Raw genomic sequence first — 288,358 nt, 5'->3', positions numbered from 1 at the left:
GAGATAAGATATTTGGCTATCAGCCTGTGATACAACAATTATATTGATTTAGCATAAGATTTATCTCTGAGCTTTCCTTACAATCAAGACAAAAAATGGAATAATGACTCATCTGAAAAAGATATTTTTCTTATAATAAATTCCAAAGAAATTATCACATTTTTATAAATATTTTATAAGTAAATGATTATTTGTAAAATGATTTTAATGTCCTCCATCAGAATATAAACTCCTTGAAATCAGTGGTTGCATCCGTTTTGTTAACCTTCAAATCTCCAATTCCTAGAATAAATGTTAGTTGAATGAAAATGAAATGATATCACATGAATCCTTAGCCAAGAAACATAAACTAACATAATGGACCCTATCTTTCACCAAAGCATTATATAAAATGCAGTTAGCATTCTTCATGTTGTTAATTCTTTATGTCAATGATCACTAAAAGGGCTGAGGTTGTGGCCCAGTGGTAGAACGCTCACCTAGCATGTGTGAGACACTGGGGTTAATCCTCTACACCACGTTAAAAAAATAATAAATAATTAATTAATTAAAGGTATTTTGCCCATCTGCAACTAAAAAAAATCTTTAAAAAATTATCACTAAAAGCCTGTAGCATAGTATTGAATTGTGACTTAGTGAAAAGACTCACATGGGATATCACACTGATTTTTATTATAACTTACTAATAATTTTTATATGACCAAAATGGGAAAATGTAGAAAATTGATAAATTAAATGTTCTTTAAACTCCCCTGTTAAATATCATTGTCTTAACCACATTTTGGGCAAGAGCTGATGTTTGAAAATTTAAGGCTAAGATCTCTTGATATGGATTTTGTGACCATATCTTATGTTTTGACTTAAAGAAATAACAGACAAGCTGATAGTAAAGTTGATGTCCATTAGAAACATAAGAAACTTAACTTAAAACCCCACAGAAGGCTGTTCAACCTTCGTGGAGAAAAAAGTTGTAGGTAACTTTCTATTTATCTAACTAATAAAAATAGGAAGCATTGTTTTAGCAAATGTACTAATATTGTTTTTAATAAGAGGGTGTCTATATTGGTTTGCTGTAGCACATATACTATATGTTGGAAACATAGTCTGTGATCAGAAAATGTGTAATACAGTGCCATTTTCATTATAGGTGGAATTTATGCATATGAATATAGCACTGAAATTTCATTTTAATAATACCATAAAGTACAGTTTGGAATAAGGCAGGTACATCTTGGATCCTTCCAACAGGCATCATTACTATAATTTCCTCAAGAGTATGACCTATGTCTTGTTTTTCTTTATGTGCCAACTACTTAACAGTATCTGATATAGTCAAGGCACTCAGGAAATATTTGGATTGAAATTAACTGAGCTCTTGTAAGATTATCACACAACCTGGTATTCTTCAGAACAGCATTGAATTTGGACTATAAAGTCCAGATTTTTAAAACTTATTAAACATCTCTGTTACAACATAATCATCTTATTCATTTTATAGTATATTTTGTTTACTGATAAAATATAGCATATATCAATGAAAGATCAAATATGATAGCTGTTTACTGTCCAGCTTCCCTACCAACTCAGGCCAGTACCTTGATGCATTGCTCTTGCCAACAGAAACTGTATCCCAGTTTTCCCATGTCTTTTGCAGTCTTTCAAAGAATAATAGCAGATACTAACAAATTCAAAAAGGAAGCAAATTGGTTGGGAGTTTGCGTGGTCTGAGGGAGGCCAAGCCTCTGTGGTATTGATATTCTATTCATCTTATCTCAAGTCTACAGATATTGAAGAGTGCCAACCTACTTCTGTGTACAATTCTCAATCTTCTCTCTGGCATATGGAAATCTCACTCTTTACAGAGGCTCATCTTCCACATCCGCAGTTCACACTTTCTGAGGCAGGACACATGCAACACAACCAACTCCTGGCAAGGAATGAGCACAGCATGAAAAAATAAAAGACATAGAGGGGCTCTGACCTGAAGAAGCTTTAGCCAACCGATACATATCCCTGACAACCCTTTATTGAAATACAGAAGCTCTCTCATATTATTTTTACCATATAAGTGATTATGCAAAGCTGCATCCTGAGCAAATTTCAGAAATCTGCCTCATAGTTATTACAGGTAGCATTGGTCTCTCCTTTGTTTGGGGAAACAAAAGAGAAAAAACGTATGGTACTGCTTCTGTGTTTATTTCTTTTTTAAAATCTTCTTAAATGTAAAGATACGTTGAAAATCAAAATAATGAACAGTGTCTTGTTTCTTCCTTTTATTGTATTTTTCAAAAATAAACCTGAATAGTACATAAATCCTTAAAATTATTTCTATGGAGTATAAATAGCTCTTTTTAGTGCATGTCCTATTAACATAGAAACCAAAAAGTAGCATTGAATTCAGTTTTAACCAAATAAACAGTTAAATTTGTGTTTCCTGTATTTCTTGAAGCTTTTAACAATCATCTTTTTTATGATCATCTCACTCAAATGATTGAGTTACTAAGAATAACAGGCTTATCTTCAAGTTAGAAGCAAAATATGTATTATTTTGTCATTTTTACTGTTTGGAAGTTAGCACCTACATCTTTTGAAAAACACTTAAAGAATTTTGAATTTTTTATTTTTTCATAATGATGTATTCTTTTCTCTGGAAAACATAGCATTTGAAGTTAAGTATTTATCTCAAGATATGCTGTTATTCATTTCTAATTTAATTCAACATGTATTGAGTTCCCAATATTTTAGAAGACATTACCAGTCAGTGAATGTCTGTGCATTGCATACTACTATGCATGAAGCACTACTGTTCATGCTGAGAGGGGATACAGCAGCAGACTCAGCAAAGTTTTTGTCCTGAAGGAGCTTACCTTTTTGGCAGAGGAGATGAGATGGACAATAAACATGACAATGGCTATGTAGACTCCCAAACAAATAAATGATTTTATATATTAGAAAATGGTATGACAGACATTTAACAGGATAGTGGAATGATGAGTGACTGGGGCTGGAAATGGTGCTTCTCCCATAGCTAAGGGTGTCATGTGCAGCCTCTACATTTCTTTCTCCACTTTGGAGGTGTCTAGTTCTAATGCTGCTGCTCTTCATTTAGCTACTGGAAATACATAATTCTCTTTGTACTAGAGAGCAGTATAAGATCAGTGACTGAGTAGTTTTCTCCAGAAGTAAAGCAAATATACTAGTCCCCACAGATTTCTTGCCCCTCCCTTTGTACATTATTAACTGATTTTTAAAAGGTGACACTTGTCCCCTCTTTGCCACTACCACTTATACATTGTGGTATTTCCTAAGCCATGGAAAGGGACTCAGATGCTGGACAGCAGGGGTAAAAAGCACAAGTGACCAATATACACCCTAAATAAAAAAGGTGACACAAGGATTAAAGTCTCAAATATAGTAAGAAAATGAGGGAAATGGATGGATACTAGGCAAAGCATAAAGTTTTCTGTTACTGAGATATTATATCTATAAAGCTGTCCTTAAAATGGTGAAAGCCAGTTTCCAATTCATATACACATGGTCATTTATATGCAAGTGATAACATTGACTAAAGAAGCAAGTTCTTAGGAATAGTAGTTTATCTGGAGAATAAAAAACAAAAATCCCATCTATCTGAAGTTAGTGATTAGTATTTCCACTTGGATATTGCTTTAGAATTTGTAAAATACTTTCACATATATATAACCTTGGAATCCTCAAGAACAATGATGTGAAATGGGTATCATTGTCTTAATTTTGCTCGTGAAAAACATGGAAGTTCAGCAAAGTGATTTGCACAGAATATTTCACCCAGAAGTTGTATATATGAGTCCAGTTTGCTTTTCTTTACCCTATGCTACCAATATATATTTTCAAGAGAAACTAGACACAAAAAGGAAGTCATCAGAGAAGTAGTAGGATTGTGAATCTGAAACTATGATTTACATATCAGTGAGAAAATAATCAGTACTAGTTTTTGGCAATAATCAATGATTTTCAAAAGGAAACCAGACAGTAAATTGGTGGTGATGAAAGTTTCATACATGTCAGAGAGGGATTGGATAAAGAAAATTAGAGGGGTCTCATGCCCAGGGTATATTCAAATAATTTTACAAACAAGTAGACATAAACAGTTATACTTAATTACAATTACATAGAAGTTAGAAGTTCTGTGTGCTCTTGCTCAGTAGGCTGACTACAATAAAAGTAATGTACTGTACATTTCAAAAAAGCTTTAAAAGTAGTTTAAAAGTTTTCAACATAAATAAATGAAAATTGTGAGGCAGTAAATATGTTTAACCTGATTTAAACATTACACAATGTATGCATGTATCAAAACATTGTATGAAACCCCATTAATATGTGCAATATTATATTTTTATGTATCTGTGTAAAAGTAAATTTTAAAAGAAGATTCAGTAGGGGGATTATTAGAGAAGAAGGGGACTTGGAGAAGCAAGAGGGGAGTGGACATGATCAAATTATGTTGTATGTTTGTACAAATGTGCCACAGTGACACACCCATTATTTTATACAGTTAACATGCATTGGTAAGAGAAAAAAGATTCAATAGGTAGACAAAATAAGTAATAAATTTGGGAAACCTGAGTATATTAAAAGGAATAAGGACAATATTATATAATGATATCAAAGAGGAAAATATACATTTTATATTCCAATAACTACACATGTTATTACTATTTCTGAGGCTGGGAGGATAACTCAGTGCTAGAACCATGCTTAGCATCCCCAGCGTTAGAAAAGAAAGGAAGGGAGGCAGGGAAGATATTTCTGTAATCTGTTGAGAAGGAAAGCGTAGGTACAATGTAAAGCAGATTTTGCAAGCTGAAGAAAGAAATGATCATAGTGAAAGTAATTAATGCTTTCATAGCCTCTTTATTAATGTACAGTATGATGTTTATGACTGTAAAATGAAGATAGAAAGGACCACAGACTTCATTGTAAAGGAAGTTCAAATTTCAGTGCTTACACGGGCCTTTGCTGTAGTCCCCATAAACTCTCTTTTGATGGCCCCTGGAGAACTAGATGTCATTAAGCATTTCAAGAAGGTCATTACCATAAATAACTATCATAGTTTTCTTTCATCCCATTTTTTGATTTTCTGAATACCATAAACTCAAATCATTAAAAAGCATATAGTTCATCTGATAATTTTGCTAAATTTGTTCAACTAGTTGCCTAAAGATTCCTCAATATAATGTTTTACCAACTCTGACATCAACTGATATAATAATAGATGACAGAAACTCAGATCATTTTTTATATGAGAAATATTACCCTAAAAGATGGTTGAGTTTATTTTGTTACTAAAATTACCATTTTGATTACTAAAAATTAATCTAAATCAGTGGTTTTACATTAATGTAAGCATTTCAACTTTGAGGGGTGGCCAATACTAATAAAAACTACTTCTATTTCCTTTTGTAAAACCAAGGGAAAATTGTGAAAGATTAATTCATTTAGTCCTTCCACAGCAGGATCCTCTAAATTAAAAGTCATTTGAAATGACTTTGAGGACAGTTTAGTACCAGATTATATTTGAACTTCAGGTACTGTTTGCATCAGCTCAAAAAGTACTGTATTTTCCCCTTTCATTATCAGAAAACATTAGTACATTGCCTAGTTTTGTAACTTCATTGTCATAAATCTTCTTAAAGCATCATATAATTTAAATTATTATTATATGCCATTAGTTCTGCTGCCTTGGGATGTAATGACTCATATTAGTAGTCTATATAATAAAAAGAGTTGATGAACTTTTACTGGACTGTCCTTTTGGGACTATAATTTTCAACATTGTCTGGAAGCTTTGCAGTCCTTTCATGCTAAAGTGTTCTTACACTGTCTATCATTGACACATTCACCCACAATTCTATTTCCTGTAAATGTTGGACTTTTCACCATGTTGATCTAAGAAGTTCTTTACTTGAAGAGTCACTAAGGGTACATGTTCAGAATGTCAACATATTATAAGCAAATAAGATGATTTTGTAATCTCATTAAATTCAATTTTAGATTGGTATCTGCAAATCAAGAGATAGGTCCATCTTTTCAAGGTAGAGCTTCTAAACATTATCCCATTATTGTAGACATATTATTTTGCTGAATTTTAAGCATTCGAGACTGGATGGGGGGGAAAGAATGGTATAGCTAGTTATCATAGTTTGTAGTATTTTCAGGAGGATTTAATTCTTGGGTTAGCCAATAATTTTGCATAAGGCTGAAGAAAATATCTCCTAGAGCAATGAGTTTTATTAAATTATATAAATGGAATATTACTATATCTGATTATAAAGTATAGTACCTTTGTTATTATTTTATATATGTTATAGACCTCTTTATTTATTTTTATTTATTTCTTTTGTAGATATAAATTTTACATATAGTCAAATGATCAGGTTTCACTTTTCATATTGTTGAGTTTTGAAAATTGTACATACTCATGCCTTAGTTCATTTTGTGTTGCTAAAATAGAACATTTAGACAAGGTAATTTATTACCAGCAGAAATTTATTGGTTCACACTTCTGGAGACTGGGAAGTCCAAGATTGAGGGACTGGTGAGGGTCTTCTTTGCTATGTCATCCTCTGGCAAAAAGGAAAAGAAAAGGCAAAAGAGCAAGAGCTTGAACTTGCTGCCTCAAGCCCTTTTATAATTGGCATTAATCTGTTCATAGGGATAAAACTAAATACCTCACATTAGGTCCTACCTCCTAACACTATTGTAATGGGAATTAAGTTTTCAATACTTTCTTTTGGGGGGATGCATTCAAACCATAGCAACCCATTTTAAGCACCATCTGAATAAATATCTAGAACCTTTCTATCACCCCCAAAATTTTCTTCTTTGCTCTTCCAGTTCTCTACCTGATCCTGTAATCTCTGTTGTAATTTGTCTCCATAGAATTTTTTTACTGTTCTTTTTTTATATAAGTATCAGTGCATTTTAATTTTACAAAATATTGGGTTTCATTGGGATACTGGGTGCTTTCATTATATCTACTCTCTCTAACTCCCCCCTCCTTTTTTTTTTTTTTTTTTAAAGAGAGAGTGAGAGACAGAGGGGGACAGAGAGAGAGAGAATTTTAACATTTATTCATTTTTTTCTTAGTTCTTGGTGGACACAACATCTTTGTTGGTATGTGGTGCTGCTGAGGATCGAACCCGGGCCCGCACGCATGCTAGGCGAGCGCGCTACCGCTTGAGCCACATCCCCAGCCCCCGTCCCCCCTCCTTTTGATTCCTTTTCCCTTCCCTAATATCTCCCCTTATACTTTCATGTTGTCTTTTTTTTCTACTTTTTTATATTTTATATATGAGAGAAAATATGTGATACTTATTTTTACATCTACTTATTTCACTTAACATGATGTCCTCTGTTCCATGAATTTTCTTGCAAAGGACATGGTTTCACTCTTTCAATGTGTACATTTTACCCCCCATTTTCTTTATCCATTTATTGGTTGATGGGCTTATAGGCTGATTTCATATCTTGACTGTTGGGAATAGTACTGCAATAAACATGGGTATGCAGGTATCTCTAATATATGCTGGCTTTGGTTATTTTGGGGTATATATCTAGATCATATGATAATTCTAATTTTAGTTTTTGGAGGAAACTCCATACTGTTTTCCATATGCCTATACTGATTTAAATTCCCACTAGGAGAGTATAAGGGCTCATTTTCTTCCACATCTTTGACAACATTTTTTTTCTTAATAATATCCACTGTGATGGGGTTAGACAGAATTTCAGTATAGTTTGGATTTTCATTCCGATGATGACTAAAGATGTTGTATATTTTTTCATGTATTTATTGGACATCTATGTTGCTTCTTTTAACAAGCGTCTGTTCAGCTCATTTGCCCATTTATTGATTGGATTACTTGTTGTTTTGGTGTTAGATTTTTTGGAAAACACAATTCTGCATTGTGTTATGGTTTACAAGTGAGGAGTCCCCCAAAAGGTCACATATGAGACAATGCAAGAAGGTTCAGAGGAGAAATGATTGGGTTACAGCCTTAACCTAATTAGTAAATTAAAATCCCAATTGGGATTAACTGAGTTTAACTAGAGACCTGTGGAGTATGGCTGGAGAAAGTGGTTCATTTGGGGCCTGGCTATGGGTTATATATTTTCTATCTGAAGAATGGAGTCTCTCTCTGCTTTCTGATCACCATGTGTGCTTCCTCCCTCTTCCACACACTCTGCCATGATGTTCAGCCTCACCTGGAACCAGAGAAATGGAGTTGGCCTGCTATGGACTAAGACCTCTAAAAATTGTGAGCCCTTAAATAAATTATTCCTCCTCTATAGTTGTTCTGATCAGATCTTTAAGTCACAGCAGCAAAAAAGCCTGACAAAAACAGTATATATTCTGAATATTAATTTTCTTCAGATGAATAGCTGACAAAGATATTCTCCCATTCTATAGACTATCTTTTCACTCTGTGGTTTTCTTTGCTGTGCAGAAGCTTTATTAATTTGATGTAATCCCATTTGTCAATTATTGCTTCTGTTTCCTGAGCTATTGGAGTCCTGTTCAGTAAATCATTGCCTATACCAATAACTTGAAGTGTATCCCCTGTGTTTTCTTTGAGTAGTTTCAAAGGTTTCAAAGAACTTAATATAAGGTCCTTGATCCATTTTAAGTTTATTTTTGTACAGGATGATAGACAGTGGTCTAGTTTCACAGTCTCATGTCTATCTTTCTGCTCTTTGTCTACAGGTTTTTAGTTTATTGCTGCTGTTGTTTTTGCTCTTCTTCCTCCTCCTCTTTCTCCTCTTCTGTTTTTTTAATTCAATTTTACATATTTTATTATAATTGCTCTGCGATCATTTTTGTTTGGCTTTTTAAAATTATTATATAATGGTTTCTCTAGGAAATTAGGGTTGGTCAATTCATCTTTATCATAGTCTGCTTAGAGCTAATATTATACAATTTCACATAAGATGTAAGATGCTTACAACAGTATAATTTCATTCATTCTCGTGTTCTTTATGTTATTGTTGTCATATAATTTTGCATTCATATACATTAAAGCCACACAAAAAGCTGTTATAACTTTTGCATTAAAGATTCAGTTGTGGATCTAGGGGGAGAGGTGGCTCACTGAGTGCATACTTACATGATTGAGGCCCTGATTTAAATTCTGAGCATACCCTATCCCAAAAAAAAGATTCAGTTGTAATTTTAAATAAATTAACAGAAGAAAAATGTTAGTCTTTATTTTTGTCCTTATGTTGATCATTTCTGGTGCTGGGAATTTCTTTCAGGTTTCGTCTGGTGTCATTTACCTTCAACTAAAAGAACTTCCTCTGTCATGAAATTGCAGTACAAGTCTATACCACATTTTCTCAATTTTTGCTTACCCAGAAATTTATTTATTTGAATATTTTTTATTTGAATATTTTAAAAGCCTTTTCACTGACTGAAAACCAAGTGAGTTGATGAGTTTGTTTCAGTATTTTAAAGTAGTCATTGTCTGGTGGCCCCCATTGTTTCCAGTTAGAAGTCAGCTGCCATATGTATTATTGTTATATGTAGTATCTTTTTTCCCATGGTGACTTTCAAGATTTTTTCTTTATCTTTGGTTTTAAATAGTATTACCATCATGTGCTTATTGTGTGTTTTTTTGTATTATTTTGTTGTTTTTTTAACTTATCCTGTTAAGCATTTTCTGGGCATTTAATAGGTTTTTCACTAAATTTGGGATTCATGGATATAATTTCTTCAAATATATTTTTCTGTCCTATTCTCTTTTTTTAACTACTTCTGGGGTTCTACATATTTTATATAAATTATGTGTCTTTACATTTTCTCATGGTTCACTCATGCATTATTTACTTTTTCCAACATTTTTTATTGTTTATTTTTTCATGGCTGTAGGTATTGAACCCAATGGTGCTCTAATACCAACATCCTCAGCCTTTCTTGTTTTTTATTTTGAGATAAGGTCTTGCTAAGTTGCCTAGGCTGACTTCCAAGTTTGATGTCAGTGATGTCAAGTGATCTTCCTGTCTCAGGCTTCCTAGTAGCTGGGATTACAGGCATTCACCACCATACCCAACTTTTACAATCTTTTTTCTCTGTTATTTAGCTTGGATTATTTCCATTTATCAGTTTTCATGTTCATTTGGACTTTTTTCTTCCTTCTCTACTCCACAAGTAAGTCTGTTCAGTGAATTTTTATTTTAGGTATTAAAAATTTTAGGTCTAAAATCTCCACTTAGATTTTTTTTTAACCAGGGATTGAAATCAGTGGTGCTTTACCACTGAGTCACATCACTATCACTTTTTATTTTTTATTTTGAGACAAGTTCTCACTAAGTTGCTAAGGCTGGCCTCAAACTTGCAATCCTCCTGTCTCAGCCTCCAGTCACTGGAACTATAGGGATGTGCCACTATGCCTGGTTTCCACTTGGACCTTTTCTGAGGTTACAGTTTATGTGTTAAAATGCTCTTTCACTCATTATAGCCATTTCTTTAAGTCCTTGAACATATTTATAATAATTGTTTTTAAAGTCCTTGTTTTCTAATTCTAACTAACTGGGTCATCTTTAAGTTTATTTTTTGTTTTGTTTTCGCCCTCTTGACTGTGGATCTTATTTTGCTGTTTCTTTGCATACTTAGTAAATGTTTATTATATGATGGACATTGTGAATGGTGAACTATTGAATCTCTAGATTCTGTCATATTCTTCTGAAAAGTGTTGGTTTTTATTATAGTGGGCATTTAAATTACTGGCTGATGGCCTTGATTTTGTTCAGGCTTTTTTTTACACTTTTATGTTGAGTTTTGCACTTAGTTTTAACATAAACTCTTAGAACCAGGATATCATCTTTCCCCCTAAGGAATGACCATTCTAAGTTTCAGTAGAAAGCTGTAGGTGTTTATGAAGTCTGTCAAATTGGCAAGATTCAAACTCTTAACACTCTCCTCTGTGTTAGGCAGAAACTTAAGTCTCTGCTCATGTCCTTCAACTTTATACCTGTAACTGTTTACCAGGTCCTTGGAGTCTTCCCTATAAAAAAAAAACAGTCTGGAATTCAATCAAAACTGATTAAGAATTTGATGAAGATTGGGAATTATTTCTTTCTGTGGTTGGCTCCTTTCTATAATGAGTTTCCCTTCCTAGTTTTCAACTGTTCTTTCATCCCCAAACTCCATCCTTGGACACTACAAGGCAATGAAACAGCAGACTTCTCCTGGGGTTCTAGCCACCTACTTGTTGGGAAAGGAAAGTCTTCTCAAGTGAACAAACACCCAGTAAAGATTCCTTTGTTGAAAGGTTTAATCTCCTTCATTCAGTTCTGCCTGCTTTGGGTTTCTCCCCACTGCCATCAAAGAGCTGTATTTTATTTTATATTTTCTTCAGAGTTTAATCATTATTACCAGTGAAAAGGTAAGCGGTGTACCAGCACAACACCTCTCAGTATTATCTTTTTTAAAAGTGCATTTGTATTGAAATATTTTTGATGTTTTATTATTAAAGTATTTTATTATTAAAATAATGGGGTTTTTGTTTTGTTTGTCTATCTCTTTGTTTTGTGGTGCTGGGGATTGAACCCAGGGCCTTGTGTATGCGAGGCAAGCACTCTACCAACTGAGCTATGTCCCAGTGCATTTTTATTAACAATCAAAAAAGTGTATGTTTATGTGAAAGAAAAATCTGAAAGGATATAGTCTAAATTGTTATGAATGATAAGATTACTGGTGATTGCAAACGAACTTAGGTACAGTAGCAAAGCCCTTCCTTTTTGTTCTTCCTGGCAAAGATTGGTTTGTGATGACTATAATAAGATATGGTTGTGCTTCCTTGCTATACTTTATATTATAATTTCAGTAGGCTAACTATATAAAATCCTAGTAATTTATGTATATGGTAAAGAATATTCTTTCTATCTTTAGGAATATAGTACTTGAGACAAATCAAAGTTTAATTTTTGTACAGAATAATTCTTGTCCAGAATTTAAAGCATATTGATGGAGCAACCAGAAATAAATCTCAAATTTCAAACCCCTCAGATTAGCTGTGTATGCTATTTCTAAACTCTCAGCAACAATGTAATGCAGTAAATCCTACATTTTCTAATTAGTATATTAAAAAATCATTAAGCCTAAATATAAACCTTAAATATTTTTGAAAACTTCACTTTAGTCACTGATTTCAATCTCCTCTCTATCAAATCTCTTACTAAATTCAGCAAATAGAAAATATGAATGATTTTAATTTTACTACTGTTAACCCTGCAAGAACATCAAAATGGCAAGAAGATATACACTGAGATAGCAAGGAATTTTCTCCTTCTTTGGGTTGTAATCTTCTTTTTAAATAAAATATGCTCAAAGAATGGCTATTTAATGCAGTAATCCAGTAGTAGGTAGATAAACTTAACTAGGCATACTTTAATCATATTATTGTGTTTTTACTAAGATGGTTTAGTAACCATGTCATGATATTTATAGAATTAGTTTTCTTAGTCTGAATTTTCAGATTGAAACTGAACCACACTATATACCAAATAACTATCTTTTAAAATTGTATAGAAATGGATCAAAGTAAAAGGAAATAAAATTAAACCTTAATAGTTTTCAATATGTATTTCTGTACTAGATTGGGTACTGAAGAATAAAGATGTGATAAGGACAATTGGCAAAATTGACATATAAATAGTGCAGAGAAAAGTTTTATAACTTGTAAATTTTGAGTTAGATAACTAGACTGCACTCTACGAAAGAGAAGTTCCATATCATTCAGTAAACACATGCTAAATGGCATAATATTTGCAATCTACTCTCATAATGAAAAAGAAAAATAATACATGTGCATATGTATATATGTATATATATGAAAGTGTGAATAATAAAAACAAATGATACAGAAGTTTTTAAGAACTGGTGAATCTGGATAAAAGATATTCAGAAGTTAACTATTATTTTTGTAATTTTTCAGTTTGAAATTATTTTTAAATGATTTTTAAGCAGTATTTCTAAGTCCATTTTCTTAGAATACATATTCAAATTCATTTTTATATATCAATCTTGAAATATCAGAATCATATTACTATATATGATATATCACCAAATTTCCATTTCTTAAAAGAATCACTTTGGAACTTCAGATTCTAATCAAAATAAAATCTTCATGTTTGACTTTTTAAAAATCAGACAACTCATATGATGACCTTAGGTATGAAGAAATATGGGAGAAATATTGAATAAACAGCAATTTTATTAAGAATGAAATATTTACAAATGAATTTTTATTCCAAAGTTGTTTTAAATAAAAATTACTTGTAAAAATATCCATTTAAATTGTGTGTATTTGCCACCATATGTGGCACTCTAATTGAGCATCTGTCAATATTTCTACAGACTTTAAATTTATAGAATCTTCTTCTGGTCCTAAAATTTCAACACTTAAAAGGTTTTATCAGAGACCTAATAAAGAAATAGTTTTTTTTCTTTTTTCCGTGAGAGATGATTAAATAATACAAGAACAACTATGGAAAAACAGATTAAGAGATATGAAATATGAAATTCTTATTTTTTCCCTTGTGAGAATACTTTTAGTTTGAACTTTTCAATTTGCCTTGTGTGATTATTCTAGTTACTTTCAGAGATGTTTTTAAAAATGAAGAACTACTAATACTACACAATGATTCACCTTACTTGTCTTACTATGTAATTTGATAGATTAATGTAAATAATATTCTTCTGAATATGCAGTTAAGCATTATTATGATAGTTCATCATGAGTCCGACCAGAACCATGTGGTACATACAGGAGAAAACCTCTTAATTCCATAGTTATGAATACTAAAACTGAATTTCAATGAAGTTCTTATTTCTAGAACTACTTTTTTATAATTTGAATTTGCAAGAGCTTCACTTATATTTTATGTTTGATGCATGGTCATAAAACGTGAACTGTTATGTTTGAGCCAGATACTTTTCTGAAATAAAATATGAATATTCTTGATTATAGACTAAACAGTGTTTTGTCTTACATGTATAAAATACAGGTTTAAGATTCAAGTGAAAATTGTTCCAAAAATTCAAAAAACATTCTCTAAAGTTTATTTTAGATACATTTCAGTGTCTTGAGGTTGTATCATCTTAGATTTTTAACATTTTTTTTCTATTTCACCTTTAAAAATAAGAAACTAGAGTTTTATAGTTTAGCATATTTCACTGAGACCCATGTGCTGCCCTTCATCCTTTTGGTTGTTCCTTCATGTCAGGAAGAGATATGTGTTGTATAAAAGTAAAAATTCCACCTTCTGTGTTAGTGTACAACAAGCTTATTGTGCTATGTTCAAGAAAATTACTCTTTTAAAAAATACTGAGCTGGAATGGTTACACAGAAATCTCATGTTTAGGAAATGACCTATTGATTGCCTGTCTGAAGTTAGAAACATTGACCTTGAGGCCCCTTTCTACAATAGGTTTGCTTTTCACAGCTTATCAAAGATTTCTATCTAGTCAGCAGAGAGCAAATGCTCATCTTCTCACACCCAAGACTTATTTAAGATGCTTTAGCAAAATTAATTAATTAATTAATTAATTGAAGATAATTGAAGGAAGTACATATACACATTTCTTATATCATGCTAACCCATGACATTCATAGTCACTTTCTCTATTGCAGTAACTACTTTCCTAACCTATCATTGTGGCATGTATCATCATTTTATTTGGTGACATGGCTGCTGTGCTAACTTCTTTATTTGATGCTCATCATTAAAAACACATAACCAGGAAAGCTGGATCTAATAACAGGCTTTTATCTGTTAAAAGATAAAGTTAGAGAATGAAGGGAAGAAAGGAAAACCAATAGAAATTAAATAGGAAGACACATTAAATATTTGTATATGGTATACTATTTACTTTCCAGTAAGAAAAATGCTGTCCACTTGGGACTGTTCTATTTCTGGGCCATCCATGTGATCATATCTTATTCTCCTTTGAGCAACAGGGAATAATCAGTTATTTTTGTTAACTTTTAAAGTAATTTAATAAAAATTTGTTACTTTTTTTCTTTTTGGTGGTGATGCTAAGGATCAAACCCAGGGTCTTATGCATGTACTACTGCCGAGCCACATCCCCAGCCTAACTTTCCTGGACTTTCTAAAACAATCTACAATTGAGTATGTGTGGGAAGGAGATAATATATGATATATAAATATATTATGTAAAGAGGATATTTAACTTTATTTTTTAATTTATATTATATCAAAAGGCTTCTGAAAAATTCACATTGGTATCCCAAACCATAGCTATAATTTTCTCATTTTCTATTTTAATGCAAGACATAGATGCAATAGGTCTTGTTACTTTAAGAAAAAAAATAATATGCTAAGCAATCAAACTGTCTTTAACTGACACCACCAATTGGCTTATATTCTAGCAGTTCTCTGTTGTGAAATTTAAGCACCTGGGATTTGGCCTTGGCTAGTGCAACAAATATTTATTGAGTGTCAGGCACTGTTCTAGGATATAGGAAAGGGGTCAACAAAGCAAAAACCCTTCCTTTATGGAACTTATGTTATTATTTACTAAGTACTGTGATGTTTAGAAAGTTCTGTAACCTCTCCAGACCTAGGTTTCACCATCAGCAAAATGAGGATAATACCACATACTTTGTACATAATTTGTATGTGAAAATGATTAGTGTCATATCAGGAACATAGTAAATAATTTTAACTTTCATTTTCATTTCTTAAAGATGATAATAATTACTATAAGAACATATTACAACTCTAGTACTACTTAAAAATCTATCTGCTTAAAATTGAATTTTTTAAATTCTCCATATTTTGTGAGCTACTTATTGATAATGTTTTCTTGTGCAAGTAATACCTAAGCTGAAAATTTTAGAAACCTGTTGTCAGATTTGGGACTTCTGTGATCTATTTGTTTACATACAGGAGTGAACCCAGAACTATTTTTTGAAAAAAGTCTTGACCTTTCTCCCTGAGGAACTCCTTAACCACCACCTGCTTTGATGGGTATCTGGGCACATATCCCAGTGAGTCTTCATAATTTCTGGATACTAAAGCATATTGATGTACCCAAAAATAGCAAAAATAATCTGTCATCCTTGCCCAAGTATGTAATCTCAAACTTTCTGGTATACAGTTCTTGTTGGAAATAAATTAAAATAATAATTATATATGACTACCTAAATTATGTATAATCCATCCATCCCTTTAGATATGCATAATTTCATCCCTTGAACAAGCCAAACTAGCCCAGACTATCAATACATCATCTTAAAGCTCCTCTGCATTTCTTCCCCTGAGTTTTTCTTTAGTGTTGTGTCAAGTCTTCATTGATGATTCAACAACTTAAAGCCACTATTGTGCACAGTGGTTTGCTTTTATCACCTAGGTGCAGAGAATCATAATCAGTTATGTTACCCTCTCTGTATTTGTGAATAAAAACAGAGTCAAATTATTGGCCGTCTAGCAACTGTGAAATTGCATACCTTATCCCTACTTTATCTCATTTCACTACTAGCTCTTTACTCATCATCCCTTTTTTAAAAAATTGAGCTAGTATAGTGTTTCTATAAATCTCAAGTGCTATTTTCAATAAAAGATATGAATAAATAACTATTAAGCAAAGCAAAGGTAACTTTATTGCTCTGTTCTGTCATAACATGATACATAATATGATGTTATAAATTTTTTACTATTAAATCATTGTAAAGGTTTATCATTTCTTAACACCCTTTGTAACAGTTTTTAAATAAATAAATAATATTTTTCTAGCAAACAGGTTATAACATTCTTTATTATTCTGATTCTTAAAGTACCTTTGTCTTGATGCTATAGATTTTTCTTCATATACTACTTATTTTAGCAAAATTTTCCACACCCCTGTGTTCCTACTGATGGATATAAATTTTGACCCCAAAGCATTGATATCTGACCAACTCAAGATATGTTATTTTTAGAAACCAACATCTTCCTTTTTTCATGTGCAGATTAATCCTCTACTTTAACCTAACAAGTGGCTTCAAAGGTGTTTCCCATCAGTATGAATTTCAAAATTTTTTCTGTGGGATAGAAATAAAATAATAGGTACCATCTGCCTACAGCAATGCATGAAAGATATATTTGAAATTCTTTGGGAACAATTCCCATCCTTTGCTACTTTAGCAATATCCAAGTAAGAAATTCTCACTCTGGCTTTAAAGGAATTGGAAGGGAAAGACCTTCATAGCCTTGTAATGAAATTTAAAATGTTGCTACAGCCAGTATACAAAGCAACAAAGTGGAAGCAATATTTTCTTGCCAAATTCTCTAACTCATATAAGTACATTTATTCTCCACTACAATATCTCAAATCCCAAGATTATAAACATTTTTAAACTCAGAGGTAAATTTCATTACAGAGGAAGAAAATTTAATTTCTTAGGCAACATTGAAAAATTTCAGCCTATTAATCATCTGGAAGTATGGGGGGGCATATGAAAAGCCCAATTAAAGTTTTGAAATGTCTTATTAGGATGAAATTCAGTATAGATGTAGTAAGGATTATGATTATAAACAGTGTTTCATAATTCTTCTTAGTAATTGTTTAGGTATATTCCGTTGTGTTCAGTTTTTATTGTAAATCAGTTGTTAGTGGAATTTCATATTTAGTTTAATTATTCATGAATTCTCTCTATCCTAATACTTTATAATACTATCTGATGTTGAGTACTCAGTCCTATTTAAAATGTTCTCATGCTATATTCTAAACTAATCAAAAGTAGTGGTTTACTATTTTTACATACTGCATTTGTGAGTATATTATTTAATTTAAAATTAATTCATTTTTATCTTAAGGGAAGATGTTGTTCTATATGTATCAGTAATGTTATGTAAATAAGTTTAGGATCTTTTAAGAATTCTTGGCATGTAGAAGATAGTTACATTGTGGGATTTGAATAGGGGAGGGAAAAAATATTAATAAACGACATGATTTGGGAGGAAGAAATTGGAAATAAAATTAAAGTAGTATCAGACACTGTGAGGACAACTCTAGACTTGGAGACTGAATGTATCAAAAATAGCCTTATTTCCACATTACCTTAATTAGCATGAAAAGTGTTAGAAGTATAACTGACACTTTGAGACACTGTCAGAGTCTGTCATAAGGCCTGAAGTCAGCAACTGGATAATATTAACTGTTCTTTCTAATGTGTATCATTTAAAAAGTCAATCAGAAGAGAAAAATATAGTAACTTGGGCCAGTTTTATATTGTTTTTAATAATTCACATGATTTTATTTATCTTATTAGTTAATGGTATAAAACAGCCTCAAATATATTTATACCATTAAATATATTTGAGGCTATTTTGTTCATAGTTTAAAGTTTTCTTAAATTTATAACTGGAAGAAAGAAAACATCTAAGAATTAGGATAAAGCAAAACTTAAATCATTCACATATGCTATGATTGTTTTTATAGAAAATTGAAAATCTACAGATGAATTTTTAGGATAAAAAAGATAATTCAGCAAAAGTTTCTAGATACAAAATCAATATACAAAAATCAAATTCATCCTTATATTTCAACATGCAGTTAAAATAAAATGTTTTAAAATCCACTTACTGCAGCATCAACAAATATGAGGTAGTAAAATTTTAAAAGATATATATTTGTGGATTCATTCACTCAATGTATGAAAGATGACTGTTCTTCCCAAATTGATACATAAATACCAGCAAGATTTTTTTAAGAGATAATGGTCTTGCTATGTTCCCCAGGCTGGCCTCAAATACTAGGCCTCAAGCAATCCTCCTCCTTTGTCCTTTATAGTAGCTGAGACTATAGGCCTCTGCCACCAAGCCCAGCTTACCAAAGTTCTTTTTGTAGGTGTAAAGTACTAAAATCTCAAGATCACTCTAACTTCTGACACCAACTACAAATTTAGATATCCCTAAAACTACCATTGGGGTTTGATGATTTATCAGAAGTACTCACAGAACTCACTGATAGCTATTATAGTCACGCTACAGCTTAGTACAGCAAAAGGATACTGAAACGTAAAGAAAGAAAAGTAGTTGATGCGGGATCAGGTTAATCAAGGAATTAGAGTAAGTGACTATGAAACTGGATCTTCAAGCTACTAGACATACATCTTCTGAAATTTTTTACTATGTCAGTTTACAAATATTGACTACATTAATACAAAATGTCTTTGTAGCCAAGTGCAGTGGCACACACCTACAATCCCAGTGACTCTGGAGGCTGTGAGGATCACAAGTTCTAGGCCAGCTTTGGCAATTTAGCAAGACTCTGTCTAAAAAAGAAAAAAGTAACGTGTTGGTCTATCATAACCTCTGGTCTTTAGATTTCTCAAGTGTGATATGAAATTTCATTATTATTTAATTATCTTTATCATTTTTATTATTAAAATGAAATTCCATCTGGGGTCCTCCCACATCTTTACTGTTTTATATTTAATATATTGCTATCTGTATCTCAACTTGGGTCAAGCCAAGTACATCTTGAGAATATGAGCTATTGAACAGTTGAAATTTGACTCTCTGAGAGTTCTCAGTTCTGACCATTCCCTAACCTTCTTCTGATGCTAGAAACTAATCTCTTTAGTTTAGCTAAAGAGATCTGAAAGATATTTTGAGTGTCAATGCTTATCAACTGGTTTCTAATGAACTCTGAACCACCTGAATCTACCTCATCAGTTTGTTGGTACAGGCTAGAAAAACACTCAACTTCCTTCAGCTTTATTAGAGTATCCAACCATCATTATATTTCAATTTTAAAGGAATTTATTTCTTAACTCTAAATGCTAGCACACACTTCAGTATATGATAGCTTTATCAATCTGTGTTGAAGGTGAATAAAGTCTGACCTCAACCTTCAAAAGCTTTACAGTAGTAACATCTCTGGCTGAACTTCAGAGTCACCAGAGTCACAGATGTTCATTCCCTGAGATATGACTTTAGAAGATGGGGACCTAGGCTTCACTTTCTAATTTTGAAGACAAAGGAGATAATACTGAAACACAAGATAATATGTTGAGTAACTAAAGATATTTTTAAAGGGAGAGGTCTTACAAATTTGAAAAGATTTAAGAAATGTCAATTGAGCTGGGCCTAGGAAGACAGGAAATACTTACAGAAGAGTTGAGGTCATTATAACCCTGAAAAGGCTGGGACCACAGAATGGAGGACTTTAAACCAAATTAAAGAATTTCAACCTATTTGATAGATTAAGGGGAGCCACTGGATATTTTTGAGCAGAGGAAGAAGTAGAGGACACAAATGATATTTTAGAATTTTTCAGCCATTAACAAGGGTACAAAATAGAAGCAAAGAGATTAAAGGCAATAAAGACTGTTAAGTGGCAGTGTCTCAATTCTAAATGATAGGTCATTAAATCTAGATTACTCTAGCTAGCAGGGGGAATGGCAAGGAAAAAAGATTAGAAAAGCTGTGCTTAAGTGTACTCATCGAGATTTGTTAATTCATTGAATCACAAAGCAGCAAAGTAGGGAAAGAGAAAAATCAGAGGTGACTCAGGCTTTGAGGTAGAGTGCTAAGAGAATGTTGTGCCCTTCCATAGAAATGAAGAACTAAGTGGAAAAGTCTAAAAAGCAAGCCCAGTTATATCTAAACTCCTTGCAAAAATGGAATGCTGTGATATTGTATTCCCCATCCCAATATCTTCCCACCTCACAAAACAGTCCTTATTCTAAGGGCTGAGAAATCAGAGGTATCACAACATATGTAACAGAAACAGAATTGTTAGAAAAAAATGTTTGTAGTTCAACTACATTTTATATTCATTACTTTTAAAAACTGTTTTACTAGGCTCTATTTCAAGTCTTACTGCATCTTACTATTACTGTTTCATTGATTTTATTTATTATAAGTGAACTATCAGTAAATGAATTTTTGTACTCTGAAGTATATAGAAGACTGAGGTCCAGAGAATACTCTAGAGACCAAAGGAATTAGGGAATGCAATCAGGAAGACTTAAATCCATCTTTCTAACTCCCCATAATCCATTTTCCACATATCATACCAGCCAGTGTACTCTAAAAATGCAAATTAGATTATATTTTTCCCCAGTTTTAAACCCTGCAAACAGCCCTCCCTGTGCACTTGGAATAAAACTCAAAACACTTCACCATGGCCTACAAAACCTTACATGGCCTGGAGACTGCCCGCCTCTCTGAGTCATCTTCTACCACTTTCCCTGACCCATTATGCAGTTCTGTCACTCCAGCCTTTCAGTTCCTCACCTGTGAGAATCTCTTTCCTTCTTAAAACCCCTGCTCTTTAGGAGTTTTGTTGAGGAAGTCAGTTTCTAAGTTGAGATGATGGAGTGTTGGACCTACATTTTCTTCTAGTTAATGCACAAACCAAGGTACCCTTCAACAGATCAGTGGGTAAAGAAAATGTGATATATGTATAAATTTTATATATATATAAATTATATATACGTACATATATACACATATATAATATATGTTTATATATTATATAATATATATCAGAATGTTACTCAGTCATAAAAAATAATGACTTTTGACATTTGCCAGTAAATGGATGGATCTGGAGACTATCATGCTTAGTTAAATAAGCCAATCCCCAAACACCATATGTCAGATGTTCTCTCTGATATGCAGATGCTAACACGAAACAAGAATGGAGGGAAAAATAGAAGTTCAGCAGATTAGACAAAGGAGAATGAAGGTTAGGGATGGGGGACAAAATTAGGAAAACAGTAGAATGAATTTGACATAACTTTCCTATGTACGTATGTGATACACCACAGTGGATCTCCATATCTTGTACAACCACAAGACTGGGATCCTAATTAGAATAAAATATAGCTCATGATTGTATAAATATATCAAAATATACTAATGTATAACTTAAAAGGACAATTTTTTTAAAAAAACTGCAGTTATTCTTTCAGAACTCTTCCTGCAGCACTCTGCCGACAGTCATCTGCCATCCAGGTCTCAGGTCAAAAGTTTTTTCCACTCACTTAAAATTGAAGACCACCTCCACCTCCCCTTCATGCTCTTCACATTCTTTGTTATGCTTTTTTCATAGTACTCCATCTCTCTTAAATCATGTTCATTGGTTTCCTTTTCTCTCTGATATATTGATGCTAATACACCAATCTACTACTAGCAAGTATGCTTCAAAAACAGAGTCTTGCAGGTGCAGTGGCATGCATCTATAGTCCCAGCAGCTTGGGAGGCTGAGGCAGGAAGGTCAAAAGTTCAAACCAGCCCCAGCAATTTAGGCCCTAAGCAACTTAGCAAGACCCTATCTCAAAATAAAATATAAAAAGGACTGGGGATGTGGCTCAGTGGTTGAGTGCCCCTGGGTTCAATTCCTGGTACCAAAAAACAAAACAAAACAGTCTTTATATATCTTGCTCACCACTGCATCCCCAGCACCAAGAAACAGTACCTGGCATACAATAAACACATGTATGACTGTATGAATTAATCAGTCACAGGAACTCTGGGAAAACTGCATGCTCAAAAAATACATCCATTTTAGAGTAGAATCCACACTTAAGGAAGGAGGACCACAAAGATTCAGATATTTTTTGTTTGTTTGTTTGTTTGTTGTGAGACAGGAACTCACTGTGTTACCCAAAATGGGCTCTAACTCATGATCCTCCCACCTTCCCCTCCCTAGTAGCTGAGATGACAAGCATGCACCACCATACTCATCTTGTTGTTTTTCTGAGTAAGAAAATCATTTTGCAGTTCAGTCAGTCAAGCTTACTTTCCCTCTGTGTTCTTTTCTAAGAATTTTATGGTTTCAGGTCTTACATTGAGATCCATTTTGATTTTTGTGCATGGTACAGGATAAGGATACAATTTCATTCTTTTTTTTTAAACCAGGGATTGAACCCAGGGTGCTTGACCACCAAGCCACAACCCCAACCCTTTTTATTTTTTATATTGAGACAGGGTCTCACTAAGCTGCTTCTGGCCTCACTGTATCGCTAAGGCAGATCTTGAACTAGCAATCCTCCTGCCTCAGCCTCTCAAGCCACTGGGATTACAGGTGTGTGCCACCATGCCCTGCTATTTCATTATTTTCTGTTTGTTTATGGTGCTAGAGCAGTTTTGTTATTTTGCATGTGGAAATTAAGTCTTCTCAGTGCCATTTATTGAAATACCTATCCTTTGTGCATCATGTCCTCATGGTGCCCTTGTCAAAAATGAGTTGACAGTATATATTTGAATTTATATCTGGGATCTCTCTTCTGTTCTATAATTGTTTTATGTTTCTGTTTTATGACAATATCATACTGTTTTGATTACTATAGCTTCCTAATACAGTACTATTTAAAATCAGGAAGTATGATGCTTCTAATGTTTTTCTCAGTATTGCTTCAGCTAGTCTTGGGTTTTGTGGTTCCATATAAATTTTAGGATTTTTTTTCTATTTCTGTGAAAAATGGCATTGGAATTTTGATAGGGATTTGCTTAGATAGACCTGGAAGATATTATGCTAAGTTAAATAAAATAGACACAAAGAAAAATATTGTATGATCTCACTTCTGTGTGAATTTTTTTTTAAGTCAAGTCTACATGAGATAAAGAATAAGAGTGGTTACTATGGGCAAGGAAGACAAGAGGAAATGGTAAGATATAGGAAAAAATATACAAAGGAGATTTGTAGGATAGAAAAAAATCTAGAGATCTAATGTACAACAGGAGAGCTATAGTTAATAAAACTTCATTAGGGATTTGTGTTAATAAATATGTTTTAGCAGGTGGTCACAGAAAAAAAGTGATTATGCAAGATAGGTATGTTAATTTGTTTCATTGTATTAAACATCTTACTACCCATATGTATCCCATGGTATTATGCTATAAGCCACAAATGAACACAAAAATGTTTATGTTTAAATAATATTAAAATAAAATAAAATGCCAGAAGAAAGTAACAAAAGGAAACTGGAAAAGAGGAGCTTTTGGAGACACTTGGATTTTAGTTTTTAAAGGACACAATGTGTCCCTGGAGTCCAGGTCTTCTGACAATTTTATTCACTGTAGTCCTCATGTTGTATTTGAGAACTATAGACTTATTCATACTATATACCTGCTACTTTGTATCCTTTGACTTAAATTTCTCCATTGCTTCCCCTCCTTCCTACTACTATAAAACCAAAGAAAGCTCTTCTATATTAGCTCTCTGAGTTCAGTAGACAATTGAAGTAATAAAAATGCATCAATTTTTTATTGTTTGGGAGCAGGCTGATTAGTAATAATATTTGCCCCAAGGCTCAACGTGAGATACCAACAGCTACTACAAGCTGTCTACTCTGCCTCAAGAATAAGTTTACTTCCTAGAGGTGTTCCTTAGGGTCTTAAGCTACCCCATGACCCTCCCTTCCCTCCTACCTCCACCAAAGATAAGAGATACTTGGTGGAAAAGTTACTAAACAAACAAAAGTACAGGCTTCCTTCCAAAACTGCAAATGATCCAAAAGCTTCTGCCACTGATTTTGTCTTTTATTTCAGCCTCTTTTCTGTTGTCAAACTTGACATCCTGTCTTTAGGGTCTCAACACAATGCCAGATAGGCTTGCAACCATGATAGAAATGGAAAGAGTCTTGCCTGTATCTTATACAGAAAACTTAACAAGGCAGTGTAACCTGTTTACTGAGCTGCACTTAGTATTTCCTTTGTACAGTCTCCATGAACTTCACACCCTGCTCTATTCACACTACCTTCCACCGTAGCAGTCTCACACTTATCCCTTCTAACTTGCAGGGTCGCTATTAAAAGCCCTTCTCTATTCTAACATTGGCATGTTTGTATTGTTTAAATTATATTCTTAGAAACTCTAGAGTTAATTTTAAATAAATTTCAGTTTTATTTTAGAAGGCACATTATTTTTTATGCTCTGATATTTCTCTGGTTCTTTATAACTTTCTAAAAATAACTGCTGGTGAGCTCATAAATTCATTAGTTAATCCCACTGGGACCCAATAATGCATATTACATATCTCCTGATTTTTATGTATTAGATTTTCTCAAGAATTCCCTTACCTGGTATTATCAACATAGCTATATTGACAGGGTCTTCATTACTTTCTAATTGCCCCTACTTCTTTTTCTTGTTAAAGATCAATTTTTAAAATACAGCTTTGTCATTTTGAAAATAGCATAGACATGTTATCCTGTTAATATTAATGTGTTTCATAGCTTTGTAGTTTCTTGCTCTTGTATCATAGTAACTTACAGTTTATTCAGTTTATTACCTTTTTCTTTAAAAATGCATTTTTAGTGGGAGGTGCACAGTGAGAAGATACGGACATGTGTTGGGTTTTTCTCCCTGAAATATAGATATAAAACCATGATCATTTGTATTCAGTGGTGATTTTTGTGAAAAGTGATAGTTCCTATTCTAAACCAGAACTTAACAAGTAAATTGTGCATAGATTATTCCATGACCTTTTGGTCTAAGGCCATGTAAAATAAAATGAGTAGCAATAATAAGAATAGTGGATGACTAACCAAGAAATCCTTCTGGATTATCTTTATGGTGTAATTATTTACTTTACCCTCAGAGTGTCCATCACTCTTTACTGTTTATTATTTGCTATTTACCAGTAAACCTCATCTCTGGAAAATCTAAATCATGTAGATATTTAATATCATTTAAAGAAAGACTTTTTGCTTTCCAACAGAATTATTCCCTCTATTCATTGACAAGGTATACAATCCACTGCCTCATTTTAAAATATTCTATTTATAAGGCTAGTGGTATACCTCAGTGGTAGATCACATGCTTAGCATACACAAGGCCCTGGATTCAATCCCTAGCACCAAAACAAACAAAAAATTCAATTTGCAAGAATCATATCTATGTTCCACTTTTTAAGGCAACTACCATACTAAACAGGATACAGCTTCAGAATAGTATACATCTATCAAAATAAACATCAGTATTTGAGCTACTAACTCAGTAACATATTTTAGCATAGTTTTTCCCCCTCCTCCACCTAAAAAAGTTCTCAGCTCTAAGATTAAGAGAAATGTAGACAAGTATGCCTTGTAAGAAACTCTTGGATTGGAGTCATCACAGGAAGAAGCAAGGAGAATACACAAGATAGAAGATATAGTAATGTTTTCATCTCTCTTATTCTGTTCTTTGAGTGCTCTTGGTGCTATTTTCAACCATCTTTATGTTTAATTTCTAAAAGCTATTACATGAATGTAACCCTCTTTGTCAGTTCTATCACAAGACACTTTTTCTTAAATAGGTAGTCTTTTGGGAAAACAAATGATACATTTTAGCAATTTGATCTTTCTCACGTGATTTATAAACTCATCCTTCATACTTAAAGTTTCTAATCCTTTTGACTATTTATGTTATCTTTGCTGCCTTGAAATTGGTGACAATTCATTTTTACAAAAGTGATATAGGCCAAGGATAAATATTCAGTGTGGTATTTTAATTAGAAGCTCTCCTGCCTTTTAGTTATTTCACAATGCATATCATCATTGACAAACAGTATTTGTGGAAGAAACATAAGGAAAATAATAGGTAAGTGTTCTCTAGTTTGCACAAAGATAAAAAAGAATAGAGTTCTGCTTGTTGGGAGAATTAGTCTATAATATAATAAAAAATAATTAACTATTTGTTTCTATTCAAGCTGGCCTTTGATTACCTAAATACTTCCTATTATAACAAATATTATTGTAGTGTTTTTACTATCCTGAAACAAATTCCAGAGTAACCATAATCTACCTACTTAGAAGATAGTTAAATCATTGTTATGCTTTTATTAATGTATAGAAGGAATGTAAAACATAGTAAAACTAATGTGTATTTCAATATTAAAAGTGGTCTGGAAAATCTGTATGAGCAGGCATAATAAAAGTAGTCAGGTACTTGGTCCTATGCATAAAATCACCATGAATTTGACAGCTACAAATGCAGGTTCATACAGGTATGCTTATTGGCAAAGCAAGTACCATGGCATGGTACCATCAGTGATGAGATTTTCTTATGGAGTTAGCCACTCTTCGTAATCTTCTGTAAAACACAAAGTAAACAGTCTCTTCAAATTACAAGGTTGTTGCACTAAGAAAATTCAGTACATATTAAAATTGAGTGAAATGTACTTTAAGTTTATTTGCAGAACAAATTCAAATTATAAGACCATATAAATATAAATAGGTTTTTCAAGTACATGAATAGCCATGGAACATTTGAAAACCATGTGGGATGCAGAACAATTCATCATGCAGTAGGGTCCTACAAATTACAGGATATCCACCCATCCCTGACCTTCTCCTGCTTAATGATAATAGCACCTTCCCGTCATCTTGACCACCAAAGATATTCCTATAAATGTCCAAAATATCTCTAGAGGACACTACCATTCCCATTAAGAGCCACTGATTGAGACTGAGCAAAGGCACTTTTTTGTAATGAAGCACTGTGACCCTTTACCTTCTACTTTTATACTGAATTGATTTTATAGATTAGGAAACTGAATTTACCCCCAAAGTGAATTATCCAGCTAGAATAAGCCTGCTGGTCAAAAAGGATATAGAAATCATTCCTGAGAACTAGAAGGCATTTAATGTGGGAAAGCCCTTTACATCCCACTTTGTGTAAGCCTCTCTAGATTAGGAAAATGGGGATTTGAAAAATGAAGAGAAGTTTACAGACCCTAAAAAGGGGAGCTTTTGATAAAGGTAATGTTGTGCTAAAGGAAAGACTGTGCTCTGAATGAAAAGCTATTGTTCTCTTTCAAAACATGACTAGGGATAAGTGGAGTGAACTAGTTTCCCTTTACTGCCACATCATTGCAATTTATTAATAAATGGATGTGTGTGTGTGTGTGTCACACTAGGGGTCAAACCCAGGACTTCACACATACTAGACAAGCACTATACCCCTAAGCTACATCTCCCGCCTTTTTTTTTTTTTTTTTTGGAGACAGGGTCTCATTATGTTGTTGGTTGCTGGCCTTGAACTTGACGTCTTCCTGAGTACTTGGGATTGCAGGCATGTGCCACTGCACCTGCCCTAGATGCTTTTTTTAATTGGCCCAGACTTAAATCTTGTATATCCTTTTGAATAGATAATTTAGTGGCCAAGTATTTCTATATTATGGAATAAAACCACCAGTCTTTACTTCCTAATGTGTGTGTGTGTGTGTTTGTGTGTGTGTATGTGTGTGTTATGTATGTGTGTGTATGTATGTGTTTTGGGGGTACCAGGACTTGAACTCAGGACACTCCACCACTAAGCCACATCCCCAACCCTATTTGTATTTTATTTAGAGAAGTCTCACTGAGTTGCTTAGTGCCTTCCCAGTGCTGAGGCTGGCTTTGAACTCACGATACTCCTACCTCAGCCTCCCCAACTGCTGGGATTACAGGTATGCACTACCACACCTGACTAAAGCAATGTAGTTTTTAAGTACTAGAAAGCTACTCTCAAAAGTTTTCATTCACTGTTATGTAGATTTTTACATTAAATTGAAAATATTTTTATTGAACATTGTCAGTGAAGTTTTGAAAATGGTCTCCCAACATGATCTTGAAATGTGTCTATGCAGCCCCCAAAATAGACATGCAGTTATCCAACTTCCAAATGCAATTATTATTAAAAATCCACTTTCAAATTTTCAGAAGTTTTATATAAAATATTAATTTCATCATACACTTGTTTAAAGAAAATCTTCCCTCCCCTGCTCCATTCTCTATAATTTTGTTGATGGCCTACCTTGCTTACTATCTTTGCTGCTATTAACTTTCCTTCCTCTTCCTTATTATTTATACTCTTAAATTACAAGAGTAAATGTTGAGAGTCAGCGCAGGTACTCAGTTATTTCAGTAACTTTTGTCTTTTCAGCCCAGGACTAAACAAGCAAGGAATCATCATAAACTAAAAATAAAAAGCTTTTGTGAGAACTTTATCAACAGGGAAATTTATTCATCCTTCAGAAAGATTGTCACCAGGAGCCTGGCATGGTGGCACATGCCTGTAATCCCACCTGAGACAGGAGTTCAAAGCCAGCCTCCACAAAAGCCAGGTGCTAAGCAACTCAGTGAGATCCTAACTCTAAATAAAATACAAAATAGTGCCGAGAGTGCTGGGGATATAGCTGAGTGGTAGAGTGCTTGCCTTGCATGCACAAGGCACTGAGTTCCATCCCTAACACCAAAAAATAAAATAAAACAAATAAATAGTGCTGGGTTGTGGCTCAGTGGTTGAGTACCCCTGAGTTCAATCCCCAGTACCAAAAAAAGAAAAGAGAAAGATTGTCACCAGGAAAGAATAAAGGTGTTAAAATTGCTTTAGACCATTGACTCCTCAGGTCTCTTTAGATTCATAAATTGAATTGGTTTTCAAGGGGTGGGAGGAATTAGGAGATGAGTTCCCTGAGAAAGCTTACAAATTGATCATATAGTTGGTAACACTAGCAGGTGTAAATGTGATCACTAAGGAGGAAATGCCAAATGTAGCAAGAAGCTTGGGAAATTAGTAGGGAAAAAGACAATTAACACCTTTTTCTTTCTGAGTGTGTGTGTGTGTGTGTGTGTGTGTGTGTGTGATGTACTATATATCTGAGAATGGCCTGTCAAAAGGAAGAAATACAACTGATTTTAAAATATTTTATAAGTGCATTTTAGTAGTTGTTTTTAAAATGAAATTGGAGTTGCAGATGCTATAGAGAAAAGATATTTCATAAACCTACTTGGAAACTGGGCCTCCTTCTAGATATATCCACAAAATTTTATTTAAAGTACACATGTCAGTAATATATGGAGAATATAAATGCCTCCAAATTTAAAAATTCCTTTAAGATTATCATTTGAATAAATCAATAATAATAATAATAATAATAATAATAATAATGTCTGGATACATTTTAAAGAACTTGAAATTTTATACACCTTTTGATGCAGGCAAGCATATATATAATTTTTTCCCAAGAATTCTATTAAGAATTGTCAGAATTCAGTTAGGCACTTTAGGATTTGCCAGGATAAAACTACACTCATCCCTCCCTTCCACTGAATAATATTGAATTGTGCCTGAAATGAGTAAGCAAATAGAGAAATGACCTCATTTTTTAGTCTGAATACAAGTAGTGTTGGGGGATGTTTCTCGAGGGTATGACTTCAGTATTGGATCTTAGTTCCAAATGCAGGTTCATAAGGCCAGTCTGCCAAGGAGAATAAGATGAGAACATCCCTGTGAGAGCAACTATGAAGAGAAGGGTTCTCTGGCAAGGCCAGTTCCCACAGCTAAGTCACATGCACAGATTGTAGCTTCCTACTCTCTGGCCGACCGACCGCAGCCATAGCATCCTTATTGTTGTAACTCCCAGATTGTGATACTGTCACAAAACTGTTGCTAAGCAACAAATGTGGTTACCAGGTCTCGGCGAATAGCTGAAGGGGAAAGCAAAGTGTTGCACCATTGTAGAGTAACCATAGCAATGACCTACTATTACAGACTAAAGAATTATCATTAACAATGTTAAAGTATCAGACAGAGGCCCTGAATTTGGAGACTTCCAAGCAATATCTCTGCATAATTGAATGATCTAAGAAGAGATTTCAACGGTTTCAAAGCTTTTCACTCATTTCTATGGTAGTCTTTGTATTTATTTTTATTTTTGAATTTTAAAAATTGTTCAGTTATGAAAATATTGTTTAAATGATATGAGCTTTCACAACTAGTCAAAACCAGATTAACTTATTGCTTCATGTATTCTCATGCCTGCATCAGTGTTATTTGCTGCCTGTGTCAAACTGAAAGTAGATTTGATTTGGAAAACAGTGTACATTAATATTAAATCAAAGCCATAGAAAGAAGCTGTAGTAAAATAAAATAACCCTGTAGAACTGACGACTAACCTATGTTTTCCGATTTCCTCCTTACAAATCAGTAGGCCTAAATGCCATTTTAGTAGTTACCGCTTTGAAACATTTTTTAAGTTATCCTAAGTCTACCCCTAAAACCGTAAAAATGTCACCCACTAAGATACTTCAAGGAATAGTCTCTTGAATCTTGTCCTTTATGAAAACAACCCTCACGATTTTGTCCCAGTGACCTCGCTAAGACAATCATGTATAACATCACAACTTCTGGGAGAGGCAAGAAAAATCCCCCCCCCTTTTTTTTTTTTTTTTTTAAATTTCCTTGGGAAGCAAAAACGCTTGGGTGCTCTGGGGCGGGTGTGGAAGCGGGATCCAGCTCACAGGGGAAACCAGTGCGCGCGGAGCCTGGGGAAGTAGGTGGCTGCCAGGCAAGAGAGGGAGTGGCCCTTCCGCCGAGCTCCTCGATTGGCCTGGAGGGGTTTAGGCCACGGGCTTCCCGGCCGCGCCTCGGGCAACCCGTGAGGCAGGTCCCGACCGCATTCCCGCGTCGGAGACGTGATGGGGACTCGGGCCGCAGTCGGCCGGAGGCCCCTGGGGCTTCGCACCCTGAGACCCCGCGGAAGTCCGCGTCCCACTGAGCCCTGGGGTGGGGCAAAGTAAGCCCTCAGGTGTAGGTACTCCCTGGAGCCGCCGCGCCGCGCGGTGCCTCGCCTCCCCCGGGTAGCCAGCTTGAGAAGCGCGCCCACGAGGGGGCGGCGCGGGGCTCCGAGGGCTGCGGGGACCCTGGCTCCGGGGGCGAACGCGTGTCAGCGCAGGGCTCGGGCTGGACGCGCGGAGGACCGCCGGGTGCCTCGGCTGCCTGGCGGTCGCCGCCCCAACCTGCGCCCGACCGCGAGCTTGACCACTTCGTAACTGAATCTGTGTTTTTCGGCAGGCACCGACCGTCACGAGCTAACTTCCTGGAAGAGCTTCCCGTCTATTTTCAAATTCTTTACCGAAGCCTCTGAGGCAAAGACCAGTTCCCTCAAGCCGACTCTGACGCGACGCTCCCACCGAATAAAGCACGAAGAGCTGTAAGAGGAGAGCGAGCGAGACGGGGGAGGGGAAGCCAAGGAACCACTCTGGAGCATGCATCCACACGTCGCCTAACTGCTTGCTGTCGGGGAGCAGACTCCCAGCCCCTCATTAGATTGTTTTCTTCCTAGAGCACAGGGTCGTGATATATACATCTAAATAGCGTTTTGCATTATTTCTAGATGAGTGCAACTGTCAAAGCAATATGGGTTCACTGGTCGTGCTTCCTGCGGGCTGAGCTCGGGCTTCGCGCTGCCCGTCAGCGCGCAGATTAAGGCTGACAGCGCCCTGCCTGGCGCGGCCGGCGCTGCTCTAATTGCCCTGACGGAGCCCGCGCGGGCGCTGCGGGGCGAGCGGCGTCTGCGCGGTCCTACCGCCCGCTGCAGCGCAGCCGCTGCTTTCTTCACCCGCCCACCCCCTAATCATGTCCGTTTTTCCCGCTCTGAGAGGAGCAAGCTTTTATTCTAGACTTCAAACTTTTCATTTTAACTAAGTTTTTCCTCAAGGGCATATTATGCCCCCCCCCTTAGAAAGTGCCGCCCATTGCCAAATTTAAATTCAGAACATGAATGCCATGATGTACCATGTAGTTTTGGGAGTGCAAATTGTTCTCTTCCTAACGATCTATTTTCATTTCGAGAAGAAAATCTTTGCATAAAAAATCTATTAAAGTACCGAATCTGCTTTACTGCTGAAAATCCTTACAAGTTGAATGTGAGACTTTTACAGTCTCTAATTTCAGAAGAGACCACTTAAACCAAAACATAATGAGCAGATCTTTTAAGTATAGGTGGGAAAGGTCTAATTTTCAATGGAATTTCCAGCTTTCTGATTAGGATTGACTTTACTTTTATATATGTAATGTGTATTGAGTGGTATTGTGATTTAGATAACACACTTAAGTTCTGCTTCTTAAGTCAGCTGTGGAGAAAGGTGGTGGTGGTGGTTGTCTTTGTTGTTGTTAATCCTTACTAGAGTGATCTACTTAGAGTTTTCCTGAGCTAGGTCCTTTTACAGATAGAATTTTTTATTATCATCAGGAAAATAAAACTCTACTCTGGAGCCTTTTCCTTCTGAAAGGCTAAGAAGGGCTAAAATGATTCTTTCTGTTTTCTTCTCCAATGGGGAAAGAGAGATTTATTGTGAAAGATTTTCTCCTCTTGGCCCAGTGGCATAATTTTTAGTACTCCACTTCCTCTGTAGGGGTTTACCCTACAGTTCCAACAATTAAGTATTTTAATAAAGTTAAGATTGGCCAACTCTGAAATATAAGGAATAAAATAAGTTAAGATTTTTCTGACTTTCAATTTAAAATATTAAAAATTAACATTAATTTTTTAATTACTTGACTTTAATTATCTAGTGAAGATTGTAATAGATGAGGTTCTGAAATTAATATTTTCCATCCTTTTTAAAAGCATATGCAACAACTAATATGCCTGCCTTATTTGAGGACATGATAAAATGTACCCAAAATGACTTAGCACTCTTTAATGCCTCAGAAAAAAAATAACCTGAAATCAGTCACCTCATGGATAAATTTTTTATATTATGTATCAATTGCAGCAAATTTTAAAACCTGAATAATATTTCATGCTGTGTTTGGAATACAAGCACATTCATTAGTTCTATAGTTTCAATGATGGCAAACTAAAGTGATCTTTTTTCAGTGGTTGTGTCTGTATCTTTTGATGTTATTTAAGCAGAAACAACATAAGAGGAAAAATCAAAATGGCATTTTATACAGCTTCTGGGTGGTTTAAAATGTAATCTCAACAATGTCAAGCACATTGGTCTGTGGTACTGACCCTTTTTTATCTGATCTTTCCGATTTTAGAAGTAATGGTGGACTGTAAAATAATGGTATCTTCCAGTGAGAGGATTTGAGAATTGATGTGAATTGAATATATTTTTCCAAGTGTTACAAATTGTGTGGTGTTTTCAGTATATGAAAATGTTCACAAGAAACTAATTTTGTAGCATTTTAAAAAAACCAACACTTGTGCAATGCTAAATTTGCGAAGCTTCTGCAGCTGAATTAAAGCAAAGTAAATATGCTCAATTTATAAACCAAAAGACTCCTATTCCTTCTCTCCAATTTTCTCACCTCTTTTTTAAAAAATCTTTACTTGTAACTAGAGAAAAATCACTGTTTAATTGCCTTTAATACTTTAAAACTACTGGATTGTAAAGCTTTGTTTAACTATCTATAGAGAGATATTTGCAAACTTAAGTTGTGTAAATGTAATTTCTACTTGTGGATCTGAGCTGTAGCAACCCAGAGAGAGCTAGGCAAACCATTCCAGACCACCTACTGATTACTGATCAGATTCCTTGTTTATAATGTAGGATTCTTTAACCTGTTGATTATGGCTCTGTTGGTATAAAGTGTAGTAATATTGTCAATTCAATTTTCCTGCAGTAACAATAGCAGTTGGTAGTAGCCGCCTGCTTACGGGTGGCCAGTGTTAACAGTGTTTCTGCTCTGATCTTCTCCCCATTTTGGTGCCCTTGGGTATTTTAGGTGAACAGAGATTTAAAGTAAAGATATAGAGTCTTTATTTTAATTACATACTTAGTATGTAGAGCAAGTGGATGGAAAAGGAGTTGTTGATAATGTAAGATTCAAAATAGTCCTGTCAAAACTTAAAAGCCACCTAAGCTTTGCAACTTTCTAAAGGTACCTAACCATACAGTCATTAAAAATCTTCATGGATATTTGAAAGGGAGACCATCAACTTGTCATAATTATTCTTTTCTCATATTTCTGCCTTGTGCTTCAGTCGGGTTGCATTCTTGTTGATATGTCAAAAAAAAGGTAAGGCACAGGCATTTCCTATATATTATATATTTCTGTTCACCATTTTTAAATAAAAAGTTTTTCTCAACAAGCAGCAGTGTATTATTCTTGCTCAGAGTTCCTTTATTCACCAGCTGTGTAGAGGTTTTTAAACTGAAACATAAAAGGAATGATGGAACAGAATTCATCAATATTTTAAACCTTATAGGTACTTGTTTTTACTATGATTGTTGCTGTAAGGTAATATCCTAACTTTAGTAGAGTCACAATTTGGTTAGCACTATTCACAAAAGTAACATTTTTTAAGTCATTAGTTCTTACTATCTAAAATATAACTTTAGTAATAAAATTTGAATAATGCATCATCAAACTGTTGTTTTATAAAGTAAAATTTAATATACTGCAAATAAATGTGTTTTCCAAAGGGAGTCTGGGGAGATTAAATTGCTTCTAAACTCCTATATGTGAGTCCTTGATATACTATGTCCAGTTTGAAACTGACTTGTTTACATTTGTTTCATAGCTATTCCTTCCCTAAAACCTGTAACTCGTTTAAGAGAGTGTGGGTGAAAAGATATGTTAACTATGTTATCACTGCTAATAAGTTAGAATTTATTTTATGTTTCTCTGGATTATGTGGACACATGTATGTGTGTGTCTTGTTATAATTGTAGTTTTTACTGTAAACTGATAGGTTCCTGTTGGTAGCTGCACTCCTAATTCATTTAAGAAAGATTACTATTACAGTAAGTGTAAAATTTTCTCAAAAACTTTCCCCCTGACACTGTGGGGGAAAATGTCTTTAAATAAATGTGAGAGAGTCTCATCTTTGAAATATGGGTGGCAGGGGTGGGGGGTGGGGGGGTAATGTGATTTTATGATTACTTATTAGGGGCTGTAATAATATAAAATAAAAGACTCCAGGAGGTACTCCCTTTCAAAAATTGAATACTTTCCTTCCTTCCTTCCTTGTATAGAATGACTGAGTGGGAGTCTCTTGAATTGTTCGTCTTCCTTTTATCTAATATTCTATTAATCTCCAAAAAGATCAGTTTGAGTCTGGGAAAGGGTTTTTAATCAACACTTCACAAAGCTGAAAGCTACCCTACCTAAAGTATCAGCTTTGTTAGGCGGTTTTAGATTTAAAACTGTCATGCACTGTACTAAAGTAAAGAATGTACACCAAGTGGAAGATGTTGAAAAGAGGGAAATAGCACAAAGTCGATTAGTGGAGATTCAAGAACAGAAGTAGTCATCAAAGCATTCCAGCATTTATCTCAAAATCTATGTACGGTTAAAAAAAAGCAACAATGATAGTTTTAAACCTCACACTTAGGAAGGATGAATGTTGATTTAATTGATTCATTTGGATCGATGTTTTTAAAGTTTCACACCACTGATCTTTCATGTAGTGATGTCTTTAGCAGTCAGTGGTCTGACATGAGCCTTCTCAGATTTCATCAGTGGAACTCTCCATGACATCTAAAATTATGCAACAGCCTGTTCAATGTTAACTTTGGAATTGAGAGACCTCAGACCTCAATGCCAAAGTGCATATTACATTGAAGAACTCTAATTCTTAGAACAAAGGTTTTATAGGAGTAATAACTGTAAATGAGCCACAGAGGTTAAAGAATTGCTAGATAGAAGAAAGCTGTCCTAAAAGTTTGACCATTAAGTGGACATCACAGTGTGACCAATATTTTCCCCTTGAATGTAAAAAGGTTCAAAATGGAAATTTGGCTTAATCCATGAGACCTTCCAGGCAACTTTTCCCAATCATTTGCTTTGAGATTTGTGGAAAACCTTTCACTATATTCTCTGTATTGTTGGGATTGGGTTCTGTTTAAAACACATGAAATATGTTTTAGAAAGAAATATAAAGAAGTCCTGCATTTTTCCCCCAGATGATTCAGCTTTTTCTTTGGCAATTACATTGGGTGATATGGAAAACTATCATAGGTAAAATAATGTTGAACTGTACTTTGTGACCAGCCTGCAGTACCAATACAAAGAATCTGAAATGAAAAGACAACCAACACCCCAAGAATGATATGTCTCTTTTTAAAGTTTACAATTTGAATAATGAACTTGGATAGAAACTTGGCAGGAAAACAAACCATGGCACCATCACATCACCAACCATTTTCACTTTTCTGTCCAATTTCAGAGTGCATGTGTTTGTGAGTATTTCACTAGATCAGTGACAGCTCTTTATTTGCATAATTATATGCTCTGGTCTGAAGAGAAAACTAACCCCCAAATTTCATGGGTCACCAAACTGCAACAATCAATGTTTTATCACGTATGCTAAGCAAAATCTAAGAAGCTATATGAAGTTTCTTGGGGAGTTTTTACTCCTCAGAAAATTAAAGAGTTTTCCTCTCCTGAATAGATTCAAAATCTTTCCAAGTTCTTTGTAACTGAATTCTGTTTGAAGGCAAAACTAGAGATTAACATGTAGATCTGGACCGTAGACTCACTAGCATTACTTCAAAAGTGGCTTAAGAGGAACATTTTTTGGTGCACTTTTAAATTCTTAATATTGCCCTTCATGCTTTTAGGAAAAGTTATTGGTCAAATTATGATTAGCCAAAATGGAAGTCCAAGCAACTATCATTGACTATAAAGTTCACTTTATAAAACAACTCAGGTTTTTTAAAAAACACATAATAAAAAATGTCTATAGGTACATATATGTATATGTCTCACATACATAGATATCCATCCATGGGATACAGACATCCATTCCTACACTCCACCTGAAATATACAGACAGCATAAACTGTATGTGTATGGTATGTCTATTCGGTGCCTGTAACACAGTATGTGTTGGTCACCATGAATGTTTGTAAACATATTTTCCGTTAAATAAGTCTTTCATGTTCAAAATCTGCAAGGCATTGTATTCAATATTTTTTAAATATCTCAAGTTCATTTGCATCTATAAATACTCTTTGTATGTAAGCTCTATTTGTATGTAAGGTTGGCTTTATTTCATTAAAGAAAAAAATTGATTTAAACTGTTGATGTCTTTAGTTTGTAGGCAGTCTGCCAAATCTGAAATACAATAGAGCACAGAGACACAGACAGTGACTTTTCATGGAGTTATTAAAATCCTAGAAACTATGTCTTTACCTACATTCTTGAGAAATACACTACAAGTATGATTTAATTCTTCAAAAGTACTTAGATGTGAATTTCATTTAAGAGCATATACTGCAAGTGCCTTTTATTTGAAGGGATTTGTCAGTTTTTTCATCAGGCAGTTTACTGTCATCCAACAAAACAGGAAAAAGAAACATTTGAGGGAAAATTTAAGAATCACATAGTTTTGAAGTATTTTATTCTCTAAAAATGAATGAAAAGTCTTTTAGATCAGATACCAGAAATTTCCTTGAATGATACTGTTATTTCAAGTGAAAAGGAAAAGAATTTCTCCCAAGTTTTAATAAAGTTGAATTACAAATTAGACATTTACTTGGTTTTATAATCAAAAAATCTTCTACTTGTCAGGATCACCACACCTCACCTTTGTTACTGTTATTATTGAAACGTTCACCTAGTTACATTCTCTCTGACACTCTCCCCCCATCCTCTACCTGACCAGAAATGCTGTTGGAACTGAAGGTCTTGGATTCCTCTAGGTGAAAATTCCTCAAAATTGAATCTGTAAAAACAAATAAGTAAATCAAAGTTCAGCATTTTTTATCAAAATGACTTGGTAAGCAAATGAATCAAAGTTTAACTATAGATTTAGAAACTATGTGTCTCTGAGTTCGATGGATTGCATTTTATTTTTTAAAGCATAAATTCTTCTAAGGAAAATAATAGACAATAGTCATGCCTATTTACTTTATTTGCCTCTATTTGACCTTTGTGGGAATATTGCTTAGAGTTTCAGAAAGAGCTCTCAGTTTTCGACTCTGCCAGAAATGAAAAAAAAAAAAAATCTGTTATTTTCCACTGAATTCTACAGATGAGGGGATTGACCCTATACCTAAAAGGCCTAGGTTTCCCTTTTATCATTTTCATTTCTTATTGCTCAAGTACCACCTAATTCCATTGTTTCTGAAAAAGACAACTCTGATCCAGTTCATCTTCATGTTTCTCCAAATAATTTTCCAAGGTTTATTTTCTTCTCCCTTTTTAAAACCACAATCAAATAAATGGCTTTTTTCCAATAAATGTTCACACCTTTTCTGGGTACTTAGATAATCAGGATTTATCAACTGAAGAAATATTGATGGTTGTTGTGGCGGTTTTGTTGTGGGTTTTTTTGTGGGTTTGTTTTTTGCTTTTGTTTTTGCTTTTGCTTCAGTAAATTACTTAATATCATCCCCTGGAATAACCAGCTCTAAAAATAACCCTAGCACAGAGTGTCACAATTTGGCTTTCATACAGTTTTGAAAGAAAACCATTAAAATTGCATTGATCTTACAAATATTGATCTAGTGCTTGATATCAAATATCAGATGAAATGCTGTCAGTTGCTGCTGATCATTGTGTCAGCTGTTTGAATTTACATCCTCTTCTTTCTTCATTGTCACATGGATTCAAATTGTTGAGGCTAAGTAAGATTTTCGTGATTAAAACAATTAAAATCAACTCTTTTCCTATTTTTCTCATTTCTGGTTTGACCATAGCTAATAGCCTACTTGTTTGTCACATGACATGTATGTGTGTGTGTGTGTGTGTGTGTGTGTGTTTCACAAAAGTATGACTGCTTACTAAGTAGGTTATGTTTCTCTGTAGTCCCATACCTAGCTTTCAAATTTTTTTTAAAAATCTTTATCCTGCTTTCTTTCTGGTTACTGGTCTTTTAAAGAATCAAATGTGTGTGTGTGTGTGTGTGTGTGTGTGTGTGTGTGTTTTAATGCAGTTGTTAGAGTACTGTTTTAGAACTCACAATGAAGTCATAGCCATTTCTAATGTATATACACACACTACAAGAGGTAAATTGCTCATTTCATTTTTGGTGACAGATATACAACTATAGCCTTTAGCAAATGTGGACTTTACAGAATTATTAAGGTGAAATACAATATATAACATACTATATGTATATTCATAAGTTTCTCAATAAACTCATGTTATTTAGCAGGTTAAGTCACACTCGGCTTTTATTTCCTATTAAATCTGGGGAAAAACTTAATTGGGAGTACGTTTCAAGTCTCAAAACGTCTTTTTGTTTCTTTCCTCTTTCCACTTTATGTTGTATATCAGCGATTGCTGATTGCATTACTTTGAAATATGGAACACTTTAAGGATCAGTTAACATTGCTGTTTAAGCTGAAATGACTGAGAAAGAGCAGAACCCTCCTAGAGCACTGTTTAAATTGTACGGCTACATTCGTATTTCTACACTTGCGGAGAGAAGAAAAATCCTAGCCGCACGAGTTGGTGTCCCTTACCCCTTTTTACACCTGAGCTACAGTTGAGGACAGCGAAGTGAAGCGAGTTGAAGCCGCGCTCTTCCCAGCACCATGGACAGCGCCCAGCGCGCCCCCTTCCCTCTCCCCTTGGCCAGAACCCCAAAGTTCAGGCCTCGCCAGATTCCTCTCTGCGACCACTCCCCCCTTATAGGAAACTGGCTGCTAAAATCTTAGGATCAGAGCCTAAAACGACAGTAGGTTTAAAGAAGATGCATTTGTGGGTGGAGAGTCTTGCACGCTCCGTGCCCGGTGTTAATCAGAGCGCCCAGAATTGACACACAATTTGCCTGCGTATCTCCCCAAATTAGCATCTAAGTCTACCCTGAAATGAGCGCCGCTCTCAGTCATTTCTCTGGTAAGGGTCTTCCCTTCCCTAACCCTAACTTTTCTTCCACAAACTTTTCACCACCACCCCTTATCCATCCAGATCTGTGCCGACTCTGATTTCTGTAACCAAGAGCTCACTCTCCCCCGGCTCTTGATCTCGGTCGCGACAGATCTGCGTTCCAGAAGATGTGCGTCCAGACCTACCCGGCCCTTGGTGCCATGGTTCTGCCTGTGGCTGGAGCTGTCGGACTAGCTCCGTGAGCCCAGGCACTGGTTAATTACCGCCCCGAGAGAGGCGGCTCGGCAGCAGGCGCCCCGCCGGCCGCGCGCTAAAAAGCCTGACAGCAACTTATTTGACAGCACCAAAAAGGGGGCGCGACTGGCTCAGTATCCATCACCTCTTCTCCTTTGCAGACCTCAACTCCTAGCTGTGCTTTTCCGCACATCTCCCTGTTTGACTTTCTCTTTTACTGTCGCCTTAAGCAAAGTACAATAAAGGAAGATCACTTTCTCGTGGTATCTTTTCCATTGCGTGGTCTCCCTAGCAACATTGAAGTCGCCACTCCTAAGACAAGATGAGTTTTTAAAGATTTCGAATTGCACCTTGCTGTATGGAATATCGCCTCATTTGTTCGGCTTTAAGTGAAATCTCTCCTCCTACCAGGACCTTGTTCTAGCCACCCTTGCCCTCTCGAATCACTTTAGGAACGAAAATTCTACGTTTAGAACAGGTTCCAACCAAATTTCTATTAAAGATCGATTGTACAAAAATAGTTTCGAACAACTTAATCCAAACTTTTCTAGAAAGGGTGAAGAATAAATGAAAAGGAGAAGACCCTCGTGTCTTAAAGGTGTTTCTTTCCTGTGAGACACACTCGATAAACTGATTTAAAAATTGTTTCTGTATAATAACATGGATTGTGATTCATTTCAGGATAAAACTATTTTCTATTTGGCATGGTATTACAGTAAAAAATTTTCAATGAGTTTCTCTGTTTAGCAGCAATTTAGCAGCAATTTAGTTCTCCCATCTCTTAAGACATACAAATATTTAAGTAAGTCCTTCACTGATCCAATTTAATTTGTTTTCTTTGAACAGCCATAAACATATTTTCTCATACAGCACCACTTACACAAACTTTTGGCCCTTTCCTAGTTTGCAAGTCACTGCTGAGCTCTTTCTCCTCTAAGATAATTTTCCCTCATGATTTGGTCATTCTTTCAGCATCAAGAGTCGTTTTGTTCAAATACTAACACAAATCCATACTACCAGAGAAATTCGGCCACACCAGGAGCTATTTAAAAGAGCGACAGGACCCTCCTAGGAAAACTGGGGGAAACTCAACTTAGGGTAATGCAGTTTGGCAGCTTAAGTGTTCAGGGTCGCAAAGGGGACCTGTTGAATAATAGTGGCTTGGAGATAGTCATATTCTAAGCTAGGGTGCACCTCCCACTTTCTGAACCCGCTGCTGAAATATCTCCATATGTTGGCTTGTGTTTGGTTTGTGTATTTTTTCAGGAACCCACTCCATAAACTGAACTTTCATTTTTTAAATAAATATTTTATTCTAACCTTCTGGAGTTCAAGAGTCAGAAAAGGGAATCAGGTGCAGTGAAGGACAGGAGTGTGGTGTCATCTCTGTCAAGTGGCAGGGGAATTGTGCGGATCTGAGTAGATAGCATTTACTGAACTCCTGGACACCTAGATTTTGTTCTCAATCTGGGTTTTGGGGGATCTCTTTCTCTCATGTCTGGGGGAGGGAAGGAGTAGTTAAGATCTTTATTTGATTAATCGGGAATTTCTTACTTTAAAGAAAAGTGTATTTCCGATCTAGTTTCAGGATGACTTAGGTCTACGAGTTTCTAATTTAAAATAATAATTGATATTTCAGGACCATTTTTTGCCAGAGAAAAGTATTAAGAAGTTTGAAAAGCTCACTTTAGGTATACTAAGTCAAAAATGGTCAGATCTCTCAAGAGGACCTTCTCTTGCTTCGTTTACTCACTGCCTGCATGGGTTGCATGGAGCTTTAAATTATCCTAAAACATAGAAGCATAGAAGACCATTTTTAAAAATTATCCAAGTTTCTTTTAACTCCAACCCTACTTTTCTGTAAGATTGATGCTGTTCTATCCATTTTCCCCTTCAAATTCTTTAAAAATAACTTTCTTTGTCTCTTGTCTATATGTCATCAGATATACACTACCTATTTAGTTAAAGTGTGTACTTCATACATTATAAAAGAACTTCTTTATTTAGCTTCTTAGAAATTAGTAACTTCTAAACATTTTCCAAGATCCCTTGAGGAAGGGAGAGGTGAAACCCCTAACTACCAAATTCCAACAAGGACAGTTTTGGTTAAATTCTGCAGAATGATCATTTGAATGCGAGGTTAAGGAAATGACTTCAAACTCCCCCTGAATGTTCTTGCTTAGGAAAGCACCAGAGGTGTCTGACACCTGGCTCCCTCTTCTGCTACTTGCCCCAGGAGCTATCTTGAGGAGTGGGGAGTTAACTCTAAACTTCTTTGCCTGACATCTTAGTAGCCAAACTGGTCTTCAAATAATCGAGTTGGGACAAGGCTGGATGACCACAGAGAGGTGGCAAAAGACAGTTACCCCCATTAAAAGAAACACCATGATTTCAGTCTTTCCTGACATAATTAAAGACTTTGGTAATACTTCTTTTTTTTTTTTTTTTGTCTCATGCTGTGAAAAAAATCACCTACTCCTCCAGTGAATGAAACTTTAAAAGAAATTTAGAATAAATTCTGCAGTTTAATATCTGCCCTTTAAATTTACTAGGTGTGCAAAGAAAAAGGCAAACCATTACAACAACTGAATTACACTTTAGCTATTTAGTAGTTTAACATGAGAGAGAATGAACCCAGTTTTCAGTTTAGTCAACTTTTAAAGCTACAAGTATTCCTGGAAAGTAATATCTAACTGGATTCAGTTTGTAGAGGATTCTAAACTAGAATCTCAACAAGGTAAAATATATCAAATCTCTTGAATAAATGATGGGGGGCGGGCTTTAAGCATTTGAGAATCTGTGGTCCACTGGAAGCACAGCACAGAACACACTTCAAATTTTTATGATCAACTTTCAACCCTGAACAATAGAGGAGAGAGGGGAGAGAAGAGGAGAGGAGAGGAGAGGAGAGGAGAGGAGAGGAGAGGAGAGGAGAGGAGAGGAAGAGAGAGAGAGAGAGAGAGAGAGAGAGAGAGAGAGAGAGAGAGAGAGAAGCCATTTGCTTAACTTAATCTGGAACATATGTTTGCACCAGTAGCAGGTTTTTTGGTGTGTGGCTGGGGCTGATCAAGTTGTAAATTTTCCTCTTTAGGTTTTCAGCGCCTGCTAGTTTCAGCCTAACACCTAGAGAGAAACTTTGCGGGGTTCTTCACTGAAACAGCCAAGATTTAACAAAAGGTTTCCAAGCCACCCAGCTGAGTGTTCCCAAAGGTAGAACATTTCTATACAGTTAGTTCCCAAAATCCTAAAAACAACTAACAAGTTTAACTCCCCTTTGTTAAAGTGTTGTTAAAATGTCTATAAAGAGATTTTTGTCTTTCATTTGCAATCATTGCCTTCCCTCACCTGCAACCCATTCTTTAAAGGACAATGATATGAGAGTACTGTGTGCTGTGAAAATGACATCTTCATTCCACAAAACAATGTTCAGGTCCTTTTGATTCATCTTAATTTTTCCCATCAGAAACTTAGAACTATTGATTTTCCTTCTTTGTGTTTCAACACAAAGGAGTTTCTAAAAAGTGTCTTAACTATCTGAAGAGAATCATTTAGTGGTTAAAATAAATGCATATTTGAATTCACAAATCACCCTTCATGTTAAACAAAACTTGTGGTGACTTTTATTAAAATACTAAAACATGGACATGAATTTTTAGTATTTGGTGCTTAGATAAATCACAACACTCTTTAAAAAATCAACTAATGATATCCCATAATGACAAATGAAAGTAAAAAATTTCCCTAAGATCAGCTTACTTCATCCTGAAATGGAAATGGGGAGTAGTGATAGGAGTGGGTGGAGGACACTGTTGGTAAATCTCCAGGATTGTAAATATTCATCTGGACCTGCTAATTTATCTTTTTCCTAAAAACCTCAGTCAGATTAATGGAGGAAAAGTTAACATGTCTTTTTAAATGTATCACAACGAGTAATTGAGCCATAAATGTGCCCTACATTCAGGTGCAGAATTTCCTTGAATTTTTTTATTATATTGATTAAGATGGGCAGCTCCCTCCTGGATATTACCTGAGTCAAAAGAAAGCAAGGGCAATAAAATTACCAGCACTGTGCTAATCAAATGCTCACAAACTACTTCAGAACAACAGTGCTAAAAAGCCACTTTAATTCTGAAATGAAAGGTCCTGAGACACCGAGCGCCATCTAGCAAGCAAAGTTAGAATCAAAATGTGCCTGAGTGAAGCACTATGCACCGAGAGACCAGCGGATAGGGAGGCAAACTGGGATTTGCAGATGCACTTGCTGCGATTTAACCACCAGACCAATCTCACCTAAGCCCAGTGCTACCTGCAAGTTTCTGCTCTTGAACCCAGTGGCCAATTCAAACAAACTTAACTACTAAGGTGAGAAGGACTGTTTCTGCCTCAAGCAAAGGCTAAAGGACAGCTCCTCACAGGATTGCTTATTGTTTTTAATTAGAACAGGCGGCCTCTCCATCTTCTCCCTCCCTCCTCCCCAAAATCAGCCCTTTGTCTAACTAGCCCTGCACCTCCTATCCAGATGAGGAAAAGATCGGAGACTGAAAAGCTCACCTTGGGCTGATACAGCTCCCAGGGTTTCAGCGCAGAGGAAAGCGCATTGCCGGGAAAACCTAGCAGAGGTTGAGAAGTCATTCTGAGTTTATAAGGCTGCCCAGACTGCTCCCGACAGGCACTCTGAGCTATCTCTGAGTGGCATAAGACAGAGATTTACTTAACAAGCCATGAATGGTCATGGAAACTGAAAGCTGTCTCCTAAATATAAACAGTATAACTTTATTCTTCTCCAGGCAACCTAGTCTTTGATATTTCTTTTGGCTGAAAGAAAGTCAAAGGTAGTTAGGATGCTGCCAAATACCCCTGTTAGTTTATAGCTCAAAGGGCTAAACAACACTTTTTCCATTTTTAAAGTTTTAATGATGTTACCTAATTAAATGAATATTCTTTGGAAGTGGGTTAACAATATAACTACAAAATAAAGCTTCTGGGTTTCGATATGAAGAAAGTAAAGAATAATCTGCTTTCTGTATAGGCAAGTGCCCCACATTTTTCTTTTAAATCAGTCAATCTGAATTCAAAAGAATAAGAAAGTTGATCTCAATAATATTTCTGCTTTCTAAAGAACTATTAATCTTACTGGAATTTCATTTTAAAGCTGGAAAAATGCATTGTATGTATGTGTTAATCTTAAATTACTCCTATTTTCCTGCTATTGAATATTGCCTCTGTAATAGCTCATTGATTCACATTGTTTTTAGAACAGAGCCAGCGCTTGGGTTTTCTATTGTTCTCTCTCCCTCCTCTGCCCTCATCTACTACAATTTTTTCCTGTAAAGAACTATGTTAAAAAAACTTTAAAAATAAAATATTAAAATATTTCAATTAGCTTTAAATGCTGCTCAATCTCAGGTTTGTTTCTCAATGAGAATATTTATAATAGATATGAAATAACATTTCTCTTTATTTTTTTTACTATGTTATTTACTGTCCAAAACAACCACATGACGAATAAAAGAACCATCAGATAAGAATACACTCAATAAGCTCATTAAAGCATCTGCACAGGTTATAGTATTTACAGAAAAAAAAATCAACGAAAATCACAACCCACCCAACAAACCTTAGTCAATAAATAAAGGACTCTGGATCTTAACTGACAATTTAGAAAACATCTAAAACATTTCTATAAAATCTTCTCTCCATGTGCCTGAAAACAAGTACAAAAACCTCAGGATGGACAGTAGATAAAATTCTAACTTCCTCTCCTTGCCCTCTTCCTGTCTAAAGTTCAGAGGAAAAGTTTCCAGGTTATTCTTGCTTCTGAATTGCAATAAAAATCTAACTTTGGATGTATATGTGAGTCTTGTTAAGTAGCTCATTTCTCCCATCAAGGTCTTCTTTAACATGGAATCTTCTCCTAGACAGGGTACCCAGCTGTTTAATTTAACATTGATTTATTGCTTTTAAAAGTAAATTTACACACATGCCAGCAGCGCTCCGTTTTGTTTCCCCAGACTCTGAGATTTATTTTCTACTTAGCGCTTGTCTGACAAAACAATGTCCTTTAACTTTATTACACATCGATGAGGAAATCTGTCTTATTTTTGTTCAGATTTATTGCTGTGTTACTTGTGGGGACTTCTGTGATCCAAAAGGACTGAGGTCTAAAAATAAATAAAAAATTAACCAGAGTTGATCACAAAATAATAGTAAAAACCTTAGAATATGGCCCAGCATATACCGACCTGCTGAGTTGCGGGCTGGTGAGGTGGGACACAGGATGAGTTCCCCTAGTAAGCAAAGTGACCAAGGAATGGGAAAAATTAATGGGCAGGAAGTGTTGGGGATGGGTAGCTAAATCTGGGTTCTGTAGCATCTCCAAGTTCTCAGTTAAAATGTTATCTGGAACTACACGACAGGGCATCGCTGTGTAACTCCTCACCCGGTGGCTGCCTTACCTCCCTGCAGAACCCCCAATTACCACATGTTCATGAAGACTGAGCCCAAGGGAATTAAGATAGACTTTGAAGCAGCTTTTACGGTACACTTCATCTACATTTGGGTTTTCTTTAGCTCCCATTAAAAGGGCCACTTTCTTCTTTTCATTGATATATTGTCTTTGTGTCCTTCATTTCACACTCTTTAAAAAAAAGTTCTCTCATCAGATCAAGTGCAAAAAGGAGGGGATGACATAATATCCATCATAATCATGATAACAACAACAACAACAACAAACAACTGGTACTGTGGGTTTACATCTGTTCTACAAGAAGGTTTTCTCCTAAGGCATGATCCTTCAATTAAAAAAAAAAAAAAGGTCGAGAATGGAGATGATAAAAGTGTTTCTAAGGTTAAATTATATGAAAGCAGGCTTAAAACACACACACACACACACACACACACACACACCTATGTGAGACAAGCTCACCCCTCTTGTTTTCTCACAGAGGCACTTAATATTAATCTAGAAACTTTTGAATGAGGAAATGAGGACACTGTATCTTTTCTAGTAAGAGGTAAAAATGTGATGGGTTTTATTGGTAAGAGGGAGAACTTTCTAAGATATTCACTTCCTTTCCTCTGTAAGCATACCATCTTTAAAGATTCTTATCTGAAAGCTTGATTCTCCGTTGCCTTATCCACTCTGATCAGTGAGTCCACAAAACACGTTAATATGATTCAATAATTTTTCCAACCCCAAAATGATTTTTTGGAAGTTAAGGGATCACTCTCTTGAAAACACATCAACACATGCTTGCGCACGCACTTCAAATCTAACCAAAAAGGAAAGAAAAGGGGGGGGCAGATGAAAGAAAAGAAAAGGAAAAAATGAGAAAAAAAAAGAAAGGAAAATATCTACAAGGGGGAGGGGAAGTAACTGGGAAACACTGAAAATTCTCCTATTCATATTAGGAGTTCCCCCCTCCCCGTTTGCCCTTTGAAAAGGGGTCCTGTCATTCAGAAAGGAGCCGTTTCTTCAACCTCCTCCCCATCCACCCACAAGCCGGCCCCCCTCAGCCTCGCAGCCCGGCCCCGGCCCACCCTGCGGCCCTCCCCGCACACACACAGTTTCTTCCGAGAGCTTTTTCAAGTAAGAGCTGGAGAGATGAGAGGTGCGGCTTCTCCAACGCGGAGCCAGACAAGTACTTCTCATCCTGGCAGAGCGCTGCCCGGCGCGGCCCGCCCGAGGCCGGGCAGTTCTTTTTATGTCAAGAAGCCACCCGGTATCCTGGGCTGGCCGCCCCTCCCCACTGCGGGACCGCGACGCAGCGCTCGGGCCCGTCACGTGGCCGCGCCCGGAGCCCCCGCGGAGCCCTTTGTTAAGCCCCCCGAGCCCCACGCGCGGCTGCAGAGGTGGGGGCGGTGCGGCGGGAGGGGTGCGCCAAGGTGATGACCCGGCCACCTCGGCTTTGCCTCTGCTCACCGGACGGCCCCGAAACACTTTGGGACGATGCCCCCAAGCATTTGGCAAACCAAGATTCTCAGCTCTTTTGGAGGAAACGAACCTGGGCCACCTCCAATGTTTCAAACCAAAGGCACAAAGGGCGAGGGCTAGGGGCCCAGTGGAGGGCGCGCCTCAGCACAGGAGTGTAACCACTGAGCTGACTTCCCCCCTCCTTTCCATTCCGCCTCACTAGTTTCTCTCTCTCTCTCTCTCTCTCTCTCTCTCTCTCTCCTCTCTTCTCTTCTCTCTCTCTCTCTCCCCCCCCATCTTCTGCCACGCTCAGAGGCTCAGTGGGTGGGAATGTGTGTGTGTAAAGTGATTGTATGTGTGTGTGAGCGTACGTAGTTAGGTGGAAATTTCTAAAGAATATGTCCTACACTTATAAACTTGCTAGGGTGGGGGAGGATGCTCTCCAGAAAATGGACTGGTGGGAGAGTTTAAGGGACTTATTCGGGAGGAAATAGGGGGTCAGATTTGGTCTAAGTGGAACATCTGCAAAACATTCAAGCAGCTTATTCAACAAAGAATCTAGCCATTTATTGTAGAAATAATAAAAAGCCACTAATGATTATGGTTCCCACCCCTTCCCCCAAAAGGCCAAATCCTAATGAAATAATTCAAAGGTAGGCCTCATTTCCTAATAGTGGAATTAAACAACAACAAAAAAGAGCCCAACTAAACTTTCCAGCTCTGCCTTCTTAAGGGCCTGGGAACCTTGCTGAGAAATTAGGTAAATAAAAGGCGAGTTGGAATTTCTCTTGAGCTGAAGCTGCAGTGCACCGATTTCACATACTTCTGCCTTGATATGCAATTAAATTACAGTAAATTCCTCTTTAAATAATAAAATTTGGAAGCCTCTTCAGGATTCAAAGATGTCTAGGGTTAAGGAGCTTTTAAAACGTCAGTTTTTAAATCGCTTGTGCAATGAATAGCTACCTTTAAATCCTAAGACCATTATAAATATGCTATACATCTGGGTGTCAGTTTATCTGTCCATATTTCTTTTTAAAATGAGAAAAGCATTCATAAAAAGCTACTTGGCACACTTTATTTTAGGAAAGCAGATGTTAATTTTTTCACGTATCATTTTATGACCAAGTACATGTGTAACGTTGGAAAGCATCCAGAACGCCTCTATTATTTGCTAAATGACTGTTAGTTGAGGCATATTATTCTCAGCCTAACCATGGTATAGGTTATATCAATAAAGTAAACATCTGTGGGGTTTTTTTTTAACCAGGGGAGGGGGATATAAAGAGTCGCTATGAGAGAAAGAGGTGTGTGTGTTTGTGTGTTGTGTGTGTGCGCGTAAGCGCGCGCGCATGTGTGTGTGTGTGTGTGTGTGTGTGTGTGTGTGTGTGTGAGAAGAGCACACCTGCATTGTAGCAAATAGGATATTTATATTGTTCAGTGCAAAACAAAGTCCCTCAGTCGGGCACTCGGGGATATTTACATGGCGGGAGATAAAGTTGAAAGCCTTTCCCGGCGTGCCAAATGGGATTCTCCCTGTGGCCTTCTGCGTAGCAAGATAACAGGTACTGAGCGCTCCTGGAGGCGTCAGGCCTTCTCCGCCGCCCCTCCTTCCCAGCAGCCGGCCCCAGGCCCAGCCCGGGTTGAGCCAGGCGTTCAGGCTCTAGGAATTCCCAAGCACCGCGGTGATTTCAGCGGGGTTCCCAGCCTAGAAATATGCTCAGGAAGCGTCCTCATTTGCCCTGTGTCGCTCGAGGAGCCGGCGCCCAGGATAAGCCAGTGGCGTGATAATTAATGGAATACAATATTTATGGTCCGATGTATTGACTCTGAGGCAAGCGCGCCGTGTAGACAGTCCATGGGGGTCTGACAAACAGGGGGTGAGTGAACAAACATAATGACCAAAGTACTTATGTCTATCGGGTTTACTCACTTAAACCCGAGGTATGTAACATCGTGATAAATATTAATAACTACCTAGACAGCCCCACAGCACCGCTGTCCTCCTAAGCTCTCCCTTCCTGAGCGCTGCCCTTTTACAGAAAGGCCAGAGAGGAGGTTTTTAACATAAAATGCTGCAAATATGAAAAATAGGTCACCAATAAAATTGGTCTCAGCATGGAGCGTAATTGCAACAAAGTGCCGCCGAGTAAAATCGAGAAGTGAGCTGGCTGAGGCGGCACAGTCGCGAACCATCTGGTGTGTATTAAAAGTGGTGCTGTAAATATTGCTGAGAGCTAATGCATTATCGGCTTCTATAAGTGCACAGGGCCTGTAAGCTTTCCATATGTTAGAATATGTAGATCGAGTGAGAGTAGGGAAAGGTGTCCTATCAATCACTGGCTTCTAAATCATTGTTTTGCCCACTCTTTGTGGAATTTTGGCCCAAAACGTAGGATATTCATCCTCATTCCCCCACCCCTCATTTCCTTCTCTCAGCTCCTCTTTCTCTTTTTCTCTAGCTTTTTCTTCCAGCTCCCTTGTTCCATCCCCTCCTCCTCTCTCCCTTCTCTCCAAGGGGATAGGGCAGGCATCGCTGACGTCACTTCACATCAGTAAAAGAGAGTAACTGTTTCAGAGAGAGGGAGAAAAATTCATCTGTTTTTCATCAGTGCTAAAGTTTGCCTTTTTAATAGAAATGAGCTGCCCAGACTGAGCTGTACCCCTTCTGTTTTGAAACTTATAACCACCTTTTGGGGGGTGGTCCAAGAGGTTGGGAGGTGTTCTTCATCCTGGGAGCCAAATTGTCCTATAAGTGGTTCTAATGCCAGAATCAGCTCTTAGAGATAAAACTAATTAAAATAAGGTGCAAAGATGATGTCTCCTAGAGTAGATGTCACATCCACACTTCCTAGGCAAGTTTTGCCAAAGAGAGTGGATGACTCCTGGCTCCCTGACATTTTCTCTTTGAGTCCTGGAACTTCTTTCCTTCTTCCTCCATAATTCCACCCCCCACACACCGATTTGCCACACACAGCACAGCTAATAATTTTCCTGCTGTCACATTACTTTTCTAGTGAAAATAGTCCTCTTTTTAAATTGATGATACCCCCACATTTAAGGGTTTACTATAATTATCCCTCATCACCTCTGAGCCCCCACCCCATATCCTTAGCTATAAGTTTTTACCAGGGCTAGGAAATTTCTCTACATCATTTTCTCTGTCCCAAAGTTGGCCTGGTCTTTTTTATTCTTCCTATTCCATGTCATCCTCCCCTTCCCCTTCCTTTCCTTCCCTTTTCTCCCTCCTGTACATGCATAGTACAAGCCTCCAGCACTTGCCAGTGTGGATAAACCTGCTGGTCATGACAACCCAAGTTCAATCAGCAAATAAATAAAGCTCTTACTTTTTTTTGGCTGCCGGCTGCATTCCCCCTCTGGCCGTTGCCTCCTTTAATTATAGGAGCTATATTTCTTCCCTGGGAGACATTCGAGGGGATTTTTTGTTGGAAACTTGTTTCTGCTGAGTTATTTTGGAGCCAGAACCAGTGAGTGAGTGGCCGGTACCCAGAGGCTTTGAGTGAAGTGCAGATTGAGACATATCGAGTTCCCTCTAAAAGGATCATTTCATGTGGGAGGTTGGACACAAAGTTTGCACTCGTGACTGGCATTCCAGTGAGAGACATGCATATTTTAAAACAACAAAGCAAGCTGGAAAGAAGGCTTAGGGGAGGGGGAGAAAACTTGGAAAGAAGTTACTAAGTGACAAACATCTGTCAACATGGGATAATTTGTACACTCCAGTGTAAAACTATCTGCCTAGTTTAATGGAGTTCAAGGAACAGTATCTAGGAGAGCAAAGGGCTTATATATTTACTCTGTGAGAAAAGGTGGAAAGACACCCCCAAAATAGGTATGAAGATGATTAAAACTACATGAGTGAGTATAATTTGAAAATGTTTCTTAGAATAGTGAGTGTATCTTAAAATTAACTTTTTCTGATGGTTAATACAAAATTAGATCTTATGTGATTTTGAAAGACATACTTTATTTGAAAACAATGAAAAGTGATAAAGTAATAATCAGGATGTTAATTTTATCTTATAGTAAAACAAAAGAAAATAGAAGAGAAATAAAAGCTTAAGCAACCTCTGGTTGCCATGTTCCAGAAATCTCTAGAAGTACCAGCTTTACATGTGTATGTGAGCCAAACATAAACATCTACCTCTCTGCACCACAAGAAGAAATGGCAAAATGTTTTCAGAGTATTTTCTCTCATTTAAGCTTGGAGTTTCAACAAGCATAGTACACTTTGAGAGAGAAAAGAAAAAAAAAAGAGTTCCCTCTTTCGGAGGGAAGTTTTAAAAAGCAGTGTGAAAGATCAGGCCAAATGCTGATTTTTTTTTTTTTTTTTAAATAACCTGACTCTCCAGCAATCACATGGAAGTTCAGGCTCCAGCTTCCATGGAGAAATCTTTTTCTTTTCCAGATCTGAAGACAAAAGGAGAGGAGGCCTGGTGGTGAGCGGGATATCTCTGTTAGTTGTCAGCACAGGTCCATGGGTTAGGAATGCTAATGAGCCTCTTGGCCAGCTGAAGACTTGGTGTCTCTCTCTCTCTCTCTCTCTCTCTCTCTCTCTCTCTCTCTCTCTCTTCTCTCTCTCTCTCTCTGTGTGTGTGTGTGTGTGTGTGTCTGACGCTCAGCTCACACACACACATTTGAGCTGAGCTCCTGCCTGCCGACTGACAAGCACACAGACCTACCCTCGTGCACGACCCTGTCTCTCTCCTTTTTCCTCTGAGCCCAGAGATCGATCGCTGACCCCACGATTGGGCCAACGCTTTATTTATCTGGCTGCGCAATGATATTATCAGCCTTAAACGTTATATACAGCAAATGTCTTCCTAAATCAACACAATAGGATAGCTTGCAGAGACCAGCCTGGTCTGTCTTAAAGAAATCCTCGCTCTTTTTCTTTTTCTCCCTCTGTCCCCCAGGTACTCCTTCTCCTTTCTTTCCTTACACTTGGGAATATTTTACACTCTGGACTTGGAGATTTGATCCTTTGCTTTCAGCTTGGTTAGAGGAGGCCTTAGCAGTCCAGGAGATGGATAGACACCATTATCCAGCTATCACTGAGATTCCCATCAGGGGTTCCCTTGTCAGCGGGATCTAACTACTCAGACCCACTCTATTCACATGATCCGGATTTCTCAAAATTGGGGTAGGAGGGAAAGCAAGGGGTGGGGAACCGAGTTGCAACCTTGCACCGTGTTAATTGTTTTCTTTCCTCTCAATTACATTCATAAACCTATTTTCTGCATTGCATGTTATTTCTTTGTGCTTCAAAATTGAAACCACGTGCAGCGCCTTCTCTTCTCCACACACACAATAAATGCACTGCCCCCTCCCCCAACCCATCACGTAACTATTTACATCTTGGTTACTCACTCTGTGCTCAGACCCTGGGAGAAGAAATTGGCCCCGTGGGACTAGGTGAGGCTTTGTGAACAGCATATCTCAAATCCGAATCTCGGGCCCCCATCTCGGGGGGAAAGGCTCCTGGGTTCACCTCTCGCTCCCCCCACCGCCCCCTCAAGGCCTACTCTTCGCACAGGTGGTTTAAGTTTTCACTGGGAGAGAGCGAGCAGGGGGGACATCCAAGGAGAAAGAAAGTTCTGCAGTGTTCGGCCAGGCCCACCCGCCACCTACGCCACACCCTTGCTTGCCGGCCAGTCGGGGCCAGTCCGGGTCAGCTCTGGCAGCGTACAAGCTTCTATTGCTCACGGACCCATGCGCCCTGACGCAGCGGATCCCGCACAGGGAGCCACAACTCCCCGGGGAGTATTCCAGTCCTGGGTCTTCCCAGGCAAAGAAATTCCACAATAAATAAATAAATAAACTCCAAAGGGGGGAGGGGAAGCTGGAAAATGGATTCGCTGACAAGGAGAGATAATAAATGAGAGGCGCTTTCAGATAGATATCTCAGACGTGAAATTGCGCCCAGCTGGTTGTGTAAGCAAACAAATAGTTTCATGTTAGGAACTCTCAACTTGTGGCTTGATGAATAGAACACGACAGAGGTAAATGGGTCTTTAACTCATTTAGGAATACAACTCTTTGGCTTCGCAAGTAAAAGGCCCAGTGATGCCATGGATCCTGAGCAGGCCCTTTAACAAGAGTTTTATTAGTTCCCACTTGTGTCCCCCTCCACTCCCTCCTCACGCTCCTCATGGTCTCCTATTTGCAGAGACATTGATGATTTGTTCTGAGGAATCCAGGAACTGACGGGAGGCGATTCCGTCACTGTAGGAGATATAAAAAAAAAAAATGCCTACCGGTGGAATAAGAGGAGAAAGAATATTTTTTAAAAATAACTTTATTTTTTGCACATCTAGAGTGTGCAAAATCTCAGGTGGGTCGGGAACCTCGGGGATCCAGTTCCCAGCAGCCCTGAGGGCAAAGCTGAATGATGAGGTCTCCCAGACCCTACAAAGACCCGTTGCTGTTGCCAGAGACCAAGAGTCCACCACAACGGAGCATGACAGGGACCGCATCTTCCTCTCTAGTATTCCTTTCACCTAGCCTGGTCCCAGATTGGAACGTGAAGCAAGGGGGACAGCAGAGGTCTTTTCATCCTCAGAGCCATACCTTATACCCCCGTGCAGAAAAGGCGCCATCTTCTTTCCTAGAGATTCCCTGAGGAGAGCACATCCTGGGATATAGCTTTTCAGATGTTTTAGGCAAAGATTATGGCTAAAAGTAGTTTAAACTAACTTCAAAGTTGATAAAGTTCTCAGCTGTCCAGCAAGTGTGTAGATTAGAAAAGAAAAAAAAAGTTAACTTTTCCTAGATAAAAGTTAATTTCACGAGGGAAATCACCTTATGTGAGCTGCGGCCCAACTGATAAGATGTATTTCCTTTGGACCTGGGGAACCTCTTGGTCCTACTTGGACAAGTTAGCTCAGCTCTACTCTTCTGATCCTTTAGGACTTGAGACAGCTTTGACAGGCTGAGGTAGGGCTACATGCCCCATGACAACCGTCTAGTCTACACCTGCCTGCAACCTTACACAAGAGTTCCACGGCTCCCCCTGGCGCATGGCATGAAGGCGGGCTCAGTACTCAGGAGCCTCCTGGCGGCCACCCAGGCGGAGGAAGCCTGCTTCTGCTCCACCTCACCTCCTCTTAGGGTCTGAGACATCGCGGCAACCAATGCCTGAGAAATCGCTGTACGTGGAACAGGGGGAGCCCGGTCGCAACTGGAGCCTGCCGCTTCGCTTCGCACTCTCTGAGACCTCGGGCTGCTTGGGCGCTCAACCCTCATCCCTCATCCCCTGAGACGCAGTAAAGAGGAGGAGGGATATTTTAGATTGCCCGGAACAGAAGGACCTTTTCGGCTGTCACAAGGTTCAACCCACGGTTTAGATGCTGCCGTCTTGGTTTCTAAACTGTCCCTTAGCGCAAGTTGATTCTTGAGTTCTTTCTACACTGTGAGAATGGAAAGCCTTTGGGCAGCCTGTTGGTCCCAGCAGGACTAACCAATGACTCCGGAGTCCCTGGAAGCTCTGATTGTGCAAAGACGACTCTCTGTGCGTAATGCAGGCCAGCGCCACCCTAGCCACCCGGGAGATGATAACAGGAGAAACCCACAGCTCCAGCCTCCAAATAGGTGAGGAGTATGTGGAAACTCCTTTCTCTTGGTTTCCTCACAACCCCAAAGGCTCCCTGGCTCCTCCAGGAACCCAAGGGAGTCTATGAGGCCATAGGAAACCCTGCTTCTCCCTGGGCTGTGCGGGTTGATTGTAATCTCAGCTTGGGCCCAGGCTTAGAAAGGTGGCCAGGATTTCCCAGGCCATGAGTAACTCTGGACCCTGTGAGCAAAAGTCAAGTCACCACTGTTACCTCTGAACATTGGAACAAAATCCTAGCACAACGCACTGGGTACCTTGTCCTTGGGCCTGGATGTTGAAATTAATTGTAAAGTACATTTCTGACCTATGAAAATGTTTATCTGTTTTCATTAGAGGGATCACATTGTAATGAATATATTTACATCTCATTTCAAGAAACACAGGAAAGATCATGAGCTCTCTGAGGCTGCTGGCTTCCTCAACACCTGGACACCCTAACTGCAGCTTACCCCATCCCTATCCCCCATGCTGCCCTTAGGCAGCGGGAGTGGGTTCCTAATACCTTCTGGAAGGTGATCAGGAATTATATTAGCTCTCCACATTCCCTCCTGCCTTAGGTTTCCAACCTGCAAGGAATTCAGCTTGGCCCAAAGAAGTCCTTGGGTGTGGTGCAGAGGATCTCTCTCCAGGGAGTAATTCTGGCTGCTCCAGTGCTCTGCACCCTGCTGTCCTACCTCGAGTGGTCCCCAGGCAGCCTGGTTTCTGATCTTGAACCTACAGTGGTTTCTCCACAGTGAGCTAGGCACTGCCCATGCTGTGTTGCACTCAGAATATTAAAAACCTCAAGTGGGTTGGAGTACAGGAGCTTGTTAATGCATTTTTTGGGGGTAGCACCTGGAGACTTCTAGATAGCAAATTGAAAGCAAAACATTGCCAGTGATTTCTGAAAGTAAAGCTCTTGCCTCATACGGGCCTGTCTGGGGCTGGGGGGAGGGGGAGGGTGAGAGGTGTTATTTTTGAAGATCTGGCTTTATTAATACGCTAAGAAAGAGCTCCCTTGGCAGTATGTGTTCTCACAGCTCCAGCTCAGATCCTATAAAACATTCATGCTCCGAAAGCTGTTTCAGAGAGCTGCCCCCCACGCACACCCAACTAGAGGCCTCAAGGGGAGGCTTCTGCCCTCAAAGAGCCATAAGGGTCCAAATGCTTTCTGGGAAGAACTCCTCCAGTTCAACTCCCAACTCCTAGGTTTTGAGTCAGCACCCTACTAAAAGCCACAGTAGCAGAGTACCCTTCAGTCCACCCACCAGATTTCCAGACCATCTTAGGAGCCCTCATCATAGGGTCTGGAAGGAAAGGGCAATCACCATCAGATCTTCAGAGGTTCAAAGTCAGAACTCTGATGTAGAGGGCCTGACAATATCCTAGAGCTGGGGAGAACTGGACCCCCCCCCCAGCCACTTGCCTGCACATATAAGCCCAGGGCTCACAGAGGCATCTGGTTATATATTACCCCACATGTTTCTTGCAAACCTCTCCAACTCAGCAAGTTCCCACCTTCAGTGAGAATCCAGGTGCTGCCACTGGGTCACTGAAGCAGACTGTGCCTGGTTCTTGGTACCTACAGACTTAGCCCCAGTGCCTAACTCAGATCCAGTTTGCTCCACTTCTCTACCCAGATGCATACAGGGCTACCTTCAGTTCACACAGTCGCAACCATTCTTGTCCTTTGTCATCCACCAAGGCACCCTAGGCTGCTTGAGGACTCCAGCCTTTATAGAGCCCAGACCTTCACATTTACAAAACCAAGACAGTGGCTAGTTTTAGGAAATGAATGTCAACTTGGTATTGGACCATAAATTTTCCTACTTCCCCAATTCTGGTAATAATTGAGCTGGAAATTAACCAGGGGGTTCTCTTGTACTGATGACATTGGCCAAACAACCACACACATGGGTTTTGCTAAATTCTTTTATTTTTGTTTAAATTTTCACTTCAATTTTAATTCTTGAAGAACAGCCTCGACAACATATATCGCACTCATTATAAGAAGCAAAGGGTTATATCAAAAATTATTAGTATAGAATCACAGGAAATCTGGTTTGGAACCAGAAAAAAATACAAAACAGATATAGATACATAGACACAGGACAAATTTTTTATAATTATTTGGAAAATGTTATTTTCCCCTAATTCTTGTTTCCTTTTTTTCTTTATGCGCATACGATGTTTAAATTTTACAAAAAAATGAAAATAAAGACTAGTATTTTACAAAATGAATAACAATGTTCAGTGTGTGTGTGTGTGTGTGTGTGTGTGTGTGTGTGATGTGTGTTTCTACATAGGATTCAGTCCATTTCCATATGTGTTGTTTTTCTGTACAGAATATATCCACATCCGTCCACAATAAATCCTGGAAGGTCCATTGGTCTCCTTCTGTTTTATTAAAATTCTTATGGTCCTCTCTTCCAAAAAAATGTTTTCATTTTCTCACCAGACATAAGATCCTTTTTTCTTTCCTTTGCAACGTGCTTATAGATCTGATCCTAAAAGAGTTTCTTTTTCTCCTGGTTTGCAGCTCCAGTTGCATTTCTGCAGGGTGGGCTGCTCCTGTCCCCAGCATTCTTTCCCCTGCCTGGTCTGCCTGGCCTGCCTGGTCCTCCACACCCGGAGAATCCCCGAGGCGTTGGAGTCCTTGGCCCGGATGAGTCCTCTGAGTTTCTAGTGGGGGCAGGGGCAGGCAGGAAGCACCCAAGGTCTAGGAGCACTGGATGGACATGTAAGGCCAGTTGAAGCTGCTCCCAGACAGTAACATATCTCGGATGAGAGTTTCAATAGGGGTTTTACCTACCAAACGGACGAAGAAGAGCTGCTCGATGACAGAGGAGGACACGGTGCGGAGCGAGGGCAGTCGCAGCAGCAGTTTGCCGAAGCGGCTGGGCTGGTTGGGATACTGGCTCCTCACATATTCCTCCAGTGCGCATTGTGATTTCTCCTGCAGGCTTTCGATGTGGGCGGCATCCGACAGGCCACAGGCATCTGCCAGAGCAGCCATAGGAGGGAGAGACAGGGAGAGGGGGCACATGGTTAGCTGGAGAGCAGCAAAGGCACAAACAACAAGCCATTAATTTTTTTAAAGAGAATGAAATAAGGAAGAAAAAGAAAAGAAAAAATAAAGAGAAATCTTCCCCCTCATACCTCCCCCCTCTCTTCTTCACCATTCCTTTCCAGATACAAATAAAAATAAATCATAATCCCATTGTAGCAGAGGGGTGTTGGAGAGAGATGCACACTCATGCAGAGGCAGCAACCTCTCTAGACTCTTTGTTTTTCCCCTTTCACTTTGGATTAAATAATGTACGATGCTGGAGCCATGTTTGCTGTATGTAGCAACCTGTCCTCGCCTGCAGGGGAGCATCCTTCTGGCTGTGCTCATTAAAGGGAAGACTTTCCCCATTTTGCCCCTAATTTGGGGGTGTTCAGGACTTCTGAAAAAGTATATGGCCTGGAGGCAGTTCTCAAAGACTTCTTAGAGTCCCCTCTCAAAACCAAATGACCCCAACTAGAAAGCTCAAGGAGAACCTAGATTATGTACTGAATGTGTGTGTAGGGGGGGCAGGTAAGGAATCATGGGCTGGCAGTGCCTAGAATCAGATCAGGCTCATGCTTTAGCAATATAGGATTTGAGATCCACTATCTATGCAAGCAAAGACTCTGCAGCAAATCCTCCATGAGAGTGTACACTTCTATCTATGCCTTAGATCAAGTAATTGAAAATTGGTCACATCTCTAAGCTGTATACTAATCAGAGGAATATGGCTCAGTTATACTAGGCTGCAGAAAGGAGAGATCTTTGGTGAGCAGACACAAAGCTGGGTTAGAGGCAGTAGCAGCTGCTGCCGGTTCAGAATCAGGGAATAGGGAGTTAAGGGGAAACTTGGGGGAGATAGGTTTCCTGTGGTAAGACCCAAGGAGAAAAAGGTACCTCTGCACAATGATGACATTTCAAGATCTGTGTGCTTATTTCATACCAACCAAGGCCCTTATTGGTCTTCTAAAGACATTTCAAGACAGCAGATTATACTTTATCAACAAACTTGAGGCAAGGAAATGGAGGGTTTAGGTGGAATCAGAGGAATAGAGTAAAGACTTCCATCTTAGTTCAAATACTCATGTTGTTTCTCACATTAATAATAAATATTTTAGAAATAGGAGGATCACAGAGGAGCCCTTAGCTAGTCAGGTTGACTAGAGATCAAAGACATAGTTTGCTAATATATAGACCTGTAAGAAATACATGCATGGCAATGCCCCCAAAAGGATACCATATAATTGTGAATGGGCAAGTGTGACCCTAAAGAAGACATCACAAATGATTCAAAGAGAAACCTGCATCCACTGAGTTTCTAAGCTTTATGTCCTTATATTTCAAGAACTAGGATTTACAAAGCATTCTAATACCTTCATCTACAAGGCTATGGCCTCAAGCAAAAATACAAATAAAACTAGCAATAATTCAAGACCTTCTGAGGCAAGTCCCCTTTGACCTCAGATTCAGACTGGGTTCCTTTCAGATGTCTAATTACTCCAGCCACCTGGTTGGATGTATCCACAGTGGCTTGAATTGAGAAGTCTGTGAGATTTTATGGCCAGCAGGACCAGGACAGAAGCTCTTTGGGGTTTCACTATTTAAGAGGTCTGCCCTTGGTTCTACTTGCTTACCTGATCCAGTTGAATGGCCATCTTGCAGACCCATATTTACATATATCTTGCTTTACATGTATTATCTTTCATTGTGCCATGAATCCCTTTTAGCCCAAGACAATGCAATATGGAAAGAAACCATTGCTACCCAGAAAAAAAAATAATGATCCATATGGCAACTCCTCAGATCAGTAAAATAGTTATCTGATATTTGCAAGTAGGGTTCCCAGAGTGCAAGGTCATTCTCCTCCTCCCAGATAGGTCACTTCAAGAGAGAAGCTCAGGAAAGTTAAGCTTGAGTTCTGTGCTTTCTGTTTCCATTTCTTTCCTTCTTTGGGAATGCGGTGCTTCTAGCTGGGCCTGTGATCTCCCTACAGCAGGAGCCCTAATTCTGGACCTGGCTTCTCACCCTGGGTATTCATTAACCCCATTGCAACAGAATTTTCCCAAGTGTGGGCTGAGGATATGCACTCTCACATCAATTGGGGGATTGTGGTGGAAAAGTTAGGTAAGCAGGAGGTGAAATGCAGTACATATTTACACTCCATGAGTTATACTTCAGATAAGAAAAGGAGATGGATTGTGCAAAATTCATGTCTCACTTTTTATATGGTAGTGTCAATGTGGGAACCCTCAATATTTCTTCTACAGTGTATGGAAAAGAAATTATGTAAATAAATAACCATTACTGCTCAGGCCCTCCCGGCTTAGCCTTTGTAGTGCAGAGAATGTATTTCATGTTGTGCATTCAGAAGAGTTTAGTGTTCAGGAAATATAGATGTAATCAGCTGCCATAACTAGAAATCAAAGTTATTATTGTGCTGAAAATGGATTTATTGTATTTATGTTAACTAGATGACTCCTTTCAGAGATGGTCTCATTTATTTGAAGGAATATTTAGGTGTATGAATTAATGAATTTTTTTAAAAAAGTAAGTTTAGGTCACGACCTAGTCCTTGGATGCTGTCCAGAATATTAAGGATTAAACATACCATCCGGAGGCCAAATGTGAAAACCACCACAGGGGACCCCCCCGTGCCAACTTCAAATACTTGCCAGAGCAAACCGCGTTGGACAATATGTCTAAAACTGTCTTTTCCATCATTCAAAGTTTGCTTAAAAGTTGGATGACTTTGAGAAGGCTACCCATGAATTCCCTTCTGGCTGGCAATCAAAACAAGTTTAGTCAAAAGTGGAAATGTTTTGTATGGGGGGTGGGTGGGTGAATTACTACTGACAGCTCTATTTCCATTTTCAGATATTTTTCCTTGCAGTTTTCCAACAAAATATTGTTAATTGTTCACTTTTAGGCATCCCTTGCACCTTGAAGACTTGGTTCAAGAAACTTCTTTGGAAAACTTTTTTAAAAAATGGTACACTTTTCACAGGAATATTTTAAGAAGGAAAGTTAAAAGAAAAGCATGAATAATTCCACAATGTTCCCAGCAGCCGGCACAGTCCTTGCCTCTCTCTGGGAAAGGGCATAAGATCAGTAGAGTCAAGGGGAGTCAAAGAATCTTGGGGGAACAAGAAAAAGGGAGGGAAGACCTTTCTTGAGAAGACCTCTGTCCAGCTCCAAGTCACATTTATGCTTCAAGACACCTCGCTGGATAAGATTTTAAAATCCTAGCTTCCCTGACACTGGCTTGCTTCCTGATGAATTTGGCTAAAGAATCGGGTAGTAGAGAGCCAGCCAGGCCCCATGCCTGCCAGAGCTAAAGCAGCCTGGTCGCTGCTTCCCAGGCTCTTTGTCACTTTTGAAAAACACGTTTCCATCAGGAAGACTTATTAAGATAAAATGCATTCAAACACCAAGGAGGCTATTCAATAAATCTTCCATTTGTTTTAAGGTTTGCACTTTATCCTCTTGCAAAGAATACTCCTTCTCTCACTAGCAGACCTGCATTTTCACTGAAAGTAAAAGGGGGGCAGTCCAAGTCCATGGCTCTGGCCACCCTGCATACAAATGAGATACTCTTGTCTAAATAAATTATCTGCTGTTCAGATCGATATTAATACTACATTTGCTACATTTCAATATTGTGCAAATTTAAGAGTCATTTTAATACAATGTAAATACGATTCTTCACGCATGAAAGCCAAGAAATATTGATAGATTTTACCACTGCTTACTGTTCAACAAGGCCTTGGGAAAGTGGTTTTGCCATCTCTGCTCAAGAATGTTTTTAATTTGGCCTTTGGAGGGCCCGACACTAGGATAGATTTATTAGAATGGTTTATTTGTTCCCCGAATGGAGGAATTAAAAAACAATAGTGCCAACAACGGTGATAAAACTGCAGCTACTCCTACTCACAGTGGGCAGGGCCCAAGACCTAGTCTAAGCAGCACTGTTCCCCACCAGCCTCCTTTCTGGCTTTGTTTATATTTCCCCCCATTACCTGCTGTACAGGGTGTTTATATGTTTCCCTCTTACAGGTTACAATAATAAAAGGCGGGCAGTGTTCTCAGAGGCTCAGACCAGAGCCCTTCAAAGGAAACGTTAATGCACTTTCCTGGAAGTTAATTTGAACCATCTATCATAAGAGAAATTGTTAACATCCATGTTACCACCACCTACACTCAATTTGATATTTTCAAGGCACTACTTTAAATTTTCAATATTCAGTATATTTTGCATAGCTATGAAATTTATCTGCAGGCCCGGAATCCTCTCTTATTTGCGGATTCTACAGTATTGCTTTTGTTTTTTATCTTTCTTGTTTAGATCGAATCCGTTTTTTATGACCCTCAATAACCTCAGCAACTGCAAACATGAATGGTTTCCGATAAGGGAAAATCAGGCAGCAATAAAGTAGGATTATTTATGATTTATTTGCGTGTATTCTTCTCTTTCCACCTCTGTGTGTCTCTTTCTGTCGGGAAACTCATCCAGGGAACGTGCCACACAGAGTAGGAAGCCACATTCCCACGTTCTCTTCCTCCCCTCTCCTCCCACAGAAACGCTGAGCTCTGGCTCACTTACACACACACACACACACACACACACACACACACGCACACCGCATACACACACACACACACACACACACGCACGCACACTTACACACCGTACACACGCGCAGCCAGACCGACCCACAGCACAGCCTCCCCTCCTCCCTAGGTGCACACCCACCGCAGTCGCGGATCCACGCGGGGGTCTCGGCCTCTAGGCCTGGCTGCCGGCGGGCCGCAGCCGCGCAGCATCGGCTCCCGCACCGCCGCGCTCCCAAGATGGCAGCGGCGCGGCCGGCCGAGTTCCCGCGCCAGGGCCGCCGACCTACGCCAGGCCCAAGGTCCGGCGAGCGATCGGCCTCACGCCGCGGCCTCGGCAGCGCGGGAGACGCGGGAAGCCAGGCCTCGGCAGCGAGGTGCTGGCCCTGGCTCCCGGCGCGGCCTGCCCTCCCGGCGACCGACCGCAGCCTCACCTGACGTGAAGAGCACGATGGCTTTGAGGCAGCTGTACTCTGCGGAATCGACGTGCAGAGCCTTGAGCTTCTCCACCTGCTCCTGAAAGATGCGGATGTGGTCCATGAAGGCCACGACGCGGTCGGCGGACATGGGCGAGGCGTGCAGGCCGGCGGCGGCCAGCAGCGGTGCCACGTGCAGCGGCATGGAGCACTGGGCCGCGTTGAGCACGAACAACTCGCTCCAGGTGAGGCGGAGTAGGGACACCTGGTCGGTGATCTGCAGATCCGGGAAGAAGGGGATGTTGCGGGCCCACTCGACGGCGCTGAAGAGCAGGCGCGCGGCCAGCTCGCAGATGTTCTCGATGCCCATGATGTTGTTGGGCTGCATGCACTGGCTGCCATAGCGCGACGTGGGGTAGGGTTCGGCGCGCAGCAGCAGCGAGATGTAGCCAGACAGGTAGCAGTGGCCATTGAGGGGGTCCCCGTTGGTGAGTGCGTACTGGCCTGGATTGGGCTGGGTTGGAGGCATTCTTCCTCGCTGAACCGCTGACAAAAGAAAGAGAGAAAAGAGGCAATGTGCATCCAGGGGGCTTGCGAACATCGCGCGCCGCAGCGCACCCGACACAATACAGCAGCTTTTCCCGCAGCCACACACTCCCGGGCATATCTAAACCGCTGGTTCTCACAGCCCACACCTCGAGGAGATCTGGGATGAGGCCCTCCAGCTCTGCAACTCGATGGGTCCAGCCATAGCCTGCTGCCCCTGATCATCTCAGCTCCAGCGGAGCTAGGCCTGACTTCAGGGACCCAGCTCCGCAAGGCGAAGAAAGTACCATCCAACACCACGGCTTTCAAAGAGGAACATCCAGATAAATGAAACCCCATTCACCCCTCCAGAATGAAGCAAATCAGGGTTAAGAAGAAAAAAATAAAGGCGAAACCTGAGAAAGGTTGTGGTTGGAGGCAAATGCCTAGCGGCCTCCTCATTTGCAAACAAGCAGCGTTTTGCTCATAAAATGTTTCCATATTCTCTTAAAATGCTATAGTATTATCCTTAAAATAGATACAAGTTACATATCCTACTAACCACTTACAACTTTTGAGTAGAGAACAAGTATCCTGTAAACCTCCCTTCTCCCCTCCTCCCGATCGCCCCATACAAAGTTCTCACTATTAAAAGCAACAGAAAATTGAAAAATTTCAAGAAAAAGTTGAACTTACAGTAGCCAAACATTATTGAAAAAAGTGGGAAATATAATTAATGTCTGTTCTGCTCCGTGCCACTGCAACCTGCAGCCAGCTTTTGCCCAGTGAATGCACGAGCTTGCAACTGCAAAAACACTGGATTCATTAACCATCTGAATGCAAAACGTAAGCATGCTTTGAGTTCTTAAAGCTGACCAAAGTTTTTTTTTTTTAAATGTGTATGTTTTACTTCAACAGTGCCAACGTTTTAAATTGCCAAGTAAACAAAGACAACTTTAGGAAAAGTTAGGGCTACTGAACTCTCCCCCCCCAACAAATTAATATAGATATGTCCATGTACATGTAGCTGCCTTATTTCAGGTTGTGCACTATTTTCTTAAGTTTGCTTTGATTCTAATTTCAATGCAAGTTCCAGTGCAATTTAAGACTTGAAACATAATGGCTCGAATACTTTTTTTCTAATTATAGTTTTGAACTTGGCAGTTATTTTTCAATTAAATGAGAGCACAATTCAAAGTTTTTTTTTTTTTCTCCAAATGCCTACAAAATCTCCCTGGAGCTAGAAATGAAGTCGTCATATTTGCCTGCTCCTTGAAATCTGAAGGAATTCAATTTCTTTTCTTGTGGCATATAAAATATAATTTTAAAGTCAATTACAAGAAGGAGTAATCTGCATTCTGCAAAATTGACTGGTTCGCTAATTTGACTATAAGACATCTTTAATGATTGTCAGGAGATAAACTTTAACTATAAACAGCTAAATATATTTATAAGAAAAGTGCTGCATCTCTTGCCACATGAACATGAAGCATATCCAAATACAACATCAAAAGTTGTGTTTTTTTTTTAAAAAAAACAAACCCATACAACAGGGATTAAATGATGTGGAAGCTCATGCCAGCTGCAGTCTATGCATTATGGCCAAATCAGAAGGATCGGTAAATGCCGTTGTAAATTGTAATTTGTATGCAGTATTTAAGCAGAGGGTGGAGTTTGATGAAGAAATAAAATGAGTATCATGCTTTTAAAAAAATGACACTACTATGAAAGCACAGTTCAGTCACAAACTTTCCTTTCAAAGTAGAGGGGTGAAAACAAGGCCATAGCTCTGGAGGAGGCGGCCCCAGCTCCGTGAAGAGGAGAGGGAACCAGTGAACAGGCCAGAAGCCCCCCTTCCCCCCTAATTAGACCTACAAGTGCAATAAATCTCACTCCTCTTTTTCCAAGCTAAGCTTCCAAAAGGATGATGGCAGCAATGAATCTACTGCTCATGGTACTCCAGCCCCCAGCCCTCTCCCTTTTAAAATAAAGGGTATAAAGAGGTGGAGGGGAAAGTGGAATGAAAAAACACAGGAACTGTTTCCTGGGGGAAAATAGGCACCCCTGCCCAAGTTCATGCCAGCACATCCCCAAGCATCCTCACGCACACGCGGGAAAGAGACACACATCAAGCACATCCAACAGAGGAAGGGAGGGGATTTTAAGCCACAGCTCATGATCCCAGGGACACAATCCTGAGCAGGCAGCGGGCGGGGTGGGGGAGCCGGGGAGAGGAGCGCAGGCTGGGAGGGGGAGGCAGCGGCAGCGAGCTGAGCGCGGGGAGGGGGGGACGCTGGGGGAGGAATGCAGCGGGGACCACGGAAGCTGGGACGGGCCGGGACCACAGGAACCCCAGGAACCCCAGCCCCACACAGCAGCCACCCCGGTGAGACAGAAAGAGAGAGCCAGGAAAGCGGGCTAAGCGCGGGGAGAGAAGCAGAGAAGAAATATTCACCTTCCCGCCTCATGCCCACTTTGAGGCACTTCTTGAGGCGGCAGTATTGGCACTGGTTGCGGTGGTGCTGGTCGATGGGACAGTTCCTGTTGGCACGGCATGTGTAAGTTAAGTTCCTGCGGACGCTCCTCTTGAAGAAACTTTTGCAGCCCTCGCAGGTGAATTGGCCGTAGTGCTTGCCGCTCGACTTGTCCCCGCACACCACGCACTCGATATGCTGCTGGCTCTGGCCCGAACCGGGCGGGCCCTGGCCCTTGTCCCCCGCCGTGCCGGGGGTGGCGGGCGCTCCAGGCTGGCCCGGGGTCTGCGGCGTGTGCGGAGCGCCCGAGCCCGCCTGCTGCTGCTGCTCGCCGGCGCCGCCGCCGCCGCCGCCGCGGGCCGCCTGCGCTGCGGGGTTGGGGCCGCCGGGGTTGCCCCCGGCCACGTCGTCCTGCGGATCTCGCCAGCTGCTAACTACCATTGCCATATCTTTGGGCCCTGGGAGCGCTGGGGGGAGCCGAGCTGCTCGCCGAGGGCCGAGGGGCGCGCGGGCGCGCTGGGAGGGGAAGGGGAAGGGGAAGGGGGGAGGGGGAGGGGGCGGGGGGCCCACCGGGCGCCCCGGGGTCGCGGGAGCCGAGCCCGAGCCGGGCACCGGCCGCTGCCTCCGCCGCTGCCGCCGCTGCCGCCGTTACTGCCTCGGCCGCCCCGCTGCTGCTGCGCGCCCGCCCGCCCTGCTGGCGTTTTGTTGTGGTTCCTGCTGTTTTCTTTCTCTCTTTTTGCAGCCCCCCCAGGCTCTCAGGCTCCCCCCCCAACACCCCTGCTCCCCTCGCCCGCTCCCCCCGCGCTCCGTTCCTGGGGGGGCCGTGCTCTCCTTCCCCCCTCCCCACCCCCCGGCGAGCAAGCTCCCTTCTCTCGCTTTTTTCTTCTTCCCCAAGTTGCAAAATCAGAAATGGCACAGGCGGCAGCCGGGAGCGGCGCGGGGCGCAGCGCCGGGGGCGGCGGGCATGGGCCACGGCGCGCGCACACACTCGCCCTCCGCCTTGCCCGCACCCCCGCGCACACACACACTCGCACACACACTCGCTCACCCGCGCCGGGCGCCCGCCCGCCCGCTGTCCGCTTGGGCTACGCGCAGCGCGCGGGCTGAGCCGACATAGAGGAAGCCGGCGAGGGCGGAGGCGGCGGCGGCAAAGGAGGAGGTCGCGGCTGCAGGCGCCGCTGGAGCTACCGCCTCAGCTGCTGCGGCGATCGCCGCTGGAGAAGCCCGGGCCCGGGCGGGAGTCCGAGCTGGAGTCGGGGCCGTAGCCCGAGCGGGAGCCGAGGCCGGGACCGCCCTCGCCGCCGCTGCTGTCCCAGTGGGAGCCCTCGTGGGGCTCGGGAGTGCTGGGAACCGGCTGAGCCGAGCAGGACGCCGGGCGAGGCTGCCGGTGGCGATCAGGGAGCGCGGGTGTCGGGGGGCCAGGTCCAGGGCCGGACGCAGCCAGCCATTCAGGAAGGCAGCGCTGGAGAGCGGGAGGCAGCCGGCGAGGAAGATCACACACTTTGCTCTTTTTGTTGTGCCGGTGGCGCCGGGCTCTCGCTGCCTTCTTCTTTCAAGAGGTGACGGAAGGGGGAGAAAAATACAAGATAATTCACGCCGGCGACGAATTCACAGCGAAATAGAAAAAAATAAAAATCAGAAGAAAATAATTGCAAAAAAAAGGAAAAAGAAAAAGCAAGAGAGACATCCAAAGTAGGTCGAATAAATAATCTTCTTTTCCTCTTTCTTGCTCCTTCTTCTGCTTCTTCTGCTATAACACACAGAGCTAGTTAAAAAAACCCTGGAGATCGCCCAAAAATGTTCTTTTTTTAGTATTTTAAATAAGTGCTCTTCAGCCGGGAACCAACACCCTCCCTCCAAAAAAAATCATATATGTATAAAATAAAGATAAGAAGAATACGAAGGGGGTGCCTCCTCCTCCTCTTCCTTTTTTTTTTTTAAGTTTAGCCCTCTCTCTTCTGCAGGAATGGAGTAAAAGAGACAAGGAGGAGGGAGAAAAAATGAGAGAAAGAAGGAGAAGAAGGGGGAAACAACTAGTAGAATATGTAAGAAAAGAGAAAGGGGAGAGAGGAGAGAGGAGAAAAAAGAGGGCGTTAGGAGAGACAGAAAGAGACAGAGAGCGAGAGCAAGAGAGAAGAGGGAGAGGGGGGAGAGAGAGAGAGAGAGAGAGAGAGAGAGAGAGAGAGAGAGAGAGAGAGAGAGAGAGAGAGAGAACCCAAAAATTGAATGCGTTTAAACGGGAGGACTCGCAGAGCAATGTTTCCGAAAGGGGGATCTGCGCGAATGTCTGTATATAGTGAACTTTGACACTACTATTGAAACTGACACGTTTCTATGGAGATCGCTGCCTTATATGGAGCTCGTGTCAAGGAGCCAAGAGAAGGGCTGCTGGCAACTGATAATCAAAGGCGACTGACTGGTCAGAGCCCCGAATGGGGGGGGAGAGAAAATGGGAGGCTAAGGTTAGCCAAGCCTCCTGCACGCCATTGGCTAGAGAGCCCCTCCCCCTCCCCTTTTTCTTTCTTTCTTTTTTTTTTTTTTTCTCTTTCTCTCCCCTCCCTCTTAGCTACCTACAGTCTGGGATAGCGAGGGGAGGAGGAGAGAAAGTGAGGGAGGGGGTGTGCTTCTGACAAGCGCAATTTACATTGAGATCACCCTGCGCTGCTATTTACTCTGAGACCTGATTAGTATGGGTCGTCTATGGTCACACACACACACACACACACACACACACACACACACACACACACACAGAGGGGGAAGGGATGAAGGGGGAGAATGTCTTATGATGGGAAAAAAACGAGAATGAGGATATTATTTTTATTTCTTCTGAAAAGTTTTTAGAGTTAGACTTCATGAACGTGAAGAGAAAAATCATTCAAAGTGTTAGGAAAAAATTTAATGGGAATAAAACTTCATCATTTTAATAATTTCTGAAATATACTGGATTTAGTTTGTTTTCTTCTTTTACATATAACCAAAATCCTAGTCTGTGTTTTGCTCATTTTATGCACTTTTTTTTTTTTAAGAAAAAAGGTAGGGTCATCCTACTTTTTGATCCAAAGTATATCTTGGTTTTAAAGATTTAATTATGACCAAGCACACTCGTGAAATTTACAGCTATGGCCACAAATTCGATCCGAATCAACGGTTCCTATTCATCCCAAAGATGATTTTAAAATAAACTTTCCAATCAAACCGTTGTTTCCATCTTCATCCTTTTTTTTTTTAAATCCCAGGCTGTTTCAAACTCCAAACAATGCGTCAATAATTATTAATAAAACAGTAGTAAGTCATCATATTGTTGGGGGTGGTGGTGTTAGAGCGGCCAGGAGTCCCAGGAAAAGAGCAAACGAACGAGGAGAGGGGGAGGAGAAGGGAGAGCAAGAAGGAGAGGGAGGCAGGGGTGGGGGTGTGTGGGGGGGCAGATACTAAGACCCTGATTCCCGAAGGTGATTGGTCGCAAAAGGAGGGGCAGGCGGGAGGAGCGGGTCCCGCCGCGGGGCCTGCAGGAATCGCTGGCTCCGGCTGCCACCTAGCGGACGGGAGCCGTTCCCGGGCGGCACATAGCCGAGTCCCTCCTCCCCTCCCCACAGGCAGCCTGTGCCTTTTCTCCAAACGAAGACAGCACTTTGAAAATTCTTTCAATGGATTTTTTTTCCTTGAAAGATCGTACTGGGAGAAAATGATACTTCTATTAGTTACATATTCTCCAATCCCACACTCGCACCCCCCTCGTTTTGAGATCGCTCCCCTAGGCAGGCTCAGGCGGGCGCGGAGCGGAGCGGAGTGACAAAGCCGCCGTTGCTGCCGCCAGGGGTGGGAGCCGCGCTTTCCCGCCCACCCCTCGACTGGGGAGAGCGTAAAAGTTTGACTCAGCTCGAGCGTTCCGTTCCAACAGGCCCTCAGGTAAAGGTGGAAGTAAATGACCACGCTGTGTTGACAGAGGTAGGGTTTGTTTTTTAATACTCGTTCTCACTTTAAATTTCACCAGGGAGGGGTTTGGGAAGCACTGCGCGTTTGGGGTACGTTTTGCGCTTCTCGGTCTCTCTAGTCTGTGAAGTCGCGAGTCGTAGACCGTTTAGTGACGAGTGATGATTTTAAAGAGCAGAATAAAGGCTTTCTCCAGTCTGCCCCGCAGCCCCTCCAGCTCGAATAATGGAGAGACTGCCAAGGCGCTCCGCTTGCGGCAGCCCATTGTACGAAGCTGATGAAGAGGAGGCGACCGGGGGTGGCAGGGGCTCCTGGCCCTAGCCCCTTTGCCCAAATAAATGTGTTCCTGCTCCTGGCCAGTTAAAAGATGAAACGAACCTGATTCAAATAGACCGAAAAAAAGAAAAGAAAGAAGGAAAAAAAAGGAGGAAATAAAGGAAGAGTGAAAAAAAAGAAAGAAAAAATCATGTAGAAATTTAAATTAAATCCCCATCCAGTTAGAGGCAGGGAGTTGGAGAGCAGAGAGAGCAGGCATAGAGAGGGAGACTGTGAGAGGGAAAGAGAACGCGGAGAAAAGGAGAAAGTGGGAGAGGAAGCGGGAGTCAGCGCCAGGGAAGCGGAGGCCTGCTGGACGCCGGGTCCGCAGGCCCAGTCGCGCTCGAACCCTGGACTGTGCGTCGTGGGCACCAGAAGCGAGATTCGGCCAAGTCCTACCCCATCAGGCAAGTAACGCAATGATTATCATTTCTTTTGAACTGGGGATTGGTAACACGGTCAGGCAGGGAGGCAGTCTTGGTTCTCACGCAGGCGGGGGACACGAGTCGAGGCAGCCAGGGCTGGTAAAGGAGAACTTTCCTCCGGGCCTGTTCCGGAGTTGCCCTTGCCTGGCCTCTGTCCCGCCGCGTCGCCTCCTAGGAGGTAAGAATCCTGCCAGTCCACCGTCAGTTCAAATTCAAAACAGGTTTCTCCCATTTGGATCAGCTATTCCCAAACTACCCCGCCCCCGCTACGGCGGGAAACGGCTGCCGGCGCTGGGGAAGCGGGACTGTGGACCCTCCAGCTTGGCCGTCCTAGCCGGTGCCGAGCCTTCGCTGCGGTGCAGCGGGCTGGCTCTGGTGCTCGCATCTTGTCTGGCTGAGGCCAGGACCTGGCGAGCTCGGCTCTTGCCGCCCACCTGCGGGCGCCGTTTGTAATGTGATCCCTTAGTGTAACGCAATCGATGGCTGCCTGTTTGATGTGGGCGATAGTGTCAGCGGATTAAAAGGGACATCAAACCGTTCTCCCAAGTGGAGAAGCTGCTGCTGCTGCTGCTGCTGCTGCTGCGGCGGCGGCGGCGGCAGAGCACCAGGATCTGCAGCCTTGCAGCCCAGCCAGATTCCTCGAGCCGCGGCTAGCGGTCTGGTGGCGGGGAGGGGGTCGCTTCCCAGGGGTGGGGACCAAGGGTATGTATGTGAAAGGAAGAGCCTCAATTAAAGCCAACAAGAGCGCTTTCCCAGGCGCTGGGCAGGGGAGCGCCGTTTGCGTCAGAGGGCGTGCAGGGCGGGCGCGCAGGGCTGCGGGGGTGGGGGGCGGGGAGCTGCCACTGGGACCCCGCCCGGGGTCCGGGTGGGCTCTGGGATGAGCCAGCCTAGCCTGTCAGGGCTGGATCGGGGTCAGGCCTTGCAGGCGAGGGTTAAGGCTAGGCGGCGGGAGAACCAGCTGAGCCGAGTGTGTGGGGTGGGGTGGGGAGTGCAGTGACGCCCACCCATCCTCGGTGTGGACTTTACCCGCTCCCACCAAGCTTCCAAACTTGCAAAGGCCCCTGGGACATGGCATGACCCCGGGGGCGGGGTAAGTCGGGTCCTGGAGGCCTCGGGCGAAGCTGCGGACTCCTCTGGAAAGAAGGGGGAGGGTGCAGTTCCCAGCCACACGTAGTTCAAGGAGTGGGGGTGGGTGGCTGCTGGTAACCGTGAGCAGAGCAGCGGAAGCCCTTGGTTTTCGGAGGAGAGGAGCCACTAGCGCTACTTCGGGGCAAAAGTGACCCCTTTGAGAAGGGTCAGAGAGAAACTGAAGCTTTTCCAGGAGGGCATTGAACCTTCTCTGGGACTCGTTCGGCTTGAGCAGCACTCAGGGCTCACTTTTTCTTCCTGACCCTGTGCTCCCCAACCGCAAGTGCTCCACTTGTGTTCACAGCCCCGCCTCCAGCAAAATGGCTTCCGTGGAGGGACTGAGGGGTCAGCCCAGGTCCCTGGGAGCCTTGACTTTCTTTCTTCAAGGCTGTGATTTGATAATGTTCCAACTTAGCACGCTTGTCCTAGGCCTAATGCACCCCACACCCAACCAGGAGAAAACGATGATTTCTGTTGTTGTGTAGGTCACCTAATAAAAAAATGATCGTAATTTCGGAAGGCACCTGGGTCCCCAAACTGTGAAATTCCACACACGTGTCCAGGCACGCTCAGCTGTAGAAGCAGAAAACGCAGTTGCATTTTCCACCCTTCTTTCACCCACCTTCTTTTCCCCAGATTCTCTCCCTCTCTTCTTACCCACTCCCTTTCTCTTCCTGAAACATAAATTGAGTCTGGACTGCGGTTCTTGGACTCAGACCCTTTGTGGCTTTTGCCTCAGCACTCTACCTGAGGCTGTCAACCAGGCCTGCCAGAGGCCCTCTGGTCTCTCTTCCAGTTAGACGGGGCTAGGTACCGGCAGAGCTCCGTGACCTCCTTTCTGGACTCTTCCTCTGACTTGCTGGTCCTCACAGACCTGTTCAATGTATGCGAGGTCTTGTGGGCTGCTAGCATCATGGTAGGGTGTTAATCACTTTTAAAAGACCTATCACAGAGCACTTGCTGTCTCCCAGTCTGACAGCCAGTAAACGTGATCTGGTGGGAGACAGAAGCAGAGATCTGTGGCAGCATATACAGCGGTGACTTGAGTCCCAGGCTCCAGAATCTAGATCTAAAGGGTCTTTCTAGCCTATTAACACCCCACCCCCATATCTTTCTTACGGTGAAGGCTAAACCATTCTTCACTAATCCTGTGGCCTCTTTGATACTGGTATTTTGCTCTCCCAAAAGCCACTGGATGGTTTACTTTGGCTTTTTGGTAAGTCACACTGACCAAAGATTTTTTTTTCCTTTTGTTTTGTTTGTTTTTTTCTCCTGTTTTGGGGTGATACTGGGGATTGAACCTAGGGGCACTATACACTGAGCTACATCCCCAGCCCTTTTTACTTCTTATTTCAAGACAGTGTTTCCCTAATTTGCTCAGGCTGGCCTAGAACTTTCAGTCCTTCTGCCTCAGCCTTGGAGATTGCTGGGATTACAGGCCTACACCCGCCCTGCCAAAGGTGGCTTTGTAAAACCCTTTTTCTAAATCTAGTTCAAGAGCCCCATTTTCCTACAAATGACCGGATATGTATAGAACACTATCCTGGATACCTCCTTCTTGCCCCCAAGTCATTAAACAAACAAACAAACAAACAGTATTATTCTGTTTAAAGATACCAACAGGACAAAAATAACCCTGTTTTATCAAGCTTATCTGAAGTGATGAACATCTTTGAGAGAAAGACCAGTTTCTCTGGTCTTGATGCAGACCTTTGCCAAAGAGCTTATTTTAAGGGTACTAAATCAATTAGTCTCCCTTGGCATGAGATTAAGGCTAGGAAGTATGCAGTTGAAGATGTATTTAAAATGGTCTTGCACATATTTTTTTGGAGGAAAGGGTGGAGAGTCACAGGGATGCTCATCTAATGTTTTTTGATGACTAAAAAATGAAACAAGAACAAAAAGATCAATCCTAGCTCAAAAATCTCTCCCTAGTCCTAAGACTGAAATCAGTCTGTATTATTGTAGCTGCCCAGCTGTAAAATAGTTCTGCCTTTGTCAATATGAAAACCTGGGTAGAAAGGCCAGGTTAAAAGCCATGCTACTTCTTCTGGTCTGTGTATTCTTAGCCTCCCATATAGTTGAATGAAGCATGGACTCAGCAAGCTTGAGTGCTCACTATCACTTTGGTAGCCCAGGCATTTCTTCTTTGTCACCTTTGGGTTGAAAAGCTCAGAGATAAGTGCTTTACCTTAGTAAGCAGTTTAGTTTTCTATCTCAAACTGGCCATTTAAAGCACGTGTTTTGGAAAAGAGAGATAAGGGAGCACTCCCACTTTTATGCCTGGGTTCCCAGTCATAGGGCCCAGGAGTAGCAGTTGTGGGAGGATGGCTGGAGAGCTAGTGCTGACCTTTGGATGCAAATCAAGCCTTTTTAGAGGAGGAAAAGGGACAATCATTTCTAGCACATCAGTGAAGCCAGAGCCAAATATTTACTTTTTGTAAAAATACAAAGTCTTGGTTCTCTAAATGCATTTATGTAAAAAGAAAGAAAGAACTAGAGACTTTTATGTTATAAAACACATTTCTTTATTTTAAATGCCCAATTTGAGTGAAGAATAACTGCATGGCTATTCTTCCCAGGGAAAATGGGTTGGGTTTGGATGAAAAGTTGAAGTTTTGAAATGAGTTTGAAGGTTGTTAGAGTACCCTGACAATACAATCAACTGCACTATATAATCATTTCCCTTAATAGTTACCTGTCAGAGCACCTATTTCTTTTACTACAGGATTAGCCCATCAGAAGAATATCTGAGTTGGACATTTCACTGACTAAAGACTACTTGAATATGTTTAAGTCTTTAATGTCACTTTCTCCACTGCCTATGACAAAAACTAGTGGAAAAATACTGTCTGGAAAAACCAGCAGATCTGCTGGTAACTGTAGTCAAACTGCAATTGTATTTACCTATCAAAAGGTTGATCTAAATAGTAAGCCTAACATTTCCTTCTAAACTGTCATTGAAAGGATATGTTTATTACAGTGTCCTCCATCACTGAGGAGAGAGAAGGTTTAGGTAAAGTTTAGATGAAAAAGGATGAGCATAGTATACCACTGATACAAACCACATGCAGCAGTACATAATTATAACCTGTGCTATTCTATGTACATTTTATTTGCCCATGTCAGAGGTGAAAAAATAAATGTAGCTCATCTATGGGAGGAGTTAATAAAGTATTCCAAATGCATGATCTAACAAAACTCAGGGATAGTTCTGTGTTTTATTGTTAACCCCTTGCATGAAATCTTCTGAAGCTGAAAAGAGAAAGGAAAGGGCTTTTGTGCTAGTTGATCCTTGGCTATTCTAGGGCTCAGGTTGGTGTGAAAGGGATGAGGAGGTCACTTGAAATCTCCTTTTATCTACTCTTATTTTCTCTTTGGATCAGCAACTTTGAATAGACATCATCTAATCGCTCTTAATGCAAAGAAACTATGGGAGCAACAAAAATGCCTTTTACTTCAGAATTGAATACATGCATGCGGACAGCTAGCTGGGCTCACATTGAACTGCATCTCGGCACACATGTGCTTAGAGATTTTTCCAGGCACACGGGTGTTTATGTAAATATTTCTCATATATTCTGTTGGGGGTATTGGATGACTTATTTTGCTCTTTATGCAAAGTAGGCATATACATCTATATTTAGCTTCTCTACAAAGTCCAGGTTATATTTTCGGCTGATTCTTCCTTTAGTTTTTTCCTTGTTCTCACTTTCTGGACATAGTTGAGTTTAGGGGAAAAAAAAAAGTAAATAATTGAGAATACAGACAGCCTTTTAGTTAAGTCATTTTATTTTCTTTCCAATTTTGACTGGAAGTGACAGTAGGATTTCTCTTATGAGCCTGGAGATGATGTGACAGGTGGGAGGTAATGGGAGTAAGACAAGACCTTTACTTTCAATTTCTACCCAAGATTTTTTTTCTTTTTGGTTTTGCTTGGAATTAAATTGGTTAAATCACAATAAATAAGTGGAAAATAAGAGCCCAGCATGAGGCAGTTAAAAAGTTTTTTTCTTCTATACATACATATCTGCAAATACTTAAAGCTGAGCAATTCATTACAACTTCCATTGAACTTAATTTTATTTAGTCTTATATTGACTAAAAAATCATTCAAGTTGTCTCCCTTAGATAGTGGTACATTAATTTCAAAAATAAATATGGGTGTTTAATATGAATGCTTACCCAGAAAAGGATATTTAATTTCTAGAAGAAAGCATCAGGCTTTACCTCCCCAAAAGTCATATTTTAAGCAAATTCACATTGCTTCCAGAGCATGGGACACTTTGCTGTAAATTCCTTTCAGGGAATACTAAGTTAGCAGGGCTACAAGTTCTCATCTCAACCTGCCAGCACCTCTTCCCCTGTATCCATATACCAGGGACACTTGGTTGTCAGGGTTAGGACCTTGAGTTTGCCTTCTCCTGTCACCAACCTGCTAGAGATCGCAGTTCCAAAGTTAGAGGTTGAGTGGGGGAGGATTAATCCCTCTTTAATTCCTCTTTTTTCTGCCCTCAATTCTGAACCCCAACTGATACATTTCCTTAGGTTTCCTGATGAATAGGAGCATAGAACTGTCCTGCCCAATAAAGATTAAATTAAGTAGAAGAATCCCAGCCGCTGGATATTTGGAAGCTCCGGTGGGGCGTCAAACCAACGTTAAACACATTTTTTCCACTCATTGTGCACAAATCCTGGATCTGTTGGCTTAACTTTAGGAAGAAAGGAAAAGAAAAAGAAGAAGGGAGGTAGGAAAAAAAGTCATGGAGAAAACCCAGTTTCAAGGGGAAGTGGATTTATGCTTAGAGCGGCTGAAGGCAGAAATAGGGCTTCCTGACCTTTCTAATCTTTTCTTTCCTGGAACTACTCTGAGCATTGGAGGCTCCCTCTTTCTCGGAGGGCTCAAAACTTCTGCTTTGGCAGGCCTGATTAACATTTATCTTTTAGGAATAGTGGAGTGGCCGGGTCATAATGGGGTATGCAGGTGAAGGGCATGTTCAGAATTCAGTCGCTTCCTCTATGGTGATTTTTTTTTTTTAATAAAGGTTTGGTAGCATAAACTGAGCAGTTTCCTCTGCTTACCACTCAATAGGAGAAACAATAGTTTTCTCTGTTGGTGTTCAGTAAGCTGGACACTGAACTTGAACCTGAGGCGGGGTAGGGCGCCCCCGGATGGCTCCAAAATATCAGTTGTTAACTCCCACCTGCTCCTCTAATCCCTGGGCGCAGTCCGGAGGGGCAAAAGGCAAGTCCCTTCGTGGCCAAGACTTGTCCATGCAAATACAACACCGAATAAATTAACCTCAAACCAGCTAGTTGGGGTGTAGTAGTTTAGCAGGACTAATTGCAGACAATGTAGTTGAAATGACTTTTCCAATTAGCTGCTGGTTGGAGTTTAGTTGGAAGAACTGTCAGCTCCAACGATGGGTAATTGCTTTATTGCTCACAAAACTATCATCTATTTAGAACATATGTGCTAATTACTCTGGATGGGCGTCGGAAAAGGAGACCATAAATCTAATAGCACTTAAAAAAGTCTATGGTGCTTGTAAGCAATCCCAGTCCCTTACACATTCTCTCCTGCTCAGGTTCTCGTGATAGATGGCTGTCTTTCAGGAAAGCGAAGGTTTGGATTGGAGATGCGGACCGGATGCTCTGGTCAATTGCGTGCAGGAGAGCAAGCGTCCGGTGCGTGCTGTGCTGAGGCGATAAATCACTGTCATCAAAACCAGTCCTCTCTTTAGCCGCGCACTTAAATTTTTTTTTCCGCAAAAAGATTACTTTAGAAATCTTTTAATTGGATTATACTGGGAAATTAATCTCCTTTAGTCTTGGCTAAATTTATTGTGGCCACTATCGGGAGGAAAGCTCTGTAACCGCAGTGAGGGCTATGTCCCGTTACTCCCTTTCCTCAGCTCTCCAGGGTCTCCCAACTGCGTGTGACAGTGGTGCCTCAAGTCCTCAAGAGTGACTGAAGTGAGAAAACGTGGAAAGGTACATCTGGTCGGAAGGCCCCGAGATCTCAAGTGAACCTCCTTTGTCCTAAATGTCACGTTTCTATCCCGGATTCTTTAGTTCCACAGCACCGCGCCTTTATCCACATGAAATTCTGATGTTTTGAGGGTCAGCTGCCAGGGAAAGAGGCTGGAAGATGAAGTAGGGTGGGATGGAGGAGGACTGCCAGCCAAACTCGCTAGTTTGCCCTCTCCCCCTCATCCCTCCTTCTGGGTTTTCTGCCGGGAGTTGGGGCCTTAAGGACACTTTCCAATTTTCTGCGCAAAAACGCACGGCTTTTTTTTTTTTTTTTTTTTGCGTTCTTCCTGGCACAGCTCTGGAAACAGTTCCCACTGATATGTATGGCGGGGGCAAGGACCCTCTCCACTCCATCTAGCTCCTCTACACCAGTATTGTCAGGCGGTCAGCCAGGTCCTGAGCGGCTCCGGACGCGGGAAGTTGATGGTTGGGCCCCGGCGGCCGCGCCTCTCAGCGGGAGATAACAACATCTGCCTGTAACGGGATACCTACTTTTGCAGCTCAATTTAGCTCTTAATAGCAATCCTCTGAGGTGTGGTTAATTGATGGGGATAAAGGCGTAATGACTTGACGGGGAGACGCCAATGATCCTTTAATATACTTTTAAAAGAACAACAACCACCCCAAACACTGGCGAGTCATTGCTCCGTGACTGGAGCAAGGCAGGGATCTGGAGGCTGGAAAAGCGGCGCTGGTGCTGTTTTCAAGAGGCGTCAGTGCCTTCAAGGATGAACACCTGAAAGCCACCAGGGAGCGCAGGTCGGATTGGCAGGGAGTTTTGCTAGGCTGCTGGAAGGGACTGAGTCTGGAGAACTTGGGTTGACAAGTGACCCAGCCGACTGGCGGGGTGGAGCCCCTAACCAGGAAAGATGCTGCCCCATCCTGGTTTCCACCACTCTATTAGTCTTCTCCCTGCATGAGATTGGCGGCTATACTCCCGGTGCCTTCGCCTGCCAGCTTTCCGGGGCTAAAGCAACTCCTCTTCCAGTGTGAGTGACCGTGCTTTGTAGGAACTCCAGGAGTTAGGCTATCTGGACAACCTCTGAGGGGTTCCAGCGCCACCACAGAGAAGCACGCATCCATGTGCATGCGCGCGAAGACCGCCCCCCCCCCCAAGCAGAGTTGGAACACAGCAGTCCTGAGCACGTGGTGGTATTTAGGCCGGGTCTGCCCAGAACCCTGGGGCGGAGAGTCCTGGGATTACCTGCTCTAGAGCTGGGTCCTGGCTATCGGGTCATAGCAACCTTTGTGCAGCATCCATTCACACCTCTGTTCACTGCTCTTTCTTCAGCAGCTTCCCTTTCTCTTGCTTGGTTTCCCTTAGCTCGGTTCTAGTTGAGTCTTTAGAGTATGAATGGAGTGTTTTACTCTACTCAAGCCCAGAATTTAGGTTTAAGCAAGCACTAAAATGAAAAGAACAAAAATCTATTCGCGTTCGCGTCTCTCTCTCTCTCTCTCTCTCTCTCTCTCTCTCTCCCCTCCCCCCCCCCCTCAGGGAGGGACGGTGATGTTCTTGAAGGTTTTACATTTTGGCGAAAGATAACCTTAACGCTTCAGGTTTTACCTCTCTTTGGAAGGGGAAGGAAAAATGACTTTCTAATCATCATCTATGTTTTATTGCATTGAGATACTGTAGTTGTTTTAGACTGCAGCGATTGACCATCTTCCCTCCTAAGCCAACATAACAGGAATGAAAGTATCCCAAGAAACTTAATTTCCCCAAATCTTCATGATGAGAAGTTTGTGTCTCCGGGTGAGAAAACGTCAAGGTCAAGAGTTTGAAAATACGCAATTATGATTCTGAACTAGAAGAGTGTTCTTGTCTTGGTGTGGTTCCGTCCATTCCATCACTGTCTAACCTCACCAGTGCGGTTCTGCCCTCTGTGTAGCTTTAGGAAATCAACATTCACTGTCTAGCTCCTGATTCCTCCATGGCCCCAAGCCAGGAAGGATGGCGAACTGGGCTCCCAGGCCATAGTATTGATCTTTTGGCGCCTAAGAGTCAGGGACAAGGTCCCAGGTCTAAATGCTAGCCCTGGCTAGTGACTCCTGAGAAGCTCTCTGCCTTGGATGGAATTCAGGATCTGGCTTCAGGTCCCCTCTGAAGAGGTAACCCAGGCTTTCCAGACTGGGCCGCCGGAGGTCCTGAGTTGCCTCTAGCGGTCTGCCTGAGCCCTTGATCACGGTGGCCCTCGGCTCTGTAGATCCCTAGGATCGCACTTGCCCCAAGTCCAGCAGCATCCCCACCTCATTCAAGGGCCTTTAATTCCGGTTTGTCTCACATTCCTCACACCACAAAGGCGCTAGCTACCAGAGAACAAATTCTTCATTCTGCAAACAACGCTCCCTGGTAGGGGAGCCCTTTCCACCCTTCTCCCAGGGGCTCCTGAACTTCAAACCTGATCTCAACCACGACGGGAACAGCTCCCGGAAGCGAGGCCCACATCCGGGCACCGTGCCTCGCTCTCAGAGTTGGTGGCGGGTCCTTCGACGCAAGTACGAGCGTCCCCAGCAGAGGTGCCCGAGACACGGGATCAGTACATTGGGATGTCGCCCTGACAGTGACTGGCCGCAATCTTGCCTGCGTCCAAGGCCACCACCCCGAGAACAAAGCCCGGAACCTGCGCATGGGGATTCAAGAAGAAAGCCAGGCCCGGCCGGGGGGTGGCGCACATTTTCCAGACCCCAGGTCAAAGCTGGCAGGTAGCGTCCCCTCGAGTCAGCCTGGCAAACCTCTTAGGAATGGGCCCCGAGGGAATGTGAGCCGGCCCCGCCCAACCTTGTACTGTTTAGAGATCCAACCTCGAATGAGGCAGCTTTTTCGAGTCTTCAGTACAGTTTCTTTGCAGACGCTGCTTGGGGCGCTGAGCCTTGACGCTCTCGCGGGCTGCCTGACAATTTGCCCTGTTTGAGGCAGTCAGTCTTCTTCAAGTGTTGGTCTGGGAGAGGTAGGAACCAAGCCCCGATTTTCTATGTTAAGGAAGAACTTGGTTTTAAGAAGCTGGGAAGCCAGTGAGAGTAACTTTGTGGCCTTCGATGTTTTTGAAAACATCCATATACAAGGCAGAATCAGCCCAGGAAAAACTCTTGTGTGATTCATTAAAAAGATATTGGAAGACCATATCTCAGAGTTTTTTGCAGAGACTGCTTTATAATCTCTCAAATTAGAGAGTTGGTATGTACTGTGCCACCAATACACTGAATAGTATCTTCCTTCAGGCAGGGATTCAGAAACGGAAATACCATCACCTTCCAGCCAAACTGTTGTGAGGACCGATTGCAGGGGAATTGGGGCTCCAGATGTTGCACCAGAGTCGCTGCAAGTGTGAGCAGGTAATGTGGAGAAGAATGACATTGTTAACAGAAAGCATCTAATTAACAATGACTTCATTTGATTGGAAGGATGAAGAAGGCTTTTTAAATCAATCCAGATTCACTGGACTAACCTTGGCCAATTTATGAATATGGAGCCCTACTGGGGTCTGCTTTCTTTCAAAGATGTCATCTTAGAGGTAATAGCTTAGGTGAAGTCATTTGGTTACACTGTGGAAACTTTTATAGTGCCTTCCTTGGGAGTTTAATTCAGTGCTTCTTCATTTTATTAGGAACAGACTGACTCCATCAACTGTGCTCTCCCTGTTTAGAGGCAGGACTGCTTGAAGCAATTAGGTTCACCAATTAGCATACTTTTACTGACCCCAGCAGCAACACCGATCCTTAGATTATCCATTTCTTCAAAGTCAGGGAAAAGCTGGAGCACAACATGCTTCCCAGGTGTCCGTGTTGGGGAAATAAGCCCACAAGCAGGGCAGCACAGCAGTACAAAAAACTTTCTAAAGTCCTACAAATGTTTGTTTCAGTAACTCTGATGTTTTTTGTTTTGTTTTGGCCCCATTCTGATCCTGGATCCTATTATACCATCTTACTTTGACATAGCATTGAAAACCTCTCCCCTTTGGTTGTATTTTGGCAGAATTGCTTTTAAGAAAGTAAATTTTCTCCCTTCTGTTCTCCTGTGTTCTAATGATGTTAGGGATGTGGAAAACCTTAAGGTCCATTGAGCAGGAGTCACTGAAGGGCTCCTTAATACGCTTTTAGGTGATAAGCCTAAAAAGGGATTGTGTGTGTGTGTGTGTGTGTGTGTGTGTGTGTCCATGTCCATGGTCATGGTCATGCATGCATGCATGCATGTGCCTACCCACCTGTGTCTCAAAAGGGTGAATATGGGGTAATACATTATTTTTCTTAATTTGAAGGTGCACCTGCAAGACTATTAAAATCCTTTCACTGTAAACTCAATCAGCTGGTGGCCAATATCTTTAGTAAAAAAAATCTCAGGAGCCTAAAGCAGTCTGGGAAGGAAGAGGTTTTGCTCTTGTCACTTGTCATGGGTAGTGAAGGGATTAAATTTGCATGGCTATTGTCCCTCTCTCTCTTCCCTCAGATATATATTCCTCTGTAAATTTTCAGTAGATTAAATTGCTGACAATTTATCAGTAACAGTAACAATGTAATTCTCCTAACCTTATTAAATCAATAAATACTAGATTCCCTGCATTGAATTCAAAATGCATCAGTATGGCCAGGAATTGAGATCATGTGGCCACAGACGTTTGGATTGAAGATGCCACTCAAAAATTGCTTGTTTAACATGTATTTAGTTTCTTTTTCTAATTTGGATCTGTGAGTAGATGTTCTTTTTTTTTTTAACATTTCAGGGACAATTTTTGATAGTTTAATTTTTTTGAGTTTGTATATTCTTGAAAAACCTTTTACTAATTCCTTACATTCCACCATGAAAATGATACATGAATTTTTAACAATAGTAATATACTGGTATATAGTTCTTGTCATTAATTTTCATCTAGGGAATATACTTCTACTCAGAATACATTATTTTGGTAAAACACATTCAAGGTGAATAAATTTCTACATAAGCATAAGTAAATTTAGATGTGTATTTTTTTTTATAAGTAAATATACTTTGTGTGAATATATTGCTGTACATTGATTATTACAGTCTTTTTCTTCTTTTTGGTATTAGGGATTGAGCCTAGGGATGCCTTACTGTTAAGCTACATTCTCAGCCCTTTTTATTTTTTATTTTGATACAGAGTCTCAGTTGATAAGGCTGGCCTTGATTTTGCAATCTTTCTACCTTGGCCTCTTGAGTTGCTGGGATCATAGGCATGTACCACCATGCCCAGTTACAACAGTGTGTTTTAAAAAGGAAACCACACGTATCTTTCAACACTGTCTACTATATTACAAACTAAATAATTATTTATAATTTTAAAACAAGTTATTTATAATCTGATTTGCTTGTTGAAATTTGCACTACAAAAGGTGAAATTAAATATTTCAAGTCTTAAAACTTAACACAGCACTTAGGGATTACAAATATCTCAAGTGTTATATTTTGTAGATGAAGAAATACCTGAATTGTGGTTTGCCAGGAACTGTCTAGTTATATTGTAGATATTAGTGGGTAAATTTATAGTTAGTTGCTACTGAAAACAGGGAACATTTAAAGTACCAGAAAGTGAAATGGAAAAAGTAACATTACTCTATTCAGATATTTTACTGTATTAATTAATGATGCTAATTATTTAAAAATATCCCCTCTTTGTGTCAGCTGACATGTATGCTACTGAGTTCTGAAGATATAGTCATTGGCCCTTGGGTTCACTGCACTGTGGAAGAAAAATCTTTATTTGACGAAATAGGCAATCAACTGAAATCTATCCTCTTTAAATAAACTGATTCTTCAGTATTTTCCCAGTGTTGGTGTAGGTTGTTGTCTGTGATGTCCCCTAGGGCTCTTTCCTCTGCTCTCTGATTTGGTATATAAAAGCAGCCCTGAATGATGGATTACTGTGTCATTGCAGCTAGCAAAGGATTAATTTGTTTCATTGATTTCTCTTTAGGCAGATTGCCAGAATTTGCTGCTTCCCACCTTTCCTCAAGACTTCTACAAGTAATAGACAGTAATAGCCTAAGACAAATCAGCTCCTTCTTGTAAAAATAGAATCAGAAAGAGTCCTAGGAAAGCTATGACAAACTTTTTTTTAATTGATATGCTGGGGAGAGCAATTTGTTTTAGAAATATTTTTAATTTAAAAAATTTCTGGAATTAATAACATATAATAAAACATGTCAATAGATATAAGTAAGAATTTGTAATGTTTAGTCCATAAAAATGTTTCCCAATTTGTAAGGATCCTGCTTGACAAAGGAAAAAAACCTGTTTTTCCTTTCCATGCCAGATTTCAGGATCAAATAACGTGTCAATACAGATTTATGTAAGTTTACTTTTATGTTTTTATAATGTTATTTGAATTTTTTGAAACTTTGGACATTGACTAAGAGTATCAAAGCATAGAAATATAATTGTCTGAAAAAATAACTTTTTCTAATTAAAAAAGAGTATCTGCTCTTAATAGAAAATTTGTAAAAATTACAAATGACATTTTGAGTATTTTCCTAAATCTTTCCTCTGAGCATTTAACATAATATTATTTTAATTATCATTAAAGTAATTTATATAGTCTGTATAGTGTTTTCTTTCTTTCCTTCCTTTTTTTTTTCAGTGCTGGGACTCAAACTCAGGACCTCATGCACACTAGCAAGCACTCTACCACTAAGCCATATCTCGAGCCCTAACTGTATAATGTTTTAAAATATATACTTTAATGAATCATTGCTCTACTTTTGAAGAAATTAGATTTCTGATTTTTCACTAGTATAAATAAAGCTGTGATGAAGAACATTTTAAATCTTTGATCATTCCTATTCCTATGGTTATTTCCTTACAATGTGTTACTAGAAAAGGATTTGCTTGGATTGAACGAATAGATTTAAAAAAAATTATTTAGTTGTAGATGAACACACACTATATTTATTTATTTTTATGTGGTGCTGAGGATTGAACCCAGTGTCTCACACATACAAGCAAGCACTTTACCACTGAGCTACAGCCTCAGCCCCAGAATAGACTGTTTCTGAAGATTCTTTATAAAAATTGCCAAATTATTGTTCAGAAAGAGTCTACCAATTTATACTGATACTTAATTTTTTTCTGTAGAAGATGCCTTCTAATTTATGTTACCCAAGCAAAGAAAACAGAACAACAGTCTTTTCCTTGTGTTCTGAAAGCAGTGGTAGAATTTTGCATGTACTTAATCTTTTAGAAGTATTTTCCCAACTGCAGATGTGAAATAGGCTGGTTATACAAATCTATTTGTTTCCCTTCTGTAGTGCTGAAAATTATATTGATTTAATGATCTCAAGTTATACTTTTTATGCAATTAGTTGTGTAGTAAAAACTAATATTGTCATGTGCTAATGTCTTTTTTTTTTTGCCTCTATTGTGCTATGGTAGTAGTCCATGCATTATCAGCAAGTTTGTGCTTTTCCTGTGCTTTGCTGAATGGAAAAAGGAACATCTGTTTCCATTATATATCTGCATCATAATGATAACAATTAAATAGCTATTATGGTAGTATACAGTAAATATATTTTGTTGAATGACCTATACTTCCTTTTTGGAAAATTTCAGAGATACCAGAGACACTGTTTTTACATGTAAGGTCCATGTAGGGGTTGAGAAAGGTCTTTGCTTACTTTAGGTAAGTTATTACAGTTATTATTGTCTCAATAAAATCAACCAACCAAATTCATGTTTGTACACAGGATTTTCAGATGTCACTCTTCAATATATTTTTCTTAAATATACAAATTATTTGGTATCTCTCTTAATGCTCTTGGATGGGTATATCATGCTGCTAATCATACAGGTCATTTTTTTGTGCCATTTGTGTAGTTTTTATTTTACTAAGTTGGAAAATTGAAAATAGCTACAGCATATTTCACTTTCCTTCTTATATTTGGGGCACATAGTTATAGTTACCTTTTAAAATATTTGGTGCGAGGATTGAACCCAGGGTCTTGCGTATTCTAAGCACATATTTTATTGCTGAGTTATATTCTCAGCCCCCATATTTACCTTTAAAGTTTAGCAGGAAAATGTTTGAAACCACACAAAACTCTTTCCATTGACCTTTCAAATTCCAGAGGAATATTTTCATTTATTTTAGTTTTTGGTGAAAGATGTTTTGGTGGTTATATTAAAAATGATTAAAAGTATTTCAGATGAAAAGTAATTATAAATAAAGAAATATAAGCACTTATGTATCATAAATCCAGTTTGAGAAATACAGTATTACCAGTAGTACCAGTGCAATTGAATGTGTCATTGAATATACTTTTTGGAATATATTCCCCTATGGCTTCTTAAATTTGATGGTAATTATCCTTTTAAGTACTTTTTTTTTACATGATCTAAAAATTTGACCTAAGTGGCCTCTACTTTAAATAAGAGAATTTTAAAATGTTTGAGCTATAACTGTTGTTAGAACCCTTTTAGTCTAATTACCTGTAACTGGGCATGTTTTATATTGTACTGTCTTTGTTTTCCCCTTCTGGTCTCTGATGTCTTTCTAACCATCATTAAAAAAAATATTATATTATGTCTTGTTTTCCATGTGTGAAAAAATGAAAATAATCTGAAAGAGAGGTCTAGAGAGTTTAAATAATGTCAAAAGACCATATAGTAAGTCAGGGAGCAGGGAATAAAACCCAGTTCTCCTGACATCAATTCAGGCATCCTCTCTTCACTTTGCCTGTCATTTTTGGGGGTTGTTCTTAAGTGAAAGGAGAGGGAGAGAGAGAGAGGTTAGGAAGAAGAGCAAGAGAAGAAAGGGAGAGAGAGAGAGAGAGAGAGAGAGAGAGAGAGAGAGAGAGAGAGAGAGAGACACTTTCCCTCTGACTTTTTTTTTTTTTTCTTATAGGGAAAAACAGTGAAGCCACATCAGCCTGGAAGCTCCTCATACATCGATAAGACAGTGTGTCTTCTAGAGCCTGTGAGTCCCTTCTATATTTTTTGGACTTTCCTGGAAACAGTGATAGTTTGGATATAATGAGACATTCACTAAGCTCTTTACCTTACAGTTAATTTTTTGCCCTCTTCAATCTAATCAGAGCAGGAAAATAGAGACAGGCACAAACATAATTGTCTCTTTTTATGTACATGTACCTATTTTCAATATATTTTGCAGTCAGGACTTTAAGGAATTATTTTCTCCTCCTTGGTGTAGTTTATGCTATGTTCACATCACAAATGGCTTTTTATGTGAAAATGAGTTTGTTTCTTGTTTCTGTTTCGTGACCAACTTGCCAGTCCTAAAGTGAAAATAGCACAAGTAGAATAATGTGGAAACACATTTTAAAAATCCCTTTGGAGAAAAAACCCATTCTAAAACTTAGAATTATATGCATGTGCTTTCTTTTTCAGGTTTTTATTCTAACAAATTTAATTCATTCTTAGTTGAGATGATTAAGCTTGAATCAACATTTACATAGTGCCATGCATCTATGAAAAAAATAGTTGTAAAACTGGAGGTTGGAGTTATATATCCTAGTGTAATATCATTTTTTCCCAAAATTTGTTGCTTCAAAATCAAATAGTTGGTTGAGGAAATTATTTGCTTTCTTCTGTAAATACATACTGGAAACTTATAATACCAGTAATCATATTCTTTAGGGTGGATGAAGCTACTAATAGCAATTTTGTCAATGCTATAAATATTCCCAAGATAGTTGTATTTAATAAGTAAACCAGATAGCACATTTGTCTTTGACTATTTTAGGTCAAATTATCTTATGGGTTTAGCATCTTCTAGTAGGAAAATTTCACCATCATATTAGCGTAAGGAGAGATCTGTATTCAGATACAAGTATTCAGTACCCCTTTTATTTAGGTATTATTTTAGTCATCCTTACAAAATATGATTTATTTAATTTCTGTCTAAGAAGGCTTTCTTTTTGGAGAAGCACATGTATGAGAATATTTTAAAAGACTGTTTTAAGTCTAATTGTAATTTATGGAGAACATCTGTAATGTAAATAATTTTCTATACTGGTTTAATTACCTCATATTATTCTACTCTACTAGGTAGATAAAACTGAATAATATGGACTTTTTTTCATATAGCAGCTTAAATATAGTACTGTTCTCAGTGTCTTCATTTTAGTACAAGTTGAAATTATTTCAAAGCTAGCAGCATTGGCTGTATATTTTCCATTGACATAGCCAGTACACAATTTGTAGCTTAATTTCAGAGTTGTCTGTGGGCAAAAAAGGGTGGAATTTTTTTCAGCCAACTATAGATTTGCATGTTGTAAAAATTTCTTTGTGTCCTATCTTGAATTCTCAGATATTTAGGATTTTCCCAGTATTTTATTCGTAGGAATATTATGTAAATTTTGTCTAGTGTTTTTAAGATATAGTCAACACATACTTATTGAGTTTTTTCCATACTTCAGGCATATGGCATAGTTAAAGATATAGTCCTTGCCCTCAGGAAGATAATAATTGATATGATCTTTTACCAAAAATGTAACAGGTTATATTTTCTTAATATAATACCTCATGTGATTTTATATTAATATTATGATAGTGGGACTTTTAAAAAAAAGAAAATATATTTTACTTTCTCTTGCTATTCACCTTTTGAAAGAAATCTTGGAATTATGGTTTGGGGTTGCCAAAATTAAAGTGTTCTTAATATTGATCTTGAATAAATAGAGTATGGCATTTTAAAATTTTCGATCAATTCTTTAAAATAAGATCTTAGATTTTTTTCTCAATACTCTATTTTGTTTAAATTAAACATGTTAATTTATTTTTAACTGTGCCTTCTTTTTTAAAAAAATATTTTTTAGTTGTAAATGGATCTTTTATTTTATTTATTCAGCAAACAAAAAATTGTTACATAACAGTATTCTCTGAAAAGAGGCATTTATTTTACTTAATTTACTAAGAAGCAAGTTCATTTTTCTTCTTTTTCTTTTTTCGTAGTAAGGATTAAATCCAGGGGTGCTCTACCACTACATCTTCAGCCCTTTTTATTTAATTTTTTATCTTGAGACAGGGTTTCACTAGTTTGCCGAGGCTGGCCTCTGCCTTTTGATCTTCCTGCCTTAGCTTCCCAAGTAGCTGGGATTATAGGCCTGTACCATCACACCTAGTTCCTTTTTCTAAAACTCAACTAACAAAGCCTAGCTGAGTTCAAGTTACAACCACACTAAATATAAAGGTAAAACATGTTTTTATAAAGATTTTTCAAAACCCCTATATTTGATCTTGATCACATATTAGCTTGGATGCTGCTATTGAATTTATTATAGCATTGAACATATTCTTATAACTCACCAATGATTTATTAAATGATGCTAAGAATAATTACCATTTAGCTGTCTCACAAGAAGTGGGTTGCTGATATTCATTTTCTGAAAAATTTGACCAATGCAGATAACTGTTTTGGATGAAAAGGTTGACAAAATTACCATTTTTTCTCTATAATAATTGCGGTCTTTCTGGGATTAATTGTGCAATAACCTCTTCTGTTTTAAAATATGAAGATATAGATATAAGTTTCAGTTTATATGTATGATAATTAGCAGTAGAAGTAAAATTTGTATGTGGTGTAGAGTGTTTGCATGAGGTACCAGGTCCTTTGGATTTTAGTGATATATTGGGTTTTGCATTACTTACATATTTCTCAAAATAAGTATTTGAATTCCAAAATAAGCTCTTTTTCAAGTTGTTGTTGTTATCTGCAGAGCAAGGGATAGAAACCTGGGACTTGTGTACTGTACCATTGAGCTATTCCCCTAGTTCTAGTTAATTTTGGAGATATATATTTTAAAAGATTTATATTTATGAAGAGGCACACACATTTAGTGATACTTGGAAGATGGTTACAGTGGATTTAACCATACTACTAGGGTTATCCGGGTAGTTTTTTGAACTGGTTAATGCTTAGTGATCAGAGGGAAGAAGAGAGTGATATTGTGGAACTTTGAAAGCCAACTGATGTCTAATGACAGAGCCCCAAATCACCAAGATCCTATTTGTATTGCAGTTCAGAAATTAAGTTCAAATGTGTTTTGAGTTGTATGTTGGTCAGCTTTGTGTTGCTGTGACCAAAATAACTAGGAATAACCTAGAGGAGGAAAAGTTTATTTTGGCTCATGGTTTTAAAGCTTTCAGTCCATGATTGGCTGGCTCCAAAGTAGAAAAACATCATGGCAGAAAGACATAGTGGAGGAAGGCTGCTTAGCTCAGGAAGCCCCAAATCTGAACCTTCTGCACCGGGGACAAAGATTTAAGCACATGAGCTTTTTGAAGGACATTCCAGTTTCAAACCACAGCAAGTTGTGACAAATAATTTTAAAATTTGAAAAGTCCTGAATTTTATAATAAGGAATTAGCTGAAGGCAATATTTTTTTATGTAGTATGTATGTTCAAGACTTTTGCTCTTACATAACCTTGCCTAATTATTTTTCCTATCCAAGAGAAGTATATAAAACCCCTTAAGTTACAAATTTTTCTGTTCTGTAAACAGCAAAATTCTATTATCATCATTATATGCTAAGTAAATTTCATATATTATTTAATTTAATCCATTCATGTAAAATGTAAAATTCCTATTTTACTGATAAAGAGTTTAAGGCTTAAACATGTTTAATTTGCTAGAGTCATATAGTTAGTAAATGACAGATCAAGGATTTCATTGAAATAAGTGTTACTCTATAGCCCTTTCCTGTTATATGCCAATGCCATTGTTTCTTGTCAAGTAATTCATTATGCTATCTTTTGATTATGGTTCAAATTATATTCTTACAGGTATATAAGACACATGAAGCAACTCTGTTAAGAAACAAAAAGGAAAAATTAATAACCTCCTGGTATTCGTTTTTCAAACTAAACTCTTTTTAAAATAGCTTTATTTTATTTATTTTTCATTTTTGTGTGGTGGTAAGGATTGAACCCAGTAACTCATGAGTGCTAGGCATATGCTCTACTACTGAGCCACAATCCCAGCCCTCCTGGTATTATTATATACCAGTCAATAGGATGTTTACATTCTCCAATGTTAATTTAAATGATGATATCTGTTCCAATTCTGCTACATTGAATGAAGAAAGACTTATGTTTAAAACATAAATTTATTTTGGCATTAGGTTGACTTGGCTATTAAAAAGTGTATTTGCTACCAGATAGAAAAATAAATAGCAAGAAAATTTTAAATTTATGATTTGTAACCTTTAGAATATTTTTGCTTTTAGTGACTCTCAAGGGGTAAAAATCATGGTTTCCCTTAGTAGGTATATTATTTTGCTTGGGCTGCTATAACAAAGTACCACAAAACTGGGTGGCTTAAAAAAACAGAATGGTTTGTTGTCAAGTTCTGGGAAATGGAAGTCCAATATTAAGGTGTCATCTGGTTGCTTCCTTTTGAGGGCTGTAGGGTAGGATCTATTCCATGCCTTTCTTCTTATGAATATTTGCTGGAAGTCTTTCCTGTTTCTTTTTTTTTTTTTTAAATCTTTATTTTATTTGCTCATTTATTTTTATGTGGTGCTGTGGATTGAACCCAGGGCCTCACATATGTGAGACAAGTTCTCTACCCCTGAGCTACAACCCCAGCCCTCTTTCTTGTTTCTTGGCTTGAAGATGTACCATACTGATCTCTTGTCTTCATATTTACTTGGTGTCCTTTTTGTGTGCATGTTTGTCTTTGTGTCCAAATTTCCCTGTTTATAAGGACACCAGTAATATTGGATTAAGGCCCACCCTAATAATTTCATCTTAATTTGATCATTTGCAAAGACCCTATTTCCAAATAGGGTCACATTCATAGGAACTAGAGATTAGGACTGCACGTTCTCTTTGGGGGATACAATTTAGTGCATACCTACAGGCAATTTTTCTGAGATAGTATATTTGAAAACTCTTTAGTAGTGGTTATACACATAAGTTTGAAGTTTATCAAAACATTGGTATGAACATATGTCCATAAATGAGTCATGTGTGACTATTTGTTTTGGAATAGGATTGCTTTGGGGCTTGCTTTGTTTTTATAAAAAAATTGTAGGAAGAACAATTTGTAGAACTATTGGGAATAGTTTTGGATAAATTAAATATGATTAGATATGAAAATATATAGGACTGTATAAGATAACAGAGTTTAAAGTTAACAGTAGCTAATGGTATGATGAAGTTTGGATTTCCATAGGCATTTTGGGCAAGAGAATGTTGCAGAGGAAGGCAATATGAGTTAAAGTCCTGATGCAGGAATAGTTATTTTATGTATGGTGAGTTGTGGTTATGAAGAGAGAAAGTGTTGTTAGACCATTTTAAATATTTAGTGCTGATTTTAGCTATTAAACTTCAAGAAAGGTTTATTTTAATTTTATTCTGTAGAATATTTGGAATATATCAATAACAAGAAAAACATGACCCATAACTCTAATACTCAGAGTTAGTTATTATTAACATTTTGTTATTTGATAAAATCCCAGTCAAGTTCCTGCCATCTTTTTCATTCAGATTATGTCATATAGTTTTCTAAGATAAGTTAAATTCTGTATTGTTCTGTGAGTCTATATCTGAGTTCAAGACTCAATGGATAACACACCTGAGAGTCTAGTGATGAGTCGAATCACAATATTTCCCTATACCATCTAGTCAAGCCAGCTTTGTCTTATATGATTGAGTCATTTGCCTTGTCCCCTACCCATCTCCTTTTGTACTGCTGCCAAGGTCTTTTAAATAATTATATCACTCTCTTGGCTTAACTCCTTTAGTAAGGGTAGAAGTCCAGCTTTTTTATCATTTCTGTGATCTTCCTCATGCCTTTTTCTTCTCATCTTTAGTGTTCCCAAAGCTACTTGACAATCTCAGAATATTGTATACCTTTTTGCACCTCCATAATTTTCACCTCTTCTCTCCACTAAGAATGTCCTTTATCTATGTATCCCTCTTTCTAGCAGCTATTCATTCTTTAGTATTCATTGCAAATGACATTTCCTCTTTGAAGTTTTTATTCTAAGCCTAGTTTTCCTTCTTCTTAGTCGTAGCACTTTCTATAAAACTTGTCATAGAATTGATAACAGGGTTTCATTGTGGTCAGTTTTCACCTTTTCCTCTCTTACTAAACTCTTGGTGTTTTGTTGTTATTATTATATGTGGTACTTGGGATTGAACCTGGGACTGTTCTCCCACTGAGCTTCATCCTCAGCCCCCATTCTTGTTTTAATTTTACAGGCAGGTACCATTACGATGGACACCAAACTATTATTTAAATGCTGTGCTAGGTATTGTAGAAATTGGAGACCAAAATGAAGAGGAATTTTCGGAGTTTGTGGCCTAGTGGAGGATTCCCAGTTTTAGTGAGTTTGTGCAGGATAGTGGTAAGGAATATAATGAAGAATTGTTAAAGAAAATATACCTGAATGGCCCCTTAAAAGGGCATTGTGTACAGTGTGTTCAGTGCTTTAAAGTTAACAGAGTTTATTGTTACAGGTGGCAGTGAACCTGCATTGCAGGTTGTAGCATATGTTTTCTTTAAAAAAATTTTTTTTTTAGGTTATAGATGGTCACAATGCCTTTATTTTGTTTATTTGGTTTTATGGGTGCTGAGGATCGCGAACCCAGTGCCTCACATGTGCTAGGCAAGCACTCTACCACGGAGCCACAACCTCAGTCCCTGTGGCATGTTTTCAGTAGTTGTGTTGAAATTTCCTGATCTCTACCTGCAAGAGGAGCCCCAGAGCTTCAGCTCTGTGGGTGCAGCCTTGCCCTGATATGAGGCTGTTACTTTCCCACTTCATCTTTTCTGCTCTAATAGGGGAGATGGGTGAGAATTTAGTTGTTTGTTTTGTAAATAGCCACAGAGAACTGAAAGAAAAAATGTTTGAATAATATCAATACTTTTTGTATTATGTCTTATTATTTTTATATTGGTTTATAGAATCCTTAAAGAATGCTTTTCTCATTTTGGGCATTTAGCATTGTGATGTTGTTTAGTTGTATCTAGTTGTTAATGGCTTCTTATTGATTTTTAAGTTTTTAGTCTAATTTCTTATTCTCTTAAATAATAAAAAGGTACATAACATTAATTTTACTTATTTAAAATGTGCTCCAGTAATATGTAATAAGCTCCTCACTCTTAAGGAAGAAATTCAACTAGAAATTGATAAAATTCCACATCAAGAAGCAGTAGAAATATTGTATTATAAAACTTCTGTATTAATAAGAATGAACACTGTAGTTAGTAACCAAAGTATTTTTTCTTCATAAAAAGTGGGAGTATTTTTCAGAATTCTGGGAAATGTCAAAGTAATTTTGGCTCTAGTCATGCTGCATTTAATGCTATTGAGAATATTGCTAGCATTAACAAAAATATTCTGTAATTTCCTCAGATATTGCTACTGGTGATGAGGGATGTAAAGTTGGCATGCTTTCATGTTTTGAGCATTATCATTACGCACTTCTGATTTTACATGTCAGAAGCAATATTTTTGTTAAGACTGCTGAGAATATTTTTAGTTAGGGGTAGAGGTTAGGCTCTTATTATTTGTATAGTAGTGATATATAGAATAAAATAAACGTGTCAGAGTAAATACATATATAATTTCATATAAGTATTTAAAAGTATTTATACATTTGTCAGTTTTTTGCTCTATCAGAATATAGTGGTTGTTCAAGGAAGACAGTTTTATTTTTATATTGATTATTTTATTTTGTAATTTTCTGTGACCGTTGTGAATACTCATCTTGCAGATATAAGCTATTGTTCACCAGGGAGCTTTGGCAAAATTGGCTAGATGAGCCAGTCTGTCTTCACTAAGGAGAAACAACTTGAAGCTCATCCCTATTTATGGTGAGTCAGTATCATCTTCATATATGAAAGATCCAGATTAATGTTATTTTGTGTTTGTAGTGTTATAAGACAATAATTTAAGTTAAACTTTGTTTTATGAGATATTATTGGAATGTTGTACTATGATGCTTCATTACTTGAATCTAAAGGATAGCACAGAAATAACCCAGACACAGAAAAAGAATGGAAGTAATCATTGTTGTTTCTGAATGTACTTAAAAGCAGTTTTTTTTTTTCCCCCTGAGCCTGGATCTGGCTGTGTTGTCCAGGCTGGCTTCAAACTCCTAGGCTCCAACTATCTTCCTGCTTCAGCCTCCCAGGTAGCTGGGACTATAGGCATGTGCCACCACACCAAGCTAAGAGCAGTTTGATTAGTTCATCTCACTTCTGTTCTTATTTCCATATGACATGCTAGCTAACTAATAATCCATAACTCTTATTTGAATGAATGTTTAATATATACATTAAAATACATATATGGTATATTTATTTTAAAATGTATTATTTATTTCTGAAATTCCTGGATAAGTGCAATATCAATGTAAAAGTTCTCTTCTATTCTCTTTTTTAAAAAATATTTTATTTTTTTGTTTCAGTTGGACACAATACCTTTATTTTATTTATAGTTATATGGTGCTGAGGATTGAACCCAGGGCCTCACATGTGCTAGGCGAGTGCTCTACTGCTGGGCCACAACCCCAACCCTCTTCCATTTTCAAGTAGATTATTTGGTCTTTCAACTGGCAGTCATTGTTTATGCTTGTCTCAGACTGCTATGCCAGAGGTATAGTGAATGACCACATATGTTTACTATTATTACAAGAATCAGTAGTATATTTACATAACAATCTTCAGTTTAGGCTAATATAATTTAATGCATATTTAATAATCATAATTTCATTTTGCTGTACTAATCACATTTGTGATTTGACACAATCTTACCTTACCATGAAATATGTGTATATGTGAATGTGAATGTATGTATATAATTATGTATATAAGTATATTTAACTAACTTGATACAGGTATTAATCTTGCTTTGGCCCTTTTTATTCTACCTGTTTTCACTTGATTCATCTTCATTGTCAGATCATCAAAATAAGGTTTTTTTAATAGTCTTGCTTTACTAATGTTCTTTTGTTTTTTTCAGAGAATAAATTTTATTGTGTATATTTAAGATTCACACCATGATATTAAGGAATATTATTAAGGAATATCATACAGGTAGCAAAATTGTTACTACAGGGAGGCAAATTAGTATATCTATCATCTCACATAATTACTTTTTGTTGTAAGAGCAAATAAAATCTCCTTATTTAAAAATCCTAAATACAATGTACTTTTATTAACTGTAGTCTCATGTTGTGAATTAGATATCTGGAATTTTTCATCCTGCTAACATTGTATCCTTTGACTTACATCTTCCCATTCCTCCCTATAACCATAGTTTTATTCTCTGTATATTTGAGCTTTCTATAAAAGATTCACATATAAGTGAGATCATGCATTATTGTTTTCCTATGTTTGGCTTATTTTATTAGTATAATATGTTTCAGATCCATTCATTCATTTTGTGACAAATGGCAGAATCTCCTTTTTAAGGCTGAATGATAGTCTCTCTTTATCTGTGTGTGTGTATATATGTATATATATATATATACACTCATATATGTACACATATATACATATATGTACATATGCACACATACATACATGTGCCTATGCACACACATATGTATAGCCATATGTAAATATGTATACATATATATGTATACACATGTGTATATATTTATGTGTGTGTATATGTGAGTGTATGTGTCTCTATATCTTTATATATCACACATTTTCTTTGTCCATTTGTCTGTTGATGGACCCTTATTTCTGGATCTTGTCTATATAATGCATATGGGAATGGGGAGTGAAGATATATTCATAAGGTGGTGATTTCATATTCTTTGTGAATATACCCAGAAGATGGATTCCTGATTATACAGTAGTTCTTTAGGAACCTCTGTGCTATTTTCCCTAATGATTGTTTCTTCTTTTTTATTATTATTATCCTTTAACTTTTTTCTTTAAGAGTATAAATAAATATCAAGGTTAAAGACTGGTAAAACAGATGCTCACTAAAGTTAAAAACTACTAGATATGGACTTCTATTTTTCCATTCCTGCTTTATTGTAACATAAGCTTACATGAATATGGCCAGCCCAAGCATCTATATGAAATGTTATGAATAGGCCATGGAGTGAAAAAAGAGTAGCATGGAGAAGAGATTTGAATTTTTTTTTAATTTGGAGAAAAGGTTGTTATTGTACAACTTTCTTTTCCTCAAAAAGACTCCCAGTATCTCTGTAGTAAAATAGAACTCTCCTTTTCTATGCTTTACAGATAACTATTAAATATAACTTGATGCATTTTTCATAATCTTATTCCTTGAAAAGATTAGTTTCAGATGATATTTCTCAGTACTGTTATTATTATTTTCACAGTGTCTACTCCAAACCTTTTCAGTAGAGCTAGGCTTTGGAAATGTCTTTAGTATTAAAATGCAAGCAAATAAAAATTAATGTATAAGTTTAAGTTCATAATAGATAGAATAATTCTTTTGTAGTTATGACAATAAAATGCTATTATTGAATAAAATTTGCTCAGCTTCATGTTTGTACTTTCCATATCTCATTCTGTCTTCATAGTACTCATATTAGGAAGAAATAATAATCCCAGGATTCTATATGAGGAAACTTAAGAGTTTGATTACATAAGGTCAGTGGCTAACCCAGGATTCTGGACTACTAACCTCTGAACTTCTACTTTAAATTCCAAGTGCTGTATAATACTTCAAGAACCTTTTCCTCCTGGTGCAGGGGATCAAACTCAGGGCCTTGTCCATGCTCAGCAAGTTCTCTACCATTTAGCTATACCTACAGCCCACTAAACTGCACAGAGCTTTCATGTATAAAACTATAGATGGGGCTGCTTCATTCTCAAAGTCTAGTCTGGCTAGTTCATAATGATAATGTATAAAAGTTTTGATTGTGGTACACCAAAATGTATCTGGCCAACACATTTGCTTTTGTGATTTTACATAGATATAACTTTTGACAATCTTTTAGTATATTAGGTACTAAACTTATTGTTATATATATATATATATATATATATATATGCATATGCCACATGTATTCTTTAAGTAGAATATTGGTGGTATTCCTTGAAGAATTTATGTGGTACATCTTGAGTGTCGGTTTTACTTTTCAGGTAGTGCATCTTGAGTGTTGGCTCTACTTTTCAGGTAGTGGAATTACCGTTTAATTCATACGTTTGCTAGAAGTCGAGACCTTGGTTCTGGAACATTATTTACATATAAATATAAAATAGGTCTTCTAAAACGGTGGTATTTGTTGTCTAATGGATACATCATGAAATGTGAAATGATAGTTTGACCATTGTTGAGGAAAATCAAATCCATTATGGAAACTTATGGTTCTATGATTTTTATATTTAAAATCCTTCAGTGGTTTCTTTGTTTTTAAAATATAAGTATTATTATTTTTAGTGTATATACAAGGTCTCCTGTTATTGGATAATTGAAGACTGCTTCAGGCAGCTCCAACAACTTTTCCTGTTACCTACCCAGACATCATAGGTACTCCTTACATGTTAAAATCTCAATTAAATGGAATGAGCTTGTAGGCATGTTATCATGGTAAGCTTTTTTTTTTTCTTGTATTTTGTCCTCAGCATATTTTCTTTCTGACCATTATGGTCTTTCTTCTTTGCTTCATTGGCAAGTACCAGCTTTTTATTCTAGATTCAGCTTTTTTAACTCCTTGAAATCTTTCTTAGTGATCATCCTTTGAGTCTGAGCCTTTCCAATCTATGATTCTACTCTAGAACCTGTATTTTATTGCTCTTATTTGCATGCATCTTTCTTACTAGATTGTGGACTTCTTAAGGGCAAATACAAATGCTACATATATAATGCATATTTATATTCCAAATTTTTAACATAATGCATGGTGTAGAGTTGATGCTTGATAAGAACTTGTTGAATAAATGGTTAGTCTTTCCAGAAAGGAAAAGGTGATACTGGCCATTAATGTGATAATGGTGGTAAAGTGAATTCCAAAGTGGAGTGCTACTGTGCTTTGCAGGGAGCATTCAGTGTATAAAAGGGGATCTTTCTCAAAGTTTCACCATAATCATATTAGTTTCTCAAAATGTGTAGTGTATATCCAGAATTTTGTTATCATGAACCATCAAAAATTTGTTATTGGAAATTTACTTATAAAATTTAGAAAGCTGATTTTTTAAAACAAATATTAGATTTCAATAATGAGTCCATTAAATTTTAACTCTGTTATTTTTCTTAAGGAGATCCATATGTGCTCTGGTGTTATAATCAGTCTAAAGTTGGAAACGAATATTTCTGTTTAAAAATTATGCAGAGGAAAACTAAAGAGGGTCCTTTTGTTATCACATTTAAAGTTTCATTTACTCTAAATTTGTAATTTTTTGCTCTGTAATCCCAGTCAAAGTGTTATATTATGGCTAGTATTATTACTATAATGATAAATTCTGACATGGTTCAGTAGTTTTATGTTTGAAAAACACTCATATTACCCCTTTAGTAATATGCTAAGATTTAAGTTGGTGTTATATTTTGTCTGTTTATGGTTTAATTTTTATAAATAATTAATTTATATTAATTAGAGGTTGTATGTTCTTTCACTATCATATTATAATTTTAACTGAGGAAATACTAAACAATGAAGATATTTAAAGGAAGCTTAAGTTTTCTGATATCAATTGGTTTCTATTAAATGTCTTGTTTTAGGAGATATAGAAAGAACTTCATACAACATACTGAAATAGAATGAACTATGCTGAACAGCATATTCACTAAATAAGTAAAATAGGGAGAGAGTTTTGGGATTAGAAGAAATGACATTTTCGTTTTGTTTTTTTCAAGCTAAAAATACTTAAGACTTAATTTTGTAGGAAGACATTACATATGCTGGTCATCCAATGTATACATTCTTTAGCCTATTTAATAGTTGAAAACTTTTAAATAAATATATGTGATTTAATTTGTGCTGCTCAGAAACAGTGATCAAAAATGGCCATAAAAGTCAAATAATGAAATAAGAAAATAAAAATAAATAAACTAAGGATTTTACTGTGGCCCATTCTTCATTCAATTTTTGGCAACATTTATGGTTACAAATCACTTGTTTGACTGACTAGACTTTATCGATGAGAATTATGAATCAGGTTCATTTTTCCTGGTTGATATTTGGCACATTGCTGTAACTCTTACATTTTGTGAGTATCAGATTCTTGAACAGTAATAAAATACAATCAACTCTGTATTTCAGGCAAACAAAAATGTCTTTTCAAAAAGCGAAATGTTGCTAATGTTTTAACAACACATTGTGATTCCTGCCTTTGAAATTCAGAATGGAATCCACAGTGATGATGTTATTTTTCAGATTAAAAAAATCTTTAGAATGATTTTCCAATGGGCATAAAACTTCTATTGATACTAGTTCTATAGATTGCTTTAGCAGTTGCCTAAGTCTAGGCTGTAAAAACAGTTGTTTTCTTTTTTTTTTTTAGTATTTAAAAAGCCATTATTGAGAAACTGCATATTTAAAAATGTTTTCTCTAAAGGAAAAAAATATAGTTTTCCTTAAATGCCTAATTTGTTACGAGGCCATGATGATGCAAACTTAAAAATGTGGGACATTCTAACAATTAATAGGGTGAATCTCTTTTTGGGTAGGGAAAAGGATCCATAGTAACCAGAATCTTGAATCTTTTCGTTTGTAAAACTCAATCAAAGGGTCAACTCTACTTTCAAATGTGTCCTGTTCTGTTTTGTCTTAATAGGAATTCTTCATGCAACTGAATGGCAGAAAAATTCCTTTAGAACAATTACATTTTCTTTAATTCTGTCTATTCAAGCAATTGAAAGTAAAATGAATGTACAGTCTTTAATTTATCAAAAAATTTCTAATGTGGAAGATGTACCTCAGTGGCAAGGCTCTTGCCTAGCATGTGTGAAGTACTGGGTTCAAATATCCAATACCATCCACATATACATACACACACACATAAATGAATCATGTTTTCAGTGTCACATTTAAGAAATTTTTTTCAACTTTGTTTTGTTTTAGAATTTTAATTGCTTCATACACTTAAGTCTGTGATTCATTCTATGCTAATTTTTGTCTGTTATGTGAGGTAAAGATCTCAATTCATCTTCTGGTATGTTGATATCCAATTTTCCTTGAATAATTTGTTAAAAAACCATCCTGGGCTGGGGCTGTAGCTCAGTGGTAAAGTGCTTGACTTGCATGTGTGAGGCACTGGGTTTGATTGTCAGCAAAACATAGACTCATATTATCTTTATTTATTTTTATCTACAACCAAATATATATATATATATATATATATATATATATATACACACACACACACACACACACACACATATGTGTGTGTGTGTGTGTGTGTGTGTGTGTGTATAAATGCCTGTCCCTTCCTCATTGAATTTCTTTGGCACCTTTGTTGACCTTTCATATAAGCATTTATTTCTTAATGTAAGGAATATTTCTGGGCTCTCAGTTTTATTTCAATGATCTGTTATCTTTTTGCTAGTACATTGTTTTGATAACTATTGCTTTATGTAAAGTTTTGAAATTGGAAAATGTAAGTTTTCAGCTTTGTTATTTTTTTTTCAAAATTGTTTTGGCATTATAGGTATTTCACAATGCTGTATAGATTTTAGTATCATCTTGTCAATTTCTGCCCAAAGCCTTCTAAATTTTGACAAGGATTATGTTGAATATGAGCCAATAAGGGGAGAATACCCATCTCAGCAATAATTGAACATTTGGTGTTGGGGATATAGTTCAGTTGGTAGAGTGCTTGCCTTACATGCACAAGGCACTGGGTTCAATCCCCAGAACCCCATCCTCAACCCATTCCACCCCCTCCCCACCACACACACACACCCCCACACACACACACACACACACACACACACACAGAAGTTTCTACTCCATCTTTTGAACTTAATTTGTCTTTTTTTAAAAAAATATAACCTCTCTACTTGCTTTTTGTGTGTGTGTGTGCTGTTTGCTTTAAAAATTTTTTTTTGTTTTAATTATAGATGGGCACAATAACTTTATTTATTTATTTTTATGTGGTGCTGAGGATTGAACCCAGTGCCCTCACACAAGCCAGGTGAGCTGTCTACCACTGAGCTACAACCCCAGCCCCCTGTTTGCTTTAAAAAAAGAATTAATTTCAGCCTTGTAGATTTTTAATTTTAATTGTTGATTTTTTGCTAAGAGCCATAGCCAAGTAGTATGATGCGTGGCATTTTTGGTTGAAAGGTGACCAGCAAGCCATTAAGATGATATGATTATGTTAAGATCTGCATTCATATGGATATTAGACCCCTACTGTCCACCTCGGCCTGCTATGGGACTCCTGGAGAGTTCCCATTGGTTGGGGAAGTGCGGTAGGAGGGAATTCCGGAGGAGGGATTTCCTATTGGAGTCTGTGCCAGGGAGAACTCCACGTGTGTGGGTCGGCATATTTCCCGAGAGCATACAGGGCATTGGCAGGAGTTTAAAAATAAAGTTTGTTCCTGTTTGAGTGGCTCGTGATTTTGTGCCTAGCTAGACTTCAGCAATTTTTAATTGCAAATAACTTAAATTTATTTTTTTATGTGGTGCTGAGGATCAAATCCAGTAACTCTGCCACTAAGCCACGATCCCAGACTCCTCTGCTTGCTTTTAACAATTTTATTTTTGTTTTAAAATAGGCTTATAATGATAGTTGGGCAGGGATTTTCTTTAATTTATAATGCTTAGGAGTTTGGAGCTTCTTGAATATGTGGATTGGTGTCTTTAATCATTTCTGGAAATTTTCTCTTTAAATACCATTTTTTTCTTCAGATTTGAATTGTAAGATGCACTGTTATATACCACTAAAAATAGCATAAAAGTCTTATTAATAGTACTGTGTTATTTTTTTCCCCTCCAGTGCCGGGAATCAAACTCACGACCTTGAGCTACCACTGAGCTATACCCCAGCTCAATAATAGTACTATGTGATATATGAAATGATCACACTGACTTTGGTTGCTTTGATATTTGTCCTTTTCCCAAAGGAAATGGTAAATGTTTTCTCAATGGCATTGCTTGAACATAATCTTTTATATTTTTTATCTCTATAAGAAATCATGCACAATATCATATGCTTATAGTTTTCTCTTTTTCTGTAAATATTTAGTTGTTTTACAAGAATCTAATAACCACTTAATTATTGCTATAATTTCAATTGTGAGCATTTGCCTCACGAATATCAGACTGTGTGCCCTTTTATATACACTTTAAAAAAAACTTTTCTGAAGTACAATACATATCCCCAAAACTACTGTGGTTTGAGTGTGCACCCAAAGTTAATGTTGGAAACTTAATCCCCAAGGCAACTGCATTATGATCTGTAGGGCATCACAGTTCTTCACTCATGAAAGTATTAATGTTGTTACCTTGGAGTAGGTTAGTTATTGAGAAACTAAGACTTATTATAAAAATCAAGTTTAACCCCTTCTTGCTTTCTCTCCTGCCTCTCTTCCCCTTCTACTTTTACCATGGGGTGACATAGCAAGAAGTCCTAACCAGAGATGCAGGCTCCTTGACCTTGGACTTCCCAGTCTCCAGAACTGTAAGAAATAAATTTCCTTCTTTATAAATGACCAAATCTGTGGTATTCTGTTGTACCAACACTAAATGGACTAAAACTATAGCTTCTCAATGCTAATGTAGAATTTTTAATGATATTAATTAGTAATTAAAAAAATTATTTATTGTTGACAGTGCACAAAGGTGAAGTAAGGACAACATGAATAGCACAACACATGATTATTGCTGACTGGAGAATAGTAGTCCTAAAAAACCCACCAATTTTGAGATGTATCTTGATTTTCAAGATATTTAAAGTTTGTAAGTTGCCATTAACGAATACGGGATTGCTTCTGCCTATATTTTTTCTTTGGTCATTCTGGAACTGAGAGTAAACACATTTAAGATTTTCTCAGCCTTCTGTGCATACTAATTCCTAGATAGTTTTCTGAATTGTTCTTCTTATCTATCTTCCAATCCTCTACTTTTCTGGCTTTGATATGCTGCTAAAACAATGCATTGAATTTTAAATTTCAGTAACTGAATTTTTCAATTTTAGAAATTTAATTAGGCTTTTTTTCAAATTACTTTTATAATTTTTATAGTTTTCTATCCCTGCAGATATTTTCAAGCATGCCATTTAAAAGTATAGTAAGCATTGTTTTATATTCTGTATCTGGTAATTCTAATATCTGAAGTCTTATTAGGTTGCTGTCAGTTGTCCTATCTTTTTGCAGGTTTTTGCCCATGGTGCTTTGTTTCCTTGTCTGCATGGTTATTTTTCTTATTCTTCTTGAAAACTTATTGAAGAGTCTTGAAGGCTTAGAATGAAGATATTTTCTTTTTGTAAGAATTTGAATTTGCTTTTGCTAAGGAACCTAGGATCATTTATCAAAATCATAGCTTTAAGTCCCTTATCAATCAAAGTGATGAGAGCAAATCCCCAGGAAGGCCAGCTTGTAGCTGAAGATTTTTCAAGACAGAAGTTTTTCCCTTCTTTTTCTTTTCCTTTCCTCTCCTGTTTCTCTTAGTGTCTAAGCAATCTTTGCTAATGTCCTGGGGGTGTGGTGAGGAACAGGGAGGATATGTTTCATCTTAGTTCCATTTTGGGGTCTAACTTAATGTGGAGAGGGTTTTTTTTTTTAATTAGACACCTCATGTTAGATGAGCCTCAATTTCTAAATCCCTTGCCTTCAGTGTTTCAGAATTAAAGTTTATATATGCTTACTGGAAAATGTCCTGAAAGCAAAATTGGCTCAGATGTCTAATGTTATGCTCATCAGAGAGGTAAACACTGTTTTTATTTTTTTATTTTTATTTTTTTTAACTTTGCCCAGATAGAACTATCAATCGATCGATCGATAGATCAATCGATCTATTTATTTAGTGGTGCTGGGGATTGAACCCAAGGCCTTGTATATGCAAAGAAAGCACTCTACCAATTGAGCTATATCTCCAGCCCCTACCCAGAATTTGACTAACAGTTCCTCATTATCTTGTGAGCTCACCGCTTTTATCTATCTATTTATTTATTTATTTATTTTTCTTTAATTTTTATTGTTGGTTATTCAAAACATTACATAGTTCTTGACATATCATATTTCACACTTTGATTCAAGTGGGTTATGAACTCCCATTTTTACCCCGTATACAGATTGCAGAATCACATCAGTTACACATCCACTGTTTTACATATTGCTATACTAGTGTCTGTTGTATTCTGCTGCCTTTCCTATCCTCTACTATCTCCCATCCCCTCCCCTCCCATCTTCTCTCTCTACCTCCTCTTCTGTAATTCATTTCTCCCCCTTGTTTTTTTTTGAGCTCACCACTTTTAGTAATTATATTTAAAAATGCCTGCATTGGGGCTGGGGCTGGGGCTCTGTGGTAGTGTATTTGGCTAGCATGTGGCACTGGGTTTTATTCTCAGCACCACATATCAATAAAAAAATAATAAAATAAAGGTCTATCAATGACTAAATTAAAATAAATTTTAAAAAATGCCTGAATTTTCAGTTTTTAGTAAAAGGGATAGATTTAATCACTGGGGGGTAGGGTGGGGTAAATTTTCCTACCAGGAGACATTGGTAATTTCTAGAGGCATTTTTTCATTTTTAGATCGGGAAATACTAGTATCTAGTGGGTAGATGTATAGGTCAGCTCCCCAAAGAATTATCTAGACCCAAATGTTAATAAAGTAAAAGTCTAAATAACCTAAACTTCCATTATAGAAAATAGAAACCCAAGAAAATAGTTTATAATTTCAAAATTTGGAAGTACTAACAAATAATAACATACTTTCACAAATTTTATTTTATACTAACTAATTTATACTGAATTTTATGTTCCAACTGTAGAAATTTTCTTAAATGACTTTTTTGTGTTCATGAGCATTACTATATAGTATGTTTTTTCCTCATACTTGTTAGTAGGGAGAAAACTAGGGTGAGGTGAGCAAAGTGATGGCTTCAGGCACAAAAACCACAATAAACAAAATACCAAAATTTTATGTAAAGAATGAATCACTAACATTGCTTTGCCTTGCTGGAACCTGAAGCAAAAGGAAAAATTAGTAATACTGACTACTTCAAATTTTAACATTTTATTCATCTTAGATTTTTCTGCATTAATTTTGATTGTTCACAGTTGTGCATTAAAATATTTATTGTAATATCTGGTTTTTTTTGGGGGGGACCCTTTTAAATGTGCACAGAAGGAGTATCTTGCCCTCCCTGTCATAGTCTTGGCCCTGCTTGTGGTGAGCCTTTCTGACTAGGTAGCTCACACAAGGATGACACAGGGATTTTATTTCTAGGGTACAGATGTTTGCCTTGCTGTTTTAATATAAGAGTAGAGAAAGGTTTGAAGGAAAATGTTGTTGTTCATGTTTTTAATTGTCTTTAATTATACTTACAGTAAAAATTCTTGTACAGTGGATTCAAGATGTTTTAGTCTGCTTTGAATCATTATGATAAAAATGCCTGGTGAGAACACCTAGAAGAGAAAAAATTTTGATGCTCAATTTTGCTCATGGTTCAGAATTTTTCATCTATGAATTACCTGTCCATTGCTCTAGTCAAGGTGAGATAGCACATCTGGGGGAGAAGGGACCATAGAGAAGATATACCCTTCTGGGGCACACACCTAATGACCCACCTCCTCCAGCCATGGCCCATCTTCCTATAGTTACCAACCAGTCAGTCCATTCAAACTAGGATGGACCAAATAGGTCATGGCTCTTATAATCTAATCATTTACCTCTGAATATTCCTGCACAGGAGATTCTGAGAGATATTTTGTATCCAAATCATAGCATAAGTTAAAGTAGCAAGGATCTTATAGGTGTACTAGTCATAGCAATAAAAAACTGAGTTGGTGATTCCAGTTTAAGAGAACAGTTATATAGGAAACAGTCAATTAATGTCTTCAAGGAGGAGGCATAACTACAAGGTTTAAAGCCAGAATTATTAGGATTAGGGTAATAATTTATATTGAAGGAGACTAAAAGATCATGGGTTAACATGGTTATTCATAAGGGGAAAAAAGGTAATGAGACCTTATTTATCCTGATTGGGATATATAACAGGTAAGGAAACCTCAAAAGCTTTATGGTAGCCCTGTTTAGCACACGAGAGGGGTGAGGCTGAGAAAACAGTATAGAATCCAGCTGATCAGCATTTATCATCTCAGCTCCCATGCTCCCCAACCTCAGTGTGGTGATTGACTATAAATAGTAAGAGCACCAGTGTGCACTGAAGTAGTTTAGGTATTTCTTACCTAAGTCAAAATAAACTCAGATACAAAGGTAGGACAGATCCTGCAGGTAGAGGGTAGGGACATTGGTGGACACTATATCAGGGGCTGGGGAAACAAGATGAAGAAAGGCAGTGAGAGCTAATATTAGCAAGTGTTTTGAAGCATTCATTTGTAAGCTGTTAAAAGTGAAAATCTATTTTCTTCTATTAAGCCTGCAATATGCATGTCATCATAAGCACTCTTGTACTTGCACAATAAAAGAGTGACTGTCTTCCTTGTTGGTATTCCCAAGCTTTTTATCCCTAAATTTCTCAATTCCAATTGTATTACAACAATTTTATTGTATTTTCCAGAGGGCAAAAAATGTCTTTTGAAAGCAAAAGTACTTCTTCATCTCAGCATGCACATTTCTAGAATATGTTCTTGTTTTACATTTTAGCACAACTCTACTAAAACCATAAAAGGTCACTTTTGAGTTAAGTGTCAAGAGTAATGTTAAAACTACCTCTATCTATTTGCATCATGGAGGAAACACTGAAGAATTCAAAGCAATTTTAGTGTTGGAATGTCAGAAAAGTAAATAGATTCTGGCAATCAAGATTTCATGACAGCCTCTGGAGCCTGTTTATTTAAACATAAGAATGATGGGCTTTCCAAGTAGTATTTTCAGGATGAGCCACAGACCTTGAAATACAAAGGAAAAAAAAAGAATCCAGAAATATCTTTATGGAGAATTGACCTTAGCACTCTTTTGCAAGATCTTACCATTTTTTTTTTGTTCCAAGAGGGTATCCAACAATGATAATTCTTCATTTTCTCTATGACACATATACCCTCTGATCACCAAGCAGACATTGTTGTATATTTATAAAACAATGACAACTTTAATATATAATTATTGGAATGATATCAGTGATAATTTTAAAACATTCAGAATAAACTGATGGCTTAGAAACTTATTAAGTTAATTGACATTCCTGAAAGTATTTATAGGCACGTATATCCTAGGAACTTAGAGATTGGATTTAAAAAAATTTTTTTGAGGGTCTTGTGTTCTTGTCCAGGCTAGCCTTGAACTTGTGATTCTCCCACCTCAGCCTCTGAAGTAGCTGAGATTACAGGCATGCACCACCAGATCTGCTTTTTAATTACACATCACAGGTGTATCAAAAAAACTCATGGGCTAATTCCCATAGGTCTACTGGGGATAATGTACTACTGAACTGCCTGAAAGAAGTTGCTTTATTTTTCCTCTGTCTCTACCAAAAGCACTATACAGATTTGATGCAATTCCAATAAAAATCCCAATGACAGTCCTCATAGATATAGAAAAAGCAGTCATAAAATTCATCTGGAAAAATGGAGACCCAGAATAACTAAAACAATCCTTAGCAAGAAGAGCGGAGCAGGTTGTATCATTATACCAGACCTTAAACTATACTACAGAGCAATAGTAACAAAAACAGCATGGTATTGACACCAAAATAGACTGATAGACAGAATAGAGGACACAGAGACAAACCCACATAGATAGAGTTATCTCATATTGGACAAAGGCACCAAAAACATATATTGGAGAAAGGATAGCCTCTTCAACAAATGGTGCTGGGAAAACTAGAAATTCATATATAACAAAATGAAATTGAACTCCTATCTCTCACCATGCACAAAACTCAAAGTGGACCCAGGACCTAGGAACTAAACCAGATACCCTATGCCTAATAGAAGAAAAAGTAGGTCCAAATCTTCATCGTGTCAGATTAGGCCTCGACTTCCTTAATAAGACTCTTATAGTGCAAGAATTAAAATCAAGAATCAATAAATGGGATGGATTCAAACCTCAGCAAAAGAAACAATCAGGTGAATAGAGAACCTACATTTTGGGAGCAAGTTTTTACTACACGCACATCAGAGCACTAATCTCTAGGAAATACAAAGAACTCAAAAATCTTAACACCAAAAAAACAAATTACCCAATCAATAAATGGCCCAAGGAACCAAATAGACACTTCTTGAAAATGATATACAATCAACAAATGTATGAAAAATGTTCAACTTCTCTAGTAATTAGAGAAATGCAAATCATTTAATCTCACTCCAGTCAGAATGATGGCTATTAAGAATACAAACAACAATAAGTGTTGGCGAGGGTGTGGGGAAAAGGCATACTCATAGATTGCTGGTGGGACTGCAAATTGATACAGCCAATATGGAAAGCAGTATGAAGATTCCTTGGAAAACTGGGAATGGAACCACCATTTGACCCAGCTATCCCACTCCTTGGCCTATACCCAAAGGACTTAAAAACAGCATACTACAGGGACACAGCCACATCAATGTTTATAGCAGCACAATTCACAATAGCTAAACTGTGGAACCAACCTAGATGCCCTTAGTAGATGAATGCATAAAGAAAATGTGGTATATATACACAATGGAAAATTATTCAGCATTAAAAGGGAATAAAATGATGACATTTGCAGGTAAATGGATGGAGCTGGGGAATATAATACTAATTGAAGTTAGTCAATCCCCAAAAAACAGATGCTGAATGTTTTCTCTGATATAAGGATGCTGATTCATATTGAGGTTGTTGGGGCCAGCATGAGAGGAATAGATGAACTCTAGAAAAGGCAAAGAAGATAGGGGGAAGGGCAAAGGGGTAGGAAAGACAGTGGAATGAGATAGACATCACTACCCTAAGTACATGTATGAAGACACAAATGTTGTAACTCTCTTTTGTGTGCAACTAGAGATATGAAAAATTGTGCTCTATATGTATAATATGAATTGTAATGCATTCTGCTATCATATATAACAAATTAGAATAAATAAAAACAACAAAACATTTATGCAATGTATTTTAACACCATTTTAGAGTCTCATGTTGTCATGTTGTATGGTAATTGTTTAAATTTCCCCCTTAATTTATTATGGGAAATTCATTTAGGAATTCTGTTTCTATTTTAATTTTTCTTTTAAATTATTTTTAAAGAACAAGCATTAAAATTTTTCCTATCATTTATTTTCTTTTTCTTTTTTTTTTTTTGGTGGTGCTGGGAATTGAACCCATGGCCTTATGCATGCCAGGCAAGTACTTTTTCAACTGAGCTAAATCTCCAACCCTATTTTCACATTTTTAATTTGATTTTCCCCTCCTCTTCTCTTGGTATTTTTCTTTAGTTATGCTTTTATAATGGCTAAAGTCATACCACAGAAATGGCCAAAGAGAGAATCTCTCTTACAGATGAACAAATATAAGAACTTATTCCTTCATTCTCTTTCTATTGGGTCTCTCAGTTTCAGGATGGCTTTCTAAAATCTCTTGCTCTAAGAACACATGAGTTAACTTTCTTTAACATATGTTTTGCTCTGCAGATGTCATATTCAGCCTTTTGGAAAAGATATTGCTTCCTGAAATTGTATACCATCCAACTCCTATAGATGTCTGTTTTAAAATCTGTGTTTTCTGAAACAGATAGTTATTGGGTTTTGGATGAATAGTGAAAACAGAGAACCAAGAATTTGGAGAATCCCACTTGGGAGATGATCTTTCATGTAAGATGCCTAGCTTCATCTTGCTGATAATCAAAGTGGTGATGAAGCCACCTTAAAAATGCTCAGAGGAGGGGTTGGGGTTGTGGCTCAGCAGTAGAGGGCTTGCCTAGCACGTGAGAGGTCCTGGGTTTGATCCTCAGCACCACATAAAAATAAATAAATAAAAGTATTGTGTCCAACTACAACTAAAAAAATAATTATTAAAAAAATTCTCAGAGGGCTGGGGATGTGGCTCAAGCGGTAACACGCTCGCCTGGCATATGTGCGGCCCGGGTTCAATGCTCAGCACCACTTACAAAATAAAAGATGCTGTGTCCGCTGAGAACTAAAAAAAAAAAAAATATTAAAAAAATTCTGTCTCTCTCTCTCTCACTCTCTCTCTCACTTTCTCTTTATTAAAAAAATGCTCAGAGGAGGTAGGCCAATAGAAAAGTTTTTAAGTCAGTCTTGATATAGCTTTTATACCAGTTGGATCCTATTATTTCCTAGATAATCCACTTGTCAGCCTTGCAGGGCCATAGGAGAATCCTTTGGGTGTAAGGTCCTCAGCTCTTTTTTTTCATTATTGGAATTAAGAATGTATTTATGAACACTAAGGAAAATAAAAGTTTATTTTTATTAGTGCATATTAATTATGCAGAAAAATAGGTTTCATTGTGGCATAGTGGGAAATGCATATAACATAGTTTGAACATATCCATCCTCCCTTTATTCTTTCTTATCCCTCTTTTTTCCCTCTCCCTGGTCTCTTTCCTCTTCTCTAAGAATCTCTCTGAAAATGGAAATTTTTTAATCAGTAAATTTTATTTTAATTTTTGTTTCTTTTTAGTTATATATAACATTAGGATTTATTTTTACATAGTCAAAAAACATTTAGGGGCTGAGGTTGTTGTCGTAGAGCACTTGCCTAGCATGTATGAAGCACTAGGTTCAATTCTCAGAACCACATAAATAAATAAAATAAAAGTCCATTTAGAAGTAAAAAAAAGAAAAGAAAAGAAAAAACATAGAATATAATTTGTTCAAGTTCAGTCCATAGTGTTTTCCTTTTCTCTCCCCTACTTCCTCCCTCTGTTCCCTTCCCTTACTTCTACTCTACTGATCTTTCTGCTATTTTATTTATTTATTATTTTTGGTTAATGTCTTGCGGATATACATGATGGTAAGATTCACTGTGGTATATTCATATATGTATAAAGGAAACTTTGGTTAGATTCATTTCATTGTTCTTCCCTTATCCTATTCTCCTTTCCCTCAAAAATGGAAATATTGATACTAAGAATTACATGATTTTAAAATATGGAATATGGGATTTATTTTCACTAAATTAATTCACTACTATATTGTCTTCTTTTAATGTTAAATTAAAAGAAGTCTTTATTTTGTTATTTATCAACCTTATTTGAAATTCTTCATTCAAGTTGTTGAGTGAGTAATATTTCAACTCAAGAAAGATCTGAATATAAAATAAAGAGACTTATTATGGTAGGAAAAACAGAAGGCATTTTGTTAGAAGACCTGAATGGGCATCTTTGTAGTATTACTTATTAGCCAAGTGACCTTGGATAAATCAGGTAACCTTTACTTAAATTTAGCTTTTTTGTCTGTATAAGAGGCATGACAAAATTATCTCACGGAGTTAACTGTAAAACTTAAGTTAGTGTTTTTAAGGGTGCTTTATAAACTAAAAAGGGTGCATTATTCTAAGTGATATCCTTGTATATTTCACTCGTATACTTGGTAAGTTGTTTTCTTAGGGTATGTTTTGAGAGCCAATAAAGATACAATACTTAAAGTCAGACTCCATTTTTGTTTTATTAGAGGTGTGACCTAAACTCTCTTAGCCTCACTTCCCCCTTCTGTAAAATGAGACTATACCTCTTCAGGTGATTGTGAAGATTAAATCTGCTAATCCATGGAAAGCACTTCCAATAGTGTCTAGCATATTCAACAAATGTTACCTATCATCATCACTATCCATAATGACTATTTTTATTCTTAGATTTAAAAGGAAACTCTTTCCCAACTTAAAATTTGTATTTATCATTTATCAAATGGTTTCCTGGCTATGAAGTTTCAAGGTAATTAATTTTTCCTTAGTGGTGAATGTGTATATAAACACAGTGATACAGTTTTTTTTTAACTTAAAACTCATTTAAGTAATACTTGTTTCAAAAAATAGATATTCTTGATAGATTGTCTGCATACATAATTTTGGTAAATATTGTTATGTTTTGGGTACTGTAAACAAATTCAGAAAATAACTCCTGAAAACAAATCCTTTAAATAATAAATGACATTATTTTATTCACTCTTACGGTAAATTTTCACCATTTAAAAAAGAAACCTGTCTATATTTGTTCTCATTACTAATGTGTGAAAATCAATTAATTAATCTATTTTAAAAGATTCACCAAAATGATCAAAGCAGCAGCCTTGAAGGATTAGTTGAAACATGATAATGGATTTAATAAAGTAATTTCTTCAGATAAATGCTTAATGTAAAGTCTGACTAAACCAAAGATTACAGTTTTAAAAACATATGAATAACTAAAAGATTCTGGGCTTTCTTTTGTATACTGATATACTTAGCAAGATATAAAGCATTGTGACAATTTAAATTAACTTTTAATATTCAGGTCAAAAACTGATGCTTTTTTTTTTTTGTGGGATTGGGCGGGGGGAGGTTATATGCAAGCCTTGACTTATACCACTTCTAGTTTAAGCATAATTGCTTTCACATTTGTGTGTTAATGCTTTGGTGAAGTGCACAATGTGAAAGTGAATTAAATGACTGATGCTTGCTGTATAATCCAACATTGATTTCAACCAGTCAAAATGTTACAGTTCTGGCTCAACCACAAGAAGAGTCTGAAGCTCTTGGTTTCTGTGACAACTCAAGGTCAGGTGACCTGGATATGTCTTGCCAAGCTGTTCCTGTGGAATAAATAGGCTGTTGGCAAACAGGATGGCTAAGCATTCTCTCTCAAGATTTCAAGTTCACAAAGTATGAGACAGCTGGGCAAGGGTCAAAGGTGAAAGGTAATAAGCCATTCTGGGCCTGTTCTTTTGTGGAGCCTTTGGCTGCCTTTCAGACTGAGGTCTTGGAAATAGTTCATACAAAGGCCTTCTGCCAACAGACTACTGAGAATTGGCTCAGGCAGAGTTCTGTTACAAAATCCTCTTCTTCTCTTTCTCTCTGTGTTGGTGTCTGAAACTTATAAAAATGCAAAGATTTTTATATAAAAACTAAGGATGTAAGGGAAAGAATCAAATAAATTCATGTATATACAATGAATATAGAACAACTTTCTTTTTAGGGACAGAGGTCCCAAATTAAATTTGTTATAATAAATTCTTGCAAAATTGATTGCAAAATACATTTTTAGAAAAAGAATAAGAATGTTAAAATAACAAAGAAGATTAAAAATTGGCAAAATTTTGTATCCAATGTTAGCTTTCTAAAGAAGCAACATGTCCTTGTTCTACCTAAGTCACCAGAGATAGTCTTTAAACAGTCTCCTGAGGTATTTTCATTAAGGAGCTTATTTAGTAGGATTTGTTATGGTATTGTCTGTTAAGATTTGCAGTGCATTATGGAGAAAAATGGTAAAATTAGGCTTGTTGAAGATTTCTTTCTTTTTGGGAGGGCAGTCCTGGGGATTGAACACTGGGATACTTAACTACTGAGCCATATTCCCAGCCCTTTTTATTTTTTATTTTGAGATAGCGTCTTGCTAAGTTGCTTAGGGATTCACTAAGTTGATGAGACTGACTTTGAACTTGCAATCCTCCTGCCTCAGCCTCTGGAGTTGCTGGGATTACAGGCATGTGCCACTGCACACAGCTTATTCAAGATTTCTTATCTTTCTTTAGATTTACTACTGTTATTCTTGCTTACAGTAGGAATTCATTTTAGGAGGAGAAAAAACAAAGTAAATGATATATTTGCCTTCTCTACATTAAAACTTGGCTTGAAGGGCCCGCTTTAGTTACTTGACTGTTAAATTCATCAGCTTACTAGTTTGTTTTCTCTTTTTTGTGGTGTACAATTACAGTTGCAACTTCTATTTTGGTCAAGTTTGGTATATTTTTCCTCTCTGGATTTGTAATATATTGTTAATAAAGATGTAGGTACAAGAAATTCTTAGAATAGAAAAAGGTGAGGTGAGGGATGATGAAAGATGGAAAAAGAATTATTCCCAAACACAAAGTAGAAGTCATTAGCCCTTTAACTATAAATACACTTCTTTGGGATGGTAGAAATTACAAAGAAAGCACCCAGTTAAATAGAAACATAAAAATATTACATTAGGAAATTTTGTTTACTTCCTAGAAGTGGAACCAAGGCATGCAGTTTGGATTATAACCAGTGAGATCTTGGCTTTCATTATTTTGTCTATACTAATGAGGGTAGGCATGGGAAGGATGGGACTTTCCAATGTGCTTCATGAAGTCTGATTTCTCTCTTCCTTCTAGAACAATCAAACTCACTTTGTATTGCAAACAAAAATTTCTGAGAATATCTTACTTCACAGGTGGTATTTATTTACTTTCTCCAGTAAACACTAAAAGACAAAAATTCCTTGAAATTTAGGCATTTGCCTTAATTCTTTTTCTTGAATTTCTTGATATCGTGAATACTGCTGCAATATGAGGTATTATACCTGTTGGCAAAATAGTGTTTTCTGTTTTTTCATTAAACAGAGTAAGTTCCATTTCCTTTATTTACTGACTTCCATTTAAGCTATGTTAGACAGTTTGAAGATGGTGACTTTTGAATAATGTATTTAAAACATTTGGGCAGATATTTACTTCTTTTTCCCATATAAAAGTTCTCAAAGAAAAACTTGAAAAATATTTACAAATGCTTAGTTTCTTTTGGTCAAATAAATGTGAAAATCACAACTTCCTCCGCCCCACTTTGGAATACGTAGAAGCTTTATTTTATATTGCTACAAAAGTGAAGTACTGTGTTATTCTGGTGTTTAAACTATGACCATCATTCACCATTTTCTCTAATGAGCCATTTTCTTTGTTTTGGACAGGAGATGATAATTCATTTGAACTCATTAGAATTTTCATCACATCTGGTATCATTCTTGAAATTTCCTTGAAGTTTATAGACTGAGAATATATATATATGTATATATATATACTGAGAATATATATATATATATATATATATATATATATATACTGAGAATCTGGTGCTAGATTAAATACTTTCTAATCTAGGTTAAGGCACTCTTCATTCAGTATAACCTATATATTTCTTATTGAATGAATAAGGAGAATATTAATCCAATAAAATCAATACAAAAAATTTCTTCTGTTTGAATCTTATTAAAATATCAACAGTTAGTGTACTTTTATAGAACATTTCTTTGAATAATTGAGTGGTGCTATCAGTATGTGAAATGGGACTGTAGAATTCTTAGCATTTTCAAGAGATTGATATTCTTTAGAAAGAGGCAAAGATCCAAGTGTTCATCAACAGAAAAGTGTAAAGTAACCAAAATAATTCTATTTCCAAGCTTAAAAGATACAAAAGTAAGCAATTCTGCTTGACTATTAAAAGCTAAAATATTAAACAATCCTTAGTAAGTTTTGAGCATGTGGCAACTATAGTGATATATATATATATATATATATATATATATATATATATATATGTATATATATATATCTCCAGTTTTTAATGGGTAGACTATATTTTCTATCTAATTTTTATGATTTATATGATATCTACTAGGTTATGTATATTTGAGATAATTAATAATAGTGAAGATATAATTGTTTCTTTAAAAATCTATGATACTGGGCTAGGGATGTGGCTCAAGCGGTAGCGCGCTCGTCTCGTATGCATGTGGCCTGGGTTCGATCCTCAGCACCACGTATAAACAAAGATGTTGTGTCCTCTGAAAACTAAAAAATAAATACAAAAAAATTCTCTCTCTCAAAAAAAAATCTATGATACTTAACATTGAGACTCTAGATAGAGTAATGCTCAATTTGTCTTTCCACAAATAGAAAGGATTTTAAAAAACCTTTACTAGGAGAAATTTCAGTTTATACTGAGCCATCATAGATGAGTAACATTCCAGAAATTCTTCCTAGTAGTTTAGACTTAAGTGTTATTTTGTCTAATTTTTCAAACACAACATATTATGTTTTAAGTGTTTTAATGAACAAAATGTATAGTAGCAGTTGTTGCAGAGTTCCTTCCTATAAAAGATCACACATTCATGACAATTAGGAAATGGATATTGTATTGCACACTTTGCTTCATGTTAAAGACTAAGAAATACTGGGCAATAGCAACAGAGATGAGGCTTTTCATATGTATTCCAAATAGATAGCATTGTTTTTGAGGTCCTTCCTCTAAAGAACCTGTTTTAGTCAGCTTTTTCACTGCTGTGACTTAAAGACCTAACCAGAACAATTGTAGAGGAGGAAAAGTTTATTTGAGGGCTCATGTTTTTTAGTGGTCTTAGTCCATAGAAGGCCTGCTTCATTCCTCAGGGATGGAGGTGAGGCAGAACACTGTGGTGGAAGAGTGTGGTGGAGGGAGGCAGCTCACATGACAATCAGAAAGCAGAGAGAAGTCTCTGCTTGCCAGATACAAATATATATCCCAAAGCCACACACCCAAGTCCCACCTCCTCCAGCCATACCCTATGACTTCAGTTACCATTCAATGAATCCCTAGCAGGGGATTAATTCACTGATTGGGTTAAGACTCTTATAACCCAATCATTTCTCCTCTGAACCTTCTTGAATTGTCTTAAAAGTGAGCTTTTGGGGGACACATCACATCGAAACCATACAGTACTTTTTAATGGAATATATATATATATATATATATATATATATATATATATATATATATATATATATATAAATATCTACAAGTTATTACCCAAGGGTACAGTGCATAATTAGTATTAAGGGGCTTCTTAGCATTAGGAGGGTTTGGGCAGTTTTCTGAGTATATCTTTATTTCCTTGCATGTGTGAATATTATTGGGGATATATATTTCATATTTTCTATTTGCATGATAAACAGAATGGAGTCACATCATCATCATACATTTCTTTAAATATATATATTTGACCAAAAAGAAATAAAGAGAAATTAAAATATTCTACTCAATGAGTGTGTACTCTGGAATGATTGTGAGATATGAATCTGGGATTCCTATCAGTCTCAGGTCCTTTTTGGGTTCTCGGCTGAGTGTGTTTCTAGTGCTTAAAGATATGTAGCTTTTTAAAATTCAATATGAAGTATAAGCCAATAAGTTAATCTGGTTCTCAAAGAAAAATGATAACTGTTTATGAGAGTGTGTCCTTCTTTAGTATACCATTGCCTTAAGATTTTTTGACTCTATGCAAATATATCTTATGTATGGACTTTGATTTTTACTTTTATTTTTTGGAGTGCTGGAACCAAATCTAGGGCCTCCATACAAGGCAGATAAACCCTTTACTACTGAGCTACATCCTCAGTCCCATTGTGCTAACTTTAGATCTTAATTCCTGGAATAAAAGTCATTTATCTTTAGTGACTTTTTGTTTAACTAAACATTTTTAATAGTCTGACAGGCTATGTTAATCTATGTGAAATCTATGCTAGTAGATTTCAACATCAGTTTGTACCATAATGACCTCTCAGATATATATTTTATAGAGTTTGAAGAAGCATAATCCTGAGGGTAAAACCATCAACTTTGAAGCAATCTTCTTTAAACTCAAGTTTATTTAGGGCTCTCACCCTCTATTTGTGAACAATAATTTTGTTTCGTTATACTGTCCAAAGTACTTTCCAAATGCATGTCATTCTAAAGATAACCAAGTATGGATGAAGACAAATATATTGTCTTAGAGCTAGAAAATCTGGGTTCTATATTTAAAGTTACATGATCTTTGGAAAATCCCTTAGTTTCCTTAAGATTCTGCTTTTTCATAATTAAAATAGGAATCTTATTCTCTGAAGAGTTATTGACAGGATTTAATGAAATCATCAATGTGAAAATGCTTTGAAACTGTAAGGGTACTTACAAATATAAAACTGGGATCATAGTATTCCAATACACTATACAATTTAAGACCATCAATTTAATGACATTGGATAAGAACAGTTTAGTTCTGTTGGTTGCTGTTTACACATAACCTTAGATTTAGATATACTAGGTTCACTTACCACTAGGTCTAATATTTATCATAAAAGCAGTTTTTTAAACTCTTGTTCTCATGAGCACTACTATGGTTCAGATGGGAGATATTCTCACATGTGAGAAATGCAAGAAGGTTCATCAATGGTTGGATTATGAAAGCCTTAACCTGATTGGTGGTAACTGTACACAGGTAGAATGTGACTGGAGGAGGAGGGTCCCTTGGGGCATGCATTTGGGGTTTTTATTTTGTCTTTGTTAAACAGAGCTCTATCTCTGCATCTTGGTGTCATGTTCCCAGCTGCTTTCCTCTGCCACACACTTCTGCCAAGTGTTCTGCCTCTCCTGGAGCCTCAAGGAATGGAGCTGGTTGTCTGTGAACTGAGACCTCTGAAACCATGAGCCCCCAAATAAACTTTTCCTCCTTAAGATTGTTCTTGTCACATCTTTTTGGTCACAGTAGTGAAAAAGCTGAGTAAAAAAAGCTCAAATATCAAAGCTTATTTTATGCCTGTGATATATTGTGGAAGTCCTTTGATAATAATTTTAAAAATACCATATTATGAGTGTTTCCTACCCACCTCCACCCACTGAAATTCCCTCAAGATTTTAATTATGAGTTGACTCACAATCTCATTCTTCCTGCTTTACCTTGGATTTTCCCCCAGAATATGGAATAAAAGGCTTGTTAAGATGGGTTTTCTTATTTCACTCATTTCTTCTGAAAAGAAGAATCTAAATAAACTTGATTAGTCATGACATTTAAATTTTATGGCTTGAGCGTATGGCTGATAAGTTTCTGATTATTATTACCAGTAACATTCTAAATCTGTAAGAAAATATGTATTCCATCTTTTTCAAATTTGTTTCACCTTCTGATGAGATCTTTGAGAATATTCTGCAATTATATAGTTAATTTTTTGCTCTTAAATATCTAATATGAATGTACATTGAAATATTGGAATTTGCACAATCAAACCTGAAACAAGCAAAGAAACATACAAAAATTAAATCAACACCAGAGAAACAAGTTTTTGTTAGAATCATAAAGGGTTAGCAGAAAATATCACAGGTGTATTTTTTACTTGGTTGTAGTTTTCTTTCAGGGAAAGTCTTATCAACTGGAGAAAGCTGCTCATTTCTTTGAACTAAGCTCTGATTTCTCTAAAATCAGATTTTGTATTCCCAAAGCTCCACTCTGCAATACCAGCACAAACATACTTCCGTAGCTGTACAGCTCTTTAAAGAATCGGCAAGAGGGGTCAAGCAATGACTTATTCCAGTTTAGAACCCACCATGCTTTTTTTTTAAAAGAAAAACTTGTGGAGTTTTAGAAAAAGAATAAGAATAATGGACTTTATGAAAACATTTATAAAACAATAGTGTAAATTGATTAAAGAGATTGTATTTGATCAGTGAAAGGTTTAGGAAAATATCCCCATTATGTTCTTCTGTTAACAAACTACATAATGGTTTGAATTAACTGTGTGATTGAATGAATCTATTGTTGTCTAGTCCTTTGTAAGATAGAAGAAATATAATAATCCAAATCAAATAGTGAGATCTGTTCTGATGATGTAAAAGACTCAAATATTATCATCCCAGTTTCTAAACTTCCCAAATGTATACTCCCAGTTTAATACTTACTATTGCTATTATACATTTTAAGTATCTAACTTTACTGTTTGTGATACAATGAAAAGATGAAGAATCAGAACACTTGGGGCATGATTTGGCTTTTCTGCTTATTAGTTTTGTGGCTGTGAATGAGTCACTTGGATTCTTATGCTCTTAATGTCCTCATTTGTAAGGTAGGGCTAATAGTATTTACTCTTATAACTCAAAGGATTGCTGTATAGCTTAAATGAAAATTTATGTGAAAAAACCTTATGAATTATAAAATACTGTTAAATATGCCACCTAAAATACTTCCTTTAGAATGTTTAGTGATATAAAGAAAAAATGATAAATGTAAGTTGTTTAGTATATTTCTCTTTACTTAATATGAGAGGTACCAATCAAAATCTTTATTAGGTAAGGCCAGAATACTCCAGAGAGATCTACTGTTTTGTCTATCATCAGTAAAGGATTAGAGAAAAGCTTAACATTGGATGTGGATTTCAAGTCTTGCATATCCTTTTATTTCGAATTTCTTTCATTGTTAGAATTTTGTTATCTTACTTTTAAACTTGTTTACTTCTTGTGAAAATACTCTTAATATGTGTGTAAGTGCAGTATATATACATGTAATGCCTATATACATTTTGTCTATAGAAAAATACTGTAATTGTCTTAAGAAGAGATCCTTTTGAGGAGAAAATTTTATTCGTTAGTTTTTGTGCAGTTATTTGTGCCAGGAACAAGTTAATTGTCTTTATTCCAATACTGTATTTGACCACATTAAGTATGCAAATGTGGCCACCAACTTGTTGGATCCATGATTATTAATTTCTGTTCATATTACATGTCTTTCAATATATCCTTGACATTTTTATTGGATGTTGATAAAGATAGAGATGTTTTCAGTTCATTATCTAAATTTAAGCACAGATTAAAGATGTTAAAAATGGAACACAAAAGAGATAAAAATGGTGTATTTCTTGTATACATAGCTGCTTGTTGACAATGACCTTTTGGCATTATTTCTGTTCAATCACCTATTTACTGAGGTCCAATTCATATCTAGCAGACAGGAGAGATTTTCTAAAGGTAAAGGAAACAATCACTATTTGTTGTTAATATCATCTGTTGCTTAGCATATATTTATCATCTACTCTAAGCAAGACACTATACTAGATGTAAAAAATAAAGTGGAGTAAAAAGAGATATGTTTTTTGTCCTTATAGTTTAGTAGAGAAGATAGGTATTAATCAAATAATTTCAGAATTTGGTCTAAAACTAAAACAGCCAAATAATAAGGAAAGGTTTATGGTCTTATGAGAACAAAAAATTTAAGAAAACTAGAAAAAGCAGTAGGTACATCTTTAAATTTCTTTAAAAAGAAATGGAAAACTACTCTTTGTAATCAATAATAACATTATTACATGTATGTTGCATATCAGAGTTTTAGTGGTGACAGTTTTGATAAAATTGTGGGTGAGAATAATTTTCCATTGGTTTAGGGACTTAAATACTTTTGATGTAATAAAAAAATCCTTTGAAATAGATTAAATAATTAATGTTAAATATAAAAAATTGGACTGCTGGAGAAAATCCCCATAGTTTTATGTGATCAAAATCAGTGGAATAAATCCATATGAAAAATTACTATCTCTTTACATGTCATTTTCTTATAATGGTTATTCTTCACCTTGAAAAGTAGGAAAATATTACCTTGGGAACTGGCCAAAATACAATTTATATTATTTTTCATGGATTTATTTTTGTTGAAATTTATCTTTATGAAGGGCATCCACTAGTTTCACTTTAAATTTATCAGTTCTACTTTGTTACATGAACCATCCATAACAGTTGTTTGAACTGCATAGATTGTAAGAAATTAAAAAAATCTTCTTTTTGTTTGGTACTAGGGATTGAATCCAGGGACACTTACCCACTGATCCACCCCACTATCCCCTTTTAGTTTTTATTTTGAGACAGGGTCTCGCTAGTTTGCTTAGGGCCTCACTAAGTTGCTGAGGCTGGTTTCAAATCTTTGATCCTTCTGCCTCAGCCTCCCAAGTTGCTGGGATTATAAGTGTGTACCACCATGTCCTGCCAATAAATGAAAAACAAAACAAAACAAAAATTTCAAAACAAGAATTTTTAGTGTCATGACATAACCATATTTCCTTTTTTATTTTTCATAAGCAAAGCCCAAATCTGACCTTAAAGTTCTTCAACATTAATTGCTTGGCATTTTTTATTCCTAATTCCTCTGTTGCATATTATATCTGCTTTCCAGAGTATTTAATTCAATACATCAACAAGAATTGCCACAGCTAAAATGTTTATCTTAAGTGGAATCAAAATGATATTTTAGGGCTGGGGTGGAGCATTTGGTTAGCATGTATAAGGCATTGAGTTTAATTCTCAGCATCAGTACCACATATAACCAAAATAAATAAAATAGAAGTCCCTTGACAACTAAACAAAAAAGATATTTTAGCTGGGTGTGCTGGTGCATGCCTGTAATCCAAGCAGATTGGGAGGCTAAGGCAGGAGGATTGTGAATTCAAAGCCAGCCTCAGCAATTTAGTGAGGCCCTAAGCATCTCAGCAAGACCCTGTCTTTAAATAAAATATTTTTTAAAAGGGCTGGGGATGTGGCTCAATGATTAAGCACCTCTGAGTTCAATTCCCTTTTATCTCCCCCAAAATATATTTTGATTACTTTAAAAGTTCTTATTGATTTCTGAAAGACAAGTAAATTACAAATAATGTCAAAGGTTATACACATTCAGCTTTTTCTAGGTTTACAGAGGAAGCTTGTCAGATTGACTTTATCACTGTAGATCTCCCTAAATTAATTTCAATTTTAAATGGATGCTGGAGGTAAAAATCCTTTGTGCACTGGAAAACTGGAGGAAGAAAAATGTATGTTGTTGAGTTATATATTTTTTATTTTTTCAAAGTCAACTTGATTTGTAATTGTTTTTTGTATGGAAAACATGCATTTTAAAATTTTAAATAGGATTTTGGAGGCATTGTACTCTAATTTATTTGTATTTCAGTATTTCTATTAAGGCTCTTCTAAATCTTGATACTTGGTATGTACCTTTTTTTTCCCTTTAAAAATTTTAGAAAATTTTAAATGATATTCTGAAATTTTATAACTAACTAGTAACTAGGATGGTGTAGCTCTCCTTTCTGCTTAGGTGTTTTCAGTTTAGATTTGTCAAAGAGTAATAGTTTATTGCCTGGTTAGTATTTGGTACGGAATATTTAGTGCTGGGTGTTACTAGAAATACTAGCTGAAAATACACATTGAGTATTCCTTGAATAAATGCTTGGAACAATAAATGTTTGGGATTTTAATTTTTTAAAAAATATTTGGAATATTTACTTATACCTAATGAAATATCTTGATAATAAGACTCAAGTCTAAACCTGAAATTCATGTATGTTTTTAACTTTATGCAGATAGTGTGAAGCAATTTCATACATTTTTGGTGTGCCTGTGTTTTTTATTAACTTGTCACATGAGGCCAGGTGTGGAATTTTCCACTTGTGGCATCTTATTTGTACTAAAAATGTGTTGGATTTGGGAATATTTTAGATTTTGGGTTTTTAGATTAGGGAAACTTAACTTCTATATTTAACATCTATGTTTTTTCTCTTTCCCCTTTCAATCACTGGACTTAAAACAAGTGTTCCTTTAAGTAGCCCTGCATTTCACATCTAATCTTGTTATGCTGACTTTGAGTATTTAATAATAGACCATGAAAGATAAGAGTGTTTTAAACTACATTGTAATTATATTCTGAAATACACTGTAATCCTATCCATTAACTGGGATTTATAACTTCACCACCATATTTCTCAAGCCTTCTGACTAGGAGTAGAATTACACCACCAACTTTCCTAGTTCCCCATGTTGCAGGCAGCAAATTGTGGGACTTCTCAGTCAAATCCTCAGAATAAATGTCTTCATAGATAAATAGATATTAAGTACATAAATGCATATGTAGATGACAGATAGAAGGACAGACAGACAGATCCTATTGGTTCTGTTTTTCTGGAGAATGCTGATAATACAGTGAACAACTATCTATCAATTCCTAATGATGGTCTCCATTAGGTTTCCATGAGGGTCAGCTCTTGTAAATAGGAAGCATAAAATTTTTCCTCCCTTTTGAATAAAGGGTATTCTGTTTCCTTGTACTTTCCAAGCTGAATTTCCTCCCATATTTCTATACGGATGTTCAAGAAGAATAGTGCCCCATCTAAATTAGGAAATTAGCTAACGACAGGAAACATTTGTTCACTGTATTTGTCAGCATTCTCCAGAGAAACACAGGATCTGTCTGTCTGTCCTTCTGTCATCTACCTATGCATCCATGTACTTAATATCTATTTATCTATGAAGATATTTGTTCTGAGGATTTGACTGAGAAGTCCCATGATCTGCTGCCTGCAACATGGGGAACTAGGAAAGCTGGTGGTGTAATTCTACTCCTAGTCAGAAGGCTTGAGAATTACGGTGGTGAAGGTATAAATCCCAGTCAAATGGCACAAAATATGTGTCCTAGGAGGTCAGATAGTCAGGGAGGAACCAAATGTGACAAATTCCTTCTTCTTTTCCCTCTTGATCTATTCAGGCCCTCAGTGGATTGAATGATGTCCAATCACTGGGGAGGACCATGTACTTTACTGAGTCTACTGATTCAAATGCTTATCTCATCTAGACACACCCTCAGGATACACTTAGAAACAATGTTTAATCTAAGTACCCTGTGGCCCACCCAAGGTGACACAGAAAATCATTGCTAATTTAAATTCTATGTATACTTTATGAAAGGTGATAAAGGTCAGGAATGTCTCAATAATTTTGCCATACATTAAAGAGTAAGAGATAATTATTTGTCATTTCCTGCCATTTACCACCATTCAAAATAACCTTAAAGTTTCCCCATTTAGTAACAGTATACAGGTCAGTCAGAAAAGATCACAAATAATCAGTCTTCTCTCCTCTGATCTGGATATTTCTGTCACACACTAAGTGATGTAATTAAAAGTTGTGTGATTGAGTAGCACACAGAGACCCAATTCTTTTGCATTCTTTGGCTACATGATAACTTGGACAGAACACTGAATGAACTGAGCTATCTGGCAAGTGTTATAATTTGGAACAGTTGAGTTTGTTTTTCTTTCTTATTAAGATCTTCAATATTTTATGAAATTCATAAATATACATCGGAACCTATGCATAAGCTTTGGGTTTTTGTGAGTCAAAAACATTCATGTGAACAAGTATGCAATTTATATAATCAATTTTCTATTGAGGGTCTGGGGATATTCACAAGAAAATAGCTTTAGGATTTTAAATGTTGATGATAAGACCCACTAAAAGTCACAGCTACCTAGTAAAAAAGCCTCTCTCTTTGAAAAATGAGCTTCTCTGAGAGCCATGGATCATTTACTGACTGATCATATGATTTACTCTCTTCTCTCTTTTCCTGTTTTGTCTGTGGACAACTAGAGGCTCCAGACAGCAGTAAGGGAATTTGGATTTCCAGTGTGAAGATTTTATGCAAAGGAATGATTATTATAAATAAATTATTAAGTATATATTTGAAGGAAGAAATAAAACTTGATTGAAAGTTCTGAACTTAAATTGTCAGTGAACTCAGAGATTCTCTAGTTTAGTCTATACATACAAGGAAACTTAGATAAATAGAACACAGAAAGTTAATATAAACTGGTACTATAAAGTTAGTAAAAAACTTCTCTGTCTTGTCCAGTGCTATTTTCAGTTTTTTTTTTTTTGGGGGGGTGGGCAGTCCTGAGGATTGAACCCAGGGCCTTGTGCATGCTAGGCAAGTGCTCTACCACTGAACTATCTCCCCAACCCTCTACTTTCAGTATTTTTATTTGATTATTCTGATTTTAACTATAAGATAGACTTACAGTTGTCTCCTGCTCTGCCAATATGATATTTGCTAGCCAAATGTAGCTATTTATATTTAAATTAATTAAAATAAAACAATTCAGTTTCTTAGGTATACTCCATACACTGCAAGTGTTCAACACCCCACAGAGCTAGAGGCTACTGTAATGGACAGTGCAGATACTGAATATTTTTATCATTGTAGAAAGTTGTTTGTAGTTTCTTCAACTTCATATATATTTTATCATACTGAACGTATTCTGGTGCTTGTTTTTTCACTCAGCATTATACTTGTGAGATTTATTTACAATGACATATGTAGCATCTTTTCCTCATATACTGTAATTTATTTATTCATTGATTTATGGACATTTAGTTTCTGTCCATAAATCAACAAATAAATATATTTATTATTTATTAATTAATAAAGTTTTTAAATGTTAAAATAATGCTGTATGTTTAATGCATTTTTATGTTGTTCCTTTGTACCAAAAGTTTATTTAGGTATGTGTTTGTTGGTTATGATCATTATCAACTTTGAAGGACAAAGCCAAATCATTCCCAAAGTAACAATGCCAATTTTAATTAACTGAAACAAATGCTTCAGTTGGTAGTCATATATTTCCTTCATTATATATTTGCTGGTTCTTAATATTATTAGACTATAGTGTAAAAATGTTATTTTGTTTCAATTTGCATTTTACTATTATTTAGTGAGAATGAGCAGAGCAACCTTGCATGCGTTTATTAGACATTTGGATTTCCTTTTCTGTTACTTACATTGAGTGAGTTTTTTTTCTTGTTTGTTTAAAATTGTCTTTTATGTAAGATAATTTAATGGTCTTTTTTTCCCTTTATGTGTACCTGATTTTCTCCATTTCATTTTTAAATAACTCATCTTTTCCTCAATGGTTTGTATTATCAACTTTCTCATATACCAAATTGCCATACATACATGGGTATGTTTTGGTATTCTGCATGGCTGATTTGTTTGTTTTTGTGCCCATATTATATCATATAAATTATCAACACTCATAATGAGATGATGGATAGTAGGATAAGTCTTCCTACATTGTTCATCTTCTTCAAAAGTTTCCAGTTTTTAATTTATTGGTTTTAATGTGAATTAAAAAGACATTTTATTAAGTTCTATTAGCCATCATGGGATTTCTTTTGGAATTGAATTTGTAGAGTAATTTTGTGAGAATAGGCATTTTTATATTTTTCTTCTTTCCACATTTTTTATTGGGTCCATTTTAGTTGTACATGATGATGGGATTTGCTGTTATGTAACAATGTAATTTGGCCAGTATCAGTCCCTAGCACTTCTCCTTTCTTCCCTTCCTCCTAGCCCTTGGTCCCTTTCTTGTGCTGTTCTCCCTTTTATTTTCATGAGATCTCATCCTCTACCTTTCTTTTCCTTTTTCCTCTCTATCTTTCACACATGAGAGAAAACATATGATACTTGACTTTATGAATTTGGCTTATTTTGCTTAATGTAATTGTCTCCAGTTTCATATATTTTCCTGCAAATGACATAATTTCCTTTTTCTTTATGGCTGAATAAAACTCCATTGCATATATATGCCACATTAATTTTACCCATTAATCCACTGATGGACACCTAGGCTGGTTGAGAATATACATTTTTATGAAACAGTCTTCTCATCCACCAACATGGTATATCTTCCTATTCATTTTAAGTTTCTGTTTATGCCTGATGGTAAACTTTTATAATTTCTTCCATATTGGTGTTACTCAGATTTTGTGAAATATATTCTTAGGTACATTATGATTTTTTAAAATTGTGAATGAGATCTTTTATTACATTTCTACTTGGATGTTGCTTATAAATAATAATGCTATTGATTTTTCTTGTATATTATTATTATTATTATTATTGGTACTGAGGATTGAATACAGAAGCATTTTACTACCAAACTACATCTCTAGCCCTTTTTTATTTTTTATTTTGAGACAGGGTCTCACTAATTTGCTTAGGACCTCACTAAGTTGCTAAGGTTGACCTCGAACTTGCAATCTTCCTGATTTAGCTTCCTGAGTTGCTGGGATTATAGGCATACATCACCACATCCAGTTTGCATATCATTCTCATATCCAATAATATTGTTGAGTTGTCATTTTGACAACTTGTAGATTATTCTGGATCTTCTATATGATCACATTATCTATAAAAATGACATTTTTTTCAATCCTTATAATACTTTTTATATTTGGTTAAAATTTCCTTTAGTGGGTTGAATAGAAGCAGTTCTTACTTTGTTTCTGACTTTAAAAAGAACAAATGTTCTTACTTTGTTTCTGACTTTAAAAAGAATGCTTTAAAGTTTTACCATTAAATATCAAATTAAGGAAGTTTTCTTATATTTTTACTTGCTATGAGGTTCTTTATAACAGATAATATATGAATGTTGAATTTTTTTCTGTACCCATGAAAAGATCTTAAGGTTTTTCTCCCTTATATGTTATTGTGGCAAATTATATTAATAGATTTTATTTTCTTTTTAACTGGTACATCATTAAAGTTATACCTATTAGTAGGGTACCATGTAATTAATACATGTGTACATTGTGTATACAGTTGTAGATTTTTTTTATTGGGCCTTGTGGGCCTTATGCATGCTAGGCGAGTGCTCTTCTACTGAGCCATTTCCCTAAGAACATTAGTAGATTTTAAAATGTTGATCTATCATTGAGTTCTTGGGAGAAACCTTACTGGATCATGATGTGATTAAATAGATACATTTAAATATGTGCAAATATATAGACAGGTAGATGTTATAGACCCATACTTTGACTCATTAAATTTGCTCATATTTCATGTAGAATTTTTTCCTTCATGTATGTTTGTAAACAAGACTGGTATATCATTTTATATAATTGTTGGTCATTTTGAATATTAACATTATACTAGCCTTAAAAAAATGAGTTGGATAGCTTTCCCAATCTTTTGTTATCTGGAATGTCTTCCTTAAAATAGGGGTTATTTCTTTTTTAAGAGGTCAGTGCCTGAGGTTATCAAAATAGGAGTTATCTATTTCTTTGAGTAGGTAATATTTGTCTATAAACAACCACATAAACAAACAAAACAACCACAGCTTGATGTTTTCTTGTGGATAGATTTTTGACTGTTGATTTAATTTCTTTGATGGTCATGAGTGTATTCAGGTTTTCTGTGTTCTTCTTGAGTCAAGTTACGTTGCTTATACAGGATGTCCCCACAGTATTAGTGTTATTTTAAGTTTAAGTTTAAATGATTTTAAAAATTTAAATCTACAGACTTATACAATGATTTGAAAGTTTAATTATTAATTAATATATTTTTAGCTTTATGGTTTTGAAATAACAATTTTTATTTTATTTCAGTGTTTGTCATCTGTATTCAGAGGAGACAAAAAATTAACATTTAATTTAAATTAAAAATTAGATTGAAAATATCAGACATTTATTTACTGACTTTCTTTGTAGATTTTCCTTTTTTAAAATTTGTCAAGGAAACTAGGTTCTAGTCTATAAAGTTTCCTACTATGTTTGAAGTTCCTAAGTCCACCCTTAGATTGAGTAGTAATTCACTAAATGGACTCACATATAGTCATACTCACAGCCAAGACTTATTATAGCAAAGGATATAAAGCAGTAGCAGTTAGAAAAGCCAAACAGAACTATGTCTGGAGGAAACCATTCAGAGCCTCTAGGAAGCTTCTCATGGAGTCACACAGGACAAACTTTAAATTTCCTCAGGAATACATGTGAAATGTCTGTCAGGAGTGTTCACTACAAGGTTCGTTGCTCATGATGTTTATTGGAGGCTGGTCATATAGGTAATTCCAGATTCTCAGGAGAGTAGGTGTTCAGCTTAAACCACATTGTACGAACAGTTTAGGAACAGTGAATACTGCAGTTCTGGGAATGGTGGGAACCCTCCTGAAATCCAAATTCACAGAGTAGGCTTGCAAATAAATTTTTTTAAAAAAAGTGTCTAATTTCAGTGTGGGATCATAGATGTTTCACTTGATGTGTGTGTGTGTGTGTGTGTGTGTGTGTGTTATGTTGAAAATGTTTGTTCCTAGTAAACTTAATAAGTAATTTAAGGTTTCTATATTGATATCAATGTAAAAATACCAGTGCCATTACTAACAATGCCATTACTAATTAACTGGAAACAGTTCAAAATATCTTTGCAGTTGTTTTGGTCCTTGCTAAGAATTTATAATCAGGGCTGGGGATGTGGCTCAAGCAGTAGCTCGCTCGCCTGGCGTGCATGCGGCCCCGGGTTCGATCCTCAGCACCACATACCAACAAAGATGTTGTGTCCACCGAAAACTAAAAAAAAATAAATGAATAAATATTTAAAAAAAAAAAGAATTTATAATCAAACTAACTCTGCAGTCATTTATAATAATTGCTGAGTTTAAGCTTAGTAACTTGATACATAGGTTACTTTATTTCATTTTACTTTCAAATTTTGGGGATAGCTTTTGAAGTTATTTATTCAATTTTGTTTTATAATTTTGCTAGAAATTTATATAATTTCTTTTTTTTAAAGAGAGAGAGAAAGAGAGAGAGAGAGAGAATTTTTTAATATTTATTTTTTAGTTTTTCGGTGGACACAACATCTTTATTTTATTTTTATGTGGTGCTGAGGATCGAACCCAGAGCCCTGCGCATGCCAGGCGAGTGCGTTACCGCTTGAGCCACATCCCCAGCCCATAGTTTCTTTCTTTTTTTTTTTTTTAAATTTTTTTTTTTTTTTTTAAATTTTTATTTTTCAGTTCGGACACAACATCTTTGTTGGTATGTGGTGCTGAGGATCGAACCCGGGTCGCACGCATACCAGGCGAGCGCGCTACCGCTTGAGCCACATCCCCAGCCCCCATAGTTTCTTTTTTAAAAAATATTTTTTATTGTAGATGGACACAATACCTTTATTTTATTTATTTATATGTGGTGCTGAGAATCAAACCCAGGGCCTCACACATGCTAGGCCAGCACTCTATCACTGAGCACCCCCAGCCCAGAAATGTATATAGTTTCAAAGTCAAAACTAGACAGTAAGCTAAATTTGGAGAGGTGTAGTTTTTATTTTTTTATCTCTGTCTCTCATTTCCCATGGTAAATAATTTAATTAGGCTTTAATTTATTTTTCTTTTGTTTTATTTTTTTTTATGGAATCAAATTTGTATTTTTTTTTTTCTTTAGGTATATGCAAGCACACCATTCACACGTTTGGCACCTGGTTTTTGGTAATATTTTCTGGAGATCCTATCATCACAGTCAATAAAAACTCCTTACCAGGATCTATTTTTTATGGAGCATGGAATTATCATACCATACAGGTAATATAAATTTGGACCCCAAAGTTATCTTCAGGTTTTGCTCTTTCACAGGAAACTTTCCTATCCAGAGCTTTGGCAGTGAACCATCTTCCTTGCTACTCTCTGGGACTGTTGAGCAGAGATGTTGTGTTTGTTTGTAACTACCTCCCTTCCCACGACTTTATGGAATAAGCCTCTTTTGATCATTTGAACTTTGTATTCTGGTATCTCAGTTATTTCATTCTAATTCTCTGCTTGTGTAGGCCCCAAACACAAATCATGTCCCTACATATGGACCTTAAACCCTTAGTTACTGACCTGTGTGCTCAGTTTCTTCTTTTTCCTTCCCTAAGTTGTCAGACTGTCAGCTTACACACTTGCAGTGCTGGCTGAGTTCTCTCTGTTTCTGGAGCTTGGGTACTTTAAAACTACATATGAACTTTTTTTTTTTTTTTGGTTGTATTTTATCCAGAATTTCTGTGTATTTGGAGCAGGAACAATTTGCTTTGTCATGCTACCAGAAGTAGATCAACTGTATTTACTTCTGTCACCCATTTGTCTTTTCTTTTCTGTAATTAATTAGCTGAAAGAAGACACACACAAATCACATATATTAAATAATTTTACAAGATGCATCTTAAAGCTAAAATTATGATTTTTCTACCAAATCTTTCCCCCTTTTTATTCATTTGAACAGATTATTAATATCCTGTAGTAATTATTTTAAGGTGTTTTCTAGCATATTCTCATCTTTTTTCTCCTGTGTTGCTTATATTCCTCTTTTGTCTCTCAATCAAAGAAAAATTTATGCAAGGGACTTAGGCCAACCAATCTTAGTGCTTCTATCTTTCCTTTCTTTTTCATTTTATTGTGGTAGTGGGGATTGAACTAGGGCCCTGCAAACTCAGGGTCTCACAGAGGCTAGGCAAATTACCACTGAACTACATTCTTGGCTCATCATTGCTTCTTTTAAAAGGGCAATAAATTAAGTCACAAGCCCTTTAGACAACATTATAGAGAATGTACATTCTTTTTAATAAAATAGAAAAAATTACCTAAGTATAATTTGTGGATACTAGTGAAGATTCTTAGTTCAGAGTATTTTAGTATCTTTGAAGAGCCTTTATTCAATTACATTTATTTCTGATTGGTTTTATGTCTTTGTTTCACTTGTACCCTCCTCTAACTTGTCTTTTATTTGTACTGTAGGTGTTTCATTACAACTGCATCTGATATTGGCATGACACTTAGAGGAGCTTTTGTATTTAATAAATTTCAACTGGATCTTTTTCTCTGTGTAATTTTAAATATAGGGGCAATATTGATATAGAATAAAATAGCTTGGAAGTATACAAGTCATATTTAAATCATTAGATTTCTTTAAGAGATCTGCAGCTTTCAAGAAAATTCTCCTTTAGACATGCAACATTTACTTGGAACTTTGAACAGAGGCAAGAATTTTGCAAAAGTGAGAGAAAATTGTTTCAACTACTTTTGAGGTTAAGTTATAAACATAATAGTAATTTCATTTCTACTTGCTTTTATTAGCATTCATATTTTATAAAATGTTTTATCCAGAGGAAAAACAATAGAGAAAAGACTATTAAATTTTTCTTTAGACTATGTTAATTGGTTCCAAGAAAATTCAGGATTTCTCAAAAGATATTATTATTAACACACATTAGCATACACACACATGCATGCGAGCGCGTGCACGTGCGCATACACATACACACACACACACTCATTCATGCATTCTCATGTCCTATATATAAAAATATATATATATATATAAACATGTATTTTTTGGTAATAAGACTTTCTCTTTAAGAATATTTGAAGCATAATACTTGGGTTAGCTTTTTATCCCTGTGAAAAATACTTGAGATTGCTAGGTGGGGTGCTGTACATCTGTAATCCCAGTGGCTCTGGAGCTTGAGGCAGGAGGATCTCAATTTCAAAGTTAGCCTCAGCAATTTAGCAAGGCCCTAAGTAACTTATTGAGGCCCTGTCTCAAAATGAAATATAAAAAGGACTGGGATGTCGCTTAGTGGTTAAGAATCCCTGAGTTCAATACCCAGTACAAAAAAAAAAAAAAAAAAAAATTCGAGACCAACAAGGAGGAAAGTTTTATTCTGGCTCATGGTGGAGGTTTCAATCCATGCTCACTTGGGCCTTTGTTTTCTGACTTTCACTAAGGCAGTACGTCCTGGCAAAATCACAAGGCAGATAAAGCCTGTTTAGCATATGGCAGCAGGGGAGCAAAGAGAGATAGGAAGAGACTACAGTTCCTACATTCTCTTCAAGGGAACTCCCTCAGTGATTTAAGTTCTTTCTACTTTGCCCCATTTCCTAGAGGTTCTACCACCTCCCAGTAATGCCAGGGGTGAGAGATCAAATCTTTAACATATAAGCCTTTGGGGGACAGTTAAGATCCAAACTATAGCAACACTACTTCAGTTATTTTTTAAAAAAAGAGTATTTAGAAAATTCAGTGCAACAAATAGCATGCATGCTATTTAAAGCTGTGTATTGATTAGCAAATTTCAAAGGAAGATGTTCTGTAATTGACCCTTGATTCAAATTATAAGAAACCACACATTGAAGGCATTTACTGACATGTTTAAGGAAAACATAAGAAATGTGGGGAATGTGAGAAAGCTAGGGAGAATCTTAACTGACTTTTCCTGATATTTCAGGATATGACATTTTACATCATTTTTCCTCACACATTCATTATGTTATCTGTAGCAAAGTTACATCAACCTGGAGTTATCCATATATTACATTAAATATACTCTGAGTATAGTATATACATTTAAATATGAATTTTTATGTAAAGACAATACAATATAATCAATTAATAAGCAAAACCAGGGTTCTTCAAGATAATGCTCCTAGGTCCTATAGTTGTCACTGTTCCACAGTGAGGAGAAATTAGAGAACTCTTAAATTTCATCTCATTGAATTTTCCAAAGTAGGAGTTTTGAGTCACATATTAAACAGGAGCATGTCTTCTCAGAACCTGTAAACCAGCCAGTTGAAAGATTGACAGCTGGTTGAAGAGTACACAACCTTATATTTGGTTTCAGGCATGCAAGAGTTTTATTCACAGCTGTGATGGTAAGGAGGAGAGTGGGAGGTTTTGCCTTCCACACAGCAAGTTAAACAAATGCAGCACAATATCTCCATTGCTATCCAATCACTTCCTGCTTCAGCATTCTTCAAGGACATCTTTCACATTTCTTGAATAAAAACTCAACCAGAAAGCTAGGCTTTTACTTAACTTTGTTTCTATCATCAGTGTATGGGAATGACAAGATAAAGCTACTACTGAAAGATTTGGAAGAATTATATTTTTTAAAAAATGAGTCTTTACCAAATATATTATAAAAAAATTTAAAAGGGCCACATTACACTCATTTGAACAGAATATTTCACAGTCATTGGCTTTCTTCTCATGCTGTTTTCTCTGTATGTAGTCATTTTCTTATTGAAAATTGGCACCATTTGATGCAGATGTTTTCTGTATTCACAGTAAAGAAGAGACTAACTAAACACTTAGAAAGTGACCCATGTAGCTACATATTGTGATTGTCTCTTTTTATTATACACACAAGGATCTTTGAATTCTCTAAAGAGATAAGTTTTAGGAGAAAAGTTGTCATACTTTGAGATGCCAAATATGATATTCAATTAGCAAGAACAAAAGAAAAATATCACAAAAGTGATAGTAGGTGAATTAAGAATAGTTTGGTAGAAATTCTTTGTATGGCAAAGCCAGAAAGAGATTACAAACACCTGTATTTCTTTGTGTTCAACTCATGAACCAATAAATGTAGATAATGTGTTTATCTATTGAACAGTAAAAATAAAGTTTCCATAATGCATATACCAAAGAGGATGTCTAACTATTTCATAATGTTCAAGGTAAGGAGATATGGTAGAGAGAAAAGGAATAATAACAGAAGTCCTTAATAAAAGCAATTCTGACAAAGTGGGGAGGGTGGTCCTCCCACAGGGCTAAGCTTTGCCTTATGCCATATGCTGATTTCTTCAATAGACTTCTTGCCAAGTCCATTTTCCCTGGACTCTAGAATTTATAAGATGTGCTTTGCTAATATTAACACAGCATTTTCTTTCCTTCATAGACAAGTCTGCTTGAGCAAAGGAAGACCTAAACAGAATACATTGTTTATTATTTAATAGACAAATATAGCCCATGAATGAATAAAGGAATTGAGAGTTTCTTCTTGTTTCATTTTGATTTTATTTACTTCAAGGGATAGCTAGCAATAATGTTTGAAACAGTTGGATATTTAGTGTTGGAGAGGCAATCTACTCATTTTTTTCCCTTCTAATCTTTCATCATGGTGGAATTCAGTTTCTTCTTCATGTTACGAACATAGTTTCATGATGGATGGCAGTATCTTCTATGTGCCATCTATCTTGTACAAAAATTTGAGAAATTATTCTATATTTACTTTATAGTATACATAAAACATTCTTTTCCTGGTTTTAAAATAAATTTAGAAGATTTATTTAAGGAGTTCATTTCCAAAACTTAGCCATAACTAGTGATGTTTTTAGTGGACTTCTCATTTTTAAGAGAAATGATTTTTTTCTTAAATATTAGATATTCACTAATAGCCTTATTTGTATATATAAATGGTACCTTCCTACAAAATTGTATAGAATATATACACTTATTGGTTAAAGAAAAAAACTTGAGGAAAAACTTTTCCCCCAAATAAAACAATAAGTATTATCTATCTTTTTTTTTTTTTTTTTTTTGGTGCTGAGTATCAAACTTTCACCTGTTAGCAAATACTGTACTACTGAGCTAAACCCCCAGCCCTATCTCAGATTCTTACTTGCATAATATGGTCAAGATAAATGTTGATCTTTTGTCTTTTGATGAAAACTCTGTAAACATTTAAATTTAATTATGAAAAATGTGCACTTTGATGACTTACAGTTTGATGAGAATTTTGGAGAGGATCTATATTTGTATTTTGCTCATGTACTTCATCTTATTTTCTCACTTTGAGAGAATTGTAATCTAATGTTAAAGTTAGACATCCAATTTTCTTTCTTTCTTTTTCTTTTTTTTAATGAGGACAGATATAAATCAATCATCAGAGAAGAGACTGAAATAATAGAGAATAATGTATTGAAAAGAAGAGCTACAACCTGCAAATCCGGTGGGGAGTGTAGATTAAATCCATGTAAGTCCAATATCACTATTTGCAAAATACATGATGTTTGAAAGGATCAAAGAAAACCCACCAAATCTTATAAATAGTTATTTAGTTAGAGCTTACCGTAGGGATTAAAATTAGCATCCTAAATTTATAGCAATCTAGTTTGAAGTGATACCAGCTGAGCTCCAGTAAGGTGCATTGATTTTGCTCCTAACTCCATCCTCCCCTTCATGTTGTTATCACAAATTAAATCTTTATGCTTTATGTGTCCATTTTCATAGGTTTGTATTTATTGTTTTGTGTGTTCATCTCTTAAATCAAAAGAGGAGTTATATGTTGAAAATACATAAGTACTTGGTTTTATACTTACCTATATCATAACCTTTAACTGTGTTTTTTATTCCTTTGTATGATTTTAAGTTTCTGTTTAGTGTCCTTTCATTTTAGCCTAAAGGACTCTGTTTAATATTTTTAAAAATTTATAGTCTTAGTTTGTTTTCACTTTGGATGTGAATGGATAAACAATTATAAAAATACTGTTATATTTTTAAAGAGACAAAGAGAGAAAGAGAAAGTACAATGGTAAAAATATGTTGGTAATTACATTAAGTATAAATGAGTAGATATGTCATTAAAATAACTAATAATTTACTACAGATTACAAGAAATTGTAAGTGTATCCTATTTGTCAGTGATAGCTCAAAACTGAGGACCTATAAGCAAAGGTAAAACAATTGAATTAACTGTTTCTGGAAGTTGCTAACAGCAGTAACAACTAAAAGCTGAATTGGACAGTTTGTGTTAGACAAATTAGGTTTCAAGGGGAAAATAGGGATAAAGAAAATCTCTATGCAATGGTATAAACAATTAGTCAACTATACATAATGACTCTAAATAACTAGAGTATATATCTTAGTCTTAATCTATGTAAAATAAAAATAACTATAAGTAGTAGATGTTCACCATCAAAGAGTACTTTTTATAAGTTTAAAAAAATTGGTAGGGGACCTGGGGTTGTTGCTCAGTGGTAGAGTACTTGCCTAGCATTTGTGAGGCACTGGGTTCAATTCTCAGCATCATATATAAATAAGTAAATAAAAAGGTATGTATCCATCAACAACTAAAAAAATATTTTAAAAAATTGGTAAGGATATAAGTATATTAATAAATGTACCATAAAAGCCTTTGAACTGAAACATAGAATGTTCATTCATTTTTTCCATTAGTGTATTATAATTATACATAATTGTGGAATTCATTATGCCATATTCAAACATGCACATAAGGTAATTTTATCAATCCCATTTCTCAGTACCTTCCTTTCCCACACTTCCTCCCTCTAATATGCTTGCCCTACCCTACTGATCTCTCTTCTATTATTATTATTATTATTTTAACTAGTGCACTAAAATTATATATATTTGGGTTTATAGAGCAGGTCTACTAGCAATGAACTCTCTTAAGTTTGTTTATCTGGGAATGTCTCAGGTTTTTCATTTTTGAGGGTTTTTTTAAAGACACAAATTCCTGGTTGGCATCTTTTTAAATTTCATAATTTAAATATTTCATCCTATTTTCTTTTGGCTTCCATAGTTTCTGATGAGAAGTAGTCTGTTGATCTTATTGAGGCTGACTTGAATATGATGAATCCCTTCTCTCTTGTAGCTTTCAAGATTTTCTCTGGCAGTTTGATAACAATGTATCTTGATGTGGCTCTCTATTTAAGTTTGGAGTTTGTTGAGATTGTTGATGTATAGATTCATGTCTTCCATCACATTTGGAAAAGTGTTTGGATAATGTTTCTTCAAATATTTTTTTTCTGCTCATTTCTGATTTTCTTCTTCTGTAACTTTCATAATGTGAATATTGATGTGCTTGATGGTGACCCATAGGTCTCTTAGACTGTTCATTTTTCTTTACTAATTTTCTCTCTGTTCCCTCTGTTTACAAGTTTGAAGGTTCTTTTGCCTGTTCAAATTGGCTGTTGACTATACCTTGTGAAGGTTTTGTCATACCTTATAATTTTCAGCTCTTATTGCTTTTTAAAATTTCTATTCCTTTGGAGCTGATTCTTATTTGTTCATACATAGTTTACTAATTCTCTGTAGTTATTTACCATTTCTTTCAACTCTTTGAATTTGATGAAGGCATTTGATTTAAAGTCTTTGTCTAGTAAGTTTAATATCTAGGCTTCCTTGGGAATGGTGTAAGTTTCTTACCCCCACTCCCCAGGAATGGGTCACACTTTCCGACTTTTTGGTGTACTTTGTAATGTTTTGTTGAGAATTGGAAATTTTGAACATTGTAATGTAGTAATGCTGGAAATCAGTTTTCACCTCTTACCTGAAGTTGCTGTTAGTGCTTGATAAAGATTGTAGTTGTTCATTTGTTTAGTAACTATTCTTAATTGTTTTGCAAAGAGTGTATTCCTTTTCATGTTCGATTGCTGAAATCTGTATTCCATTATTTCTATAGTCAGTCAGTGAACCAACAGGGATTTCCTTAAATGTCTGGATTTAATGAGAGAAGAAAAATAAATTATGTTCTGTTTCTTTAACTTCCTTTAATTGATGCCGGGGGATCTGCTTTTGCCCATCAATGTTGAATCAATGGCCAGCCTCTGTTTCAGTCCTTCAGCCAACTGCCAGATAGATCAACATACAGAACTACATATTTTGGAGGATAAAGCCTCTGTAGTCCACCCTGGCACAAACAAGCCATACTTGGACTACAGGGTGTTGTTCCATGGCTGCATTCAACAGGGCTTAAGGATAGTAGTTGCTATGTGTAACATTGAAATTCTACACAATTTACAGTCTCTTTCTTGATAAAGATCAGGCACCCCCTTGGACACTATGTTCAGCTAAAAGCCAGGGTTCTGAAATAGTTGATTCTGACAGTTCTTGCCAACTCAATAGTTGTTTGTTGGAGAGACTAATCCTGGAGCTTCCTACTTCACCATCTTTCATGATATCATTCTCCTCCATGTTCATTCTTAAAAGTGTCCCAGTTTGAACAATAAGTTATTTACCTACTGGTAATTGAATGACAGGAGCAAGAAAATGTGATGAAAACAAGTTTTTATTAGAAAATATAAGCTATGAGAATAATTAATAAATATTTATTAACTGCTTGCTTGAAGAGTAAAAGAGCTCAGGCAAATGCTACAGAGTTCATCTAGTTTCAGTTCAATAATATTCCTGCTCTTTAGGACATTTTTATCCTAGCACAGAACTGTAGTAGTGAATATTTTTGTTAGAAGGATTGATAGCTCATTTTGATTGCCATCCTGCCTTTAGATATGTGGTATTGTCATTGTTAACATGTAGACTCAGAAGTGTAGTCTGTGGAACAGCCTCCTCTCTTGTTGCTGACATGGGTGCCATATTGTCTGTCTTTCTACTTGTTTCCTCTTCCCAAATCTGTGGGTGGGTCATGAACAATTGCTTCATGGCTGTGTGCAGTCTGCAGGCCTTATGTTGTGTAGGCCTGCTATAGACAATGCTCTTTAATTGGGCAGAAAAGTTGCGGCACTGGCTTCTTTCCCAACTCAAAAAGCTGAGTACATGCTGTTACTGCAGCATTTCCAGTCTATGCCAGCTCGAGGAGCAAGATCCTAGGGTTTAAAATCAAACTAGGGGCTCCAAATGTTGGTAAATAACATTACATTTTGACTATTGAGTCTGATTATATTTGTAATTTTAAGGAGGTACTTTATTGAAAGTGAATTAATATGTTTTTACTCATTCTGGAAATTTGCTAGACTTCAGCTACTTTTAGAGTTCCACTTAAGATGATTTTCATTCAAGTTTTTGGTAAGTACTCAGAAAAGAACAATAAAGTTCATTTGAGAAAAAATTGCTTTGAATGAGATGTTGGGTTGGTTGGTTGGGAGGCTGCCTTCTCCTCTCTTCCACACACAAGAAGCTACAGGTGATAGCAAATTTCATTTTTTAAAAATATAAACGAATAAAAGTGGAATAGTGAAAGTGGCTTGTTTGCCTTTTATCTTGATCTCTATTAAACATGAATGATACATGTTTTGGTGGTGAAAGTAAAATAATTTCCTATTTATACAAGTAATTATATTTTATGGTTGAATTTTAAATTCTAGAAAAAGATCATGATAAAGTGCCTATCAAAATATTAGCTATATCAGATGAAAAGACCACATATAGTATCTTATAAAAACTTTCTTTAAAAATCTTATTATAATTAAAATATCTACATTATAAGCATCCCTTAACAAACAGTTTTAATCTTTTTTTGCAGTTCTCCATATGACGTTAATGCTGCATACATTAGTATTGATGCTTCAGTTTAATATTACTTTCTCTAGTACTAAAATTGCTAACACCATAGCTTTGGTAATGCACATTTGAATATTTAATTATGTTGCTATAAATAGCACTAATGCTATGTTTTCATTGAATATGATGGGCCTTCTGTTAGTGCTGACATTTATGCAATCTTATTTTCTGTTTTCCTGTTGTATATACAATGCAAAGTATTCCCACCTGGGATTTCCCCAAAGTTTCACTTGGGAAATGGAACATTATTTGAGTGATGTTTGTGTTATATGTTGCTCAAGTCAAGCTTTGCTTTGAATCAAGTCAAATGATGAAAACATAGTCCAGCCTTTTTTTCCAGCAGAATGCAATTACCTCTAAGGCCTACAGTAAAAAGACCAACTAATTGAAAACACTTGTCTTTGTTTTCAGTTAGCAAAGATTCTTATTAAGAAATGTCCATTTTTTAAATTCAAAAAGGTGGGTTTATATTTAATGAACTAAGAGAAAGAGCTCTGAAAATCAAAGCATGTGCAGGTTATCTTCTTCCTCAAGGGGATATCTACTACTGCTGTGCTCGTGTGAAGTAATAATGAGATACCATAAGCAAACAGTAGATGATTCATGTCAGATGGTTCTCCAATAACGTTAGGAGGAAAGCAGCTGATGTATGGGATATTGAAGGCAGATTAAGTTGTTAATGTATATTAGTATATTCTTAATTTCCTTTTAATTGAAAAAGACATATTGACTTTAATTAGAACCATTTCACAGGAACTGTCAATTAGCACATGTCAAACTAGTTAATTCAGAACAGAATTCTTTTAATTAGGGTCTGCTTTCCTTTAACTATGGGGCCAATGAAATCAGCCTTTCCTTATCTAGATTTTAAATGTCTCTAAGACATATAATACAAATGTAGACTCTTATCTATTATTAGAAGCCCATATGGATAACATTAAAATGATGATGCTGGCATTGTTCATGCAGCACAAATCAGAGTCCCTTTATGACTGTTAGAAAAAAAATGGCTTTGAACAAAGACTACTTTAAATACCAGATTTATCCTACTTTAAAGAGACTACAAAATTTATGACATGCATGTTCACATTTAAAGTATTATTTAATACGTCTGCTCAAATAAATGGGCCTATTCAAACGTTTTGTGTGTTCTATCAGCCGAAGACACATAAAACATTGTCAAACCATGCAGCAACATTTTTCCCTTAAATGAACTGTAATCAAAAAGGGAAAACAGATTGAATGATATTTTTTGGCACAACATAAAAATAGCATTGTTAACTTTCATTGCATCCAAAGATTTAATACCAATAGTTGATACAGTGACTAAACTACTAGTGGTGAGATAATGTGATCGTAGTAATCAGTCAGTGTAAAATCTAAAACTTGGCTATTGCATAATGTAATGATGTGGAATTATGGCATTTTGTTACAGTTGGCATGAGGCACATCCAGTGAGCTTGATGGACAGGTCTGTATGGTGTTCACCTACAAAATAAGTGTGCTCAAAATTAAAAGAGGTGAATTAAGTGATACTGAAAGGGGGGAATTAATGTAAAATCCACCTTTCTTTATCACGTGAGGTTTAGCAACTATTTTACTGAGTTACCACAAGTAAGGATTACAGATATTAATGACAGGAATATTTAATAGGCTAAACTTTGGATTCCAAAGGGAATTATCTAGTAAGATACTTGTTCATTCTGCTATCAGTATATTTAACTTAATGATAGCAGTAGTGTTCCTTTAGGAAGTGTGCTATACTGTCATTCTATCAGTGACTGCATTTGTGTCATTCAAATTAAACAAAGAAGTTTAGTACTCTGCTAATTTTGGTTAACATAGATAAAACAATAAAGGCAACAAACAGATGAAAAAGAATTACAAAAAATCTCCCTTTTTGGTTTTCCAGGGTTGACCCCTCCTTCTTTTGAATTTTTTCTAGTGAAACCTAAGCTGTCTGTGTATACAAGACATGGCCTACATTTAGCACATCCTTATTTTGTCTAGATATGTGACTTTTAACTTTTCTGGTGTCATATAGTCCCTTGAGTCCATATGTATATATATATTTTTGGGTGTATGTACACACAATTTTTGTATTTTTCAAAACTTTGTATATATTTTGTTAAAAGAAATTTTATTGTGTATAATTGAGGTTTGTGACATGAAAAGATACTAATATTCATCCCTGAAAAATCCACCTAGGCTTACACCCACTAAAGTTTTCGAGATGGGAGTCATCTTTGCTATAGAGTGAATATTTGTGTGTCTCTAAAATTTATATGTTGAGACTTAATCCACAGTGTATTGGTATTTGGCGTTTAGGATATGATTAGGTAATGAGCATGGTGCCCTTATAAAAGAGGCCCTGGAGAGCTGCTCTGCCCTTCTGCCAGGTGAGGACACAGTGAGAAGATGGCTATGGTGAATCAGGAAGGAGGTCATCACCAGCCACAAAATTGCTGCTGGCACCTTCAATTTATAAGCCCTCCAGTGAAGGTTATTTTGTTATAATGGCCTGAATGAACTAAGACAGTCTTTGAAAGTAATTTGGGTATAGCCTGCTGCAGGATATAACTTCAGTTTGATATTATTCAGGTCTTTTGGTGTTCTAGGCATTATACTTCTTTCTGAATATAACAATGAGTAAGGTGAGGAACCTGAGTAAGTAATTGTACCAAGTTATTGACATATTTTCAGAACTACTGTGAGCCTCTTTTTCTTTCTTTTTTTGGTGCTGGGGACTGAACCCAGGGCCTTGTGCTTGTGAGGCAAGCTATATCCTCAGTCCCTCTTTTTCTTTTTTTAAAAGCAATTTTTTCAACTTACTTAATTGGTTAAAATTTGATCTATTTTTTAAATAAATCATCTAAAGTTATAAATGTGATAAGGTCAACAGTTTTGCATAAAAGTTGAGTGAAAATATAATTATGGAAAAATTAGAGGAGATAAATTTGTGTTAGAAGTTTAACTCACCATATTTTATCAATCTTTTCCATCTTATTTATAATTTTATTTTGGTTAATAATCTCAGGTAACATTAATATAAATTTCATGTATTTTTATGTTTTTTTAAATTTTAGTTCTATAGTTTATAATTATTTATAAAAATACAGAGGGGATACTAAAATAATTCGTACAAAATTGTCTTATTTAAACTCAAAGAAATGTGCAAATAATCTTCAGATGGGTTCTAATTGATTTTTCAATTATTTTCAAGCAGTGCTAGGTTTTAAATTTGAAAAAATGGCTAAATAAGGTCTACTTTCTACCCACTTGAATCTAATGTATGAAATATGATATGTCAAGAGCTTTGTAATGTTTTGAACAACCAATAAAAAAAGAAAAATGTTAAAACAAACAAACAAAAAAAGGTCTACTTTCTAGCAATATTGACATTAGATATGTCAATTTCTAATGTCTGCTATTCCACCTGATATTCTCACCTTTGTATCTCAAAGTATTTTTTTTTAAGTTCTTGTATATATTTTGTTTTGGTCTTTAAGAATATGCTGTAGCAATGTTAAATATTTATTTAAGCATACATATATACTGAGTTTATATATGTGTATGTATATATATATACATATATATATATGCATGTGAGTATGTGTGTGTTTAACAGTATGCCATAAACCTTAAAATCTCAGTTCAGTGATAGAAAAGGGTTCCTTAAATTAACTTAATTATTAGTAATAATTGAAACCAGGTTTTATAACTTGGAATAGGAAAATATGTGTGGATACGTAATTAAAGAAATACTGGGTAATAGTAATAGAAGCTTTCCAAAAAACCCTCATATATTAATATTTTTATTTGGGTAGGCACTACCTATAAAATAGGTAAGATTGAGCTATAAGAATTTTTAGATAAATATTTTGAGAATTTATTCTGTTAAAGATTGATAGTATGTTGGCAGAAAAGAATAAGTTATATATATATATATATATATATATTTACTGAGAAAGAAGCTTTGGTTTACTTTACACATGGCAAATTTTATAGCATTTTTCTGATAATTCAGTATTTCTGCATTTTGGTTGGTAGGTCAAAAATGTATTATTTTTTTTGCCCCAGTTTGCTTTTTAATTATCTGTAGCAGTTTAAATTCTCTTGTCTATATTAATTTATGGAAAGTTGACCCCCTAGTGCATTTGTTAGCAACAAAAATTTTTTGACCTTTGGAAATATACAAGATTCATGAGACTTGATTTAATTTTCTTAATGGTACAGATGATGTAGGTTTTACATATTGGTAAAATTAAACAAAAAATATTCATATATATTTGTGAATCAAAACCATAGGAATTTCAGCAGCATTTTAATAGATTACTTAAATAATTAGAGCTATTCAAGTGATCTGAAATAGGAAATTTCTAGAAACAACTGGAATGCTTTATTTATTTATTTCAAAGGGCATTTAAAGAACTTATTTGTTCTTTATAGATATACGTGACAGTAGAGTGTATTTTGATATACATACATGGAGTATAACTTATTCTAATTAAGATCCCATTCTTCCGGTTGTACATGATGTGAAGGTAAACTGGTTGTGTATTCATATATGAACATAGGAAAGCTATGTCTAATTTATTCTACTATCTTTCCTTTTTCCCATCTCCCCTCTCTTCCCTTCATTCCCCTCTGTCTAATCCAATAAACTTCTATTCTTTCCTCTCCATTTATTGTGTGTTAGCATCTGCATATCAGAGAGAACATTTGTCCTTTGGTATTTTGGGTTTGGCATATTTCACTTAGGATGAAGTCTTCAGATCCATCCATTTACCAGTAAATGCCATCATTTCATTCTTCTTTATGGTTGAGTAATATTCCATTATATATATATATATATATATATAAATATAAATTTTATATATATATATATATATATATATAAATCACAGTTTATTTACCCATTCATCTGTTGAAGGACACCTATAAGTTGATTGTATAGCTTGGCTATTGTGAATTGAGCTGCTGTAAACATTGATGTGGCTGCATCATTATAGTATGCTGATTTTAAGTCCTCTGGGTATAGACTGAGGAGTGGGATAACTAGGTCAAATGGTGGTTCTATTCCATGTTTTCTGAGGAATCTCCATACTGCTTTCTATACCAATTTGCAGCCCCACCAGCAATGTAGGAGTGTACCTTTCCCCCCCACATCCTCACCAACATTTATTGTTACTTGTATTCTTGATAATTGGAATGCTTCATTTAAAAGGAAGTAATATTCAATAAAAATCTTTAATTGTTGGGGCTGGAGGTGTAGTTCAATGGTGGAGCACTTACCTAATATTCTTAAAGCTCTGGGTTTAGTTTCAGGCACAATACACAATTCTTTTTAATTATTGGATTTTAAGTTAAAGTGGAAAGTTTATTGATTATTTAGATTTCTAATCAATATAGTCTTTATTTGCTTAGGGACTAAATTTATTGGCCTGTAATTTTTGTTTGCTCTGTATATATGTAATTATCACTCCCCAAACCACACATTTTCTACTTAATGATAAACAGTTGTTTAAAATGTTATTATATGTTTTATTATCATTTAGTAAATTTATTTTTTTATATCTTGAATGGGAGTATGTTACATAACTTTTGGAGAAATGATAGGGAGACATTTGTTTCTATTTTTATTTTCATCAGTCAACATCAGATTAATTTGGTTCAATAACACAGGCATTTACTGAACACCTATTATTTATAAGCACAGTTAATATAGGCATTATCTTGTTAAGTAATAGTTAAAATGTTTATCTGCCTTTCTCTTGACTTCATCATGAGGAACCTGTTAAAAACTAATAATCATCAAAGGATTAGTAATTGCCTTTAAGAAATTGCTTATTTAGTATTTTATAGATGAATATTTGCAAATCCTTTATTTATTTTATGTAACCTGAACCTTGTTAGAGTTATTAATTTTCTTCATTGATATAATTTGGGGTCTGAATATGGAAATACTGTGCTCAAATTCCAGCTTTACTAATTACTAGCTTTGTGAACTTAGATAAGTTACTTAAAACTCTCTGTCATTCAGTTCCTTTCTCTGAAAAATGGGGATAATAATGCCTACCTTACAGTGTTGCAAGGATTAAATGAAAAGGGTTTAGAATCATGCCTGTCACATACTAAAATAAGTCTTGGTTCAAATTACTTTTTCAAGTAGTTTTGTTGTACTAACTGTCCCCAATTAGATATTCAGCTTTTGTTAAGTAAATTCATCCTTAGATGGAAATACAAATTGTTGATATAAATGCTTTATCAATTTGATGGATATTAGCAGGAGAACTGTACACTGTCTATGGTCCTTCAGGAGGAGTTAGCTGATGGCAGTCATCTATTCATGATGAGCAGTCCCTTCTTCACTATGTGTGGGTTGAATTATATGACTATCATCAATGAAAGGCCTCTAACAAAAAACTTTGATTGTAATGGTTTGATGTGGAAGATTCTTAAACAGCACTATTAACTCCTTAAAATATGGAAAATATATAAATATCACCTGTAGGCAAGTATAATCACTAAATATTTTTGTGATTTTAAAAAAATATTTTATTTTTCAGTACTGGGGATTGAACCCAGAGTCTTGTGCAAGCTAGGCAAAAATTCTACTTCTACTTCCCAGCTGCTGTGTATTTTACATGATACATGCTGAGAATTTTATTAGGTCATTGTATTCTATTTTTATTGATTTAAATGACTTCATATATTTGTGTTTTTTTCGAAATAATGAAAAATTTTTAATTTGTTCTAATTAGTTATACATGATAGCAAAATGTGTTTCTATTCATTGTACACAAATGGAGCACAACTTTTCATTTCTCTGGTTGTACATGATGTAGACTTATATCACATGTGCAGACATACATGTACCTAGGGTAATGATGTTCTTTCATTCCACCATCTTTTCTACTTCCATGCCCCCTCCCCTTCCTTTACCCAATCAAAGTTCTTTCATTTTCCCCATGTGCCCCTCCCTCCCCCTTTATGGGTCAACATCCACTTATCAGAGAGAACTTTTGACCTTTTGTTTTTTGGGATTGACTTACTTCACTTAGCATGATATTCTACAACTCCATCCATTTACCTGCAAATGCCATAATTTTATTCTCTTTTAATGCTGAATAATAATCCATTGTGTATATGTACCACAGACTACATATATTTTATTTAAAAAAAACTAAGTTTTTTTCATGTTGCATTTTCCCAGTTTCTGTCATAATAAAATTTTTGGAACATACATCTTTACATATTAAAACATTTTGTTTGTATTTCTGATTATTTCATAGGATAATTCTTAAGAGTGGAATTACTGGTCAACAACAATGATACTTGTTGTACTGCACACTTCTAGAAAAGTGCCAATTTATACTTTAACCAGCCCCCAAATGGATTGTTTTTTGTATATAGTTTGGTTAGTTAAGTCAGTTAATTAGTGTCCTTTTTTAAAAATTAAATTTTTTTATAGTTGTAGATGGACAGAATGCCTTTATTTTATTTGTATAAAATAAAGGTGCTAAGTATTGAACCCAGTGCCTTGCACATACTAGGCAAGCACTCTGCCACTGAGCCCCAGCCCCAGCCCTGATTAGTGTACTTTTTATTTTTTTAATTTATTTTTGTCTAATTAATTTTCACATTAATTTATGAAAAGGCCAATAAGGTTCTAATGACCCATGTGATCTCACCTGGGAATTTCAAAAAGCCTTTAATTTAAAAATAATATTTAAAGTAATATTTGGTATAGGTGGTAACTTGTATGTCAGTTTGACAGTCTTATCTTGATTTTTGTTTGTGTGATGAGGTCTCTGGGGCTAATTTCTATGACAATTTTTAGAGGAAAATGAGATTCTTCTAATGTGCAATTAAAGTATTTGTGTTATTGGCAATATACATTCTAGAAAAACTTAGGGGTAAAAATCAGCTCATTTTATTTTGTAGTAAAATCAGAAATAGGAAAAATATGCTAACATGATAATATCTAATGAGGGAAATGTTCCATGCAGATGTCTGTTTTTCTATTAATCCCTAAAATGACTGTATGCTTTTATTTATATGAGTAATATCAGATACAAACATGTTACTAGGAATAATATATCCACTTACAGAAAATATAAACATAATATGAGTTTAGAATTTTAATAAATTCTGTTTTAAAGGTGATTTAAATCTTTAGATAATGTAAGATTTGAGATTTCAACAAAGATGTAATATCTGTGTATGCTACTTTTGAGAGTTATTTAGATATTTTTCTCTTGGTTAGCTGAATTTAGTTCAGTTTCTAACTTAGAGAAATGAGAACTGGGTCCTGTGTAATGGGTCTTTTATGAGTCACAGAGAAATAGAATTTTATTTAGTTATTTTTCAAGCCTCCATCTAGGCACACTGACAAACAGTTTTATTTTTATTATAGTATATAGATAATAAGGTCATGGTTTCAAGCTTGAACACAAAGGGCACATGAAAGGAAAAGGGAAACTATATATATATGAACTTATATATATATATATATATATATATATATATATATATGTGTAAAGTAGAATGCTTTGCTGCTCTTACTATTGTTCTTGATTTTTGTTTTGAAAACATTTAACTTTAATGGCTATGAGTTCTTTCAGAATAGAAATGCTTTAGGGAGACACAGTTTGTTTTAAGCCAGATTAGGCTGTTAAGTAAAATTTGGACCTATCTGTTGGTAAATGCGCTGTGGTACTAAAAAAGATGAATATAAACCATTGTTATATATTGTACACTTGTCACATTTTCTATTAAATGTTTGTTAGGGAAGGCAGGGCTTTTGGTTGGCAAGAGATAAATACATATAGTCACCCTTTTGCATTGAATTAGCAGCCTTCATTCTTAGAACCACTACTACTAACTCTACATGCAATAACAGAAACAGGATGTATGAATGTGGGGAGTTGGAAAGATGCAGTAGGGAAAGATTGGAAGGAGATTAATGCATCAGATAGAGGTTCAACTATTCATGGATTCTATACCTATTTCTTGAGTATTTACTGCACTCAAGCCATTGTGCTAGTTTCCATAGAAGATGAATGAGTTATGGGTTCTGCTCTAAGAGAACTTACAAACTAGATCAACTCCAAGACCTTTTCCTACACTGAGAGTCTTGAGTACTGTGGTTATTTTTTGAGATCCAGTTCTTTAACCTACGACTGGGCTGTTTGTCTATATAGAGAATAATTTTCTTCCATGAAATAGTTTAGGGAGTACAAAAAAATGAGGTTTCCCACAAATATTTCCACCAATGAGCCAAAATGTCTTGGTTAAAAATGTTTCATTGGGTAGTAAAACACAAATTACTGGGGTGGGGTGTGACTCAGTTGTAGAGCACTTGCTTTGCATGTGTGAGGCACCGGGTTTGATCCTCAGCACTACATAAAAATAAATAAAATAAAGGTATCGTGCCCACATCCAACTAAAAATAAATAAATAAATAATAAAAATTATCATCTAGGTGGTATAACAAAATACTGTGCCAAAATATCAAATTTGTTTATCAGAAATAGTTATTTGAGATGAGAAAATCAAAAGAGTAGAATATAAAACATACCGTTTTGGTGGCAGGTGAATGGGGCTTAGAGGTAGGTCAATGGAATGGAGCACTGGCTAATGAAGACAAGCCTCAGACAGGTGAGTTTAGGCCTGGGATGGTCCCTGGGGAGCTTGGTAGAAGACAATGCCCTGGGAAATGGATGCTGAAAAAGAGGAGAGGGGGCCTTGGTAGCATGAAACGTGGATGGCAGAATTCAACTAAGTCTCTCTGGGCTGGGAATGTTTATAAGATCTGGAAAGATTGGTGAGGCAAATCCTTGAGTTATATGAGTTGCATGATCCAAATGAGGGATTATTCTTTAAATTTTTTTAATTGTAAATGGACACAATACCTTTATTTTATTCATTTATTTTTATGTGGTGCTGAGGGTCGAACCCTGTGCCTCACACATGCTAGGCAAGTGCTCCACTGCTGAGCTACAACCGCAGTCCAAGGGATCATTCTTGAGATGCATTTGATCATCTGCCCAAGGTTTTTGATTTTTAATATGTAGAATTAACTTACCTGTTTCTTCTGTCTTGAATTTATGTGTGAAATTGAAACTAATTTAAGCACAGTTACTAAAATAATGGAATAAATTTAATAAATATGGAATAAATTATTTAAGAGTATTTAAGATTGGATAACTTACAGGTTATTAAGTTTAATGTCTTACTGTCTTGTGGCTTATAAATATCCCAGCTATTTTTAAAAAATAAATCTACATTTTCTTGCTTCTATTTTCTTTGGTCTATAAGCCTAATGGGAAAGCCACAAAATTCATTATGAATTCTGCTAAATTTTGTTCTATAGTTTATGTTCCCAGGATTCATTTTGAATTATAGACATCATGTTCTATCTGTATCTCATATGGAGGGATGTAGAAATGAGTAATTTGACCTTGAGGGAGGAAATTTGGGGAGGAACTTGACTGAAATTAATACATAGTATATTTGCTGCTGCTTAATGTCTCAGAGATTGTTCTTCAAAGAGCCTATTTGAATGCCAAGTCCAGTGTCCTTTGGTGGGGGGTGAGGGAGTCATATATACATAATCATTTATAAACTTGATTAGATTTCTTTCCAATTTATATTTATTGACTTGAATAAACACCAGGATGGTTTCTCAGCCTTTTAGCTAAGATCAGTGAATTATCAGAATCAACATAGTAATAATAGGAAAGGTAATGTCAGGCTCAGTATTTTAGCAAATATACTTTAGTGGATATGTTATGACTTTTAAAAATGGAACGTGAAGATTAAAGTCAAAGATGTTGATCATGTTTTAAAGATACATTCTGGGGAAGGAAGAGAAGGAAATTAAGCTGATGAAATCCCAAAACACCCATAATTTCTGACACAGGAGGTACAAGGAATGGCTTTATGATTCTTGTTTTAGTCCCTTGCCTTCACCATGGAGACTTGATACTGTTGTTGCTGCTGCTGCTTTTCTCCCTGGTGTTAGAGGAATATCAAGTCTATTCTTAGCAGTGTCTCAATTGAGAACTTTTCTTCTGTTGAAGCTCCTGATTCAAAGGAAAAAATTCTTTTGAGGGAAATACACAAGTAAAAAGTAATCTATGGAAGTGAAAGCAAAAGAGGAGTAGGAAAAGAGATGGCAAAAATAGGTAGTTATTAGGAGAGGAAACATGGGAGAGAGGAAGATGACAAAAGCAGGTGGGATGAAAAAGATCATTTTTCATTCTTCTACTCAGGCCTCAGGTGAGACTTGGCCTTCTTTCTTTTGCTTCTCTTTCTCCAGTCATCTTCCAGTTGGTAAAAGTCTGACTCTGGGGTTGCTCCAGATCATTATTAGCTTTTTACCTCTATCTTCTAGGTTCACATGGCCACCATCACCATTGCTGGTCTTCCTATTCCTCATTCTCTGTAAATAGTAATCCCTTGAATAATCAAATCCTCCCACTTAATTAATTCAGCAGCTATTTTTTCCAGCATCCCTGTATACCAGAAGTGCTATAGGCTTTGGAGATGTATGCACTCATGGGATTTCCCTTATAATGAGCAAATATGGATATTTGATTTATTGTAGAAAAGCAGATTAAGAGGATAGAGAAAACAGTATGAAACTTTAAGTAGAAATCTGGATGAAGTGAGGGAATAAGATATGAGTTTCGGGACAGCATGTACCTTGTGGCAGGATCAATCAAGTGCAAAGACACGTTTGTCGTATTCAAGGATTAACAAGAAGCCTGGTAGATGGAGGGGAAAGTGGTAGGAAATGAAGTTGAGTTAGGCAGAGGTAGATCACAAAAGCTTGCTATGCCACAGTGAAGTCCTTGGATTCTATTCTACATGTGATGGCAAGTTATCACACTTAGGGAGTTGAGAGCAGGAAAGGAATGTGATCTCACTTCACTCTAGGAATATTTCAACAGATAAAAGCAAAGCTGCAAGGTATTAGGAGAATTCTTAGACACTAACGTAGTTGCATTTATTAGTATAAACATTGCACTGGGAATGGGAGGTGGTTTTTCAGGGACAGCTTATGCTGGATGACACTTATGAAGGTCTGTTTTACCTCTGGAAGACTGCTGCAGAACCAGAGAATTAATGTCTTTTTTCCTAGAAATAGCTCATTGGTTAGTTCTTTCAGAGACCAGTAGAAGTGGTCAATGATGATCAGTTTGAGAAACATATTTTTGTGGGGTTATTATGTATCAGACACTCTGCTAGATGAGTTTGTGTAGAAATGTGTCTCCATTTTACAGAGAAAAAAACTTGGAGTTAAGGGTCCTATTGTGCCACAGTTGCTTTAAGTACTTGGTTAATGACCCAAATATTCGAATTAAAGCAAGTTCTTTGCCTGAATTACTTGGGTAATTGCAACAGTGTAGATCTGGGTATGAATCATGTTTAATCAGACAAAGTGGTGTTAAATTTCTAAGATTTTATTAAATAAAAGACTTGTCTCTTAGTTTAGAACACATACTTTTAAATCATTTTCTCATAATTGATAATCTCTATGGTTATTTTAGAAAAAATTGAAAATACAGGATTTTACATGTATATGTGTGTGTGTTCACACACACATACATACACCTACATGTATGTTTTGTGATACTCTTTCTTTTCTTCCTATTATTGCTCAGATCAATGTAAACTAGGTGCCTCTGATGGTATTGTCATTATATTTATTTAAGTAGTGGCAGAATGAGAGTGCTGTATTTTGTCCAATGTTGCCAATCATCTAGATTTGTCATAAGATAATTTATTACCTGCAAATGTGTTTTGGAAACTTAATAAATGTGTTTGATAATTCAGTTTGTCTAGTAAAATGTTAGAGGTCATCTGTAGAATCTATTTCTGTAGACCATTGAGTAACTTAAGTTTCATGTTCTTATGGCCTATCTGTAGAACATATTTCAAATCCAATATTTATTTAGCATAGTTTATCTAAAAGGTAACTGCTGTCTTCTTCCCTTGATAATCTCCTTGCTTTGAGGGTAATCCAGCAGACTGTAGTCTATAATGTCAGATGTTTAAAGAATGTTCTTAATTTTTATTATTGTTATTATTTAAAATCTCTGTTTCTATTTTGAATCTATGTTCTGCCCAGGTGGCTGAATTTTTGTCAGTTTGGGACCTCACTTTTTCCTGGTGCTCTGCTAAATCTTGGGTGGAGGTGATAAGTCCTGTTAGTCATCTTCATCCTTCCACAGTGGGGGCATCTATAGAAATGGTCATCCTTCATTTCATTTCTATACTTGACTGATCATCACAGTTGGCTATGACTTCTTTTATTCCAATTCACGAGATTTAATATGGCAAAGCAACTCTTTTTGCAAACTCCATACTATTGATTATATTGCAATTTTTATGTGCTTTCCAAACTAAACTGAAATGTGGAGAATACCCTGAGACTGCCATTTGTTCAAGCCTTCCCATGGCTGGGTGGGGCCTGGGAAACTCTGAGGCTAGAATCTTGTTTGCTTCACATATTATCCATCCAGTTCTGTGAGATATATGTGTTTTCCTGAGTCTATACCTAGGAAGTAGGATTCAGATTGCCTTGTTCTCTTGCAAGAAAAATGTTTACATCCATTGTTTCTTGGACATTAATTTTCCCCATTCCAGGGTGTTTTCATTGTCAGGAGGTTGAGAAAGTCTTTCTTATTTATGAAGGTGTTCTCTTAAATCTTTTTTCTGTGCCATGTTTTATAAACCCATGAGCTGCATTTGACCCACAGAACTGCTTTTGTTTGGACAGTATTTTAAAAATTGGGAAAATTTACATAAAAACCTGAATTTCCAGATACTTTTAATGGGGAAATAATATGATATTTCTATTATGTTAGGAATCAGGTGGAGTTCAGTTTAGTTTGCTCAGTTTAGTTCCCCTGTTTCCTTTTGTTTTTTCTTTATTTGTCTGCCTGGCTCTGGTAAGCATGTTTTTATGGCCCAGGATTTTGAAATTTGTAGGTCAGAAAAGACTCCTTATTTCTGCTGTTTTTGTCACTTCTTTTCTGAGGCAAGACGAAACTCTCTACTACCTGACTGGATACATAGCCTAAGACCAGTCAATGGACAAATGTTGGCTAGTTTCAACAATGTTACACCATCACAAGATATTATCAAAATTTTATTTTACTAATTTAAAAATGTTTTGTCAAGTTAATTTAAAAAAATCAGTTTAATCAATTATGAATTACATAAGCTGCAATTCTCCATTTTAAAAAATATTTATTTAATTTTTGTTGTTGTTGGACACAATGCCTTTATTTTATTTATTAATTTTTATGTGGTGCTGAGGATTGAACCCAGGGCCTCACACGTGCTAGACGGTGGTCTACTGCTGAGCCACAACCCCAGTCCCAGCAGTTCACCAACTTTAAATGTGTAAAATTCAAACTATTCTCTAAATTAATTACATTATTTTACATTTTCACCATCAGTGTATGAAAATTCAGCTCTTCCACAGTCTTGTAACCATTTGGTGTTAATATTTTAATTTTAGTTTATTCTCATAGATATATTTTGTCTAGTTGTATCTTATTATCTCATTGTGGTTTAGTTTGCATTTTCTTAGTGACTAAAGATATTGAACATTTTTCATGTGTTTATTTTCCATTTGTCTTTTTTTGAGAAGTATGTTTAAAGCTTCTGTTTAAAAAAATTAAGTGATTTTCTATTTTTGAGCTCTAAGTACTTTTTTAATTTAAAATTTTTTATTCCAATTTTTTATGTATGACAGCAGAATTAATTAAAACCATATTACACATACAGAGCACAATTTTTCATATTTCTGGTTGTACACAAAGTAGAGTCACACCATTCATGTCTTCATACATGTACTTGGGATAATGATGTCCATCTCATTCTACCAGCTTTCCTACCCCCATGTCCCCTCTCTTCCCTTCCCTCTCCTTTGCTCTATCTAGAGTTTATCTAATCCTCCCATGCTCCCCCACAACCTCATTATGAATCAGCATCTTTATTAGAGAAAACATTCAGCATTTGGTTTTTGGGGATTAACTAACTTCACTTAGCATTGTATTCCCTAACTCCATCCATTTACCTACAAATGCCATCATTTCTCTTTTAATGCTGAATAGTATTCCATTGTGTATATATATCACATTTTCTTTATGCATTCACCTACTAAGGGCATCTAATTGGTTCCACAGTTTAGCTATTGTGAATTGTGCTGCTATAAATGTTGATGTGGCTGTGTCCCTGTAGTATACTGTTTTTAAGTGCTTTGGGTATAGGCCAAGGAGTGGGACAACTGGGTCAAATGGTGGTTCCATTCCCAGTTTTCCAAGAAATCTTCATACTACTTTCCATATTGGCTGTATCAATTTGCAGTCCCACCAACAATGTATGAATGTCCCTTTTCCCCACACCTTCACAAACACTTATTGTTATTTGTATTCTTAATAGCTGTCATTCTGATTGGAATGAGATGAATGGAGTGAGATTAAATGATTTGCATTTCTCTAATTGCTAGAAATGTTGAACATCTTTTCATACATTTGTTGATTGATTATATATCATCATCTGAGAAGTATCTGTTCAATTCCTTGGCCTGTTTATTGATTGGGTTATTTGTTTTTTTGGTGTTAAGATTTTTGAGTTCTTTATATATCCTAGAGATTAGTGCTCTATCTTATGGGCTTCTGGTAAAAATTGGCTTCCAAGATATAGGCATTCCATTCACATCACTGATTATTTATTTTGCCGAGAAGAAGCTTTTTAATTTGAATCTGTCTCAGTAATTGATTCTTAATTTCAATACTTGCACTATAAGAGTCTTATAAGAGTCTCATCATGCCTAATCTGACATGATGAAGATTTGGGCCTACTTTTTCTTCTATTAGGCATAGGTCTCTGGTTTAGTTCCTAGGTCCTAGATCTACTTGGAGTTTAGTTTTGTGCATGGTGAGAGATAGGAGTTTAATTTCATTTTGTTGCATATGGATTTCCAGTGTTTCCAGCACTATTTGTTGAAGAGGCTATCTTTTCTACAATGTATGCTTTTGGCACCTTTATTTAATATGAGATAACTGTAGTTATTGGGTTTGTCTTTATGTCCTCTATTCTGTACCATTGGTCTACCAGTCTATTTTGGTGCTAATACCATGCTGTTTTTGTTATTATTGCTCAGTAGTGTAGTTTAAGGTCTGGTATACTGATGCCACCTACTTCTTTCTTCTTGCTAAGGATTGCTTGAGATATTCTAGGTCTCTTATTTTTCCAGGTGAATTCATGACTTTTTTCTATTTCTATAACGAATATCATTGGGATTTTTATTGGACTTGCATTAAATTTGTATAGTGCTTTTGATAGTATGATCATTTTGACAATATTAATTTTGCCTATCCAAGAACAAGGGAGATCTTTCCATCTTCTAAGGTCTTCTTTAATTTCTTTCTTTAGTGTTCTGTAGTTTTTGTTGTAGAGGTCTTTCAACTCTTTTGTTAGGTTGATTCTCAAATAGTTTTTTTTTTTGAGCCTATTGTAAATGGGGTAAACTCATTTCCCTTTCAAAGGATTTGTCATTGATATATTGAAATGCCTTTGATTTATGGGTGTTGATTTTGTATCTAGCTACTTTGCTGAATTCATTTACTATTTCTAGAAGTTTTCTAGTGGAATATTTTGGGTCTTCTAGGTATAGAATCACATCATTGGCAAATAGTGCTAATTTGAGTTCTTATTTTCTTATCTGTATCCCTTTAATTTATTCCATCTATCTAATTGCTCTAGCCAGTGTTTCAAGAACTGTGTTAAATAGAAGTGGTGAAAGAGGGCATCCCTTTCTTGTTCCAGTTTTTAGAGGGAATGATTTCAGTTTTTCGCCATTTAGAGTGATGTTGACCTGGGGCTTAGCATAGATACCTTTTACAATGTTGGAATATGTTCCTGTTACTGCTAGTTTTTCTAGTGTTTTAGACACGAAAGGGTGTTGTATTTTGTTGAATGCTTTTTCTGCATCTATTGAGATGATCATATGATTTTTATCTTTAAGTCTATTGATGTGATGAATTACATCTATTGATTTTCATATGTTGAACCAACCTTGCATCCCTGGGGTGAACCCCACTTGATCATGCTTTTTATTCAATTTGCCAGAATTTTACTGAGAATTTTTGCATTTATGCTCATTATAGATATTGGTCTGAAGTTTTGTTTCTTTGATGTGTCTTTGCCTGGTTTTGGAATCAGGGTGATACTGGCCTCATAGAATGAGTCTTGAAGAGCTCTCTCTTTTTCTATTTTGTGAAATAATTTGAGGTGTATTGGTATTATTTTATTAGTATAGATCTTATGGAATTCAGCTATGTATCTATCTTGTCCGGGGCTTTTCTTTATTGGTAGGCTTCTGATAGCATCTTCTATTTCATTGCCTGAAATAGATCTGTTTAAATTGTGTATATCATCACAATTGTGGATTCAACTTGGGCAAATCATATGACTCTAGAAATTTGTCAATGCCTTTGACATTTTCTATTTTATTGGAGTATAAGTTTCCAAAATGATTTCTAATTATCTTCTGTATTTCTGTAGTGTCTGTTGTGATATTTCCTTTTTCATCACATATGTTAGTAATTTGAGTTTTTTCTCTCCTTCTCTTCATTAGCATGGCTAAAGGTTTGTCAATTTTATTTATTTTTCAAAGAACCAACTTTTTGTTTTGTCAATCTTTTCAATTATTAGTTTTGTTTCAATTTCATTGATTTTCATCGATTTTAACTATTTCCTGTCTTGTACTAATTTTGGTGTTGGTTTGTTTTTCTTTTTCTAGGGCTTTCAGATGTGATGTTAGGTTATTTATTTGTTGACTTTTTCTTCTTTTAAGGAATGAACTCCATGTAATGAACTTTTCTCTTAGTACTGCCTTCATAGTGTCCCAGAGATTTCAATATGTTGTATCTGTGTTCTCATTTACCTCTAAGAATTTTTAATCTCCTTCTTGATGTCTTTTGCAACCCATTGTTCATTCAGTAGCATATTATTTAGTCTCCAGGTGTTGGAGTAGCTTTCATTTTATATTTTATCATTGTTTTCTAGTTTCATTCCATTATGATCTGGTAGAATGCAGGGTAGTATCTTTACTTTTTTATATTTTCTAAGAGTTGCTTTGTGGCATAATATGTGGCCTATTTTAGAAAAGGTTCCATGTGCTGCTGAGAAGAATGTGTATTCATTTGTTGAAGGATGAAATATTCTATATATGTCAGTTAAGTCTAAGTTATTGATTGTATTATTGAATTCTATTGTTTCTTTTTTGAGCTTTTGTTTGGAAGACTATCCAGTGGTGAAAAAGGTGTGTTAAAGTTACCCAGAATTATTATTATGTTGTGGTCTATTTGACTCTTGAACTTGAGAAGAGTTTGTTTGATGAACGTAGATGCTCCATTGTTTGGGGAATATATATTTATAATTGTTATGTCTTGTTGGTGTATGGTTCTCTTAAGCAGTATGTAGTGGCCTTCTTTATAGCTTTTGATTAACTTTAGGTTGAAGTCTACTTTATTTGATATGAGGATGGAAACCCCTGCTTGCTTCACAGTTCATATGAGTGATATGATTTTTTCCCAGCCTTTAAAAACCTTCAGTCTGTGGATGTCTTTTCCTATGAGATAAGTCTCTTGGAGGCAGCATATTGTTGGATCTTTTTTTTTTTTTTTGATCCAATCTGCTAGTCTATGTCTTTTGATTCATGAGTTTAGGCCATTAACATTCAGGGTTATTATTGAGATATGATTTGTATTCCCAATCATTTTTGCTTATTTTTGGTATTTAACTTGACTTGTTTTCTCCTTTGATTAGTTTTCCCTTTAGTGTAATACTTCTCTGCCGATTTTCATCATTGTTTTTCATTTTCTCTTCAGGAATATTTTGCCAAGGATGTTCTGTAGTACAGGCTTTCTAGATGCAAATTCTTTTAATTTTTGTTTATCATGGAAGGTTTTTATTTCATCATCAAATCTAAAGCTTTATTTTGCTGGATATGATTCTTGGTTGGCATCCATTTTCTTTCAGAGCTTTGTATATGCTGTTCCAGTATCTCCTGGTTTTGAGGGTCTGGGTTGAAAATCTGCTGAGATATGAATTTGTCTCCCCCTATATGTGATCTGATTTCTCTCTTTTTCGACCTTAAGATTCTATCCTTATTCTGTATGCTAGGCATTTTCTTTATAACATGCCTTAGGATAGATCTGTTGTAATTTTGTACATTTGGTGTCCTGTAAGCCTCTTGTATTTGATTTTCCAATTCATTCTTCTTGTTGGGGAAATTTTCTGATATTATCTCATTAAAGGGATTGTGCTTTTGTTTGGTTTGAAACTCTGTGCTTTCCTCTATCCCAATAACTCTTTGATTTGGTCTTTTGATGCTATCCCATAATTCTTGGATGTTCTGTTCATGGTTTCATACTCTTTTCACTATGTGGTCAACTTTATTTTCCAGATTGTATACTTTATCTTCATTGGCTGATGTTCTATCTTCCAAGTAATCTAGTCTATTGGTGATGCTTTCTATTGAGTTTTTTATTTGGTTTATTGTTTCCTTCATTTCAAGGATTTCTGCTTTTTTTTCAGAGTCTATATCTTTCTTGAAGTAATCTTTTCCTATCTGTATTTGCTCTTATATCTCTTTGTTGGAGTGATCAATTTTTGCCTGTATTTCCTTATTTAGGTCATTCTTTAATTCACAGATCATTTTAATTATGAATATTCTGAACTCCTCTGACATTTCATCAAATTCACTGTCCATGGGATCTGTTATTGTAATTTTTGGTTTGTTTGGGGCAGTTTCCTCCCTTGTTTTTTCATGTTATCTATGTGTCTTCCTTTCTTGCAGGGGGGATCTGAGATATTACAATTTCAACCCTATAATCTTGTAGTGTTCGTGCAGATTATCTGTACCTCACCTTGGTGCTGGGCTGCCAGACCCTGACAATGGATGCTACACTATTGCTATTGGCAGCAATAGGGGAGATAACTTGAGATAGCAGTGGAGGTACCCCAAGATGGATGCAAGGTCTTTCAGAGATGGAGCTGAAATCATGGGCCTTTACATTGGCTTTGGGATGCTTGTTCTGAGATTCAGCTGCTTCTAGGCCCTGTCTGTTGTCAAAAGTTAGAGGCGACTGCTTGGGGAAGACTATGGCAATTTCTGCAGTGTCCAAAGATGGAAGTGGGTTAGGCCTGGGCTCCCAAGTGTGGGGGGTTGATGGACCTGGACCTACCCTGGGCTTGGTCCCATGTAGGTGTAAGTACTCTTATGTATTATAGATACAAGTCCTTTATCAGATGCATGTTTGAAAAATATTTTCTCCCATTCAGTGGCTTGCCTTTTTATTTTCTTAGCAATTTTCTTTTTCAGTACAGGGATTGAACCCAAGACCTTGTGCATGCTAGTCTCTTCTTAACAGTTTTTTGAAAAGTTAAAGTTTTTACTTTGATGAAGACCAGTTTCCTGATTTTTAAATTTTTTTTGTTTTTTTTTTATGGTTTATGTCTTTTGTGTCCTATTCAGATCACAGTTTTCTTATATGTTTTCCTTTAACACATTTAAGTCTACAATTCATTTTGAGTTAATTTTTATTTAAGGTGTAAGAGTAGACTTTCATTTTTTAAACATGTGAATACTAGTTGTTCTTTTGAGATTTAAAAATTTTATTTTGAAATTGAAAAATTTAAATTCTTCTATATACACAGTATTTTTTATTTTCATAGGAACTTGAGAGTATACTAATAATTTCTACAAAATGGATTAGTAGGATTTTTATTTTAACTGTATTGAATCTGTAGATTAATTTGGGGAGAACTGACATCTTAAAAAGATATAATATCACTTTATGTGTATTTATACACATGGTTAATTACATCGATTTTCAGAAGTTAAGTCTTACATTTCTGGAAAAAATGCTTTTTCTTTATCTTTTGAGATAATTATCTGTATGTGTGTGTGTGTGTGTGTGTGTGTGTGTGTGTGTGTGTGTGTAGTACTTAATATGATGAATTACATTGATATTTGAATGTAAAACTAACCTTATATTTGTGGGACAAACTGTTTTATTTATGATAGATATTGATTTGTGGTTAGCAATAGTTTTGTTTTGCTTTATAGAATGAGTTTAGAAGTGTTTATTCTGCTCCATGTTCTGGGAGAGTTTGTGTAGAGTTGATATTATTTCCTCCCTTAAGTTTTTTTTAAATGTATTTCTTGTTTTTAGATATATATGACAATGGGGTGTATTTGGACACAGTATATATACACAGCATGCAACCCATTACACTTTTGATCCCATTTTTGTGGTTGAACATGATATGGAGTTATACTGGTCATGTATTCATGTATTTACTTATATATTATGTCGGATTCATTCTACTGGCTTTCCTTTTCCCTTCCTCTCCCTTCCTTTCATTCCCATTTGTCTATTCCAAGGAACTTCTATACTTCCCCTACCTATCCCTTCCTTGTTATGGGTTAGCATCCACATGTCAGAGAGAACATTCAACACTTGTTTTTTTTGGGACTGGCTTATTTCACTTACCATGATATTCTCTAGTTCATATGTTTACTGGCAAATGCCATCATTTCATTCTTCTTTACAACTGAGTAATATTCCATTGTGTATATATACCACATTTTCTTTACCCATTCAATGGTTGAAGGGCACCTAGGTTGGTCCCATAGCTTGGCTATTGTGTATTGAGCTGCTATAAACATTGATGTGGCTGTGTCAGTGTAGCATGCTGATTTTAAGTCCTTTGGATATAAGCTGAGGAGTGGGATACCTGTTAGTTCCATTCCAAGTTTTAGTAAAGCCATTTGGACTTGAGGTTTTCATTGTGACAAGGTTTTAAAAGACATAAAGCTATTAAGCTTTGGTAATGTAAATCTTTTAGTGATTTTGTCCATTTTATGTAAGTTACTGTACATATTGGTATAAAATGAGTCTTAATTTTTCTCAATATTGCTTTAATCTATGTTGATATTCTATATTTAATTTCTATAATTAGCAATTTATATTTTCTCTTTTTTCTTAAAAGTCTAGGTAGTTCACTAATTTTAAAAATCTTTCCAGTGACCCAGATTTTTCTCATTGTTATTCCTTCTATTATTTTATTTCTTTCTACATTTATCCTTATTATTTCCTTTCTCTGCAACTTTTTGATTCAATTTATTTTTTCTCTCAAGGCAGATGTTTAGATCATTGAGTAATTTTTCTAATATAAGCACTTAAAGCTATAGCATGTTTGTGAAGTGATATGATACCTTTTTAGGATATTGGTTTTCCCCAGATCAGTCTGTAAGCACTGCTTTAGCTGTACTCCAACTGTGTTGATATAATGTGTTTCATTTTCATTTAGTCAAAAGTGTTTTCCAATTTTTCTTGTGAATTTTTTTTAAGGTTATTTAGATGTATGTTGCTTAATTTGAAAATAATTTTATTGTTTTTGATTCCTAGTTTTTACTCTGTTGTCACTAGCAAATTTACTTTACATATCAGGTTTTTAAAATTTATTGAGACTTTTTTATGACTAGTATATAATTTGTTTTGGTGAGTAGTTCCTGCATACTTGAAAAAAAGTATATTCCCCTATTGCTGGTTGTAGTTTTTACAATGTCAGATCAAGTTGGTTGACAGTGGTGATAATTTTAGTGATTTTCTGTTTATTTGTTCTACCTGATGATGACAAAAGTATTGTAATCTAGCTAGCACTGTATCTGATTTTACTTCCAGTCTTTTGATTTTATTGTATTTAGAGGCTCTGTTATTAGGCACATACACATTTAATATTCTTGCATATTCTTTTTTTAATATGTGCCCTTTCTTTGGCCCAGTGATTTTTAAAAAAATATTTATTTTTTGGTTGTAGTTAGACACAATACCTTTATTTTACTTATTTATTTTTATGTGGTGCTGAGGATCGAACCCAGGGCCTCGCCTATGCTAGGTAAGTGCTCTACTGCTGAGCCACAACCCCCTCTTTCTTATTATTGATGTGTTAACTCCTTTATCACAATGAAGTATTCATTTTGATCCCTGGTAATATTCCTTGGTCTGAAGTCTACTTCATCTGATAGCAATATAGACTCTCCAGCTTGTATATTCAAACAGCAATTCTTTATTCCCGAACTCACACCGGCCTCTACAAACACGTTCTAGGGAAATCTCAGTTCTCCCTCTGCCCAATCCACCTACTCCACGAGGCTTTTTTCCAAATACTTTTTGAATCTCACGAGAACTCAACGGGAACTCAAGCAGCAGGAACGCCCTATTCCCAGCAGCAATAAACTTAAACCTGGAACTTCCTTAAAACCCATATAGTCTTAAACCGGAACGCCTTAAGCCCAAGGACGGGATACTCCCTAAAACCTGATCAGCTCTAAACTGGCCCTGGTCCTTGAACAAGGTCACCTTACTAAAGCATACATGCAATGTCCCAGCGAATGTCCTCTAAGCAACATGGGGTACGCTGGCAAGGAAATTTCGATGCGTCAATCCTACTTGGCAATGGCTCTCAGCATTTTACTTCTAAATGTTTTATAAGCTCATAAAAGAAAAAAGATACATTTTTCCCTTCTCTTGCATACTCAACACAATACTAAGAACTTCACCTCTAGTCATCAAAATGTGCGTGGGTATTCACTACCAAGCAATTCTCTAATGGACACCTGGGTGTCCTATAATTTAACTCAATTCTGGCACTGTATTCCTGGAGATAACATCAAATCCCACAGATTAAGGGCTCATTTCAAAAAACTTATCCCTAACTTCAGATGTCAGTTACAAGTTCCAGGTTGTAACTTACAAGATATAAATATAGGGGTTCCCCTGATCCCATCCTTAGATGTGATTAATTTGCTAATGTGGCTCACTGAACCCAGAAACCACTTTACTTATGTTTACCCATTCATTATAAAATAAATTACAAAGAATACATATTAAAATCCAGATGGAAGATGCATGGGGCAAGGTATCTGGGAAGAATCATGGAGTTTTCATGCCCTTTCAGGGCTCACCAGCTTTCTGAAACTTTCACATGTCTGGGAGCTCTTGGAAACCCATATTTCAGGGATTTTTGTGGAGGTTTTATTAAGTAGACATGATTGGTTAAATCATTGGTCATTGGTAAAAAATTCAACTTTCAGCCCCTCTCCCCTCCTGGAGGTTTGGGGTGGGGTATTGGAACTGAAAGTTCTAACCCTCTAATCACATGGTCGGTTCTCCATACTGTGAAAATCAGATTAAAAGGATGAAAGATTTATTTTGGCTCATGGTTTCAGAGGCTTCAGTCCATAGTTGCTTGGCCCTGTTGCCTTTGGTGTGGTAAAGTAGAATATCATGGAGAAAGAATTTGTTTTGGTGGAGGAAAGTACATTGCTGCCAAGGGCATGCCCCCAGTGCCTAGGCCTGAGACATTCTCCTAGTAGGCCTTACCTCTTAAAGGTTCCACCATCTCCCAGTAGTACTACTACAGGCTGGCAACCAAGCCTTCAACATGTGACCTTTGGAGGATGTTTTAGACCAAATAGGAGCACTTGCCAACATTCCTGATCCTGAGGGTATTTAGGAATTCAAGAGTCACCTCCTAGAATATCATCCAGGAAACTCAAAGAGATTTAGAAGCTCCATCAGGAACCAGGTCAAGGAACAAATATTAGAACAAATTCTGGTTCTCTGGAACCAGAAATAGAGATCAAATATATGTATTTCATATTATATCATAAACCCCTACAATATATCATAATTGTTTTGCCTTAAATAATCAAGTATCTTTTAATAAGACTAAAAAATAAGAAAAAAATGTATTATTTTTACTCACATATTTACATTTCTTGTATTCTTCACTGCTTTGTGTAGAATTACATTTCCCTCTGATATAATTTTTATCTTTCTGCATGAAGAAGTTAACCTTAACATTTCTTATATAGTTAACTCTCCATAGCTGGGGGTTCTACATGCATAGGTTAAGCAAACCATGGATTAAAAATTTTTTTGGAAAAGAATAATGTCTGTGTTGAACATGTACAGGCCTTTATCCCTGTCATTATTCCTGAAACAATATAGTGTAACAATTATTTACATAGCATTTACATTGTATTAGTTTCATAAGTAACCTAGAGCTGATTTAAAGTATGCTGGATGATATTTGCAGGTTATCTTGTGCAATTTTATAAAAGGCACTTGAACATCTGAGGATTTCAGAATACACTGGGATCCTGGAGTCAATCCCCAAGGATATCAAGGAATGACTGTAGAAACAGTCTGATAATATTAATTCTCTCAGTATTTATGTATCTGGAAAGAGTATTTGGCTTTCATTTTTAAAGATATTTTTGTGGGTGTAAAAGTGTGTTTTGGTTTGTTTTTTTCTTTTAGTGCTTTAAGAAAATGTTCTATTGTCATGTTTGAGATCAAACTTAGGGCTTTGTGCATGCTAGGCAAGGGCTCTACCACTGAGCTACACCTCCAGCTCATCATCTGGCTCTTTGTTAGAACTCTGTCCTTAGTTTTATTCTCCTGCAAAAAATGTCTTTTTCTCTTTCTGTTTTTGTTTTTTTTTTTAATGTTTTTGGTACTGGAGATTGAGTCCAAGGGCACTTTACTGTTTAACTACATCCCTTGTCCCTTTTTTATTTTTTATTTTGAGACAAAGTCTTTCAAAATTGCTAAGGCTAGTCTTGAACTTAGGATCCTTCTGCCTTAACCTCCCAAGTTTCTGGGATTATAGACGTGTGCCACTAGGCCTGGCCTCTCTCTTTGTTTTTAAAACTTTCTATTTCTTGTTTCCAGAAGTTGATTACATTGTGGTTTGCTTTGATGTTATTATATATTTTCATTACATTATGATGCTATTATTTGGGATATTTTCTTTAGGTTTATTCTACTTTAGACTTCTTGAGCTTCTTGAATACTTGATATTTTGGGGGGTCAAATTTAGAAATTTTATGGTGAATATTTTTCTGTTTTCCCTCTTCTTTCTGGGAAAGAAATTACATGTGCTATTAGTCTGGATGGTAACTGAGACTTTCTTAAAATTTTTTAGATCTTTTTTTTCTTTTGTTTTATTTTTCAGTACTAGGATTAGACCCCAGGCCTCATGCATGCCAGACAGTTATTCTACCACTAAGCCACATCTTAGCCCTTTAGATCTTTTCTCTAATTATGCTTCCATTTGTATAGTTTCTATTGCAACAAATTTGAATTCATTGATCTTTTCTCCTGAAAGTGTTATTTTCCCTATTGTTTATCTTATCCAATATAATTTTTATTTCAGATTTTAATCTTCTCACTTCTTGAGGTGTTTAAAATATCTTACTTTTTAAAATTTAGTGTTTTCATATTTCCCAGTGTACACTTGAACATATTTATGGCAGTTGTTTTAATATCCCTTTCTGCTAATTCTACCATCTCTTTCATATTTCTTCAAGATTCTATTGATTGTTGTTTCTCTGGATTATAGGTCATATTTTCCTGCTACTTTGAAATTCTTTTTATGAAATGCAGACATTATAATGTCTGCATTTTATGTTGTTTGGTGATGGATTTGATTATATATCTTTAAAGATTGTTGAACTTCAATATATAGTTAAATTAGATGTAATTGGATTCATTTCTCATGGTTGCTTGTAAGCTTTGGCAAGGGTTCCAGAGCAGCCTTTAATCTAAAGCTAAGTTAGCCTCATGTAAACTTTTCTGATAAATCACACATTATATATTCGTTTCACTCTGGTAAGTTGGAATTATTCTTTGTTCTGTATGAACTATGGGCATTGTTTAGTATATTGTTTTCTGATATTTTTTCCCTCAGCCTTGAGGAGTTTTACTTCATGCACATACAAATTTATCTTTAGCCAAAGATTAGAGGAGATCCTCTGAAGTTCTTCAGAGCTCTCTTTCTGTTCAACTGATTCCTGTCTGGCAATTTCTTCCACAAATCCCATTTGTATCAGCTTTTCCAGAGGCTTGTCTCTGTCTTCTGAGCTCACAGTGACTTTGGGATCTATGTAGATACCCCATCTTTACTATGTAGCCTTGAAAATGCTTCCAGGTGATAAGCTGGAGCAATCAGAGGGCTCAGCTAGTTTGTTTTCTTTCTTTTAGGAATGACAGTCTTATGCTGCCTGTTATTCAATGTCTGAAAATTTTTATTTCATCTATTTTATCCAATTTTCAATTATTTATGACTGAAAGGCAATTCTCATAGAAATTAATCCTTCATAGGTACAAGTCCTTGTCAAATCACTTAAGATTTTTGTTAATGTTCTTTACAAATTAACAAATTTTTGTTAATGTTCTTTTCTTTAATTTTTTTGTATGTTTGCTGAAAACACCTATGAATCAACAAATTTATATCCTCTACATAGTAGAATTTATTGTTTTGAAATATAGTGTATTTCTTAATAGAGACTTTATTCAGCTCACTTTGTAACTGAAGGCAAGAGATGGATGCATTGTATAAGAATGTCAAAATCATTTCTTAAGTTAATATTTAAATGACTTTGTATTTGCTCAGTACATATCATATGTTTGGAGAGATTATTCTGAAATGCACTCAATGGTAGGGAAAATCCAATTTAGAATTAAAATACGTTGTAGTCATAATCAAGAAATAACTCCAATATTTTGTATTCACCAAAAATTTAATAGTAGGAAGTTTTCATCAAAAACTTTCCTCTCGGAAACTGTTAACTAGACTTAGTCTTTTTAATATGGTTGCTAGGTAGTCAGTGCTGCATTAATCAAAACTCAGATTTCCAATATGTTCATATCTTGTTTATTAAAATAGAATTATTAGTAATTCTTTCTTAACTCAAAGTAATTTTAGAAGACTTGGTCTATCATCTTCCTGAAATGCTTGCTAGGTAGTCACAGCAAAGTGACGGACACTGTTAGATGATAACTTCTTAGTGGTTTGAAACCGTATAGATCAGATTTTCAAATTGTTTTAAGAATATTAATGTCCTGCAATGAGTTAAGTGTTTCTTTAAAAAAGAGTTCCATTATAAACATAAAAGTTCTGAGAAATCTTACAGTAAATAACCCTGAGTTCCCTCATTTTTAATTAGGGCATTATAATTGTACATAGTGGTGGGAATTTACATATGTGTCCATGTACACAATATAGCAATATAATTTTGCCAGTATAATTCTCCAGTATTTTCCCTTTCCTTTCTCTCCTCCCTCCCCCAGGTTCCTTTTCTCCACTTTATTGATCTCTCTTTGATTTTTGTGAGATCAAGTATTGTGATACTCCCAGTATTGATCTTCTTGCTCAGTAGTGCTTTGGCTATTTTGGATCATTTATTCTTCCATATGAATTTTATAACTGTTTTTCTAGGTCTGTGAAGAATATTATTGGTATTTTGTTGGAGATTTCATTTAATCTGTGTAACACTTTTGGTAATATGGCCATTTTGATAATATTAATACTGCCTATCCAGGAATATGAGAGGTCTTTCTATCTTCTAAGGTCTTCTTCAATTTCTTTCTTCAATGTTCTATAGTTTTCATTGTATAGGTCTTTCACCGCCTTGCTGATTTATTCCAAAATATTTTATTTAATTTATTTAATTTTTTGAGGTTATTGTGAGTGGGATAATTTTCCTGAATTTTTTCTCAGGAGATTCATTATTTGAGTATAGGAAAGCTACTGATTTTTGCATGTTGCTCTTGTTTTCTGTGTCTATTGAGATGATCATATGATTCTTGTCCTTAATTCTATTTGTGTGGTGAATTACATTTATTGATTTGCATAAGCTTAATAAACCTTGCATCCCGAGGATGAAACCCACTTTCATAGTGTACTATCTTCTACTGATTTTGGAATTAGTTTGTTCTTGCTTTTATAGGGCTTTGAGGTATAACACTAGATCATTTGGGTTTTCTCTGTGTGTGTGTGTGTGTGTGTGTGTGTGTGTGTGTTTAAATATAGATGCCCAATGCTTTAAACTTTGCTTTTAGAACTGCCTACATACTGTGCCAGAGATTTTGATATGGTATATCTCTGTTCTCTTTTGTTTCTAAGAATTTTTTGATTTCTCCCCTGATTTCTTCTATGACCCATTCAAAAGTGGATTATTTAATTTTCATGTATTAAAATGGTTTCTGTTTTTTATGTATTAAAATGGTTCCTGTTTTTTATCTTATTATTTATTTCTAATTTCATTCCACTATGATCTGATAGGATATAAAGAATTATTTATATATTTTTTTGTATTTGCTAAAACTTACTTTGTGTTCTAAAATGTGGTCTATTTTAAAGAAGGTTCTATGTGTAGGTGAGAAGAAAATGGATTCAATTGTTAATGAATGAAATATTTTAGGTTATCTGTTAGGTCCATTTGATTAATAGTATTTTTTTTCTGATGAGTTTCTACTTAGTTTATGTCTGGATGACTTCATTATTGGTGAGAGGAGAAGTGCATTGAAATTACCTAGTATTATTGTATTGGTGTGTTGAAATCACCTAGTATTATTGATTATTTTATATTGAGTAGGATATCTCTTCAACTTTTATGCAAGGAACTATTTAATTAGCTTCTCTCTCTTAAGTGCCCCGTGTTAGGTGAATATCTAAGTATTGAGACTCCCACTCAGTGTGTATCCTCTGCTGTGCCTGGTATCTCCAGTACCACTTTGAGAGAAGATACTAAGCCATGTTAACTGTAATCACTTTAGAGAAAAGCCATGTATAAATAAATCTGATACAGTTCTAGGATCCCCCTATGATCTTCGGTGTGTCTAGGTACCCACTAGCTTTCTGGTGGATCAGAGGTGATGGTCCCTTATAGACTATAACTTAGCAACCAAGTTACTCCCCCACTGTTAAGGAGAGCAGTCTTGTGTGCCCTCCTGAAGAAAAGCTCTGTGTAGCCAGCACTGTAAAATCCAGTGTGGATTCTTCCATGTATATTTCTGAGTGTGCAGTGTGTGGTGATCTAAGGTAGAGGTATTGTATTCTGGTTTATGTGGCACTGGGAAGCCTGTGGAAGGGTATGAGGCTGCTGCCCCTTCTGGAGTGCATAGGTCACAGGTTGGTGAACTTGTATCTGGGCACTGGGCTACACCTTTCTAAGTCTCCCCCTTTTATATATATTTATATTTATTCAGTTGTAGGTGGAGACAATACCTTTATTTTATTTGTTTTTATTTTTATGCGGTGCCAAGGATAGAACCCAGTGCCTCACGCATGCTAGGCAAGCGCTCTACCACTGTGCCACAACCCTGGCCCACCTCAAGCTCTTTGTGGGATGCATGCTGTTGTATATGCATGAGGTTCTTCACTTGAAATTCTCTGCTTGGAGTTATTCTCAGAAATTTCTTTCTGTGGGTCCATGTGTCTGAGAATTGAATTAACCTGCCATTGTGGAGTCACAGTTGTGGACCGTTCTGGAAGTGTTGGGGCACAGGTGCTGCTTCCATGATTGCTGTGGTTTTCTTGCCAGGCAGAATTGTTAGTCAGCCCAGAGATCCTGCTGGCTGTTTTTTGTTTTTTTTTTTTCCCCTGTTAGGGTGCTGGGCTCAGGGCTTTCACTGATTGCTGTGGAATGCTGAGCACCAGCTCCCCTCTGCTGGAGCTTGTTTGTAGTGGCCCTATCTAAGGTCTTGGTGGCTGTCTGCAACCGTGGGGCCTGTGAATGCAAGCTCTCTCTGGGAGGCCTATGGCACAGAAGCCTCTACCTTCAGTGCTGGAGATCATCGGAGTATTCTATGTTTGGGATAGAGTGTCAGTTGGCTTGCTTTCATCTAAGCTCCTACTGCTGGTGGCTGTGAATCATTGAACACCAAGCTTCCTCTGATGGGGCTTCTTTGTAGCTGTGCTGTCTGAGCTCTTGGTGGCTGCTTACAACTGTGGGACCTATGGGTGCAGGCTCTCTGTGGCAGTCTGTGGCGTAGAAGCCTCTACCCTGCAGGTGCAGATTAATGGGGTTTTATCTGTTGATGGGCATAGGATGTCAGTTGACCTTCTTCACCTAAGCTCCTGTGGATGTTGTGGGGAATGCAGGGTTTGTGTTAGTACCGCCTGTGAGTGAAATGTTCTCAGGTCAGCTCTACCCCATTCCCTTTGTCTGAGGTGAGAGGAGAGAGTTTTGGTAAACTTCAACTATTTGGGATCCATCTACCAGTTCTTTCTAGATGGATTAACTAGACAACCTGTTTCAGAGGGGTTCCCTATAGCTTTATTTGTTGCTATCTCTAGGTGGGGAAAAGCTAGATTGATTTAATTTCGTCCAGGGAGGATGGGTAGCTATGGATTCTACAAAATGGCTGCCTTGACCAGGACAGCTTTCTGCCCACAATTGGGCTGAATTCTGTGATCTTGACTTCACTGTCTTTGTTGATCCTATCCCATTTTAACATGGTCTGCTTTTCTTTCCAACTATTGCTAGGGAAGTCAGGTTGTGAACTTTTCCTCTCCCTCATTCTCTTTTTGTTGCCCCGACTTCACCCAGGTCAGGGTTTGGGTTCAAATAATTCTTTCTTTATTTTCTGTTCCAGTAACCAAATTCCAAGTCCCTCTAAGTTTCAAGCTGCCCATTATTGAATTTCAGAGATTTTGCTCTGTCATCCACCTCTCTGGTCAGCTGTTCTTTCCTTGTTTGATTTCTAGACTGTGATGGAGTTAAGAGTTGCTGCCTAGATCCTCTCTGCCATCTTTTGAGATGGGATCTAGAATTTCTTAGCTTGTGTATATTGTGCTAGACTCAAGGCAGCAGAGCAGAACACATTGTAATTCTGTAGAAATGGTTGAATGATTGTTCTCATCTTTACAAAGAATAAGATTTATAAAACAAATTTAATAAAGTACTAATACTTATAGCAAACTGTCTATAATTGATTAATTTTTATAATCACAGTATCTTACCATTTTTTTCTAAAGTACTGAAAGACAGTAATATCAGATTTGGTTAAACTAGAAAGTGAACACAAGGAGCCTATAGTTAATGAATGGTTTGGTATTGGTATTTTATAAGATTAAAATGTGTTTTTCCTGTGATGTTTTTAGAATAAAGAGTAAAATATATAGCTACATCTAAGCCTTTACAATTATAAGAAATGTTTGAAATGTTAGTTGAAAGAGAGAAATATATTGTTAAATATAAACTTTGTTCATCCTAATTAGAGTTTTTGGCGTGTTTTACTTTATGACACCTCCAAGAAAAGAATACAATCTAACATACAAACCATTATTTTCAGGTAGTTGTCTATAATTTTTACTCTTTGTCTTATACATACTAGTTTATGTATATAAATATATATATATTTATACTATACTAATATATACTAATTCTAATTAGATATACTAATTCTAACTCTCGTTTTTTAGTATATAGAATTGTTCCCTTAAACATTTTGTATAAATAATTTAAAAACCCCTAATTCTTATATTCATCTATTCAATAGTAATAAAAAATATTTATAGAATATCATGTGAGTATATAAGGGCCCTAAACTTTTTACTTAATCAAAAGTTTGATTTTCACCTGCCTATCTGCTGTATTTATTAATTTTATGTGTCACCTTGATTGGGCTTCTGGGTATCCAGACATCTTAACATTTGAATTGGTGAACTGAGTAAAGCAGATCACCCTCTCTTATGTAGTGGGCACCATCTAGTTAGTTGAAGACCTGAGTAGAAGAAAAAGGCTAAGCAATTGGGAACTCCTCATGCCTGATTGCTTGACCTGGGACAAGATTGCGCTAGCAGATTTTTTTCTGCATTTGGATTTGAACTGAAATATCAGTTCTTAGATCTAAAGCCTGAGCACTTTTGGAGAGAAACTTGCTCCATTGGCTCTTCTGTTTCTCAGGCCTTTGGATTTGTACCATAACTACAGTTGGCTTTCCTGGGTCTCCAGCTGGCCTTGTCAGCTGCCATGTTCATGTGAACTATTTCTTTTTAATGACTCTCTCCTATTGGTTCTGTTTCTCTTGAGAATCTTGATTACTATACCTGCCTTCCTGTCTTTTTCATTAAGTCCATAATAAAACTAGTCAACACTATATTTAAGCTGTTGTTATAAAGGATTGGATTTTGCATGTTACTTTGCACAGCTATCCTTATCAGACTGCTTCAGCCACATCCCATCACTATTGAGACTAGGCAAGGATAAAAGAGGCCTAAGACTAGTCATGGCTTTTATGTGCATTTCATAAATGTTGACTTCTGAAAGACTATTACAATGTCTCTCCATTTCTTTTCACACTATCAAGAGAATTTTGGTTTATCATGTTAGGTGATTTTGGACACTATGAACAGAAAGAGAAAAAATTATTGGGTTTATTAATGGTCTAAAATGAGATCATGGTATTTTAATAAGTAGGGGTCATTAAACTTCTTCTGTTAAGTGCTAGATCATCAATATTTTTAGTTTTGTGGGTCAGATACTGTCTCTTATGAATCTGTCATTACTCTTTCTGCTAATCAGCTGTCATTGTTGAACAGAGACAGTCAGAAACAATACATAAGAAAATGATTGTGGCTGTTTTCCAATAAAACTTTATTTACAAAAGTATGTGATGGGTAGATTTGACTTGCAGGCTGTAGGCCACTAACTTTCATTATAAGAATCTTTCAGAAATGATTTGTCAAATATGACCTTTTAGAGAGGTTATGTTGACCATTCTGCATTAGATCTTAGAAGAAAATTTAGCATTTTCCAAAGCTTCTATTCCCAAAGTTCAGAACCACAGGCCATAAATACCTCAGGTCTCTGGAGAGGGTAATGGGAAAAGATAAAGAACTTTGACCCTAAAAAAATTGAAAGTTGATGAAGAAGTTGTCCATTTCTGTTGTCATATTATCTTTATTAGTATTTCTGGCCTGGAAACACTCCTGATTTATGTAGACATTGCATTCAACTCTGCATTATGTAAATTAGTCTTTGAAAAAAATATTTTCTCTTTTCTCATGAAAGCCTCTGGTAGTCCTGATGCAGCAAATCTAGGAACTGGAGGGCTATTAAAATTAAGGAAAATATCAGTGATATGGCTTGTGATTCAAAACACTTGTCAAATAGAAATGCTCTAAGATTTCATCTCATTCCAGTCACAGTGGCAATTATTAAGAACATAAGCATCAATAAATGTTGGCGAGAATGTAGGGAAAAAAGTACACTCATACATTGCAGGTGAAACTTCAAATTTGTGAAATCACTATGGAAAGCAATATGGCGATTCCTCAGAAAATTTGGAACGGAACCACTATTTGACCCAGCTATCCCACTCCTCAGTTAATACCCAAAGGACTTAAAATCAGCATACTGTGGTGATGCAACCACATCAATGTTTATAGCAGCTCAATTCACAACAGCTAAACTATGGAACCAACCTAGATGTCCTTCAACAGATGAATGGATAAAGAAAATGTGGTATATATTCACAATGGAATATTACTCAGCCTTAAAGAATGGAATGATGCCATTTGTAGATAAATGAATAGAGCTAGAGAATATCATGCTAAGCAAAATAAGCCAAACCCCAAATTCCAAATACTGAATGTTTTCTCTGATAAGTGGATGCTGATCCATAATGGGAGGATAGGGAAGAATGAATGAACTTTGGATTAGACAAAGAGAGTGAGGGGAAGGGAGGGTGTGAGGGGGTAGGAAGGATGGTGGAATGAGATGGACATTATTACCCTATATGACCAGTGTCACTCTGTATCATGTACAGCCAGAGGAATGAGAAGTTGTGCTTCATTTGTGTACAATGCATTTTGCTGTCATGTATAACTAATTAGAACATATTTTTTTTATAAGTGAGTGTTACTCAGGGTTTTTCAGAGAAATAGCCAACAGAATAGAGATAAATAAAATATTGAGGGGTAGGGGGAGAGGGAGAAAGGGAAGAGAAGAGAAGAGGAGAGGAGAGATTTGTTGTAAGGAGTTGTCTTACTTGACTAGTGAGTCTGGGAAGTTCAGAAATCCAGACTCAGGTGAGTTGATGGTATATTTCTCATCTGACACTGAAGGCCTGAGAAATAGGAGAGTCGATGGTTTAAGCTTAAGTGTCAACCCAAATTTGAAGGCAGAAGAAGACCAATGTCCCAGTTTGAAGACTGTCCGCCAGAGAGAAAGAATTCTTTCTCACACAATCTTTTATTTAATTCAGGCTTTTAATGAATTGAATGAGGCCCACCCATATTGTATGTGTAGGAGTAGTCTGTTTAATCTAATCTATCAATTCAAATATTAATCTCATAAAGCCATATTCTCAAAGACACATCCAGAAACAATGTTTAACCAGATAGGTGAACGCTCTCTGGCCCAGTCAAGTTGGTAAATAAAATGAACCATCACAAGTGTGTATGGGTTGGTTGGAGGAAGGAATATCTGCTAGCAATAAGAAAAGTTCCATACCTAAATCTTTCTCTTCCTCCTTTTCTTTTAAGATTATAATTCCTTTCTAATTTTTCACAGACTGATTTGACTATTTATTTATATATGAATGATTATTTATTCATTATCTACTATGTGTGAGGTATGATGCTACCATTGAGGATTCAATAATAAAAATAAGTGTATAGATAATTTTAATACAATATGTTAAATGCTAAAATATGAGTAATCATTAAATGCTAAGGGAACACATGAGAGAGACATCTAATCCTACTTTGGGAGGCATAGAAGGCTTCTTGAGGGTGATGAAATCTATACAAAATGATGAAGAAGAGGAGTTTAATTAGATAAGCAAGTAAAAAGCTGGTAAAAATTGTTGAAAGCAGAGGAAGCATGGAAGAGGAATAATGCTGGAAGCTCATCTGGAATTTCCTTTAGCTCACCTCCATGATTCAATGGAATTAATTATACTTGACATCAAGCCCTTTAAAAGAAAAGAGGCCTCTTTATTAGGTGCCATGAACCAAAATGAAAGGATGTGGCATTAATCAACTTTCTAATATCTAGTCACAGAAAGTGATGTCTGTTCACAAGAGCATTCTCTTCACCAGAGTAAGTATATGAATAAGATTATGATTCTGATGGATTCTTCATCAGAAAAAGTGTATGGTGTGTTTGTGTTTGCTTTGTGGTACTGGGGATTGAACCTTGAGGAGCTGTACTGCTGAGCTACATTCCTCCTTTTCATTGTTTATTTTGAGACAGGGTCTCATTTAAGTTGCCCACACTGGCCTCAAACTTGCAATCCTTCTGTCTCAGCTTCCCAAGTCTTTGAGATTACAAGTATGTGCCACTGCCAAAGTGATACTTTTTTTAATTTTAATTTTTATTTGCTCTAATTAGTTTTACATTACAGCAGAATGTATTTTGGCACATTGTACACAAATGGAACACAACTTCTCATTCCTCTGGCTGTACATGATGCAGAGTGACACTGGTCATGCAATCATACATGTATATAGGGTAATAATGTCCATCAGGTTCCCCCATCCTTCCCACCCCCACTCACCCTCTCCTCCCCTCACTCCCTATGTCTAATCCAAAGTTTCTTCATTCTTCCCTACCCGCTCCTCCCACTTATGGATCAGCATCCACTTATCAGAGAAAACATTTGGCCTTTGGATTTTTGGGTTTGGCTTATTTTGCTTAGCATGATATTGTCTAGCTCCATCCATTTATCTGAAAATGCCATCATTTCATTCTTTAAGGCCAAGTAATATTCCATTGTGTATATATACCACATTTCCTTCATTCATCTGTTGAAGAACATCTAGGTTGGTTCCATGGTTGAACTATTGTGAATTTAGCTGTTATAAACATTGATGTGGCTGCATAAAGTGATACTTTAATATGCATCTACATTATGGATTGATTACCACATTCAACATAATTTACATATCTATCACCTCATATAATAATACCAAATCTTCATAAATACGAGGAAGATAGAAATTGTAACAGCTCTAGTATAACCTCTTAAATTACAACAAATTTTTATTTTTAATTTTTTATATTTTTAGGTCATAGTTCCCAATATTATCTTTGCTCCCATCTTTTATGTTAGAACTGGAGCTAATCTCTTGTTTCTTACTTTTCCACCCCTAGGTGAAATAATCACAAATGAAATTTCAAGGAAGATTCTATATAAATCCTGATATTGAAATATTTTTGTCAGCCTAAAAAGTTTGGATTTACCCTGAGGGAAAAGAAATGACAAATGAGATCATGCCAGCTGCAATGTGAAGACCAGAGTGAGTAGGGTAACATTGGAGGCAGTGCTACTATTGAGACATGGAGGTGAGAAGAAATGGCTTGAACTAGGGTAAAGGAAGTGAGAATAGAAAGAATTAGATTATTGGAGAGAAAGTTAAAGGAACAAATTAAGAGAATATCAAGATAATTAATAGGACTTGGTGACTGACTGGATGGGGTGAGCCTGGTGAATGAGGAGGGGAAGTTGGGGTTGATGGTCAGGTTTGACTTGCTTGGGCAAAGGGGTGTGTAGTGGTATGTATACAAAGGTTGAGAATATAAAATGGGCCGTGAGTGTCTAGCAGTCAAGCTTCTAGGCCTGCTTGCTACATTCTATAGATTCATGTACTAGGAAACAATGAGCTCAGATAGATAGTTTATTATTCACTTTCTTTTTTTTTAACTAGTTACACATGACAGTACAATGATCTTGACAATTCATACATTTGAATCAAATGGGGTATAATTTATTATTCAAAGCAAAGTAGGCACCAGGATCTTCCTATTTGTGTAGGTTCCCCAAGTCCCATGATTCAGAGTAGATGTTGGGCATATAGTGTACCTGTGACCTCCCAGTCTTATTAGATAAAGAGCAAGTTTGCCCAACCTTTGTCATGGAGGGTTACCTAGTTGTTGTTATCCAGTCAGGAAATAAGCATGTCCTCTGACCCAGAATCTCTGATTTGAGACATTCAAACATCATGAACAATTACCTTCCAATATCAGCTTTGGACGTAGTCAATTTGGAATATTCATGATATCTACATAAAGATATCAGCGGAAGTAAACTTTTTATAGAACTATTCAGTGTGTTTATAGAATTGAGATGAGAAATAAAATCTATTAACTTTGACTATGTTAAAATGATAACGTGATAGTCTTTGTAACATAGTTATAGCAAGTGTTTACTGTGGTGCCTAATCTCTATGATACTTACATAAGATTTATTATTTTATTCATTCCAAACTGAATTCACGTAGGCTTAAGTCTTCTGTTGCTTGTGAAGTCTGATGATCTGATAATAACCTCAAACAAGAAAGAAGAGTAGTGGCAGGATATTTACACAGCTTTACAACTGTGACTTTTACCTGCTTTACTCTAGAGTAGCCCTCCCCAGAATACATAAAATGCTAGCACAAATGTGAGCCAAATATGTAATTTAAAATTTTCTAGTAGCCATGTTAAAAAATAGTAGAAACAGGTGAATTTAATGTTAATAATGTGTTTTATTTATCCCAATAGATAAAAATATTATTTCAACTTGTAAGCACATAAAATTATCAGAGAGTTTACTTTTTTTCATACTAAATCTTTGAAATCTGATGTGTATCTTATGATTATGGCATGTCTCAATTTGGATTAGATATAATACAGGTGCTCAATAGCTATATATGGTTACTGGCTGCTATATCCAATAGTGCAGGTCTAGAACCTCAAGAACAGTACATTTTATTTCCTCTATCTGGTGAATATCTTCTTTGTATGTTAGAAGATAAAATGCTATGGTATATATTTTTTTGTCTTAAGTAGTTGAGCACTAAGAACAACTAACTATAATGAAGAAAACAAATGTCCACCGAATATACATGGCATTTTTAAAAAGGAAGATTTTGAGTTTTATTGAAAATTAGCTAGATATTGCAGTGCCTAAAATAGGTATCTTGGAAGGTAAATTAGGCTAAAGGGCATATCACTGTAAACTACTCTAGGATTTCACTCAGCAGAGCAGGTAGCCAGAAGAGTTATTGTTTAGTAGTTCATCATTTACCCTTAAAGAATAAATTATATTTTAATAGAATTTGTCCCATTACTTTATATGATGAGGTATCGCACCATTTATGATTGGTGAACATTTACTTATTTACAAATGCATTGACTCTGTAACACAGAAGCACCTCAAAAACTTGTAAGATTTCTATTAGGTAATTTAATGAAAAATAGGCATTGAAGGAAAAAGTTGCTCTATGCGTCTTCAATACAGCAAGTAGACATAATATGACTTTGAAGGTCTGAAGTACGCTAGTGGTCTTAGAAAAAGGCTAGTTACACAATTTGAGAGACTTAGGAATTTCTAAGGTACATGGTGATAACTTACTGAGTTTGCATTAAATCCTAGAATTGGCTTATATTTCAGTGAGGAGAACTTTAACCCTAATCGATGAAATGCAGTCACATTGAATTGGATATTGAGGCAAAGTACTTAACGGAAAAGTGAGTTTCTGAGCTGAATGTGTGAAATAATTTGACTACTTGTAAAGCCTGTGGCTCTCTCTTTGTTAATGATTATTATCCATGATTTTTTTTGAAGTTTCTTCTTCTATATATATATTTTTAAGGCTTGGGAAAAACAAATGGAATGTTGCTAGTTTAAAATAAACAAACTTTTCTTTAAGAGTGTTCCATATGAAAAACTAAATGATTCTGCTTTATCCTTATTTATTAATGTTTTTATTTATGAGCAATTAGCTTTAAATAATAGATGAATTCTATAGCAAAGTGATGGAAATGGATGTGATGTGGGTGATAATACAATAAAGAAGTCAGAAAGCAGCAGAGTGCGTATCATCTACTTCATTTCTATAATCCAGAAGTACTCTATATACATTATTACATTAGGAAGTTTGTCAATCAACTACAATAAAACAATCTAGTAAGGTTTAGTGTCTTATTTCTGACTTAATCATTCCTCAATAAATCCATTGCTATTTAATATCTTGTTTTTGGATAAAACTTTGTGAATGAAGAGACTGCTGTAAAAGGAGTTTTGAAACTATGTTTAAAAAAGCTTAGAATGGGGATATAGCTCAGAGATAGAATATGTGCCTTGCCTATGTGAGGCCCTGGGTTGAATCCCAGCACCACAAGCACACATGTGAACACCCACCCACACACACACACACACACAAAAAAAAAAAAAAATTGCCTGTGAAGAGGATGTTTGAGATGATTTGAAGGAGATAGGGAGAGGGGTTCTAGCAGAGGGGAGGGTGGACACAGAAGCACAGCTAGTAGGTTGGACAGGTGTCATAGTGGCCAATGTGGCCACAGAAACAAAAGAATCATTATCATTTATTGATTTCTCTATTTTTCTAAGTAGGGAGAAATTTCACAATACAACGAAGGGTTTCAAAAAATTTAGAGCCTTGTTTGGAAATAAATTCCTAAATATAAAAGGTGATACTAGGTCAAAAGTGATACTACAGGCCAAATTATGGGCATGTTAGAAAACCTGTAGATCAGATTAAAGGAGTTTCTACTGGCCATGTGTGGGACAATTTGTGCTTCAAAATAATGAAAATAATATTTAGAAAGATTTATGAGTCCATACTTATAAAAAACATGCAAACTAGTAGCAGAGTAGTATACTCTATGTGTTATTCAGTCTGTTACTACAACATAGTACCTGAGATAATTAACTTATAAAGAGAAAAGGTATATTTTGGTTTAAAGTTCTTGAGGTTCCCATCCATGATTGACAAATCCTGTTGCTTTGGGCCAGCAACAAGGCAACATATCATGGTAGAGCGAAACTGATAACCTCTTCTGCTAGGAAGTAAAAAAAAGGAAGAGCTCAGTGTCCCACAAATCCATTTGAAGGCACACCAACCATGACCTAGGGAACTCCCATAATGCCCTGCCTCCTAATGGTTTACTGCTTCTCCCAGTAGCTCCACCCTGGAGTCTAAGCCTTTAACACATATACTTTGGGGGACATTGAGCATGCAAACAATAGTAGATACCAACTAAAAATGAAGGATGAATTAGGGTTGGAAAATTACCATTTTGCAGTTACAAGATAACAAGAATCATCATTAGATGCTGGAACCAATAGGTGAAAATTTGGTGAAGACCAGAATATTTACAGAGCCTTGGAAAACATCACCTCATACATTGTTTAGAAATTACAAAGGATAAAGCACTTTTTAACTACAAAGAACTTTACAATGGAGTGACCTGATAGATGCTGCCTTAACTACTCAAGTAATCAGAGATCACCAGTAACTGGACCAGCCAGGATCATGTGCTTTCTGACGTAATTCACTGAGAAGAACACAACATCATTTATCTAGCATTACTGTCCAAAATGTATAATCTAAATCTATTTATGAGGAAATATTAGACAGCTCCCATATTGAGGGATTTTTACAAAGGAAATTGCATGTACAATTTTCAAAGGTCAATATAGTGAAAGACAAGCAAAGGCTGAATCTAGACCAGGCAAACAAAAATTACTACATTTTTGTGAACAAGTAACTAAGTTAAAATATGTTCTACTATTACATTAGATAATAGCATTATGTTAATTTTAAATTTCCCAATTTTGATTATGGTACTTTGGTGATATAAGTGAATGTCTCTGTTTTGGGAGGAATGCACATTGGGTATTTAGAGGTAATGGAACATGGTATCTGAGACTTAACTCTAAAACATTTAAAAAAATTATACATAGAAGAAAAAGAAGTAAGGAAGAAGAGGAATGGTAGGAAAAAATGATAAAACAGCTGTGGCAAAATGTTAATTGTTTGGGTCAAGTCCATTCATTTTTTTTTTTAAAAAAGAGAGAGTGAGAGAGGAGAGAGAGAGAGAGAGATTTTTTTTTAATATTTATTTTTTAGTTCTCGGTGGACACAACATCTTTTGTTGGTATGTGGTGCTGAGGATCGAACCCGGGCCACACGCATGCCAGGCATGCCAGGCGCGCTACCGCTTGAGCCACATCCCCAGCCCAAGTCCATTCATTTTTTTATGGTATGCATAACAATTCTCTGTAAGCTTAAAATTATTTAAAAACAAAAAGTGGAAAACAAGAAGTGATAGTATGCTGGATGAATTGCGCATTGAGAACTATTGTGTTTTTAAATTTTTTTGACACCCCTCATCCTGCCTTTGTCTATTTTCTTCAAAGAAAGGTACTTAGGTATCCTGAATAGTGTTTGAAAATCACTGCACCTAGTAATCATTCCTTCCAGCAATGAAAAAAGGAGGAAGCAAATAGTTTTACCTGTAATAGTGATCTTATATAAGGAAGGGGATATCTATTATTTCACTAGCTATAAGAAGGAACTGTTGTCCTTTTAAGTATTGCTAATGTGTAGATTTTGTTGATAAATATTGATAATCATTTTTTTTTTTTAAAAGAGTATCTGGGAAAATATGGGGCATTAGGGCCAAGTCTGTCTTTGGCCCACGGGCTCAGTGAATTGTGAGGAAGGCTGCCTTTATGTAGTTAGAAAGAAACTTATATAGGAAGAAGCAATAAGTTTTACTTCTATTTTAGGTCAAAGTAAATATGTATGACTGAGATGAGGCATAAAGGGAATGAAGTGTGGAAATTATGATCAGTATAATTATTTAAGTGTATAACCCTGTTAGGGATGGATGCTATCATTAGAATGACAAGGTTATAGAGCTCTTTTTTTTTTTTTTTTAAAGAGAGAGTGAGAGAGGAGAGAGAGAGAGATAGAGAGAATTTTTTTAATATTTATTTTTTAGTTCTCGGCAGACACAACATCTTTGTTGGTATGTGGTGCTGAGGATCTAACCCGGGCCGCACGCACGCCAGATGAGCGCGCTACCGCTTGAGCCACATCCCCAGCCCGGTTATAGAGATCTTTAAAGGTAGGAGGACAGGGCTGGGATGTAGGTCAGTGGTAAATCACTTTACCAAGTGTGTGTGAGACCCTGGATTTTGTTGGTAGCACTACAAAAACAAAATCAGAGGACACACAATTAAAAAAATGATTTGGAATAGACAAGACAGCAAAGGAGCGATGTTAAAATCATTATATTTCAGGTCACTTTAATAATTGTATTGTCTAGGTACGGGGGAATAGGACCTATGATGTTAAAAAGAGAGGACCCCTATTTGAGCCAGATATCATTTCCCTGTATTTCTTAGGGTTGACAGCATAATCACTAGTCCATTTAGTATTTCAAGAGCAACTCTGAAGGTCTAGAAAACAGTGTGGGATTATGAAAATTATGGAATTACTAGAAGCCTGTAAATAGCACATAAGTTGCTTTAGAGAATTTTAGTTTTTTTAAGGGAAACTAGAATCCTAGTTGTTTCAGGGAATTCTAGTTTTCTTAAAGGAAAACAAAAACCAGAAACCGGCCAAACAAAAAACAACACCTAACAAAAGTGAACAAAATAAAGTCATCTTTGGAATCTGATTTGTGAGCTAATTGCTAAACTCTTGTAAGAGATGGAAATAAATAATTAATAGATATATATGAAAATATATAACTTTTAAAAAATATTTTATAGTTGTTGATATATCTTTATTTTATTTATTTATATGTGGTGCTGAGAATCGAACCCAGTGCCTCACACATGCCAGGAAGTGCTCTACTGCTGAGCCCCAGCCCCAGCCCCAATATATAACTTTTAATAAAGTTTATTTTCATTCTTCTTTAATGCCCTGACCATCTCTTATTATTGCAAATACTCTGGGGCAGTTTTGCAAACAACTTTTTTCATATCTTATATACTAAATTCCTTCCTTTCTTTTTTCTTTATATATGAAATGGATCTCTATCTCTTATATATATACATATATCCATCTCATATATACATATATATACATATTTTACATATATATGGTAGTCATGGCATAAAGGAAGAATGAAAATAAACTTCCTTGAAAGTTGAATAATACATATATCACAATGAACAAGAAAGGCAATAATGTTCACAATGTACCCATGATAGCACATACAAAATCTGTGGTTTCTTGGCAATTGGAAAATAATAAAATTTAAAATGACTCATATACAAAGGTGATATTGAAATAAAAAGTACCATTATTTTTAATATGACCCTTCCTTAGAGTTTAGAAAATTATAAAATTACAGAAAAATATATGTGTAAATGATCTATAATTTTAAACTTTGTGGGCATGGTATAAAAGTAGGTAGTACCAAATAAAGGATGAAAGCATGTTGACAAAAGGAACTATAATTTTAGGCAGTGTACTGGCAGCATGCTTTATAAAGTTCTGCCACAGAATAGCAATAAAGCACAGTGGTAGATGGAATAAAGAAATAGGAGGAATGGATAATTAATGACTACTTGTAACAGTTATTACTCTCCAAGATATGATAAAGAAGAGCAACCAAATCCAATGCTGCAGGACAGAGGTGATTGGTTAATGGAGTCAGGAAGAGGTGTTAAACTAGTTGGCATAGCTTCATTTAGTTGCACAAGTTCCCACTTTGTGCTCCTTCCATAGCACCAGTCTTATCTATGGCTCTCAGCAGAACTCAGAGTTGGACGGCTCAATGTTCCACTGCTCTTTGGAACATTCCATGTTTGAATTATCTTCATAAATGTTTTGAAAAAATAGCCAGTAAATATAAACATGTTAGTGTTTCAGTTGAATTAATGATCATATCTGTATTTTGACTGGTGTTTTAATTTCTGATATTATTAAAAAATTGATCATATATAACATCTGACATTTTTAATTGTTAAAATGGACTAGGTTTTAAACACTGAACTATAGTTTTGTCCGGTAAAAGGCACAGGTGTTCTGACAAGAAATAATAGCATATAAGAAGTGGTATTTTTATTTTGTCAAATAGTATGCATGCATGTAGTGCAGTCTAGGGTCCAGAATACAAGGATGATTTAATGGCAATCAAATTTTAGTAGAATTTCTTTTATTTTAACATCTTCCTTTTAGACTGGAATATGGTATCTTAAAGAAGATCAGACAAATTACTCATTCTGGGAACAAAGACTTTTGAAAGCTGTCAGCTTACTGACAGTTATGATGAACATTTATTTCAGGCTTATAAAACATATTAATCAAACTTGTTCACAGCATGATGGTCCAAAGAGTGTTAATTTATATTTGAGAGATACTTTAAATAAGTTAAGAATACTGTTAACATATGTAAGTACAAAGCTATGGTGTTTTTTCCCCTCCAAAATGAGTAAATACTTTTCTCAGACTTACAGAATGAAGCATACTGCAGCATTCTGGTTATTACAAGACTATTTGTAAAAGACCTATACACCATTCATTGAACCTTGAAAAACACTTGAAAATATGGGTTGCATTTGCAAACTTCAGTGTATGACATGGAAATCTGGCAAGCTGCCTGGCTTCTACTTAAAGGATTGTCATTCTGGGAAAAATAAATTTTTCTAACTAGACAAAAGTCAATGTTTTCATGTTTTACTGCAATCAAACTGATAGAGCTGACAATTTAATGTCTCAACACTTAAAATATCTGTGGATAATCAGTTACCTCAATCAATCATAAACACAAATCCTTCTATTTTCAAAGCCTGTGTGTCTGTGACTAAGATATAAAACAGTTTGGCGAGACTCTCTCTCCACAACACCTCACCAACTACCCCCACCCTCATCTCAATATTCCTGATTTGTCTTTAGCTATGCAGATATTTTTACACATTATGCATCTGGAAATAACTTTTAACGATTCAAGTATGATCAAATTTAGAAAGTTTTCTTTCACTGTCCTGTTTTGTTTAATTTTTACGGATAGTTTATAGCCTGTTTGCCTGTCAGAAAATATGGCAGTGTGCTGGCATTCCTGCTGAAGACATCATTATGAGTGAAAAAATGCTCAAGGCTTTTTCAAGGTGGGTGCTTAAACACACATTTCTCTTCTTTGACTTCGGGGGATGCTGATAGCTACCCCGAACAGGTATTTTTGGGTCAAATGGTGTAGTGCTGGCCCCTTAGGATTTCCTGGCAGGCCCACGGAATAGCTCACTTCTAGAAACTTAATCATGATGATGGTGATTAAGGTGATGGTGGTAATGAAGAAAGGGAGACAGGGAAAATGATACGCAAAGGTGCCTGAGGGATTGGATCCCAGTTAAGTATGGATTCCGCAGGGCTGACAGGTTCAGCTCACAAAGCTTTGGTATTGATATTAATGGGAAACTTCAAGTAGTTTTAGAAATCTGTTTGTATTAAGATGTGCTGCGGCATTTCCACATCACAAGAACAAATTTACTGGGGCACATTGTTCTTCTTTGAACTTGATGAGAATTTTTGTAAATAGTTTTACGTTCCTAACAAATAATTACTCTGAACACTCTATAAGCCAAATCCCTTGTTTGGAGTATTTTTGTGTATTTTTTTTTTATGTGTGGTATAGCTGTGTATATTGACATACACACTCACCACCACTGCCTCCTTTTTTTGTTTCTTTGATTATATGGAGTTTTGCAATCAAACTAAGCAGTTTTAGGACCCTTGGGGCAGCATCTTTTAGTTCCCCGTCAGGCTGCATTGCAAAACAATCAATCTTGCTCTCACACTCACTTGGCGGAAGTGCCACGACACGAGCAGCGCAGTGCTTTGCTCTTGCCATGAAGCCTGGGTGACAAAAGTTTTTACAAGAAGCTGACTGTATTTGGGGTTATGAATATGCAATGACTCTCATTAGTATTGAAGAGCCAAAGCAAGGGCTGACATCCCTCGCCACTTTGAGTTGCTGTAGAATCGGCTAATGAATTGTCTCGCTCGCTCACTCACAGGGTCTGCTGTTGTGGCTCCTAAGTTCCAAGGGGAGTTGCCCATTTTGAGACCACCATTGACTGCAGAAATTAATTGTCAAGAACGTCTCTTGATTCTGTGAAACAATGTTTAGGCAGTGCTTAGTTTGTCAAAACAGAAAAGCACTAAACTTTGCATAAGATAATATCATGAATAGGAAAAATTAGAAAGAGGCACAAGAATGCATATATGTACTATATTCATCACTGTGTATAGATATGCTTCCATCCTGGATCATTGTACAGTATGTGTTTCTATATATAGATGAAATCAAGTCATAGAAACCTGACATATCCTTCCAAATGGAACAAACAGAGATGATAGAAAATTCCCAAAATGAATAGGGTTGAAACAGAAAACTATTCCATCAATTCTTTACTGTATTCTTTCTTTTTTATTCCTGAGTCTCTGCCAAACACTTTGCAGCTCATACAAATACCATCTTTCATGAATATGTCACTGATAAGGATATGTTTGTAGCCACTGATTAAGATATCTGAACTGATTTGCAGTGTAAAAGAAGATTCAAAAGTGCTCAGAAACCATTTAGAGTGGTCCCACTTCAATGGGATAAATTAAATGTGTTTTTCTATACCCCTCCTCCCTTGACATTTCCTTTCAACTTGAAGAGAACTTATGTGGCTTGCTGCAGATTGTAAAGGATGGACTGAATAGAAATTGATGTTATATGCTAAAAGTTAGGGGATATGCTGTAAGCTGTGCAAATATGGCAGTGAACAAAGAGCAAGTCCTTATATTAGGATGTTTGCTTCTATAGTCATTTATTTAATCTGCAGTGAAAAGTTATCTCTTGTAAGGAGACAGATATATGCTATTTTGTGGAGCTTTAGAGGATAGTGTTTCTGTAATTGCCCTATCAGTTTGACCAATCACTGGAAACAAGAAAAAAAAAATAAGCCCAAGAACATATACATGTAAGAGTACCAAGAATGAGTACAGCTTAAAATAAATGCAGTTCTGACAAAAGTGGCTCAAGTATCATACATCAAACACTTGTTACCTCTGCTGGCCTTAGTGACTGCACATAACTAAGAACAAATCAGTGATAAAATTTCAAGAAAGATGAAACCGTCTGGGCCTTTGCAAAGACCATCAGTCATTCTGCAGAGCCATAATGTTATTTGTTCAAGTAATCCTTCGTTTCCTAGTTAATGGACTTAATACTCCCTCCACCCCTAGACTAAATTCACAAAGGGAAATCTTTTTCTTTTTTAAAATTGGACACATCTTCCAGAGGACTAATAAGATCTGGTCACAAAACAAGCTACTAAATTATTCAGTTAATTCATAAATTTGCATTCTCACGGCATCTTGCTGTCAGTGTAGGGTTTAAAAAATTTTACTGTTTTAATTAAGTACTTATTTAATCAGAAATAAAGTCCCTGTAGAGTCACAAGAATTTTATGATTTCTCAATACTGTCTTTCTAGATATACAAACATTTTCCATTATATGACAAAGGTCTACCCAGGTACATCAAAATAACGTATGCAACTCTTACGGAAGACACTCAGATTTAAAAATATACAAGTGGAGATAGATCAGCTGCAACAATGATATCAAAGCACAAACTACTTAAATTTAATGGAAATATTAGTCAATATCTGCTACTATGAATATGCAAATTACATTATAAGTGAAAATATTTTAGGCTTAATTGCCACTGTGGTGGTTTTGACTTGGCTCTATAATTAACATCTACATTCTCGACTTCATGCCTGCTGTAAACATTATTTATGAAAGTTTTATCCAGATATAATTTGGTGTTTTTGTTTTTGTCAAATACTGGTGTCTAATGAAATAAAATGCAAAGAACTTGTGCTTTTCACATTTTTCTGAGTGGTTCATCAACAATCATTTCCTACAGCTCCTTTCCTATACACAACCACAATATGATTCTAACACTAGGGAAACAGTATGTTATATTGCTGCTACTCATGTTGTTTTACCATTTATTGAGATAAAATCTGGACAATTGCAAGAAAATAGCAAACATACACATAGATTTAGGCAATTATTTGATTCTTCTTCATATACTCTATAGCATACACACCCATAATATAGTGTTTTGATACAGTCGTATGAAGTGGATCAGAATTGGAGTATTCTATGGCAGACCATGTACTAGAAATCAAATGTGTTTTTTCTCCTCTTGCATACATGTGTGCATTCACAATGAGGAGGGGAGAGAATGAAGAAGAGTTCAGCCTTTGATGAGCTTACCTAAAATTTTGGCAGTAGAGGGTATTTTAATTTGAGCATATGTAAATTTTGTCCTTTATGGCTTAATATTGTTTTCATTTGGATTTACATATTGATTTGTAAAACATCATAATCTTTTCAGTTTTTAGGATCTCAAGAGGTCTTGATCTGCTCTTGAATGTGCCAAGGAATTTACCATCAGCAAGTGCTACTCAATATATTTCCTTGTCAACCATAAACTAACATTTATTGAGTACAACTTAGGTGTTGGGGGTGGGGAGAAATGGGCTAGGAAAATACAGAAGGCAGAATCTTGAGTACCAGGAAGTTTACAAGGTGGCTGAGGTGAAAGATCACAGGGAAACATGGAGACTCATTTACAGAGATACTTACCAACAAATATAGATTAATTTGGTGCACTGTGAGTACAGAATTGTTTCAAGGTTGCTAGTGAGATTTAAGAAAAGCCTCAGTAGGGACAAAGATACAGACTTTCCTTTCTTTGAAGACAAGAAAGAACACTCAGAATTCTGATAATCAGTGGTACTGAATGGATCATTTCCTTACGTAAGAAATACAACTTAATTTGAAACAACACAAAGATCATACTTAATGTTAAAGCACAAGAGTTATATGTATTAACATAAAAGTATAAGAATGATTACTCTTAAAATTAAGTTTCCTGAAATTTTAGGGAAACTTCAATGAGAATAGTAACTGTGCACTCATTTGTTCTTTTGGATATCTCCTGACACTTCTAGTCACCAGCCTAAGATCCTCTCAGACCACTCTTTGCTCAGTCACTGATGAGCAACCTGCTTCCTGTAGTGGAAGCTGGCAGGACCCTGCTTCAGCTGTGCTCACCATCAGTTCCTGTGCTATAGAGACCAGCAGGCAAGTTCCTACTTGGATTTTGGATCTTAAATATTTCATTAAAACTTGTCTTTACTTTGAACAGGACTTCAGTGTGTCTAAAACTCACTTTATTTCAATGTTAACATTTCCTTCTGAAGTGATATAATTTGAAGTTTAGAATTGGTGTTTGGATTTTCCTTTTCATTTTTCTCACTTAAAAATTATATCCTTACATAGGGAGGAAAAAAAAAACCCATTATTTCCCACAATTGCCACTTTAAAATAAGAGACAAGAGTGAGAGAATATACATCAAAAAGATTAGCATTTTTTAAAGAATTTTTTAGTTCTATTTTTTTAGTTGTGATAGATCTTTATTTATATGTGGTGCTGAGAATTGAACCCAGTGCCTCACACATACCAGGCAAGTGTATTATGGCTGAGCCCCAGCCCCAGCCCCAAGATTAGCATTTTTAATAATTGTTAGTTTTTTGTTGCCATTACCAGACTACCTGACAAGAACAACTTAGAGAAAGAAAGATTTATTTTGGTTCTCAGTCTCTTAAGACTTCACCCCATGGGAGGCTGTCTTTAAGATAGAAACAGCATGGAAAGGTATGGTAGAGGAAAGCTGCTCAGATCATGGTAACCAGGAAGCAGAGAGGGTAGTGGAGAGGGAGGAAAGAAGGGACCAGGGCACACCTCAATGACCTACTTTTCTTCAACTAAGTTCCACCTTCCTGTAGTGTATTCAGTTCTCTGTGGATTAATCTGCTGATGAGGTCAGAGCCCTCATGATCCAACCATTGCATAAAAGCCTCATCTCTGCACCTTGCTGCATTGGAGAGCATGCTTTCAACACATGGACTTTTGGGGAACATTCTAGATTCAAATCATAACAGCTTCTTTTTTCCCTGAACTAACTCTTCAGTAGTCTTGCCTGAATATATACACAAATGTTGATTCCATGTTGATTGATGCCCAGCAAAATTATGCAAGATTCCTAAGTCCTGAGTTGGAGAAAATAGTCATTGTGTACCCAGAAGAGGAGAAACCTTTTTCCTTGATAGGTTCCTGAAAACTGATATAATTGTTTAATTACTAACCACATGCTTGGATCTCAGTAAAAGTATGAAGTTGTTTAAAAGAATTTTTTATTTTTATTTTTTTAGTTGTTGATAGACCTTTATTTATATGTGGTGCTGATAATTAAACCCAGTGCCTCCCACATTTACTTTACTTTTCCACTCTTCATGATAATAGTTTTCCAGCTCTCCTCAGGTAGTATAACAAAGCTTGAGGTTATTCCTCCTCAGGGTCCTTGCTTTTTGAATAGGAGACCTTGGGATTTGAGGTGTGTATGGGACATGGCAGACATGATGCTGGCTGCCTTCCATATGGGATTGTTATGTGGCTTACTCTGTGTGGATGAATAGGAATGGTGCAGAGAAATGTAAGTGAATTGTCAGGATCACACAGGTAGCTAGGTTTGCAGGTTTAGTGACTTGAGAGCCTATGTTCTTTGTATTAAAACATTTTAAGGTTTGAATCATCTGTGCTGGAAGTTCAGGCTTTGTGCCAGTCCCACAGGAAAAACACTTTTGGCTGGAAGCATTACCCTACCTACTGCCCTTCAGATTGCATGAGGTGGATTTAATTAGTTCTTCTAACTGGTTTTGTATAGCTGTACCTTAAGTCTTTTTAATGTAGGCTTATTTCAGAGACTTCAATCTTTGTTTTGAACATATTCAATTAAATTCAATTTAGCAAACATTTATTGAATGCCTGTTCTTTGCCAGGCACTGTACTAGATGCTGGTGGGTACAAAGACAGTCCATTTAGGGAGAGAGATATTACAAGACCTAATAATTATAATACAATTCACTGAATGATATAAGAGGCATATGCAAGGGAATGAGGGAACATATGAGGAAACAATTAATTCTGTCCTGAGGGAAGATGTCAGGCAGTGCTACATTGAATCAGAACCTCAAAGGACAAGAGATCAGAAATTTCCAGAAGAGGCTGAGAGTTCGTTTCTGGTGATAGAACAGCATGAGGATGTGTATGAATATGCCTGGGATGTTTAGGGGACCGAAATAATGGCAGATTGTAAAACCAATCACAGATTCTTCCCCTTCCTGCATATAACCATCCACAATAAGACTTCTATAGATTCTTCCAATAATAAGTGGATTCTCTTGAGTTGATCATGGTCTATGTACATCAGCAAACATGAAACAAGCAGAGCCCTGAAGAGTTCTTATGCCTTAGGGTTTCTGGAACCCTGAGGCTGCATTGTGAATGAGCCAGGAGGATGAATGGCCACATACAGGAGAACTGAGGGTCTGGCTGACAGTGTTTGAAACCCTAGACTTGTGATGAGATCGTCTTAGATCATCTAGTTACCGGCTGATCCACCGATTGCTCATAAACAATGGGAGAGTCCAGGGAGAATCAGTTGTTAGTTCACGTTTCTTCTGATCCGTCTAGGTTGTTAGCCCAGACAGAATGATCCAGATGACTCCAGACTTCCCAGCTAAATAATTGGGTCTTCTGTTGTCCAGCAAAGCTGGTACACAGAGAGTATATGTAGAGTACAGGGAATACGGGAAGAGGAGGTGGAGATGATGAAGAAGAGTAGCATTTATGGTATCATGCTTTGGAGTTCAGAATTTTTCTAATACCAAGTTTTTCAAACTTCATTAATTCATATAACACTTTTATCTTTTTGAAATGTCTTCAAGCTACCTGAAAGATTTTTCTTTAAATTGCTCAATTTTTGTGCTGAAAATTATTTTGAAACTAAACTTACTGTTAACATGGCATCCAAGTCTGATCTGTTAGTTCTGTTTTTATTAACCTATTAAATGTGTAAATATTTAAGCTGTTGATATGTTTGCTATCAAATATCATCTTAGATATTATAAATGGTGTTTTTTAGGATTTTCTGCTTTAATCAGTAGGAATCAAGAATAGTAAGGAGAATAATTGGAGACAGAGAAGCTACTGAAGAGGTCCAGGTAGGATATGGTGGGTGGTAGACTCAGAGACTTCAGGTTTGTTCCGGAGGAAGAGAATGGATCTGGTGACAGACTTGAGGCATGTGGGGTAGAAATGGGGAGTGTGAAGGAGAGGAAGGAGTGCAAATACAGCTGAGGCAACTAGTTCAATAGTTTGGCTATTGAGTGGATACTGAAGCTATTAAGAAAGGGAAGGGAGGAAAAAAATAAACAATCACCAGATGCAGTGTTACACACCTGTAATCCCAGTGACTCAGGAGGCTGAGGCAGGAAGATTGCAAGTTCAAGGCTAACCTCAGCAATTTAGTGAGGCCCTAACCAAGTTAGTGAGACTGTTTCAAAATAAAAAATAAAAAGGGCTGGGAATGTGGCTTGTAATAAAGCACCTCTGGATTTAATCCCCAATACCAAAAATAAACAAATAAACAAACACAATTGATTTGAAATACTTGTTGAGCTTGAGATAGTAGGTCATTTGAAAACAGGTGTACTAGGTATTTGGATATGTAGATATGGGCTTAAGATATTATTTTTGAAGCCATCACTATATTTAGGTGGTAGGTAGTTGAAGTCATAGGAATTGATGATGTCATCTAGAGGAAGTAATTAGTAGAGAGGTGTCCAGCTGTCTTACCCTCACCCAGACTCTTAAGAAACACATTGTACTCCAGCTAGAGATAGTGAGAGGTTTGTATGGGTGATGATGGAGAGTACCTCTGTACATGGAAAATGTAGACTGTTTGATTTTGACAGACTGCCTCCATTCTTTGTTAATTTAGAGTGAATTGAAGGTAGGGCCAAGGATGAGGAATTAGTGAAGAGAAAAAAAGTAGACTGAGAGGCTGGCTTGTCTAAGAGGGAGAGAACTGTTATAGAAATGAAGGAACTTTAGGATGAAAGGGCAACCCTCAGTGCCAAACACTGCAGAGAAATCCAGTAGTATGAAGATTGTTCTTTAATAAGAGCTAGCTCATCAAAGTAAAATAGTCAGGATATATTGGAACAGAGAAAAGGTTTGGGTGAGTGATTTATGTAGGACTGTTTTGTGTTTGAAATACTTCATAAGCCTTAAATATTCAAGTCCAACAGAATTTGTTATTGTGCTCTATCAGGCTTGGAAATCAATGTGGTTTTAAAAAAATCTTCTTTCTCTGTCCATAGTCAATGTCTTAGAAAAGACATTGTGTTGGAAAGATTTGGTAAGCACCATTATCCTGATCATAGTGAAAAGTAATGTTTGAGCTTGTTCTTAGGAAATAATGCTAGAGATAAGGATGCTGACGAACATCTTTTATATGATCACTCCACATGTGGACCTCCTGCCTCTGACACCCTTGGTTTCCAGAAGCAAGTTACCTGCTTTATGTTGTTTTGGGTTTATGGAAACAACATTCTTTATTGGCAGAATTGGAAATCCATTAGCTTAGTTGGTTCTCAGGTAATTTCTATACTCATTAATAGTTTCTTTTGATATTAATACTATTTTAAAAATGAATGAATTTTTATCTGGCGTTGTCTGGAGCAAAGGTCCCAGATCAGGGCAGGAGAATTTCCTTAGACATGATTTTGTACCACCCATCCTACTCAGGGAAGTCTCTGCAGTTCATTTGACATCTGGCATTCATGACTCCTGTGACGGTGGCTTCACCCTAAATGTGCCCTGAAAGCATTCCTGCTGTGCCCCTTCCGTCCAAGTTCAAACACATCATGGGAAGTGAACAAGTGGAGACCCAGCTTTCCTGGAAGGAATCAAGAAAAGCCTCACCCAGCTCCACCTGGGCATTGATATCCGCTTCAGGAAATTTGACCACCCGTGGAATAGAGACTGTTGTCCTGCTCACTTGGCACCTTCCTCCTTTTCTCCTCTAAACTCCCCAGTGCCCTCTTCATGCTGCATTCTAAGTTTTCCAGAGAAGGGAAATTGCTCCAGGACCTTTTATAAATGAAAGAAGGGGTGTCTTTCACTGTAGATTCATCAGGGCAGCTGGATTTAATTATCTACAATTATAAATGTGGTACTGTGTTGACTGAGGCAGGAGAATGACACATTTTAAAACAACGAAGCAGTCCAAAGCCAGACCTACAGATTATTGTATTCATTTGGACTTGTTTTAAACAAAGATATTGAAATGCTAAAAGAAAATGGGTGTATAACAAGGAAATTAAGACATAAAAATAAAAGGAAAAGGAAAGTCTTTTTGCTTTTCCCTTTCTAGAGTCTTTCTAATTCCATTTTCTGCTCCAGGATAATGAGTACATTTTAAGTAAAACCTGAGTGCTCTTTTTGCTCCCTGTCTCCCAACTCCTGCAAATACAAGCTCAGCCACTCTTTTAGATCCACTTCAAGGAAACATAAGCATGAAAACTCCCCCCCCCCCCCGTTTGTCTGAACTGATTGCAGTTTTGCATCACACGCTGGGTCCAGTTGCTGGAGTGGGGAACCAAGAGCCCGCAAGCAAGCACTTAGCTGAGTGAGGCAGGCGGGTCGTGTGGAAGGATGTAGGTGAGCCAGAAACTAATGGGAAAAATAGGGGGTTGTCACTAATTTTGATGTGGGGACATCTGAAAAGCTCTTCTGCATGCCAGGGTATTTGAATATTTGGCAAACAGCTGGCTGGGCTCTGGGAGAGTGCCTCTTGATTCGCCTCGTCAGATGTTCAAAGATAAAATGAGGCAGCCTGCACGCCAGCACATAGCTCATAGCCTTGCAGTCAGTTTTGAATTTAGATTTGAATTGTGATATCAATGTCATGGTGGCACATGCTTTGAGAAAGTACTTACAGAGAATAATTGAAAGATTCAGTGTGAAGCTTCTGAAAGCCGTAATTTAAAGTTCCAGAAGCCTCCATATTACTCTCACCATTAAAATTTAAAGTGACAGAAGCCCAATTATGTATGGTTATTTTCTTAAATAAAATCATATTTCTCACCCAAGTGAAAGATTCATTGCTGCCCACTAATCTCTGTCAGGAGAACCAATCTCGGTGACGTCCAGTGTAGGCAGCAAAGACCGAAGCTTTATCCTGGGGACAATGGAGCGGCACTGGGGGGGAAGCAAAGCTGGAAGGTCTCCACGGAGGAGCTCACTTGCGGGAGGCTGATTTGCATGATAATCACCATTTATGGATCCTCTCTGGTGCCAGCCTCCACACTTAACCAAATGCAGTATAACTTTAAGAGCAGCTGAGAAGCACGAGAAGGGGCCGTAGCACACATTTTGCAAAGCCTGAATGACGTCAAAACCTGCTAGTTATGAGAAGGCTGCAGTTGTAAAGCTGAACCACGCAGGGGAGTGGAGACTTGGAACATAACTTATAAACCTGATCCATGATATAACACTGGGCACTGTGTTATATCATGGAAGTCTCCTCTCTTCTTTTAACTCAAAGAAATCTGTTTACCAGAAGGAACCTTGTCTTACTAGGACTTCTGTGGCCACTGAAATTATGGCATGAAAATACATCTGTGGAAACTTTCCACAGAAACATATCCAGTGTTGAAATGTTAGTCTCTGTCAGATAAGAATATGGAGCCAAATTTTTAGACTATGACTCTTTCCACCAATTTATTTGGTCTGTTTGATTTTACTTTACACTGCACTGTGATTTGGGGAATATGGTATAATGGTAGCCAGAACTGCAGTGAAAAGCTATACAGGGCCAGTCAAGCTTAAACCACTGTTATTTATGAAAAACTTTATTCCTTAGAGTTCCTGGGGACAAATAAGCTTGGGAATCAACTATTATCATGATGTATGACATTGAATGATACAGTGTGTGTGTATATATATATATATAAATACCATCCTAAGCAATGTCTTATAAGTAACAAATCACATTATTTCTCAAAAATTTCAGCTTGATAGAACATTTATAAATAAGTCTTAGTTCTGCTAAGTTTTGTCCTGACTTTAGCATAACCAGTACTTCAGCAATTTGAAGTTTTATTTTTTGTTTTCTGTATTTACCCTTAGGATCAATCCACCTTTACAATTACATACTACCCTGTGATATGAGCTTAATTTTTGAAACTTCCTTCTCTTTGTTCATGACTCAGTAAGAAGCATGCATCCACATTCACTTATGCCCATGATTCCATCCCTGTGTTTAGACTCTTGCTGTAAATTATTTGTTCTCTTTCATTATTTTTATTGTTAACCTTTTCTTAACCTCTCCCTAAAAGAGCAAAAAAAAAAAAAAATCCTTACTTAAATTTCCTATTTTGTCTTCTTTCTTTCGATTCTTCTTGACTTGTCTACTTTCTTGCCAATGCTTCTTGCCATTCACTATTAAACCTTTTGCAATTTGGATTCAGCAGCCTCTGATGTATTTAGACTACTTTCTGAGGCAAAGACTACTTAACAGACCACTTTTTCTCACCCTGCCATAGAGGGAGAGTGACTTATCTAATTGGTAAATTTTGGGAGAATATCTGGGCCACCTCATCTTAATGTCATACTTCTATGTGGAAAAGAGCTTGTCTAGCAAGTGCTCACATTATTCCTGAGGCAAGGGCCCACCCCCGCTGTCGCTGTCCTGATTTACCTGGATGGTGAATTCCATAGTTCAGATAGCCAGGTGTGTTGCTCTTCACACTAAACTACTGCCTCCTCCGTGACTTCAATCAGTAATAAAGCTCACATTCTAGTCTCCCATCTGTTTTATTTTCATATGGTTTCTTAAAATTTCAGAACCCAGGAGAAGAAGTTCATGTTAATTTTGGGGAACCCCTAAAACACCTCAACAAATACAATAATGCGTTTAAGTAAAACATTTGAGTCCTTCCTTACTGATCTCACTTTCTAGAAGTAACCACTATTAATGTATACACATTCTGATTTTCCATGCATCTGCAAATATACACATATTTACATATATAAGCATATGATAGAACTATTTTGTGTGTTTATGTATTTTATTTATATCATGTAACAGAAATGTACATAACTATATATAATCTCTCAACTCTGGATGTTTAGATCACTTAACATTTTTGCTATTACAAACACTGCTACAGTGAACATGGTGGTGTTATTATTTTTGTGAACTTGTGCTACTATTCCTATAGGATAGATTCCTAGAAGTGGGTATATCATAAGATTTAATTGATTAATAATAAGCAGACACTCAGGTTGGAAAGGATTCTCAGAGAGCCCAGAGTTTATCCCACACTCCCAGAAAGGATATTTTCTTCTTGCTGTGACTTTGAAAAGAACAGAGAACAAGACTCCATGTTCTATTCATAATGCCTTCCTTGGTATCAAAATGGCACCATAAAAGGGCTGGGGATGTGGCTCAAGCGGTAGCGCGCTCGCCTGGCATGCATGTGGCCCGGGTTCGATCCTCAGCACCACATACCAACAAAGATGTTGTGTCCGCCGAGAACTAAAAAATAAATATTAAAAAAAAATTCTCTCTCTCTCTCTCTCCTTTCTCACTCTCTCTTTTAAAAAAAAAATGGCACCATAAAAGACATGATGGGAGTCCTACTGTTCTGGCCATGTGAAGGCAGAATACTAAGTCCTACAGTAATGCTCTCGGTGAGACAGGTTGACAAACTGATCAGGCAACACAAAATAAGGGATTGTCAAGTTATGGAAGTGTCAGATAGTTGGATTAGTATATACTGTAGAATAGGGAAGTTTGCATTTTTTTATATTGTATGGAGAATAGATGTGGGAGATTAGTTCACTCTGGTGTCCAAGACTGTAAACCTATCCCTCAGAATGGTCCTCAGCAATCTGTTTTTACGTCTTGGTTCTCTATCTTGTGGACGTGGGTGACCTGTTGAGAATCTAGTCAGATGAGAGATGATCTTCAACCTGGCTTTACTCCCTACATCACAATAAATCAGGCCTGAAAGAAGATTTGAGCTGCTCTTCACCTGGGTTGTCCTGCTTGTGTCCCAAGGCTGGTTTCCTTGCCGAGATGTGTAAGTCACTCTTTTATAGGCTGGCCTAAAGAAAAGAAAAAGAAATAGAAGCAACTTGGTATAGCTGTGGCATTCTGATTTTCTCAGGTGGCCCCCTCCAAAGCATATAGGATTTATTTGGAGCATTTGCAGTTACTGGCCGTAGCATCAGTGGGATTGGTACTGCAGATACGTGCTTGGTTGACTGTCACATTTTTGAACATTTTCCCACTCAGGGCACATGAACCATATTTCTATTAGAAACAAGTGCAGCATAAGTAGCAAATCTGGCCATGTTAAATGGCCAGGAATTATCATATAATGTGTATATTTATATAATGCTGGAAATGACCAGGCAGCCTGGCTGTGTTAGGTCATTCGCTGCTCACCAAATAAATTTGAAATGGACTTTTAATTATAATTGCTGATTTGCTGTGAGTATATTCTTTAATGTGAATATCTGATTAGGTTAATTTTCTTTAATTGATGAATAAAGCACTTAAACTTGTAGGCTTGAGTTTGTTGTTACGTACTGGCAATTTTATGTTCTGACTTGTGCTGGAGTACAAATTACAGGCACTCCTTGTCTGTTTTAGTTTTGAGGTCACTGTTCTTCCTTCCTTCACCTTTGTGTGGCTTTTTAGACTAATGGAGATAGAGCAGGGCTAAGTGACTATTAAACTCTTTTCCATATACAGTAAAAGCCATTAACATGGACCTCACTAAATTTGGAATTTATGAAAATGAGGGCAGGGCCTGGGTTAAAGTTTACTTTTGCATTGTCTCTGAACTAAAGCTTTGCTGAGCTAATAAAGAGTATAAATAAGATTATAGAGGAATGGCACTATTGATTTAAAAAGTGGACTTTTGAAGCTTGTCAGAGAAAAGCCTTGTAAGAGAGGTAATGATATAGTGTGCAGAATGACACAGTGCAAATCTGGGCCACTTACTAGCCATGTGACCTTGATTTCTCTTGAATATTTCCCTCATCCATAAAATGGAGATAGTTATCTACTTTATAGGGTTGCTGTGAGGGTTAGGATTAATGTATAGAAAGTGACTAGTGTGAAGTAGTTACTTCATAAATGGCAGGTAATTATTGCCAACCTAAAATACATAGTAAGCTGATTTCAAATACTTTTCATTTTTTCTCTAAAGCAAGGTAGCTTGGAACTTCACAGTTTGTTAAAATCATCTGAGATATTGATTTATTATTATACTTGTTACTTTATTGAAGGAAAACCCTGGCATTTGGTGGTTGTAAAGAGCAGGAGTTTGGGAGTCAGATAAACTCAGATTTGGAAGCAGTACTACTGCTTGTTAGCTATGTGGCCCCTGGGAAGATTACTGAACGTCTCTCTAGTTTTGTGTTCTAATTTGTAATAATGAGAGCTTAATACTGTTTTAGTGCATTTATGCTGCTGTAACAAACCACCTTAAATTAGATAATATATGAAGAATAGAAATATCTATCTCACAGTTGTAGAGATTGGAAAGTCCAAGATCCAGGTGTTAGCATCTGGCAAGGGTGTCTACTTGTTGCATCCTCACTTGGTAGAAGAGGAATGGGGGAGAGGGAAAATAGAGGGAGAAAGGGAGAGAAGGGAGTGAAATTCTTCTTTTATAATAGCACCAATCCTACCTGTGAGTTTGGAGTTTCCACCGACTATCATCTTTTAAATTTCCACCATTTAATACTGTTACGATGGCAATTAAATTTCAAGATGAGTTTTAGAGGGGGCAGAAAATTCAAACCATAGCAATATCTGCTCCAGGACTCTCTTGAAGACTAAATGAAATAATGCATGTAAAGTGTTCAGCTCAGTGATTTTCATGTAGTAAATTATCAAATGTCAGCTGTTGTTGCTATCTTTTGATGATTGTCCACACATTACACTTTTCATTCATTCAGACTTGTCTTCTTCAGTTCACCCACATTCATGAATTTGACTCTAGCTATAATTTCTCTTCTGGGTGAGAATTCTAAGCATGTGAAAATGCCTTTATAAATAGGGGTGAAAAGAGGAAGAATAGAATTTTTAAAGTGGGGGCATGAAGAACTAAAAGTTAGACCTAAATTGCTGCATGGTGAATTTGGTAGATAATCTTTGTGTCCTTTATTAGAGGTCTTTATATTAGCTAGAAATAAATGGAACTTTATACATAAGTAGTAACAAGAACAGAGCATTGGCCATCTCATAGCATTCATTGAGAGAGAAAAACAGTAAGTCCTAGCCAGACTTTATTTTCATCTTTCTGCTTTTCTCTTACGTTGCACTGGCTATATGGGGAGAAATGTAAAAAACTTAATGTACTGCATTGGGACTATGATATATCCTCCCCTTAATGACAGGCTTGCACAGTGTGTAGACTCCTCAACACAATGGGTCAGACTGAATTACTTCAAGGACTGGCAAATGGGTGCCACTGGTGGTGAAATGAAAGCAGCCAGGTACAAGTGTTTATTAAGTGCTCATCATCAGGAGAAACATATTCTCTTCCATGCTATTTTGTAGAAGTGTGAAGTACCCATTTTCCTTTGTAAAAACAGAAGAATTACATTTCTTGAGATTCTTTACTATAACAATACAAATTTACAATCATAGATATGTTATAAAACCAAGGTTTTTTTTTTGTATTATGCATGAACAGTGTGACTTTGTGATAATACTAGTGGGGACAGACCAATATTAATGGGGCAGACCAGTTTTATCGGGCCATGTGCCTTTGGCTTTACAAGACTGCCCAAGTTAAGTAAGTCATTTAAAAAGTTGTCAATTTATTAAGATGACACTCAGTGGTTCAACATATGAGTTTTTATATGCCTAAATTCACAAGTCAGAAAAAACTTTTGTCAGACCATGTTGTCGAAGACTTTGGTAGAAAATGTCATCAGTCTGATGCACACCATGCTAATTAGCTGTTTTATATCAGTTTTTTTGTTGGAAGTACTGAATTGTTAACTGGTAAGGTATGGCATTATGTATCTAAATCTGGTATATCAGCAATATCAGGGATATTGAATGCTTACTACATGCAGACACTGTGCTAGAAACTGGGGATACAATAAGAATAGCAACAGTAAAATGACCTGGTCTCTTGTAGCTAACAATAGCCCTTTGACATGGAAATAGACAAAAAAATAAGTTTATGGAGTTTAAGTGATTTGTCCAAGGTTGGACACCTGTAAAATGGCGGAACTGGAATTACAGTGCTGTATTTGTAACAGCAGCCTAACCTATATCCTGATTAAGAGATCACATAATATAGTGGCTTAAACAAGATAGAAGGAGCTCTTTGGCACAATGGGGCTGCTGAATCAGCTCTGAAGTGATTATGTATAGACTTTGGTTAATGGAAAAATAAAACTTCTATCTTAGTCCTCTGCTGTCCCTGGATATTGGCCTCATTAATACATCTGAAGGTATTTAAGTATTCTAAGGGCATTTCTGGAAGTGGGTATTCCTAACTTCTGTTTGTGAACAGGCCATACCTAGCTGCCAGGAGGGCCTGAAAATAATCTTTGAAGCCATGCACCCCTTAAAATTCAGGGTCTTTATTAAGGAAGAGGGGGATAATTGGAAGTTTGTGTTACCTGCTAATGAAAGTGTTGTTTCAAAGTGTAATTTTGGCTATAGAATTGTCCAAATAACAGTGATCTTGTGACTTTGGATATGCTTAAATCCATTATCCATTTTTTTCAAGTAATATCATATCAAGGTTATGTATATATGTATGCAGTGTGTGTATGATATATTTAAATATTCAAAATATGTGAGATATCATGCATTTTACATGATTCCTCAGTAAATTCTGGCCATCTGCAAGTGCTGATGCAGAATTTCACACTAGAAGTCCACTGGCTTTACTCTTTGGCAGAAAGGCTTGCAAAATCCCCAGGATTTGTCTTGCTTGCATCCTCACTCTCAAAAAGGTCTCAAAGATCTATGTTGTAAGAAATGTGTTCTCAGAGAAATGCCTTCAAAAAATAAAATTATTCTAAGATTTTTTAGTAAGCTATATACTCAGTACATCAATCACAAACAACTCTGATCCAGAACTTGTTTCTCAGAATTCTTGATCTATTCTGATGTTTAGACATTTACCATTGACTATTGAAAAAGCAATTAATATACATTTATTGAGATAATACGTAGATATTAGTTTATTGAGGTGGATCCACAGGTGCTTGCCTAGGTGGCATGTAGGCCCACAGGTAATTGGAGGAGATAAGTACTGGATAGACCTCAGGTACACACTCATGTCTTCTCACACTATCTGGACCCTGGCTCCTGTCCCTAGATCTTACTCAGTTGCTTCTGGGACACATGGAGCCTTACATATGTACAGGCCTCCTTGGTTCTTTTCCTCTGGGTCTACTTTTTAGATCTTATTTCCCTGTTGTCAACATGAAGTAGGAGAAGAAAAGGATAAAGGCTTAATATACAGCTCGTCTAATTAGTCTGCCCTAGGCCTTATCTTGGGAGGCAAAGTGATATTTGTGTGTCTGTGGAGAGGACTTCTAAGTAGGAGGCAGTTCCAAAGCAGTTTTATGACCCTGGCTCCATGAAGTAGAAAGAAGCAGTCTAAAGAGAGTGAGAGTCTAAGAGTCAAAACCCTAAAGAGACCAAGCCTGCAGAAATTAAAGCTTTAATATTTTCTCTCAATATAGCTAGAGCTCCACCTGCTTACAAGAGGTTTAGCTGAGCCGGTGACTTGATTCAGTGACCTTGTGTCTTTTTTTCCTTGGGGGTGGGGCTGGCTGGGCAGGCAGAGAGGCCAAGAGGAGAGTGGAATTTACTGTCCTTGTGCCTCTGCAGGTCAGCACTGGGTACTGTGGAGGGTACCATCCTAAGTGTAAGACGTGGTCTTTGTTCCAGTTCTCAAATAACTGCCAATCTATCTGGGGATCTAGTGTATATGAACCATTTAGTGAAAACCAAGTACTGAACAGTGTGATATTGATTATTCCAAAGGAATACAGACGATAAATCAGTGTGAATTTTTGTCTTGGGGAAGGCTTTTTAGATTGTGTCACAAGTGGAGTGCTAAAGGATGAAAAAAAGCTAATTAAGAAGAATGCAGGGGCTGAGGTTGTGGCTCAGCAGTAGAGCATTCACCTAGCACTTGCAAGGCCCTGGGTTGGATCCTCAGCATCACATAAAGAAAATAAATTAAAAATATAAAGGTATATTAAAAAAAAAAGGTGAAGAATGCAGAAGAGAGGATGTGAACAAAGATTCAGAATGGTTTTCAGGTCAGCAGACCTATGCACTTGAAGCAGAGACTTCATGTAATAAAGTAGAATAGGAAAGTGAAAGACTTCAAAAATCAAGTGTGACTAGCACATAAGAACCCATATAAGATTTTTTTTAAAAAAAACAAAGTTAATGCTATCTTTTTAAATTTTTCATGGAATGAAGTAAGAGTAAATTAATTAATGACTGACTAATAGAATGATATATATATATGTGTGTATATATATATGCACTATATTTTTACAATACATAGAATGCAATGTATAAAATGATATATATTATATATACACAGAAATTAGAAAACATTGTAGTGTTATAATTTATCCATGGAGGGCAGAGGGCATTCTTGTGAAAGATCTCAAAATATAGGTTTCTAGGGAACAGGATGAAGGCAAGTTTACGTGTGAGGTGACTGGTTCAAGGATTGGTATCTGAAGAGTTCAGCATGAGATGTGACTCGCTGAACTACAGAAAACAGGTGAGGTTCAGAGTCAGGCATGGTGGTATGGTAGTGGGCAATCTCACTGCAGCTGGATGTCAGCCAGCAGCCAGGGTTCTGGAAAGGAATCTAGGGAAGGGTTGTATTAGAATTCTAGTCAAGAAGATTTAGATTCAGGGCAAAGCATAGGGCATTGTTGCCCATAGGAAAGCTAGTGAAGGCAAAAGCCAGGTCTGAGGACTGAGCCAATGTATCAGGAATTAGTAGAGAACCAGATCAAGAGATGATAAATTACTGTAAACTCAGCACAATTCTATGCATTGTGGCAATGAAAGAATTCTGGCCTATTTGATAGGCTGAAATTGCTTCCTTCTAGTCTGAGCCAATGAAGATGGGTTGAAGGTGACAGCAATGCTGAGCCTTCTAGAGACTTCAGGAATGGCTGAGGTGGAAGGCCATGGGAGGCTGTGTTATTTGATAAGAGTTGAGATGATGCAGAGGACACCTCGTCACAGTAAGGAGGCTGGCATAGTCCAGGCTGAAGAGAACAGTGCCTGACCAAGGAGAGGTGGTAGAAATGCAGAAGAAAAGGGATGGCGAAGGACATTTCCAATTAAGAAGTCAATAGGCTTCAGTGACAAGTTTGCTATCATGGACAGAGAAGGCAGAACCTGAAATGATTTCAGGTGAATTTTAAATGCTTGAGTAATATGACATTTTCTCTCATGAGCTGAAGGGGTTTTCATGTACAAATGCAATTATTTTGGCCTATTTTTAAAAACCCAAATAAAGTAAAGTAGTAAGCAAATCAATGCTAGGCTTACTTGTGGGTTTGTTGGCTTTACATCTCATTCCTGCGGGTCTGCATAGGGCCATTTCAGAGTAACAGTCGCCCAGAGCATGGGAATGATTAGAAGGTGTCCTTGTAAAAATGTGCCCTTCCTGGTCCAAGATGGTACACTGACGTTCATGTACACAGGCATGACTGAAAAGCCCAAGGTGGGACCCATGTGGATCCTGCCATGCTGCTCTCATGGGGTCTTTGCTGCTGTAGCTGTTTGAGGTGTTGTTCTGTGCCTCTTTGACCCTCCTGGCTGGATCAGAGCCTTTGCTGAAGAACATGTGCTCCGGCCTGGTGGCAGCTTCACAACCTGCTTCTCTATCTGAAGCTGTTTTTTTCCCAGCTATTCATGTGGTGTCACACAAAAGGAAGCACGCAGGGACTTCACTATTCACAAAGGAGGATGGCTGAGACCTCAAGGGGGACACTATTTCTCTTTGTCAGGGCAAATACAGAATCCTTACCTGGGTTGGGAAAATTTCTTTTTATAGGTATGTGATATTTCTCTTTTTATTAGGTTTAAGTCTGCATATGGGGGTGAAATGGATTTCAGAATCATTACTCAAAATAGGGAAAAAAATTTAAACAGCAATATCACTATAAATGACCCTGGTTGTATTTTTGAAATGTTGAGCTAAATATATTTTAGTGATCAGTGAAAGGCCAACTTAGGCACTTTTGAAAAGTTGTTCTTTGAAAGGCCTGGATTAATCAGTTTCCATTTTGTTCACAGATGAACTGCTTCCAGAACTTGGGGGACAGCCAGTGAATTTCTGCTTCAAATCACCTCTCACTGGAAATAGAACCATTGGAGAATCATCTTGTTACCTTCAGTGAAGGAAACAAATCAAGGCACTGAGAATGCCACAGCGGTGGGCAGCCACACCAGCTTTGCGGAGGAAGTTTTCAAGACAGTGCAGTTCATGAGCCAGAAACCAGCAAAGACTGAACCCATCCTTTTCGTTTCAGCTGCTCCTTAAATTAATGCAACCCCTTCAAATTAATGTGAATTGAAACATGCATTGCCTTTCAACTTAATTGAGTACTTACTATGTGTGAATCACTGCACAAAATAGGGGAGAGAAATAGAGGGAGACAAATAAGATGTGGAGCCTGCCTTCAATGAATTTACAATTAGTTTCAGGATGCTTATTTTTTTCTTCTGCTCTTAATTAGGTGTGTCCCCAAGACAAGAAACAAATGAGTGGAAAAGTGTATTCTGTAAGTATTTAAAGTCCCATTAATGAAAAACAAAATTAAACAAATTATAACAACACAACAAACTCATGTGGGCTACTCAGGACATTTTAATTTCATTTTTTTTTTGGTTCAACTTTTGATGAATAAATTCTATTTTATTTTACTTATTTATCTTTTTTTGTGGTATTCAGTGGATGTTAGAGACATTAATATGTAGTTTGAGTTAATATTTTTTGAAGGATGGTAATAGGGATTGAACTCAGGATCACTCTGAGCCACTGAGCCACATCCCCAGCCCTATTTTGTATTTTAGTTAGAGACAGGGTCTCACTGAGTTGCTTAGCACCTCGCTTTTGCTGAGGCTGGCTGTGAACTCTCCATCCGCCTGCCTCAGCCTCTTGAGCCATTGGGATTACAGGTGTGTGCCACTGGGCCTGGCTAGAGTTAATTTGAATTAAGTTCTATTTTTTTCCTTTTGGTGTAGATCATCTGTTGGCAAAGTGTATTGTTTGTACATTTCTTAGTGAGTGAGAAGGTGAATCACTCCTGTTGTCTCTACAGGTATCAACCCTCCATGTCCTCAGGTCTGATATTCTGTGTGTCACTAGCATGGAGAAAAGAAGGATGTGAAACTTGGGGTGGTACTCCTGGACCCCAGATTGGACAGGGAAGGAGCTAAACCCACTTGGGCAATGGCTGTCTGTGAAAATTTGACTAAGTAGTTATTTCATTGTTCATCGTGTTGACCTCTGTGTTCCCTAAGTTGAATGACTACAATTTTTCTAAAAATTTATTTCTGATTTGAGACTAAGTATAACTCGTGATTTTTCCAGTGTTAAGGCTTTGACATGACTGTAGACACTAGACATTTTATGTAGTGTCTGTGACACATTTTAGTATGTATGAGCCAACAATAGACATGTCTTTTGTCTTGAGTAGTGTCCATCTGAATTGAAAATGTGCCAGCTTTTTTTTTTTAACATCATCAACAGACTTCTTAATTAAACTGCCAATACATACTGCCAATAGCACTGTGTGCTGTCTGAGAAATGAATGATGAAAGTGCTGCTTCCATCTTATTAAACAATGCTGCTCCACATATAATGGATTTAAAGTGCTCTTTGAGTGGGGTACTATATTGCTCCCTATATAATTTGATGAGAATTTTCATACCCTCTCTTTTAATTTCCAAAAATTACTATTTTGTTCTTCAGTGAGGCATAGCTCTAATTTGACCAGTAACTGCTTATATGATTCCTCCTTAGTAGGATGAATTGCCCCATACCAAATTGTTCATCATGATAGTGTATATTTATGTCACTTTTAGTTTGCATGGTATAGCTTCCAGGAATTCTTGATTATCAGCTTGTGTTATACCTAACTTTATATCCTATTCCCCATACTGGGAGATTTTTTTGAAGGGTTAATCTCTTCATTCCTGATGCCTGCCTAACATAGTACCTGGTGTATAGTAGGTGTACATTCAGTTTGGTGATTATGGAGTGTAAAGTAGCTCTTTCACTGTGGATCTTAAGGCTCTATAAAAGATGGGGGAGGGTCTTGCTAATGGAATATTACCTTTCTTGTATTGTAGTTTACAGTCAATCTTCTGAGGATGAACTTAAGTAAAGAACATTTTCATACAGTCTAGTCCCCTGGGCCTCTTAAATGGTGTCATGGGGTCACTAGTTCAGCCCTATTTGTACCCAGGTTCACTCTGCTACCACCGGCCCTTGCTCCATTCTCGACATAGGGTGGGGCCTTTAAGGAGGCTGCTCCACTTTTTTTTTTTTCCTCCAGCTTGTCTATCAGTAGAATAAAAAGCACTCATCCATGGGGTACTCATGATATATACTGGGCACTAAGTACTTTATATGTATTCTCTCAATTATCTCATTTAAACTTCACAACATCCAAGTGAAATAGACACCACCTATCACAGAGGTATGTCTTGCTTAAGGCATGGGTATCAAAATCCAGATCTCTTATACTCCAAAGACTGATCTGTTAACCCCTACCCTCTGTTGCATCCCAGGAGAAATTTTGGTGCCTGGTGAATGCAAGCATGTGTGTGCTCAATATATGTGTAGGGGCAGATCAAATCTGGATAAAGTCCAGATTCACTGCATTTAATATTCTTGAATGACACACTGTCTAACAGATAAAAACCCAACAAATCACAGTTGTTTGAAGAATGGGGGAAGGGCTGAGCAATTGGGAAAAAGCAAAGTTGGAAGCAAACCAATCTGAGTCAAACCTTTAGCCTTTACCTCATAATATTTAAAAAAAAAAACTTTCTCTTTCTTTTTTATTTAAACATGGCCTGACATCATGTGATAAATCAAAGCCTGACGTAATTGACCCAGAATTGATCTCCAAATGTCTTTGGGGGGAACATGCTTTAACTCTGGTGGTTGATTCTGAGGAATAATTGCCACCCTAGAAAGGTAATTACATATGCCATTGTTTATACACATAATAGGCTCAGAATGCATGTTCTGCACAAAAGGAGGAATATCCTGCTTGCATATCAGGAGTGTGCATTATGGATTGTGTCAGAATACCACAAATAGCATTTGAACTTCTCCCTATTGCTGCTGATTTCTTCTCTCTCTCTCTCTCTCTCTCTCTCTCTCTCTCTCTCTCTCTTTGTGTGTGTGTGTATTATGGTGGGGGGGGGAGGTTAGGAGTGAGGAAGGGGATGGGACATGAAGGATGTTTGTTGAGCTAAAATGGCAGTTCTTTGCTTTTCCTTAATTTTTCCATTTCTCAAAAACATCTTCTGGATCTGATTCATTTAGCTTGATCTGGTAAGAACAATAATTTCTTTCTGCTTGGCATATGCTTATTAATGAGTTCTTATATTTCCTTCCATTTAATGATGGTTTACTTTTTGGAAATATATGGTGAGAATCCTTCTCCACAACATCTTCCCAAATGCCCTGATTTGACTACCCATCAAGTACACCAACCAGCCAGCCAAGGTGGTAGTCTTTTCTCCTACTGTACTTTCTGGTAAACCTAAGTGGAAACGAAGCCACAAATTAAAGAACTTTATGCCTTTTCCTTTAGCCATAAGACAGGAGTTATCCTAAGTAAATACAACAAAAAAAGCTATTCTGTGATTGTCTAACCCTGGCAACCTATGTTTTTTCCCCCCTTTTAAATCAAAGCCTTAAAAATGTCATGACTTTTTGTAGTGCTGCACAATGAAAGAAATACATATGTATTCCAATATGGAACTGAGCATTGTTTGAGGCCAAAGCAATTCATCCTGGGCTGTTCTGTGCCACAGTGTCCAGCAAATTGCATGACCTGCTTGTTAGGCTTGACAACAGTGTTTTACCTAACAAAGGCCTCTGCAGCGCCCAAGCAGCAGTGGAATGTCAGAATGAGCACATTTCACACACAGATGTGCAGCCATAATAGCCTATAAGAAGATGCATGTGGCAGGGAGCAAAGGGTGGGGGCTGGGTGCTGGGAGTGGCGGGTGTGTGAGTGTGTAGGTTGGGGCCCGGTGGGAGGGGGAGGCCAACAGTTAGCAGTAGGGACATGGCCCCGCTGACCACATTTAATCAGCCCTCTGTAAACAATTCAACATTTTCATTGTTCTCTAAAAACTAATAAAGAGAAACAAGCACTTTTCATTCATCTTGAAGTAATTTTCTGTCAGGTTGGAGCCCCTCGTGGCCTCCAGCTTGTGCAATGCTAGCTGTGTGATACAACAACTATTGCAATTTATTTTACAAACTCTGGTCATTCACATGTCAGTTAGTGTTCACCAAGCCGGCATCTGAAATTGTGCAGTTAACGAGTTTTACAACATTTCTATCAAGAGAAACTGTTTAGCATAACTGACTCTTAAGGAGTTATTATACCTCTAAAAATCCATTTTAAGGGGCATTATTTAAATAAAATAGAAAAACGGTTCACTGCCTTTTAAAGGGGCTACAAAAAAAGTCCATCAGCTCCAGCGCAGTAATCCTCAGCTTAAAGCACTCTTGAGAGTACTTCTGGGAATTGTCAGCATAATGAAATGTTTTGTGAAATGTCCAGATAGATTCCTCTCCTCAACAATTTTACTGCGCCATATTTATTTTCCTTCCAGTTTTTAAAGAAGTGAATTACTTTTTGAGAGGATGACTCTATGTTGTGTGGATTAACTGAGCACATTATTACCGAGGTGGTAGCAGAAGTGATGGTTCTATTTGCTGTGCCGTCTATGTGCCTCTGCAGAGAGGGGCAAGAAGAAAGGCAGCCCTCCCATCCCAGTGCTTTGGCTCCAAAAGGGTTAAATGGTAGTAAAGCTGAGGGAATTTTGCATTTTCCTTAGGTTATATTTTTCTCAAACATTTAAACAACTTTGGTTCACAATAGCACCTGTAAGTACTTTCTTTCAACTTTGTAAAATGGACTCTATTTTCTTATCCTAAATAAATATATGCAGGAAATCTCACACACATGTGCGCTGACACATGCATAATGATGCATATCTTTTAAGTCTTGCCCATTTCAATAGGAGATGCTATTGAACATTTTACTTAAAGAAGAATAGATTTCTCACATTAACTAAGATGGCCAGTGACCCCAAACCAATTAATGACTAGAATCCATAATGGTAGCACTATATAGCATAGCATAGTGGCAAGTTCATTTAACATATTATATTACCTAACAGGAGGAGAAACTACCACTTGTAATGTAAATAGCTTAATGGCTCTTTCTATGATAAGCAAGATCAGAAAAAAAATTATGTTCTGCTTTACCAAGAGATATTCCATATCCTTTGGAGGTGTATCTATAATACTGTACATTTTCATTTTGCCACAAATCTTCCCCTAATTTCTTAGAGTGATGTTTGTGCACATGACTTTAATTTTCTGAGGGAGATGGGCAGGTGTTCTTGTGCCCATTAGTTGTGTCTGCCCATAAGAAGAACAGTAACATCCATGAACCAAATACAATTTGACATAATTCATGCCTTTATTACCTCCTACAGAATGATATTATTTCATGCTGGCACCTTAATGTTTCCAGCACAATACTGTCATTCCTGGAAGTTTTACTTTCTGAAGTTCAAATGTTATGGAAGGAGTTTTAAAATTCCACAAGTGCCTTAGATTTGAGGCAAATACAGCATATTTGGTGATAAGCTTTTTTAACTTTTTATTTTTTTAATATTTAGTGGCACTGCAGACAATGTTTAGACAATGAACAAAGGTCATTTCTGAAAACTCTTCTCTTCTTGACCAAAGAACTTATTTCTGTTCCATTTCTGGTTTTGCAAATAATATTTACTCAGCTTATCATGTTATGCTTTGCTGCTTTTGTTCCCCTAGGATGTAAAATCAGGAAATGTTGATCAAAAAGTTTCCATGATTGCAACTTGAATATATTTGGTGTAGCACTTACATCTTTCCTACTATTCCAGTGCTTGGAATTAGTTAGGGCAGACAGTATTAGCTTCCTGTCACTGCCATAACAAATTACCACAAACTCAGCGGTTAAAACAACACAATTTATTATTTTACATTTTTGTAAGTTGGAAATTCAGAGGACTAACTTGTCAACAGAGCTGCATTCCTTCTGGAGGCTCTAGGGGAGAATCCAATTCCTTGCATATGCTAACTTCCAGAGGCCACTTGCCTTCCTTGGCTTGTGGCCCCTTCCTTCATATTCAAAACCATCAAGGGCAGGGAAATCCCTCTCACATGGCATTTATCTTACCCTCTTCTGTCATTATACCTTTCCCTTTGAGTCCAACTGGAAAATGTTCTTGACTTTTAAGGACTCATATGATTACAATGAACTGATTAGGATAATATTCTTATTTCTAGGTCCATTTCCTAAATCACTTCTGCAAAGTCTCTTTTGTCACAAAAGAGATATTTACAGATTTGGAGATTTGGAGCTGGGCATCTTGGATCACTGTTGTTCAGCTTATCATAGGGAGTCTTTGAGAGGTTTTTTTAAAAATTTTATTTTTAGTTGTAGATGGACACAACACCTTTATTTTTATTCATTCATTTTTATGTGGTGTTGAGGACCAAACCCAGTGCCTCACATATGCCAGGAGAGTGCTTTATCACAGAGCCACAACCGCAGCCCTGAGAGGTTTTTTTCATACTAGTAGGTGGAGGATTAATAGTAGCTACCAGTTCAATAGTCACACACAAACATAGTTTAATATATGAGAGTATTTATCCCAACATATGTACATTTCCTTCTGAATTATGATACCATGAATCTCCACATTTTTACTGCTGGCAAACCTTAATTTCTTTTTAGTATAAAAATTAATTCAAACAGATCTTTTAATGGTTTCTTTTTGAACCTAAGCCCATCATCTTGTGTGCTCCTAAGGCTGTGTGCACCTCATTTTGGAGAGGAAGGAGAAAGGATGGAGTTTGGATTAACTTGTTTAAATATGGTTCTTTATTCTTTTTTAAGATCTATAAGGCTTCAAGGTGAGGAAGGGACTGCAGAAACTTTCTAATAGATCCTGAGAGCTTTTAGAAGTGAGGAAGAAAGTTATTTATTTTCTTTATATATACTCTTAGAGGCATTTGTAGATATAGAGTGTAACATGGCCAAAATGTTTCTGCAAATTATAGAATTAAACGACAAATGCCATTTTATGAAAGACTAGGAAGATTTTTTTTTACTCATAAATCCCCTCAAATGTTAATTGCTTATCTTGAATAAGGCCACCTCCCATCAGAATTACCATTCATATCAGTGCACTTGAAAATCCCAAGAAACAAATAGCTCAGTGACCATTTAAACTATGGGAGCAAGGTCCAAGGAAAATTAAGCTGAGAGAAAAGGTGATTCTGCTAATTTCACTTTAAATCACAAATTTCAAGTTAAAAAAAAACTATAGTATATCAGCCACACTTCATCTCCCTGGCACGTAAGTTTATTACAGCATAAGAAAACCAGAAGTTGTAACACAAGCCGACTTTACAGACTCCTCATGTTAAAATTTGAGATGTTTTCAGAGCAGTCACCCTCAAAATGGGTGCTTGCTAAGACATGCTGACATACCTCTGAAATCAAAAAGAGTTTCTACTGGGTGAATAAAAGTAGGTTGCCACAAAAATGTACATCAATTACAAAACAAGTCACTGAGTGTTTGCCAATTGCCATGAGTGTCCCGGAGGCAGTCTGGGCAGTATATTTTTATTCGATTTGCCCCAGGCCACTTCCATTCTCTTCCTGAAAGGTGGACAGGTAGTGTTTTTAAATCCTTCACTGATGGTTTCCATCTATGACCTCAAAATGGAACTGATAACATGTCAATGATTACTGTATAAAGAAGTTAAGCATCACAGCTAAATTTCCTCACTGAAACCCAATCCAGGGATTAGCAACAATAGGGAATCTGTTTTATTTGCATTTAATTTGTACCTTCACACTATTATCTCCCATGTTTTAGTTTCAGGAAATGTGGTCTCAGGCTATTATAACCACATTTCATGCTGCTGTTGCACTGTTATTTGATCTCTATGGTTGGAAATGACTTACTGAAAAAATAAAGTGAGCATACTTTATTTTAATTATACCAGTGCAGTGTCTAAATAAAAAATGTACTTTATATTTAATGTGGAGCACAGATTAACAGTTTTATGGGACATAAAATCTATCTATATCATTTTCTATTTACACATCAGTTATATATCTTTCTCTCAGCAAAACAAATGCCTATGGTGTTAGAATGAGGAAGGAGAGCATCGAAGTTACAATCATGCGGGCAGTAAATAACATCTTAATTGGTCTGGAATGCTGGAGTTTGATTTTTTTTTTCTGCCTGGCTTTTATTTATTGATCTCTATAGCTTATTTATCTTTCCAGTGATTTGTACAAGTCTATCTCCTTTCCTCAATAAGCCAATCTATGGTGGTTTTATATTGCAAATCCCATCTGGGGAAATGGTCTAGTGAGAGAAGTGCAGTCAGTCGCTCCTGGAAAAACCATTATTTAAAAGCTTTTGTAGAGGTGGGGTAACTTCTCAGTTTTTATACTTTGTCTTCTGGAAAAAAGAAGGAAAGAAGAAGTGCAGCTGTTATGAAGTTGCCACCCAATGTATGCTCCAACAATTCTTTTACTCTCCTCTTGTTTGGCAACAATAAGAAAACAAAGAGGGATTCAGCATACACTGGGAAATGTCTTTTAAATCTTCCTGTACAAGATTTAGCTCCTAGTGAAGGAAGCAGACGGGAAAGGATTGTGCAGATCTAATATATCATGCGTAAACTGTGGGTTTTCTTCTTCTGTATGCATTTCTATAGCTCCATTCCTAATATCTTTTTAAAATAGCACTTAAGGATAAACTACACTTCAAATGACACATTATGCTCCATAGTGCAGTTGAGAACCAGCAAATGTAACCATTCTCAGGAAAGCTGGTTGGCAGAAATTCCAACACTTTTTCAAGTATGTAGATATCCACAGCTGAAGTCAACCCTGGAAAATCAGTGATTTTTTTCTTTTCTTCCGAATCAATGATCTCCTTGTTCTTTGTCAAATCCTCACTTCCAGGGTTTGTCGTGATCCTCCTTGGTTGTCTCAATCTCACACAATATTAGAAGAGTGCTCTGAAAGTTTTCTCTGTTGATAGCTGAGGGAAAATTGAGTTTACAGATGGCATTGCTATACTGATACTATATAAGAGATGCTTTGCAAAGTGATTCTATAAACATATTCCAAAGAAGAGACTCTGATATCCCATCATCACCCTAATGTAACCTTAACTGCCTTGAAATGAGCTAATGAAACTTTTGGGCAGGCCTTTTAGAGAGTACATTTGCATTTGACATAATTAGTGGTAGGCAGATCTCACTACATCCAGAGGGAATCTCAAGACAACTGCTTTGTCGACTATTGTGCCTAATTTCTGAATGTCAAACCCTGCACATCTTAATTTCTAGAGAATAAGCTCAATTGAACTTGCTCCCCAGTTATGCAAAAACTGCTCAGATAAAACCAAGTGGACACCAATGTAATGAATGTGGTTATTAAATTGTTTCAATTGAAAGAACCCTATTCTTACACCATCATAATGGGAACAATTTATCCCCACTGATCGGCCTGTCTCTCTCTTTCTCTCTCTCTCCCTCTCTCTCTCTTTTCTGAGCTCTCTTTGATCTTGAAGCATATTGCGGTGGTGTGTCCTATTGAAAAGCGAAACTGGGGCAATTTTAATGCTTTTGTACCTTACCAGTGCTCTATTTTTTCACTGTTTAAAAATAGCTGTTAATTATAAGTGCAGTTTAAATGTCTCAAGTGACCCAGAAATGCAGGTTGGAATGAGACAGATTGTGTGTCTCATATAAAACAGATGTACTTTCACAGAGCATTCTGAATTCAGCCTTCGCTCTGTATCCTCCTCTTGGGTTATTTCAATCAGGTATTGAGCTGGTCTAGCACTGTGCTATAAAATCCTACACATTTGAACAGGGAACAAGAAAAGTGGATTTTTTTTAATGACAAAGAAAAGCCTCTTTCATGTTTGGTCACTACAATGAGAGCGAGTGTGCTGCTGTTGGTGAGGACGATAGAACAAGGGCCATTTTCCTGACCAGGAAGACCATCCAGTTCTCTGGAGCTTCATTCTGCTGTTACTTGGATCGGGAGACTCTGTTAAAAGAACACTGTAGTAGTGATAAACATGTCTGCTTGGGTCCTTCTTCAGCTTATTCAATAGTTCTCAAGGGCAAATTAACTTCCTGCTGGTTTTTAAAGATCTTTGACCCTTCACCATTTTCAGAAACGTGTTTTTAAGCTCTTTGATAACACTAGATCCTGGAGATAGTGATTTGCTGTTGATGTTTTAGGTACTAAGGCTTTAACAATCCATGTGCTAACCCAATAAAAATCATGTTATCAATCTATTCTGCTATGGTCTGAACAAATCATACTTACCCAAATATAGGTGTTTGTATACAGTAGGTTTGAAGGTACTCCTCAGTCCTAGAAGTGATTTCAAAGTTGTTTAGAATAGAGTGCTATCTAGTGGTTTCATGATTTTATCCAGGTACCTCTAGATCTTTGATATATACTCTGAAGCCTCTTGAATCCAAACAGTTGGATACTCAAGACTCATTACCCTTTCTCTACCTTGACTCAGTCCTTGTGGTTCATCCTCCTTTGCCAGTAGAGTGAGGCTATCTCAGAAAAGGGATAGCCTGGTCTTCACCTGGAAATGCCCAACAGGAGTTCTCTATCACCGTGGCAGAAATTTTCAGTCATTTTAGTCAAGTTCTAAGCATAGGCACTGATGTGAACATTTTTCATAGGTAATTTTCCATTTTAATCTATAAATTTTACTTAATTGGTTGATTTGATTCAACCATTCTAGTTTGTCCAGTAAGATTTATTCTACTTAGTGTTTACAATTTGTCAGTGACAATCTAAGGCATTTGGGTTATGGTCTCATTCTAAGCCTAGTTTCTCTTTAGAAGTGGGAAAAGGTATGGCATCAGATAATTTTCAGGCAAGTTAGCTACATCATAGAGAGTTGGTGTTGAAAACAAATTTTAAAAATTCTCAAAATTCATACCTTATAGATATACTCTATGCACTAAGGTAGATTTCTATTGCTAGTACAAGAGGGATGTTAACACACTTTTAGACATGATACAGATAATACTATTTCTAAGTGGAGTAATAGGTAAAGTAGAACAGATTGGAAATGTCTTAGAGCTTTGTTGCTTAAACACATTAATGGGGGAAGTGGGAAAAACTAGTGTCATCTTGTGAGTACAGATAGCTACTGGTTGTGGATGTTTAGTGGACATTGGAACATTAAAATCCAGGCCTAGACAAGAGTCTGGGTAGATACTAGGTATGGAAATGGTGATGTGTCACAGTCTGGGGACAATCTGGTTTTGAGCAGGTAGCTACGCTAAGTGAAAATGGCCTAGTTCTGAAAGCTGGGTATTAGAATGATTTGTGCAAGAAAACAAAATAAAACAAAAAAAAAAAACCCAAAATATTAGGCAGCTAGACATTTAAGTAAGAAAGCGTCTAAAATCCAGATGCCCAAATGAGGAAGTAGTCCAAAACCAGGCAATTGCCAGCAACCAGATGCCTGGGTAGCTGGAGAGGAATGACCAAACATGCAAAAGCACAGGTATGAGGGCTTGGAAACAAAAAAGGGCTATGATGGATGAGGCAGCTTTCCTGCTTCAGGTGCCAGAGGAAGTGAGGGACCTCAATCAGACACCCAGGAGGAGGAACAGGTGAGGGAATTGGATGCTGGCTTTGCTGATGTGAGAGCTGGCTTGCAGGCAGATGTGGGGGACTGGATGCCTCGGGACTCTGCAGGAACTACTATTAGCTTTATTCTCTCAGCTCTGCCTCCCTAACAGTCCATGCCCTGAAGCCACCTCAAAAATACCCCAGTCATTACCTGGCTGGAGCCTTTTCTTACAGCCTATGTCTGTTACAAGGCAGAAAGGCTATGTGCCAGGATAAATGCAGAGGGTATGAATGACTATAGGTCTTCTTGATTTTCTTCTTTCTTTTATTTACATTTTCTTCCCCAATTATTTATTATTTTTGTCAGAATTTATGTTAATTTATTAAATGACATCGTAGAAAGAGTTAGGGAGTTAGGGACTCCTGAGTCAGACTGACCTGCATTCATATCCTGAATTCTCTTTTATGTCACAGCCCATGACTTGGTATAACTGCTTGCACTATGGAACTACGCCAGTTGGCTTTTCTATGAAAACAGAACACAACACCTACATGGTTATTTTTCTGCCTTCTTCCAGAGACTCTTCCATACAAAGGAGGGGTTGGCCTTCTACTCTATAGGAAAAAAAAGTAAGGAAGGAAATTTTCTATCTTCTCCCTTTTTCACTTTTACATTGGGACAAAGAGTCTTTATAGATTTGGAAGTTTACTTTCTTGCTCTTTCTCTCTTTCTCTCTCTTTCTTATGCAGGATGCAGGCATTTTTCATATTGTGTTCCTGCTATGAACTAAGCTTCTAAGAGTAGGACTTTTTCTTGTCAGGGGAAACCTTTCCTTTGAAGAGATGCTAGAAAACCCATTTGACAGCAAATTCAAGTCACATTTTCTCATTCTGTTTTTCAGGATCAAAACTGACATTTTAATCTGCACTGGGATATCCTTGAGCCTTCTTTCTTTCTTTTTTTTATCAAACTTTTTTTTTTTTGTACTGGAGATCGAATTCAGGGTCACTCAATCACTGAACCACATCCCCAGCCCTATTTTTGTATTTTATTTAGAGACAGGATCTCACTGAGTTGCTTAGTGCCTCACTTTTGCTAAGGCTGGCCTTGAACTTGGGATCCTCCTGCCTCAGCCTCTAGAGCTGCTGGGATCATAGGCGTGCACCACTGCACCCGGCTGAGCCTTATTTCTTAATTGGGTCCACACTCAGGATGCCAGTAAATAATCAGTAAACAACACTATATGTCTGCCTTTCTAATATCTTCATGGCCATGGGTTTTGAAAATCATGTAAGGTATCTAATGCTGTGTCTGACAAATAATGAAATTCAATAAATGGAGGTTAATAATAACAATTATTGTAATGGTAACTTTCTTCTTATTACTAACAACTACCAGGGGAGCATCATTGTTCCTCTGGGCTGGCAAATCTTTTTCTTTCTTCAGTTTTCATCTATTGCTGTGGACCAGCATACTCTTTTCAAGGACCTAGCCTTCCTGCTCTATTCACTACTACAATGATTTCCTTCTCATGATATCAAATGTTATTTTTTATTAGATGCAGAGTACATTTTCTGGTCCTCTTAGGACTCTATGACTGTTTTATGACTGTATTGTTATACAGAACAGAAAGATGTTAGGAAATTCTACCCTTGAACTCAGAAACAGAGGGGGAGGTTTTGCAATGGTCCTGCAATTCTTGGCCTCCCTTGACTTTGCTCCAGCCTAGGCCCTGCCCCAGTTAGCATAACTGATCCCAGATCTAGTGTTTGGCTAACTTACTATGATATCCCCCCAGGCTGCCTGGCTTCTCTTCCTGAAAGCCCACCTCTGAACAATGAATTCTTCCTTGCCCCACAGCCAAGGGTTGCCTTGATCAGCAGTCCCACAATTCTGTGCTTTTGCTCTTTCTACTTCACTGTTCCTCTTTGTTCTGTCCTCTGCTGCCTGCACTCTTGCTGCCCTGGTCTGCCCACTCTGCTTGTTTTGAGACTCAGGAATGCCTCCCTGTCAGCCTGGCAACTCTTGTCAACCTTCCTTTATTCCTTGCCCGACTGGATCTCTCAGCCATTATTGTCTGTCTGTCTTCTACCATCACTTGTGGCCAATAGTAGCTTCAGTCACCTGCCCCACTATATCATTCTGACAATCTTAAGGGCCACACTTAAATCCCATGCTTTTTCTTTTGATCTTACTTTCCTGTTTCTCCTTCCCTCTTAGGGTACTCCCTGACACTGACTTCTTCAAGTAGTACCCCTGTCCCAACTTTTCACTCAGCTTGGAATACTCTTCCTACAGAAAGTCACAAGGCACCTGGTATATTTCTAGTTCCATGAATATTCATAAGAAATTTATATCTGTTACTGGTTCATGCTGAAATGCAAAAAGTTCAATGTGTTGCTGCTCTGAGTATTCTTTTCTTTCAGACCAAAAGAATATGGATAGGTACTTAGTAGAATATTAAATAAATTAATACACTGAACATAGGAAAGCAGTTTGAAGATAAATTTAGGTTGGTATTCAAATATTCTCTGTTAAGTAATTACATTGATTAGGTACTATACTTGGAACATTTATACCCATTGAATTCTGAATTACAATGGAAATTTTCTCATTACTTATTTTTCCATGTATTTGTTTCTATTGTGGTAAAATGCACATAGCAAATTTATGATCTTAACTGTCTTTAAGTGTACACAATTCAGTGATGTAAGTACATTAATATTGTTGGGTGACCATCTTCACCATCCAACTCCTGAACTCTTTTTTATCTTATAAAATTGAAATCTATATCCTTTAAACAATAAACTCCCTCTTCAGGTCCTGGCAATCACCTACTTTCTGTTTCTGTGATTCTGACTACTCTCACTTCCTCATCTAATGGAATCATACACGATTTGTCTTTTTTGTTAGCATATTTTTTCATACTCTGTTTGATTTTATCTCAGCATGGATTAGAATAATTTTATTTTTTGCATTTTGTCATACAATAGTTAATTGATTATATAAAATACCAAGATGATTGAAATTGTCATTTTCCATCTAGACATTTTGGCAATTTGTTAACATGAACCTAATGACAGTTTATTTGGGCTGATGGGAAAATTTTTATCATGTAAAATTTTCTCATTGGGTGTAAGTATTAGGTTCTACTTCTGGAATGTTTTGTGTGTGCTCTATGGAGAGGTGAAGAAGAATGACAGAATCCTGTGCTTTCAGCAGGTGTTTCCCTGCCTTCCTCTAGAGCAGAGTGTGACTGACTGTGGGAGACAGTAAGAGTTCATGCTAAAAGAATTAGGCTCCCGCACAACCAATGAGAGACCAAACTGTGTGAATGGAGGAGCTAAAATGAAAATGAATCAGAGTTCCTGAAGCTGGTGGTATCTTGCTAATATTAGATAACTGTTCTAAATTAACTTTAGTTGATATATTGGAAAATACAAAGATTTGATACACTAGTGGCAGGCACAGTGTGGTTAATTTATATAATGTGACAAGAAAACTAGCATTTGGAAACAAATTGGTAATTATCAAAGTAATTTTTGCATCTCCTTTCACTATGTCTTGGGGAATTAGCTTTTGGGTATTACCTAGGTAACAATATTTCAATTTCATTCAAAATGATTACTATTATGATACTAAAAGATCAAATTCCATTAAATCTAGGCACATAGTTCTTTTCGTTTTAAAAACTCAAAATCTTTTCTTTTTCTTAAAGGAGTACCCAATATTGTATGTACTGATAATTAAAGTATTTATAACAGAATATTTTCCATGAGCTTGATAGATACTCAATAATTACACTAAGAACTTATTGTGTACCCGGTGCTATGCAAGCGACATTAAATGTATCATTTACACCCTCATAATAGCACCAAAATAAGGAAATTATAATACATTAATTATTAAAGATGTAGAAATTGAGGTTTAGAGAGGACAGGAATGTACTCAAGATCACCCAGATAGTCAACAGATTGAGGTTTTGAACATGGGTCTATCTGACTGTCAAAGCCTTGGGAATCTTCCATGATTCATGTTGCTTTCTCATTCCATGCAAACAAATGATGATATCTCATGAGAGACATTAATGTATTGAGTGTGTTCCAGGGGGAAAAAGTCTAAGTCCCCATGATGACAGAAAATGACAACCTACAAAATGTTCCAACAACTTGTTATATGAGTGACATTAGGAAACCTTCACAGGAGTAAGAAGGCCTGACAGATACCTAGCAAAAGCTGCGGATGCAATTTCTAAGATTTAATTTGTTTTAACCTAAAATAGTTACACATTTCTTCTCTTAATCCAGCTTCTTTTTAAGGTCATGGGCATGCCATAAGACTAAACCAGATTGGAACTCTGTAGCTTGATCAATGAGAATATTTCTTTCATGTAAAATCCAGCAGTCCTTCAGAATAAGTACAGATGCTGTGATTCTTCAAGCAGAAGTGTGCAGGGGTATGCTGCCCCCGTTCCTGTCCCCTCCAGGATCATAATGGAGTCAGGGACTGTGTAGTTTAAAAGCAGGCATCAGTTTGTTGCATGCTTTGATTCTATGTTAATAACAATATTCAGTTTGTTCTGAAGTTTATAGAACGTTAAAAGAATGCATGAGATCATGATACATATCAAAGACAGACATGTGTTTAAAAATTTGAAGAACACCTTGCTAGAGAGAACTACTCATTCTTTTTAGACTGTCTCTGCCTTTTATCACTCACAAGAACACGTAGGCACAGATGTGAGACTTGTTTCTTGTATGGTTCATGGAGAAAACTAGATATCTCACTTATTAAAGTAACACTTTTTATAAGAGAAAATAATTTAAAAAATGCATAAGTTAGACATTTCTCTTGTAATCAAGGAATTAATTTTTAAACCTCTAGGTACAAGTAATATATCTTCTAAGGGAAAATGTCATCCCAAATCACTTTAATTATTCGTTTATTTTGACCTTCTTACTGACACTTCTGGGTCATTTTCATGACTTTTGGTCAGCTTGATATTTTCTGGTTATAATAACCTACTGGTTATGGTCTAGTAAAGCCCAGGCATTCAGTGTCTTTAAATGATTCATAGCTTCCTCCAGCACAAGACAGTTTTATAATAGTCGGGTATCAAATTTCTGCATTAGCCCTCAGATCTTTTCTGCAATCTTGTGTTAAGCCTTAATGTGTATTCACCTACCTTTTCTCTTGTGGAATTGAGTTGCCTTTTATAAAGTGGAGACACCTTGTAAGTATCTCCTTTGCTCTTCTGTCGTTTCTAACTCCAGTCTGTTTCTGTCACAATGGGGTATGACTTCGCTTTCTAAAGGGACCATGCCTTTCCACTCACCCATTCAAAAGTAAAACAAAATATGTGAAAGCCACATGATTCAGGAGATGGCTGAGCCAAAACCAGCATTTGCTTAGTTCCTGAGATGTACACTGGCTGGTCTTTCCAAACTATAGGATCTAGGTAGATACTGAAAACATTAAATTCATTGCAGTTATAGTATGGTAATGAGAAGAATCAGTTCTGTTTCAGCCTATTCTGATGGAATCTTATGAAAATGTTTGTGACCTGGTTTGTGTATAATTGGGAGAAAGAGGATGTTTTTGTTGTTCTGGTCAGGCTACATGTTAACAGCTCATAGCTGGCTAGTGCATTGTAAAGTAAGGGTCAGAGGTCTCTGGAACTGCTTGTTTCTCTGTGTTGACAAGGTGGGGTTCAGGGAGATGGCATATGAAAGCTCCAAAGTACCCTAACATAGCTGTCAGGTTGGAGGACTATGCCTGGGGACTGATAATATAAGAAGTAAATTTGATGTGTCAGCCACCTGGTAATTGGATGTTGTTATCTTAATACTCCTTATTAGAGTCTCTTTTTAAGTCTATTTGCTATAGTAAATCAAGCTAACCCAGCTTTGGGGGTCCTAGTATGGCATGACTTGATATCCAGGTGTTTGGAGGTAGTATAATAAGTTCAGTGTGCTAATTCTGGAGGGAAGCTGCCTGGGTATGAATTTTGACCCTACTCAAGCTTGCCTTTGCATCCTTGAGTAAGTCATTTAACCTCTCAGAGATACAGTTCTTTCCAGTTGTAAAATACTTATAATAATACCTATAATGTTTATAAAGCCCAAAAGGTGCCTGATACCTTGTTATCGATCAATTGCCATTCTTACTATAACAATAGCAATGACAGTTATCAGTATTGTTGTTAAAACAAAGGCCCCAGTAAGTATACATTAACTCCATGACTTCAAGGAAGTGAGCTCTATTGACACTGTATCCTGTTAACTTACCTATGATGCTAATTTGTGCATTTAATAATCTTAACTGCCAGGAAACTTTTCCTGATTTTTAACCTAAACCTTAAGGGTACAGGTTCTCATTCCTCTTGAATTACCCATGGAGATCATCTCCTTAGTCTTTATTTTCTATAAAATGTTTTCTATCCTTCCCAGAAGGCCCTAATTTTATTAGATTTTCAGAGGAGGTGGGATACAAGTTTAACCCTTACACAACAGTCTCATTTTAATCTTTTTTTGTTGCCACAAGTTATTTAGACTAAATCTGCTTGTTCTTTCCCCCCATTTCCATTTATTTTATAACAAAATAAGCCATATGGATTCAAACATGTCACGAAGCCATTCTTTGGCAAGGAAAGTTTGCCTGAAAAAGTTTAATCTCTTTAATGGACTATCTTAGAAAAATTTGGCTCAAGATTTTGTTTTGGGCACAGTTGGGGGACAAAGTTATTTTATAGGAGCTGGATTTTTTACCTTGTTCTTTCCTTAATGTGGTTGCATAATTCATGTTCATTTAAGCATTATTAAAATAAGTGTAACTATTTTAAAGTTTATAAGCACATAAATTCTTTTCTTTCAGTGGATACATATATGGCATGAAAAATTTCACTGTTGGACAATTCATATCTGTAGAGAGAGATCTTATAAGACGTCTTCTTATTTCAGTCACAAATCAGAAGAGCTTCATGCTGTACTGTAGGGAAGACATGTACATGCATTATAAATTCTCTTTCACATTCTAGAAATTACAACCAGGACTCCAAGTAGTTTTGAAAGCTCTTTTAAATTATCAAATTCCTTAGACCAGAGCATTTCAAGCTTTAATGTGTGGAGAAATCACTCAGTGTATCCTATTAGAATGCAGATTCTGCTCTGTAGGGTGGGGCCTGGATTCTGCATTTCTAACTGGTCTGAAGTGGTGCTGTTACTGCTGGTTCTGGGTCACATCTTAAGGAGCAACACAGTGTATACTTCCTTTCTTGCTTGTGATATCTACCTATCTCAGAAATGACAGGGTTTTCTGTATCCAAAAAGTGGAGAGGAACTAAAATCAGTGAAAAGGAGTGATAAATATGTGACCTTACAAGTACACGTGAACTCAGAGTAAGCGTTTGGGACACTATGATGCATGGACTTTCCAGATGATAAGTGGGTTCAAGTTGACTCTTCTGTACCGTGGTTCCTTTCTCTCATGGATCATTATTCACTATTATTTTGTCCTTATATTTCTATGTCTTTGTTGCTTTTACAAGCTATGGGAAGACAATGGAGTCTTGCAAAACCTAGAGATCTAAGGAGCTTCTAAGTTCAGGGAGAGAAATATGTGATCTGTACAGGAAAAAATAGATATAAGCCCTGAAATTTGGTGGAATCCATACAATGCTTATAAGTAAAAATTATGTTGTACTATTTTTATATGTACCACAGTGTTCTAAATAGTGTCAAGTATAGAAGAGGTGTTTTAAACATAATTTACTGGATTTCACATTCATAGGAATGATCCTTTGCAGCAGGTTACAAGTTTGAATGAGAGTCTGAAATCTGTGCATTAAGAGGGATAATGTTTTGCTGTCAGGAATGAAGTAGGTTGTCATGGTTCCCCACTTCTTCCCGACCAGTTTGGGTTTTGTTGTTTAAAAAGTAAGTTAAATACTTGCTCATGCTGCCTTTGATGTTGAAGAGAGAAACCAAGCTGAGTAATTAAATTTCTGAATTAGTTACCAATGGCAGTAACTTTGGAAAACCAGAGAAAAACACTGTATAATGCTCTTGAACAACAACTTTTGTTTGGTTCAATTTTATTTAAAATTCAGGGGGGAAAAAAGGTGTAGCCTCTTTAAATGGTTTAAAAGAAGTTTCTAGAAAAGTTAATTAGTAATCTTTACTATTATGGAAATAGTAGTAAAGCTTCACAGCTTCAAAGGAGCCTGGAATGAATGATTAAAAACGAACTGTCCAGGAATCTTCTTGCTGTTTGAAAGAGGCTGCTGCTCTGGTATGTCACAGCACACTGGGCTGCTTGCAGGGGTCGAGGAAGGGGAGTCTCACAGTGCTCTTGAGCCAGTTGAAAGGGAGCTACTGGTAGCCTGTGAAAGGAAGAAAGGAGTGTATCTGTGTGAAAAGAGGCACAGAGGGACTTCTGTCTAGGATGCAAGACAATCTTCATGGTACCTCAGGCTTCCTTTCTTTCCTATGAGTTAGTCTGAAATAAAACTGTAATGGTAGCTCCTTAGTCCCAGGCCATTGGCCATGGTTGACCACAAACTGTGAATCTCCAAATGAGTGGTGATGTTCTTGTGGCTTTCTTTTTTGTTTGTTTGTTTAAATGTGGAGAGAATCCTATGATTTTCCTAAGACAGCATGAAGGTAGATTAAAAGCTGTTTGGTGTTTTTTTTTCTTTTCAGTGATGAGGATTAAATCCTCAGGGATACTCTATCAATGAGCTACATCCCCAGCCCCTCTTACTTTTTATTTTGAGACAGGGTCTCATTAAGTTGCCAAGGCTGGCCTCACATGGTCCTCCTGCCTCAGTCTCCTGAATTACTGAGGCTATAGGCAAGTGCCACTTTACTCAGCTACTGTTTGGTAATACTGAAAGACCATAAAGTGACAAACTCAATCTTTAAGGATTGATTTTAAATTTTGCCATGACTTAAATTTATTAAATAAATGTTAGTAATGCTATATTTTCATTTATGTATATGGTTGTCCCTTGATATCTCTGGGGGATTGATGTGAAAATCTGCAGATGCTCAGATCCTTCATACAAAATGACATAGTATGTACCTCTACCTATGCACATCATCCTATGTATTTTAAATTATTACTTATAGTCTGTATAATAGTTGTTATATTGCATTATTTAAGTCATAATGACAAGGAAAAAAGTGAACTTGTTCAGTACAGACATAATCTTTCCCAATGCATTTCTTTCTTGGTTGGTTGAATCCACAGATGCAGAACCCACAGACAGGGAAGGCTGGCTATTTATGACTATATGGGTTTTCTTCCTGTTTCTAATTTCTTTGTTTGGATGGCCTCTGAAGGGGTTGCTTACCTGATTTCTCTTGGTGGTGGTTGAGGTCTTAGAGCTCACAATGAAGTATCACAAAAGACTCTATCTCACCAACAGAGACAATTTTAAGTAGGTTATAAGCTCAAATCAAGGTGAAGGGGCCTTATGAACTAGGGTTCTTCTGTTGCAATAGAATTGACTATAGTTGATTTTAGTCATGGGGGAATTTATAGGGAAAATGTGGGAGAATGAACAGACCCAACAGAAAGTCTAGAAATCAAAATTCAGAAGAGATCAAATCCAGGGGAGCTCTAAGGTCTTAGCCAGAAATGTCATGGCATCTCTGCTGGAACAAATGAGCTCAATTTCTGTCTTTGTATCATCCTGCTTAAGATGTAATTGCTGCAGGAGAGAGTCTGAGTGTCCTTAACTTTGTTCACCAAAGCCTTCATGTCCTGGGGACATCAGGAGATGGAGAGAGGTTGATCTTGTCAGAAAAACAGATGTACAAAGTTGAGAGGAAAAAGTGGAGACTAAGAATGTGTTTTTTCTCAAGTTCCTTTCATTGGAGGATAAATCTGAATCTCTATGATATTAGTTATTAGGTTTGTCCTGACTCAACACCTCATATTTGAAGCATTAACAAATGATGCTTTTCTTGGGGGGTGTCCTGGTCAGTTCATACTGTTGTAACAGAATACCATAGACTGGATGTCATAAACAATAAACATGGGCTGGGGATGTGGCTCAAGTGGTAGTGCGTTCGCCTGGCATGCGTGCGGCCCGGGTTCGATCCTCAGCACCACATACCAACAAAGATGTTGTGTCTGCCGAGAATTAGAAAATAAATAATAAAAATTCTTTAAAAAAAAAAATGAACCTTTGTGAGGGCACACAATTAAAACAATATCCAAACTGAAAAAAAAAATAAACAATAAACATTTATTTTTCATAGTTATAGGCTGAGAGGGTCAATGTTAAGGTGCTAAAAGATCAGGTGACTGGTAAGGGTCCTTTGTCTCATTTATAGGTGGCTGTTGTATTAGTCACCTTTACATTGCTACAAGAAAAGTACCAGAGATAATTAACTTAAAAAGAAAAAAGGGTTATTCATCTCATGGTTTGACGGTGCAAATCCAAGATTGAGCGGTCCATTGATTTGGCCTCTGTTGAGAATCGCAGATGACAATGGCAAGAGTACATGTCTGAGCAAGTGGTCACATCATTAGCCAAGAAGCACACAGAGACTAAGTAACTGGGGATCTCACAATCACCTTCAAGAGCACACCTCCAGTAACTTAAAAACCTCCCAGTAGTTTCCTTCTCTCAATAATTCCAATAATGGGAACCAAGATTTTTATACAAGGTTTTTACCAAGCTTATATATTCAGTATATAGAAGCTATCTTCTTATTCCATACTCACATGGGCAAGAGCAGAGTAACAAAGCAATCTGTTCTATTTCTTCTTATAAAAGCACTAATTCCATTCATGAGGGCGCCACTCTCATGACTTAATCACGTTCCCCCAGACTCCACCTTCTGATTTCATCACATTGGAGGCTGAAAATTAATAATGTAAATGTTGGAGGAGGGAGGCAGAAACAGTTTAAACAGTGAGTAAAATTGTCAAGGAGATGCTGATAATTTGTTTACTTGACTTTATTTTGTATCTAAGACATTTGCTTTTTCTTGCAATGAAAACTAAGAAAGGCTATCACTACCTTTTAATGCTTCTATAAATAATATTTTATTATGTAATCTTGAAACCATTTTTTCTCCTTGCTCCTTCCTGTGAATACACATCTGCATGTACACACACACACACACACACACACACACACACACCACTTATAGAATGTGGTCCCAGACATATGGTAGAAATGTTGGAAAGCAATGACAGGTATGATGGCTTGCTAGGTGCCATGGCATATTAACCATCAAAAGGTAGAAGGGAAGAAATCAGACTTGTGATTCTTGACTCTTCACTCTCAATCCATTCGTTCTTATGGATTTAGCACAATTGGCTCCTTCGGTTAGACCTGTTGTTAATGATAAGGGGAAAAATGCTTTTTACATTTTTTTATTTGTTCATTTTCATACCCCTATCTAATACCACAGGATTCATGCAATGAGTAATCACACAGAATCCTTTTTAAGAAGCAGTAAATCCTCTTATTTTCATTTTGTGTAAAGAAGATTCTAAGCAAGGTTTATTATTTTTTTTAGCTGAAAATGAAATTTTAGAATAATTGTCTTTTGCAAACCTTGTGGCAGTCACAATCCAGCTGAGAATAAATGGCATAATTCTAAGGTAATTTGGGGACATGTAACCTCAAAAACTTGTGTTTCCAAACTAGATCTTGTGGTACATACCCATAATCCCAGCTACTCAGGAGGCTGAGGCAGGAGGGTTAGAAGTTTGAGGTTAACCTGGGCAACTTAGCAAGACTCTGTCTCAAAATTTTAAAAGGGCTGGGGACATAGCTCAGTGGCAGAGTACTTCCCTGGGATTCATGAGGCCCTGGGTTCAATCCCTAGTAACACACACACACACACACACACACACACACACACACACACATACACAATTGAGTTTCCACCATCCACTGGTAGTTGTTTCCTTAGTAACAAAAATTAACATTTATTGAGCAGTTGCTATCTGCCAGGCATTATGCTAAATGCCTCTTTTCATGGAAAAATTCATTTAATTGCCATTGTCCTACTAGGTCTAAGTCTTATGGATGATAATACTTAAGCTTCAAAAGATGAAGTAATATTTTCAATGCCATGTAGCTATTAGGGGTGGAACTTAGATTTAAATTCAGGAAGCACATAAACTCATAACCATAACCACCCTATGTTTCTTTTTCTTAGGATAAGATTTGGGAGACAGGTTAGCTTATGTGTTTTCTTCACTTCTTTTTTCTTTTATTTTTCCAGTATGAAGTATTGAACCCAGGGTCTCATGCATGTGAGGCAAGTGCTCTATCACTGAGCTACATCCTCAGCCAAGAGGATTCCGTTTTTTTGTTTTTGTTTTTTGTAGTTGTTGTTTAAATCCTATGGGCCATTTCCTATTTAAGCTAGGATCTTGAAGCATCTGCTGTTTGGAAAGAGGGAGGTCATTGTAGTTCTAGGACAGAAGTAAAGTTCTTGGCTTTTGAGTTTCAGATGATTTGGAAAGATACCAAGGATACTTAATTATCAGAACTGGCACTCTCATCCTCCACCCTCCATTTTTGTAATGTTTGTTGTTGAGGGTGGGACAATGTATAGAGAAATGGGATCAGGTTGAAGCTGGAGGGATGCTAGGTTCCTGAGAAGAGGCTTTTCAGATTTCATCTTAGCACAGGGGATGGGGATACCGGACGACTTCTCAGAAAAATTTAGGGAGTGTTTTAGTCATATTTTTGCTGCTATTGACTAAAGGATCTGACTAGAACAACTGTAAGGAGGAAAAGTTTATTGAAGGCTCATGGTTTCAGAAGTCTTTGTCCATAGAAAGCTGGCTCCATTCCTTGGGGCCCCAGGTGAGGCTGAACATTATGGCACCAAGGGTGGCGGAGGGAAACATTATGGCACCAAGGGTGGCGGAGGGAAACATTATGGTAATCAAGAAACAGAGACACTCTACTTCCCAGATACAAATATATACACCAAAGCCACACCCCAATTCCCACCTCCTCCAGCCACACCCTACCACTGATTAGGCTAAAGCTATAACCTAATCATTTCCCCTCCTAATCCTCTTGCATTGTCTCACATGTGAGAGCTTTCTGGGGACATCTCACATCCAAGAAGAAGCCTGTGCCTCCTTTCCATTAAGAGTTAAGAAAAGTCTCAACATACTGCTTTTCTAATTTTCAATGGGAGATTATCTCTATGGTAGGGAGAGAGCAGAGGACCTTTTGAATGGGGTGCCTGAATCTGAGACTCCTGCAGGAAGACTAAACATTCCAACCTGGTATGGAGATCCACAGAATGCTTCTCTAGGCCACAGAAAGCTTCTAGATCAGCCCAAAGAATCAAGGTGTCTGAAGAGGTATGCAAGTAAGATGAGGAAGGGAAGACATGATTTCCATGGTGAACAAAATCCAGGCAGGGTGCCATGGCTCATCAGATGGTGGTGCATGGAGAGAAGTTGATGGATGATGGGGTAACCTTCCTAACCCCTACTACCTTCATACACCCTGGCATTATATAGTCTCTCACATCCAGACACAAGCTCCTTGCAGGTATATATCAAGGGAAATCCTGAATTAACCAATACTAGATTTTCTACTTTGTAAAATGGGGATTTGAAGTACAAATTAAGCTCAATAAAAAGTAGAACAGTTCAATCTCCTATGCATCCAAATTTTGCCTGAGAGCTGCATCTTCTACATTCAAAAGAGCTCATCAAGCTCTTCGCTCAGAAGTCCTATACAATCCTAGAAAGCAGGAAAAAAAAATCTAGTGTCTAAATTCAGGCCAAATCAAGTCAATGGGCTAACCAATTCTCTAAACACAGGCAGCCCTCCTTTGCATGGTTCCAATATGCAGGAATTTCAATTAGTATGATGTAGTTAAATAATGCCAGTTTCCCCAAAACAGGATTCAAATTTCAGTTACCAAAACATATTAACCACAATTAATTGTGTAAAGTACAAATTCCTTCTAGCTCAGGCCACACATCATTCTGTGAAAACAGATGCACACCACCATTGGTGGCCAGTTGAGTCACTTTAATCAGTGTGTCAGTGGTCACTGCACACCTATACTTCAGTTCATGACTAGACAGCAAAGGTGTGTGTCATCTCTGTCTCCCAATGACAAACTCATGTGACATCTTACAACAATCGATAACTGAAGCAGGGAATTGGCTGACAAAAATGAAGGTGGAGCAAAGAGAAAAAAAAAAAGGATCCTGTGGATTCTGGAAGTGAAAGTTGAAAGTGTTCTCGCAACACACACAAAAACCTCTCATAGAAAGTGACAGTGTCCAAAAGCCCCCTTTAAAAAAAAAAAGAAACAAAAGCCAAAAAGAATGAAACACGACCCTTTCCACATTAAAGGAGTTTTTAGAGATATTACATGACGTTTAAATCACCAAGAATAAAATGTTGGAAGAGGACACAAACTTGGAAAAGAGTTAACGATTCAGTAAGTCATAAAAGAGGTATTCGCTCCATATCCTGTTACACAATGAGAAAAAGGCAAGCATAGTTTAAACTACTTTTGATAAGGTTTTCTAAAACTAAGTACTTCAATTTTCAATGTTTTCAACTACAGAGTACAAAAATAAATCTTAATTTTCTGCTGTCTTCATTTCTCAATATATTTATAATTAGCAGTAAGAGATGACTTACTGTTTTGCCAAAAATTTTAAAGGTCACAAAACAATTACGATTTTTCATTGAATATTAAGAGCACTCGTATGATTTCAGCATACAGGGTTGCTTTTGGTCCCACCATACTGTGCAACCTGAGGACTAGCTGTATACAGAAATTTTCTTATTGCATATTTAAAATCAACTCCCAAACACTTCCATCTCAAAAATATGCACACCTAGAAATTCACATACTGCTTTGAAGGTCAAGAGTTGCTTTGAAATTGGTTTCTCATCCTACAGAGAGAGAAAGAGGAAAGTACTATGAACTATGCCCCGAGGCCCTGGGAGCATCAGGCGCAGGGTTAGGAAATGCCTTCTCTCCTAAGCCTTCAGTGTCCTAATGCCTCTCTCTGTTGTTTAATAGTCCTGGGTGGTTGTCAGTGCTCATTTGTGGTATTGTTAGCACATCATCTCATAAGTGGACCAATGGTCATTGTGTGTGATGTTCACACACCCAGACATTGCACTCCAGTCATTACTACTCATTCTCCCTGTCATGTTTTACGTGGGAATGTGCCTTGAGGGACATGAAACAATCAGACACTTATATTAACAGAGAGGATAACAGATGTGCTCTTCTTTTATTGTCTCTGGGGTTCTTTTAGATCATCGGAAATGACTACATGAAGTTTAGAAATATTTCACCAAAAATGCTTAATGCAAGGAAAAGTTGTGCTTTCCTCACATAATGTTTATCAAGACAACCTTCAAGTCTCTTAGACAAAAGAAAGGTGAAAGCTTTTAAATAGGGAGTTTTATAGGAGCAAAGAATGTTTGCTTAAAAGCCTCTTTAAGCATACATACGTTTATGTGTAAACACCTGTGTCTGTACAGAAAGGAAATAAAGGAAATTGGAGAAACAGGTATTTGTTGGGTAGTTTATCAATCCTACTAGTTTGCAAGACTGCTAAATATATTTTATCATTTCTTTCATCAAAGATCTATACTAGGTATGTGTGTGTGTTTGTGTGTGTGTATGTATGTGTGTATGTGTGTGTGTGTATGTGTGTGTGTTTGTGTGTGTGTATGTATGTGTGTATGCGTGTGTGTGTATGTGAGTGTGTGTGTGTATGTGAGTGTGTGTGTGTGTGTGTGTGTGTGTGTGTGTGAGAGAGAGAGAGAGAGAGAGAGAGAGGGAGAGAGAGAGAGAGAGAGAGAGAGAGAGAGAGAGAGAGATTGATTTAGATGTATGCCAGATGATGCCAAACTTTTTCCCATTTTTTTGTCATTTCTTTTTTCTTTATCCTATCCCACCTAAAATTATAATATTTGACTATGGAAAAAAGTCTCTTTTTAAAATTTGTGGATCTTCTCATTAAAACACTCCAGGCACATTCCAAATGTTCTAGTTATTATCCCTTACAATTCTCTGTTAAATTTGTGCCAACTTTTCATTTAAAATGGGAAAAATTGGGATGATTTTTATTTCTATTCTAGCATGATAATGTAGTAGATTTATAAGAATGTTGCTAAATATGATGTCTTTAAGGAGTACAAACTGATGTACTTATTTAGTTTTTGCTTTTATAAAATCATACCATGCCTGTACTGACTGGCAAAGGTCAAGGTGGCAATGCAAATACTGGCACTAAATAAACTCATTTATAAATGTGACATGAGACACTTTCTAACTTCTACTTCTTCTAAGAGGTAGAAGCTCAGTAATATCTTGGGATCTTTGAATCTCAGCTTCTTAGAGCAGGTATCTTCCTTACAGACAATTCATAATTTTATAAAATGAAGAAACAGTGTGAATTCTGGCATGAGATTATAAGCTGTTGAATTATCCATTGATTGGACTCCTATTCCAGTCTTATAGAATAACTGGTATTAGTTTCCTTTTGTAAATAATCTTAAAACTAACAAACCATATGAGGATATAGTTTTCAGGTCTTGGAAATAGGCAGAACAAGCTGTGATCCTTAGAAGGAAAACTTAAGGCAAACTTTGTGTTTTCCCCAGCTTTTTAACTAGTGGTACTGTATAGACTATTGTTCAGGGAAACAAGAGTCAAGTGGAGAAGGACCAGTCTTGCTCAGAAGAGTTCAGGTCTGCTAAGATGGCTGGAATATGCAGCCATCTTATGGTTAAAGTTCAATATGGTTAAAGTTCTAGATAGAACACCAATGGGGTTGAGGCCAAGAAGTCTTGTTGGCCAAGAGTTTGACTATGGTTGTGTAGAGTATAATTTTTCAAGGCTAATCAAAAATAGGCTACTTGGGTAAGAAAGCTGAATGATGCTTCTATAGGTCATGTGATGTTGGAAGTTCTAGCCCAAAGTGGAAACACTGAACAACTAACAATTCAGCTGAGACCTCTAAAAGACCACACTTAAGAAATAAGAGTCTGATTGGATTAAGATGATACACCAGTAAATCATATAACTGCCACACCTATACTTAATATCCCTTAAAGGAAGACATGTAATAAAACTCTCTACAATATATTACTCTTAATACCTAACAGAAAAATATTACGTCTTAAAATAAGTATTAAGAAAATTTATGTGTTTAAAAACATGTGAAATAGACTTAAATTAAGACTTATAAACAGAAGAAAAAGTAGTCAACCAAAAAATTTAAAAAGCACCCTGAAATGATCAAGATAATTAACAGAAAAGGATTTTATAGCATCTATTATAAGTATATTCAAAGACTTAAAAAATTGGTGGTCAAAATAAATGAGCAGAGAGGAAATCTCAGTATGAATAGACAATATGAAAAAGAACCAAATGAAGATTCTAGCACTGCAAAATATAATATCTGAAGAAAAAATATGACTTCAGTGAGCAGACTTAACATTACATTGAACAGTGGAAGAGTCAGTGAATTCAAGAAAACTCAGTAGAAATTACTCAGAGGAACAAAAGAAATGCAGAAAGGTAAGAATAGAGTCTTAATGATCTGAGGGAAAGTATCAGCTAGTCTAAGATACATGGATTTGAATTCTAGAAAGAAAGAAGAAAGGGGATAGGGTAGGAAAAAATTATTGGAAAATAATGGTCCCAAATGTCCTATAGTAGGTGGAAAAATTCATCTACAGATCTAATTCAAGCAGAATAAATACACAGAAAATGACATCTAGGTACATAATAATTAACCCACTGGAAACCAAAGACGAAGAGAAAATTTTAAAGGCAGCCAGAAAGAGAAGGAAGTAAAGAAGGAAGAAAGTTACAACATGATGAGGGAATAATAATAAAAATGTTGACTTACTTCTCAGTAGAAAACATGGTGGTCAGGAGACAATGATATGATACTTTAAAGTTCTGAATTAAAAAGTAAAATGTTAACCTTGAATTCAATAGGTAGTCAAAATATCCTTAAAAAATGTGAGTGGCCTCTAAAGGGATTAATATTCAGAATACTTAAAGCATAAAAAACCTTAACACCAACCCCTGCCCCCCAATAACCCAGTCAATAAATGTGCAAAAGAATTTAACAGATAATTCTCAAAAGATGAGACAAATGGTCAAAAATACATGGAAAAAATTTTCAACTTCCCTAGAAATTAGGAAAATGAAAATCAAAATCACATCGAGGTTTTATCTCACTCCAGTTAGAATGGCAATCAAGAATACAAATAGTAATAAATTTTGGTGAGGATATGGTGGAAAAGGCATACTCATACATTGTTGGTGGGAGAGCAAATTAGTACAACCACTTTGGAAAGCAGTGTGGAAGTTCCTCCAAAAACTAGGAATGGAACCACCATATGACCCAGCTGTCCCATTCTTTACTATTTTTTTCCCCAAAGGACTGTAATCAGCATACTATGATGATACAGCCACATTAGTGTTTATAGCAGTACAATCACAAGAGCCAGGTATTGGAACCATCAATAGATGAATGAATTAAGAAAATGTGGCATATATACCCAATGGAATTTTACTCAGCTGTAAAGAAGAATGAAATCATAACATTTACTGGTAAATGGATGGAAATGGAGAACATCATGCTAAGTGAAATAAGCCAGACTCAGAAGTCAAGGGTTGAATATTTTCTCTTATATACAGAAGCTAGACCAAAATCAGGGGTAAAGGGGGGTGTACCATGAAAATGGAAGGGATATCACTGATGTGAGGAAGGGACTGGCGGGGTGGGGTGGGGGGTGAAGGGATGGGAAAGGTGATGAATTGCTATATGAGGTCCACCAAATTGTGCTGAGTGCATGTGTGAGTATATCAAGGTAAATTCCACCATATATACCTATAAAATACCAATTTATAAAAACAATAAATAGATGGGGGAAAGGCCAGTGGAGTAAAGGAGTGGGAATGGGCTGGGGAGGTAGGGAGAAGGGTGAGGGATAAGGTCCTGGGGACTTAAATGGAGCAAAATTATATTCCATGTATGTATGATCATGTCAAAAGCAACTTCAGTATTATGTGTAGCTATAATGCACTAATAAAAAATAGGAGTGGAATGAGACAATTTTAAATAAATAGAATTTGAGAGACTTCATTATTAACAGACCAATTCTACAATAAATACAAATAACTGGAAGAAGCACTTGTGTGATAAACTATTTTACTAAAACCCTTACAACTAACATCACTTTTTTTTTTTTTTTTAGTGGTGCTGGGGATTGAACCCAGGGCCTTGTGCATGGGACACAAGCACTCTACCAACTGAAATATATCCCCACTGCTCCCCAACATTATTGCTTTAAAAAATATTTTCAGTTGTATATGTACACAAAATTTTTATTTTATTTATTTATTTTTATGTGGTGCTGAGGATTGAACCCAGTGCCTCACACATGCTAGGCAAGTGTTCTACCACTGAGCCACAAACCCAGCCCTCCAAAACCATTTTAAATGGTGATGTTTGCCCTAAGTTGAGTAACAAGGCAAGGCTACCCATTCTTACAGATGCCCATTTCCACAAGTTCAATTCATCATTGGGTTAGAGGTCCTAGCTAGTGAAATAAGATTAAAATCAATCAACTTTTCATTCCATCAATCAAATGGAAGACTAAATATTAAAGAGAATAAAGCAAAATCATCTTTATTTGAAGATGTTGCAGTTTGCATGTAAAAAACCTTCAGAAAATGATAAACTACTAAAACCAATAATAAGTGATTTAGTATAATCACAGAATAAAAAGTCAACAAATAAAATTATTTGTATTTATATATTATAGCAAAAACTTGGAAAATAAAGTTTGTGGGGACAATAATATTTAGCACAAAAATCCATAAAATGAATAGGAATAACTTTTGCAAAACATGTTTAAGACCTTCATAGTAAAAACTTTAAATTTATGCTGACACTATTTAACTAAAATTAAACCAAAATAAAGGAATATTTATAGATGGAAGGCTTAATATTGTTGAGACGTCACTTCTACCCAAATCAATCTATAGAGAAATAGAGTTAACACAATTCTAATCAAAATTATAATAGCTGCTCCTCCTTTGGAAAAAATGGCTGATTCTGAGTTTGTGTAGAAGTGAAAAGAACCTAGAATAGCCAAAGCAATTTTGAGAAAGAGCAAAGTGAAAGAATTAAACTACTTGATTTTAACACTTACTGTAAAAATACAGCAATCAAGACAATACATTACTAGTAGGAGAATAGAAAAATTTATCAGTGGTACTGAATAGAGTCCAGAAATACATCCAAATACAGTCAATTTATTTTCAATGAAGATATCATTGCAATTCAATGGGGGTAATGGAGAATATTTCAATAAATGATGATGGAACCAATGGATAAATGTATGAAGAAAAAGCAAGTCTTGGCTTCTTTTTTACAATATGTACAAATTAATTTGAGATGGAGTACAAATTTCAAGATAAAAATATAAAACTTCTAGAAGGACATAGAATATCATCATGAACTTGGGATAGGCAATGCTTTCTTAAAACGCAAAAAAGCGTAAACCACATTTTTTCAAAAAAATGTTAAGTTTATCAAAATTAAAAAACCTTTGCTAATCAAAAACACCATTAAGAAAAGGAAAGCAACAGGTTAGAATAAAGTATTTGAAGAAGTACCTGCCAAACCATTTTATTTTATTTTTTTAGATGTGTAAATAAAGTATGGTATATTTATACCATGGAGTATTTTAAATGACACAAATAAGAATGAATCTCTTACATGCCACAACAAAATTAATCTTGAAAACATTAAGCTAACTGACACAAAGATGACACAACAGTTTAATTATTGTATGATTATATAACAGTTCCAGAATAGACAAATCTATAGGCAGAATGTTCACCATGGTTGACAGAGTGTGGGTAGTGGGTCTGCTGCCAAACCATTTTATCAAGAAGATATAAAGAATTCCTACATATCAATAACAAAAAGAAACAACTCTATAAAAATAGGCAAAATACTAGCTCAAGTCCTTTAAAACGAAGACAAGCAAATGGCCAATGAGTTCAAAATCACTTGTCATCAGGGAAATTCAAAGTAAAACCACAATGGATAGGCTTTCGAAAGAACCAGAATGGCTCTTGTTACGAAAAGCTTCACATCTCCAAATATTTGTACAGATATGAAAAATGACTCTTGCATCCATTATTGGTAGGAGAGCAAAATGTCGGCTCGGCAAACTGGTACTTTCTTTTAAAGTTAAACATAAATAACCCCTATAACTGCCCAGTTCCACTTCTCTGTTTTTTGCCCATGAAAAATTTAAACACATATTGGCAAAAGACTCATACAAGTATGTTCATAACTGCTTTCCTCTAACCTAGAATTGGAAAAGACTCATACAAGTATGTTCATAACTGCTTTCCTCTAACCTAGAATTGGAAATGAGCCAAGGTCCATCAACAGGAGAATGAATAAACAAACTGTGGGACATTCATGCAATGAAATACTATCAGGCAATAAATATGAGTGAACTAATGATAGACTGAACAGTATGGACAAACTCAAAAATATGTTGAACAAAAGAAGCCAGACTCAAATGAATATATAGTATAATTCCAATGTTAGGAAATTCAAGCAATGACAAAACTAATCTGTGGTAAGATTTCGAAATCAAAACAATGGTTTTCTTGGTAATCAGCTGGGAGGGATTGACCAGGAGTGTGTATGGGAAATTTCATGGGGAGATGGAAATTTTCTGTTTTATCTTGCTGTTGGTTATGTGAGTGTTTGCATATACTTATTAAATTCCACACTTAAAGTTCATGGATTTCACTGTATGTAAATTTTATTCATATAAAACAATTAAATAATTTTACTGATTCAAAGATTTCAGGTTTTTTTTTTTGTAAACAACAGTTAGTTGTTAATATAAACGACTTTAAAGACTGTTGATTTCTCAGTTACTACTATCTGACTGTCTTATTTTGACATTACCCTGTCAAATTTGGTCTTTGTTGTTTTGTCTGAGGTGAGTGGGGTTCTTCCTGGGAGAGTATTTTCACCTAAAATGAGGCTCTGATATCAAACTGTGAATTGAAAATTGAGATAAGACAAAACGATATAAATTCTGGAGCTAAAAAAGTGGGCATTTGTTTGGAACATTTGCAAACTATATTAAAACCATTTTAACTCAAGGAACTTTACTGGTCATAAACATTGTATAGGGAATGAAGTAAAGTCATGGTAGTTGTCATCCAAAAACCATTACAGGCTCTGTAATGTGTAACTGTTGGTAGTATTGCCTAGCACCCCCCTACACTTTTGGTTTGTTTGCCCCATTAATCTTATCCAAGGATCTAGGGAGTTTTCTAGGTAAGTGATTAGACTCTTGGTTATAATAGGCCAAAAGGAATCCAAAGAAGGTAGTAGTAGGTCTGTTGTGAAACCACAGCATGGACTCACTGCTTTTGGGTTGAAGGAGAGAATGTTGAGAAATTGTAAAATCTGTTACATTGCTTGGCCCAGGCTGGGGGAAAAGGCTGGGTGGGGAGTGAGATCAATCAATCAATCACCAGATATTATCCCTACCAAGTAGCCTGTCACTTAGAAGATGATACACCACCTGGCCATCCCTTACCTTTCTTACTTCCTTCATGCTTTCTTTTGCTCGCTGTGCTTCAGCCATAGTGGCCTCACTGTGATTCTTCCACAGAACAGGTCTGCTCTGACCTTGGGGTCTTTGCACTTGGTATGCACTTTGCCTCAAGTTCTCTTCCTCTAGATAACACAGAGCTCACATCTTACAAGTGTTGCTCAAATGCCGTCTTTTAAAAGGGCCTTCTCTGATTTTACAGTTAAAACTGAACATCTCCCCCTAAAATTGCATATTCCTTTTCTCTCCTTAGCAAATTTTTTCCATAGCATTACCACTCTCTTATCTTCTATACTCTTTGCTTACATACTTTGTGTATTATTTTTCTTCTCAGACTAGAGTTTAAGTGTCACAAGGGTAAATTCTACTACAGTGCCTAAAATAGTGTGTAGTACAAAAAAAGATATCAATATTTATTTAATGATGGAGAGAATAAATTCAGAAATGAGATGTAACTAAGACTATAAGCCCTGAATTCAGGTTGTCTGGGTTTGAACTAGCACTGCTGGTTCCTGGCTGTATGACCTTGAGAAAATCACTACCCTCTCCAAGGCAAATAAAATGAGTGTCTGCTTCCTACGCTGCAATGATTAAATGAGTTAACACCAAAAGCATTTAGAATAATGGCTGGTATGGTCAAGTGATCAATAAATATTAGTTATCGTTGGTATTCAGCAATCTATGGGTAACTTTTCTTTTTCAGACATTGTTGAAGATCCTGTGTGCTGTCAGAGGGAACTTAAAACTATAATCTTAACCCTTAAAAATTTATGGTTGAATTTGTATGCAGTTCCCCTTTCCCAGCAAATCCTTTTGCACTTGACCTTTTGAACTTCAATTTATTCTTTAAGAACCAGCTCAAAGCAGACTTTCTTGGTGAGGTCACCCCATTCTAGCAGGTGAAATAAGCTGTCTTTGTACAGAATGCAAAGCACTCATTTATTTTGTTGTTTTTCTGCAAACATTTATTGAATGTTTATTGACTCATGGGCCAGAGGAGGCCATAGGGATAGAGAAGACTTAAGACATTGACTGTGACTTTCAGGGGTGTGTAGTCTTATAGCAGATGCAGACAGACATAGAAACAAGGGCAAAAGGTGGCATGTGCTCACCAGTAGGTAGAGTGCTAATGTATTTATTAACCTGCCCATCGCCTATACTGTGAGCCCCTGTGATCAGATTTCCCACATTTAATTTATTCCATAAAATTCCTCTTCCAGTGCTTGTGGGACACAAGATATGGGCAAATATGTTTATCAAATGATTGAAAAACATAGAGAAAAAAGAGAAATGCTTAAAAAAGAGATGAGTAAAAGTGATGATGAAGAAGATAATATTATTAACAGCTAGTACTTATTGAGAGTTACTGCTATAGTTTGAATCTTAAATATCTCCCAAAGGCCCATATGTTAAAGTCTTGGTCCCCAGCATGGCACTGCTGGAAGTTTGTGGAACCTTTGAAAGGTGAGCCCTAGGAGGATGTCTTCTGGTCACTCACTGAGGGTGTGTCCTTGGAGTGGGTAGAGGGATCCAGCCTCTTCCTCTTCTTTGCTCTTCTATGTCCCAGCCTTGAGATGACTGGCTTGCTCTGCCATACACTTCTGCCATGATGTGCTCAATAGCAAGGGGCCTATCTGATGGTGGACTGACCCTCCAAAACTGTGAGCCAAAATAAAATTTTTCTCTTTATAAATTCATTATCTCAGGCATTTGTCATAGTAGCAGAAAGCTGACCAACACATTCATTATGGGCCAATCATCTTTCTAAGTGCTTAATTTAAACTATATTGCAACAGAAATGTCTAAATTTTATGCCTGAAGAAACAGGTTCAAAGAAGCTATACAAATTGTCCTGGGACAGAGCCATGATTTCAACCCAGGACTGTTTGCTTCCAAAGACTATTTTTGCCTACAACTGTATATGTCAGAAAGATGCTGGTTGGTATCATTCTGGAAACATTTTGTGGTCAACTGCATGTGTCTGTGTATTTGGTATTTCTTCTCCTGCTATTTTTCTTGCTGTAAACTCTTCAGACACAATTACAGAACTAAAAGTTGTAGACCAATGGCTCCAGGGAGTCGTGTTTCAATTAGCAAATTTGAAGCCAGTGTGGTCAGCTTTCGAGATTCTGACATACCTTCTCTCTCCTTTTTCTTTTTTGCAGTGTAGTTTAAAATGTGCTGATAGAGAATTGGACTGCTGACGGTTGCACCAACCTACCCATCAAAAAGAAGGAGGCAGTGGGGAACAGTTAGGAAGAACATAAAGATATTCCTTTCCATTTTTTAAAAGCCTTTACTGGCAGTGAGAGAGTGAGAAAGATAGGAGATGGTCCAAGGGGGCCTTGTGTTTCATGACTTTAAAGGTACTTAGTGTGGGGCAAGAAGTTATTTTTCTTTTTTGGCTCCTCTAAACAAGGATAGACAAATCATCTTAGAAGACAAAGGAAGTTTCTGTTTTAGCATCAGACTCAATGTAAGCCTTGGAAATTGTTATATATTCTGATGTTTCAGTGGATGTCTATTTAGTCAGAACTTTTTGGGTGATATGTAAAATCAGGTAAGTTTCAGTGTTCACAACTCTAGGGACTATCTTCTGTTTTCCCTGTTTAATGAGATAATCTAGGTGAAAACCTGAATTTATTTTAATAGAACTTTTTCCAAGAACACACTTTGATTTTAAGATGCGAATATATTTTATTAGGATGGCTATCTGTTTGAAAAAATCAGTATAAACAGGACAAAATAAGCATATTTAAAGATTTTTAAGAAAAATAAGCTCATCTGTTAAATTAGGATAGAGATGGAAGGATGTGATATTTTAAGCAACCTCAAAAATCAATTCACTTTGCGACAAATGTATGTCAGCTTAGTAGGGTAACTTACTTCTTCAGCTCTGACATGGGCATGAAAAGATCAATCAACATAAACCACATGCCAAAAGCCAGTTTCAAAATTGTGTACTTATTATGATTTTTCCTAAGAAGAACTGCATGTGTGTATACAGAACTCTTGTAAAAGGACAAATTTGATTCTACTAAATGAAATGGTGAAGACCTCTATGAGTAAAATTAGAGTTATATGAAGGAGAAGATAGATAAAGTCATTCCATTAGAATCTGACTACTAGAACATCAGGATTGCCATTAATTCAGAATTAATATTATTGTACTGATGCTCTACCTTTTTTTATAGCAAATTCTTTGATTTTCTGTATTCTCCATTAAGTAATTTATAGTTGTCTATTTTCAGAGATGGTTGCACTTCATCCTATTTTTATATTTTTGGACACAATAGTAATTATGCTGTTAAATAATGGGTATAAAAATCAAGTTATATAACTTGATGTCAAAGCTAGTTTATAACATAATTTAAGGAGTTCTGAGTCCAATTTTGAGTTTTTCTTGACCCTCTCTCTCAGAACTCAATTGATAATATTACCATACTATTTTCTATTGAGTTTGTCATTTCTGCAACACCATTATTTTAATTGTTAATCATTAGACTAAAATATAAGGAGCATAATAATAGGAAGGGAACATGATTTTGTTTTGTTTTGTTTTTCACACGCTGGCAATTGAACCCATGGCTTTGCGCATGCTAGGCAAGTGTTCCACCACTGAGCTATATCCTCAGCCCCACATACTTCTTTGTAAATGTAGGAGTGGAATAGGCATTTGGTAATATATACTAGATGAATAAATGAGAGCTTGAGTAGGTATCTTAATGTTGATAATCATAATAATTATACCAGTAAACATTTATTGTGCTATATCTTAGGTACACATTGTTTTAAATTTTGACAAATTATTTAATTCTCATTAACTCATAAGACTAGAGAATATAGGCACCTTGTCTAAATTCAAGTGAGAAGCAAGTGATAACTATAAACCCATCTTGCTCTTTCCTGGGTCTTCCTTAAGCTTCTTCCTTCCCCTAGTTCTGCAGTATTTTTTTATTTAATTTTGTTCAGCCTTAAATAAGGAGCATGCCCTGCAGACTGGACAGTGTTAGTAGAGAGAGGCAGTGGGTTGTTCTTGGCTATTTCCAACACATATGTGTGGCATCTGATCCCTCCAGATATGGAGCTATTCAGTGGATTGGATTGATGGACTCTGAGGCACCCTTTGTTTCTGACAAGCACTCACTAGTGTGCCTCAGCTCTGCAAATGTCCCTCCTCTTCCTGCGGTTTGTTAGTGTGCTGAACTGACACCTTACGTGCAGTGTGATGTAGAGTTTGCCCTTTCCTGGCCCCTCATCAGAATTTTCATCAGAATCAAGGGGGAAAGCTTGATTGGAGCTGCAAGGCAAATACATTTTAAATTGGAAATTTGATTCTGCATTTTTAATTGCATAAACAACAATGTGCTAGAGTGATTTAGAAAGGTTCATAACTTGGTCCAGTCGACAGACTTGTTTACTGAATAATTTAAAATCTAATTTTACATATGAAAATTTAGAAGTTAGATTTAAATTCAGAGCCTTTCTCTGTCTCTGTCTCTGCCCTTTTCTCTTTGAACCAAATGAAACCAAACCAACTCCACAAAATGATCACGTTAGTATTTTGAATCTAAGGAAGTAACTTGTTTATTTACTTTATTTTGGGTGAATATGTTTATGGGTACTAGCTTTTTTTAAAAATATTTTTTTAGTTGTAGTTGCACACAATACCTTTATTTATTTTTATGTGGTGCTGAGGATGGAACCCAGTGCCTCATACATGTGAGGCGGGTACTCTACCACTGAGCTACAGCCCCAGCCCTGGGTACTAGATTTTAATGCCAATGAGTTTGAATGTGTACTTTTATGAATATTTTTGTTCTTGGTGGCTAGAGCTGTAGATATCAAACGTGGAGTGGACTGCTTAGAGTTCCATGACTTGGGCCACTGTTTTGATGTCTTGTGTTTGTGTCTCAGTACACCAGCCAAATGTTCCTCTCAAGACAGTGTCCTATTTGCTCTTAAATATATTTTATTACTGAGACATTTATATTAAGAACACCATATCAAAGCCCTTTTTTGCTTTTTCATTTTTCCTGTGGATGAGGACACCTGGATGGCTTATCTTATGAAGAACAGTCCTCACCAGAGAAAAAATTTGTATGCAGCTTAAACTTGGGATTCCCAGACTCTAGGGATATGAAAATTTTTTTCTTAAAAATTTTTTTTTTCTTAAAAAGAATCATCAACATATGCTAGAAAGCTATGCACTTTGATGTACTATAAAGAAATGAATGGTAAAGTTTTTAGTCTGTTTTATTAGTCATAGAGGATAATAACTCTCTAATACACATGAAAGGACAAATTAATATGATTAGCCCCATAACTTTTCTAATTCTAGAAGTAGAAAACACTTAATTTTAGTCAGAAATTTTGACACGAATTTCCTTCCAGTTTAGATGCAACTGTCTATAACTTCCTTCTGGATGACCTAGAAAGAATGAAAAATAGTTGGCTAATGCACTGATTCCATAAATTAAGAAGCAAAAGCAGTTGGGTAAATATCGATGACTCAGAATCCCCCTCCCTCTTTAAAAAATCTTTTACACTAACAACTAAAAAAAAAAAAAAATCAGGTTTTTATACCTTAAACAGGTTTCTTGAAATAGATTTGAAAACAAGAGCCTGTGGCCAGAGGGAGCCCGTTTCACCAGTGCTGTTACCACAGTCTCGGCTTACCAGGAATGCTGGAGGGATGACGAACATGATTGACAGAGCCAGGCTTAACTTGGTGTGAAGGCGGAGGGCTTCAGGCCGATGAAACACCTCTGGAAATGTGCCCAAAGGAAACACAGAACCGCATGGGTACGCTTTCATGCCAAAGACTTTCTGGAATGGGTCCAAAAACATCTTCTGTAAGAGGAAATGAAAGAGGAAATAACTTGTTATTCCAAAGGGGTGAGAGGGTTGGGGGTGAGAGTTGAAAGAAGGGTTGAAAAGAGAGAAAAAGAACTGAGCTGTGAAGGTGAGGATATGCCGAGGAGGGGAAGTGAGCAGTTGGAGTTAGAAATGTGAATAGGCTCCCAAAGATAAGGAGGAAGTGGGACTGTTTGGAAGGTAAACACACCATAATGGAAAGGGCGGCCTTGCCAAGAAAAACAACATCAACATAATTAAAGGAAAAGGCTAACATAAATGTGAGGAAAAAGAGAAAATGCTGAACAGGTCTTAAATATAAGAACATTCCAACTCAGCATTTCATCATGGACAACATAAACAGGAAAAGGAAGAAAGGCATTCTGCAGCTCTGCACACCCATATTCCACCCTGTGGTATCTGAGTGATCAGTCAGTTTTCTGTTGACTCAGGTATAGTGGATGTTCAGGGTGGGGTTAGAATTATAACCCCAATTGTTTATCTCTCTGGGTCTGGTATGCTTTGTATATTTGTCAGAAGGCCAGGACACCAGGACACTTTATTTCCTGAATTGTGTTATTTTGCAGCGCTAATGTCAGTAATTTAGCAAGCTATAAAACCAAGTAATGTATACCTCTTTTATATAAGATTTCCTTGAGCTCTTTTCATACTGATGGAGTGTTAGAGAAACAAAGTTAAAAGATGACCAAGCTTCTTGCTAAGTATTACAGCAACCACACACAGCAGCACCCCATTCTGTTCTCTAAGCAGTTCATGTCAAACTCTGATGTGCTCTCTTTTAGTTCTTCAGAATTCTACACCTTCTTCCTAGAATAAAATTGCTCAGAAGACTGGAATCTTCCCCAGGGAAAAGGGAATTATAAATACCATAGACAAATGAAAATAATGGTCTACTTTTTAGTACATGTCTTTGACTTAATCTTCTAAATTAGTAAATGAAAGCAATGTTGGGGGTCTCTTCTCTAAATTATCACCAAAATAATTTTATATATAAGTTTATTTATTATAAAAGAAAGTAAAAAAAGATCAGAAAATGTATTTTCCTATGTAACGAAATTTATCAATCTAATTTTTCTTTAATGTTTTTCCTTAATAAAACCCTACTGAAGGTTGTTTTGTGTATATCTAGATTTTTAATTGTTGGTATATATCATTCCAAAAAAGTGCATCAATATATAAAATCTTAGAAAGGGTATGTGACTAACCAAACCCTCCATTGCTTTATTTCCTCTTTTTGATAAGTCTAATTTCATTTTGCCTTTTAAAAATATTTTCATTAGTCATTTGCTGGAAAAGAGCATTGCTTTCATAGCAGTTTATAAAATCATAAAAGCTTGACATATTTCTCTTTTGCCAGAGCAATTGGTGACAAATAAAATAGAAGAGAAACTTTAACCTTGGCCCTTTCTCCACTATAGAAGCCTGAGGATTTATCATTATTATCTATGTGTTCTCAAAATGTAAAGACCCAAGAAAAATTACATTTGAATGGACAATGGCTTTTTAAGGCAAGGGGTCTATTTAGCTCTTAGGGAAGCAGGTGCCCTGGAGCCCTGGAGTCACACCCTACCTGTGTGACAGGAGCGAGCCAAGTGAGAAGAGAAAAAATGAAAGGCTGCCTTCAAGGGAGACTGGGGACATGAGCATAAGATTAAAAAAAGGAGAGTAAGATCCCTGAGGAGACTTGAAGTTGAGAAACAGGCTATTTGGAACCAACAGAAAAAAAGGATACTGAAGAAAACCTGAAATCCAGTTTAAAACAAGCAGAGAAAAGACAGCTGCATTTGTCTGTTGAAGTGTCCAGAGCACATAGTCTAGATGAAACTTAACTTTCAAACTCGAGTTGAAAAGTCCCATGAAAGACTTTCAATGGAGGACTGGGGTTGCAGCTCAGTGGTAGAGTGTTTCCCTAGCAAGTATGAGGCACTGGGTTCAATTCTCAATACCAAATAAAAATAAATAAAATAATGGTATTTTACCATTTTACTACAACTAAAAATAATAAAAATTAAAGTAAAAGAAAAATAAAGACTTTTAGTGGAATTGTTGTTGGTTTTTGGAACTGAGAATGCAATTCTCAACCATTAGTCTAGACTGATAATACTTGAATAGACTTGCCTTATAGTGGTATCCACTGGAAAGAGATGTTTATAATTTCTTTTTTTTTAAGAACATAGGTCAGGGGTTATTTATTTGAAGAGAATATTTATACCCTTGATTTCTATTTCTCTTTATATATAATGCTTGAATCATGATCTCAAATAATTTAAAACTTTTCAACACACTTCAAAAATATAATCCCCTCCCCCCAAAATGGAAAAAAATATAATCCAGCTGTCAATCATTTATAGTACTAGAACAGATTGAGTCTGAAACAATTAAAATACAAAAATATCTGAAGCCTCTGATCTCGAAAGACCCTGAAAAACTGAATCTCCCAAACCATCACCATAACTTTTGCTAGAAGGGGAAATGGAAACTAAAGCAAGGTAAAGCAACAGTTGGACAGCAAACAGCATAATACACACATGGGAAGTTGAACTTTGAATTGAACATTCTTAACTACACACTCCCTTCCTTGAGAAAAGGTTGCTTTCAAGCTCACTTAAGGCAGGGGTCCTGACTCATTCATATTTGTACTTTAGCCTCAAATTTTAGCATCTAACATATTTTCTTGCACAAAGTAAAAGCTCAATATTTATTTGATACATCAAGTTGAAAATAGGATTTAGCCATTTCTTATGAGTTAAATTTCCCTATTCCTTTTAAATATTTGATTTTAGAGAATTATTATAAAATTGTGCTTAATATGAACTCTTCCTCTAAAAGTCTCTGGGATACTGGAGAGAGGATACATTACATTGGAACTGTATCTTTCTTCCAAGTAAGATCAGGGACAAATAGGGAGGCATTTATCTGGGGACATGAACCATACTTTATGACAACTCAGAAAATACCATTGGCTTACTTCCAGGAGTAAAGGTAGACTGTAAAAAACACAGATAGACAGACTGCTGTGTTCTAGACTCATCTTTAAGCCATCCAGAAATTCTCCCAGAAGTACATTTTTTTTCTTCTATTCCCTAAGGACTGACTGTCTCATAAAGTTAAAATTCACCCCCACCACTTTCTGGGAACAGATTTTTTTTTTTTTTTTTTTTTGGTGTCATGAGTTTACTGTTCACCAAAATGTCACAAGAAAAAAAGTATTCATGAAACCATTTCTTCCTTTGGCTACAGAGTGTGATGGGCTGCCAGGATACATGAGGGGAAGTTTGTGGGAACAGCAATTATCTAATAACAGCATTTTAAATACATCCTTATTTTATGGTTTGTGTTCAGAACCCACTTCCTTACACTGCAGGTTTTATTAGTACTTAAAACTAAGCTTGAATTTCCCTGCTTCTTTGGTAAATAAAAAAGTGGAGTCTTAATGTAGTCTGCTTAACTTTTTATCCTATGTAAAATGTGAAGTGATTATTTGAACAGCATTTCATTAAAACTATATAAAACTGTCCTTCCTAGAAGATGTGAATTTCTTCTTTGAATCTCATTTGGAGAAAGATGGACTATTTTCTAATTCAGAATAAGAGAGGCTGCCCTGTGTTGGGGTAAATCATTGGCAAGTCCTTGCAGAAGACCATTTTTTGGTGGTCCATAAATTAAAGAGAAACAAGAGCTGGATTTCTTTCTCCTCTGTTCCAGGAGGAAGCTTGGTAACTTACCTTCCAAATATTAGACAGAAGAAAAACTATTGTGTTAGTTTCCCATTGTTGCTGTAACTAATTACCACAAATAGATTGACTAAAAACAACACAGATTTATTCTCTTATGATTCTGGAGGTCACAAGTCTGAAATCAGTTTCACTGGACTAAAGTCAGGTGTTAGGAAGATCAGGCTCACTTGGGATGCTCTGGGGGCAAATCAGTTTCCTTATCTTTTGTAGTTTTTATTCCAGTACTGGGGATTGAACTCGGGGCACTTAACCACTGAGTCATATCCTCACCTCTATTTTGTATTTTGTTTAGAAACAGGGGCTCACTGAATCGTTTAGTGCCTTGCCTTTGCTGAGGCTAGCTTTGAACTCTCGATCCTCCTGCCTCAACCTTCCAAGCTGCTGGGTCCTTATTTATTTATTTATTTCCTTATCTTTTACAGCCTCTGGAGCTGCATTCTTTGGGTCATGGTCCCTTCCTTCATCTTTAAAACCAGATTTATAGCATTTCTTTTCTCTATTCTGCTTTTCTCTGCTCTTCTCTGCTTGGTCACCTGGCCTTCTTTTATTCTGTGACCTGAATCTCCCTTTGCCTTCCCCTTATACTGGGATGCCTGTGATCACACTTTGGGCACACCTGCACAATCCAGGATAATCTCCTCATCTTGAGGTTCTTAATTTAATGATATCTGCAAAGTCCCTTTTTCGTCTCTTGAGGTAACATTTGTAGATTCCAGAGATTAGAATATGCATATATTTGTGACTCCTGTTCAGCCCGCATAATACTCTTTCAGCCTTTTCTCAGAATGGCAGGGCATGTAGAAACCTCTCACTATTTTTCACTTTTGTGAAAATTTACAATATTAAAAACAATTATTTTAATGGAGTGTTATGGTTTGGATACTAGGTATCTCTCCAAAACTCATGGGTGAGATAAGAAGGTTTCGAGATGAAATGATTGGGTTGTGAGAGCCTTAACACAATTAGTGAGTTAATCCCCTCATAGGGATTAACTGAATGGTAGCTGTAGGCTGGAAGGGTGTGGCTAGAGGAGGTAGTTCCCTGGGAACTTGATTTTAGGGCTTATATTTGTTTTTATTAAGCAGAGCGCTTTCTCTGCCTTCTGACCATCATGTCTGGAGCCACTTTCTTCCATCACACTCTTCCGCCAGGATGTTCCCACACAGAGCCCTGAGGAGTCCAGCTGTCTGTCTGTCTATGGACTGAGAGCTCTGAGACCATGAGCCCCCAAATAAACTTTTTATCCTACAATTGTTTTTGTCAGGTCTTTTGGTAGCAGCAATGAAAAAGCTGACTAAAACATGGAGGAAATTAAAAAAAACATTGTTGCTTATTCTGCAAGAATTTAGAAAGCAAAGGTGATTTTTTTTTCTTTTTTACAATTATCAGTGGATTACCTTAAAATAAACATCACTAAGAAAATCCAGCTTTGGGTGCATGGAAGCATTTCTGTTCTACAAATGTGGAAATTGAGGCATTGTGAGATTACGTAGTTTGCCCATAGTTACATGTTTTAGCTTTTTTGCTGCTGTGACTAAAGGATCTGACCAGAACAACTATAGAGGAGGAAGAATCTATTTGAAGGATCATGGTTTCAGAGATCTTAGTCCATAGAAGGCAGGCTCCATTTCTCATGGCTCCAGGTGAGGCTGAACATCGTGGTGGGAGAGGGTGGCAGAAGGAAGCAGCTCATCAGGAAGCAGAGAGTCTCCACTCGACAGATATAAATACATACTCAAAGCCACACCCCAGTTCCCACCTCCTCCACTTCAGTTACCACTCAGTTAATTCCTATCAGGAATTAAATCACTGATTGGGTTAAGACTTTTACAACCCAATCATTTCTCTGATTTTTTTTTTTTTTTGCATTGTCTCACATATGAGCTCCAGGGGATAACTCACATGCAAACCATAACATCATATAAGGCATAATTGATAAAACTTGGATTGAAACTCAGATTCTGTGTTTTACCTACTACACCAGAATAAAATGTGTGTGTGTGTGTGTGTGTATGCTGAATTCTAAGGTGATGAATAAATTAATTCATCCATCAATCTTTTTGTCAGGACAACCTTGATTCATCCAACATTCATTCCACAGCACTTTCCAGGGGCCCAGACCCTAGGACATTCTGTCTGAGTCTTGAAAGTCTTTGCCTTGAAAGAGTTTCAATCTACTGGACCAGAACAGGAACTGAATAAAGTGGAGGCACAAATGAGGGGCAGTTAATGCCTCTTTGACAGGGAAGAGGACAACAGCTGGGTTTGGAAGAGTTGGAAGGACTTTGTGAAGTGAAAAAGGCATTGTGACAGTGACTAATTATAGTCTGCATTTAGGGCATCCTGGCAAGGAAGAGGGCTGGGGACAGAGAAACTGATTAGAAGACTCAGAATCAAGAAAGCAAGACTGGGGACCTAGGCTAAAGATATGGTAAAGATACAAAACTGAATGAATAATAGGATGCCAGAAGGAAAGGGACCCAGCAATGCCATGGTGGGGGAGTTGTATCACAGAAATAGGAAATCAAAGATGCCGGGAGAGGTAAACCAGTTTTCAGGCTGAGCACAGGGGCAAGAGCAGACTGAAGGGGTGGTGACACCAGAAGAAAGCAACTGATGGAACATGATCTAGAGCAGATAAGGACAGATGGGGTGGCAGGCACTCACATCTCTACCCTTTAGCAGGCATCAGCCTCATGTTTTAAAATTCTTTCTAAGCTGACTTTTATTCATAGCAAAAATAACAACAAACTAACCCAGCTGAATCTCAGGTTTCCTGTAGAGTAGGTTGAATAGTACCATCCAGGAAATGTCTAGTCATCTTCTAACTGTGAGTTTGAGATTGACTTTGGAAGCCAACACTATCTCCTACCTGTGAGTTCGTTCACAAACATCTCACATCTCAAAACAGCTTTGCCTAGAAGGCAAAATAAGACTGATATGTGCACTCAGGGCTTTTGCCACGGAGTCAATATTCTCTAAATATTCAATTAATGCTTATATAAAGAATAAACTGGGCACTGCCTGTGAGAAGAACTAGGAAGGAAAATGTTTCACAGGCTCAGCTTCTTGTTAATTGTTGGTGCAATTTGTGCAAACTGCAAAGCATAACTTTGCATTATCTAGTCCTTCCTACTAAAAGGGCAGGTTATGGCCAGTCATTACTCAACTTCTCCTGTGATCTTGCCTTACCTCCCCAGCTCAAATTGAATAGTGTCAGGTAGGCTATGGATGAGTCTAATGCTACAGAGACCCTCAATAGTAATGTGGAAGTGTATTCATCCTGTTTGTAAGCAGTCCAGGACTGGTGTGGTATCTTCATGGTATTAGAGATGCTGACTCCTCTATCTAGCTGAATCCCAGGTTTCCTGTAGAGCAGGTTGGTATGCCATCCCTAATGCAGTCCAAGATGGCTTCCTTTTGTGGGAAGGAGGAAAGAGAAAGGGGGGAATCTCATGAACACTATTCAGAAGCTGCCAATATCTCTTCTGTTCACATTCCATTGGCCAAAACCTAGTCAGATGACTACATTAAGAAACTATAGCCTTTACAGCCTGGCCACACGGAAAGAGGGAGATGGATATTAGATATCAACTCTTCTCTGTCTTAGGTTTATCAAATGTATTTCAAATAAAGGAGATACTATTCATGGGAGGAGATACGTTCTGTATTCTCTATCTAGTTCTATTTATAGAGAATTGCAGGTGTCAGGGAGGTTTGGTGTTCCTTTTAGACTGAAATTTTTTGCCAACATCCAAATAGTACATTCCTTTATCAGACTGAGATGTAAATGGCATACCCCTATTTCACAGATGAGATCAGATAGCATCAACAAGAGTGGATGGCTTGTTCTCTGGGTTTTCCCTGGTTCTCCCTTATCTTCAAGTCTTAACAAGGTAGAGAATTTCAGACATTTAAGATGTCTCAAAGATTAGGAATGGAGCCACCATATGACCTAGCTATACTACTCCTCAGTATCGATCCAAAATAATTGAACTCAGCACACCATAGTGACATGTGCATATCTGTTTATAGCAGCACAATTCACAATAGGCAAGTTATGGAATGAACTTAGGTATACATTAGATGAATGGATACAGAAAGTGTGGGGTACACAAACAATACATACATACATACATAATGGAGTTTATTCAGTCATAAAGGTGAACATAATTATGCCATTTGCAAAAAAAAAAAAATGGATGGAATCAGAAAGCATCATGTTAGATGAAATAAACCAGACCCAGAAATTTAAGGGCCCTGTGTTTTCTCTCAAATATGGAAGCTTCAGGGAAAAGGTAAAAATAAGACCTCATGAAAATAGAAGGGAGACAGTAGAGTAAAGGGATTCAGGGGGAGGGATGAGAGGAGAGAAAGGGAAGTACTAGGGTATGAAATTGATCAAATTTTGTTATTGGCATGTGTAAATAGGTCACAATGAATCCCACTACGTTTTTTTCATAAGGCACCAATAACAAAAAAGAGAGAAGGTCTCAGATCTCAGACTCTGAGCCTAAGTAACTCCTACAGTCACGTACTAACATGGCATTTATATATGATTATTTCATGGATTTGTCTGACTGGAGAACTTTCTGACAGCTAATGAAAATAAGAACATTATTTCTGTTCCCTCTGATTAATTTTATCACTACTTGTTGGTAAGCATTCAGTCTCAGACAGTCTTATCTCCTCTCCATATCCACATCTACAGACGAGTTCTTTGGTTTGGCTCTCAAGTAGTGAGGGGCTGAAGCAATTGAGGAAACCCTGTGTAACCAGGGCAGTGGTCAACTCCTAAGAACCCAGTTGCTCTGGAGATTGGTTTCCACAGACATAAAGTATGGCCAAGCCTTTTCATAGGATAGGATAATTGTGCTTGTTCATGGTTTTCCTTAATTGTCACAAATCTTTGTGGTTTTTTTTCTTTCTTTTCTCTTTGTCTTTTCCTGAAAGACTTTCTCAAGCTTGAATTTTCTGAATCACTTGGAAGAGCTTTTTTTTTTTTTTTTTTAAATGTTTGACAGTAATCTCAAAAGCTTTGTCTCTCTTGATTATCTAATTTATCCTTACCTATAAGATAAGAACTGTGAATACTCCTATTTGGTCTGACAAGGTATTGAGACACAGAAAGGATAAGAAATTTGTCCAAGGTTAAACAACTGGGAAGTGGTGGAGCCAGGGCTCAAAACTACCATTATCCCCATTCTATAAATTTAAAACGCTACGGCTACTTGAGCTTAAGTACTTGCCTTTGGCTGCACAGGTAGGAGTAACAGAGCTGGATTCAAGCCCAGGTCTCTGATTCTAGACATCCAGCTCTTCATATCCACCGCATTTTCTATGCAATGTATCCTTATAAGACAGAGGCCATCTCATGGGGGTGTGGCCTCCTCATCAGTTACCTGTGATTCTCTTAGAAGCCTTCCCTTGCCCTAAGTCCAGGTGGGAAACTCTGATTAAATCTTAGCAGAGCAGGAAAACAGCTGGTGCACATATGCTGCAACATAAGGCACTGTGGAAGTACTACCTATATTTCATATCCTTGTTCAAATCTCCACTCTCCCATTCACCTGCCACCATAAGGAGCGTGGTATTCCTTTGCAAGAGGATAATCTGATTGTTACTTTTGCATCAGAAAACTAAGAGTTTCGTTTATCCTATCTGGATGGGAAACATTTTTCAACCTCACAGCCTATAAAAATATTGTGGCATGAACAGTCCAGCTGAAACAACAAAATGCCGGGAAAATGAGTCTGCAAAGTGTGTTTGAAATATTAGTCATCAACAGGGTTTAAAATATTTCTTCTCCTTAGAGGAAGGCCTCTGCCCATGAGCTAAGAACATTTTTGCCTAAAGGATCAGGAGGGGATTGTGGGTTTATAGTCTTTAAACTGTTAACTACCCAAACCCATCTTCTACTATGAGGATTAAAGACAAGGGACTCAATCTCATTCCTCTAGGCTTCCTGACATTTTCTTACAGGTGATAGAAAACACAGAAGTGTGCTAGTACCACAAAACACTAGAAAACACACAGAAATATACAAAATTCATATGCAAATATATTTTATACACATTTATCTATAGATGGATAGTCCATTTTATATTTACAATCCAATGGTGCACAGGTTTGTTTATAAAGTAACCTGGAAACAAAAGTTTTCTCTGACTCTTCTTTGCTTCAGTAAAAATATGAAAACTAAAGATGTAAAGAAAAGGAGAAATACAAAGGGATTTTAAAACTCGATAATGGCATTAATTTGAGTGCCATGTGGAGGGGTGGATAGGGGGATGTGGCTTTCATAAGAAATGATGATTAAAAATCTTTTAAAAATAAAAGTCCTCTTGAGAGTTTTTGCAGAATTTCAGCACATATTGCCCAAGATTTTTATTATTAGGAGGCTTCTCATTCTAATCCATTTAGGTGATAACTTTAAAATCTCCTGCATTTTTGGCAGGAGAGTTAGTTTTTATAAATTGTTCCCCTCTTGAATTTTAGGAGAACATTCACTGTGACTGTCTTGGCTGGACAAACTGTAGTGCCATGAGGACCTCCAGGGTCAAGGTTTGTCCCCTTCATAGCTCCCAGCAGCAGCTCAGGGGCCCAGTCAGCTGACACCCAAAGCATGACTTGAAATACTTTCGCAATAATGGATTCAGAGAGCTTGAGTGGGCTGCCGCGTAGGATTTCCAAAAGCATTCTAAACACGAGGGATTGATGTTCTGCTTTAATTAGCAGCCTCATTGATCCTTGCACTTCCCCATGAATTGTGCCATGGTGGGTGCGCACCTCATTTAAGTAAAGGGCTTCTTTGCAAGTCACTTGTCAGCACAGTGCATTTCCCGGATGCCGGCAGGTTGGCCATTCGTCAAGGCGCCAGCATTTGGTGACTGCTGGTAATGGATTTTCATGTTTGTTTTATGAAGAGTTTCATTCAAATACTTTGAAGAACTTTGGCAGCACTTAAGTGAACACAGCTCAGCGTGTGACATGAACCTCAGAGCAGCAATAGTGTGTGGTGCCAGCAGCCTGCTTGTGGCAGTTACTGCAATTCCAAGAGAACTGGTTTGCCTGGCTGAGCAAGATGCTGTCCTGCATCACAAGGGCAGGACTAGTTCTCAGAGATATTCTGGTCCAGTGGGCTAGCATTATTTCAGGAGTTCTGGACTAAGAGCTGCAAGTTAGTGGATGATATTCTCACAGAGGTTCCCTAGGCACTGGGACCAAAGTGATGTTAAACTCCTAGAGGTTTCTCAGCATTTTGATCTAAGATTTTATGGCTAAAAATCAGAACTGGGGCCTTGTCTCTGGTTCCCTGTATGCAAGCCTTCCTGAATGACCTGTGCGTTGGACTAGGAGTCCTCATGACACAGGAGCCTGATTCTAGCTCTGTTTCTACCTGGCCATGTGACTGTCTACCTCCTTCCTCATGTAGCTGTAAAATGCAGCAGATGGACAAAAGATTCTTAGAGTGGTCAGTTTGGGAAATCAGGAACAGGGTCTGGGGTGAGGCAGAGTTTCCATATCCAACAATACACAAGTCAAAGCACTGTTAGCCATGTTCTCTCCACACTGCAAGAATCATGAGGAGGGACTTGCAGAGGCATGGCAAGCAGGAGATACCTCATGGAGTGTGACAAATGAAAAATTTTAAAACGACATTTACTTTTACAAGTCAGACATTTAAGTGGGTCCTTTTTATGGAGCATTTTCAATTTTTATATTACCGAAGAGACTTTTGCATTTCTTACAATTCCACTGCACATTAAAAATGAATTATAGTCTCATCCATTTTCAAAAAGAATTTTGGGAAATTTGCAAAGCAGACAAAGGCCACAAAGTGCCCTGAGATAGTCCAGTAATCTGAATGAGTTTCTCCTCTTGATTGATAGACTACTACTGCTGACAGAGGAAAAAAAAAAATAAGATGTCAAAATTTCAGTATGAATCTAGTGTTTGGTACCATTTGTAAATGTTTTTCTGTCCCTCCCCATTGTTTGATGTGTTTCTCAACGTTTGTTTAGGGAAAATCATGTGGACAGCAATAAGGAAAGAGTGGTGGGCCAACATTCCAAGCTGGAGTGCCCAGTCAGTTGTCTGACGTAACCCAGGGCTCAGTCACCATTTAGCATGGGATTTGTGCCAGGCCCAGGGCTAACTTTCCATGTCCTCACTCACTTACTTCTCACAAAAGCCCTGTTTTGTCATCTGCATTTCTAACATGTGGTGTCAGAGGCTCTGAAAGGTTAAAGAACTTGCCCCAGGTACAGGGCTATGAACCTGGGATTTCTGGTCTAGAGATTTTGCTGGGGACCACTGCTCTGTCTGACTACCCCATGGCATTTGGACTGGCCTTTGGCCTTCTCTTCTGGTATTTATTACATAGGATCATGCCTGACATCTCAGCAGGCTATTTAACTATGCTGTTAAGTTTTTAGAGAACAGGATCTAGGTTTGGTTTTATATCTGACAGGTACTATCTTTGTATTTCCTGGATGATTGAATTCACTTGATGGTGTGAATTCTGCACTTCAGGAAAGAATTTGAAAAAGCCACTTTTTTTTTCTTTCTCCATAATACAGCACTAATGAGGGCTGTCTCCCTTAGCCTGTAGGAAATCATCAAATTTCAGAATTTGGTCATCAGATAGCTGATCTGGCCAGTAACAATGGACAGGAAGAGGAGAATCATCTTTATTCTATATTTATTTAGATTGAGATATAGTGGCCTGTGGCTCCATCAGTAAGTGCTTAAGCCAGTACTGAAGGTTATTTCCCCCAACATTGTCAGACATCTACATGGGCATTACCAACCTAGAAACCACCAGGAAAGTGAAAACTAGATCTGTGAGGCATCTGTTTTCACTGTTGTGAAAAACAGTGGAAGGAACTGGGGGTGTTGACCTCAGAAAGATATGCTTTCATCTGCTTTAGTAACTTTTGCAATTCATGTGGTGTTTTTATGAATAAAGAAATTAATTTCTGGAATATTTTAGTTTTAAAAAAGTTTACTTTCCATGTATTCAATGACATGCTTGGGATATAGGACAAAACGTCCTTACCACAGTTATTTTAAGAAGGTAAGAAGCAAATACTATCTAATCTATACCAGTTTTATTGAACACAGGTAGGAATTCAATTTTCTTATTCACAGTTATTTTCCCAATACTTGGAATAGCACCAGGTGTTATTCAGGTGCTAGGGAGTATTTGTTGAATGAGTTAGAATGAAGTATAGATTGCTTAAAACCACTGTGAGTTACTGAGACATCTCATTGCTTTCACTATTAATGCTTTATTCTCTAGCTTTTAAACTTTTTAATGAAAATTTAAAAAATGAAATTCTAAAGAAAATGAATATACAAATAAAAATATTTTTAGTTAATGGTTTTCTTATTTTTCCCAGAAGGTAATGATAACAATAAAATTGTGTGTAATAAACCAAAAATTTGAAATCCAAGACTCTGAATGCCATATAGCAGACTCAAAATCCAATTTATTTTTGTCTTCTATTTTGCTCGCCTCATACTGTATCAAGAAAATATTGGTTTACACAGAAGCAGTTTGCCTTGCAATGAAACTGATTCAGGAACTTGAGAGAACTAATAGAAAGTGTTTGTTTCCAAGTTGAATCATTAACAACAGAATAATGTCTATTTGCAGACAAACACCATCACCCATATGTCAGATCCGAAGTGCTACAAACTTCTCACAAGTGCTAAGAGCATTTGTGGTGTGGGTACATGGTAGGCATTCTCTTGTTACAGTCCAATAACCAATATTCTTAAAGGGAAGTGTCTTGCAGATTTGCTTGATCCTTGCATAGATTCTTACTATGGAGTATACTTGAATTTCTGCACAAACCTTTATCTTTTCCTTGCTTGAGTTTCCAAAGAACACTGGGAGTAGGAGAAAAGGAGATTGGGAGGTAGTAAGACGCATTAGTGAGGAAGACTTTGTCCTAAGTATACACATTTATTCATTCATCCATTTGCTCATTCCAAAATATTTATTATCTATTGTAAATAAGCTTTTGCACTTCAGTCATTAGAATCTAGCTGCAGATATGAAATCTGTGCTAAGGAAAATGGAGACCCCTGGATGAGGAGGATAATATAGTTCAAAATCACGTTGAAGAAATACAAAGAAAATAGTGAGTGTAGGGTGGAAGTAGTGTAGGGTTCTCTAGTTGTCATATCTTTGAGTTGTTTTAAAATAGAAATATGCTTGGCGTTCATTGCCTTGCTGTACATACGTATTTATGATACAGACTTACTGTTCTGCAGGAAGGGTTTGGTTTGATAAACTCTGAGAAGGCAAGAGCAATTGTGAAAGAAGCATGTTCCTTGACTCAAATCTTTTGGGTTGTATTTACCACGTGCCATCCAGTAATGAGTGACTCAACTCACTCTGAGTCAAAGTGGAAACATAAATGAGGTCAGTTGCTCTTGAAAACTTTCCACACATCCTGAGTGCTTTGAGTTATGGGGCATACTTTATGGTACCCAGTAACTGCAGGTTTATTTGGTTTGAATCAGCTGCCAAGTAAATACTTTAAGTTGAACAGTTGCAGTCAAAGAAGCTTCCTCACTCTCACAGCAATGGTGCCTTTGACCTCCTTCCTGTGTCATGAGAATGGAGATTACCTGGGAAACAAGAAAGGAAAAACTTAATTCAAAATAGCATAAAATGTTTATGGATTTAAGACCACGACCTGGTTTTCTTTGCAGTTGTTATTGTTTTTACATAGGGGAAAAAATACTGTGTCTTATGTTCTGTCTATCCCCTTCCCTCTCATGCTATGATTATATCATCATTGCTCAGATTATCATGACTTCCAGGAGACAGAAAAGAATTAACTATCACTTAATTATTAATCACCTGTAATTGGAACTGAAGACTATAAAATGTAAAAGATGAGAAGTGAGCAGATTAGTGGAATGGGAAAGGAAGCAGGGCTGTGGGAACTGCTTTCATGTTAATGTTAACCCTTTAATAAAGCAACTCCTTCTACCTAGCTTCTGGGCAATCTCTCTGTGGCATTGCTCCTCTGGTGAATTTCTTCGGGAAAGAGGAGAGATGTACAGGTCAAACTTGATCATGGGTGGGGGTGGGTGCTGTGGTTTCCAGGTCTAGCTGGAGGCCCAATTCAAACATCAGGTAAAAGGTCAAGTAAGGTCAATATGAACCAGCCTGGGGAAGCAGCAGCTGCTCTATTGCCTCGAGTGCTTTTCAATTTGGAAGAACCGAGAAGAGCAGCTTCTCTCTGAATCATTGCTTTCCCAGGCTTATGAATTTCAGAACCTCTGGTACTTTCCATTGCTTTCCAAACACGGACTTGTTTCAGGCTTCCCTGCACACAGATTGCAGTGATGTGGGCAAACAATTTTGACAAGATATGCAGCTTTGAGAGAAAGCACTTTAGGCTTAGGAGGACATGCACTATTGTTGGCGTCTTGGTGGGGTTGGTAGCAGGAGCTGTGATTTTCAGCACCTGAGAGGGAAGCCCTCACGAGCATGCCTCTCATGCTGCAGGACCCAGGTGGTCAGAGAGCACATATCCTTGTCCTCTGCTGAGTTTATTCTCAGATTTGTACCAACAAATGATCGTTTTAGGTTTGGGCTCTAGGAAAAAGAAAGTAAATATCTCATTCAAGCCTTTACTCACAACTCTGATATTTGAGTTCCAGAAACATGCATTGAACATCAACCTATGACCAGAGTGCTGCAGTGAGGTGAAGAAGAAATTGAAGATCCTTCCTCTCTCTTTGAGGAACTATTATCTAAATTGGAGCTGAAAGCTTGTGAAAGTTGATATAAATGCTCATGAGACAGCAGAGAAAGGGCAAATTAATACTTCAACAAAGAAGGGGATGGACAGGACACTTTCTGTCTTTTCCCACTGACCTTTGAGGAGGCTGACGTTCTGCAGCAAACTCCTTTTGCTTTTTTTTGTTTGTTGTTTTCTAAATAAGGTTTTTGGACACCTATTAGGTCATTATTTTGTTTTTAGTCTCTCTGGATAATCTTGTCTTGATTTTGTGTCTCTTTGCACAAGGATGTGGGTCTCATCATTACCCCTCCATCTCTTCCGTCTCTATGCTTGCTGCTGTCAGAGTAATGCCTTGTTGCGGGGTGGGGGCAGTTGTGGGAAAAGCAATCAAACCTCTTTGAAGGATAACAAAAGTGAGAAGAATTTGAATTCAGGCCTTTGAAAATAATAGAACAATGAAATGCTCTATTGTCTGCTTGTATAATTAAGGCTTCACTTCAGAAATGTACATAGCACTTTACTGAGTACATAAAAAATGATAGAATAAATCTTACAAAGACGTTTTGGCCTGTGAAAGGAAGGAGACTGTAGAGAGAATTTTTGGATACAGAAGTGAAGAGCTCAGGAAAAAGGCAGATTTCAACTCCCATGCTTTTCAAAATCCTGAAAACCAAGTTCTGTGAAAGAAGGCTGTTTGTGTAGCTCCAGGGCCGCACAGTGACCTGGAGAGTTGATGTATTCTGAGGACAGAGACCTGTGTTTAGCCCTAGGGTGATCTAGGTCATTTTTAGCAAGTGACTGAGTACTTTCAACCTCAGTTGCTGGCCTCTGGTTATGTACAAGCAACGAGAAAAGTGTACATTAAAAACTTTGGCACAAAGCAAACCCTAAATAAATGTTAAAAGTAGTCTCATTTGCTTAGTTCCGGTGTCCATAGGAATGTTAAGGATGAAAATACAAATCCTCAGAGAAAAGATTACTTTCTTGTGGTAAAAACTCTATTTAAATAATCTTATTGGCCAAGTAGGCCTGTGTAGTCATTCTTGACCAGTAGAATTCTGTCAACCTGGGGAGGGCCTCCCCTGGGTGCCCAAAGCCTCTGAGTGTGGTTGTGTGAGGGTCCAAGGAGCTAATGTGAGCATGTTATCTGGCTGAATTGTTCTCCTAGCTTGGTAAAGCTAGTCTACCATTTTTAGCTTTCACTACATGTGTAAAGTGAAGATGGTAACACTAACGCTAACTCTATGTTGACGTTATTGATGAGTGTAGGATGATGCATGAGAAGACCTTCCTTATTAGGTAACATCTACTATTTGGTCACCTGGAGCCCATTGTCCTTACATATCCCCAGTGATACAGAAACTGACTGTCTGAAAAGGAAGCAGTTTTCATTTTTTGGAATAACTTTTGCCATAGGTAACTTCCTCCTTGTTAACATCAGGTGAAGTAGGTATGAAAAGGATGGAGAAGGAGAGCAAGCCAGGAAAGGTGAGATCCAAGTTGGCAGAAGTATCTCAGTTCTGGATATGGCTTCCAATAAAGGATGAATAGCAGGAAAATGCCCACTGTTCAGAGCTATGAGGCTACTGTTGATACCCTAAGTCCTCCAGCATGGGAAGGGTGGTCCATGGCAGTAAGAAGACTTCGTCCAATGCTGACTCTTGTCAGGTGGGTGAGCCTCCCTGTGCTTTCGGTAGCTAAAACTGAAAGAGCATTGGGTTCAACTATCTAGACATCATTCTTGTCAAATAATGTTCTTCTACTTTGCACCTCATTTGACTCCTCTTTTTATGTATTTTCTACATGTTTCCTCTGATATTTAAGACCACACTTATTTAGTGGTCTGTGGTGAGATTTAGGTATTCCTTTACTTCCGTTGATGGCCTCCCTCCACTTCAAAATCCGTACTTGAGGCTGGGGGTATAGCTCAATGGTAGAGCAAGAACGTGCAAGGGCCTGGGTTCAAGCCCCAGTCCTGGAAAAAAAAAAGTCAGTAATTATTTTTTGATAAGGTTCGTCTTTTAGAGTTTCATTTTTGTCCTTTTTCACGTATCACTGAGGCATCATAAACAAGGGCCCGAAGAAAAGTCCTACTCTTCATTGGCCTAAAGATGATAGACTGTTAGAACAGGAATGGACTTTAAAGTTTGTATACATGCAGACTTCACTTCATAGTTAGGGAATACGGCCAGTGTCAGTTTATTTTCTATTACTATAACAAAATATATGAGACTGAGTAATTAATAGGCAATAGAGGTTTATTTGGCTCAAGGTTCTGGAGGCTGGGAAGTCCAAAATTATTATGCTGACATCTGGTGAGGGGTTTCTGCTGTATCATACCATGGCAGAGGGCATCACTTGGCAAGATAGAACAAGTGTGCCAGCTCAGGTCTCTTCTTATAAAGTCACTAATGCCATCATGGGGGCCCCACCCTCATGACCTTATCTCAACCCAATTATTTACCAAAGGCCCCATCTCCAGGGCCATTAACATATGACTTTGGGGGTAAAGGTTCCAATACATGAATATTGGGGGACACATTCAAACTATAACAGCCAACATGGTTGAGTGAGTCTACCAAGCACATTCTGCACTTCTGCTAGATTCCTTTCCTTCAATAGCATGAGTTTTGATTATAAATGAGCAACAGGTCTACCATTTTCTCCAAGTCTCTTCAGGTGTCTACCCAGGATGCCAGTGTCATCAGGCATGCCTATATCCTCAGTTTCTCTTGACTACATCATTTGCTCCTTCATGATGTAACATACTTAGGTGGGGGATGGGAGCACAGGTAGCTTCTCACCCACTTCTAACAAGAAAGTGTCACACTGTGATGGCCATTATCTTTTCTTTCAGAGGGCCTGGAGTCATCATTTAGAGGAAATCATCATACTTGCAAATTTCTTTTCTTTTTTTCCTACTTGACCCCTCCCCCATTTTTTTTACTTCTTGGTAACCACTTGGCATTGATTATTCTTTCCTCAGAATCCTTTTCCTTTGACCTATCTTCTAAAGTATGTTTTTCTCTGGGGTACTTCATCTTCTCTAAAAGACTAAAGGTAAAGAGGCACATTTTATCTATATCATTCTGTTTTACAGATGCTTACTGATGAGTTGTGAGCCATTGTTACCCAATCTTGCCTCTGAGCCTCAGTGGACTCACCTGAAAAATGAGAATATTGCCTATCAGTTGAGCTGTTGTGAAGATTAGATCCTCACTTGAACTCATCTTTGTGTAGGTGATGAAAGAAGTGAAGAGAATGGATAAAACCTCAGAGACAGAAAGGTAGAACATTGGAGAGTATCCACTTATATTAGATAGGAGGAAGAGCCCAGATAGGTTGGAGCAATCTCAGAGTCAGGAAGATAATTAATTAAGAAGTGCTACAAAGACAGATGAGTAGACTTAGATAAAATTTATTTGGCAAATGGGAGTGGAATCAAGAGAGTAGAGCAAAGGTAGATAATCAAAGATAATAAAGCAGCTAGAGATTTGGATATCTGTAGGAATGGTAGGATAGACTATAATAAAAACATTAGCAAACTCTGGGCAACTCAGTACTGACAGTGATAAGAAATTCAGTACAGATTTGAGAAAATTTTGCCAAACATTAAGAAGGAGGCATGGCCAATGGCCAGTTGTCACCCCAAACCCTGTCTTCCCTTCTTTCAGTTCACATGGGCACCTAGCTAGAGATACATTTCCCAGCTCTTTTTGCAGCCGAGTAAGTCCATATAAATCCTAAATGTGAAGAGAAGTGATTGGTGCAACCACTGACTCATTTGCTGAATAAGAAATTGTTCACTGAAAACTTTCCTGTTTCTTACTCCTATGGGATAGAGACAGATTTGGATAGAATTAATTAATTAAATAATAATTAATTACATAGTAATAATTAATTAATCATAGCCTTGTTCTGACCATGCAGATGAGGATGATGGTACAGCAACATCAGGGTGGAAGAAGTCAGGGCAGAGGAGTGACCAGAGCTGTGACCAGAGCTGCCCCAACTGAGACCAGGCAGACTATTATGTCAGAGGGACTTAAACCTTATTGCTTAAAAGAAGATGTAGCATTGGCTTCGTCATCACCCTAATTCATGGAGGGGGCATTTTAGCCATTTTCTTTTGGGTTGATGTGCAGTTTATAGGTGGCTTCTGAAAACAGACTTTGTGTGTGTCCAGAACCAAAAATTGGGGACATAGGCTTTTGGGAGATCCAGGTGCTATACTCTGTCTTTTCCTTAAGATCCTCTGAGCTGGCCTTCAAGCTGTCACAAACCCCTCCACCTTCTCAGGTGAGTCAGTGATAGATGATGGTCCTGAGGCATCCATGAAAATAGCTTCATGGCTAAAGTGGCATGGCAGCTAGTGGGCCCCTTCCATGAGGGGATGCACATCCCTGTGCTGATGGTTAATACGTACTAATACTTACGAGGTGTGTCAGAGTCAGATGTCTCCTGGGACTTACTTTGCTTTTTAGGGAGCATCACAGCCCTAGGCAGAAGTTTACTGCCTGTGGTAGGCAGAATAATGGCTGTCCAAAGATGACCATGTCCTATCAAGAACCTGTGAACCTGTGAATATGTTAGGTAACAAAACTGCTAACGTCTCAATGTCAATGTCAACCCCTCCAAATTCTCCCATTGAGACCTAACCTCCAAGATGATGGTATTAAAAGATGGGGTGAGTATGAATGTTTTCTCTAATATGCAGATGCTAATTCACAATAAGTGGGGGGATTTAGGGAAGAATAGAATTACTTTAGTTTAGGTAGAAGGGAGTGAAGGGAGGGGAGGGGTATGAGGATAAGAAAGACTGTAGAATGGACCAGACATTACTACCCTTTGTGCATATATGATTACATGACCAGTAGGATTCTTTATCATGTACAGCCAGAAGAATGAGAAATTATGCTCCATGTATGTATGATGTATCAAAGTGCATTCTACTGTCATGTATAACTAATTAGAACTAATAAAAAATCATTAAAAAAAGGCCCATATTAAAAAAAAAAAGAGGTGGGATGTTTGGGAGTTGATTAGGTCATGTGGGCTGTTGGCCCTTGATTTTGAACATCCCAGACTCTGGAACTATGAGCAATAAATTTGTATTGTTTATAAGTGACCTAGCCTAAGGTATTTTGTAATAGCAGCCCAAACAGACTAAGACATTGACAAAGGGGATTAGGATTACAGATAGAATTAATAGTTTTAACCAGTTGACTTTAAGATGAAGAAATTACCAGGTGGGGCCATTGTAATTACATGAGTTCTTAAAAGTGGAAAAGGAAATTGGAAGAGAAAACCAGAGAGATGGCAGCATGTGAAGAAGTTGGCTTGGTATTCTTGGCTTTGAATATGGAGAAGAGGGGTGGTTTCTAGGATCTGAAAAAAGTAAGAAAACAGAGTTTCCTCTACAGTCTGAACATAGCCTTACTGGCACACTGATTTTAACCCAGTGAGTCTCATTTGGACTTCTGACTTCCAGAACCATAAGATAATAAATATGTGTTGTGTTAAGTTGCTGCATTTGTGGTAATTTGTTATAGTAGTCATGGGAAACAAACATACTGTTCTAATAATTAACAGAGGTAATTATTAACTTTTGAAGTCTTAGTCCTCTTGTCCAGTCTTCTCAGGAATAGATAAATCCCTAGTAACAAGTTCTGGAAGAAGATCAAATAAGACCATAGGAATGAACAGGTAGAGATAGGTAGAGACCTCAAGGAACAGTGTTGCAAATGTGACCACATTGTTGCAAAAAAATTGTTCACCTGACCCCTGCTATTTCCTCTTTATCCTTTCTGTCTAGTTTTCCCTATTTTAAAAGAGAATCACAGCCTTTCATTGAATGGTGTGATCTTTATGCATACCCATTTAAAAAAGTATTGTGGGGGTGAGAATTACTAGAATATTATGAAAAGGAAAAAATTGGCATGATGTAGAATTATTCTAGCAAAGGTTAATACACTGAATAAAATTAGAATCATTCAATTACTATAAAAATTTGAAAAATAACAAGATTTTTATGTAGTTGCTTAACCTCCAAACACCATCATTTAAGCGTATTTATGTCATTTAAAATTATACATGGGAAAGTATGTAAAATCATAAAACTACTAATTTGAATATCTAATTTGAATGTCCATATCATGGGGTATAGTTTATTCCTGATTTAGGAGTCTACATTCTAAGTATATAAATATGATGTCTGTTAGTTTAAGTCAAAGGACAACTTCCATTAACCAGGGTTATTATTATGTCTTTAAACACCAGACTTTCAGAGAAGCATACAAAATAAAATAGCCATACTTGGTTTCCTAAATTCCAGACCTTCCATCAACTAGAAATTAACTGAGTTTGTTCTATTGTTTAGGGAAGCAAATGAGAAAAATGAAAGAAGTGGTTTTTGATATCTTGGTAGTGAAGTTCAGAGTTTTAGTCAGAGATGTGTGTTCAAGAACAATACTAATAAAACCCAACACCTTCTTTCCAAATAGTGAAGAAGCTTAAACAGAAAACTAATATTTTTTTTTTGTACAAAATGAAGCATAATTGTTTGGAGAATTTTTTTCGTAGAATACTCTGTAACTAAAGGAAATTGGATGGGTTCCCTTGTTTAACAATACAGGCACATCTTTATATTTCCCTGGATTTGAAGTCTTTCCACCTCTGTACACTTCTCAGAGAAAACATGAGAGAAATAAGTGACAGGTGTGAATTTTGAAAAAAAAATACAGAATTTAGGGAATTAGAAAAAAAATGATGGCTAATGTCTAAAGGCATAAGGAAATTACCTATGACATTTAGAAAACACCTTGTTTTTTAGAGGCAGAGAAAAAGTCAAAGCAAAAAAAAAACCCCAAATCCTACTATCTTAATTCTATGATAATTTTTTTTTAATGTAAAAGCTCATTTTTTTCTGAACTTCTGGTAGCTTTCTCATGTTCTCTGTGATATTTATTGAACTAGATCTTTTTGTACATCTCTAGGAATAGATCAACTTCTCAGGTTACTGATGTAGTGATTTCCTATATGATACCCTGAAGTGCAGAAAGCGTGAATTGCTTCCAGTGTTTCTTTGATCTTGGTTGCTATGGTTCATCGGGGTTTACAGAGGGCTCTGGGGTGCCCTTGCCACCACCACAGGGTTATTTTCATCAGCTTCAGGTTGTTAGACTGACTTGTTCCCTGATATCCAGGACTGCTGCTGCTACTGTTTCTGTCATTCTAGTTTCCCAGAAAGAACTTATATACTGAGAGACCCTGGATTACCCACAAATCTGCATTCTATGTGTAAATAGCAAATGCAGAAAACATCACTGGAGTCATAAAGGATAGTCATCTTTTAAAAGAACATCTTTCCAATTTTGGGTTTGCTAAGCTCATTTGGACCTCACTAGTGTGATGCTAGCAAGTGCAACTTGAGTTTTAATGAAGTATAAAATTTAGCAGTAATTTATTTTTCAGACTTCGTTTTTTTTTGTTGTTGTTGTTGTTCAGGCAGCACATTTTCTAGGCAATGCCTATGACCATCATAATAATTGACACAAAACTTTTCCCAACAATATCAAAATGTATTTTGCATTTGTTCTTTCACTATGGAAACTACTATTTTTGTTCCTTTACTATCCCAGATGCCCTATATCTGTTGAGCCTCTCCCCCTATGTATGACTTTATTATGCAAACTCAGCTTTTAAAACTGAAATCAGTATCTTGCTCTCCATCCTTACCTCCAAACTGGTTCCTCTTTCTTTACATTAACTTGTGTCGTCCTCCATTCAGTTACTCATACTGGAACACCAAGAGTCCTCCTCCTCCCCTGCCTCCTTCCATGCAGTCACAATTCCTAAGGCCTGTGGATCCCAGCTCTTTCGATTTCTTATTTATCTAGTTTCAGACTAATCCTCATTAGTTCTCTTATCTTCCTTGATACCAGACAGATCTTTCTAATATACAAATGGAATCACATTTCTTCAATTTAAAATTTCTCTGTGAGATTCTATTGCCTATATGACTGTATCCAAATTCCTTTACAGAGTAAACATGGATCTTTACGATTTTTTTCCTTCCATTTTTTCCAGCTTAACTTCTGCTACTTGTGATGCTACACCTGTGGAAGCCATCCTCATGGTACTTTTTTAATTCCTTGAAAACAGTATGCACTCTTGGGCGGTCATTATTTCTTTTGTTTGTAATAAATATCCTCCCTTTTATCTCCAAGAACATTTCCCCCTTTATGTCACCAGTGGACTTATTGAATTATATCCAAAATATTTATTTTCATACCTGTATTCTCTAAGAGGTGATTATTTTTTAAGAGCTTTATCATTTTGTCTTTCTCCTACAAGTCCTTAAACCAATTGCAATTCATTTATATGTATTGCACGCTGTAGGGCTTCAACTTCAGTTTTTTTCTCATATGGATAAGCAATTGTCTGATAACATTGACTGAAATGTTTCTTCACTTATTTGTGGTACTGTTGCTTCATAACACAAGTTAACATGAAGGTGTGGGGCTGACTCTAGACTATAATCTATTCCTTGTGCCTCTAGATTCTATTATCTATTCCTTTATTTTCCTTTTATGCACTAGTTTGTACTGTATTAATTAATGTAGGTTTATAATATTTTCTGTTATCAGTAGTGCAATTCATTCACTTTTTTTTCAAGAGAGACTTGACTATTCTTAATCCTTGATCTTCTACATAAAGTTTAGAATCAGTTCTTTTTTTTAAAGATTTAATCATAACTGCACTTAGTCCATAGATCATTTTGGGAATAACTGACATCTTTATAACTTTAAGTCATTCTATTCATGAACATGGAATGTCTCTTAACACTTCTATATATTCCTTGATGTCTTTCAATCAAGTTTTATCATTTTCTCCACAATAAAATTGCAAGCCTTAACTGAGAATTGAGCTTGCATATTCTATACTACTTGGATTATCTGTGTTTCTGGGTCTCCAGTGGTTTGCTTTTATTTCTCTGCATCTACTCCTTTTCCTATTGCAATATTTCACATCTATTTTTTTGAAGCCTCATTCCCTGTTCACTAGTTTTTGCTTTTTATCCTTTGGGTGAAACTGAAAGAATGGAGAGAAATTTCTTTCTCCAACTGTGATAAAGGTTTCAGAATTGTGTTTAGGCAAAATCTTTTGCCATGGAGTGTAGTCTTTTTTTTTTTTTTAATTTCCCTTCATCTGAGATGTCTCTGGACATATTTTACATGTATTACTCTTGCCTTCCCCTTGCTAGAGGCACAAGGGAAACTGCATATCTCTAACATGAGAACCTGTTGTTGGTCTCTGTAGGGAAAGCCAAAATAATGTGGGGAGCCTAGGAGTTTCTCACTCTCATGTTAATCCACATGTAGTCTTGGGCAATTGTCAAAATTAACATTTAATTGTCCCTGGAGGTTATGGCTCCAAAGATTTCTACTCTAGAAAAGCACTTTGTGGTACTTCTTTGTCTTTATAGATGTGTTCTCTTGGTTTTGTGTTTGTAATTTGTTTTGTAACCTTAGGCATATGATAAATGCAATAAATGCTTCGATTTTCAGTTCATCCAGCTTTTTTTCTATTGTAAGGAGTAACAACTTCATAGGTTTTTATGTGTTGGATGGAAACCAGGAGTCTTAGCTTTGCATTGTTGATAGGAACTGACTCCATGATAGAGTATTTTGCAAACAAAACTCTTTTTGTTTGTTTGTTTTTGTAGTACTGGGGATTGAATTTAGGGACATTCTACTACTGCGCTACATCTCAGCTCTTTAAATTTTTTGAAGGCAGGGTCTTGCTAAGTTGCTGAAGCTGACCTTGAACTTGTAATTATCCTACCACACCCTCCCAAGTAGCTGAGATTATGGGCATGTGTCATAGTGCTGGTTTATGTCACAATACCAAGCTAGGTTAAGTTTATTAATGTTTTGATTGGGATTTTTGAACTCATGTACATGAATTAGATTGACCAGTAATTTTCCTTTCTTATAGTGTCCTTGTTTGGTTTTGGTATCAAGGCTTAATATGAACACATAAAATTAGCTGTTCTCCTTTCCTTCCTCTTTTTATACCCTGGAATAATTTAAGATTGGAATTATTTGTTTTCTGAATGCTTTGTAGAAATTGTCTGTAATTGTCTAGATACATTGTTAGTGGGAAGATTTTAAACTCTACTTCAATGTCCATTATGGATATTAAATGACTTGTTGAAATCTTTCTGAGTGTGTTTTGGAAAGTTATTGTCTTTAAGAAATTTGTTTATGCTAAGCATGGTGGTCCATGCCTGTAATCTCAGTAACTCAGGAGACTGAGGCGGGAGGATTGCAGTTGAAAGCCAGCCTCAGCAATTTAGCAGGGCCCTAAGCAACGTAGCAAGACTGTCTCAAAATAAAATATCAAAAGGACTGGGAATGTGACTCACTGGTTAAGTACCTCTGGGTTTAATCCCTGGTATCAAAAACCAAAAAATAAACCAAAAAACAAACAAACAAAAAAATTTGTTCACTTCATCTAAAGTCTTCAAATTAATGAGCATAAAAATATTCATTTTGTTTCCATATTGGTGTATGTACCATTTTCTTTTCTGGTATGTTGTCCCTGTAGAGAAGATCATATCCAGGCTGAAGATAATTCTTTTTAGGAAACTTCTCTGGTAACCCCATATATGATTAGGTCAGGACTGGTTTTTAAAACATTTACTCCCTGCCACCCTCCAACCAGTGTATTATGTCACTAATTCCAAGAGTTACATCAGCCTCCAAATATCTTCTGTCATTCTGCGGCACATGTTGGACCTTGGCCTAGACTATGTCTGGGTCTATAGATTTAAAAAGGCTTTAATAATTGGATGTTTTTGATGTCTTAACATTTGATGAAGATCTCTGCAACCAATTTGGCTAGATTCTGTGTGCAGCCATCCAATTCAGAGGCTGCATTTAGACACAGCCTGTGAATCCAAAGTAACATGAGCAAAGTTCTAGTCACGCCATAGTTTATAGCTGCCAAAATGTGGACACGGAAGCAGTTATTTTAAAACTTGATAAGCAACACAGCATTTTGCAGAACTGTGGAATGAAAGGAATACTTCTAGTCACCCAATTAGGAAAGAATTTACAGAATTATTGACATCCTTATCATTGAATGCTTTCTACCTGATCATAGGTTGTATGCTTCAGTTGATAATTATTTTTGAAAGCATAATTTATATTTTAGGTAAAAAATTTTCAAGCACGATTTGTGTTCTAGGGACTTTTCTATGTTTGGTACTTTATTCTGGTGAGATTTAGTGACTTTCTTGTTAAAAATGAGGATATATTTAATTTTTATTCATTTTAAGTATAATTTATACTCAAATATAGATTTATCTATCAATCAATCATATATTTAGATTCCTAGATGCCTTGGTATAATATTCCTGTATTACATTTTCTGTTTTTTTTTAAGAGGGGTATAATTTATACACAAGTTAAATTGGGAAGTTGGAAACTTCTTCAGTGTTCATGTAATGTTTAATTTAAATTATTTCCAACCACAGCCCAAGTCTCATGCTGCTATGGACAATCTGTGTTTCTTGGTATATGTCCCAACATTTTATTTAACAAAATAGAAATAGAAGAACAAATATAAAAGCGCCAAATGTGAAGTATAGCTAGAAGGCTTTGACAGACATAACAGCAAAGCTACTTCATCTTTACAGCATTTGATTCAGGGACATTGCAACTCAAAAGTTTTCATCTTTGAGCATTTAATTCTGTAATTTAAAGAACAACTCAATACAACATAAAAAGGAGAAAAGTCAAGTTCAGCCTTATGCATATAAATCCAACAGTGTGAAGTGAATTTGCTCCAGCAAAGTCAATCTTAATTTGATTCTGATTATGGCAAAAGAACCTTCTCTTGACCCCTCCTACCAATCTCTTAATTTAGTCAGGTTAAAGGATATTAACTGGACGTGCAAAATAATTATTGATGATTAAATATATATACTATGTAGATGAAACATGATGTTGAGATCTTGAGACCTTCAGGACACATATTTATAAATGACGTAAACCACATGAAAAGTTAAAATTGCCCTTCATTAGTGGTTAAAATGGAGACATTAAATGATAGGAAAAAGACTGTCTGGAATAGCAAAAACAATTTGATGATAGCATAGATTTCTTTCCCATTTTCTCCCCCATAGTCCCAACCAATGACAAGGAGCAGAACTGTATATATGTGGGCAACATGGGGTAAGCCAGTAATTTTCATTAAGTTCTATAAATGTGTCATGATTACTTTTTGGACTTTTGGCTAAGATAGGATGCAATACTTCATGATTCACCTTTGCATATACATGTGGCTCAACAGAGAGAGGAATTACCTGACTCAATGCACTCACATAGTCTCTCACAGTTAAAAAAAAATGTTGAGTCAGGCTAAAAACTCTAGTTTTTCAGTATACCCACCAAAGCACAAAATTAAGCATAAAAGTGCTCACTAACTCTTTATTTCTCTAGGGGATTTTTTTTAAAAAAACATAAATGAGAGTGAAGAAGGCTTTGTGATATATTCAGCCAAGTCTAAATGAATGACCTGTGACAAAGGAAACACATACAAGAACTGAATTTGTTATATCAGATGAATTTTGAAAGCCAAAATTTCCCTGAATTTAAAATATGATATGGTTTATTTTCCATTGTCTTTACTTAGATTTCTTAGAAAACAAAAGATAACTGCTAATGGTTCATTAAAAGGTGCACTCTCAGAGAAGTAAGAGTGAGGGAAAATTGGACCAAAGCCAAGAGAAGGCAAAGAGCAAATCCAACATGGTGCACTGTGATGGGACCTACAATAATCAGAAGAGATCTGATTGTTAAGTCAGGTAGAATGTCTCCAGAGAGACTCTGTGGATGGAGCATTGCATCTGCTGCAGAGATTTTGGTACTTATCTTACTTATCTTCTAGTTCTTTCCTTTTTTTTTTTTTTTGCCTATGCCAAGGAATTGCTTCCTGGGAACTTTTTTGGATTGCATTATCTGTACCTTCTGGAGAGCTGCTAGAATGCTGGGGTCTCTCCTTGTCAGTTGGTGATGTGCATGGGGTTCCCTTGGCTTCATCCCACAGAAACAGCCTGTGCTTTTGCTAGGACAGCTGTTGGCAGAAAGTAAGAGTTGTAGCAGAGGCTAGGGCTGAATGATGGTACCTGAAAGGAGGCCAGATTTGGAATAGTACTTAAATGGTTCTGGTACTAGTACACCTGGAAAAAGAGTATGTATGAATGTGTATGCGTGTTTCTGTAAATGATGAATTACATGATATACGTGAATATGATTCTTTATCAGGAGCCTATAGGCTGGGATTGTGAGCAAATATAAAAGTTGGGGGCAAGTTGTCACTGTTAAAGAGATTGTTATGGAGCCTACAAGAAATCCAAATCATATCAATGGGAGTGAAGGAAATTTAAGTGTGAGGCCAGAGTTTCTAACTGTATTGACATAAACTGAGGAGTAGAGCTGACAGATGGTTGTAGCACCAAGATCAGGTCTTTGAGTGAAGGTGATTGGGAGTGTGACATGTGAAGTAACTTGAGAAAATGAAGTCAATGGACAATTAGAACAAGTGCTGGGATTGTTCACATATCTCAAGGTCTTAGTGAAGAGCAGTGTGGGTACATCCTCACCTAGTCCATTTTCTATTCATTTCTGATAGTTATTTCTTCAACATGGAATCTACTCTTATTCACTTAATCTTTAAAAATTTAAATCTCCTTAAATATTTGAAGAAACGAAAGAGCTTCTATTGTCCCCATTAATCAGCAATTATGAAATCTCCATCAGGATTGATACTTCAAGGTGCCATGGTATAAGAAAATTGAGAATAACAATCAGTGTAGTTTGACTAGAAAGGCTATCTATTAGTTGATCAAATCAATATTTCCTTCCTTTTTGTCTACTTGGTTTATGTCTTGAGACATATTTGATTCCAGTAATGTTACTTGGAGACACTATTGCACATGGACAGATCCCTTATATTTGTATGATTTTTTTTTAGTATGAATTTGGAAAATTTCCCAGATTTTACATCTGGCTGTTGCTTTTCTGCTTTAGAGGATAAGACTAACCAGGTGGATGGTGATACTAAATTTAGTCCTGTAGAGCAAATAGTCTTTCTTCCTATGTGCCATTTTTGAATTAACTCTTCAGGAACTCTTTATATTTTCAGCACGTACTACATAATGATTTATAGACAAACCATCGTTATCATCTAAGATGCCTATTAATTGTTCATTTACAATATGTTGAGAATCTATTTTACACCACTGAGTTATAGATCAGTTTATGGGAGATAATTTGGAATACAGTTTTGTTCTTGGGCTCACAGTAAATTTAATGCAGCCCATTAAGTTTTAAAAAATGAGACCTTGTCTAGTCCCATATTAAAATGTTTCAGTGAAAAAATTTTGGGTACAATTCATTTGCATTTTGAAGATAATTTTTTAAAAGCAAGAAAAAAGTTTTGCTGATGTACATAGAAATATCATTATCAGTGGTTTTGCCCTCTAACTGAAGATGTAGTTTAAAATTGAAGACTTGGATAATGTGAGTAAACCATTTCTCAGAGAAAAACTTTCAAAGTTCAATTATCAAATTTGAATTCCTAACAATATTTTTGGATTATAATAATCATTTGTTGAAATAACAGGAGTCCATAGAATGCATGATGAAATTGGAAGGTGCGCTCCCCTGCCATTCTGCTCCTCATTCAAACCTGCTTCTGGTGTGTGTGTGTGTGTGTGTGTGTGTGTGTGTGTGTGTGTGTGTGTGTGTGTGTGTGTGTCTATGTGTGTGTGTGCATCCATCTGTCTGCCTGCATATCTCTGTGTATGTGATCAGGGGTAGATCTTCTCTGCCTTTTGAATGAAATATTTGGCAAATTCCATGGCTCTTTCAGTTATTCTCAGAAAATCAAAGACTTTTTAGTCCTTTACTAATAAAACAAATTTCTGTTTCAAATCCCACATAATAGCCTTCAGAGGCAGGAAGGTATAGAGAATGACTATGTTCTTATAATTCATTTCTTCTCTGCCTATCCCTTTTGACTGCTTCTGGTGCTTCCAATGTTGAGAGGAGAAGGAAAAACAGGTAGAGGGAGAAAATATTATGGTCTAGCATTGGGGTTCTCTGGTTTTGGGGGTGAAAGCTGACTTTCTTGAGGGGGCACTTTTATGGTCTCTGAAACATCATATTGTGTCTACTTAAGTCAAATTTCCTTTGACATAGGCAATGTATTATGTGTTTCCCAACTGGATTTTTAAATTTTTCTTTCAGCATCAGAGCATGCAGTAGTCCATCCGCTTTCATGCAGTTCTTTTGGGAAAAATTAAAAATAGTTCTAGGCTGGTTCTCTCCTGTGTGGGTAACATCTGGTCATGAGAAACACATCTCCTTGACTCTATTCCCATGTTTGCATCCACAATTTACTTCAATAATGCTTTCTTTTTCAACTGTCATCAACTTCAGATTCTTTCCTGTAGATTTTTTTTTCCCCTCTGTGTGATTCAATAGCTAGCTCACTGGGTCCCTAACCTCAGGGGCAATGTACCTTGCTCCTCTCACATGACTTGGGGCAAGGAGAAAGCAGCTCTCCCCCTCCCCAATGCATTAGCATTTCAACATCTTTCTATTGTCTCTAATGGCCTCTTCAATCTCAAACTTTTAAAGCCCTCAATGGGCCTTGGGTCACAAAAATGTCTTTGACTACCTCTTTGCATATCAGGGTGTAAGTAGCACCACACTTAGCTGTGCAAAGTCTTCCATCAATGTTCTCTATCTTTTAGGCCCCATACCAGAAGTTAAGTTAGAAATGATGTATTTTTAACACTCTGGTATATAAGGTAGGCCCAAATTAAGAAATTGATAGCCATATTCACATTTTCTGCTCATTGTGTATGAATTTAGTAAAAATTATGTTTCAAAAGTATTAACATTAGCTAATGCAATAATACAACAGAGTGTCCTAAGACAACATTTGTATGTCATTAACAATTTGGGCTACATATGTAACAATGATTCTAAATAAAGGCTAAATTTTAAAAAATGGTTTTAAAATTTGTTACATTTATCCATGTGCTCAGCAAACATTTAAAGAACAGGCACAATGTTATCCAGGGAAACAAACAAACAAACAAAAAGAATGAAAGGGTTTTTAACCTGGTAGAGTGGGGTTAGATAGAGATAGGGGGAGAAGAAGGGATGCCTGTGAATGTCCAGATTGAGAAAGAGAAAGGCAGCAGAGTTAGATATTTGAAGTTGAAATAAGCTTCAAACAAGAAAAAGAGGTTTGGCCTGGAGTTACAGAGCTGGAGTAACTGAATGATGATTTTTTTTTTAAAGGAAAAGTTAAAAAGCAATAAAATAAAATGTTCTCTTAAAATGATCTGTATAGACAAGGTCCAGCTGAAAACCAGGTTGCAATCTGCATACATTTGCCTTAAAAATAACCAAGAGTAGATTCTCAGGTCAGGTGAAAAAAACCTCTTAGACCCAATGCAATGAAGCACAGCTTAAAAAAAAGAAAAGAAAAAAGAAAAAAGCTCTATATAGCTTTCAGTAATTTTTAGAATGAGAAACCTCATTTATGTTGTAGTTTGAAGTTCCAGAAACCATCCCCCCTTGCCCTGGCTTCAAAAGTGGGGCTGGTTCTGGTTCATGAACAACCCATGAAAAGTTGGATGATTAGATCCACTTGGGAACTAGTAACTTGTTAAACCTCAACATTTGTATGACAGAAGGTATCTTTCTGGGTCAATCTCTTCCCTGTTCTTATTGAGGAAATGTAGCTGCCACCTGGAGGGAGCAGACCGAGCCAGAGCTGGTAGAGCTGTGTGGGAGTGTATATATGCATGTGGACGTGGGGTGCTGAGGACTGTCCACGAAGTTTAGATTCTTTTGTCTTCCAAATCCCTCTGAGAATTTTTGAAACCAATGGATTTTCTCCACATATGCACATAGACAGGTTTTTTTTTTTTCATAAACTTTTAGAGGGTTTCTGGACCTCTTGAAGCCCATCTATGGACCTCTTTTTTTATACTATAAAAATAAAACATTCAATATGTTCTCATAAAAGAAAGCTTATATAACTTCATCCAAGGGAAAAGTATACTAGAAATGTAAAGGATAAAAATTTAAATGTATATGTGTCTAAGACATATAGATAAAAACATAGAAAAATAGGAATGGCTTTTAGATAAAGGGCTCAGGGGAAAATATGGATCTATAATATATCGATTTAAAAGAGGTACAGTGGAAAAAAATAGGTCCACTTGTAAATGAAGGATGTAAAGTGAGTGAAACTGACTCTCCAAACAAGTTTTGTCTCTAATAAGAAAAAGAATAAGAATTTAGTTGTCTAGGAGGTACTGAAGATGTTGTAATAATAGCCATGTCTGTGGGTGAGTCAGGGAACAATTTTTAAAACTTCAATAATTACAAATTAATAGATCTGTGCAGTAGATAAAGAAAATTGGCCATTATTCTTAGAGAAACACCAACAATTATTTTGAACAATTAATTTTAGAGGCTATATAATTGAAATCAGTGCAAAATAATTTTGTTCTATGTTGATAAATATATACATTCCATTTTTATGTTTTCCAAGAGTAGATCTTTCATTTTTAGTGCTTTCTTATAGAAAACCCCATGAGATATAATTATCTTGATAGTAAAAATACTTAAAGCCTAGCAGTATGATTGGAAAAATGAGATGGTTGATATAAATATCACCTTGCAGTTTAAGCAAATCTGGTAAGCTATCCATATCACCCATATCAAATCAATGCAGGTATTTTGACACTGCTTTGTTCTGTGTAGTTCTGAAGAATAAAGAAAGCATTTAGTGGCATTGAAAATAGGCTACTGAAGGCTTACAGTCCAGCAGGCATCAATCGTACTTAGTAGGAAGACTAAAATGTGATCAACTTAGAAGAGAAACATAACCAAGTATATACAGCACCAATGGAAGATAATTTCAGTACATTGAAACACAGATATTAAAACATGTATAATATTGAAATCTGGAGTGATCCTAGAGTCTTAATTTGATAGGCGCTTACATTGTAAGTAATTTCTCCAAATTTAAAGTGGGTATTTTCTGGATCTGAATATCTTGGGGAGATGTTGCCACACTAAATATGGGGGTGTTATCAGGATGGGAAGCTTCAGTGGTTTCTACTAACGTGATACACAGGTGTAGAGAGATAGTACAATCCATGGGAAGGTGGATTGTGGAGAAGACAATTGCAGAACTGATTTTTAATAGGGATAAACCTGGTAGTAAATCTGATATCTGTCATTATTTTTTCTATGAAGTTAACAGAATAAACAAATGTGTTTCTAGTCTGATGTGAACTAAAAGATCTAGTTGTATTTTTCAAAATTCCTAAATAACAGAGTTTGGTGTTTAAAGCAAAATATCCTGATATTTTTCAAATAAGATGAGATAGATTATGAATGTTTATCTTTAATGCCAACTGTCCAAACCAAAACTAGAAACATCTGCCAAATGATTTTCATTCCACTTTTAATGCTATTTTTAGTGTTTTAGCTTTTTCCAAACACAATGTGACAGTTGTGTTGAATGTCAATAAGAAAATTCTTGACATAATACCAGGAACATTGGACTTCTTGAAGTAGCTATAGGCATTAAATCAATTATTTTTTTTGTTCAAATATTAGAATTGGGGAGTTTCATATAGTAATTTTTCCCCCAAACATTGTAAGTTGTCTTCATATTTTTTATGGTTGTGATAGTGCATGAAGTTACCAAGTAGACACTGTGAATATATATGTAATAAGCAAGTTATTACACTTCACAGTACTTGGCAAACCATGCTTGATAATCTGTCTTTAATGTAAAATGCTTACCACATTAGACAACAATTGAGTGTAGTAGTTTTTGAAACTCTTGACATGCTATAACTTTCTTTGAGTTTAAAAACATGCAACAATTAAATTGATTAGACTGTTTCAAATTTTCCTTTAATGGAAGAATTACTTTCCCAAGAATCTCTGAAATAACTCTAATCTGTGTAAAACCAAAAGTTCCATTCAGTTTAAGTTGAAATACTATTTGCAATACTTTCGTGAAATTCATCCAGTATATACTCACTAGTAAACACTTTTTGGTTTTCTCACTTCTGATTTAGTGAAATACAGCATCAGAACAAGTCTGCAAAAAATCCGGAAAAAGTATGAAGCAAAATGTTTTTTTTTTTCAAAGGCAGCGTGGGCCCCAGATTGCCCACTGTGTAGTGGTAATCTCACTTCTTTTGCTCTAGTATTGCCATACAGAGATTGACCCCATGGAACCTTAAAAATATGGTTTCTATGGAGCCATGCATAAGTTGTTGAAACAGTCAAAGTATATTAATAGAAGATATTTCAAGCCAGTCTTGGACTGACTGATGAGAAGTGGCAACTCTTTGAGCCTCAGGCTAACTTGTTGCTGTTTCCTGATCCTTCAATAATTAAAATGTGGAATTTTAAACCCTCTTGCAGTTAAGCATTTGCATAGTATCCTGAATATATTAATGATATCTGTTAAGAATGCCCCTCAAAGCAAAGAGCATTATTCTTCCTATAACTATTGAGTGTATTTTTTTCTTATTCAGAGGAGAAAGATCACTTAGTAAGATAAAAAAAATTGAAAATTCTTTTTAAGTACTGCAGGAATAACAGGAAGTAGTTAATTATGAACACTTATTAGAAACTTTGTACCAGATTTGCCCTCAGCAAGTTTGCAAATCTTTCCTGCTAGCAGGTCCCACTGAGAACTTCCATTTGTAGAACCAGGTGTGCCTATGACTGGTCCTTGGGGTCACTGTGGCAACCTCATTCCCTTCATTTCCAGTCACACTTGTGATTTGCCAGTGAGATGGATAAAATTGAACGTCCTAGTGTGAGGATGAGAAGAACAAAGAAAACAGGAGAAATTTTTGAAGTCAGGTGAACTGTTTTCACACTCCTTTTCAAACACTCATTAAAACACAAGTGACTGAAGCATGGTGAAATCACTACATTACAACTTTACATTGCTTACTATCCCAGAAACAGAAAACTTAAATGCAAATATAAAAGGTTTAGAGTAAACAGTATATCCAGCATAGGAACTCCAAATATCCTTGTTCTAACGGAACCATTGTCCAGGGATGGTAAGAACAACTTAACCCATAAAAGCAACATGTAAATTACTCTAAGAAATGGTTTTCATTTTGTAAGAGCCTTTCAGGACACATACTTTCTATCTTGATATGTGTCTATTTTCTCCACACTCCCTTTCTCTCACATCCACATCCATGTATTCTCTCTCTCTCTCCTTATTGGTTACTTAGTAAGTAAAAAAAAAACCAAGTGCAGTGAAGGAGAAAATGCAGTGAATATAAGTGAAAGAGAGCACTTAGAAATTGAAATGAAAAAACTTAAACAGAAAAATAAAAATAATTTCCCTTTTCTTGGTTGTCATGTATTTTGGTGCTCAGGAAATAAGAGTTTTAGTTCTCACTTTGGCATTTTGCCTCACTATTACAAAATAGCACCCCTCAGAGAACCTAGTTTAAAATTCAGAGTCCCATTAATCACAGAGCAGGAGCCGTTCTTGTAGTTTAAGAATGAAATAGTTGGTATTCCCGATTTTACGCAAAGAAAGATCTTTTGTAGGCCCTAAAAGATAAGTCGATCTAAATAAAACAAAAATGAAAGCAAACAAGCACTATGGGAGTCCACAATTCAAGTGGAATAGCAGTTTAAAAAAGTGGCAGCTTTAGGGTAGAGTTTAGGGCATTGATGCAATTGAATTAGAACTGTCGGGTGAATGTTTTATCTAAAAACAGAATGACCTAAAATATTTGTAGTTACTTAGATACAAGTCTCTGCTTTTTGTGTTACCAAAAGGCCAGCAGTCTTCCGTCAACAGTATATTTTGAAAACACATGGAGCCAGAGCTGGGTATGGTGGTACATACCTGTAATTCCAATGACTGGGGAGGTTGAGGCAGGAGGATTGCAAGTTGGAGGCTAACCTCAGTAATAAATTACTGAGACTCTCTCTTGAAATTAAAAATAAAAAGGATTGAGGGTGTAGTTCAGTGTTAAAGTGCCACTAGATTTAGTCCCCAGTATAAAAACCAAACCTCAAACACCAAACCCACATGGGATTGGCTGCAGTGTTTAGCCATATTTAAAGCTGAACTGATATTGTTGGTAATGCTGATGGTAAGTTGAATTTGAAAAAGGTTGAATTTCAATGACTTTTGTTTTGTTTGAAATGTCAGAAAGAGGTAAATTTTTTTTCCTGTATGATATTATGATTTAAACTTTACAAGTTAAGGAGTGTGTGTATGTGTGTGTGTGTGTGTGTGTGTGTGTGTGTGTGTGTGTGTGTGTCTGTTTATGTAGGAAATAGAACAGTTTTCTCACCAAATCTAATCACCCCTCCTTCTTTGACCACATCCTCTGCCCTTCATTGTTTGGGAAGGGTTGAGTGGTGATAAAGAAAACTGTGTCCAAAAAAAAAAAAAAAAAAAAAAAGATGAAAACAGAAGAGGAGAGGAAACAAAGTCTTGATATGTGTCTATTCTCTCCACATCCCCTTAGAGGGAGGAGTAAGACTTAGGACTATCCATACCTGTCCAACATCCTTCTTACCACTTACCACCAACCACATCAGAAAGTACCAGTTAGACTGGGAGAGGCAGGAGGAGAAACAAAACAAAAAACCACCAGATACCAAACACAAAACCCAGAAAGGTCACAGACCACTGTGTGGCTTATCTGTATTAGGAATGACCTGAATTTTGGTTCTTGTACAAGTAAGAAAAGCTCCTATAACCCATAATTCTTTACATAAAATTCCTTGGCAGTTGCCACTGCAAATCTTCTAGTCTTTTCCTCTCTCTGAGAAATAATACTATAAATGCAACTGCTGTCAATCACGGAAGGCTGCTTCAAGGTTATGCCAGGTCAGATCTGGAAACCCAAGGATCTGTGAGTGAGGTGTTGATGGCAGGGTGGGTGGCAAATGTGAATGGAGAGAGCTTGAAATTTACAAGCTGCTGTCACAGGAAGATTAGGGCTAAAAGAAGGCATGAGTTTGAAAGAGAAAAGCAGAATGAACAAAGATCAGGGAATAGAGCACAAAAATATGTTGCTTTATTATAGAGAGGTTCACGAATTCAAAGATACACAACTAAAAATGGTTTAAATTTATAGCAAACATGATTGTTCATTATAATAAGACCAAAAACATTCTAACTTCCTATAGAATTTTTCCTTTATTTCACACAAACTGCCTGTTTCTCATCCTTGTGGTTTTTTTTCTGAGTTGACCAGTTTCTGATCTATTTTAACTCTTTTCCACTTTTCCATTGGGGATAAGTTTTCTGTTCATCTCCATAGATGGTACATGATTTAAAAAGATGGTAGTTATATCAGTCAAAATATATGCTTTAGTAGGAAAAAAGTAAGCTAAGGAGTAAATAAAAGAAGAAAAAGAAGAGATGAGGTCAGTCATATCTTCTAGCTTTCTGCTTTCCCAACATCTCTTTCTGATTTCAGTGAGAATGCTCTGAATACCCAGTAAACCATCATAAACTATTGAACATGTTTCTCTAACAATTCATCCCAAGTCTTCAACATTTTTGATAAATTAATAAGTTTATACTGAACTCTTTCAATGTACTTTATCTAAATGAGATGGTTTTTATGCTCTGTAAATTTACAAAATAATTTTTTCAAATAATGACAATTTTTTTCTTAGTAGTTAAAGAAAAATTTCTCATTTCTCTTTCACCATAGAATAGTCACCAGGGTTATTCAGTAGCAGTTGAAACTGGGTGTGTATAATTGATGGCTTTTGATATTTCTATTTTTGTGTAGAGTAAACCTCAACAGAATGTCTTCATATTCAGTAACTTAATGGCACAATTGTCAACCAGATCCTTCCACATCTAGTTTCCACAGTAACTCTATTTTTTAAAAAAGTTTGAGAGTATCAAAGATTTGATTTACATTACTGAATCTATTCAGTTATCCTTTGGGACTAAAACGGGTAATATTGATAACAACAAAAAACTCTAAACCTGTATAAAACATTATTAATGTTTTTCTTCAGTCTTATATGTATAACATTATAATCAGTTCATTTGAAATATCCAATGGATCATTTCTCTTATGTGTTTGAAATTAAATGGGACCATGAAAGACTAGAACACTGATTTGTGATCTTTTAAGTTTACTGAATATCAATGGCAATGTAGGAGGGTTACAGCTATTATTAATAAAGGCTGTAGGTATCACAAACCAAGGTTCCAAAAACATTGCCCTAAAGTCAAATATTCTCCTCAGTGGCTCCACAAATGTAATTAGTAAAACATCTGAAGGAAGATTAATAAATGGAATTTAACTGAAATAGTTTACACCTACAGATCTTGTGAGTTCTGATCATGGGGAGATTTCTTTACTGGAAAGGAAGGAAATTGCAGCCTGTTGCAATAGTTCCCACAAGGAAAGACACATCCTGGGCTTCAGTGACCACATGTTCTGTGATCATTCCTGCAGCCTTTCTGATGGTGGCTTCTCAAGTTCATTTTGTATTCTCACAACTCTCTATAGACTTTAAAAAAAATGGTGCTGCCTGAGTAGTGCTTTAGGTCTTCTTATCTTGGTTTGCCCATTTTCTTTGGCCCGTTCATTCACAAACTTGGCTATGAAGAAGAGTAATTCTCAAGTGAATATTCTCCAGTCCATTAGAGCATGCTCAGTCCTGACATTCAGATCTGAAGACCTATTGGACCATTCTGCTTGGCTTTCGAATGGCCACTCAGAGTCAGTGTGCCACCTACAAAGCTTGTGAGGTCCTTTCCCTTCCCCTTGCCAATTCCTCTCTATGAATAGTGCTTTTTTTGTTCATCCTGTGGTCACAAAGATAGAGCAGAGTTGTCTCAACTTGGTCTTCTCTATCAGTGCTCAAGCCAATTAAACACTAGTTTTTA

The 288,358-nt window shown here is 36.7% G+C and overlaps 3 protein-coding genes and 2 long non-coding RNA genes across 23 annotated transcripts in view; 2 read left to right on the top strand and 3 right to left on the bottom strand.

The window, feature by feature from the left end:
* Positions 1–34,850, top strand: part of Arb2a (ARB2 cotranscriptional regulator A) — a 446,980-nt gene extending 412,130 nt beyond the window's left edge. For 15 of the 17 annotated variants that reach the window (XM_078044944.1, XM_040273170.2, XM_040273175.2 and 12 more), the window contains one exon: positions 31,820–34,850. In XM_078044944.1, the coding sequence (XP_077901070.1) occupies positions 31,820–31,962 (143 nt within the window). In that variant the 3' untranslated portion in view covers positions 31,963–34,850. Of the gene's footprint in view, positions 1–8,241; positions 8,301–9,294; positions 9,361–31,819 lie in introns of those variants that run through there. The other 2 variants (XM_078044931.1, XM_078044929.1) reach the window with 2 other exon arrangements.
* Positions 34,851–38,179: 3,329 nt separating this feature from the next.
* Positions 38,180–52,252, bottom strand: LOC144376700 (uncharacterized). The gene is made up of 2 exons (XR_013437185.1): positions 52,034–52,252; positions 38,180–38,429 (listed from the first exon to the last, which is right to left on the bottom strand). It is a non-coding gene; the product is annotated as an uncharacterized LOC144376700 (long non-coding RNA).
* Positions 52,253–58,216: 5,964 nt separating this feature from the next.
* Positions 58,217–68,137, bottom strand: Nr2f1 (nuclear receptor subfamily 2 group F member 1). 2 transcript variants are annotated; one of them, XM_013358981.4, is made up of 3 exons: positions 67,352–68,137; positions 64,390–64,917; positions 58,217–59,298 (listed from the first exon to the last, which is right to left on the bottom strand). In XM_013358981.4, the coding sequence occupies exons 1-3, from the start codon at positions 67,815–67,817 to the stop codon at positions 59,018–59,020; spliced, it is 1,275 nt and encodes a 424-aa protein (XP_013214435.3). In that variant the 5' UTR covers positions 67,818–68,137; the 3' UTR covers positions 58,217–59,017. The 2 variants fall into 2 exon arrangements, with proteins under 2 accessions (XP_013214435.3, XP_040128039.1); XM_040272105.2 differs by lacking the exon at positions 67,352–68,137 and adding an exon at positions 65,593–65,693.
* A 142-nt stretch (positions 68,138–68,279) lies between these two features.
* Positions 68,280–212,718, top strand: LOC120885707 (uncharacterized). Its single transcript, XM_078022230.1, has 11 exons — positions 68,280–68,444; positions 68,488–69,062; positions 82,424–82,537; positions 85,471–85,506; positions 88,054–88,125; positions 95,896–95,995; positions 104,681–104,740; positions 132,953–133,089; positions 138,193–138,296; positions 179,640–179,785; positions 208,605–212,718. Exons 1-5 carry the CDS (start codon positions 68,280–68,282, stop codon positions 88,064–88,066), a joined length of 903 nt encoding a protein of 300 aa, XP_077878356.1. The 3' UTR covers positions 88,067–88,125; positions 95,896–95,995; positions 104,681–104,740; positions 132,953–133,089; positions 138,193–138,296; positions 179,640–179,785; positions 208,605–212,718.
* Positions 212,719–248,177: 35,459 nt separating this feature from the next.
* LOC120885461 (uncharacterized) lies at positions 248,178–248,987 on the bottom strand. 2 transcript variants are annotated; one of them, XR_013425473.1, is made up of 3 exons: positions 248,896–248,967; positions 248,617–248,790; positions 248,178–248,368 (listed from the first exon to the last, which is right to left on the bottom strand). It is a non-coding gene; the product is annotated as an uncharacterized LOC120885461 (long non-coding RNA). The 2 variants fall into 2 exon arrangements; XR_005728096.2 differs by having other exon boundaries at positions 248,617–248,987.
* Between the last annotated feature and the right edge of the window lie 39,371 nt (positions 248,988–288,358).

This window comes from Ictidomys tridecemlineatus, chromosome 1 (assembly GCF_052094955.1).
Source record: "Ictidomys tridecemlineatus isolate mIctTri1 chromosome 1, mIctTri1.hap1, whole genome shotgun sequence".
NCBI lineage: Eukaryota > Metazoa > Chordata > Mammalia > Rodentia > Sciuridae > Ictidomys > Ictidomys tridecemlineatus.
This window is presented reverse-complemented; position numbering and strand designations above follow the sequence as displayed.

Excerpts from the sequence above, each read along its gene's own strand:
- Nr2f1 (XM_013358981.4), bottom strand. The coding sequence starts at position 67,817 with ATGGCAATGGTAGTTAGCAGCTGGCGAGATCCGCAGGACGACGTGGCC. Across the intron at positions 64,918-67,351 it reads AGTGGGCATGAGGCGGGAAG|CGGTTCAGCGAGGAAGAATG; the intron begins GTGAATATTTCT and ends TTCTTTTGTCAG. Across the intron at positions 59,299-64,389 it reads CATCGTGCTCTTCACGTCAG|ATGCCTGTGGCCTGTCGGAT; the intron begins GTGAGGCTGCGG and ends CTGCTCTGGCAG.
- LOC120885707 (XM_078022230.1), top strand. The coding sequence starts at position 68,280 with ATGGCACAGGCGGCAGCCGGGAGCGGCGCGGGGCGCAGCGCCGGGGGC. Across the intron at positions 69,063-82,423 it reads AAGCAAGAGAGACATCCAAA|GCAGGGATTCAGAAACGGAA; the intron begins GTAGGTCGAATA and ends ATCTTCCTTCAG. Across the intron at positions 82,538-85,470 it reads GTCGCTGCAAGTGTGAGCAG|ATTTCAGGATCAAATAACGT; the intron begins GTAATGTGGAGA and ends TTTCCATGCCAG.